General features: G+C 35.6%; 5 protein-coding genes across 9 annotated transcripts; 1 reads left to right on the forward strand and 4 right to left on the reverse strand.

Moving 5' to 3' along the window:
• Positions 1–3397: 3397 nt before the first annotated feature.
• LOC127863163 (complement C1q tumor necrosis factor-related protein 5-like) lies at positions 3398–5459 on the reverse strand. Its single transcript, XM_052402547.1, has 2 exons — positions 5027–5459; positions 3398–3810 (listed from the first exon to the last, which is right to left on the reverse strand). The coding sequence occupies exons 1-2, from the start codon at positions 5406–5408 to the stop codon at positions 3398–3400; spliced, it is 795 nt and encodes a 264-aa protein (XP_052258507.1). The 5' UTR covers positions 5409–5459.
• A 3746-nt stretch (positions 5460–9205) lies between these two features.
• LOC127863141 (sodium-coupled neutral amino acid transporter 9-like) lies at positions 9206–59622 on the reverse strand. The gene is made up of 14 exons (XM_052402529.1): positions 59458–59622; positions 50361–50541; positions 48501–48586; positions 44691–44754; positions 43617–43710; positions 42770–42937; positions 40962–41003; positions 36940–37119; positions 34418–34522; positions 30007–30113; positions 20228–20332; positions 17894–18042; positions 13224–13313; positions 9206–12945 (listed from the first exon to the last, which is right to left on the reverse strand). Exons 1-14 carry the CDS (start codon positions 59532–59534, stop codon positions 12777–12779), a joined length of 1617 nt encoding a protein of 538 aa, XP_052258489.1. The 5' UTR covers positions 59535–59622; the 3' UTR covers positions 9206–12776.
• A 54131-nt stretch (positions 59623–113753) lies between these two features.
• LOC127863118 (regucalcin-like) lies at positions 113754–211162 on the reverse strand. Of its 5 annotated transcripts, none has more exons than XM_052402485.1 (7): positions 211019–211162; positions 210578–210678; positions 210153–210331; positions 117276–117455; positions 116770–116982; positions 116167–116313; positions 113754–115886 (listed from the first exon to the last, which is right to left on the reverse strand). In XM_052402485.1, the coding sequence occupies exons 2-7, from the start codon at positions 210670–210672 to the stop codon at positions 115678–115680; spliced, it is 1023 nt and encodes a 340-aa protein (XP_052258445.1). In that variant the 5' UTR covers positions 210673–210678; positions 211019–211162; the 3' UTR covers positions 113754–115677. The 5 variants fall into 5 exon arrangements, with proteins under 5 accessions (XP_052258445.1, XP_052258447.1, XP_052258446.1 ...); XM_052402487.1 differs by lacking the exon at positions 117276–117455 and adding an exon at positions 205320–205499; XM_052402486.1 differs by lacking the exons at positions 116770–116982; positions 117276–117455 and adding exons at positions 204813–205025; positions 205320–205499.
• Positions 211163–266262: 55100 nt separating this feature from the next.
• Positions 266263–272196, forward strand: LOC127863109 (regucalcin-like). The gene is made up of 6 exons (XM_052402472.1): positions 266263–266424; positions 267264–267430; positions 267737–267916; positions 268334–268549; positions 270563–270718; positions 271385–272196. Exons 2-6 carry the CDS (start codon positions 267274–267276, stop codon positions 271588–271590), a joined length of 915 nt encoding a protein of 304 aa, XP_052258432.1. The 5' UTR covers positions 266263–266424; positions 267264–267273; the 3' UTR covers positions 271591–272196.
• Positions 272197–285058: 12862 nt separating this feature from the next.
• LOC127863110 (uncharacterized) lies at positions 285059–287385 on the reverse strand. Its single transcript, XM_052402473.1, has 2 exons — positions 286862–287385; positions 285059–286293 (listed from the first exon to the last, which is right to left on the reverse strand). The coding sequence occupies exons 1-2, from the start codon at positions 287316–287318 to the stop codon at positions 285893–285895; spliced, it is 858 nt and encodes a 285-aa protein (XP_052258433.1). The 5' UTR covers positions 287319–287385; the 3' UTR covers positions 285059–285892.
• Between the last annotated feature and the right edge of the window lie 973 nt (positions 287386–288358).

Below are 288358 nucleotides of genomic sequence, written 5' to 3' on the forward strand. Positions count from 1 at the left end.
TTTTTGGAACACTAAACGCAAAAGTGTGACGGGAGGACAGACAGACGGATAGTGCGATCATTATATGCCCTCCTTCGGGGGCATACAAAACAAAGTGCTAAATAATTTCAACAGTTCAAAAACAAATGATGCATACGTTTGCATACAACACATAGACGTATTTTGTTTGTTTCCAAAACATCTATAATATAAGGAATCCGTGTGCAAAATCTGGCGATGACTTTGGACTTGTACTGGCAGACATACCATATTGAATGAATCGCTAGTCATGGATGTAGATCAACCATCACACATTTGAGGGCCACAGTCAAAACTGGCACTGACTGTATGCATTATCATTATTCATTAACAGTTTGCGAAAAAGCTTAATAATCTTCAGAATTTTCCTTTAGTGATGATCATACTCACGACCTTCCAGTCTCAAGGCGAACAAAGTATTTAACCAATCAAAGTTTATCAATGAAGGATTTAGTAAGATTAATACGGGTTTTATGTTAGTAGGCTAACATGTTTTCATCAACCAAAACCCAATTGAGAGAACTCTTGGATGAGAAGATATAGATTTGCCACACTCTGGGAAAACTAGGCTTAATCCATGTGCTTTAATCGGCATCTCAGATAAGCCTGTGCAGTCCGCACAGGCTGATCCGGGACAACTCTATCCCCATTCATGTTGTTTTTTTGTTTGTTTACACGAAGTCTTGCCTTAAAGATAATCCATGACAACTCTATCCCTTTCCTGATTTAAACACTTTTTCAGTAATATCACGGTGGTTAATTAACTCTTTCGGTGATGGAACCGAATTTTGAAGACCTTTGCAAACAGTTTGGATCCAGATGAGACGCCAACGACGTGGCATCTCATCAGGATCGAAACTGTTTGCTATTCTGATAGTATTCTTTGAAACAAAATTGAAGAAAATGCTAATTTTAGAAATTCAGCGACGTCATTTTAGCAAACGAAAAATTTCCCAGCATGCAAAGGGTTAACCAACTTATACTTTTCCTGGTTTTAGCTGGTTTACCAGTACAAGGTGTCTGTAAGTTTGTTAGTAACTTACAATTGCCCTGAAAATATGTTTTACATGAAGATGTTTAACAAAAAAAAGTACACACACTTTTGATTTTGTAACATGACTTTTATTTCAAATGAAATTACATATTCTAAAAATACACATACACAAACAGACAATCCCTTATCAACTCTATACATACTACTACAGCTTATTACAGATGCAACTCATTCAGTTTTTCTTTAAGTATTTCATAGCAATGTAAAAGTTACACAAAATGTACACTGAAATAACTACTGTTATGCATAAACATATAATGAAATGTAAATTGATATCATTTATACTATAAGCAAAAAACTTTACTCTATGTGTAAAAGAAGTCTTGATGACAATAATATGAGCCACGTTCTATGAAAACGGGGCTTAAAGCATGTGCTCGAAGTGTCCTCCCAGATTAGCAAGTGCAGTCTGCATAAACTGATCAGGGACGACACGTTTCTCCTTTACTGGATTTTTGTTACAAGAGAATTCCTTAAAATAAAAATTCTGAAAAGCCAAAAAAGTAGTCCCTGATAAGCCTGTGCACACTAATCTGGGATGAAAATTATTTACCAACATGCATAAAGCCTGGTTTCCCAAGAGCGCGTCTCAACTTATCTGGGATGACAATTATTTACCAACATGCATAAAGCCTGGTTTCCCAAGAGCGCGTCTCATATAATCATTACATTAATCAGCAAAAATGATAAGGTATTCTCTAATAAATGCCATATCACCATGAATGTACATTGTACAATAACATGTGTAAAAGCGATGCAACCAATGTACTGACAATATCACCATTCACTAGAAGACTAGTTTAAACATTATACATTCAATTGGGCCCGATTTGTCATTGTCGGCTCGGGTACTACTTACATGTACCCCTGGTACTCTTAAGTATACTTACATGTACCCGGTTAAATATACTATAACGTACCCGGGAATTTTAACGCTAAATCGGTCGTTGTCGGCTATTTGTTTTAATTATGTTCACATTTATGTAAATTTTCTGTTAAATGGCCTCTATATTATCGAAACTCATACTCAAAAAGCATGTTGATGCAGGATTTTTTTTAAAGAGAAGTTTGTAAAAAAGATAAACAATATCGTTTTACGGTAATAGGTAGCGCGTTTTATAACGTCGGATTTTGGGCGGGAATACAACTCGGGTACAGTCTAATATCGACTGGGTACGTTCAAGTATATTTACCGTACCTGGGGTACATGTAAGTATACTTTAGAGTACCCGGGGTACAGGTAAGTAGTACTCGAGCCGACAATGACCAATCGAGCTTCACTTGGCTAAAGATGAATACAAACATCAAATGGTTAAGCATTTTCCATTTAGTAACCAATTATAAGTACCATATAAGTTTTCCAGATTGTCTGCACAGGTCCAATTTGAATAGTTATGCACCAACACAAAGACAATTAATTAAAAATATTCAATCCAGCCATATGTGTTCCATTTTAATGCATTATTATACGGGAAAATAATTGCATCTTTATATAAGTATATGATTAAGTACACAATGTTTAGCACTTAAGAGAATGAAAAATGTATAACAAGCCTTCTTTCGTACAGAAATAAATGCGTTGCAAAAACATGTAAAACTGAAATTTCAATTTTCTGTCTTTGTCAAGATGCTCTTTAAAAAAGTAAATTTGGTAATCGATTTGATAAAATTAAAATAAAACATATTTACAAAAACATATATTACTACAGAAAAGCAAGGCTTTGATAGTATTGCAAGCGAAACAGAAGTCACATACCGATGGAAACCCAAATCACTTTAAGGTCGTCCACTTTTCATAATGCCTGTTATATATGTTCACTTGACATATTTTATAAAAAATCAGACTTCGATTAGTCTCAGCATTTAAAAGAGTTGTTTAACATCATTCCAGACGTTTGACCTCTGAAAACATTTTTGTGCATAAACCTATTGTTGCTATTTAAGTGTAAAATAACTTCATTGTTATTGTTTATGTTCATTTCGAAAATGCCAGTATATTGGTGAAATTAAATATGGAGAAACAGTCACCGGACTATTTTAGATATTTTATGTCTGCAGAAATAAAGTGTCATACATAATCCTTACGTCACTTTTGAATACAGTTTACATGTGCTTTGGTTTTGTAACTTAACATTAAATATTAAATTATATTAGCATTGCCTAATATATCAATTTTCAATAAATTTCCACGAAAGTTTGAACGTTATTATACCAAACAATTAATATGTTTGTAAACTGCTTCTATGGTTAATATGTTGTTTCTAATGATTCTATATTATATCCTATGATTTACATGTTCATCGGGCAACAAATCGCATTTAATAATTATAAATGCACCAGGAACCCAGCAAAGCTGCTCCACTTATACCCCTCTTGGTAAAGGTCACACGAAAATATAGACCGCACCCAGACCTTTTCCCCCATCGCAACTTTAGCGAAGGCCTGCATGCTGACACAGACATCCGCATAATTTTCGTAGTGATATGATCTCTGCAACGGTTTCCCTTCATGTGTAATCTCAAGGGAAACACTCGAAGCTGCAAAAGGACAGTACTGCACCGTGAACATGTACACTCCAGCTACAGACGCCGTGAAGTTTCCAGTGGCAGGGTCATATCCTCGACCTTCGTTGACCAGAACGGTCTTGAACGCAATAACCTGGTTGCCAGTGAGAGGGTGTTTATTACCATCAGTATGAAGTCGAGCGTGGAAAATCACCAGTGGCACGACATTTTGTTCTGAAATAATAAACATGTGTTATTGAATAATATATCCTTTGCTATGTGCGGGTTAATTTCTTTGTGCCGACGATAATGCGAGCGCGAGTGCGTGTGCGCGTGCGTGCGTGTGCGCGAGGGTGTGTGCGTGCGGGCGTGTGTGTTTGTGTGTGCGTGCGGGTGTGTGCGCGCGTGTGTGCGTGTGTGTGTGTGTGTGTGCGCGTGCGTGTGCGTGTGTGCGTACGTGTCTGTTTGTGTGTGTGAAGATAAAGGGAACACGTTACTTTTGTGTTTAATTTTGAAATTGTTTCGCACACAGTACTGCAAAGTACAAATAATTGGACGTAATTATAAGCAATTAACTCATTCATTTGTTATTTCAGTGTATTCGTGATAACTGCAGTTGAATCAGTTTAAATTATTTTCGCTATCCTTTAAGGCTAGTATAAATCAAAAACAATAATTTCATTAACTCATGTTAATTTACTAATTTAGAGTGTGTCTATATGTAAATGTATCGGATGGTTTATGGTAATTAGAGTGAACATAAGTCACATGAGAGATATGATCGGTCGAAATTATCAAGATCATCAACGGATATTGTACAACGGTTAGACAGTAAATAAAACTCCAGTAGGAAGTTGTGAACGTCGTGTTTAAACACGTTTTATGGCACAACTTGAATGCTTTCATTTAATTTTTCAACTGGTAGGCGTTTGTAATCGCTTTAGCGCTACGAACAATCCCGACACTTGCAAATGCTCGCATCTGGACGTGAATTCACATCAACCAGCAAATCATAACAACTGCCATAAACGTCCATGCGTTTAACTATTAGCATAGGCTTAACTCGTCCTACCTCGAATTAATACTGATATTTGTATACAGACGAGCGAGGAAAATTTTCATTAACATAATTATTTTAGTTTTACAATCTTGTCTTAATATCATACTATTATTTGAAAGAATGTGCATTACACAAGTATTTTATTAATATTATAGAAAGACTTGTAGAATATTACTAATTTTATAATTACAGCAATTGCTTCGAGTTATATAACTGTATAATAAGTTTAACAAAGCAATATCAACCCACCTAAATCATAACATGTTTTATTCGTAACTAGTTTTGAAAGCATGAAAGCATTTATCGTTCAATGCAATGGATAACGTAATATTAATGTGAACATGTCAGGCGAAATAATTTGTCAATAGTTGAACAAACGAAAAGCATTACCTTTCATTGCGTTGAGTTCCTTCTCCGTCTTTGCTACGAGAACCTGCACATTTGTTTTCATTTCGGAAATAGTTTCAGATACATTTGTGATCCCCGAGTTGATGGAACTCTTAAGCCTTTCGTCCATCTCCTTCTTCTTAACTTCCAGTGCAGTCATTGCGTCGTTTAGCTTCACATTCTCCCCTTGTATCGCTTTTAAAGTGTCCTCAACTTTCGCATGTGTTTCACTTATTTTGTCCAGGGTGTGTTTCAGTGCCAGTTCATTGCTAAGCACTCGTTCGAGAAGGCTTACTTCGTACGCATACTTGGAACACACGGGGCAGGAAGGCTCTGCGGCATGCGATGTCCCTAATAGAACCAACAATACGAGCAAGCGCCACATTTTAACTTTTCAATGTTCACGAGTTGTATGTTAATAGAAAAATGGTTCTGTCCGTCTTTGCTGAAACATGCAATCGAAATGGAATTTAGATCTCTTATTCGTCGTAATATAGCACAGGTATGCTAGAGTACTTCAGCACATATTCGATAAATCAAGTCATCAACAAATATTTCTCTTAAGATGTTGAAGGACACTTGTTTGGTTTTATGTGTTGAGCTATAACTAATGTACAGAAAATACAGCTTTGATTGCTATTAAATAGTGAAGTCCAAGAGGTAGTGTATTGCCACTTGATTTCAAAAACCAATACTTACGTTAGCGCATCTGTTGTTTGTTTATGTTCAAAGAAAGGCATACTTTGTGTATCTTTGATGGTGGGAAGTACTTAACATTTGTATTCATAAGCATACGTCTTAGATGTGGATAAGTATTAAATAATCCAGTTTGAGAGATTTGTAAGAGTCGCTTTATTACTTTCTCATATGTTCGGCGTAATTGCTGTTCATGGGAATCGTTTAGCGAACAGTCTGTGTTTTTTGTTTTTTGTTTTGTTTCTTTGATGAGGAGTATTATGGAAAAGTATAATTATTTGAGTATAATTTAGCTAACATCTCTGAAGACATATCTCAAAGAGGTTGAGAGGTACAGAGTAGTTTACCCAAGAATTCCACTTACACCACAAGGATTGTTACATGTACTCAAAAAGGCATCTATGGGAACTCGACAGTTACCGTAGTATTGTTTTAAAGTACGCTCATACTTTCGTCTCTTAAGCTTATGTAGATTTTCCAACATACAACTGGGTGTTGCTGGGGATACCACACATGGTTTGTTGACCTCAAAGAAAGAAGAACTCTTAGCATTGTTTACACAGTGTAGCTCAACGTTGTATGTAGCACCGACGCTATATGTCGCACTAGACTTAAAATGTCGCGAGGCTGACGTAAACTTCCGCAAACTCTACTGAAGCTTTGTTTTTTCGAAAAATCTATCTATCCTCTCGTTTGCCCTAGATTTATTTCTTTCGACAATATTTGCAGCGTCATAATTGTACGCAAATTGAAGTGCATTAATTTGCACAAGAAATGCAAATATGCTGCATTTGTTTAACATAAACCAACGACTGTTTTATATTTTTAACAAATACAATTTACCCAGTTTTTAATAAGCGGTTTAAAATAAGCTGTTAAAATAAACAAATTAAAATAAATATAACGTACGGTCTATAACGGAACGTATTCCTTATTTTATGTTATAATAGGGATGTTATGCTCGTTCATAAAAAATATGTTTATTTAATTTCGTATAAACACGACATTGACGAAGCTAACATAGGGGCTCAAGTCGCTTATAACATTCATTGCATAATGATCTCACGATTGCCTGTCAGTAGTATTAAGCTGATGCTCTGTGACAAGCACACACTAAAAAGTGGTAAATTTATGTATTTCTAATGGCAAACGCTTATAAAATAAGTAAATACAAACGTAATAGATCATATTCGTGAGTGCGTGTTTATTGTGTGCGTGTGCGTCTTGCCTACTACATGTTCTTCTGCTTCGTTGTTTTGCAATAGGTTCCGTGCCATAAATATAGGATCGCATTGTATAGTAAGGTTTCTCTCTTGCTGGGGCGGCTGACGATTCGCTTTGTGCATACTATATGTGTCAATACAAATTTGTGCATTGTAATATTTTGAAAAAACAATTATTGTACGTAATCAACGACTATGATGTAGTGACTTTATCATTTAATTTGTTCACCTGTGTAAATAGCGCGCGGTAATGCTGTACAAGTAAATGTACTAAAACCCATGCGTTTTATGAAGCATCAATAGCAAACAAAGAATCGTGTATCCAATGATTTCAATTAATTGGATATTGAATATGCATAATCCAAGTTGGCTAATTTCTGTCATATCGTTTTTGCGAATTGGCACCAGGAACGACACTTATACTCGCCAGAACAACAATGTCGTTATGGCGGGTTTATTTGAAGGTCTTCCGTAGTGTCGTGTTGGTAACCTTATGTGACTATATTTCAAACCAATTATGGCTATAAATTATTTTCCTTTAATCATCAGTCCAAAATTGTACTGAGTATTCTAGAAAACGTTATTTTAGTTATACCGATGTATTGTAAATGCATCTGGTCTTGTGGGTGATATATTACCACCATGACGACCTAATCAGGTTGATTTTTGGATATAGAGTGAAACGCAGATTTAGGAATGATATATACATAATACGTGATATTTCTAACTTCAGAATCATCTTTAATGATCTTAGTTCAAAGCAACATTTAATTAAATAAGAGATAGTTTTGTAATATATAAGATATAACTCAGTTAATCTATGGCTAAGCACAATGATTTATTATTAAAATTCAATAAAAAAAGTATGTATTTGTAAAATGTGCGATCCGACCAAAGGAAAGTAATTCCTTTAAAGGGGCCTTTTCACAGATTTTGGCATTTTTAACTTATTCATTAAATGCTTTATATTGATAAATGTAAACATTGGATCGTAAAAGCTTCAGTAAAAAATCAAGAATAAAATTAAAAAAAGGAAAAGAACATTGCCCGGAACAGGTTTCGAACCAGTGACCCCTGGAGTCCTGCCAGAGTCCTGAAGTAAAAACGTTTTAGCCTACTGAGCTATTCCGCCGAGTACACATACTTGACGTATTTTATACCTTATATAAGCAATCTTCGTAGTTTCACAAATTTTAACGACAAAAACAGAACTCTCCAAATTATTCAATCGTTTCGCGTTGCAACGCTTTATAATTTTTAGGTTTTAAAATCGTCAAAAGATGCATATAATGGCTATATTAGACCATGGTAAATGTTCAGTATTACTGTTTCCTCACAAATATCATAACTAAAACGAAAATTTGCGAATCTGAAACAACTTTTTTCAATTTTGTCAATTTACCAAAGCGTGAAAAGATCCCTTTAAGGTACTTTTAATACTCCACAACATTTGAAAAAATGTCTGAGCGGGGATGTATTGGAGCCATTCAGACTCCACACATTGATCGGCGATTTGTTCTCATATTTTTCTATAGTTTTGTCGAACTACTTCCAAATATATAAAGCGAATACAATTAAATACTCAAATAAAGCAAAATTATGAAGTGTCGATTTTCAAGACAATGTTTATCCCAAGGGATGCATACATTCTTTAGTTTGAGTATGAACTTGACTGACACAACGGTACGGGAGTGTAAATCATGTTTGAGACTTCTTGATTTTCTTCAATATTTACGTAGTAAAACATATACCCGACGTCGTAGCGAAACGGACTACGCTTTGACCTCGTCAGCCCCCAGTGGATTTTTATGTGCGTTTATAGTGTGACTGTATAGCCGAAATGATTATGGTGGTGTTGATAACGATGCTAGGGCTGCTGACGATAGCGTTTGTTTCCTATTTTTTGTATCCAGTTTAAGGGTTTTGCAAGTTTTATGTCATATTAGTAAGACTGTGCTTAATCAATCTTACCAAAGATCAATTTAGAAACTTGCTTAATGATGTTTTATGTTATTTAAATAATTGGTGTATCTTTTATTCATACACAACAGAGTAAGTAAATACTGTTTAGTTATATAAATATATTTGGCCAATATCATTGTATATTACTTCCATGATATCTGCAATATGCCTTTCTTCTCAAAGGGTATAACAAACCTAAAAAATGAAAATACTATTTATTAACTAGCGTCTTCTTAGGCATTTTTACATAAATGTATGTGAGCATATTCATGTTTGAAGAATACAATAATGAAACAAAAACAAAAATTACACTTTTAATGTTTGTTACATCTTATGTAAGCAGGTAACTCACACATCAAAAAGCAGAATTTCAAAGAAAACATGTACATGAATACAAATCAGGTTACATACATATTCTTTTAATCTAAATAGGCATTTAATATTTATAATAATAAATAAATCACATCAGAACAAAAATTGCAAATAGAAAAAAATATTTGCAATAGTAACTTAAATACTAATATTCCAGACACCATGCACATTTTTTTCTTACTTACACATTTAATTTTGCTGAAATATTTTGATTTTATTTTCACATGATATATTCCAGACACAATATATCAACAAGTTAACCCTTTTCCACTCAGAAGCAAAGTGAAAATGGCTATGTGCAAACAACTTAAACCAGTACAGCGTGCGAGTAACTCGCAGTCTGTTCAGGTTTTATGCTGTTTGCTGCTCATCAGTATCTAAGGGTTGGAAATGAAGCTTTTAAAACTTGAATTTAGAAAGAAAGGTATTTAATTAAATGTAACTTTCTAAAGTAATACAAATGTGTCAAAATAAGTATCTAAGGGGTTAAGGGTTTATATAACCCGTTCTCATTAAAATGGATCCTAACATTCAATAAATTATGTGTCACTTTTACAATGTGACAAGCTTGCATAAGAGGTTGCATTAAGTTGAACATTCCTTAAAACCAATCAAACATTTTGTTATGTACAGGGGTTTCCCTGTAATCTGTACCAAGTGAACAAAAGAGTATATTTATGATCTTTGAAGGCTAAGATTTGATTGGGTATTTAACCCTTTGCATGCTGGGAAATTTGTCGTCTGCTAAAATGTCATCTGCTGAATTTCTAAAATTAGCATTTTCTTCTCTTTTTTTTTAGAATACTATCAGAATAGCAAATAGTTTGGATCCTTATGAGACGCAACATTCTGTGGTGTCTCATCTGGATCCAAACTGTTTGCAAAGGCCTTCAAAATTTGGTTCCAGCACTGAAAGGGTTAAATGTGATATGAACTTGAACTCTTACATGCCACCTCTTCTGCCATATGAGCAATGGTAGTGCTGTACAAGCTTACATAGCCGGGTATAATGGTCAGGAACTTGTGCATATGCTCAGGCTGGAAATCAAGCTAGGCTGGCAGTTATTGGCACAAGACCCATTTCTGCATGACGGGGGTCATATAAAAGCAACACCAGATTTAAGATAAAATTTGAATATCCAAAAGTTGTGTATGTAACATTTTAGTGCACAAGGATATGCAAAAAGAAAAATGGTATTGTGAGAAAATAAGTGTGTACCAACAATTTTATTAATTCAACATACCAATCTATCCAATCTTTACACAAAGAATGTAGAGTTTATAGTGGTGATAATAATATTATAGCTTAGAACAATGTTTACACAATTGATCAACGGCAGTGTCAAAATTCTAAGCATATGTTCAGTGCACAACAATTAATGAGCCACATTCTGCTAAAATTGGGCGAAATGCATGTGCAAACAGGCTAATCAATGATGACACTTTCCAATTTAATGGAATGTTTCTTTTTTAATAGTAGATTCATCTTAACAAAAATCGAATCTAGATGAAAGTGTTTACCCTGATTAACCTAAGCATACTGCACAAGAAGACAACACTTAACGCAAATGCATTAAACTCCTTGTTCCCAGATGGCGGCTCAAATAACAAAGAATCTCAGCAGCTGCAAAATACATTATTTAACCTGCATGCAAAGATACTATTTATAATTTTATCATAAAATATTATTTACAATAAACTTAACATGCTTAAAAGAAACTTGCACACATTTAGTCCAAAACACCAACAAATATCGGCTTTTAACCATTTCCCACTCGGAAGCAGAGGAAATGGCTTATGCAAACAGCATAAAACCAGTACAGCCTGGGAGTCACTCGCAAGCTGTTCAGGTTTCATGCTGTTTGCTGCTCATTAGTTTCTTAGGGTTGGAAATGAAACCTTTACAACTTGAATCCAGTAAGAAAGGTCTACAATTTGATTTGATTGTCTAAGAGACTTCAAATGTGTAAAAGTGCGTCTCTGAGAGGCAAAGGGTTACAGTATTTGTTGCTTTCAAACACATCTGAATATTGTAAATGAAAACGAGGGGGTGGGAAAGAGAATATCAATACTTTTACATGTGCATCCATGGCCACCCCCATCTCCTCAAAACCGAAACCAAAAGACTCTTTCCCCCTCAGGGACAAGCACTGAATGTTTTTTATAACATTCAGTCATTTGTCAGTCTAAATTCCTGTACATACATATATCATCTAAATCAAACCCAGGAAAACCATATTGATCTGTTTAATATTTAATATGTTTTCCAGTATTACATGTATACAGTTCATAATAATTTCAATGAGTAACAAACAGTTTTCTAGGCAGTGAAGTATCATAACACAAACAAAAATAAATACAATCTAGTGTGAGCTGGTAATTACAATGTACCCAGCTGATTGAAACAAGCTTTGCTCAGATGAAAACAGGTTTAATCCATGTGCGCAAATTGTTTATTGTTAGAGTGAGCAATCTGCACAGGCTCATCCAGGATGACACTTTGGGACAAGGATACTTTTTTGTTTTGACTTCCTTTAAACAAACAAGAAACCGTCCGAGACGGGTGATGCTCCCCAAAGGTTTTTTATCACAATATTGCACTAAATATTTAGATAAAAGGAAACGTCTTGAGGGCACAGTAGTTGGGGGGACAATAATTTTTTTATAGAAAATTTTAAAGGGCCATAACTCTGTGAAAAATCATCCGACCAGAGCCCCCTGATAATATGCACATCTCCTCTTGGTAGTGAAGCTTCCCATAAAGTTTCATTGAATTCCGGTCATAAGTTGCTGAAAAATAGCCCGGACAAAAATGGGGCACAGTAGTTGGGGGGACAATATTTTTTTTATGGAAAATTTCAAAAGGCCATAACTCTGTGAAAAATCATTCAACCATAAAAATTCTATAAAAGCGCAAAGTGTTGTCCATTATTAGCAATACGGTCTGCAATCTGGGACGATACTTTAGGCACAAAATGTGCTTAATTATGGTATAACATGGAAAATGTATACAGTCACAACTGTTTAAAATTAACATGCACATCAGCATTCAAAACATGTCAGATAGCCTGAGAAACTAAGGACTGTGCACATGAAACAAAAACAGTTGAATGAAAAATATAGTTAAATAATGCAAAACTAATATATTCAATTGATTTCACAAATGTAATAAAAGCTTATAATTCAACCATTTAAAACAAACAATCATCATATCTACTTGAAAAAAAAAAGTTGGTTACATTTTTACAAGATGACTGGCAGAAGTCTGCTTTTTACCATTTAATTGAAAAAAGAAATTGTCACACAACTACTTATTTTCAATCTACAATGTGAGAAGTTTAATGTAAATCAAACAAACAATGTAAAAATCATTCAAAGATTGAAATTTAAACTAAGAATGCAACAAGATAGCAATATCATATTAATGTTAATATCAACTCTAACAAATAAAATAAATAAACAACAATTTTGATCACTGCAGTACACAAAGCAACAACAATCTACAGAATCAAGAATTGACCAATGAAATTAGCGAGTCCTAGAACAATGAGGACGACATGGAAGGCGATGATTGGCGCACGCAGGGCGCCCTCTAGGTAGCGCTTCCTCATGTACACAAGGCACGGCAGGCAGATGGCATAGGAGAAACCACAAAACGCTCCGACAAATCTACAGAAAAATACAATGTTCATTCTTTCATTTACTCATTAGTAGAAGATAAAAATCTTCTGCATCAGCTTAAGATGAAAATTGAAAGGTAACAACACAATCATGTACTATTTGGTAATAACTTAAATAAAATATGTAATTTACAACAGAAAACTGCTCAACATTGAATTGACTTTAAATTAAAATTTTACAAAAGCTCTTCCAAGAAAAGTTGGATCTTTAAACTAAAATGAACAGATGAACATATAAAAAGAAACAAAACTTTTAACAAAACATACCCGATGATTTTACCGATAGATGGCAAGAAGACAGCAAAAAGGACGCACACTACTACCAGAAGGACGTTCAGCCCAAATACATGCTTCAGGCTGCAATAGATCAAAAGTTAATCACATAAGCAATGAATAATAAGAGAGACCTGAAGGCCCTTATAATTAAGCCCCTTTGGCCCTTTACTATAACTTAGATACACTTTTTGACACATTTGCAGTCCTTAAGCAAATCTAATTTAATTTATGACCTTTCTTAACAAATTCAAATTTAAAGACCTTATTTCCAACCCAAAGGCACTAGTGAGCAGCAAACAGCTAGCTTATAACTCGAACAGACTGCAAGTTACTAGCAGGCTGTTCTGGTTTTATGCTGGTTGCAAAAGCCATCTCACTTTGCTTCTGATGGGGAAAGGGTAAACAATCAATGTGAAAGACATCTGGCGATGATAAATGGTTCATTTCGAACCCTAAGATACTGATGAGCAGCAAACAGCATCAAATCTGAACAGTCTGCGAGTTACTCGAAGGCTGTTCTGGTTTTATGCTGGTTGCATAAAGCAACTTTCAGTTTGCTTCTGAGCGGGAAAGGGTTAAACAAGAGCTCTGTCACAGACAAGAACAGCAGACCTCTACCGGATTTATTATTGTAAGAGTAGGAACAGGATCTACATAAGCTACATCAAACAAGCTTAGGTAATTTTCAATTATGGAAGAAACCAGATTTTAGTTTTCCATTATTTCTGCAACCTGAGCAACCACAATAGTTTTACTGACTCAAAGAAACAAAATTACATGCATATTCCTAAATTAACCCTCTACCCACAAACCAAGTTTCATCGAATTAGCTTATTTATCATTTTATAGTTATTGCAGGCTCCAGGTTGAAATGAACAGACGGGATGACCAGAGTTTAACCTACAGTCGATGGTGTCAATCAAGAAGAGGAAAAAAAAGTTGCGTATACATTTAAACCATAGCACTTTGAGTTCTCCAGGGTCAGTATGCAAAGGGGACACGGGACAGGTGGTACTATCGAATATCTAATAGCCGTTCACATAGAAACATGTCTGTGATATTTGAAGTTCAAATTTGTGAATGATTAATATATACTGGGAAACTTTTATAATTCAATATAATTAGGGTAAGTATGTAATGTTTTACTATGACAATGGATTTTACAATAACACATATAATGATATAACAATCAATGCAATATATTAGAACACACAACATTTAAACATAATACCTCCTTGCAAACTCAAGTTATTGAGCAGAAAATGTTTGATAATTTAAGCAAAAGTTAACTTGATCTTTATACAAGTGGCCCAAATTCAGAAAAATATGAGCTGTGCTCTGTAAAAAAGTGGTTTAATGCATTTGCGTAAAGTGTACCAAAATAGAAACTTTCAGTTTTTATGATATTTTTCATGTCAAGAAAGTCTCTTCTTAGCAAACAGCAAGTTTAGGTGGAAAGTATTGTCCCTGACAAGCCTATGCGGACTGTACAGGCTAATCTTGGACGACACTTTATGCACATGCATTAAACCCCCTTTTCACAGAGCACGGCCCTTATAAATGAACATCCATCTAAATATACAGAATGATATTGAGTGCATTTTTTTCCTATTTTTATTTAAAGTAATCTTCACCTCCTAAGCCCGACTGACCCTAAATGCAATCCTTGATATGTCTGCCATTAATTCATCCACACCCAAAATTACCATGCAACACCTCCTTCCAAACGTAAATTCTTGAGCAGAATTTGTTGTATTATTGGCGTCGCTCTTGAGAGCGGCTTCTAGAATGTAATGCATTTTTTTTTCGCTTATGGGAGGAGAAGTTATTTGAAGGATCAATGTATATATTTTTGTTTTAAGAATAGCTTGCATAGTGGTGATTTTTTGTGTAAATTAGTGTAAATAAGTACTGCATTTGTGTCTATTACATTTATTACAACATTTATAGCCAATAATGCAAAGCTTATTGTTTTTATTAATAACTGATTCACAACTGATCACAGGGGAAAGATCACAGGGACTGGGCAAATACGCGAAACTTTCTGGTTTTGTATAAAAACAAAACATTACACTGAAGTTGTTTACGCAACAACCATCTAAAGGCCCCCGGTTTAATCCCGGCTTCCGGCACGAACGGAACAGTTCGGCGGCTGACAATTTTTTCAGTCAGGTTAATAAATATAATAAAGCTTTATTTTATGTAGACATTTTAAAATCCATTTTACTACAATTGGACATTTTTATTAAAATTTCTTACATCACTTAAATATCTTATAAAAAAAGAAGCGCGACACGTATTACTATCCAGGTGGTATGTGCCCTTTAGCATTATCAGACCATGACGTCCATTGTAATCTTCATTAGAATTTGAGAAATTTTGAAATCGTTGTTCGAAGTCCAAAATTTTCATCCGATTGTTCCCAAACTTGCACAAGTTTTTTTTATCAATAAGGACCCAACCCAAACTCTCTATATGAGCAATATCGGACCATAAGTCCAGAATAATGTCTCTTTGAATTTAAAAATAAAAGTAAAAAACTGCTTGGTTAGGTGATTATGTCAACATTTTTCATCAGATTCTTTCTAAACTTACAGTGTCTTCATATCAATGAGCATTTTTACCTCATTAAAAATGAGAAACATCTGGACAATAAGTCCAGAATTTTTTTCTATTAAATTTGACAAAATAAAAAATTTCCACTTGTTTAAAAGATTTCACAACTTTCGTCTGAATCTTTCCAAACTTGTTAAGTGTTTTTATATCAGTATTACTCGAACCTATTGAAAATGATGAATATGGGAGCAATAAATCTATTATGATCTTTTACTGAATTTCAAAGTATTGTGAAATGCAGCTTCTTCATGCGATTTACAGTTTTCATTCAATTTTTTTTTTTCAAACTTTTACAGTGTTTTCATATCAATGAGTACTCAACCCCTATCGTAAATGAGCAACGTAAGAATAAGTTCAGAATCATCTCCCCTTGAACTTGAGAAAAATATGAAATTACGCATACAAGATGAAGCAGATTTTTTAAAACCTACACAGTTCTGTTCCATTAATGAAAACTGCACACGGACGCCAGTAAAAAAAGAAAACCAATGTAAATAAAATGAACTATGAAATATTTGGGGGTTACAACACAAAATCATAGATAATGGTAATTTGGGAGTTATAACATAGCATCAGAAATAATGGTTATTTGGGGGTTATAACACAAAATTATAGATAATGGTTATACCAGTATCTTTTTCTATTTTGTTTAAAATAATCGGCAAATATATTAATATTTACAGTAGAAAAAAAATAATTGTTCCATGTAACTTCATTGAGTGCCTTTTACACTGAAATTCCCGACACCCTTTGATGCTTTGCATCAATACTTATCTTGTCTTTTATACTGTTACATGTACATTTAATTTGACCTGACTCACCCTAAATGCAATCCCAAGTGAGGTCTATTATGTAAGTTACATACACACACAATTTGAATGAATTAGTTTCATAAAAAATTAAGTTGAAACAGTTGTTCAATACGTAACAACGGTGACCTTGCCTTTGACCTGACAAGTCTTAAATACCATCCCAAGCTAGGTCTCTATATTTAAGCTTCATGTATCCAAAGAGTCATTAAGATTGGTTAATTCACGCTAATGTTATTGACTGAAAACTGCCTCTTACAGAGCAGACAATATCTTATTGGCAAATTTGAGATAATTTAATGGCCAGAAAGGCTTTATGGAACCTGGTTCAATCTCAACTTTGTAAGAAAAATTATGCCCATAAATGTTGTAAACAAGTTTGATGATGATTTGATTAAAATGTTTGAAAATGGACAAGCTTTATTTGGCTATTTGTTTATATTTCACCAACAATTATTTTTCATTGCTTCATCGCTCTTTATTAAACTTGGCTGAGATACAAAGCCCACAAACATTATCACCATGTTTCATGATATTCCAATCAAATATTTTTTAGAGCGGACATCATTCCTATATAAGCCAGCCACTAGCCCAAACTCTGCCATATCATTGGGACAAATGTTGTGACAATTTTCATGGTTTGGGTAAACTGTGTACTAACTTCTAAAAGCTTTTTCACAAAACATGATCTTATCACCTTGTTTTTTTATCTATCATTTCCCAGTTACAAACTCTGATAGGATATCATAGGGACAAATGTTTTGACCAAACTTCAAGAAGATTTGGGCAGAAACATTACTTCACGAGTGTTAAGCTAAATAATGTTGACACACGCCAGACCAAGGGGATCACAAGCACTCATCAAAATAATAACATTTCTTAACCCTTTGCATGCTGGGAAATTTGTCGTCTGCTAAAATGTCGTCTGCTGAATTTCTAAAATTAGCATTTTCTTTGATTTTTTTTCAAAGAATACTATCAGAATAGCAAACAGTTTGGATCCTGATGAGACACCACGTTCTGTGGCGTCTCATCTGGATCCAAACTGTTTGCAAAGGCCTTCAAAATTCGGTTCCCGCACCTAAAGGGTTAATAATAATATAAACAATAATGACCTACCACAGTATAAAACCAATACTTTGTTGATATATACTGAATCAAAACATCACTTTATAACAGAATAGAAAAAATCTGTTTTTTTAAGACAGACAAAAAAAAGGAAAACAATTTTCACACCTTGGCCATATGGATCCAAAGAGTGTGTTCATGAACTGAATGCGAAAGATGTACATGAGTAGGGGGAACACGCAGACCATCTGAAAGAACAGCCCAATACGTGCCACAAAAGCCATCACATTGGTGTCCTTCAGGTTGTTCAGGAAATTCTGAAATAGAAATTTGTCAATTTAGGGGTAATACCATGAAACCATGTATTGACTGAATGTTTCTGTATCAGATAGAAGTTCATGATCAACATTCAACAATAATTTAACCGTTTCAGTGCTGGAACCGAATTATGAAGGCCTTTGCAAACAGTTTGGATCCAGATGAGACGCCACAGAATGTGGCGTCTCATCAGGATCCAAACTGTTTGCAATTCTGATAGCATTCTTTGAAAAAAAAATCAAAGAAAATGCTAATTTTAGAAATTATCGTACCAGCTGGACTGCACAGGCTAGTGAGTAATGTTTCGTACCAGCTGGACTGCACAGGCTAGTGAGTAATGTATCGTACCAGCTGGACTGCACAGGCTAGTGAGTAATGTATCGTACCAGCTGGACTGCACAGGCTAGTGAGTAATGTATCATACCAGCTGGACTGCACAGGCTAATGAGTAATGTATCGTACCGGCTTGACTGCACAGGCTAATCAGGGATAACACTTCCACTTGTATTCAATTTTTCATCTAAAAGTCTATTCTAATTGAAAATCCAGTCAAGCAAAAAAGTGTTGTCCTTGATGATAAGCCTGAGCAGACTGCACAGGCTAATCTGGGACTACACTTTATGCAAATGCATCAAACCCCTTTTTCATACAGCGCTGCCCAAATGTGTAAACTTTTGGGGTAATACCATGAAACTTGGGATGGCATCGAATCCCTATATCGGTATTCGAATATTCAATAGGATATTCAAATATTTGCATAAAACAGCCGGATTTATTTAACTTCTATTACTCAGTTTTGTTTCCAGTAGGGAAATTAAATATAAATTGACACAGAAATACAAATGAATATACAATTGTTGTGTTGAGAAATAGAAAGGTAATGTAGCTTAATTGTAAAATCAAACTTTTAAAAAGCCTATTTAGGCGCAATATATCAGAAAAGATTGAAACTTGTTCTGTGTTTAACTTCCATTGTTTTGTAAGTTCTATCCATTTGCTGAATATTAGGCTGTTTATGAACGTTGCAATGGAATAATTGTATCACTGTCGGCTAATACTATGACGGATACTGTAATTGGGCACAAATAGAAGGAAAAACATGTCATGGAATTTTATTTTTATTTAAAAAATTTAGGTAACAATAGCAAGTACGTTAATTTTAAGATTAATGAAACATATCAATAAGGCATGCAAAGTACACCAAACATTCAAAAACAAATATGAGGAAAAATCTTCATGTCATAGAATTTTATTTTTATTTGAAATTTTAAAATAACAATATCATGTACGAGTGTGTATATTGCATTGCACAGTTTGAGTAATTCACACGTTTTAAAGGCTGTTCATACTGTGATTACAGAAACTTAGTTATTATTTGCCAGTCAATTGAAGCTGTTAATTGGCACCCCATTGACAAACAACCGTTTGGGGCCTTTCTAAGAGTGTGTACATTGAATTGCGCAATCCACGCTGATACAGGCCACGTTAACAGTTTGACATGAAGAACGTCACATCAAACATGTTAATCCCAAGTGATTTCTGATGCCAATTAGTAAGCGGCTCGCAGGTCATTAAATATTAGGGCAATAATGTTTTGTTTTTTTTTCTTTGCAAATATCCGAATATCAATTCTGTTATTCGAATACTGACCATTCAATTGAATATTCGAATAATTTTGCCATCCCTATATGAAACAGTGGTATCTTTTGAATGCTTCTAAATTAGATAAAATAGTTTCACCCTTAACACTAAACATAAAAAGAGCTGCATCATGTGAAAATGTGTCTTATGCCGCGTGCAGCCAGTTAAACTCCAGCGAGTTTGCACATCTTCCCAGTCTGGTCAGAACCTAACCTATTCACTATCAAGTCACAGAAGGTATCGTTGTCTAATTGGTAGACAGAGTCCCTTAAGACCATACTGCGTTATACTAGTAATAAATGACAAAACTCCCATTTTTCATGACACAGCTTAATTATTGATGTATTTCTAGGAGCCAAAATAGGTTGAATTTAGTCAGAGTAAAGGTTTAATCATTATAAAGGACCTAAAAAAACTGTTTGTTTTTTGGCCAGAATTGTTAGTGACAAATAAAAGATTTGGAATATAAACAATTTTGAACATATTTTATATTTCCATTCTACAAAGATAGAAGACAAGAAATGAAAATCCCATTCTACTCACATCCTCGATACAGCTCTTGTCGAGGGTGAAGGAGATGTAGACGATGACGCCCATGTAAATATAGGTCATGGCCACCAGGATGTACGCCAAGATCAGATCACGCACCTGACAGCAAAACAAATACCATAACTGTTTGTGATTCAGGTCCAATGTAATGAGTGATTGTAATCATAAGTTGAACAAAATAAATCTGTTTGTTTATAAGTACCTGACTTAACAAGTATGTTAGGTATTTCAAACAAGTAGCATTGTATTTTAACTATGATTATCTTTGATTCAGTAATTGCCCAATTGTTCAACTTCAATGTTTACAAACTAAGCAAATATTCAAACCAAATTATTTACAATAGGGATTATTTATTTAAATAAAGAATATTTACATTTATAATTGCATAAACAAATTGGCATCACAAAGATAAAATAACATTTTTTGGTCCTTTGAGAACTTGAACAATCAAACATAAGCACCATTGTCACTTTTAGAGCAAACAATAATTCACTACAGTAAAAAATGCCAACGTGGCCCTTAAATGCCCAATTTCAATTTGGCCTTAATATGTTTTTAGTAAGAAATCAACATTCTAACCAGGATTCCTAAATCTTGGGCTAAATATATGGCATCTAGTGGTAAAAAAATATATAGTAGACACATTCCTGGGAAGATGGACATAGAATTGAACCATGGTCTGTGAAAAAGAGGTTTAATGCATGTGCGTAAAGTGTCGTAGCAGATTAAACTGTGCAGTCTGCTCAGGCTAATCAGGGACGACACTTTCCGCTTTTATGGTATTTTCTGTTTAAAGAAAGTATTTTCTTGGCAAAAATCCAGTTTAGGTGGAAAGTGTCATCCCTGATTAGCCTGTGCAGTCCGCAATCTGGGATGACACTTTACGCACATGCATTAAACTCCCTTTTTACAGAGCATGGCCCAATTATTTGTTCATTGTTTGTGTAAGTAAAAAAACAACAGTAGTGAATACAATGCAACATAATACACATGCAAGGCTAATAGACCACATAAGCCAAGCCCAGATACACTGGCAAAGATGAACAAAACACCCTGCCACAGAGCACTTACTATGTGAATTTGAAAAAGACTTCAAACTAGAAATGAACACCATTTGGTGATTTTCACACACATCTGTGTTTCATGTTCTTTATGTTTGTTTGTATTATTCTGTCCATACTCTAATAATTAAATAAATTTTTATTAAAAGTGGCTGTATTTTTGATCATTTTATTGTACTTTATAACTGTGTTCATGAATGCCTGGACATGGTATTATTTTTTATGGATTTTTTTTATCCAAACAAGCAAACAGTTTTATTGCTATGCATGTTTCTATTTTACTTATAATTCATCAAAATTGATAAAAACAATTGGCAAAATTACATATAAAGCATTCTTCAAATAACATAACATATTTCGAGAATGATGTCTTATTGCAACTTCACATAACAGCATGTTTTAGTACAGGGAATTCATGGAGTATATACCATAAGAACCACATGACTAGAACAATATTAACATTTCAGTTTATTATAAGTTTAATACACACGCCTTAGAAGGGTTTATTTAACATTTAATAACACTATACCATAGTCCAAAAAATGGTACCAATGATGTTGAATGTATTTTTTTATATTTCCTACACGTTTTTTTCCCTAAAATTATGATCATATTGTTTTAAGTGGTTTTAAAATAATCTTTTTTTTAAGTACTCTTGGAAACAAATAAATAACTTAGTGTACAATGTTAGTTTTATGCTCAAATTTTGTATTTCCTTCTGAATTTATTTTTTAAAATTATTTTTAAAATGACCTACTACAAGAGATTGGCATTTTTTCTGGGTTCCTGAGGGGAAATAACAACACTTGAGTGTTGATATTTTCTTATTCCACCTGATGCAACTCATTTGCTATCATGATAAATATATACCAAATAAGTCTTGATTTATGAATACGTACATATAGGTTCATAAGAGAGAGTTTTGCCAATTAAATGGTTCTGGTAAAAATGGGGGGGGGGGGGGGGGGGGGGGGGGAAGAATGAGGACTGGTAACTTGGAATATTTGAGAATTCTTCAATATTTGGTAAATGTTTCTTAATCTTTGATTTGAGATTCATTACCATGACAATAGGATACAAAGGCAGAACAGAAAATAAAAATATCAAATTGTGTTACAGTTGTAAAACCTCCCTGTGAAACATCTGGTATGTTTGCAACAAGCAGCTGTTAAAATGTACAATAATACATACTTTTTGCACAATTTAACACATGAACTTACCACATGTGCAAAATAATTATATTTTTGAAAGTTTTTATAAATTATACTTTGTATACAGGATGGTTCCACAGTCACAAAATAAACAGTTTTATGAAAACCATCTCAGAATGGCATAACTACAGCAATGTGATTCAAAATAACAATGGTGCATATTATTAGGAAATAAACCTATAATTGGTAATGAAACTTTAAGAAATAATATGAATGACTAATGAGGGAAAAATAAATAAATACAATACAGTTGGTGCAGTTAGAAGTTAAGTTATAAATATGTTAATACATATGAGCAACGCTTTGTAAAAAAGGGGTTTAATGCATCTGCTTAAGTGTCGTCCCAGAATAGCCTGTGCAGTCTGCACATGCTAATCAGGGATGACACTCTCCGCTATTGTGATATTTTCTGTTTAAAGAAAGTCTCTTCTTGGCAAATATCTAGTTCAGGCAGAAAGTGTGGTCCCTAGTTTATAAGCCTGTGCAGACTGCACAGACTAATCTGGTACGACACTTAACGCACATGCATTTAACACCCTTTTCTTAGAACGCGAATCATATATTGCTAGAATGATATTTCAACTGTATGAACAATATACATAATAATATAAGATAATACAATATTTATAATACATGTGTGAGAAACTTTACTATGCGTCTTTTCCATTATTTGCTTCAGTTTTAGTTTTCTATTGGACCATACTAAAATTTTGAGTCAATTATCATATAATTAAGTAATAAGTAAGTTATATTATTGGACGGCTGACCAAATAGACTGAGAAGACAAGTTTGGTTGAATGTACAAGGGTGGTTGCACAGCAATCCCTCTGTGTCCCATAACCTTGATTTTAGCTAAGCACATTTTCGCGATTGTATTTTTTAAATATAACTTGTATGATGCTTTTCCAAAAGATTCTTTGAAAAGAATTGCGTTTATTTAATTTTCAGAAGAATAAATAATGATATAGCAGTACCTTAGGCAACTTATTCTTGCTAATGTGTGCATCACCAACATATTTCTTGACTAAAAAAAAAGATTTTATGAGTAACCGCAGATAGTAACAGTATTATAGTATAGCAGAGTTCGCAACAGGGGTGATAGAAACAGTATAGTAGCGTTAGCAACAGTGGTGATAGTAAGGGTATAGTTGTTGTAGTTACAGGGGTGTGATTGGAACAGTTTGAGGGCCGTAAAAACTCTACTGGGTTGCTAGATGATAATATTTACTGGGTTGCTAGGTGAACATGAGCAAAAGTCATCATCCTTTAACAGTTCCATTCAAGTTAAGATATGTTTGAAAAAATATCTACTCATCAAAAAATAAGGCAATAAGCCAAAAGGAGAAGAAATCACACCCTTGTAGGCAGAAGATAATTTTAGTGAGAGAAAAGAAGAATACCTACCACATTCTCTGGTTTACAGGGGAAAATAATTAAAGTTTGGTTCTGGAAAAACTGGACTAAATGCATGTGCGTTAAGTGTAGTCTCATATTTGTCTGTGCAGTCAGCACAGGCTAATCAGGGACAACCCTTTACGCTTTTATGGTATTTTGTTGTTTAAAGGAATTCTCTTATTAGCAAAAATTCCCTTTAAGCAGAAAAAGTCATCCCAGATAAGCCTCTGTAATGACACTCTAATCATATGCATTAACGCCAATGTTCCCAGAGCCCAGCTCATTCAATGAGAGGCAACAATACCTACCATGTTCTCTGGGTGTTTCTCCACCCTCGCCATAGCGAGAACAGCATTGTGAACAAAATAGGCAAGAGCAGCTATGCCACTGATGGCTGGGAAGTGATCTCGGAATTCTGAAGTACAGGGGAGGTAACGAGCGTGCAATGGGAGGAAAGAAGGAAAGAACAGACAGGCAAAAAAAGGAGAAAGCTGTTTTCTCACAAACTTATATAGAGTTAATTTAAATAAAACTCAGAAATTACAGCTGTTCAATAAGTAAGAGCAATTAAGATTTCTTTCTCACTTAAGTCAAGTGTGAAGAAGATATTTGTATTAATGTTTTTGATGACCTTCCAAAACCCCCTGAAATTGTATGTTGATTGAACATGGGGCCCTTGGCAAGGATTTTAGGAAATTCTCTGCAACTAAGACTATAATGAAGAAAATGTTTGCAATTAAAAGAATTCAGCTGAAAATTCAAAGATTCCAAACCCAAGTAGTTCTAATAATAGTTTCAAATAGGAAATAAAAAAGCTTGAATAATTTTTTGTAGATGGCTTAATATATATAAAGAGCGGGTGCTTATAATTCCGAACAGCGTCTAATTCCGAACGAAAATTTAAACATTTAAAAACAATATAATTCAAGCATGAACTCTGACATATGACATCATATTTATTACATCATATCTTAACTCTTTCCGTTTCGTCCATTTTTGAGCGGTAACCATGTTTAAATTTTGAAGAATTTCAGAAAGTCGTTTCACCAACCAGTCAAGTGAGTGGAATTACGCAAATCTCAATTTCACCATCACTAATTCCTAAGGTTACATGACGTAATTTAAGTACTTCCCCGATCAGGTTTTGCTATTTTATTATTAGTTAGGATTTCCCAACTAGTGGGTATGTTCTTATTATAGCTTTCACAAACAAAAAAGGCAAAGATCAATTGTTCGGAATTAAAACCGATATATTAAACGATGTTCATTATTCCGAACGAATTTTTTTTTAAATGTTTATGATTGAAGTTTACTGCAACAATTAGAAAGCAAAGACTTACAAGAATATTGTTTTATAAATTACCAAAACTTAAAATAAAAGGCTAATGTCTTGACACATGAATTCGTTTTATTTTATATATGATTCGTCAATTACAAGCAAAACGTCAAAAGTACAACCCAGAAGTGGTTGGTCGCGCAGTCGAAATAATAAAATCGGGTACAATGACGCTTGGCCAGGCTTGCAAAACGTATAATATACCCAAAACAACACTCCATGATCGTGTCTGTGGGAAGTACGCAACTGACCATATCGATGCGAAGACTGTCCTCAGTGCTGACGAAGAGCAACGAATTGCCAACTGGGTGGTCCATATGAGTAGGGTTGGCTACGGTCGAACAAGACATGGCCTGTGTACGGTGGTCCAGAAGATTCTCAATGACGCTGGCAGAGAAACCCCTTTTCTCGTAAACAAACCGGGACGGAAATGGTTGCATGGGTTTTTAAAGCGTAATCCGTATTTGTCCGTTTGCACAACTATCCAATTAGGGAAGGAACGGGCCGTCATCACAATAGAGAAAATTCAGCGTTGGTTTGCCGAATTTGACAGACACCCAAAATATCATGTTAGCCAGGCCATCGGTAACTCTTTCTTTCATACAACCCAAAAGCCCCCGACTGACACGCTACCCAATCAACTGATCGGAATGTCCGACAGCCAACCCAACAAGTCCGTCACCCAAACTGTAATGGTAGCCAACCAGTCAGAAGTTCCATCTGTTTCACCATCCAACCAATTGGTCACCTCGACAGGAGAACGAGGAGGCAATTCTTCGGGAAATCAGTGATTTGTTATCAGACAGCGATGTTGAAGTTGAGGCCGGCAAACGTTTTGCGTGTGAGAAGAAGTATGACAACTTTATTGAATGCACTAACTGTGGCCGGAGATTTCATTTTGCATGTGTTGACATAGAAAATCAGTTGATTTGTGATGAACTTTCTTTCGCATGCAAATATTGTTGAAATTTGAAAGTGCATAACTGTTCCAATTGTTGGAAATATGTTCTTTTTTTTTTATTGTTTGTGGAATAAATTAGTCTGACTGTTTCTTTTCTTTGAATATTTTACATTTTTGGAATGCACTTTGAGTGTTCGGAATTAAAACCACCAATGTTCGGAATTGAAACCAGTGTTCGGATTTAGCATACATTACTGCCTTTCCTTTAACCCAAAAATAATAGTGAACGATGACCCATACACGAAATCGATGTTTTTAAAAGGTCCAGTATGCGTTGTTGTTTCTAAAAATAGCATCGATTTGCGGAAGTGGGGTTGCGTTTCCGAACTGTAGATTTCTTTGCTTAGATGTTCGGAATTATGAACACCCGCTCTACTACTTCCAACAAAATAATTTATTTAAATTGTAAGTGTCTGCATTGAACGCTGCATCTGAAAGTAGGTTCAAAAAGAAGACAAGCAAGTAAATTTCTTCAATTAAGTGTTTGAAAACAGCTTCTTTCAGCAACTACAAATAAACATATTAGTAAACAAATGAAATACACAAGTTTAAACAAGGGCTGTTTGTAAAACATGCATGCCCCCCTATATGGGCTATAAGTTGTAGTAGCAGCCATTGTGTGAATACGTTTTTTGTCACTGTGAACAAAGGTGGTGGTGGTGGTGGTGGTGGTGGTGGGTGGTGGTGGTGGTGGTGCAACCTAAATTTCATTTTTGCCCGATGTTTATTGATACAATGCATTACAAAAATGCAGTTAGCCTTACATTTGGTAAAATTTAAATAAATTGCAAGGGAGGCAAATGCTGTAACAAAAGAACATGCATAAACGGTAGTTGTTTCCCTTATTTGAACCATGCTAAATCCTTAAAATGCCTATTTCCAGTAACTGTGACCTTCACCTGTGACCTTGACCTTTGACCTAGTGACCTCAAAATCAATAGGGGTCATCTGCGAGTCATGATCAATGTACCTATGAAGTTTCATGATCCTAGGCCCAAGCGTTCTTGAGTTATCATCAGGAAACCACCTGGTGGACGGACCGACAGACAGACAGACAGACAGACCGACCGACAGACCGACATGAGCAAAGCAATATACCCCCTCTTCTTCGAAGGGGGGCATAAAAAACAAAAACATGCAACAAAAGAACCAAACAATAGAAATATGATGAAAGCAGAGGGGGGGCTCAAAGGCTGAAAACAATAACTGCAGGAAAGCAAATGTTTGATATGCATTTGCAAATGTCAAAATGAATAAAACTAAATTTACAAATAATGATGTCATTTCATATGAGCCTCACTCTGGGAAAACAAGACTGAGTGCAAATGCATAAAGTGTCATCCCTGATAAGGCCATGAGCAGACTGTATAGACTACTCTGGGAAGACACTTTAAGCATATAAATTAAGCCCAGTTTTTCCAGAATGAGGCTGAAATAAAATTTCCAGTTTATGAGCACATTGTCTTAAAATCGTGACAACTTTTTGCCACCTATTGCTATTCCATTCTACTTATTATTGAACTTTCCTATTTTTTCTTTCATTCTATGCGATATAATCTGTCATCTTGTCAATTATAATTTTAGCCAATTGTTTAAGACTTACAGATCTGATTTCAAAGTAAGTTTCATTGAGTGTAATGTCTGTGTACTTCTCAATTGACTTCTAAACATTTATATGTATTCACTTTTATTGCACATATCCAAGAATAAGCTAACTTTTAAAGGGACCCACTAATCTGCTGGTACATAAAAGCAGAGCCATTTAAAATCCTATCGAGATCAAATACCATATCTACCATTATATTACTGAAACCATGATTGTTGGATAAAATGGGTCAGAGTTTAAGCATTTTTTTGTCTACAGCATTTGCTAATTTGGGTACTTTTCAGAAAATCACTTGATAAATTCAAATGTGTTAAAGAAGTTATGCCAAGATAAACGCTGTAACACATGTACGAACAAATTAGTGCCTATTCTAACTATTTGAAGTATTGCGTTTTGACAGCAATTCATTGCAAATATTTTAGGACCATAACAATAAAATAAGAATGCCAAAATAAAAACATATATGTTCTGGAATACCATTTTCATTTACCTTTTTCAAAGAACCTTTTGAGCAGATTATGGATTGTGCATTACTGATTAGGCTTAACATGTTGTTCTGACTGACCAACATGGCTTTAAACTGGTAGGTGTGGCTTTGAACCAACATTAAACCAACACAAATCTGACTGTTAAAAGAGAAAGACTAAAAACCACTACAATGACATATATATTTATTAGTTATAAAACTGCAATGAACTCAGTGCACCAACTCAAACATAACCAAACTGTGAGAGCTGATTTACATACAATACCAAAGCTAAGTGTTGGATAATTATGATTTTAATGTTATACTTTAAAATACAGTGCATTATTTATTTTTAGTGTATGCAAAAATAAAATGTATTATTATCAAGTAATGCTAATTACATATAAAGTACATGAATGTGACAAGATCAAAGTATTTTAAATTATGAATTATGTATAAAAGTTACCAAATAAATTTCTAAATTAATTATAGTATAAGTATTATTACATTGTTTCATAAATACAACACGTAACATCGAAAGACTAACCAAGCTATGGTAAAATGCAGCAATATTGGATAAAAGCGAAACTGGACACCAAACTGCACAAGAAGGAAAACCTAAATTGATCTCTACACCAAAGAAAGGAAGGGACAGAAGGTTACACTCATCAAACTTGCGAACACACAATATAATGCTGGTGGTTGAAAACGTGTGCTTCATTTGGCAGAATGAATCCCTACTAAATATTTAAAGATTTAATATTTAATCCTTGTATAGCTCTTAAAAAATATTTTTAGAATCAATTAGTTCATATTTATTATCAGCATGATATTTATAAAATACCAAACATTTTTAAATGGATTGTACTATTTGCACTGGATAGTACAGAATCCGGATAGTGCCATCTATAATCTCGCACTTCTTTCATCAAGGGCAACACTAGACACACGAAGCGATACTTGATATTATTCGCCGCAACTGTCAAAAAAAAAATCGAGTGTGTCTAGTGTCGCGGTCTCAAATTAGACAGTGATACATGAGATTCGGATAATATGGGCGATATTTGAAAAATAAAATATCGTGTTTCACCGCAAACGCGACACTAAACACAAAGCGCTACTTGATATTTTTTCTTGACAGGCGCTGCAATGCACGATATATTTAACACGATATATATCGCCTTTTGGGCTACCTACACAAGGGCAATATATCGTGTTAAATATATCGTGCGTCGCCGCAACTGTCAAGAAAAAATATCAAGTATCGTGCGACTGTCAAGAAAAATATCGTGCGTTGCCGCGACTGTCAAGAAATATATCAAGTATCGCTTCGTGTGTCTAGTGTCGCCCTTGATGAAAGAAATGAGAGATTAAAGATGGCACTATCTGGATTCCGTAGGATAGCACAGTATTTAATCTATTGTAAAATAAAAAATCAATTATCTCAACCACATTGTGTATCATATACATTTATCTAAAATGTCCACCATTACTTAGCAATTGCAGATTCAATGTAAATTATTTCCACAAATACTTATCAAATGCTACATAATTTGTTTAACATATGCACAAAATGCAATTTCAATACTATGAAGTTGTTTTATAAGAAATAAGGTGTATGTAACCTAGAGAAGTATGTAACCTACAATAATCAAGCAATCCCCTGCCAAATGAAGCACACCCCAAATAGAAATGCACAACTAAACTTCTAGGTTTGCAAACTGGGTTGAACTTACATTATTTTCAGGGTGTTTTTGAGCCCTTGTTATTGCAAGAGCACAATTCTGTACAAAATAAGCAAGGGCTGCTACTCCTGTTAGAGCTGGAAAACTGCCCTTGTATTCTGAAAGTTTGTTTCATTCAGTAATATACAAATCTAGTTTTATCTTATGTTTCTTAACATTAATTTAATACACAACCAATGTTGGTAAACAGCTTTCTAAAGAGACTTTTTCACGCATTTTAATTTCAAAGTTAATATTAAGAAATATGTTTGCAACCAAAACAGTTAAAAATTAATATTTGATACTCTAAGTTGTGTAAATTTATTATATTCAACATTCAAACACATGTTTTATTAATTACATACTATATTATGTTCAGCCTATGCCTTCATCAATAGTATAAATAACAAGACTATTGCCAAGCAATAAAAGTCCCCTACCGGCTCCACCATTGTCAAAAATTTCACCATTGTCAGATTTTTATATATATTTGTTTCCATAGCAACCACAATTTTTGATGTAGGAACAAAATGAAATGACGTGCATAATGCCCATATTGCAATCTATACATGTTCCAAGTTTCATGAAAAATATTAAGAACTTTTAAAGTTATCGCAGGATCCAGAAAAAAACACCATTTTCAGCACTATTTCTAGTCTATTTGTTGCCATAGCAACCACAATTTTTGACGTAGTAACAAAATGAAATGACGTGCATAATGTCCATATTGCCATCTATCCATGTTGCAAGTTTCATGAAAAAATATGAAGAACTTTTAAAGTTATCGCAGGATCCAGAAAAATGTACCATTTTCAGCACTATTTCTACTCTATTTGTTGCCATAGCAACCACAATTTTTGACGTAGGAACAAAATGAAATGACATGCATAATGTCCACATTGCCATCTATCCATATTCCAAGTTTCATGAAAAAATATTAAGAACTTTTAAAGTTATCGCAGGATCAAGAAAAGTGTGACGGACAGACGGACGGAGACAAAACCATAAGTCCCCTCCGGTGAAACCGGTAGGGGACTAACAAGGCTATTGTCAAGCAATATGGTCCCCTACCGGCTCCACCATTGTCAGAAATTCCACCATTTTCAGATTCTTAAAAAAAAAAATTGTTGCCATAGCAACCACAATTTTTGACATAGGAACAAAATGAAATGGCGTGCATAATGTCCATATTGCCATCTATCCATGTTGCAAGTTTCATGAAAAAATATTAAGAACTTTTAAAGTTATCGAAAGATCCAGAAAAGTGTGACAGACAGACTCAATGACAGACTCACAGATAGACGCACAGACAGACTCACAGACAGACGCACAGAGCGCAAACCATAAGTCCCCTCCGGTGAAATCGGTAGGGGACAATAATCATAAACCTTTTTTTAGAGTAAATGAAGCCGAACCTTTGGTTTGAACATTCATTCACTTTCATCAACCAGCATTTGTTCCAAAACTAAAAAGTGCTTTCACATAATTATGAACTTGAATATCCTCTGCACACCTGTAACGTATTAGAACGTACACATTTTTTTCTCTCCTCAAAACCGGGGCAATTTTTACAGTGAACGACTACCGGTACAACGTTATAGAACGCATACAAATTTTGTTGTTTCAAAACCTGATCCTTATTAGGCGTAGGAACCCTGAAACTTTTTTTCTTAAAAAAAACAATGTTTGTAAATAAACTGAAACTTAATCAAAGAAAAAATTAAAATAAGACTGTGACAGACTGACGGTCGAATGTTCAATATACAGTCTGTTGACTATAAACTTGTCAACTAAAGTTTCGAACATTTATGGTTAATAATTGAGAGTTAAAATCAATAAATATTCAAATGCTCAAAATTCATCTTAAAAAAGCAAATGAGTGGTATTTTGATTTTCGGTCATGTTTGTGGTATAAACTTAAGAAAGTTCTGCATTTCCAATGTTAATATGACAAGCTTTTTGCAAAAGATATCAAATCATACAACGGATCATGTGTAATATTGTTTATTGATCTGTATTGATTTTTTCAAAAATACGTTTTTATACGTTACAGAGGTTTATTTGCTACTGACAAAGTTCGTAAAAATACATTACCGTTCTTCTTTTGTCTACATCTACTATATACTAGTATTCATTTTTCAGTTGTATAAAAGCGTAAAAATACAGTAGAAGCCGCTATGGGGCATCCCTTTCTAAAACAAATAATATTCATATTTAAGCGGATAACTGTTTGACGATAAACAACTGACGAGTAAAAACGTATTTTAACAAGAGCTGTCAGAGGACAGCAGGCTTGACTATTCGAGTGCTCGACAGTATAACGTAAGCCATCATGGAGAAATTGTTCAAATTATTCAATAAGGTCAAGGTAATAGTTGAGGTATATTTTCCACAATATATTGAACATTTGTAAAGACGTAAAACAAACTAATAAGATTTTATTTCAAGTTTGATAGCAATAGCTTGGGTGGGAAGTTTGGACAGTCCTTCAATAGTAAATTAATATTTTTTTATTTTTTTTAACCATGTTTCAAAGATAAAAATATTCTTTTTGGGTTGGGTAGGGGGGGGGGGGTTGAGAGGGGGGTATAATGTGGGGTGTGGTCATTTATTAGATGATCTTTTTTTTGGGGGGGGGGGGCAGGGATTCTGGGTTGGGGCGTGGGGTATTGTTTGGGTGGAATCCATTTGTGGTATTCAGGTAAGTTTTGTTTTGTCAAAGTATTACTAAAATCTGATCATAAATAAAGAAGTTATGGCAATTTAACTAAAATGTATTCTTTTGACCTTGAGAGTCAAGGTCATTCAAAGGTCAAGGTCAAATTGAACTTGCCAGGTACAGTACCCTCATGATAGTAAGAAAATATTTGAAGTTTGAAAGCAATAGCTTTGATACTTTAGGAGTCAAGTGGATCTAAACACAAAATTTAACAAAATATTCAGTTACTATGACAAAAAAGGGCCATAATTCTTACAAAATGCTTGAAACAGTTGTCTGCTCTTGTTAATAGATTGTGGTCATGATGGTAAAGAAATTTGCAAAATATAAAAGCAATATGTCAGGGGACATTGAAAATATTTGAGGTGGTACGCAAACTTTAACATAGATTTATCAATAATATGCATATATTTTTAGTGAAACAAGGGGCCATAATTCTTACAAAATGCTTGATACAGTTGTCTGCTCTTGTTTATAGGTTGGGGTCATGTTGGTAAAGAGGTATGCAAAATATTAAAGCAATATGTCCAGGGACATAGGAAATATTTGGAGTGGTACGCAAACTTTAACATTTGCATGCTCACACCGGGGCGAGTAGGATAGCTCCACAATATAAATTTCATATATACATGTAATAGCTGAGCTAAAAAACGCGAAAATCCGTTACAGTATTGAAAATTGTGAAAAACGTGCACGTTTAACAACATTGTAGGTGTTAATGTTAAAAAAAGCCTCGGTTCTGAAAAGACAATTTTTTTTATATGTTTCAATACACTACAGTGTTTAGCTGCAAAAAGCGACCAGGTGCCTAAAGGATACAAAAGCATCCTACACATTAAGTTTTCAAGGAGTTGATAGTGCTCTCTGGTTCCAAGTACAAGCAGCAGTTTCATTTTATCCCTCAAGCTTTTTTTCAAATCTGCATTTAACATTTCTAATGATACAAGATTGGCATCAAAGAAGTGAAATATGATAACAATGGACAATGAAAACAATCACTTAAACAAATTTAAATGAGCAGAATTCTGGGAAAGCTAGGCTTAATGCATTTTTGTTAGGTGTCGTCCGAAATGAGCCGTTGCATATAGCATCTGCTAATAAGGGACACTTTCTGCTTTTATGAAGGTCTCTTCTACGAAAATCCAGCCAAGGCTTATCTGGACATCACACTGCACATACATTAAGCTCAGTTCTCCCAGAATGAGAATCATATAATTAAAACATAGTCTTTCTAATCCTGCAAGTAAAAGACATGTTAAAACGTTACTCTTCCAGTGGTGTAGCTAGGTCTGTCATGGACAGTGTTATAAATCTTTTAAAGACAATGCCTTATCATAATATAACCATAAATTGTTCCGATATATCTGCAGAATATACATTGAAATATAACACAACATACCCCTGCAAAAAAAAAATAATACAAAAGTTAAATGTGTCATCTTAGACCTCATGGTCTTGATTTTCAATGCAATATTTTGTAAAACATACTTTTGTAACTTTTGAAACAGCCAAGAACCTGGCCTAAAATGCCCACATGTAGCTACATGTACAACCCTGTCCTACAAGGTAAACAAGTAGCACGACTCTGGATTACAAGGCCAACATGTAGCTATGAACCTAGTATATAAGGCCAACAGGTAGCTATGACCCAGGCCTACATGGCCAACAAGTAGCTACACCACTGAAACTTGTCCAATGACTTACCAGTGACATATGAAGGACTGGTTGTGTCGTGAAATTCAAGATGGATGCCCCAGCTTATTGCGTTCTTCATGGCGAAGCAAACCAGGTATGTCACCGATATAGTGCCTAGTGAAGATATAAACATAACTAAAATAGGGCCTCGTTCTTGAAAACTAGGCTTAATGCATGTGTGTAAAGTGTCGTTCCAGATCAGCTTGTGAAGTCGGCATAGGCTAATCAGGGTCGACACTTTCCGCTTTTACAGAATTATTCAATTTAAGGTCTCTTTTCAATGAAAATCTAACCTAGGCGGATGTTTTGTCCCTGTTTAGCCTGTGTAGATTGCACTTAATGTACTTAATGTGATTCAGGACGACACATAATGTACTTAATGTAATTCGGAACGACACTTTATGTACTAAATGTAATTCGGGACAACACATAATGTACTTAATGTAATTCGGGACGACACATAATGTACTTAATGTAATTCGGGACGACACTTTATGTACTTAATGTGATTCGGGACAACACATAATGTACTTAATGTAATTCGGGACGACACTTTATGTACTTAATGTAATTCGGGACGACACATAATGTACTTAATGTAATTCGGGACGACACATAATGTACTTAATGTAATTCGGGACGACACTTAATGTACTTAATGTAATTCGGGACGACACTTTATGTACTTAATGTGATTCGGGACAACACATAATGTACTTAATGTAATTCGGGACGACACTTTATGTACTTAATGTAATTAGGGACAACACATAATGTACTTAATGTAATTCGGGACGACACATAATGTACTTAATGTAATTCGGGACGACACTTTATGTACTTAATGTGATTCGGGACGACACATAATGTACTTAATGTAATTCGGGACGACACATAATGAACTTAATGTAATTCGGGACGACACATAATGTACTTAATGTAATTTGGGACGACACTTTATGTACTTAATGTGATTCGGGACAACACATAATGTACTTAATGTAATTCGGGACGACACTTTATGTACTTAATGTGATTCCTGACGACACTTTTAATGTACTTAATGTGATTAAAAAACACTTAATGTACATAATGTAATTCGGGACGACACATAATGTACTTTATGTAATTCGGGACGAAACTTAATGTAATTTTGGATGACACTTAATGTAATTTAGGTTATTCGGGACAACACTTAATGTAATTCGGGATGACAGTTAATATACTTCATATAATGCGGGATGACACTTAATGTACTTGCATGAAGCCCAGTTCCCCCAGAACTCGACTCCTTCAGTTTTCCCACTCCATACAAGGCCAGAATTCATAAAGGGAAATTTCAATTCTAATTCAATTAAAGGGGAAATCTCATGATTTATGTTAAAAGCAGGAGAGAACATGTTAACATACAATTACTTGTTGTGCATGGCATACTAGAGACATTTTTAATTTTATGTATTTCCTAAAAAAAATTCATACAGAAGTTGGATGAAGACATCAATCTTGAAAATACTGGGTTATTTTTAAAATGTTTTATTTTGCAGTTTTACCTGTTGTATAGATTACATTTGACGAGCCACTAGTACCAAAGTACCATATAATCATTTAAGTTGATTTAACTATAAACTGTTTGCTTAGGTGGGTTTGTTAAACAAATCTTGAAAAAGTGAAACTGTCTCGATGCATCCAGGAACACAGTTTAAAGATAGAGTCAAGATGATCAAATACAGCAGACAGAATGTTGCATATATATATAACATAAAATGCACTGTTTAATGAAAGAAAATACCAAAATGAAGCCCGTTCCAAGCATCATGTCTTTACCACATTTACGTTACCATTTCCCACTCACAAGAAAAGAAGGCTTACTACAACAATGTTAAAATCCGATCTGCCTGCAAGTAACTTTTGGTCTGTTCTGCTATTACACTGTTTGCTGCTCATCAGTATTTTAGAGTTGAAAATGACTCCATTAAGAAAAGTCTTAAATTTATTTGTATTTTCTTAGGCGTTTCTGAGCGGTAAATTTTTAAGTGTTAACACAGTCTTCATGATGCTGTAAGACTGCATGCCCAGCTGTGGTTGTCATGAACGTTCTCATGGATAGCAATAGAATACAAACATTTTTTGCTTATAAAACAGAACATAATATAATATTTTATCACAAGTGCTCGGTTGTTTGATTACATACAAGGTTGTGTAATGGATATGGTGTCCGCCTAGTGACCAGGAGGTAACAGGTTCGATCCCCAAAGTAGGAGCGTTCTTAAGATCTCTCCCAAAGACACCAAGAACTGGCTCTTGGCCCAGGAAACGGACTCAAGAGCATTTTAAATAAGCCTGAGGTTTTCAATGCAATCGAGCTAAAATAAATGAGTTTAAACTAAACATACAAGGTCTCTTAAGAACTTAAAAACTCATTGAGTTATTACAGGATCCAGATTCGGATGGAAGAATGGACAGACAAACACACTCACAAGGGTATACCAATAATTCCTTGCAGTTACAGCAGTAGCACACTAAAAACTCACCCATGGCGTTAAACTTGGTGAAGAACGTTGGTGACTTGAAGCTTATAAGAGGTAGTAGGACAGCAATCAGGATGAAAGGCACAGTTTTCTGTTCGTCCCAGTATTTGTGAAACATGGAATCATGCTGGGGGAGGCTGCTGTTAGTGACAGTTGTATTCTCTTTAATGAGGCATATAGGATCTGAAAAAGGGAGAAATAGAATCTGAAAGTCAAATGAGAAGAATATTTTTTATTTCCAGTGACTTTTATGAAAATATTGTATTGTGATTTAAAATTGATAATAGTGCTTTCACATTCCTGAATATTTAGTTCTGCAGACGTGACGTGAAATTTTTAATTTTTTAAGTATAAAGGGGCCATAATTCTGTCAAAATGCCAGTCAGAGTTACATAACTTTGCTGCACAGTCCCCTTATGATAGTTAGTAAGTGTTGCAAGTATGAAAGCAATAGCTTTGATACTTTAGAAACAAGAAGAGACGGGTGATGCTCCACAAAGTTTTTTTTTATCACAATATTGCACTATATATTCAGATAAAAGGAAACGTCTAGTAGTTGGGGGGACGAGAATTGCACTATATGTACAGTTAATGGAAAATTTCAAAGGGCCATAACTCTGTGAAAAATATCCGACCAGAACCGGCTGATAATATGCACATCTCCTCTTGGTAGTGAAGCTTCCCATAAAGTTTAATTGAATTCCGGTCATTAATTGCTGAGAAATAGCCCGGACAAAAATTGTGCACAGACGGACGGACACACAGACGGACAGACGAAGCGGCGATTATATGCTCCCCCAAAAAATTTTTGGGGGAGCATAATAAAGTGGACCTAAACACAAAACTTAACCAAATTTTAAATTTTTTAAGTATAAAAAGGGCACATAATTCTGTCAAAATGCCGCCCAGAGTTATCTTACTTTGCCTTCCTAGTTCCCTCATGATAGTTAGTAAGTGTACCAATGCAATAGCTTTGATACTTTATGAGAAAAGTGGACCTAAACACAAAACGTAACTGAACGCCGACGCAAATTTTTCTATTTTCTAAGTATAAAAAGGGCTCATCATTCTGTGGCATATCAAGCCAGAGTTATCTAACTTTGCCTGACCAGTCCCCTCATGATGTTAAGTAAGTGTACTAAGTTTGAATGCAATAGCTTTGATACTTTATGAGAAAAGTGGACCTAAACACAAAACTTAACCAGACGCCGACGCAGAAGCTCAGGTAATGACAATAGCTCACATTAAAAAAAAAAAAATATAGATGAGCTTATAAAATAATAAAATGTGTTTTTATTTGATATTTTATGTTTACCAGTTTAAAGTAACATATTTTTTTTTACTTTGATATATTGCTTATTCTTAGTTTATGATAAAAAAACAACATTCAACGATCCTAAGACAGCTACTTTCAACTGTGGTGGATGCCACGATAATATAAATGGAAACAAAATCATTTTACAGAATCATAATATGATTGTCAAAGTTAATTGATAGTTTCTCATTTCATTAAAGTTTACATACTTTACGAACAAAAGCAAATGAGAAGGGAACTTAGATAGCCATGGGTTGGGTAAGTTTAGAAAATGAGCGTTACCTTTATAATCCCTTTACATTGATGCTATTGTATATTATTCTGTACAAGCAAAAAAACACTTATTATAGAACATGGCATTTCCATCAGTTAACGCATATTGTGCTGTACATGTTGAATAACAAATACTTCAACAAATATTCTTATATTCATCTTTCACTTTGCATTGTTTTACAAAATATATAATCATAAATAAAATATGCTCCTTGCTTTTTTATATTCTGTTGAACACATGAAAACAATATCTATTATAAATAATGTTAATACTACACTAGTATGTCAAGTTAAAAATGCTTCATTCATCTGGGAATAAATTGTATTTTCTTTCAACAATTCATTACCAGCAGTTTCATCAGTTGTATTATTAATTTATGCAAATGATAAGTAAAATATACAGTTAATTTTATGATTGCATCATTTAAAATGACTTCACTCCAAAATGGGGTGTGTCATTTGATTAACAAGAGATGTGTTTGTCAGAAACACAATGCCCCTTAATGCGCCGCTTTGAAGCCATATGTGACCTTTGACCTTGACCTTTCACCACTCAAAATGTGCAGCTCCATGAGATACATATACATGCCAAATATCAAGTCGCTATCTTCAATATTGCAAAAGTTATGACCAAGGTTTAAGTTTGTTACACATACAATGACGGACACATACAATGACAGACAGACAGACAGGCAGGCAGGCAGGCAGGCAGGCAGGCAGGCAGGCAGGCAGGCAGGCAGGCAGGCAGGCAGGCAGGCAGGCAGGCAGGCAGGCAGGCAGGCAGGCAGGCAGGCAGGCAGGCAGGCAGGCAGGCAGGCAGAGGCAGGCAGGCAGGCAGGCAGGCAGGCAGGCAGGCAGACAGACAGACAGACAGGACAAAAACATTTGATCCGGGGGCATAAAAATCTTGAAAAATAAATGTCCTTCAAATTAAGACCCAGCTATACACAATCTGGTCACAAAGTGGTCATGTGTTCGTATTGATCAAAAACTTATTTTACAAGATTTTACAGTATAGTTATGCTGCGATATTTCTGCTTTTGAGGTATTTTTGTTGTTTAAAAGAAATATCTTCTTTGCAAAAATCCAGTTTAGGCGAAAAGTATCGTCTGCAAAGGCAAATCTGGGACGCACAAATTAAACCTGTTTTTTTCAGAGAGAAGCTACCTGGTATAGGGTATGATATTCACAAACAGGCAATATTTCCTTAAATCCTTTTACATTTCCAAAGAACATCATCAAAGTGTCTGAAGTAACTAAGCGAAAGCATACATGATCTTCTATAACATGTTTATTTTGTCATTTACAAACGAAATTTGCAAAGGAAAGGAAAAACTTCAATATGGAAGGGACAGTTTGGTAAAATGACAAACAAGAGGGCCTGAAAGGCAAAAAGTCTCTCCACTAAAATACAAAGGAAGTGTCCAAGATATCATTGTGACTTATAATATTCTAACCAAGTTTCATAAAGATTGAACTATAAATGTGACTTTTCGAATGTTAACAAGGTTTTACTATATTTACTATGTGAGCTAAAAAACGGGTCCATTTATGGATAAGCTTAAGACCAAATTGGATATATAATCAGAGTGAGTAACACTTTTCATCTATAATTTGGATAATATCTCCAGTACTGACAGAATTTAAAAATACGCCATTTACTTCTAAATCCTCGATGGTGCAGTATTTTGTTGCTATTAACTTTTTTAAGACAGCTCCAAACTTGTTGTTCTTGTAAGTAAATTATTAAAATGACTTGTCAGACATAAGAAAATTAATTATTATAAAGGGAAACAACCCTTTAAATATTCTATCAACTAGCTTCAAAAACAGTTGCCTCCCTTCAAACAATGCTCCTAAAATGCTATTAATTTTGAGTCGTTGAACCCTCCACTTGATCTATAGACATTATTCATGTGACACTAGTATGAATCCAGAACATTGCAATGAAAACATTCATTTAGAGCTTCTTTTGTTAGTATTTTTGCAGCACATGACAGTAGTAAATTATCTGAAGCGTACAACTGCATTAAATATCAAGGTATAACCCAGCAGCATGACCTTATTGAAGGATAGAGATGGTTATTTGTAAATTAAAGGAGCAGTGTAGTTCTCTAATTAAATTATCATATTTCTCACAAAGATATCTTTTTGTTCAGAAGAAATAAAGAAGGGACAACAAAATCGCACATATATATTTAATTTAACTGCTTTAAATCATCCTTTGAATTGAATGTTAAGTTTAATAAACTAAAAATAATATTTTAATAAGCTTTGAGTAATTTGAGTATATAAATTTGCTTGAAATTCAATATCACTGATGCTAATTTTTTTTTAATGAAAGAGTTTTTTTGAAAATTGTGCGCACTATATTCATTAAAGGATTTTTTTCAAAGGAAGCAACACAAAGTTTCCATGAAAACTTCTCAATACTCACCTGTGGTACTAGACATATCACTCCCCCGCCCCTGGGCTTGATCTGAAATAAGGACAGGCACTTTAAGATGCATGTCAGGAAAGTGTAGTCCCAGATCGGCCTGTGCAACTCGTACAGGCTAATCAGGAAAAAACACTTTCAGCTAATCTTGGACGACACTTAACGCACATGCATTATACAGTGCATGTGACACTAACACCCCCCCTCCGCCCACCACCACCCAGACAGGTTCACTGCAGAACAAAGTACTTCATGCATGTGTGATTTTTCTATTCTTATCCCTGTCATACCAAACAAAGAACAGGATAATAAAAGTTGTTGAAAAGTTCTAGACTTTGATATTGCAAATTCAACTTTGAGACATTTAATTACAGCTCTTCTCTGTCAATTTTTTGGCAATTTGTTATTTGTCCCCTACTGGTTTCACCGGAGGGGACTTATGGTTTGCACTCTGTGTGTCTGTCCGTCTGTGAGTCTGTCTGTCACACTTTTCTGGATCCTGCGATAACTTGAAAATATTTTTTCATGAAACTTGAAACATGGATAGATGGCAATATGGACATTATGCACGTCATTTCATTTTGTTCCTACGTCAAAAATTGTGGTTGCTATGGCAACCAAAAAAAATCTGAAAATGGTGGAATTTCTGTTTCTGTTTTATTTTTTTTAAGCATTTTTCTACTGAGGTTTTTCAAAGACTTGTGTATTATAATTTATTTCATTTATAATATTAAGAATATTTTTATGAATGCAACTAACACCGGCAAAATGTTGTTTGACTGATATAAACACATTAATTGTAAAAAAAATTGAAGGGCCATTTCAAACTTAGCATTATCATAAAAGTATTGAGCGAATAAAAAATTATACATTATTGATGTCATAAACAGTAAATATATTTTGTATCAAATAAAATGGTCACAATTTTTTTGTACCAACAAGGAAATACAATTTTATAAAATAAGCTGTTGCCTTACATGTTAATGCAATTGAGTTATTATTTAAATCAACTTAATGAAATTTTTAATAATAAACTGATATCAAAGGCAAAAGTTATGCAAGGATAAATAAATGAATTGAAAAGGGGTGGATATTTTTATGAATTATGAGAATATGAATAGACAGACAGAAGGAAAGATAAATGGATGTATTATTTTGACTGAGATGGTTAGACAGATAAGTGGATTGATATGAACGGATGAATACAATAGACAGATAAATGCACACATAAATGGATGCTTTTTGGTGGATGAATGCGTGTATATGAATTTACAGATGGGTTCACAGATAAGTGGATGAAAATGAATGAAGAAATGGATCGATAAGATAAACAGATGCCTATGGATTATTACATGCACATGAGGCTTGTTCTGGGAAATGAGGAATTAATGCATGTGCGTAAAGTGTTGTCCCAGATTAGCCTGTACAGTCTGCACAGGTAGATCAGGGCCTGCAATTTAAGCTTTTGTGGACTTTTTTTAAAAGGAAGTCTCTTTTAAACAAAAATAAAGTCTCAGGGGAAAGGGTCATCCCTTATCAGCCTGTGCTAACTGCATAACATAATCTGATATGACACTACAAACATGCATAAAGCCCCGTTTTCTCAAAGGGAGGCTCCATGGATGATAAGATGAATGATAGAAGATGGGCAGAAAGATGGATGAACAAATAATGGATGAGCAAACTAATCATACAGTTGGCTTTAGGAAGGATAGAGTGAACAATGGACCAGTATATAAAATATTAATTTAAATACAATTGTTATTTTTTTATTTATAAAAATGTGTGGAAAATAAAATGTAACTTACGATAAATGAACGTGACAATATTATAGAGAAAGTTAGAGAGAAGAATCCAGTAGACAATCATGCCCCCTAGCAACGTGAGAAGTGACGATGACCATGCCGCCCACTCTCCCCATCGACCCAGATAGTACCGACACACGTCAGAAAACTCCAACACGTCCCCTGTCATCTCTGAAATAACATAAATGAAATGAGACACGCTCTGATATAATGCAGAATGCAAACTGTGCAAGGCTTGTGAAACTGTTTAGTGCTAAACACTTTGGTAGAGTTGAACCTTATAATTTAAAAATATCAAGGCACATTTTGGTAAAGAAAACAATAAGAAATATAAAATCTTCTTAATAAAGATTTCACAGAAAACACTCTTTTTGTTAAGTGTTAGTGTATTTGCTACATAAGTTCCAGATGTTCAAAACATTTTCTTCTTTTGGTTCGACAAGGTAATGGTTTAAAGAGCAGTCAAGTAAGTTTACATGAAAACACAGGCTTTTCATAGTTTTGGTTCGCCAAGGTAATGGTTTAAAGCGCAGTCAAGTAAGTGTACATGAAAACACATGCTTTTCATTGAGCCTCGCTCTGTGTTAAATGTATGTGCCTTAAGTGCTGTACCAGATTAGCTTGAGCAGTCTGCAAAGGTCGATCAGTGACGACACTTTGTGCTTTTATGGAATATTTTCGTTTAAAGGAAGTCTCTTCTAAGTACAAATCCAGTTTAGCAGAAAAAGTCATTCCTGATAAGCCTCTGCAGACTGCACAGGCGAATCTCTTTACACACATGTATTAAACTCCATTTTCCCAGAGCGATTTTCATATGATATTTTACATATTTTGGGCCACTGTAACTTACTGATGCCTTTCACAGAGTCCAGGATTCTGTAGCTGGTGTACAGCATGAGAGCCCCCATCAGTAGTAGCAGGGACACACCCGTAGCAAACCCCGCCTGAAATTGCAGGGCAGAGGTCAAATTAACCCTTTGCATGCTGGGAAATTTGTCGTCTGCTAAAATGTTGTCTGCTGAATTTCTAAAATTAGCATTTTCTTTGCTTTTTTTTCAAAGAATACTATCAGAATAGCAAACAGTTTGGATCCTGATGAGACGCCACATTCTGTGGCGTCTCATTTGGATCCAAACTGTTTGCAAAGGCCTTTAAAATTCGGTTCCAGCACTGAAAAGGTTTAGCCTTGCTCTGGAAAACCAGGGCCTAATGCATTTGCGTAAAGTATCGTCCAAGATTAGTCCGTGCAGTCTGCAGTCTGTGCAGTCACTTTTGGCTTGTATCAGTCACTTTTGGCTTGTATCAGTCACTTTTGGCTTGTATCAGTCACTTTTGGCTTATATGCAGTCACGTTTGGCTTGTATGCAGTCACTTTTGGCTTGTATGTTGTTTTTTCGTTTCAAGAAAGTCTCTTCTTAACACAAATCAAGTTATTAGCTTAGCTGTATAACATTTTGTGCACATGCTTAAAGTTCTGTTTTTACACCAGCTGGGCTCAATTTTAATGCAATATTCTTAACAAGTATGCCAGGATGATTTGTACTTATAATATAGCCATAGGATAACATAATTTTAAATATGCTTATGAGGCCAACAATCAAAATATTTTTGTTTGCCAATGTCTACCAACCCAAAGCAAATGTACTTACTCAAATTAATTTTTTAAGGAATAGTGTTTTTTTTCAAGAATTAAGCTTTATTTAGGAGAGAGTTAAATATGCTTTTTTAACAGTTTAGTCACTGTTCGTCGAGTGAGAATATTAATTGTATTGGTTACACACCTTCATATTAAGACTACATGGATATGAAACTGTCATACGCGATACACGCAAATCTTAACAAATAGGCAAACTTGAATAGGCTATGATGTAAATGCTTGCTGTTTAAATTAAAGTTATAACAAAAATTATACTGTGTTACCTACCTGGTTAATTGCCCATGGCATACTCAACAGAGAAGTTCCCATCATGGTGTTCCACAGGGAAAACCTTCAATAAAAAAATAAAAACATGATAGTACCAAAGCATTGTCACAAATAGCCCCACACCGCTCTGTAGGAAACGTTCCAGGGAAATGACTCTGGAATGCGTGGGTTACTTGGGCATCAACAGATCAAAAAATAGTCTTGCAAATCTTAACATCTTGGTGAGTCCATAGTTGAAATTTTATAAATTCGGAAATAACACATTTTGTATACCCTTTTCATGCTAACATATTGACTGAATTAATAAAAAGTGCTTTATTTATAATTTGACAGACCAAATAATTTGTAAAAGTAAAACTAAATTAAATTATTTGACTTATTTTCCCTTACTAATTTTGCCATGCAATTAAAATCATAACAAGAGTTCCGCGGTCGGAGATGACCGCATTGAAGCCGGATTTTTGATTTAAATGACAGGAAAGTACCTTTCGTGTTTTTGTCAATGCAATACTTAAATTACTGAAATATTGTTCAAAGGTCAAAATGAAATGTAAGTACTTTTCAAGGCATGAGCAAAGTTTGAGATTCTAGGTCCAAGCATACCAAAGTTACAACAATTTTAACATTTTAACATTTAAGTTCACAGTGACCTTGACCTTCAAATGAATGACATTGAAATGAATGACCTTGAAATGACCAGTGGTCATCTAAGTGTGCTTGCAAACCTTTACGTCAAGTTTGAGATTCTAGGTCCAAGCATACCAAAGTTATAACAATTTTAACATTTTAACATTGAAGGTCACAGTGACCTTGACCTTCAAATGAATGACATTGAAATGACCAGTGGTCATCTTCTAGTACTGGCCAATCTTTATTTCAAGTTTGAAGACTCTAGGTACAAGCATACCAAAGTTATAACATGAAATAAGAACTTTAACATTTTTACATTCAAGGTCACAGTGACCTTGACCTTCAAATGAATGACCTTGAAATGTCCAGTGGTTACTTACTAGTTCTGGCCAACCTTCATGTCAAGTTTCAAGACTCTAGGTCCAAGCATACCAAAGTTATAACAACTTTAACATTTTTACATTCAAGGTCACAGTGACCTTGACCTTCAAATGAATGACCTTGAAATGTCCAGTGGTTACTTACTAGTTCTGGCCAACCTTCATGTCAAGTTTCAAGACTCTAGGTCCAAGCATACCAAAGTTATAACAACTTTAACATTTTTATATTGAAGGTCACAGTGACCTTCACCTTCAAATGAATGACCTTGAAATGACCAGTGGTCATCTGTTAATCCTGGCCAACCTTCATGTCAAGTTTGAAGACTCTAGGTCCAAGCATACCAAAGTTATACCATGAAATAAGAACTTTAACATTTTTACATTCAAGGTCACAGTGACCTTGACCTTCAAATGAATGACCTTGAAATGACCAGTGGTTACTAACTAGTTATGGCCAACCTTCATGTCAAGTTTCAAGACTCTAGGTCCAAGCATACCAAAGTTATAAGAACTTTAACATTTTTTATATTGAAGGTCACAGTGACCTTGACCTTCAAATGAATGACCTTGAAATGACCAGTGGTCATCTGTTAATCCTGGCCAACCTTCATGTCAAGTTTGAAGACTCTAGGTCCAAGCATACCAAAGTTATACCATGAAATAAGAACTTTAACATTTTCGAGCACGCCGCCACCCCGCCCGCCCGCCCGCCCGCCCGCCCCCCCGCCCGCCCGACAACATCAATCTATAAGCCGAGATTTTTTCGAAAAAAATCCGGCTAATGACAAGGAGATCAATTAATGTGCATAAAAACATTTTTTTAAAAATTAAAACATGACAAACAAGAGCACCGCATAACACGTGCCATGCTCGGCTGCGAAAGCTTGTCAGAAACTTTTTTTTTTGAGGTCACAGTGACCTTGACCTTTGACCTAGTGACTCAAAATGGGTGTGGCGTGTAGAACTCATCAAGGTCATCATCTACTTATGACGTTTCAAAGTTGTAGGTGGAAGCACTTTGATTTTAGAGGCAATGTTAAGGTTTTTGTTAAAGTTTTATATTAGAGGTCACAGTGACCTTGACCTTTGACCTAGTGACCTAAAAATTGGTGTGGCATGTAGAACTCATCAAGGTGCAACTACATATGAAGTTTCAAAGTTGTAGGTGGAAGCACTTTGATTTTAGAGCTATGTTGAAGTTTGATATTAGAGGTCACAGTGACCTTGACCTTTGACCTAGTGACCCAAAAATGAGTGTGGCGTGTAGAACTCATCAAGGTGCATCTACAAATGAAGTTTCAAAGTTGTAGGTGGAAGCACTTTGATTTTAGAGCCAATGTTAAGGTTTTAGCACGACGCCTATGGCGGACGTCGGACGAGCTGGCTATGACAATAGCTCGGGTATTCTCCGAAAACAGCCTCGCTAAAAATACAAAAACACATCAACACATCAACATCATGATGTAAAATAAGAAATTAAAACCTCTTACAGTAATCAATCAAGCATTATTTGCTATGTCACATGAGTATTACATAAGTATCATCTTACATGTGACACAACTGCAAAACTTGCACTTTTAAGAACATTTCAATAATGCAACAATATTTTTTTTAAAGCATATCTTAAGGGTTTTATAACCTATGTTCTAGATCCGGAAACATACAGTCTATTTTATTCATCATCGTCATCATGATCATGATCATCATGATCATCATCACCATAATAATCATCATCAGCAGCAGTATCATCATCATCAGCAGCAGCAGCAGTATCATCATCATCATCATCAGCAGCAGCAACAGTATCATCATCAGCAGCAGCAGCAGTATCATCATCATCAGCAGCAGCAGTATCATCATTATCATCATCATCATCATCATCATCATCATCATCATCATCACCATCAAAATTATTCTATGATTGTGTTCACATTTAAACCACTACCACTACCATCATAATTATCATTTGGATCCCCAAAATCTAGAAAGTGAGAAACAGTTATTCCTGTGATGCTTTTAATTATTGATTGTTAATAGTGAACCCATATTAATTTTTAAATTTTAAAATATTTTTGGAAGAATCATCATGTTGTGGCAAAGTTGCTATGAATTGCACGATTTAGCTTTTAAAAGGGCAAAACTGGAATCAAGACTCCATGATGTCAAAGTAATGAGGTCATTTCACTAGTTTTAAGCATGGCGTTGTTGATGCAGTGTTTTATCTACTGTATGGATTTGAGGAATTATTGATATTTACACTGGAAAGCATACAAAAAACATAGGCTACATCCTACAATGTAAAATATGGAGTCAACTTAAAGTGATATTATAATTTTTTTCACTGTTGAATTGAGCTGAAAAGAATTAACAGGTCAAAAGAGTTAGTTAAAATGTGGTTACTGACTAATTATCTGCAACTCATCTTGCTACCAGTTGTTTATAAAAATATATTTTATATTCGATATTTTACGTGACTGGTGAGTCCTGTAAGCCGAAATGATCCGTAAAACAAAAGTGTGTCGTATGAACGAATCTGCGCTAAAACTAAATTTAGTATCACATCGTATATGCATGATCAGTTGTCAAACGAAAGTACGGTTGATATTCAAATGCATTGTTTCTCTTTCCAGGAGATTTTTTAGTATGTTGATGCTGCATTAACAAATATATGTGAATATAAATTGTGAAAACACCAAAAATAAACAATGGTTGCGATAGACACCTATAAACTGTTAGATGCCCATAATATCACTTTAAATACTGAAACTCGCAATAGGCATACACACAGTAGATATCTTACACTGTGACCCAGCTCGGTTGTGACCCACCCTCTTCTTTGACCGTGCTGATGAGGAAAACATCAGGAACCACATGGTCTGGCATAGTCTGAAAGATAGATATAAATATGAGCCTCACTTTGGGAAAATGGGTCTTAAGGCACATGCGTACACATGTGTCCCACATTAGAATGTGAAGTATGCACAGGCTTATCAGGGACAACACTTTTCGCCAAGACCGGATTTTTGTTAACCCTTCCAGCGCTGGAACCGAATTGTAAAGGCCTTTGCAAACAGTTTGGATCCAGATGGGACGCCACAGAATGTGGCGTCTCATCAGGATCCAAACTGTTAGCTATTCTGATAGTATTCTATGGAAAAAAAATCTAAGAAAGTGCTAATTTTAGAAATTTAGCAGACGACAGTTTAGCAGACGACAAATTTCCCAGCATGCAAAGGGTTAAGAACATAAGAGACTTTTTTTACAAGAAAAATTCCATCAAAGCAGAAAGTGTTGTGCCTGATTAGAACATGCTTATCTGGGACAACACTTTTGACACATATTAGGCCCGGTTTGTCCAAAGCAAGGCTTATATGGATTGTGAACAAGCTTGCTTCAAGGCCATCTCTGGTTTGATATGAAAGTGAACCTACTACATGTACATCTCAGTCTTTGTAATAAGCAGCTGAACTACGCAAGCCCCATTCCTTATATCATAAATTATTATTGCAGGCTCCAAAGGTTTTTTTATCTTAGAAAGCAAAAAACTGTTATTAAGTGAATCCCATGAAATTACTAATTTTTGAACAAACTGTATACCCCTTTATGTATGCATATGTAGTTTCTCAGCTTATTGTTTTGTGTAGCTACTATTGATTATTTGTTTATGTAATCCTCTCAGTATATTTGTAAATCTGGGAGAGCAAACAGATACATGTAAGGGTCCAAAAGCTTGTATTTCCAAAGCCATTTTATGCAAACAAAAATGTTTAAGGTAAGCAAGAACATGTTAAAAGCCCTGCCCATATGAGATGGAAATTCTGAACAAACCTGTCTAAAAATTAACCAGAATAAGGATTGTGCTAATTTTGATCAATGATGTTGGTATGAGTCGTGTTCTGAGAAAACTTGGCATAATGCATGTTCGTAAAATGTCGTCCCAGATTAGCCTGTGCAATCTGCACAGGCTAATCAGGGACGACACTTTCCACTTTTATTACATTTTTTGTTTAAACGAAGTTTCTTCTTAGCAAAAATCCAATTTAGGCGGAAAGTGTCGTTCCTGATTAGCCTGTGCAGACTGCACAGGCTAAATCTGGGACGACACTTTACAGACATGCATTATGCCCAGTTTTCTCAGAACGCTACTCGTATGATTGTCATTTTAAATGTTTACCCTCGATCTAGGAAAATTCAGGACTGAATGCATGCGCCTAGGGTATCAACCCAGATGAGCATGTGCAGTCTACACATTTTAAAATGAGACAGAATGGTTAAGAAAATAGAAATGTCACAACATGCAAAATTGAAACTGCAATGTTAAAATGCATGAGAAAATGTTTAATAAGAAAGCCTGATTGGACTATATAAGACAAACATTATACATATACAGGCATTTTAAGCCTTTTATCTTTAACTGTTATCATGTTTCCGGTTAGGATTACTTTTTGAGCTGAAGGATGCAAAAATGGGTCTTAAGCATTATGTGGCCAACATGGCTGCAGACAAGCCTGCGCAATTGTGCAGTGTGATCAGGAGCTACAAAGTCCACTGTAAAATCAAATACGGTATCATTAGCAGACATTACCAGATGCGCAGGCTGATCTGGCGCTTTGACTTAAGACCCATTCATAAGATACTTTCACAGTATCAGGGTACTTACAAATGAGGTATCACCACTGGGGGCCAGTCTGGAGTAGTACTTGTAGCGACTGATGACCGCTGATATGGACACATCAGGAATACCAGGCAGGATGCCCCCTGAGCTGATTGACTGGTAGTCCACTGGGTTCCGTAGCAGGCGCTCTGTCGATATCCGCGCATTGTTCCTTGGGGGCGGTCGTCTGGAAGAAGTTTAAAACTGTGCTTAAATTGGTCGTTGTCAGCTTACTTACTACTTTAAAGTGTCCTGGGTACTCTTAAATACACTATAATCTAACCTGGGTACAGAAAAAGGCCCCAACAATACTTCGGGGTACTTATTAGTATATTTTATTTTATGACTGATGGAGCTTTACTTTTACATTCACACCAGTAACCAAATAAAAAATCAAACACTATTCTCCAGATCTAAATTTACTAGGAATTTTATATGTTTCTTCAGATCTATATTCACTTGGATTTTTTTCCTCCAGATCTATATAAGAACTTTCCTGGTAATACAAGCTTTTTTTGAGAACCGACAAGATACAAATGTACATGTACATGATTAAGGATTATTTTACCACACATATTAGTAAACATAAATTTGTTTATAATACCAAATAAGCATACCTTTGCTGCAAAACAAATTCTTTTTTACGTTTAATTACAAAGTTGAATATAAAAAGTAATTGTGTTTAAAAAAACAGCACCTTTGTCTTAAAATACCTCATCTGAAGGGTCATACCTACTTTCCAAACAAAAATGTAGAAACTACTGCACATTAAGAAGTAGACATAAAATGCGTTTTATGGCTTTTTTTCACCATTTTTGGAATAGGACCTATACTATTGACTTTGGAATTTTTAATGTATTGTTTTAAATCTTGATACATTTTTAAACCTTTAAACAATTCTTCATTAAACTAGCATAAAGTAGAACATTCATAACAAAAACAAATCATTTAAATCGTAACTACAACTAGTCCTAATTTGTACTATTTTTACAATATGCACTTCTATTTCTAAATCTCTGCACATCAATCAGGAGTTAGTGGTTTTTTATCTGGTAAGAAAAGGTACTTTTTGCCCAATAAATGCTATAAATCCAACAATAAAAAGCCCTGCACTCATTTCTCCTTGTTCACTGAATTAAACCAATTAAAAACTGCTCACTGCACACAATAATTATAAACATTTCTTGCTGGCGAGATATATATAAATCCCCTCTAATACTTTAATGAGAATCTAAGAAAGTCCAATAAAAAAAGAACTGCCTGGGGTAAATTTATCAGCATGCTTAATATTGATATTTAATATTATAAATGTTTAAAAGAATTATATATCCTAAAATGCCATCCTGACTTTGTATGAGTACATTATTGAATATAGCATAATGTGATCATGCTTGCATTTCAAATTTATTTAAGGCATCAATAAACACAAAAAAAGGAACACAGATATCCATAGCCTTTTCATTATCATGTTTATAGTTATCATTTTTATTGAACAATAGATGACTTTTACAGAAATCAAAGCAATAAGCAAAATGTACCTTAAGATCCCCATGGTATGGCAAAAGCAACTGCTTTATTAACCAGATACTGCAGAAGAAATCTCAGCAAACAAATCACAGCTGAATACTGCCTATATTCACAGTGGATGCATCACTGCCTGCGAGTTAAATATCAAAATTGATTGTTCTCAAATTAAACTGACAGTTATTTTTTTCTATAGCGGATTTTCTACTCGTTTGATTATCTATCAAACAAATCTGCTGTTGATGGTCTCTGCACTGAAAGCAGTCTACGCACAGCAACAGACAGTGTTACAGTGTAACACAAGAATAACAAATTAAATCACCTGTCAAAGGCTACATCTCACTAAGCATGGGCTACCTCGTGACTGTCACCATGTGACCACAAGTTGCCTCCATCTCACAATCAAAACTCTCTATATTAAAATTGCAGGTTGTTTTAAAAAATTTAACAGATGTAAGTGAAGTTATTCATTTAAGAATTTGACCTCAATGGGTAACCACTGATTCTCTTTTGTGATAGGAGTGTCCATTTAGTGATAAACTAAATCCTGAACACCTGTTCTAACATTTTAAAGAATTCACTTAAAAGGTTTGCAGTTCCATGATTCATAAATTTGAAATAAACACAAAATTCAATGATTTTTTTAAGAACTTGACATTCATTTTCAATTGCTGAATACCCTATGCATTTCATATACATTTAATGTTGCTTGTTTCAAGGCAAACTGAAATAATTCCCATAGCTGCCCAAAACTGCAGTATCAACATGTATTTAAAAGAAATATCTAATTATAAACAGTTGTTTTTAGGGGTCAGGTATATGGAGCCAATTCAACTACATGTATAATTAATGTAAACTGTCAATGTAAGCTTTATTGTAAAATAATGAACTAAATTTGAACAACTTGACAAAGTAAGAAGCATTTTGTATATGTTCCCAACTATTTTCATTAAACTAAGTTTTAGGTTATGCGCAATATAATTTAGTATTTTTAGCTAATATCTAATTCATTTTTTAAAGAATGAAAACATGTAACCATACATATCAACAAAAATATAATTTGCATTTGTCTTAAAATCACCATCTGAAGGATCATGCCACCTTTTCATTAAAACACTGAATTAATTGCGCACCGCATTACATTTATTATATTTGTGCAGCCATATTACAATTCTCAAATTTTGACAGAAACTTTTTTCAAACAATTACACATATTTGTGACAAAAGTATAGCTCAGACGGTATTATTTATTTTAAATTACACAATAGACCTAAAAATATTTAATTAATCATTAAATGCGTGACTGTACACAAGTGGCAGGTGCCAAGTAAAAATTGAAAACTATTTCAGTAGGTTAGTGTTTCACATGATTTTTTCTGACATGACAGGTGATTTATCTCAAGGTGTTGTAAGGAAATGCACATATATCAAAATAAATATGGAAAAAACATTTTAAATATATTTTGTTGGGAGCCCAAAATATTATCAGTAATTGTTTAAATAAGACAAGGGCTGTTTGTAAAACATGCATGCCCCCAAAATGGGCTGTCACTTGTAGTGGCAGCCATTGAGTGAATACGTTTTTTGTCACTGTGACCTTGACCTTTGACCTAGTGACCTGAAAATCAATAGGTGTCATCTGCCAGTCATGATCAATGTTCCTATGAAGTTTTATGATCCTAGGCCTAATAATTCTTCAGTAATCATCCGGAAACAATTTCACTGTTTTGTGTCAATGTGACCTTGACCTTTGACCTAGTGACCTGAAAATCAATAAGGGTCATTTGCCAGTCATGATCAATGTTCCTATGAAGTTTCATGATCCTAGGCGTAACCATTCTTGAGTTATCATCCGGAAACCATTTTACTGTTTGGAGTCACTGTGACCTTGACCTTTGACATAGTGACCTGAAAATCATTAAGAGTCATTTGCCAGTCATGATCAATGTACCTAGGAAGTTTCATGATCCTAGGCCTAAGCATTCGTGAGTTATCATCCGGAAACCATTTTACTTTGTCGAGTCACTGTGACCTTGACCTTTGAGCTAGTGACCTGAAAACTAATAGGGGTCATCTGCCAATCATGATCAATGTACCTATTAAGTTTCATGATCCTAAGCCTAAGCATTCTTGAGTTATTATCCGGAAACCATTTTACTATTTCGAGTCACTGTGACCTTGACCTTTGACCTAGTGACCTGAAAATCAATTCGGGTTATCTGCCAGTCATGATCAATGTACCTATGAAGTTTCATGATCCTAGGCCTAAGCTTTCTTGAGTTATCATCCTGAAACCATTCGGTGGACGGACCGACATGTGCAAAACAATATACCTCCTCTTCTTTGAAGGGTGCATAAATATACTAAAATGATTCATGCATGAAAAGCTATGAGATAACCATGGCACACTATTTCCCACTAATTCAGTTACTGCTAGAATTGGTTTCAACATTTTCACATACATAAAATCGCTATTAATCTCAGATACCTTATTTTATTGATAAAGCTATCTTTTGATGTAATCACTTATCCTCAAATATTCCCCTTTGTGATCAGGGTTGTATAAATCTGTTTCAAGCCACTGGCAATTCAGGACTGTAACCAGCTGTCAAAATCAGGTTGCCCATGTTTGCTTTTTAGTTGCCCTACATGTATGTTTACAATTTAAATTGAAACGAGTATTTCAGATATAAATACATTATAAGACTTGTTCTGGGAATACTGGGCTTAATGTATGTGCGTAAAAACTAAAGTCATCCCAGATGAACCCTTTCCCACTCAAAAGCAAAATGAAATGGCTATGTGCAAACAGCATTATACCAGAACAGCCTGCGAGTAACTTGCCGTCTGTTCAGGTTTTATGCTGTTTGCTGCTCATCAGTATCTGAGGGTTTGAAATGAAGCCTTTCAAGCTTGAATCTAGTAAGAAAGGTCTTAAATTAAATTTAATTTTCTCAGGGGTTACAAATGCGTCAATACACATATCTAAGGGTTAAAGGGTTAACCTGAGCTTATTAGGGTCAACACTTCCACGTAAACTGGATCTTTTTTAAAGTAGAGACTTTCTTCAAACAAAAATCCATAAAAGGCTAAAGTGTTGTCCCTGATTAGCCTGTGCAAACTGCACGGGCAAATCTTGTACAACACTTCATGCACATTCTTTAAGCCCAGATTTCCCAGAAAACAGCTCATATTAGCTCAGAGCAAAATGTTGGTCTCAAATGAGAGCAGGCGAGTGGATGTTTACACTGCTGATGATTGTACAAACATCTTATTTAATAACTTTTAGAACCTTAAGGAAAATCTGATGACCAACTGAAATAAGTACTTATTTTTTCACCTTTTGTAGAAAGGGCATGTTATATCATTTTTGTGATACTGAAGATAAAACAGGTATGACCACTTTGAAGGGAACAGTTTAAAGGTACCGTCAATCATGACGACGATGAAAAGAAAAGTGGTAAAATACCATATCTTTTACAATTATTAGTTTATATTGAATAAAATATCACAACTGGTATATTACATTACTTGAAAAAGTTTTCATGTTTTCAGTAATTGTTTCAATAATTAATTATCTTTAATCTCGCATAAAAAATAAAGGTTTGATATAACTGAATTATGCATGAAATGCACAATTTCCATGAGGACAACATCGATGTTTTCATCAAAAGTCTCTGGAGTAACTGTCCACGATTTTATCGTGCAGGAGTACACAATAGGGACCTATTAGTGTGCTTGGTATAACAAAGCTACTGGAACTATAGATTGATATTGACACGGGGTTATTCATGCATGACTTATTCACAACCGCAAGAATCTTCAGATGTGTGAACAACTCGGTCTCCTTTGCCCAAATTTTAATGCAGAGGGAAATTATAACGTAGTATATTAAAGCCAATTAACAACCACATAAAACAATGCCGTCTTTTTGGTTTGACAATCAATATGATAACAGGACCCCTGTTTATTGATTGATTTTGACACGTAGCAAAGTCACCTATTCGGGTAGGAATTGCCATGGAGACGCTGCGGATTAGTGGGAACACAGATTCGAGGTGCAGTTAAGCCTAACCACGGATTCTAGATTACACGGATAAGAAACGGGACCGTTACGCCAAATATCTTGTCGTGTCTAAGTCACGTGACCGTGTCGTAACTATCGATCTTTTATCGAAGCGCCGAGGTTATAAATTTGATGTACTCACTCACGTATTTTGTTAAATTATAGTTTCATTTCTAGGCCGATTTTGACAAATTATATATCATTAGAAAGCTAACGTAACGTAGTTTTCAGATATATCATTATATATTGAGTTTTTCTTCTGATTTTGGCAGCCCGGCGAGTTATAACTTTAACTTTTGCAAATAACATACCGTTTTGGAGTTTTAGAATCTAGATTTACGGTTGACATGTTCGTACTTTATACCGATTTGTAGCGTTTATATTTGGAGTTCAGTTTTAAAAATAACATCTTGCTTAGGAGAATAGAATTCTGTATACGATAGAAAAAAAAATTGTTTAAAAACTAAAGTAATTAAGGAATGAAGGCGGGAAAATGTAGCGCGCGTTCCTAACGCTCTGAACTGATGCTACGGTCTTGGCGATTATGCTTTTGTTTAGATACCGGCCATTGAATTTCCTTTGCCATGATTATTATATTTTTTATGAAATATATTGAAATATTTTGTTCTAGAGACATATCCATAAAGCTAAGTATTAATGAAGCTTAATAAATTTACGATTTCAGCTCTTGATTATAACACAGAAAGGGTGTTAATTTTATGATGAAACAGCGTATACAAATGTATAGCGGACCCTCTTGATATTTTTCGGCTTTGCATACTTCAAATATAATGGGTGTCAAAACATTCATCGTTTGTTGTTTATTATCAAAAAGGTAATTATGTAAAATTATATGAAAGGTTATTAACCATAAATTATAAATTAATTAAAATTATTTAAAGATTCTTGAAAATCACGGTCAACTGTCTATGCATGTATATTGAAATATCTTTATAAGTTAACAGAGTTATAAATATATAGAATTCTAAATTAAAACACTGTATTATTTGTATTTTTCGGAAAGATTATTCATACACTCTTTATAGGACTACGAAATGACGGAGTTTTTTTACCGGTACCCGCTAAATACGTCAAATGTTAAGTTTTAGATTTTTTAAATGTTTAAAATGTACATGTATAGGTATTAAGCACTTATAATTATTGTGATTTAGCTGGCTGACATCTATACAGTATTTAGTTTATGGCAATCTGTATGGGCAGATGACTATAAATGTTTTCAATACGCTACATATCTCATAAACGCAAAATTGAGTATTGGGCGTTACATTACTCCAAGAAATGACCACTAATACCACGAGAAGACATGGAGGTATCATAAAAAGTGTAATCTGACCAGACATTGCCACCTGTGGTTAGGGACCAATATACAAGTATAGGTCCCTGCTGTGGCGTATGACACCATAGTGTTATTTAGTATTGGTCGGCACAGTATCTGATCATAACGAGATAATTGGTTTGTGCTGAACACAGGGGCAATAAAACCACAGATCTATCAATAAACAAGATTATTGAGATATCTTTTTTTGAACACCGCGATAAAAATGCTCAAACCATGGACTCTAGAATACACGGATAAGAAACATGGCAACATTCTCAGAATCATCACTGCTATATGTGTAATCACCTAACAATTCGTCTAAAAATAATTTATATATTTGAGTTGAAGACGATGTACTGTTGTTTAAGTCTGAATAAACTATCTGTCTGCCTGTCTAAATCCAAGCCGTCATCGTCCCGGTGAAAAAATCTGATTTTCAATAGTTGGACATGATGCCCTGATGTCAAAATACGAAATGACCCGCGTAACACGGACCGTGATTTTCAAGAATCTTTAATAAATTGATAATTTAAGGTAAATAACATTTCAAATAATTATACATAATTACCTTGTTGATAATAAACAGCAAACGATGAATGTTTTTGACACCCATTTTATTTCAAGTATGCATGCAAAGCCGAATAATATCGAGAGGGTCCGCTATATACGCTGTTTCATCATAAATTTTACAACCTTTCTGTGTTATAAACAAGAGCTGAAATCGTTAATTTATTAAGATTCATTTATAATAAGCTTTATTGATATGTTTCGTGAACAAAATACTACAATATATTCCATAAAAAATATAATAAGATGGCAAAAGAAATTCAATGGCCGATTTCTAAACAAAAGCATAATCGCCAAGACCGTAGCATCAGTTCAGTGCGTTAGGAACGCGCGCTACATTTTCCCGCCTTCATTCCTTAATTACTTTGGTTTTTAAACAAAATTTTTTTCTATTGTATACAGAATTCTTTTCTCCTAAGCAAGATGTAATTTTTAAAACTGAACTCCAAATATAAACGCTACAAATTGGTATTAAGTACGAACATGTCAACCGTAAATCTAGATTCTAAAACTCCAAAACGGTATGATATTTGCAAAAGTTAAAGTTATAACTCGCCGGGCTGTCGAAATCAGAAGAAAAACTTAATATATATTGATATATCTGTTTACTGCGTAACGTAAGCTTTCTAATGATATATAATTTGTCAAAATCGGCCGAGAAATGAAACTATCATTTAACAAAAGACGTGAGTGGGTACATCAAAATGTATAACCTCGGCGCTTCGCTGTACGCTAATCGTAAAAGATCGATAGCCACGACACGTTAAAACGCGCGGTGGTAAAACATAAAATTTGTATTTCTTGTGTTTAACTCGCTATAAATCCATTAATAACAACAGGAATATACTAAAAGTTATATTTTTTTGAAAGAGGAATTAATAAGCAACAAGATAACGTATAAACCAATAAAATCGGATGAATAGTTTTTGCATAAGATTGAATTTACTAAAGTAAGGGTCAAATACTCGATTCATCTCCTGTCAATATACACTCCGTGGCCTAACACAAGGTACATGAATATATGGATTTTGTAAAATATAGGACATTTGACAGATATCCGGTACTGCCGGACACGTTCTTCATTTCCAGGATAATCCCGGACAATCCGGGACATATGGCATGTATGGTAATTAGAATCTATTGATATTGGCAGCAAGAGATTTTTCTTGCAGATTTACAAGTAGTTTTCGGCAGGTTTGTTTGTAAAGAAAAGCCAGGGGACAAGAAAATGGAGAGAATACTGGGTTTGAGTATAAAGAAGAAACTAAAAATATTGTTCTGCCAACACTTTTCTGCAAAAACAAGTATGAATGTGTGTACACAAGGCCAGAAATACCAACAACGGTCGCAGAGAATTCACAGATGCATGAGAAAAAAATTCAAAAATGACACACTTGTGGATATTTCTGGCAAAAAAACTTTAAAGGTACGGAATGGAAACTTCATCAATAATTGCAAAAGCAATGCTTTACAAAAAACATGCTTGCATTGAAGCAGTTGTATATAAAATAATAATGATTCGCATGTTTTTTCTTCCATCCGAAAAGTTTAGACGAATTATACCTGCACATAAATCATTTTTAAAATTTTCTTCTTCGTAGTATTACCTCGAAGACCAATTAATACTGTTACTATTTTGTGACAATAGCGGGCGCCTGTCGTCCTCTACACTATTGATACTCATTGTTTCAAACACATCTACTAATAAAAAATACGGTCTTGTTTACGCCATTTCTTGCATTTCCGCTTTCATTTTAGAATCAAAGTCCAAGGTAACATTACACCATCAATTTTATTAAACCGAATCGATTACCGAGGCGTTTAAACAATATTTATCAAATGATGTTTAATAAGTGTATTTTAGAGATTTTTTTTTTAATCGATTCGGCTTTACTAGAGGCCTTACATCACACTTCGAACCACGTTCTTAAGTTGGTGTATTTATTGAAACTTCCAATAACTTATCTGATTGTAATATTATTCTGTAATATAGTTAAATGAATATTGGATACGCGATTTTGTTAAATCGTCAACAATAATTATAGCATGCTCCTTTAAGATAATATATTGTCAAACAACTCAATTCGTTTAAGTATACGAGCGTGTGCTTTTAATGCCGAAGATCAGTGTCGCTCTATCATGTGATTCTTTTTCGTAAATGTTCTGAATACCGCTTGTGTTTAGAAGCAAAATGTTGGCTGTTGCATAAATTTACAGGTACCTAAAGGTGTTCAAGGTCGTCATTTGATGTAGTTATATAAATATTATTTTTTCGGACAAAGTTTACCTACAAGGGAAACAGGTATATGTGAACTGGTATCATATTGACAAAACATGAACATTCAGTATTAAAGGGGCATGTCGATAGAAGTTCAGTTTCCAGTAAAATAGCAAGGTATTACAGCAATAAATATTATTTTTTAAGTAATGGTATATTTAAAAAATCGTTTATAACGAAACACGCGTTACATAATCATTAAGCATATTTTAGTTTTCGTTAAGTGGATCTCACAGGAAAGAACACTACACAATCGTGCAATTTAACGTAAACTTTCTCACGTCCTCCGCAGCATAGTAGGCGTCATTGTATTTCAAAACCGATCATAATTGACTTATAATTGTATAGTGCCTGCTTGCTGAACACTCGTTTAAGCACCAGTTATTTTTTGCCCATTTTTTTTAAATTAAAACAGTACCGTTTTGTTTAACAATCATACGATACGTTTTAAAAGCTTGTTCATTTCCCAAAATGCAATCCCTGCATCAAGGTCACGGCGCCGGTGTTTCTAGGTCGCCCTCTCTTTATTTTCCATTAGGGGGTTCCATGTGAGAGATTGTCTTGACGTATTGGATGCAGGCTTGCGAAGGTTGTGGCCTTTCCATCGCCATACAGGATGTATTCTTTAACTGGCTGCTGTTATGTTCTTCTACATAATTCTTCGTTGGATATCTTGTCTGGCCAGCGATCATGAGGATCTTCCTGAGGCAGGTGTTGATGACGACCTGTATTTTCTTTATGGTGGTGACATTGATTCTCCAGGTCTCTGCTCTATGGATGATTATTGGATTCACGATGGTATTGAAGAGCATAATCTTGGTGTACCGGTTGATGCCAATTTTGCTGGATCTACTGATGCTCTTAAGCTGATGGAAATCTACTCGTGCTTTACCGATGCGGTTTCTGAAATCTGCGTCCGTTCCTCCCTGGTTTTCTAGAACGATGCCGAGATAAGTGAAGCTGTCCTTGTCCTCCTGCGCCTCGCCTTTGACTGTGATGGGAGTGTTATTGAATTTGGGAGAGAAAAGCCAGATCATCGGCAAAGTCGATGTCATCCAACTGTTTCCAGAGTGTCCACTGAATTCCATTCCGCTTCTGCACAGTCGATGTCTTCATTACCCACACTATGGCCAGCAGGAACAGGAAAGGTGAGAGTAAGCAACCATGCCTCACTCCGGTTCTCACTTCGAGGGCGTCCGTTAGCTGTCTGCCATGAACAATTATGCAGGCAATACCGTCATAAGACTTCCTGATGATGTTGGTGATCTTTACTGACACTCCGCAGTGTCTCAGAAGTTTGCAGAGGGACTTCCGTCCAACGCTATTGAACGCCTTTTTATAGTCGACGAAGTTTACATACAGGGAAGAATTCAGAAGGTTGCGATTAAACACCTTTCCTGTGATGGACAACAGCGTGATTCCTCGGTAGTTAGAGCAGGAACTAAGGTCGCCTTTCTTGGGGAGCATGATGAGGTAACCCTCTTTCCACTTCGTAGGAATTTCATCTTCTTCCCGTATCTAGCTGTAGAGCGGGGACAATAGCTCCACGCTGGTCTCCACGTCAGGCTTCAGCGCTTCTGCGGGTATGCTGTCAGGTCCTGCAGATTTACCGTTTTTCAATAACTTGATGGCGCTCCTTCGTGGGAGTGCAGCACTTAATTGGCAGATCGCTTGTAGCTGGAGGAATCTCCGGTGGGTTCGTAGGAGCTGGTCTGTTGAGTAGCTCCTGTAAGTGCTTTATTCGCCACTTACTTCTTCTGCCCTTCGTCATCTGTTATTACTCCTCCAGGTTTGTCCCTTACTGGCCTCTCTGGCTTGGCAAACGTTCCTGCTAATCTCTTGGTCTTAAGTTCTGTTCTAATAGGCTTCCTCTTCCGTTCCTGTTGCAAGCGTCTCTAGGCAGTTCCGCTTGTCTGCTCTAATACTTCACTTGATGCTCCTTTTTGCTTCGGTGTACTCTTCTTGTGCTTTCACTTTTGCGGCTCATGTTTGCTCCTCGCTTGAAACGTACATCTTGAAGAGAGCGACGAAACTTCCTTGCGTCAAGTTCGATTTGGTTCTCCGTTGACAGGTCTGGTGACACTCAAGTTTCCTTGTGTATCCATCTGTTATGGAAAACACTTCCTCCGATGACCAGGTTACTTGTGGCGTACAGGTCGGCGAATCTCTCCCCTTTTTTGTTCATCCATGTATCGATTGTGGTTGTGGTCCTGGTGGAGATAATGGTCTTCGGCCTGATGGTTTCCAGTTGACACTGGCTTTCACCGTCGGGCGTCATATGTCCTCCAGCTGGACACCTTCGCCCTGGTCCGTAATGTATGTTGTTATTCTGTTTGACGTTTCTTTAGCAATAAGGTTTTAACAGGGTAAAATAGCTATCTATACGACCAAACCTTCCCCTTTTTCAGCGCGGGCTTGGGACCGTCCTTGGCGGAGTTTCGAAATTTCATACCGTTTTAAATATAGTTTTCACGGACACTGCGGTATTTATATCAAAGGGGTAAGCGTTGTTTGCGCAATCGGACAAAATGGGTTTCCTAAAAAGTATACAGGTCATCATTACAGCATTTGAACGTGCTTCACCAGTGTAAATGTGACCAGTCCGAATCTACATTATCTGAATCTTGTCAGTGGAAATCTGGGCGTAATGCATGTTAGTTAACTGTAAACTGCAGTACGCACAGCGTAATCAGGGACGACACTTTTCGATTTTATGAACTTTATGGAGTTATATTCTAAATGATTATCCAGTGCAGGCGGACAGTGTCGTATCTAATTAGCCTATGCGTACTGCTATATGGGATGTCATTTTACGCATAGCATTAAGCCCAGTTTTCCTATAACGAAGCCTATGTTAAAGCATACAAACGAGAGTTAGTCACACTAGTTTCTAATAATCATAACTGTAAACTGCAGTACGTACAGCGTTATCAGGGACGACACTTTTCGATTTTATGAAATTTAAGGAGTTATATTCTAAATGAAATTCCAGTGTAGGCGGACAGTGTTGACTCTAGTTAGCCTGTGCTTACTGCTATATGGGATGCCATTTTACGCATAGCATTAAGCCCAGTTTTCCCAGAACGAAAGCTATGTTAAAGCAAACAAACGAGAGCTAGTCACACTAGTTCCTAATAATCATACGAAGCATCACTGCAAGCTGTAACAATCATATAATAAATTCTAATTAAAATGTATGTTATAAGAAATGGCTAACTTATGATACCCACAATTTCATAATTTACTATCATACGTAACGATGTAAGCAAGTTTGAGTAATTGAAATGTGCATGAATTGTTTTGGAATATTTTATGACAGATAGATAAACGGCCACATAGAATTCTGGGCGGAACCCTTTTCTATTTCATTTCTGTGGTATAACCGCAATGTCACTTCAGAAAACGTTGAAGATGCGAATGCGTTCAGATCACGATCATCCGATAAAACAGCAAAATTGGGAAATATACGCAAATACCTTAAGTGCCTTTTTCAAATGAAGAATGTGTGCAATTGATCACGAATACATTTGCACTTAATATGTATGACACATGCATATATATATATATATATATATATATATATATATATATATATATATATATATATATATATATATATATATATATCAAAGAATGCTTTATAGTTTAAAGAATTCGCTTTTATGGCTGTTTTTTTCTTTGTTGAATGTGTAAGCCGTATATCCGATAGTAACATAAAACCATTAAAACGAATGAACGTACAAACAAATGTTTATTTTTCACGCAATAAACACAGTTGCAAGATGGATTATTTAAAAAATGTCTGGCTAACCTTACCAATATATTCCACTAAGGTTGTGTAGTGGATATGATGTACTCTACCCCCTCCCTCTCCCCCCCCCCCCCCCCCACACACACACCATCTCTCCCTTCCCTACTCTCGTCAAATACAGCAGTTAACGGTTCTACTTAATAACGGAATCGAATGCCTCAATTCATTAGCCACATGTGCTTATGAATCAATAAACATGATCAATTTATGCACCAATTTTGGAACCAATTTCCGGCCCCCCTCACCCCCCCTCATCATCACCCCGTGGCTATATGCGTGTCATATGAAGAACATGTCCGCTCTTGCATTATTTTTCGAGGTTCAAACTATGAAAGCATGATATATATCTGCATCTTGAAGACAAGTAGGCCTTTAACGTTATAAAGCTCCGAAATGTATTCGTTTACAATCAAATTATACGGTTTGAAGAGCCAATATCCGCTCCAATTCTATTGAAACAAACACCGCCAAAATATCCTGTTAAATGTACATTTAAACCCTAATTTAATATCTTCATTTACAAAACACCCATCGCGCTTGTGTATCACGTTTAAAGGGGACCCCTGAGGCAGGTAAAACTTTTGCCCAAGTGGCACGATCTTAACAAATTATCTAGTGATGCAATACATACAATACAATACAATGATACATATCAAAGCTATTTGACCCATTGACCTAGTGTTCTTGGGGACAAAATATGTTTTCTATACAATCTGGTATAAGCTATTTGATACATCATTCCCAGGGTAACCGGTGTTGACCCTGATGGGAAATGCTGCTATTACACTTAGATGAGGGCGATTTTTTTTAGAAATAGAAAATCCCGCAGATACACTAACAGTAGTGATCAAACAGGAAGCCCGAAAATGAACCAAAACCAAAGTTTATGTTGAAAAAAAAGTATACATTTAAATAGTTTCACAAACGTTTTATACATTGTGTTCCATTGTTACCTGGTTTAACCGCTAATTTAATAATTAAGTCGGTATCATTTACCTATTGTTAGGTAATTTTTCTCATTATTCATACATATAAATTGTATAGTGAACTTAATATTGTTATTTCGACGTACACTGGGTCCCATATATTTTTATTTGAAGTTTGTGCAGCTGACAAGTATTTTGTTTTTATGAAATTTGCAAAACTGGTTTGCTCATTCATAACTGTAATGATCAGAAAGCCTTAGCCAACCCAAGGTCAATATGACACTCAAAATAGGGGTGTTCGAACTTGAATTTTCATGTCCATTCAATACAGCATGTGGTTTAAAAATACGTTTTCATGGAACATGCGTTAATGTTGAAACCATGTACAAAAAGCACGAGGAAGTCACGCAAAGTCATGGTCAACTTACCACGTGCAGACTGAAATGATCAGGGATGAAACTGTTGTATTAACGGCCTTGTTCATTATTTGCGGTTGCTATTAAACGTTGTCAATCTAGAGAATGCATTCAACACAGCGCGTCTAGATTGGTAAGTGTTTTCGCTTATTATCGTATCGAAGAAATAATTGCTACAGTTCCTTATTGCAGCAAAGTCGTCATATTATCGTAGTATAAAATCGCACACGTGTTCTGATTTTTGTACACACTCAGAGGGATATCGGTATGTATTGTAGTTTCAAATTCAAAGGGACATCATTTGGATCGAATTATTTATGATACAGTATTTGTTTGTCTCCCTTGTAGTCTCAGTCTCGAAAAAACATCGTTCACTCTAAATTTCATAGTACAAACATATAAAAGATTGTACCCCAATACTAGATCCGTCACATTTAACTGTCATGTACTGTTTTACACGGCTATATTGGAAATAATTCTTTAAAATTGGTCCGTTTGTCTCTCGGTCTTCCCCTCAACCTCGCAACTTTTTTGTGCATGTACTATAATTGTCAAAATAACGTGGCACACTTTTCCCAATATAAAACGGAATTGTATTGGTAAACATTATAATATCTAGTGTCTTGTGGTTACTTCCAAAGTTAAGATCAAACGTTGAATCCAAACTTTGAAATTATCTTCTTCAGTTTCAAAATAGGGGCTGAGCGCTCTATAACTTGGCTATTCATATTGAGGATTTCGAAATATCTTGGAACATGTATTCACCTAAACGATACTGTGTGTCACCTCAAAGGTTAAATACAGCTCTTTATTGTAAACAATGACTAGACCATGCATTGAAGGATAACAATAACTTGGCACAAACGTTCATCGCGTCCCTTAATTATTCCCTCTTGCAATGCTTACTGACGTATATTTTGGTAGCACTTTTTCGAAAATGTAGCTTAGGATTTGACAAAATTTATTTTTGGCATATTTAAGCACCAATCATGACAGGAAACCGCGAAGGGAAAGCGTACTTTATGAGCGAATATACTTTATAATAGGTTACGATTGGGGCTTGGATTGTAAAAGAAGTATCGTGGACGCGCAAACAATTGTTTATATTGCGACCTCCGTATCTTGCTTCGTACCAGGCTCAGAATATAAACGACACATGTATAAGTCTGCATACGATTTAACATATTTTCATAAAGATATGTGACAGTCTTCTTTGGTCCTCATTCGTAAGCATCAGGTATAATAATAACGCAGCTACATATTACATATGATATTTTAAGGCTTTGTTTTAAATATTCGGAAACAAGTATCACCGTATCGCAAAACATCGCCGTGTTATCATTGTCAAATGTCGCACGTATTGTTGAATAATCGCATTTTCATGGTAAATCGATGCATTTTCGTCGTCAAACGTCGCATGTTAATCGTTTCATGTTCATGACCAAGAATCGAATTTTCATGGTCGTTAGTCGAATTATCTATGTCAACGTTCATAATATATTGTGTATTTTCATATATTGCAAGACCAGTAGTGTAAACAAGTAGACATGAGTGTGAACGTAACGACTCATCCAACGTGACCATCACGTTGCCACCCCCTTGTGTATTCAATTTTGTTCTTTTCAATCATATGGCTTGGTATGTTAACAAGGTAAATGCAATCACACTGTATTTTTATTGGAGATTTATACAATATCTGAAGTATGTCGACATTTCATTTAGTTTACACACGATACTTGCTTCATCACTTTGATGAACATCGCAGATAAACAGCATTGAATTAGACGTGCATTATTTATGTTTCAATATATAATTCCAACATAGCATTCAACCTTGAATTATACAGCACTTAGTACGGTTTTATATCGGATATCAAGTCATCGTACCAGCACTATTTCATATTGTTTGAACACAGTTTTGATGGCCCATGGATTCCCATATCAATATATCTGACACGGTAAGCGGGTGCAAAAATGCAGCAACCTGAATTAACTGACAAAAGACAAAATTCAAACTAATTGAAATATAAAAGGCTGTGTACCCATTCTGGCATATACGTTTGATTTAGATGATTAAATCGTTTGCTCTTTGAGACACATAAAATGTCATTATGAAGTATTCTTTATAGCCGCGAATAAACAGGTATTTACCATTTACTTTCAGACGCATCTGTACAGAACTGCCCAAGAGTACTTTATTTACACCAACAACGATTTCAAATGTGTGTCAATGTCTCTAAGGTACAAGTATGGTCAGACTTCAGATGATAAATTATAAAAACATAACAGTAAGGCTCCATCTTTGTATGATTTAATTTCGACAATGCTTGGTTTAACTGTTAACCCTTTTCATTACTGCCGGGAAGGGAAACCGTACTTTGTAAGCGAATATACTTAAGAAAAGATAACGATTGTGGCTTGGATTATAAAATAAGCATCTTGGACGCGCAAACAAATATTTACATTTCGACCTCCGTATTTTCTGTAAACCGTTTGCGTTTGTTATCATCGTCAAAAGTCGCACATATTGTTGAATTATAGAATGTTCATGGTAAATCGTCGCATTTTCCTCGTCAAACGTCGCATGTTAAATCGTTGCATGTTCATGACCAAGAATCGAGTTTTCACGGTCGTTTGTCGCATTATCGATGTCAATTTGCATAACAAATTGTGTATTTTCATATATTGCAAGAACAGTTCTGTAAACAAGTAAACCTGCGTGTGAGCATGAGCGTAGTGAAAACAATCAAAGTGATATACAACATTAAGTGTGTACAATTAGTGTAAGGATCACTCACCTATTTTAAATCTGTTTGGTAAAGAGCCTTTGTTTTATTTATGTGCAGACAAATAAGATTTAAAAGAACATAAGCCAGTGGAAGAGAGTCTTGCGCAATTATATCTCCTCTTTTGCAAACATTTTTTTAAATTGTTCAATTCAAGATTTACGTGAATAAAATCTTGAAGCTTCCAGAAATGTCATTACAATTGAATAAAACATTGCAATCAAACACATACAAATCTGTAAATTTTAAATATGACTTAAATAACGCAATAGTGTGAAACGCAAAACGATAGAAGTAGCATTTTATTGATTGCTCAAACCGGCTTAAACGCATTGGTTTAGTTAACTAGTGCACACAGCTTAGTCAGTGACACATAGATCTAAAGGTTGACTCAAATGGTAAAATTGGTGACTATAATAGTACGTATCGCTTTACATTGGCACAAAAGTTATAATCGCACCTTGGATAAACATAGTGAGGTGATTTGATGTTACAAATTAAATACGTTACTTCGTATCGTTTCATATAATATTGCTAATTTACTTTAGAAAACATGATAAATATTAGCATATAAAGATACAATGGATCTGGACATTTCATAAGATATTTATTTATAATTCATACAAAATAAGAATAAAAAGAAATGGTAACCAACTAATTAAAACTTTGCAAACAGGGATCATTATTAAAAATATCATTGCAGACTAATTATGTGTATATCTTAATGGGAAGTCTTATTTTATTATCCACATTCCATACTGAAAGTGTTCATTCAAGTATGATGGAAACGGGCACATCTACAACAAATGCATACCGCCACTTCAGAAATGTGAAAGGTCTTACACTTCATACTGAGTTTTTGACCGGACCACTTGACAAGCAAAACGGAGCACTGGATAAGCCAAACAGAATGGCAAAGGAGGTTGAGTTCGACAACAAAGATGAAGACAATGAGCTACAAAGCCCAAATACGGACCTGAAGACACTACAAAAGGCTTGGCTTGCTTTTGTGACAACTATAAGGAACGTGGATGACAATCGTCTTGAACATTCTAGTGTGCGTCCAAAGCCAACGCTTGTGTCGAGTAAAATATTTCAGCAGGTAATGGTTGACATGTACGGAAATACGGAGTACTCAATTACAAAAGGGTATACTGTCTTAAAGAAGAAATTAAGCAATTTGACAAATGCATCCATACATGCTGCGCAAATGCTGGTTAATGCTGTGGAAAAAGAACAGAAAGAAAGAGAAAAAGAAAAGGAAAACGAATCGGGAGATATTAAAGAAAATGATGTTGATGATGATGCAAACAATACAAATAATTTTGCAAAGGAAACTGCAAAGCGAGGCTGGAAAATATTAAAACGGCACATCGATAAATTGACGAATGAGAAAAGCATTGAATCATCGACAGTGAACGTGGCAGTGTTACAACAGAGCGTCACGTTGATGTCAAGCGGCTACCGCGCGCGTCAAGATTTATATGAGCGTTATGGAATCGTGCCGACGACGTTACCCGACGGGAGTGTCGTCTGTGAGAACCGGATGCTCAGTGACCGTTCGCGTTTCCAGATGTACAGACGGGGAGGAGACGCAAAAGAATACAACCGCCCCAAAAGCGCCATGCCGTCGTCAATACGAACAAAAGGAAGGTTTATGCAAATACAGGACAGGTATATGAGAAATGACAAAATCCTTCAAAGCGCATCAACCAGAAAAGTAAGACCGTCGACAGCGCATTAATATAATTATATGGACATGGTTAACCGACCATCAAACACTGAATTAATGATGTTTCACTCGAGTAATCTCTGGAAGGAAAATCTTGAATATTAAATGTAAATGCTCAGCACATGATGTTTTATCAAATGTAACAGTTTATATAACATTATTATATGCCTTCTGCTTGATGTTTATGTGAAAGGAAAATTATTTTGGTATAGTTTGAGTGGGTTGCGTTTTTTGTATTAAATTCTTAGATATTATAATATATATAAAGCAAATCCTCCTTATAGTATCGGGTATAGAAACTCACCTTCTCCGTATCATAACCCCTTGCTTGAATTTATTGTTCGTTTCAGTTTAGCGAAACTTTGCTTTGCGTGTGCTTTTCAAATAAAGAATATTTTTGAAAATATTTCGATCGCGACCGATGATGTTGGTGGTGAATATTGTCAACTAAGTATCGTACCAAATGGTTTCAATGACCTGTGTTATTACAGAGCTGTTAGTGCCAAACATGCGTGCAATTTTTAACCTTGATGACCACTACAGTTACCTGAGAAAGCATTCTAAATGTCCATTGTCAGATACCCGTGGGGTAAATTGCATCTCGTAACAGATTTGTTAATATATACGTAATTATCTTTACGATTCGTTACCTTATTGTATTTATTGTTCCCATTATATTTAATGTTAGTATTGTCTTCGCTGTTTGGAATGTGATGAATAATTAACCTTCATTGCGGATTTCAGCGAGTGGCTTAATCAAATCTGCTTGTGATCTAACAACCTAAGTTTTATATTTGTTTTACGTTATTTGTATTAAGTTCATACAACATTTTTTTCAAGTGATACATGATACGCTGGAATTTCCGCAGTAATTGTATTTCTTCATGACCTTTAACATTTAAATAGTTATTGTCTGTATTTTATTACGTATCATTTACTCTGATGAGATTTTTAAAGTGTTAATAATAAGTATTGGTATTGTTTGCTGTTATTCAGTTACACTTAATAGCGTCCTGCAGTAATTAATATATGTTATAAATTCACCGACACCTGTTCGACCGTGTCTTCAATTAGGCTTGGCCTATATTGCCATTTCATATCAAATTCAACCGTCCACTGATTGTAAAATGTTCGATTGTCTGGCGTGTAAACCACTGTGAATGATTGTTATTGTTGAATTAAGCAAATTATAACTACTACTATTTTTTAAAGTTTCATATCACGACACAGATCTTCGCGTGACTTGGACGTCATCACTTAAAGTAGGTGTGGTGTATATTTTAAGGCTAAAAAATTCTGAATCTTCTTTCAACCACTACGATATAAACTAGCTACGACAAAACTGACACGTGTATATTTTGTTGTTGTTGCGTTTTTTTAGAAACATAATTTTGTTCATGAGTCAAATACGTTAGCACAGAAGAATCGAGATATCATGGCAATGTACATGTAAAATGTATATGAACACGTTTTTGTCAGCAATATAAATACCAGTCATTAGACTTATATACTTTCATACAAAAGAAACACGTTTGGGGAACAAATGGCTTAATGCAGGCTAATCAAGGACGCTTTGATGGATTTATATCGCATTAAGGAAGTCATATTTAAATGAAAATCCAGGCGGAATGTGTCGTCCCTGATTAGCCTGTGCGGACTGCTAGGACGCTAATTAAGAAGAACGTAGGAAAGGAACAAGACCGATGTGCATAGTTATTAAAACACTAATAATGTTTCGTTATTTTAAACATGTTAGTATTTAAAATGTTGGTACACAAAAAGCTCAATTTTGTGTGTGTAATTATCAAATGTTTTTTCCAAACAAATGAACTCTCTGAACCAGAACTCGAATATGAAAATGTAAAACAAATCCAAAATGCAAAGCAAGCCAACAATTCTATTTCACACAGTGTTCGCGTTTTACGCGACATCAGAGGTTTTAACACGCCAGATTTATTACCCTGCTCTGCATATCGATTTTATTTGCAATGGTACTGTACAGGTAGATAACAACTGCCCGTTAATAACTCGTTGATTTCTTAATATAACAATAGTTTTAGTTAAACGTCTTTAAATACCACGTTAATGCAATGTTCCCTCTATCACGATTGGTCCCACGAATGAAATCGTAGTCTAAATCTTGAACTTATCGTGTCGATCCTGTCACACCTTATCGGATATTGTCGTTACCAATCGTGTCAAATCTTATCGGATAGAAAGGTTATAGGCGCGAAAATGCCTTTATTATATATATTCGCACTTCCACCTCGCAGCGATCCTAGGCGATCGTATGCGTGCATTAAAGTCACGTCCTGTTACAATATCTTGAGATCTAAAAAGTAAATAAAGACGAAAGCCAATCGGGCTGTTTTTATAAAAGTGTGGGGCACCGAAGGATCAGACGAATCTTATGCAGTGAATTAACATTTTAATAAGCAAAATACAGTTCAATGATTTCTTATATGCATAAATCTACAGGCTTAGAAATGGAAAACGTAAGTTAATACGCGAAGTTATGTAACTTCCTTTTTATAGATTCATGTTTTTTTTAATTCATCGACCTCCCATTATTATATTTTAGTCGTGCTCTGTGAAAATGGTGTTGACTGCATGTGCGTAAAGATTCGCCCCAGAATAGCATATGCAGTCCGCACACTCAGGCTGATCAGGGACGACACTTTCCACTTTTATGATATTTTCTGTTTAAAGGAAGTCTCTTCTTGGCAAATATCCGGTTCAGGCGGAAAGTGTGGTCCCTGATTAGCATGTGCAGACTGCAATGATCAGACAACGTGTATAACAAAAGATACTGTGTTTTGTTGATACCTTTTAGTTTTTACTTTTTATTCTGTATTAAATGAAAGATTATCCATGTACCTTATTTACATAGACTGACGATGTTTCTATATGTTTAAAAGGGACATTACTTTTACAGGAAAGAAGAATGAAGGCGCTACAGTTCTTCGCTGTACGTAATTTATAAATGTTGAAAATAACACTTAAATATACCTTTGTAGTATACTTGTGTATGTTGAAACACCCTCGACACAGGCCCCCACACACGCAGTGTAAAGGGATAAATATTTACCAATATATTTTTGTTAATGTATACATGTATTTGACAAGTCTTTAATCGATTCTGTTAATGCTAGTTGTAAATATTACTGACAACTTATATGAATGTATATAGGAACATTACGGAATACCTTTAGGGTCATCGTGGTTATACATTAAAATCCAGAGGGCGACAATTTGATAGTGCGATAATACGATGGCGACAATGTGATATTACGATAACGACAGTGTGACAATACGATGGCGACAGTGCGATAGTACGATGGCGACAATGCGATAATACGATGACTACAGTACGATAACACGATAGTACGATAGCGACATGTGTTTTCTAACGGTTATTATTTGAATATCAATCAATGATCATTTTACAGTCTAGATAGCTGTGTCACATCAATACATCAAGCGTCTAAACACGATTTTAACCAGTTTTCACATTATAAGCCCACTTCATGCATTTCTATTTACTTTTCAAAAAAAGTAGGGTGAGTAGGTCGGCTAAACTTTTTCTTGTTTTAAGCGATTCCCAATTTATAAAAAAATATGTAATGAAATTCAGAAACGTTTTTAAATCGCTATTAAATTGTTGTTTTTTTGTAAGTATAGTTCATATTGAGAGTATGATTTAATGAAGCCAACATGATCACAAACTGGTACTGGATAGTTATTTAAGTGACTTTGACAAACATTATCGAAAACTTAACCTGAAAAAAAGTTTATAATCGGTACAAAATAATTATGGTCGGTCGGGTTTGTTGAAACAAATAATTTGTTACGCCTGTACTTATCAAAATGCGCCTAGTAGGTGGAACGATATCATGAATGTCCACTTTTCGCTTTCACTGTTTCAGTGATACAGATATTTTTTAACAGGGCCCAAATCAATACTTGTACTCGAAACACAGTATGAACTTTAAGCAAAGAAATATGGGCTGTATATTATGAGATATTGAGACCTTTATGATTTCATTGTAGATATCCAATCAATGAAAGTGGACACGTTCATTGAAATATGGACTATTTCAATCGCTCACAAGTACGAATGGCCTTCAAACTGTATTTGCACACGCGGATATATCGCATTTTCCCGCAAAGACTAGTGGTTAGGAGTTGTATCTAAATTTATCCCATTTTTCGACTGTATGAGTAAGTTATTGTCCGATCCCGCGATTTCGCAAACCTTTACTTTTGTTATAAATTCAAATTCCATGAAAGTCATCTCTGTAGTGAATTAACTGATTTCTAGAATCACTAGCTGATAAAAACTTGTGTTTTATTATATTTCTATACAAAAATACGTTAGAAGCGAGTATGTCAATGAACACATTCCAAATTCATTCCATGTTCGTTGTAGTAAAGTTATTTTAAAGCATTTATTTATGTCTGACCCACATATAGCAAGTTTTTTTGACATAAAAAATCTTCAACAAGTTAAATTGCCAATAGATTTCGGAAACAAAATAGCAAGTGTTTATGGAGTCATTAGCGATGCTAATTAATTAACCAATCTTTTTACTGAGACCTGAACCAATACTTTTACTATTGCTAGAAAGATCGATACTATTACGATTGAATTACTGACCATAGCACTGGGGGCTCTAGCTAATGAGAGAAATTAAGTCGCGTTCTTGGACGACACTTTCCGCCCAACACTGGATTTCCTCTTAGAAGAGGATTTCTTTTCACAAAATTCAATAAAAGCAGAAACAATCGTCCCTGCTATGCCTGTGCAGGCTGCATAATTATGTTTATATGTGGAAATCTTTACGCACATGTGTTAAGCCCAGTTTTCGCAGAACGCGGCTATGCTATTCAAATTAACATATTCGACACATGTTGACTGTCTTTAAACGCTCATCGTCCGTAAAGAATTCTATATACTCTGAGAAGCTTATACACAAAATAAACATAAACATATTTCGTGTCCACAGAACAACAATTCTTCAAGAGACAATAGCATAATTAATAAACACCTAACCAATATTTAAAAACTTATAAAACTAAAAACCATTTTGCCTTTATCATCTCGTCAATTGAAATGGCATGTGAACAATTAAAAATGGACTTTCTCTGTAGTTCATATTGTATGACATAATCACTGTTCAGTGTTCTGTTCACTGCGCCTTTAAAACAAGTGGACCGGGGGTATCACTAAAGGCCCTGCAAAGTGTTAACTTTATACTTCAAACAAGCAACGATCTGTCAAACAAGCAGCGGAGTTTGCAAAAGTGATTTCTACTAGTTCACAATATAAATATATTGCTGGGTTTCATTGAAACGGAGCGATAATATTTGCTCTACTGATTTGAACAGTAAACGCTGATATATAATACCGTGAAGGTGCACAGCTAATCGGTCTATTGTTATGGTAAATAAACGGGATAGCGTGACACCGAATATAATTGGACAGAAGATGCCAACAAAACAAACATATGTTGCAATGTTTTTTCTTTAAAGTTTGCTTTGACAACCGAAAAAAAACCTACGTACGTGAACCCAAGTATTCGCTTAGAGCGTTAATGATTGTGCAACAAGAAGACCACAAAACAACTATTTCTTTTATATATGATCCGGTAGATCGGAAATGGAAACGGTAAAGTACTGAATGCCGATCAAAATAAAAACGCTGGCTGTTAAGGTGTGATGTTTACAGTCCGCGGAAAAGCAAATAATGCGCGCGGCGGCCGCATTCATAGCGAAAGCGGTAAAACCACGATAAATGAGTCCAATTAAAAGAAGATTTGAACATTTTTTTACTCATAAATATGATATAAAGAACAATGTCAGAAAAGAAGCATCAAGTTGGAAACGGATATAAAGAGGCGTACTAAATGAATTATTTATTATGATACATAAATGTACATAATCATTCGATTTCTGTTCGCAAATGTAAACAGGACAGGCTTAGCACAAGTAGATAAGTCCAAAATCACATACTAATATAAACGTAACTGGACCATGGATTCTTTGCTTATTTTGTGAGATTGACGTTCTGTTAGTGGTCAATACATTTGCCAGTCGACTTCATTAACGGACGGGTAGTGTTTTGTTTGCGTATCGATAACCATTTGATGACAGGTACTCGACGGATCGTACTGAAGATTGTTAATTTCGGATGTCATCGTTTTTCAGGTTTTAATTTCAGCAAAATTATCAACTGGACTGAAGCAGGTATGCTGAAGTATTAATCAGCAAAATGTTGTTTTAAAGGTGGCAGGTAATATAACAAACATGCAGGGTCTTCTTGCAAGGTTAAAACAATCGCGTGGCGAAAACAAACCTTCAAATCCGGAGACTGATGTGGGATATACAATAAGTAAAAACGCAAGTGAGAATAAAAGTGTTCCGAATGGAGATATATGTTAAATCTGTAGGTAAAGATAGAAACGACACAACTAATGGTCATCATTTGCCTAATGGTGGCCAGGAAGATATATTAGAAGATGACAATTTTGAGATCGATTTAGGTATGTCATCTAAAAACAAACCATCAGATAAATACAAGTCACGAAATTCCATCACTTCAACCTCTAGTAAGAATCGGAGAAGTTTATCGCGGCCTGGAAATTCCCGGTTGTCAATGTATAGTGATGTAAGTGAAGCAGAGTTGTTGTTGTTGTCGGAATCTGATGACGAAAGTGCGTCGCAGTGTCAAAGATCGGAGACGCTAACGCCACACCACGCTTGGGCTGCGTTCGAGGACGCCGTGAAAAGTATTGATAGTGGCAATACAGAATATTTTCTAAAGAAACCTAAACCGAACTTTATCGCCAGTGGAACGTTTCAAGAAGTAATGGTAGATATGTATGGAAATACAGAGTATGGCAACACCAAAGGCTATACCTTGCTGAAACAAAAACTAGGCAACATGGCAAAATCATCGGGGCTTGCCGCTAGGATGATGGCAAAGGCAGTGGCCAAGGGACAAGAATTGCGCGAAATTGAAGAACCAAATAATGACTGCGAACAAACCGTTTATGAAGAACCTGATGGTAAAACCGGGGAAGTACAGGAAGACTCTGAAAGTGTTACTAAAGTGTTTGCAAAACGCAGTTGGAAAGCGCTTTCGAAGCAAGTAAATGACGATAACAAAGAGCATATATCGCAAGCCCCGCCGAAGTTCAACTTAGCCATGTTGCAGCAGACGGTACAACAGATGACTAATATGGAGCGGTCCCGACAAGACTTATATGAGCGATATGGCATTGTGCCAACGACGTTACCCGACGGAAGAGTTGTCTGTGAAAATATAATGCTTAGTGAACGCGCTCGCGCGCAGCTGTACGGACGAACGGAGGATGCCATACAATATGTACGGCCGAAAAGTTACCAGCCGCCGTCGGCTCAACAACGGTCAAGGTTAAATGTAGAACGACATACTGTAGGGGTCAGTCGAACTAAAAGTGCAAAACTTGCACCACGGAAATCGTTTAGACCGCTGACTGCGAAATAATAAATGCACTATCAAAAAGGAAGTTAGTTAATTTCAGTAGGTATGTTTAATACAGTCCAAATGTATTGTCTGCTAAGTGATATAGCTTTTTATGTATTTTGTTCATGTTTAAATGTTACAATATTCTAGACCATGGTCGATAATAAAAAATATCATCATGTACAACACTTACAGTTATTGGACAATAAACCAACACGTTTGTTAGGAACAGCCCTATACTTGACACTTGATATTGCCATATCTAAAGTAGTATAGTCATGTCGACGATAGCGGAGATTCTCAAATAGCAAAACAATACGGTTAATGATTATTATTTTTCTTATCTCTTTCTTATTTCAAAAAGAGCATTTCATTGTTTTTGCCTTTTTTCCGAAATTGAAAAGAAAAAAGGGAGCAAAAGAATTCTTCTACAATGTTATGTTATAGATTCAAGCGATTGAATTGCAGAAATTCACGTATACGGTCGTGAATACAATTGCATATGTCTCACAGGATATAGGGTCATTGTCCGATGGCGATAAATACATTGTGTACATTTCCAGCGGTTGTCCCTCTAGAAAATATTGGAGGTTATGCGAGTCTATGCACATACAGAATCCATCAATCAGACATCGTGAAGAATTATTAAGTACATAACACAAGTCATTGGAACTAATCCAGAAAGGTTTAACTTCGTGTTTTTGTTTCGGTATTATTTGTCCATATATCGAACATTACATTTATTGCTTCTTCTTTATTTAAAAAAAACAACAACACATCGGTGTGTATGGTTACAATCACGAATCATTAAATGTATAGGCATGTTTTATAAAAAAAATAGTGGTTTATTATTGCGCCTACACATGTGCATTAATTTATAGAACTCTATTTGCATAGAATTGTACAAGTATGTTAACTTAAATTATTCTTTCTGGAAAGTGACGTCATTACAATGTAGCATAAGTTGATATCACTAGATACATGATTTCATGCAAATCATTGAAATGTGTATGTGTTCGTTAATTAAGTGCATTATTAATACTTAATTTTTCAGTGTATGTGTGAACACATTTATACCAATCGCCTCATAGTGAATTACTGTGTATCAGATATATGGCCATTAGTACGTCGCCAGTTAATCCTCCAAGATTACTTATGCGATATTTGTAAAGTCGTAACAACATTTTAAGGGCACCATAACCTGTATTAATCGTTGATCATTTCAAATATTGTATTGTTAATAAAGAGGGTATTGACAGATTAGTTCTTATCGGTGGAAAGATATCACTACCGTAATTACAAATCAAAGTAGTATTAATCCATCTAGAAGTCATATCGGCATTAACCTTTTTGTCCGAACGTAAACATCTGTTTCAGGCAACAATAATATCAATCAGTAAATACAAAGTATGCGTGTCATCATATCATGGAAATACATGGCAAATATAAGAGCCTCGCTCTGGTAAAATGGGGCTTAATGTATGTGTATTATTATTCGCTTTGATGGTATTTTACATTGAATGGAAGCCTTTTCTTAGCAAAAATCCAGTTTCATCGGAGAGTGTCGTCCTCGTCCCTTAATAGCCTGCTTAGCTGGGACGGCACTTTACGAACATTCATTAAGTCATGTTTTCCCCGACAAAATACCGTTAACTGTTTCCGATCATTATTCCTTAGCTTCCAAACTACACTGACTTGACAGACGTCTTGCAGAAAAAAAATCAAACTTTCGCATTTTATCAACGCAAATGTAAGTAAATAATTAAAATAAAACATTTGCATATTAAAGTGAGCGGAACATGTCGAATAGTTGCGTTAGGCTGTTGAATGTTAAAGAATGTCGAACGAGTCCAGTGCCCTAAGATAGCAAAAACAGCATTTCAGTATGCGTTATGTCGGCGAAGGGTAATTCATTCTAGTCAAGTGGTAGATTCCGCATTTATCCAAAACATCTCTGAGGAGAACAAATCTCTAAGTGAAGTTAAACCTCTCGTTAGATCCTTCGCCAGGCTCGGTTCCATTGAAATGATGATTTTCATTCGTTGGAACCCAAAGTTTGGATTCCGTTGTCACTATATTATAAACCGTGGGTTGAACTGGCTAAGAAAATTTCTTTTCAAGAAATATTGATTAGCCCATGATGAGCAATAAAATAACACTCCACGTGTATATACTATTCGAAAGAAGTCTATAAATGATCGATAATTTGAGTGGTAAATAATACAAAGTATGTAACTTTGTCGGCAGAGTTGGAGACGGAAATTTATGAAACGCATTATTAATGATTCTTGAATGATTAATGTTTCTAGCTCAATCCCCCACGGTCAATGGAGAAGTATAGCGTATTTGAGTGAACATGGTTTCCGACAAAGATGTTATAAAGGGAGTATCACAATGTCGCAATAAACGCAATCGTTGGACAATCGAAAATCGTGGAAAAACATAAACAAAATTCACAATAAAAGCATCCTCTGGGGATGCGACTCTTTAGCCTGGATTTTGTTAATGATACACGAAGCCCGTCTTAGTATTCGAATGAAAATTTAATGGTTTAATTAATATTGCAGCTCGCACAGATCAAATACATGCATCAAGAAGAGAGGATTTGAATGACGAAGTGATTGTAAAATGTATGTAAGAAACTGCGACGACACTAAAGTTATTGTTTTCAATGATCAATTGTGCAGTAAATATGTATTCCATTATGATTTATTATGTTCCCAGTTTGCTTGGTTTTACTGATTCAGATCAATTTTTTTGCATAAATACACGAACGTTTGCGTGCTTGGATCATATATTAGGAATTTCGATGGCGAACAATATTGCGCTTTCGTGCTGGATTCAGGCGCGAAGTAGTGCCGATTGAAAAAGTCCGCAGCAGAGAGAGGGGTCGAAGGATAAGGGTTCAAGCGTTTTTATAAACAACTTCGTGAACGATTGGGAAATCTCCGTGTTCGAATCGTACGACGATTCGCTTCAGTTCAAGAAGCGGACGGAACTCTACACGCCACAGCAAGCATGGGCTGCCTCCTAAAATGCCGCGACGACTATTGACAACCGTCACTCAGAGTATTACGTCAAGAAGCCGAAGCCGACGTTTCAATCCAGCGGGACGTTTCAACGGGTTATGCAGGATATGTGCGGAGAAACCGACTATGGTTCTAGACCCTTCACTGCACCCTAACATAAGGCTAACCATATATCGAGGACAACGAGTATGACGACTCGAGTGTTATCTAGAGTTGTGGAGCAGGGGCGACACGGAAAAAGAAGTCGCTGCAAATGTTGAAGAGGATGAGACCGCTTGTTCTCTTTTGAAGCCGACTTCGCCGTTGCAATGCTCCGCGAGTGAAAGAATACGCATTGGAGTATAAGACTCAGACGCAGAAGCTGAACTGGGTCATGTAAAAAATAAAAGACCAGGAACAAATTGAGACCTAGAAATATTGCATTTCCGTTTTTTTTTATATACTTTGTGTATTTCTTTAGATTGGGATTTTGCAGAACCAAATACTGTATATCTTCAATATTTCAGCAAAACAAAACGTTTTCATTGACTAAACACCAAATAAATAACACATCTGGATTTGTTTGTTTTGCGGATCAGCGTCTGAACTAGAACGTTTTAAAATACGATTTTTACTATGTTTGAAAAATATATAAACTGTGTATGTGTTAATGCTACCTTCATCCTCTTTAAAATAGGAAATAAATACCATAACTGAACACAGGTAATCTCTTCCAAGTTAATGTTTATTTTAAGTAACATTTTATAAAACACATGCTTTTCAATTTCTTCGATGACAAATATTCATTCATTGGAACTGACGCAAAATCGAAAAATTTAAAATTTAATGTATCTTAACTTGTATTATTTATTTTGCACTTTAATACTCCAGTCTCAATGGTATTGACGTACATTAGTGGCAGTTTTCAAAAAGAGTCCCACAGAGTTCACACACGATCGGAAATAATTGTTCGCTTAAGCGAGTCAACAAATAGCAATATTCAGATTTCTGAAGATATCGGATCTCTTCCCTACGATTATCGACCTCATATCGCACAAACAGGTCCGGATACTGCATAGGAAGGAATTATATGGACTAATTCATACGACATGAAGATATCGCGAAAGTTGAAACTTCGTGATTCTTGTGTATTTAGTATTAATTTAATCATCTTTTAAGCTATCAAATCATGCTTTTCAACGCAAAATGCAAAGAGAACATTGACCGCGTGAAAGCGGTGACTTTTTTATCGTTGACTATTTATTATTTATTAAATCGCTTTATACGTCGCACGCAACCACTTTAGATCAGTAGACGTTTTTTATATCATATTTCACAATACAGTGATATATCTGAACGAGAACACAGCTGGCATACCATATTCGACGAGCCGATAGAAGAGTCAAAAGTGTGTTAATGTTGCATAACGCTGGAAAACGGGGCTAAATGCAGATGCGTAAAGTAGCGGACAAGATAAACCTGTGCATTTCGTACAGGCTAATCAGGGACAACACTTTCCGCTGAAATGGATGTTTTTGTTGCAAGGAAGTCTCCTGTAAAAAATCAAGTCGAGGCGGAAAGTATTCCTGGCGCGCCTGTGCGTACTGCATATGTCAATAAGGGCAGACACTTTACGAACACGTATTAAGCCCAATTTTCCAAGAGCGAGCCTCATGTATTTTTAAACGAGGACACACAACACTGCAAATTGTTGGCATGGTATCAAGTTATTTATATTTATTTATGGCGCGTATCTCTCAGGCTTTCATAAATATATTAAAGATAGTTTAATACGCTTACGCACATTCTGCAACTGAAAATACATAAGTATTCATAATTGATCACAAACATCGATTCTACTGAAATTTATTTTCTCTGATGTATCTTATTGTCGACAAATCCATTATGAACAATTGCGCAACTTTTCATGACAAGCCTATTTCACATAAATCGTATACCTTTTAAGTATTGTTCAAATATTTATTTCTATTTTTGTAAAAGTTCAGTTAATTTTGATTAACAGACACAATTTTAATAAAAATGGAATATTATCAATAATAATATAAAAAGTTAGGTACACAATTGTTTTCAGCGCGATTCGAACCCGTGTCTTTGCGGAGCCTCATGATATATAAAGCATATTTAAAAAACATGAGAGAAGTACAGGTATTATCGAAATTACCGATGAAATGCATTACAAATAATGTAACAATTAGTAAACCAGACGTTACGATATTTCACACGTCCTCCTAGTTATGACTACCCGTATTACTAGTAGTTCATTCATGTGAATAGGCTTCATGTTTACTTTTAGGATCTATGACATGTTTGGAACATTTTTGATGTGCCAATATATGACCAGGTCACTTTTAGTCGTTGCTTCGCTTCGCAACAATAAAACCAAACCTCAAAGTATCCATAATCTCAAACCCAAACACACCCGTAAAGTCAACTATTTAGTTGTGTCGTCAAATAGAATTGTATAACGAAACATAACACGCCGACGTCTGGACTGATAACCGATGAATAAACTTCATAAATATTAGACAATATTTCAATAGTCTTTAGTCATTGACAATTGCTTGAGAATAACATATCACTACGCGATCAATCGTTTGTATTTTAAGACAATAAGCCACCGTTAATTTCGATCACTTAAGATATGCCAATCTTTTTAAAACAAATCTTATCATGAACTGATTGAAATGGATAAATAACAATACCCGTGTGCGATAACAGCAAAAACCCAAACAAATCAATTGTTGAAAGTCAAAACCTATTAGGCAATTAACAAATACGAGCAAACCATTAAAATCCGTTCTCATTTCATTTATCTCACAATATTGGAAACTACTCAACACTGTATTTTGTTTAGTTATATTTATGCAAACGATTGTGAAAACGCCAAATTCACTGAACGCTGAATGCGAACCATAGACCTTATCCTGCATTTTCTTTGTTTTGGAGACAAAGAACAAATAAAGAGGAAGACACCAGGCTGACCCTAGTGGAGTCATTTAAAATATGTGAAAAATCAGATACCAATCAACCGTTATTGGTTTAAAGAAACTAAGATCTGTGCACATAATGTGTCAGCGTTGATTGTACGAACAGATTAGATGGTGTTTTTATAATTGCTGTTGTTGTCCTGTTATTGTTGTTGTCGTTTATTATAATTTGTGGAGATGCGGATCTCGACATTTAAAGCAAACATCCAGACCCGATTGCAAATTTCGGTTTAAATGCAATAAACTAAGCAAAATGAATTTGATACACCAATTGGAGAGTCATAGCTATATACAGTTTGCGAATGATACTATTGAAGAGTTTAAAAATCACGGCGATTGAACACATAATGGCGATTACTTATTAAATAAACACCAAAGTAATCGTAATATGGATTCCGTGATGAAGAAATTATACCCAAACGAAGGATGCCTTGTTTGTGAGTTTGCAGTCATATGATGGCGTTCAGTAAAACTATTCACATTTTGGGTGATTAGCTTGTATTGCTTGTATACCTGTGTATTAATTATGCCAGTAACTGACCACTGATTTACTTGAGTCAGAGGTTGGGGGTAAATTACCGTTTACATTATTTTATGATCGATCACCAGACATGTTACATACTGTGACCAAACGAACGCACATTTGGAGCGAGCGCATACATATTATATGTACATGTACGGAAGACAACGTCTTGTAATATAATACAGAGAAGAACATATCAATCACAAGCATGGTTGAAGAGACGATATGTATATGTCCATATCTCAATATATGCATTATATTAAATAAATAAACAATAAAACATATGATTAAGTTCGAATGCAGTATATACAAGCCGTTCACCTATTATTGGGGTCGAGTTTGAAAGCGACGTACATAATTATAAACCATTTCAATTATAGTTGTTTATAATGACAACCTGTAGTTCTTAGTTGCCACCTTTTTTAAATTAGAACATACCAAGTCTGCAACATTTAAATATTCCCGAATAAGTGTAAACTGCTTATCTGGAACGAAACTTAACTCTTATGCATTAAGCTCAGTTAACTTAGTTGAACGAGGCTCATTACGTCAGCATGGTAACCGCTGTTCATCTCTGGCATGTTCCTGGTCAAAGAGAGGCCTTATTTGACACGTCATTGATTACGTCAGCATTGTAAAACGTTGTTCGTCTCTGATGTGCTCCTGGTCAAAGGGGCCTTATTTGACACGCCATTCATAAGCCACTTATTTGCATACCTAGTATCAGAGGAACGTTTTCGCTTCGCCTATTTATTTATGTGCACGTCGCCTTATGGTCATGAACGTGCTCTTTATTTAGTATCCCAAAAGGCTTCGGTTTAAGTATGTCGCATTCCGTGTTCATTTTGCAGTCAATGGCCTATGCTTTCGGAGAATTGTATTTGTTTTGCTTGCAGTTTTTCTAGTTAGCCCACTATTCTTATTCCCTGTTTTTGCCATAGATCGAAGTTGCAATGACGGCGGCTGATAGCTGGTGGGTCTTCTATAATGATGTCCGTCTTTCGTTTGTGCGTAAAGCTTCGCGCGCGCACGGTCACTGAGCATCCTGTTTTCACAGACGACTGTCCCGTCGGGTAACGTCGTCGGCACAATGCCGTAACGTTCGTACAAATCCTTCCGCGTCTTCTCGACGTTTGACATCTGCTTTACCGTGTGCTGCAACATGACCCAGTTCAGTTTCTGTGTCTGTGTATGGGTCTCCATGGCGTCCTCGTTGATTCGCCTCTTCAGCATCTTCCAGCCGCGCTTAGCGGAACTTATCAAAGCCGACGGCTTAGACTGAGAAACAGCGTTTCTCTCCTCCTTTACCTTAATAGAGTCTTCTCTTTCCCTTTCAATACGCCCCTGTTCAGCAGCATTGGAAAGCACTCGAGTCGCTACACTTGTAGCCCGCGACATAGTGTTAACCTTCTGTCTCAACACGGTGTAAGCTTTAGTACCATAGTCAGTCTCTCCGTACATGTCCAGCATCACCCTTTGAAATGTCCCGCTGCACAGAAACGTCGGTTTCGGCTTTTTGACGTAATACTCCGAGTGACTATTGTCAATGCTCTTCAAGGCGATCTCGAAGGCGGTCCAGGCTTGCTGTGGCGTGTACAGCTCCGTCCGCTCGCTTAACGCCCGCGCATCGTCGTCCGATTCGAACAGGGATATTTCAGATTCACTGACCTCGCTATTTATAGAAACGCGCGATCCCTTATTCTTAGATCCCTTTCTTAACCGCGGACTACTTCCGCTGACACTACTTTGCGTCCTCATCCCACCAAATGGCCCTTTTGAGTTCGCCATCAGATTCCCATCATGCACAATCTCCGGAAGTCCACACTCGATTGCCTTTTTATTAAGTTTGTTGTAATAAATATATTTAATTCTCCGAAAAAGGTGCAGCGATTTACATTATAGTGGCCGCGTTAACATGAAAGCTCCTTGTTAAATAACACAAAGCGTTTGTGTGTACGCAGTTACTTAAATAAATTACAATACATTCTTCGTTCAAATCCACCCTTCTAATAATTCTAATTGCATCTGAACGTGAAACCAATCCCCGCATTCTGATTTTTATATCCCTAGCTGTAACATTTGTTGAAATAAACCATTAAATTGCATGAAAAGAATAATACGGCGTTCGTGTATTCATTTACACAATTCTGGCTGAACAGAAGCATGAATCGCATCGTAAAAGGCGGACTCTATTGTGGAATGCAGCCCACGGTGTTGTACGGTAATCGATCGTCCGCGGATTGCGTGTATTGTGACATTGTGATGCTCCAGTGTCTCAAATAATTAGACATGTCTCGGGCTCTGTTATATGAATGTGGTCGCGAATAACAGTCAGTTGGATATTGACGTTACGATTTGAATTAAAAAACCAAACAGTTATTGTAAAATATACTTGTATAATAATCTCTTTAAGTTCGGTTTTTGGTATTATAATAATATGAAACAATATAATAACGAATGTACACATAAACAGAGAAGAGTGTGGAAAACTTAAAATTGTGTTAACTTCGATTTTTATAATTTGATCTGAGAAAACATGTCCTTCCTTACAAGAAATACAACTACATCCATGTGACAAAAACTATAAATATCCAATTACGCTGTCCGTATATCCCTAGTTTCAACAGCCACAGTAAGTAACGGTAGTTAATAATCAGTGTTAAATTGGTTGAACAAGTTTTGTAAATGTTCGCTTAAGCTCAGCCTTATTAGCTACATTTTAAAGTCGGTAAGGAGCATATTCTACCATTTTGTTGAAACCACCGCCAGTGACCTATTCGTTTTTCTGGTTGTGTACCTTGGTAAATTTCCTTGCACTCGCTCCCACATGTCTCCGACGTAACTACCGGTAGCTGCAGTTCCATTACATCTCGGTAACCAGCATTTGAACACAATCCTTGCAAAGGGCAGCTATGCAACGGTATTAGACTGCCATAGCTATGTTAACATTTGCAACTTTTATTGTAGCCTGTTTTCAACTCTTCGAAGTTTATCAAGCTGGAATTTCAGTGAATACACCATTATAGAAGACCCACCTTCATTGCATCTTCGATCTATTGTTAAGACGGGGAATCTAAATTGCCTGCTTAATATCAAAAGTGATCGCAAAACAAAAATAAATTTCGGACAGCAAAGGCCTTTGACTGCGAAATGAACAACGCTTACGTCGTAGAAAAAACAGAAACGTTTTTATATTAAATAATAACCACGTTCTTGGCTACGGGGCGATGTGCATATCGATAATGCGCGAGGCAAAAACAATTATCTATTACTAAGTATGGAAAAACTAAGCTTAATTATCGTGCGCAAAGAGTTGTCCCAGATCAGCCAGTGAAGATCAGACTGTGCTTATCTGGGACGACTCTTTCCGCCTTGACTACATTCTCAAATGACAAAAGGCTTCCTTTATACGAAAAAATACGTAGTTTGGAAAGTGTCGTCCCTTATAAGCCTGTGCGGACTGCAAGTAACAAAATTTTACAATGTATCTAAACAAACAAGTTTTTTCATGTCACATTTTATTATCATGGGCGTCGTGCAACATCAAGTTTGTTACCCGAATTAATATTTTGTGAATTTTTAAATGTTGCAGAGTTAATGGTCTACCCGGCAACTTTAAGCCATTGATGTAAACTATAAACAATACTAATTTAACTGATTAATGTATGGCGAGTTCAAATTCGACCCAATAATTGGTGAACTGTCTGTATTGAACGCTTACTTAATCATATGTGTTAATGGTTATCTATCTGGTTTATATCATGCATACGGATATATGATCACATACATATCGTTTCTTTAAAAATTCTTCGTCATATTTTTGATGAACATTTCCCGCTCTATATCTCATGATATGTACATATAATATGTATTCGTTAGGCCCAAACGTGCGTTCGTTTGTTCACAGCATGTCTGGTGATCGGTCATAAAATAATTTCAACGACCACTCCCCCTACCTACATATGACTCAAGTAAAGCAGTGGTTAGTTACTTGCATACGTAGTGCACAAGTAGAACAACTACCCAATAACAATTTGAGTAAGGGTTAATTAAAGCGAATTGGTCGTTGTCAGCTCCGTTACTGCTTTTTCACAAAGCGGTACATTTACACATTTTTTTCCAGATTTGCAAAATTTCGTTGTAGTTATGTTCCTTGCGATGAAACAATTATACTCAGCATTTACCAAGCACTAAAATATCCATTACATGCATCTTTTGACAATTTTAAACCCTGAAAATTGTAAAAACTTAGTAAAACTTACCGGTAGTCAATGAAATACGTACGTAAAGTTTATAGCTAAGTTCTTGTTTGATTGTGAAAAAATCGACCAAAAATCGCCTTCCGTCATAACTGACATTTGGACGTCGAGAACACAGATTACACACTTCGATTATGGGGTCATATTTGTGGAACTTTTAGCTGTTTTGGACATACTTGGTGGGTTTTCATCAAATAAACGGTGTTTAATCTTAGATGGACGCTTCCTTCTGGCAACCACAACGACATATGTGTGCATTGCTTGAACGTTCATGCTGTTGGATAGTGTTATTTAATACACCTGCGAAATCATCGTTGGATACTTTTTCTTTTATTGTATATATATATAAGGACATAAAAAATGAAAGTACCTGTGGCCGAGCTGGCTGAGCGTTAGGCTTTTTATCCAAGGTCAGAGGTTCGAGCCTTGGTGTTAATTACTTTTTTTCTTTAATTGTATTATTGTTTGATAATGTAGCTTTATAGTTTCGAGGTTAACATTGATCAATTTAAAGTATTAAACGACAAATTAAAACATGCCTAAATATGTGAACAAGTCCCTTAAAAAGTACACCGTGTACTCTATATACTACAATGTACCCACGGGTACGGAAAATATGCTTAAACGTTCGCGGTCGCACTCTATTTAAAATGAAAAAAAAAATTATTCGCATAATGCATATAGCAATTACTTGCCAATATGTGTGTACCATTCATTTCCCTTAGTACATTACATTTTAAGCGATACTGTCCTGCTTTGGTAGTTTAGCGACCATAATATGATCGCCTTAATGGATGTAAATTGCAGATGGTGATCAATATGTGTAATTGCAATAGTTGTAATCCAGAAAGATGTAGCAGTGTTTTTAAAGTTTAAAAAACCCAACAACAACAATAACAAAAACAAACACAACAAAACCATCTTTTCCGTACGTACAATCAACGCTGTACACAGATCGAATATTCATTAAAATAATAACGCTTGATCGTGTATCTGATTAAAAAAAGTAATGACCGGTTTGTTGTTTATCTATGCAGTAGTTTGTTTCCAAAACAAAGCAAACTCCGGAGTAAGTTTATGGGCCGTTTGTTACGTTCCCATTCAACCTGCATTAGATTCGGTGTGTTTTCAATATCTTACGCATAAATATAATTGAACAAAATAACATGTTAAGTATGTTCAAATAAAAGATATATGAAAGAAGAACTGATTTTCTAAAACATGGTTTGCTCGTAAGATTAAGCGCATAAGATGTTTAATCTTCACAGTACTTGGCGAAAACATGTTAATCAACACTTCATTTTTTTTCGTGTTGTTGTTTTAACACACATGTTTTGTATGTTTCAATAAAAAAAAGATGCGATTTACTTAAAAGGATTGGCATATCTTAACTGATCGATACCATCGGTGACTTATTTCTTAAAATACAAGCGATTAATCGCGTAGTGATATGTTATTCTAAATCAATTGTCAATAAGTAATGGCTATATAAATACATGTATTGCCTAATGTTGAAAAATGTGTTCACGACTTCGCGTGGGATCATTGGCTGTCTGGTAAAGTTGTAGCGAACCGAAGCACCGACGTAAAGTGACCCGTTAATTTATTGGCAAATAGACTATGTTCAAAACAAGTATTAGGCGATTTCATAAATAATTGTCAACAAAACTGTTTCCGCTTACAAGCGAACAATATGCATTTTTCGTTCAAAAGAGATTTCATAAAATATAATTACAAATCAATCAAGAAGTTTCCACTTTCGCGGTAACTTATAATGTGTTAATTAATCCATATACGTTTCTTCTTTAGCAGTAACCGCAACTGTTACTTTAATATTTAGTAGATTAAACATCAAAGAGAAGAGATCCGGTATCGCCAGAAATTAAAATATTGTTGTTTGTTTATTAGATTTATCGAAAAATGATTGCCGATTGTGTGTGTAATCAGATGAACTCCATTGATAACAGCCACTTACCACTATACCATTGTGAAATGAGCAATGACGCGTACTTTCTGGTAAGCAAGTTGGCAGGTAGAAAGGCAGGCAGGAAGACAGGCAGGCAGACAGGCATGGAGACAGGCAGGCAGGTAGACAGGCAGGCAGGAAGACAGGCAGGCAGGCAGGCGGGTAGACAGGCAGTCAGGCAGGCAGGCAGGTAGACAGGCAGGCAGGCAGGAAGACAGGCGGGTAGACAGGCAGTCAGACAGGCAGGCAGGTAGACAGGCAGCCAGGTAGGCAGGAAGACAGGCAGGCAGGCAGAAAGACAGGCAGGCAGGCAGGTAGACAGTCAGTCACGCAGACAGATAGACAGACAGGCAGGCAGGCTGGTAGACAGGCAGCCAGGCAGGCAGGAAGACAGCCAGGCAGGCAGGAAGACAGGCAGCCAGGCAGGCGGGTAGACAGGCAGTCAGGCAGGCAGGAAGACAGCCAGGCAGGCATAAAAACAGGCAGCCAGGCAGGCGGGTAGAGAGGCAGTCAGGCAGGCAGGTAGACAGGCAGCCAGGCAGGCAGGAAGACAGGCAGGCAAGTTGGCAGGTCGTCAGGAAGCCAGGCAGACAAGTAGGTAGGTAGACAGGCAAGCAGGAAGGCAGACATGCAGGCAAGTAGGCAGGTAGACAGGCAGCCCGGCAGGCAGGTAGACAGGCAGACAGAAAGGCAAGTAAAAATACAGGCAGGCAGGCGGGTAGGCAGACAGGCAGGTATACAGACAGGCAGGCTGGAAGGCAGTTAGGCAGACAGACAGACATACAGTCAGGCAGGTCGGCAAGCTGGCAGGAGGGTAGGCAGGCAGGCAGGTATGCAGACATGCAGGCAGGCAGTGCCGGCAAGCGGGTAGGAAGACAGGCAGGTATACAGATATACCTGCAGGCAGGCAGGCAGGTAGGCGGGTAGGCTGACAATGCAGGTATACATGCAGGCAGGCGATTAGGCAGACAGGAAGGTAAACAGACAGAAAGGCATGCGGGTAGGCAGGCGGGTAGGCAGGCGGGTAGGCAGGCAGGCTGGTGGGCAGGCATGCGGCCGGCAGGTTTGCAGACAGGCAGGTGGATGGGTGGACGGATGGATGGATGAAGTCAGACCCTACCAATGACGACATAGCAAGAACTGACAGAATGATACAAATGTTTCTTTCTTATGTTCTGCCCTTCGATTTTCCCGTATCCATATCCACAAAAAAACATGACAATTCTACTAATGATAAAAAATCGAGATTATGTTTATTCTGCGAAACATTTTGTACCAAAGATTATAATATCAATTATGTCGTGTTCTGCTATTTGCATGATCAATTGAATGACTATTTAACGGAAAACAAAAAATGTAAATAAAATGTTTTATGTTTTAGTTTCAATGGTTTTGTATTGTTAACTCACATCCACGGAAAAATCAAAATGCAAAATTATGATGTTGATTTTGATATTGCATTTATTCGCTTAAATGTAAGTTTTCTTTCTACATTTGTCCGCAATATGTATTCGCAAGGCATATGCGCAAAAACACGCGAGAAATCATCCATTTGGTTGCCATAAACCAGTTCCCGCAATTGCAAACTCTGCTCAAACGGTATTGTCATATATTTATACATATAAGAACATTAATTTATTAGCAATGTACGATATAACAAGTAGAAAAAGATGTACGTTAAATCCTAAGAATATATATTTCACACAAAATATTCGCCTCCCAAAAAACTTTTAAAATGAGTCGGCCAAATTTTGACAAATACAAGTACATACTTTATGTGGATGTAAAGTGCACTTTAGTTGTCAGCAAAATAAATCTTCTGTTGTTAAAGTATTACCGAATTTTATCTATTTGTTGATTGTATTATGCATTTCAATGGTCGTTATACAACCACTATTCAACAAGACGTGAAGTTTTATTACAGCATAGATAAAATGCCCGTCTGCTCAATAGACAAACGCATATGCAAAGAAAACATTGTTTGAACAAGATATGATGGACATGTTGACTTAAATAAAGAAGATATATGTCATCGAATGAATTAAAAACGTTTCCTTTATATAAGAAGTTATTTAAAGTATCTTGTAACATGCAAAAAGATTTTTTTAATATGATACCGGCAGTATTTTCAGTTAAGTTATCACTAATATTTATAAACACAGTTAATACTTTAATTTTTTTAAACTTCCTGGATTAAGACGACAACCAACACATATGTATTATTTATTTAATGCTAAGGCTATGAAATCGTTAGTTTTTTTTGCTGGCATCGTAATGATAGTTTAGCCGAGCAAAATCCGAGTATAAAAATACGCAAAGTCTATTAGACAAGGAAATGCGTTCTTGCTACGTCTCACTTTGTTCTGAAATTATTGTGCAGTCTTCGGTCTTTTGTGTTGATAACACGCATTTGTAATGCGAGCACAATTGCAACTAAGCCGACCTAGCTGGGAATACGCCGTCTTCGCAATTGACCTCATTTGCAGCGACGGCGGCTGATAGCTATTGTGTCTTCTATCCTGGTTACTGTATTTCGTCTGTCCGTAAAGCTTCGCACGCGCACGGTCACTGAGCATCCGGTTTTCACACTCGAATGTCCCGTCCGGTAACGTCGTCGGAAGTATTCCGTAACGCTCATACAAGTCCTTCCGCGTCTTCTCGACGCTTGACGTCTGCTTCATCGAGTGCAGCAACATTACCCAGTTCAGCTTCTGCGTCTGAGTCTTATGCTCAAATGGGGACTCGTTAACTCGCCTTTTCGGAATCTTCCAGTTGCGATTTACGGAGCATTGCAATGGCGACGTAGCGCTTTCCTCCTTTTCAACTTTTGTAGCCACTTCTTTGTCATTGTCAATACGCCTTTGCTCAACAACTCTGGATAATACTTGATTCTGTGATATAACTTTTAGTTTGGGTACAGTAAGAGGTGTAAAATTATAGTTAGTACCTCCGTACATATCCAGCAATACCTGTTGAAACGTCCCGCTGGAATGAAACGTCAGTTTCGGCTTTTTGACGTAATACTCTGAGTGACTTTTGTCAATTGTCTTCATGGCATTCTTGGAGGCAGCCCATGCTTGCTGTGGCGTACAGAGATCCGTCTGCTCACTGAACGGCAGCGCATAGTCGTATGATTCGAACAAGGAGATTTTTGTATCATTCACTTCACTGTTTATAGAAACGCGCGCGCCTTTATTCTTCGACCCATTTCTCATCCGCAATCTGGTACTAGCACTATTTTGCGTCTGCATTTAAAAGACTGTTCTAAAGACAAATCTAAATTCAAAATATATTATCCAAGCATGCACACGTTTGCACATTTATGTAACACATTTTATGTGATTCAGTTAAACCAAGCGAACTGGGAACATAATAAATCATAATCGAATAAATGTTTACTGCACAATTGATCCTTCAAAACAAGATAGAGCTTTAGTGTGTACGCAGTTTATTACATAAATTTTACAATCACTTCGTCATACAAATCCACTCTTATAACGTTTAATAGGATGTCGACTTGCTCTTACTGATACATTATACATCGAGCTGTAACATCTAATTAATTAAACCAATACACTTTCGTGCAAATAATTATACGACTTTCGTGTATTCATTTACAAAACCCAGAGTACATGAGTAGCATCCCCAAAGAAGGGCTCATTTGTGAAATGTAGCCCATGGTTTTCCACGGAAATCGATCGTCTGTCGATTACGTTCATGGTTACACGGTGTTGCTCACGTATATAATCATTTTCGGAACCCATGGTCACTCAAAACCCTATGCCTCTTGATTGACCGTTGTAGATTCGTCTAAAAAACATTTAGCATTCAAAATAATGAGACGCCTTACTAGTTTCAGTGTTAACTCTGCATAGACATTCAAAAGACTGTATAAAATGTATATAATAAACCTCTGTTTATACAAGTGATTGCCGGAATTTTCAGTGCACATTTGTGCGACATGCGAAATTTCGACGCTAAATGTTTTCGGCAATCATTCAGAACGTTCTCGGATCGATCGATGCGGTTTATATTCTGAGAGCACAACCTTATGAAGAACAAAACTTATATTAAAAATCATATTATTTTAGCGGCAAATTTGATCAAATGCCAAACGTCTTCACATTGTTATTGAAATGTTTAATTTTATTGTTGCATACATTGGCTTTGTAAATACAATTGTAAAACCGTTTCTGCCTTCTTTCGTATCCCATACTTGCAATTAAGCTTCTTACGGTTTTTCTATTAACAACAAGCATAAAATGCTAATCTGGGACGACACCCTCCTCCAAAACTAGATTTTTTATAAGACGATATTTTTTTAAATAAAGAAATACCATAAATCTGTGACGAAACGTACGCACAGGCATTAAGGCCTTTTTTTCCTTGACCGTGGCGTTTATATTCGTAAAATGTTTCAATGATATGATGATACACGGTACTTCTGTTTTACTGAGTAAGGCGATTGTTGCCAGAAACAGATGGTTGAATCTTAAATTAGAGGTTACTGCCAATAAGACTTATATATGGATTGATAATTCTTTTATTAATTTGTAAGTATGTTTAATATAAATTTCCACCGTTAAGGATCGTTTTAACACTCTTTTATTAAAAAAGAAACAATTGAAATCGATGATCAGTGATTAAAAGTGGTCATGGTGCCCTTAAATAGTTGTTACGAATATAAGTATAGCGAACATTTTTACTTGGAGGATAAACAGGCGACGTACTAATGGTCATACACCAGCTGCTAGAAAGTTATTAAATAGGTGACGATTTGCATGCATGTGTTCACATAGAAAATAAAAAAATTAACTATAAATAAATATTAAACGAACACATAAAAATCGAATTATTTGCGTGAAAATCGTAATATAGTGATATCACCTTATATTATAGTATAATGTCACCTCATAAAAAGAAAAACAGAATGAGACATCTTGTAGAAAAGCGCCCACCGCATGTACCATTCTTTGCGTTCAGAGTTCGATGAAATTACACCATGTTTGCATCTACATATCAAAGTCACGGTAGGCGAAATATTCAATATTATGTGTTAATTTTTTTATCTGATTGATACAATCAACACTCTTTGAAAAACATAACAAAAAGAGAACACAGAATAATGTACGAATCTTGCACGCAGGAGTAATGCCATTTTATTGTTTGGCAATCACACAACTTTTTCTGTTTAGTACAATTTAAAACGGCGCGCGTTCGCAGTGTGGTCTACGTCATGAAAGAAAAGACAGCAAGACTGACTACAGAATACTAACTACTTTACGTCCGATTTATTTATTTAACAAACTTCTTTTAGCATACAGCTCGAGTATGAATATGAAGAGTTTTTCCGTGTTTTTTTCCACATGCACTGAAATTGTATTGATTTAGCGCTGCTATCTTTTGAGAAACTAGCTTTAAATTTGTCAGCAATTATCACCAATACGAAAACGTCATCTTCCGAAAGGGCAGTCGTGACCACGTAGTTGTATACAAAGGTCGAGGGCGCTGTTCACTGTAAATGAGTAAAAACAAAGTTGAAGAGTTTCAGTTAACATGGGTAGTTTTGGCAAACATTTTACATTTAATTGATATTGACAGTCTCAGCATTACAAGTCATTAATAATGAACACATTCATTTGTTACCACTCACACTTGATATATCATTATGTTTGTGTATATTGCACAGTAATTTACCAACAAGCCGATCGGAACCCTTTGAAAGTCTTTGTGAATTAGGTCCTTTGACTTGCGAAATGTACTTAATGCAACTTCATGATGTCAGAATGATTGATTCATATTTTCATGATTTCACACAACTGTCACCATTTTCTCCAAACCAGAATCATTATTCGTGTGAATGAGAATTAGTTTCAAGACAAGATTGTATTGATAATATTTACACTCATCTGACATGTGCCCATCCGATGTACTACGTGTATTTAGATCGAGTGATATACACTGCATCGTTGTATATTAGATCTGGCAATATCTATCAAGCACGGTACTTCATCACAAACGTGTCCGTTTATTGTCAAGTAAATGTAGTACATGGTATTGTACGTGAAGCATTTTTAGATCAACCAATGACAATACTATTGTAACATGAATTAAAATATATACAAGCTACGCCCTTATGCTGACCACACATTTGGGCTTTAATTAACATACCTACTGTGGTTTAGTTCGTCCTCTTTGCTAGTGTATTTATTTCTCACAGTCAGCGGTCGAAACGTGTTCCGTTGTGAAATTTGTGCACATTTAGTCCGACTGACCCTTACAGTACGTCGTTCTACATTTATCATTGACCTTTGGTGAACCGACTGCGGCTTGTAACTGCGGCCGTTTATATTGTCTTCCTTCCTCTGTCCATCCGTACAGCTGCACACGTGCGCGTTTACTGTCAGAACATAAGATTTTCACAGACAACTCTTCCGTCGGGTACAATGCAGTAGCCATATAAGTCTTGTCGGGACAGCTCCGTATTAGTCATATATTGTACTGTATGCTGCAACATGGCTAAGTTGAACTTCGAAGGGGCTTGCGATTTATGCTCTTTGTTATCGTCCTTAATTTGCTTCGTTAGCGCTTTCCAACTGCGTTTTGCGACTACTTGATAACACTTTCAGAGTCTGCTCGTACTTCGCCGGTTTTACCATCAGGTTTATAATATACGGTTTGTTTGCAGTCATTATTTTGCTCTTCCTTTTTGCGTAATTCTTTTTCTTTAGCCACAGCCTTTGTCATCATTCTAGCGGCAAGCCCCCATTATTTTGCCATGTTGCCTAGTGTTTGATTCAGCAACGTGTAACTTTTTGGTGTTCTTTGGAAACTCTGTAATTTCTTACATATCTACCATCACTTCTTGGAACGTTCCACTGGCAACACAGTTCGGTTTTGGTTTCTATACAAAATAGTCCGTATTGCCATTATCAATTCTTTTCACGTCGTCCTCAAACGCAGCCCAAACGTGGTGCGGCGTAAGCGTCCCCGATCTCTGACATTGCGACGCACTCCGTCATCAAAATCCGACAACAACAAGAACTCTGCCTCACAGGCATCACTATACATTGATATCCGTGAATTTTCAGACCGCGATAAAAACCGCCGATTCTTACTAGAGGTAATTTCGTTACTTGTATATATGTAGTGTTTTATTTTAAGAAGCTATACCTAAATCGATATCAAAATCTTCATCTTCTAAAATATTATCATCGGCCACATTCGCTTAATGGTGTTCATTGGTGAGGCTGTTTATATCTGGGCCTTTCGATGTAACATTTATATCTGATTTGTTAATACTTTTATGCTCACTGACGAATTTTCTAATTGTATAACCTCCAGAAATCACTGGATTTGAAGTTTTGTTTTCGTCACGCGATTGTTTCAACCTAGCAAGAAGACCCTGCATTTTTTGTAATATTACCTGCAACCTTTAAATCAATATGGTTCTTCCTTCTCTGCGCTTCTGTTTAATCAAGTTTGTAATTTGACTGACATAACGTTAAAACGATAATATTCGATATAAACAATCGTCACTACGATCCGTCGAGTACCTGTCATCAAATGGTTATCGATACCCAAACAAAACACTACCTGGGGTGTCCGTTAATGAAGTCGACTGGCAACTGTATTCACCACCAACAGAACGTCAATCTCACAAAACAAGCAAGGAATCCATGGTCCATTTACATTCATATTAGTATATGGTTTTGGACTTATATTCTTATGCTAAGCCTGACATTTTTAGATGGGCGCTTTAGCGCCCGTCTAAAGTGCTTAGTGTGAAATTCAGGTCGATACGACTAGGTATGATTAACCCAATACCCGCTTGCGTATCCGCGCAAGAAAGAGTTGTATAATTTATGCAAGAGGTTTGAGTTCTCCAATAATGTGTATTCACAAATGGCAACATTATATTAATATCGTGTTACATTCAATATTTTCGAACGGTGTTTTATAGAAAAGAATCAATAAACAATGATCGTATTGTACGTGTCGCGGAGGAGATTGTTTATGAATGATTAAAATAGTCCACTTTCTGCTGCGTGTGCGTGACGTAGTATTTTCGCTCAGCTCATTCATAAATCTGAGGCTGGCGATAAACAAAGGGGAGTCCGTGTGAGAATAACGCAGTAGTATAAGGTTACGCTTGTTTATATTCACAGGTCTCAATTAATAATACGTTGACCACGAGTTCAACAATTATTACAGGGATACGATAGACAACATAAAAAAATGTTTCATTATCGCTGAAACTGTTAAAAAAACATTTAAATATAACAATAATATTCTCTAAAAAATGTAGTCTTGCTGTTTTGAAATAAGGTTTGGAATTTTGTTTTCTAAATAACTTAATTCAAAACACAAGTTTAATTATCGTGTTTTTTACTTGTTAGTCGCATATTTACCGCATTATAATGTGTGTTATAATGGGCAAACCATACATTAGTAAAATTCAATCTGCCTTCGCACATAGAAGGAATGGGTCAATAAGGTGCTGCGTTTCCTTTGCTTACTTCAGTTAGAGGTCAATTATTTAAGTAATAGCAATCACAAGGCTCCGACTTCAAAGGAATTGCGGAGCTTTCTTACATAATAAAAGTCGTGGTCGCATGGTATTTGCGTTTTGCGTCCTATTTGGTCACGTGGTTCTTTTTCCCGGTTGTTTTGGCATTCATGATATATGAGGCTATTAATAGATGCGTCTGTCGATAAACAAAGGAAAGTTTACGGGTTATAACAACGCAATAGGTTACGCTCTCGCTTACAACTCAATGACGTAGTACAGGTCGTAAAATGAGAGATTCGGGAAAAAGTTGACGCTTATTTATATCAAAGACCCATATTATCTATAGGTCTTTGTTTATATTCTCAATTTATAAAACGTTGAACATAAGTTCAACAATAACTTCAGCGATACGATAGACAAAAAAAAGTTTCATAATTGCTAAACCCGAATATAACAAACAATTTATAATAATAATACGAATGCAATAGCAGAAGGTTAGTAGAAGGTTAAGCTTGTTTATATTCACAGTTCTCAATACATAGACAGTTGGATATGAGTTCATGAATTACTACAGGCATACTATAGGCAACCTCGAAAATGCTTTTTAATCGCTAAAACCGAAAACAACCTAATATATTATATTAAATATATTTATAACAATAAATGTCTTTTAAAAATGTAGTCGGCGTATACGCTGACTTTGAAATAAAATTAGCAATTTACTTTTCTAAATAATTAAATACAATTAAACAAAAGTTTAACTATTGTGTTGTGTTTTTCACTTGTAAGCTGCATATTCAACGCATGAAATGTGTGTTAGCATTGTCAAACCACACATTAGTGTGAGTAAAATAAAAAATATACTACGGGAGAGCACTTCATATGTGTCCTCATATGCCTTGTTATGAGTATCTTTCTTCGCTATCGAAATATATCGTATGTTTATATTTGATTTAAACGCAGTTTTCTTTCGACACATTTAAATCACACGTCAATAGCGCCGTCATGCAAAAATGGGTCTTATGCGTTTCGGCAAGCGTTTGTTAAACCCAACATGTGCTTTTGCGCAGTCAGGCCATAGGCGATGCTGTTCGCTTTAAAATCACTCAATATGTTATGTTTCTCCTTACCAGAAGGAGTGATAGCTGAGTGGGCTATTTATATGATGGGCGCATATGGAATAAGACCCATTTTCACATGACTAGGGTCATTACAAATCTCATTGCGAATTGAAAATGCCACATTTAAGAACTATGCTTTTTGATACAAAATTGAATTGAAAATAGCAAACTTGTTAATAATGGCAGCCTATCCACACATTAAGGAATGATTTACAGACGTGCTGACCAAGTACGGCAAACATTGTGGTATGATAATTAAACGATTTTCTCTTATCGTGACACTATACTATTTCGCTAATGATTGTTTTCTCATCTTGGAGGCGAAAGTGAAATTCTGCGAGATGGATTGTAACGCGTAATTGTAACAGGGCCACAATTTGTGTCGTTTGAGCATACAGAGAGTAGTCCGGAATTCCTTACACTGAACAGTGCTACATCATTTGAATTGAGCACATACGCAGTGATGTAGCAAAAATTCAGAGGTTGTATCTCGAATCAGCTTATTAAATATTCGAAAATATTCATGCGTGTCTGTTGGCGTTATGTAAAAGTCACTAAGATGAAAACTGAAACAGCTACAACTAAAAGCGCATGAGTGCTCTATACCTATGTTTATGTTAGCGTTGTTGACACCGTGTGAACTGCTCGGGTAATAAGTAAAGCATAAACAGCAATGTTTATATACTTTTATTCCTCCATATACAAGATACGAAGATTGTTGTATATTTTGAATTTGTATATGGTGTCAAAAATCAAAAGTTTTGTACACGGAACTTTCATTGTGATTTATATTCTTGGTGAGATAGTCATTTACTATAAGAAAAAAATATTCCTTTAATATGGTGACTGCAAATTTTCTTTATATTAAGTTATCATTACCATTTTCATCATACTTTCTATGCTTTCAGAACTTCCAAAAAGCATGTTGTTTTTATTTTGTCTTAGTTATTTCTATGAAATAATAAGGATGATAAAAAGTGCACACAAAACTCGACCCGTGCGCTATGACACACACTTTATAAAGTTGAATGGCGTGTGTTCATTTCAAACTTGCGATTGATTTTCAAAAATGAATTGCGTGTTGAATTATGCAATAGCGAACATCTTCAGTGCCTTCAGCGCTTTGATTACATTTGCGAACAGAAAATCAATGATTATGTACATTAATGTGCATTTATGTGTCATAATAAATAATAAATTTATTATGCCTCTTTTTATCCGTATTATTATTATTATCCATTTCCAACTTGATGCTACTTTTCTTTATTTCAATTTTATGAGTATATATGGTTAAATGTTTATGTTATTGGACTCATTTATCGGGGTATTACCGTCGTTATGTATGCGGCCGCCGCGCGCAGTATTTGACTTTTCGCGGACTGTAAACATCACAATTAAATGCCGCTTTTCTTGAATTCAGATAGGCATTCAGGATTTTACTGTTTCCATTTCCGATGTTCCGGATCACATATAAATGAAATAGTTGTTTTGTGGTTTTCATGTTGCAAAATCATTAACGCTCTAAGCGAGTACATGAGCTCATTTAAGTAATTGCTTCGGTTGTCAAAGCAAACTTTGAAGAACAATCATTGTAACGTATGTGTGTTGTTTTGGCATCTTCTGTCCACTTATATTCAGTGTCATACTATCCCGTTTATTTACCGTAACAATAGACCGATTAGCTGTGCACCTTCACGGTACTACTCAACAGCTTTTAGTGTTCATTGCCGTAGAGCAAATAGTATCGTTCCGTTTTTATCAAATCCAACTATTTGTTTTTATGTGAAATAGTAGACATCCCCCGATTGTTTAAGGAACCGCTGCTTGTTTGAAGTCTTAAGTTATCTTTTTTTCTCGGCTTTTTGAGATACCTAAAAGCTGATAAAGGCCAATTGGTTTGCAGTTGTATAAGTTTCCTAATAGTGTGTGTGGTTTTTATTAATTATGCAATCAATTATCTTTTGAAGAAGGGTTGTTATGTTGCAATGCATATCATATGTTCCTGTTTATTTATTAGCTTCTTTAAGAATATATATCTATTTACGGACCATAAGCGTTTAAAGAGGCAGTCAACTGGTGTCTAGAATGTTTATGTGAATAGTTGTGCCGTGTTCTGTGAAAACTGGGCTTAATGCATGTGCGTAAAGTGTCCTTCCAGTTTTGGGCGGAAAGTGTCATCACAGAACGCGGCGTAATTTCAATCAAGAGTTAGAGTCCCCTGTGCAGATGGCAATTATTCAATTGTAATAATTTCGATCTTTGTAGTAATTAGTTTAATCAGTCTGCAAGTATTTGTTAAGGTCTCAGTAAAATGACGGCTAAATAATCAGCATATATCGCTAATTACTCCCTAAACACTTGGTATTTTGTTTCTGCAACGTATTTGCAGTTTAATTATAATTGAAGATAATTGAAAAAAACAAACTTGCTACATGTCAGTCAGATATTAATAAACGTTTGACAATGATTGTGTTACAACGAACATCAAACTGTTTTGGAAGGTGTTCATAGGCATCATTGTTTCACAGATTTTTTTTTAAACCAAAATTATAAAACACAAGTTTTAATCATCAACTGATTCTAGAAATCAGTTAATTCACTACAGAGATGACTTTTATTGACTTTGAATTTAAAACAAAAGTAAAGGTGTGTGTGATCGCGGAGTCGGGCAATTAAATACTAAAAGGTTAGAAAAAAGGAATAGATTTAGATACAACTCCTTACCACTAATCTTTGCGGGAAAATGCGATATATACGCGTGTGCAAATACGGTTTGAAGGCCATTCGTACTTGTGAGCGATAGGGAGAGTCTATATTGCCACGAACGTGCCAATTTTCATTGATGTGATATCTTCAATGGAATGATAAAGGTCTCAATATAGCATGATATATAGTCCATATTTATTTGCTAACAGTTAAAACCTGCTTTTCAAGTGCCAGTATTGATTTGTGTTCTGTTATTTGTGTTCTGTATCACTGAAACATTGACGTGAAAAGTTGGAATTTATTATATCGTTCAACCTTTTAGTCGTATGTTGACATGTAGAGGCGTAAAAATGTGTTTGTTTCCAATAACGCGACCGACCCTTATACTTTGTCCAGACTCAACATTTTATATAGGTTTTCCAAGGTTAAGTTTCAAATCATTTTGTTAAATTCACATAAACATCTATTCAGTTAGCGAGAATGTCTGCTACATTTGAACAGTACTCGTTAGATTTAATTTAATTACCAAAAGAAAGACTTGTGATAAAAAATGGTCTTTGTATTTAAAAAAAGGAAACGTCAAAAAAAACTAGAACAAAAATTAAACCGACCTTGCTATCCTACTTTTTTTATGTAAGTAGAAACAAATTAGTTTTGCGGCAAATATATTTAAATTGGTTTATCTTTTGAAAACTGGTAATAATCGTGTAACGACGCTGTATTTATTGATGTGACACACCTGCTAAATGATCGTTTATTGAAATTTACATAATGCCCTTTTGAAAACACTTAAGCTTGTTTATGATTCCACAAGCGGGTGTTATGTTAAATTGTTCGATATCGTATCAGTCACATAAATGTCATCAAAACGTTTTAAAGTGGCATGTCCATATTACCTTGAAGTGAATTTCAACCTCGCTCTGTACAGGCTAATCAGGGACGACACTTTCCGCCTAAACTGTGTTTACGTCAATAAGAATCTTCCTTTAAACAAAAAAAAGCGGAAAGTGTAATAAGCCTGTGTGAACTGCACACTGCACAGGCTAATCTGGGACGACACTTTACGCGAATCCATTAAACCCACTTTTCGCAGAGCGCGGACCATACATAATAATGAGTAGATCGATAAATTTCTAAACCGTTAATATAAAAAAGAAAGTCATAGAGCTTCGCGCATTAACTTACGTTTTCCATTTATAAGCTCAGAGCTTTAGGTATATAAGAAATATTTGTACCGGTAGTTTGCTTATTAAAATGTTAATTCACTGCATTAAATTCGCCTGATCCTTCGGTGAAATCACAAAGAACTTGTGTTTGCAAGGTAGTTGTGGGTTATTTAAGTATAATATAGTCGAATCTTCAATTAAATTGCCTATACAATTGGGAAGCGATGTCGTATTAGACAAGGTTGGTCTAACGATTTGCTTTTTATTGAATTCTCTCTTAATTGGATGAAATATTGAAGATTGCTATTAAACATATTTTACTACATGGCGTTGTAAGGTTAAGATGATTTTTGTATATTTCAGTTTATTATTTAGAGGTTGTTGCGACATTTAACTTTCAAAACAAATTCGCTCACATGATATATGCATACGGTATTTGTAATACAGATATTATTGAGTAAACATATATATATAAACATAGAGCACACTAGCATTAAATGTGTTGACAATACTATGTAAAAACCTAATTGGAATTGTTATTAAAAGTAACGTCATGTTTGTGCGCAATTTACATATTAATAGACGGTGTTCTGTTATCCAAATATTATATAAGTCTGCACATCAATTAACAATTGAAAATAAAGAATGCGTACGTAAAATACATTAATAAAATTGGATATTACCGGAATAAAAACTACAAAGACTTTATTATTTCGGGTAAACATTATATCAAGTAGGAATGTAAAACATCAAATGTGAACGACTTAAGTGCCTGCTTTGTTTGCAAACAATGAAGGATGCCATAAAACATGTCAGTGGTGATCGCAGCAAGCCCCCGATAACCTGTTTATCAGAACAGTAGCAGTGTGACCTGGCCTGTCCTAGTTGCGCGCATTTTTATTGTTGTACATAGGTGTACGTATTTTTTTAACACATACAAAAGGATTAGTGATAAAGGATTAACGCAAGTATGGAGATCGACGTTGTCACGGCAATTAACCATGCGCACATCCTAGATACATTGGATGTCCCAAACAACAATCAACGTCGGCTCAAAAAGCTCGGATCAAGGTCTTCAGTTTCATCATTCCGAGGTTCGAACTTATCTCTTGATACCGTCAGCAGCGTATCCGAGGTTTTCTTTCCAGCGGCAGACGATTAGCGTGGACGTCGTCGTCGGGACTGGGGATGCGGCGACGCGGGACGCGTGGTCGGAATTTGAAAACACGGTGAGGAACATTGACAATACGAATTACGGGTACTTGACAAAGAAACCGAGGCCGAATCTGATGTCAAGCAACACGTTTAAACGAACAATGATTGATATATATGGAAATGTTGAATATGGAGTGAATCCAGAGGATGAGGATTTAGAGGAGACCCCAGTGAAAATAGCTTTAAATTGGGACCGACCTGATAGTGTTATGTCTGATAAAGTGAACGACGGCCAAAGTCACTGCGTTTCGAGCACCATTGAAGATATTGAGGGCAAAACTAACCCAGAACCGGAACTTAACGCCAAAGCCAACACAAATAGTTCGAGTGCTTTTCCAGAAAATGATTTGTATATATTCAATACTCAGACGGGTCATTTGATACACGGTCACAATTCACAATCTCGCACTCTTAACTGGACTTTGCTTCGGAAGAGACTATCCACCCTGACCGACCCGGAACAAGCCCGTCTCGACCTGTATAGGCGGTACGGGCTAATACCCTTCACGTTACCGGATGGGAAAACGCGTTGCGAGAACATGATGCTTGGCGAGCGTTCGCACACAATTACCTATGGACGCACACAAAACGATAAAGTTAATCACAGACCTAGAAGTCACCATCCACCATCTACGAATCTAAGATCCGTTGCACTGCTTGACAAACAAAGAACCGAAAATCGAGCGTATTTACCGGTTGTTCAAAAAGAATATCACAACAGAGGACTTAACTCTGGCATTCGTAAAGATGTGGACGCAGGACAAACAAGTTTTAAACCAGGAATTCACGTGCGCCCTCACTCGAGTTATCTATTGAATGTTCATAATATGCCCCAAGCTGCGAAACGTTCCTTTTTATGTAAGAATTATCGTAGACCTGCAACTGCTAAATAAAGCTCATTGGTCCTTTTGGCTCAGGTACTACTTAAAAGTAACCCAATTATTCATAAGTATACTTCACTGTACCACGGGTCAATAAGATAACATTAAGGCACTTGGCCATATTCCGAGGTATTGTTTAGTCTATTTTTCTAACCCGGGTACTTTGTACTTTACTTAAGGGTACCGGAGTACTCTTAACTACTACCTGGGCCGACAATTACCAGTCGAGCCTGAATAACTGTTGTTGCTTTGCATATACGCTAAACTTGGTAAAGTAAAGAAACGTGTCAAATCTAATTACTAATAACTGATACATATCTTGTTGCTGCCTATAAACATTTAACTCCAAATAATCACTAACAAAACCTGTAACCAAGCTTTATTTGTATCAATCATTTATACGTATACCTTTACAAAAAATAAATTGTTTGAATTATCGGTCACTGATTTAACTTTAGCGCTTATGAAGGCTTATATCGTTTGTAGTTCAAACACAAGATACCTGTTTCATAAACTATCGTACGATATCAAATATATACGGCACTTGAGATGTCAATGTAAAATTAATTAAGTAATGAAAATGTGTTATCATATCATATGGACTTTAGCAATAATGTATCTTCGAAAAATGTATTGTATCGTAAATGTGTACTACGATGTTTATTAAAACGGTCCCCAGCTGCTTAGATGCGCACGATTACATACGAACCACTGGTGTCTTCCGAATAAGTCCTCGATAGGATCTCGATTCGAAACGATCGGGTTTGACGAGGTGAAACGTTATTCTACGTGGATCAAGACTTAATAAGCTCCGTTACGATATGTGTGTTTTTGCGATATTCCACGATAGAGTGAACACTGCATTAATGTAGTATTTTAAGAAATTGAGCTTAAATATTGTTTTATTCAGAATTTTGAATGTTAAGATCAAACAAATAAATGTTTTAGAACTACGGGTGTATAAAGTCGCACTTTATAATTAACAGTTATATACTATAAAACAAACGCTGGTGTAATCTTGGAAAACTGGGCTTAATTCCTGTGCAAAAAGACTCGTCCGAAATTAGCCTGTGTGCCGACATTTTACTTGTTTATGGACATTTTTTTCGTTTACAAGAAGTATATACTGAACGGAAATCCAAAGGTTTGTCCATAATAAGACTGCGATGACTGCAGGGACTATTCTAGAACGACACTCTACGCACACGAAAAGGTTTTCCAGAGCGCGGTAGGGAGTTCGTTTGAGCAAGGCTTGTGACATAAGAAAAGCATTTCTAGTATCAGTGCTCTTGAGGCCCCTTTTTAAAAAAAAAAAAAAATCATTTTCAGTACGATAGTGAATTATTATGGCGATGTTTACTCGACGGATCGAGATGAGATCAAATTGTTTTGTGTTTCTTGTTGAACTTTATAGAATATGTCGGGATTTTCCCATATAGCCATTACAGATTTGAATCACTAAGTACATTGCAGCTCGGTTTAACGTCTGATGTAAAAAAATTAGTAGGTTAGGGTTGAGCTGGGGATCGAGCCTTGCGACCCATAAGTTATGGCGCCTGTGCTCACTACTAGACCATGGATCAACTATGTTTAGTTATGAAGTGCAAACTTTATACCGCCTATGCGATTTTGAATTGTGGTTACAATTGCCGTAGGTCATACTGCTGACAATTACAGACTAGTACTCAGAATAGTAAGTAGGCTTCGATCCAAATAATACACTTGTAACGTAAATATAAATTGATAAAAAACACTAAAATCGATCATTTTCAAGATGAAGTATTGTAATTATTAGTTGGTCGCAACCACAACTCTGGACGATTATTATTTACCTAAAAGAACTACCATAGAAAATGAACAGGATATAAGCACGCAATGACGGTGTCGGTTTAAAAATTGCCACATTATGTAAAATGTGTTGACAACGCCGACGGTGCATGCTGATGGTATGTACACTACGATTAGTACTGCATTGTTTTTCTTTGCTTATTAAATACTTGCTCCTTTTTTTCTAGCTTATTATCAGGTTAATAAGCCCTGTTTTAATTATTTTTTTAGCAAAATAAAAAATTGGAAAGGACACTGCAATTCTTAGCATCAAAGTCTTATCGCTATAATTTTGATAATTGTTAAAACAATCAATTATTATTATTTATATTTGACTAAAGATGGGGAGATTTGAAGATAACTGACATCGTAGTGTTAGCCAGTTATCCAGTGTTATTTTACGTCATTGTGTTAGCTAGTTTACAAGTGTTATGTGACGTCATGATGAAGGCTAGTTAACAAGCTATAAACACTGATGTCATTGCGTAAGCTAGTTTACCAGTGATGCGTGCACATACCCATGTGACGTCATGTGGTTAGCTAGTTAACCAGTAATATTAACCCATGCCTATGTGACGTCATGTGGTTAGCTCATTAACCAGTGCAATGTGCACATTCAAATGCCGGACTGACGTCTTGGTATAAGCTAGTAGACCGAGCATACACCTAAAACGGAGACTGAAAACTGCCTTAATAACTTAATGGTCATAGAAATTACTTCATCCTGCTAGCTTTAGTCGTAATGGTTGCATGCAGATTCAGACTTTGTTTAAATTTAAATTATAGCCAAACCTACTTTAAGCGATGACGTCGACGTCACGCGAACTTCATGTCGTAATATGAAACTTTAAAAAAAGGAGTAGTTATAATTTGCTAAATTCAATAATGACAATCATAAACCGTGGTTTACACGCCGGATAATTAAACTTGTAACAATCAGTGGAAGGTTGAATTTGATATGTAATGGCCATATAGGGCAAGCTTAATTGAAGCCACATATTAATAACTGCAGGACGCTATTAAGTGTACCTGACTAACAGCAAACAATAGCAATACTAATTATTAACACTCTAAAAAATCGACTCAGTGTAAATGATACGTTATTTAATACAGACAATAACTCTTTGAATCTTAAAGGCCATGAATAGCATTACTGTTTCCAGCGCATTATGTATCGATTGAAAGAAAAGATACATATTTGAACTTGATACAAATCACTTAAAACCAATTACAAAACTGAGATTGGTAGAAATGTCACAATGCAGATATGATTAAGTCACTCACTGAAATCCGCTTGGAATGTTTATTTTATATCACATTGACATACAGCGTAGACAAAAATAACACTAAAAAATAGCGGGAACAATAAGTACAATATAGCAAAGATTTGTCAAGATTACGCATACATCAATAAATCTGTGACGAGATACAATTTACCACGGGTAATGCGTTTCTAATGCATTCTCAGGTAACTGTAGTGTGTATCAAGGGTCAATATTGCACGCACGATTGAAACCATCATTGCATTTCCAACCATTCCCTACAATATCAATATGAACCAAGTAAAAAAACGTTGCATTAAACTTAAACGAAACATAAAGTCGGAAACGAGACTTTGATACCGATATAAGGTCAGTTTCTATACCCAATACTATAGGGAGGCTTTTCTATAGACTAGCCCACCTCAGTTATGTATACATACCAGTATACATACCAAAATAATGTACCTTTAACAAAAACATCATGCAGAAGGCATTCAACCATGTTCTATCAACTGATACAGTTATACAAAAATACAAGTTTGATTAAAAATCATATGCTGAGCATTAACATTTAATATTTAAGATGTTCCTTCCAGTGACTAGAGGAGTGAAACATCATTAATTCAGTGTTTGATGGTCGGTCAAATATGCCAATATATATTAATGCGCTGTCGACGGTCTTACTTTTCTGGTTGATGCACTTTGAAAGATTGTGTCATTGCTCATATACCTTTGCACAACCCATTCATTTGTTCGTATTGACGACGGCATGGCGCTTTTTGGGCGGTTTTATACTTTTGCGTCTCCTCCCGTCCGAACATCTGCAAACGCGAACGGTCACTGAGCATCCGGTTCTCACAGACGACACGCCCGTCGGGTAAAGTCGTCGGGACGAATCCGTAACGCTCATATAAATCTTGACGCGCGCGGTAGCCGCTGGACATCAATGTGACGCTGTTTTGTAACACTGCCACGTTCACTGTCAATGATTCTATGCTTTTCTCATTCGTCAATTTATCGATGTGTCGTTTTAATATTTTCCAGCATCGCTTTGCAGTTTCTTTTGCAACATTATTTGTATTGTGCGCATCATCATCAACATCTCTTTCTTTAATTTTTCCCGATTCTTGTTCCTTTTCTTTTTCTCTTTCGTGTTGTATTTTTTCCACAGCATTAACCAGCATTTGCGCAGCATGTATGGATGCATTTGGCAAATTGCTTAATTTCTTCTTTGAGACAGTATATGCTTTTGTATTTGAGTACTCCGTATTTCCGTACATGTCAACCATTACCTGCTGAAATATTATACTCGACAAAAGCGTTGGCTTTGGGAGCACACTAGAATGTTCAAGACGATTGTCATCCACGTACCTTATAGCTGTCACTTATAGCTGTCAAAAAAGCAAGCCAAGCCTCTTGTAGTGTCTTCAGGTCCGTGTTAGGGCTTTCTAACTCATTGTTTTCATCTTCGTTGTCGCACTCAATCTCCTTTGCCATTCAGTTTGGCTTTTTTAATGCTCCGTTTCGCTTGTCAAGTGCTCCGGTCGAAAATTGAGTATGAATTGTAACACATTTCTGTGTTGGCGTTATGCAGTTGTTGTATGTGCCCGTTTCCACCATACTTGAATGAACACTTTCGGTATGAAATGTGGATAATGAAATATGATTTCCCACTAAGATATACACTCAATTAGTCTGCTTAGTAATGATCCCTGTTTGCAGATGTTTAATTAGTTGGTTACCATTTCGTTTTATTCTTATTTTGTATGAATTATAAATGCATATCTTATGAAATCTCCACATCCAATGTATCTTTAAATGCTAATATTTCGCATGTTGTCCGAAGTAAATAAGCAACAATATATGAAAAAATAAGAAGTAATGTATTTAATTTGTAATATCAAATCACCTCACTATGTTTATCAAAGGTACGCTTATAACTTTTGTGCAAATGTAAAGCGATACGTACTATTATAGTCACCAATTGTACCATTTGAGTCAACTTGTATGTATGACTGACTAAGTTTTGTGCACTAGTTACCTAAACTAATGCGTTTAAGCCGGTTTAAGCAATCAATACATTGCTACTTCTATAGTTCTACGATTCACACTTTTGCGTTATCTAAGTCATATTTAGAATTTACAGATTTGTATGTATTTGATTGCAATGTTTTATTCATATTAAATGACATTTCTGGAAGCTTAAAGATTTTATTCACGTAAATATTGAATTGAACGACTTGTAAAAAAATGTTTGTAAAAGAGTAGAATAATTGCTCAAGACTCTCTTATGTTCTTTAAAATCTTATTTGTCTGCACATTAATAAATCAAAGGCTCTTAACCAAACCAGACTTTAAATAGGCGATTTTCCCTTACACTTATTGTACACACTTAATGTTGTATTAAACTTGGATTTTTCTCTACGCTCATGTTCACACTCATGTCTACTTGTTTACACATCTGTTCTGGCAATATATAAAAATACGCAATTGAATATGCAAATTGACATCGACAATGCGACTAACGACCATGAAAATTAGATTCTTGGTCATTGACATGCAACGATTTGACATGCGACGTTTGACGACGAAAATGCGACGATTTACCATGAGCATGCGATGATTCAACAATATGTGCGACGTTTAACAAGTATAACAGGGCAATTTTTCGCGATACGCACACGTTTCACGGTGTTAATTTTTTACAAATAATTAAAACATAGACTTAAAATATCGTATGCAATCGAAGCACTGCATTATTAGTATAACTGATGCTTATGAATGAGGACCAATGAAGACTTCACATATCTTTGCGAAAATATGTCAAATCGTATGTAGACTTATACAGGTGTCGTTTATATCCTGAGCCTGGTGATGAAGCAAAATACGGAGGTCGAAATATAAATGATTGTTTACGCGTTCAAAATGCTTCTTTTACAATCCTCACTTACAAAGTACGGTTTCCATTCCCGGCAGTAATGAAAAGGGTTAACAGTTAAACCAAGCGTTTTCGAAATTAAATCACACAAAGATGAAGCCTTACTGTTATGTTTTCATCTTTTATCATTTGTAGTCTTACCATACTTGTACCTCAGTTACGTTGACGCTATCGATATCGCTGTATGTTTAAATGAGTACCAGTGGGTAGTTCTGTACACATGCGTCTGAAAATAAATGGTAAATAGCTTATTATTAGCGGCTATAAAGAATACTTCATAATGACATAACGTTTTACGTGTCTCAAAGAAGAAACGATTTAATCATCTAAAGAACTTGATCCAAACGCATTGCAAATGTCTATTTTTGTTCTGTGCCTCAAGAACTAAGACCGCTACTCCGAGTATTTGTTTAACATGATCCAAATGAAGTACACACAAAATCTTTAAAAAAGACTGTGACTTCACACTTAAAAACTATTAGTCAAATGCCTTAATAAGATATCTGGAGGTCTTTTGGAAACATGTTACTTTGTTGTGCTAACGATTAAAAAACATGCACAGTTTACATCTGTTTCACCGTGGAATAAGGATGTTTCTACAACTGACATATGTATTTGCATTTTCAATGAATATTTGTTTTAAACTGTATACAACATGCAAATACACACACATGTAGAATGAGAATCGAAATTACAAAGCCATAACTTAAATCTAACCAACTCTGTTAAAATAATAAATTATAAATCGTTACTCATGTAAGTATGCATTGGTCAAATAAACTATATTGATGATTACACGTGTTCTGATCTGATTTCCAAGTGTTAATTATAAAATGTCCATGTTAAATTCTATGATATTTATGTTAAGGCCTTTGATTTCAATGTGTAGTTATATGAAGCCCATGTTTAGTCAAATTATGTACATGTTTACCTTATGGTGTCCATTTTCAGTCCTTTATGACTATGTTTAGTCTTATAATTACCATGTTAAGTCTTTTGATGGGGTTGTTAAGTTCTATGTTGGCCATGTTTACTTCTATGATGACCATGTTTTCTCCTATGTACCCATTTTAGTCTTATGTTGTCCTTGTTTTATTCTTTAATGTCTATGTTTAGTAATATGATATCCATGTTTAGTCCAATGATAAGTTGACTGAGACCACCGAGAAAATTGTAATATTATTAACCACTTCGAATAAAAAAGAAGTATGTATGGAAACATATATCTAAGATCGCACAAAAAATGTTGCAGGGTTGGCGCTTGGGTGATAAAGATTATGCAGGGACACAACTCAACTTGATATAACAGCAGTAAGCCAAATTAAACCCAAAAAAGCCTCAATTGTGGAGATCTAATCTTAACAAGCAGGTTGGTTTAAAATGCAATCCAAAAAGGATTTATGGTTAGTTCAGCAGATTTCAAGAACTTACAATGTGTGATGAAGCATTGTGTGAATAAACAATGTGTGATCTTGTTTGGTACAAGAAAAGGATGTAACATGGATTAATCTTTAGCTATGGCGGCAATCTTTTGCAGTGCAGCAGAACCATGCACACATGGTTCCTATAATACGCTCCGATGAACATTTGTATACACGTGTATAAATTATCATAAATAAAAGTCAAGAGCTAAAGAAAATTAGTCAAATAAACAAAACTTGGCGAACATTCTACTTTAGCTTGTGCGACTATTTTGAGAATAGAGAATACTTTGAATAATTTTTGTAGAGAACCACATTGTTTGCATTTGTGTGAAATTAATGGCCGCATTTATCACGTTTTGGAGAAAATTGGATTCGTCATATTTCCATTATAATCTATGTCGGCCATTTTACCTTAAATAGTCACGAATATTGGCCAACAAATGCACAAAATATGACTGGACTACAATTTGTTATATTGTAAACTACATCGCAATGAGCATTCGGGTTGAAAAATACTTCTCATCAGCCTATGTTCATATGTTTAAAAAAACTAGATCAGTAATAGAATAACCATACACGGAAGTCGTTAATGCTTATATAAAATAAAATGCGTTGAAGAACTCGTTATAAAATCCGATTAAATTTTAGTCACATCAAATATCAATATTTTAAAGTAACATACATTTTTAAGAAATCATTATTTATTTACGACATTTTGAATGGAAAGGCCATTAATTGACAAAGGGCAACTCGAATATTTAGCAAAAACTCACGTTTTTAACGAGATGTCATATTAAAGGTCACTTTTACTAATAAAAGAAGACAACGTAAATTAAAAACAAAACGGAAAACATTCATATAACGTGAAAGTTGTTTACGCATTGTTCTATATGATTGCCATTTGTCTCTAAGTAAATCTTTCCACCTGCTCATCCGTCCGTCCGTCTATATAAACTATAAATAGTTAGAAAAGTACATATATTTCGATCGCTAAACGTGGTTAACATACATGTATTAAAGCGAGATTATACGATTTTTTCAAATATTTATTAATTTATATAAAATGTGTAAAAAACTGATAATTCATATATTTCAATAAAAATAAAATAAGATTTAAGAAGAACATGTGTCGAAAAATGCGAAATAAGCCAGATATTTAATTTTGAAATCGGAAATGTCTACAGTCGAATTCGCCAGCATTTGAATCATGCATGTACAATGTGAATCTCAATTTAGTTTAACGGTTCATTTTAAATTCCTGCAACGATATCTATTCATATGACATACAAGCACTCACTAAAAAGACGAATGTTTTGGATATTGTAGGAAAATATGTACGAAATATCTTCGTCACAATCGGCTCGGGGCGCTAATTTGTCTTTGCTGCATTTTATGAAATTCGTCTTCAATGTATAGTTATTCTTGCCTATTTTGTGTAATTGTAACATATGTTATGAATATATAACAATTTAACACATATATAAAATCGTATAATATCGCTTTAAAGGTGACGTAAGGATTATGCATGCCATTTTATTTCTGCAGTCGTAAAATGTATAAAATAGTGCGGTGACTGTTTTTCCAAATTAAATTGCACAAAATGGCATTTTCGAAATGAACATAAAACATAACAATGAACTTATTTTACATATAAATAGCAACATTAGGTTCATGTACACAATGTTTTCAGAGGTCAAACATCAAATGGATGTTAAACAAATCTTTAAAATTCTGAGACAAATAGACGTTTGATTTTTTTTATAATATATGCCAAGTGAACATATATAACAGGCATTATGAAAAGTGGACGATCTTTAAGTGATTTGGGTTTACACCGGTAGGTGACTTCTGTTTCGCTTGCAATACTATCAAAGCCTTGCTTTTCTGTAGTAATATATGTTGATGTAAATATTTTTTATTTTAGTTTTATCACATCGATTACCAAATTTACTTTTTTTTAAAAGAGTATCGTGACAAAGACAGAAAATGGAAATATCAGTTTTACATGTTCTTGAAATGCATTTATTTCTGTTAGAAAGAAGGCTTGTTATACATTTTTCATTCTCTTAAGTGCTAAACATTGTGTACATAATCATATACTTATATAAAGATGCAATTATTTTCCCGCATAATAATGCATTAAAATGTACACATATGGATGGATTGAATATTTTTCCACTTTAAACAGTTGTCAACCCAACAACAAACTTTAACATTCAGAGTGTAACAGCAGTCAGTTACGAGCTACGTCTTATTTATATGATACAGAACATGTATCCTTCTTGTGCTTCTGGATTAACTGTGTGTACATTTTATGTATGGTCTCCTTGTAGGGGTTAAAATGTATAGAGGGACATAAAGTAACATACGTTAATGTACAGTCTTGAACGATGATATTAGAAACAACAAAAGCGAAATTTTGATTTCCACTGTTCGATGAGTTACAACATCCAATTTAGCATTATGAAAAAACAATGCTACTATCATTGAATCCATTATAACCGCAGCTTGACCCTTATTATTAATATGTTCAAGTGTTCAGAGTAAAAACACTGATTAAAATGACGGCGCCCGGTTTTCCAAGAGACCGCGCGCTCCATGACCAGTCACCCGAAACAGGGAACCAGACAGAGGAAATTGCTCTAGTTCCTTATCTGAGGCCCCCAGGCGCGATGTGGTGACGAATATCTCATCCATATGGTCGCCTCCAAAACAGAGGGAAGTGGGACGCAGTGACGGAATGCTCACGGAATTCAGTTCTGTCCCTGTGAAGCAGAACAAGAGTGAACATTAATCAGCAGCAATCAACAAAAGAAAAAAATCTGGAAAATACACCTTGCAGTATTTTTAATGTTTTAACCACCTTTATCCGCAAGCAAAACATGACGATCTTCGTTTAAGACTCACCGCTAATTTATTATGTCGTCATCAAAGTCTCTAATAACATGTACAAAACAGCTCTATTACGTTATAATTAGTTTCATGGATATCAATTCGTTTTGTGTATGCATTTAATTGATAACTTATCTAAACGTCTACAATTACCCGTGGAGGGGTCGAATTTGACGATCCGGCCTGTCATGCAGCAGGTCACCCATAGATTGCAGTCAGAGTCAACGGCAATATCCGTCGGGTAGCCCCACCGAGACAGGCTGTTTTTGCCGGCTAGATCCACCAACACACGTCGATGACCTGATAGAAATGGATTGATTTTGATTAAATTGCAATGGTAATATGTTAAATTTAGTTTGCGCGCTCGTGTGCCTTTATAAATCATTATTGCATTACATTCAACGTTGGCTGTCCAATGATATGCATTGTTTGGGTATGTTGTAAGTTTGTGAGCTTTGTTGCTTCGCTCTTAGGCCATCAATAACGGACATTTCGCTGCTTTCTTTCTTGCTCTGATGGTGTTTATTTCTTTATTTATGGTTGGAACACTTGCTCATTGATAGTCTGTTATCAACACCTTTGCATTGATTTTTCTTTGCAATTTTTTTTTATTTTGAACAACAACACAACTTCGGCAGCATGTATGGTATATTACGCTTTTGACACATCAAATTGGCGTTAATATTAAAACAACACTTGATATAGTTTTGCATTCACCGGCTTCTTTGTTAATAGAACTTCAAAAAGTTTACTCACAAATTTTTCCCAAGTCGATGTCAAAGTCGTATGCCGCGATCTGGCGAGCGACAGGGTCAACGTAGAACATAGTCTTGCGATCCAAAGACCAAGCTACGCGTCCGGAAACGTTAACGCCATCAGCGTGCTTGCGGAGCGCGCCGTCTGGTTCCAAACATAAAAGAGCGCCTTTTGTCGGAGCGTCGGCTGCAGCATACGCAACGTGGCTGGTTCCTTCGATATTAAAAACGTTATTGTTCGAATTGAATCATGCAAAACTATAACCCTGTTTTAAATGTTACAGCTCAAATGAAGTATGTTGTAGTGGACTGTTATTTATTAAATCAGTATCATAACCAATTGTTGTAGATATTGCTGTTGTTGATATTGTGAAATTATTTATTTTAAAATCTTCAGATATGTATCCAATTTCAAAAGATATTCTCCTAAAAGAAACAAAACAACACCCGTTTTACAGAATCATTATATAAATGCGTTAAATTCATTTTACGGTCATGCTTTCTCACCAAACCACACTCTTCCCAACGCGTCGCAACTTCCGTCGCTCAGTCGGATCCGCTTGGTGTCGTCCACAGTTACCAGTGGAGTGATTCTTCGCCCCATCCACTCGAACTTGCACAGCCGCGGGCCGATGCTGACCATGTACTTGTCTTTATCAACAGGCAGAAACATTGTCGTATGGTCGTCTACAAAATTAGGGTTATGATAAGTTTTAGACAGATCGCGGACGCAAATCGTCCTTTAAATCTTGAACCTGTATGATTGGGAATAACTTCTTTTTTTTGTAAGTTACGAGAAAGTAAATCAAAAGCTGAACACGAATTATATTGACAGGCAGAGAACATTCCTACATGTTTCTTGAATTTTAATTATTTAATAAGGTGACTGAATTTGTCAAATCAATATTATATTTCCATGTTGTTTATTGATTCACATTTTTTACAATATTTTCAAAACTAATTTCACACAGCCATTCTTTTGATTTATGCTACGTAAGAGGAAGAATTATCGAAGTGGTAACGCTTTTAAAGGGGCCTTTTCACAGATTTTAGCATATTTTGAAGTTTGTCATTAAATGCTTTATATTGATAAATGTAAACATTGGATCTTAAAAGCTCCAGTAAAAAATCAAGAATAAAATTAAAAAAAGGAAAAAAAGTATCCGGTACCAGGGCTCGAACCAGTGACCCCCGGAGTCCTGGAGTTAGTCTGAAGTTAAAACGCATTAGCGCTCTCGGTTATTCCGCCGGGTATACACAGTTTGAGTATTTTATACCTTAGATAAGTAATCTTTGTAGTTTCGTAAATTTAAACGACAACAACAGAACTCTCCAAATTATTCAATCGTTTCGTGTTGCAACGCTTTATAAATTTTAGGTTTTCAAATCGTCAAAAGATACATATAATGGCTATATTGGACTATGGTAAATGTTCAGTAATACTGTTTCCTCACAAATATCATAATTAAAACGAAAATTTGCGAATCTGAAACAACTTTTTTCAATTTTGTCAATTTACCAAACCGTGAAAAGATCCCTTTAATATGCATCATAAGGTACAGAAACATGCTTCATTAACAATAGAAAATGGCGAATGAACTACATTGCATACAGTTTAATATTAGTAATAGCATCAAACAACAAGCGCGTTAGAGTAAGCAGACAAGCCTTTCAATTGTATTGCAAGGGGATCGCACAATTTATTCATCTATTTACCGACTCGTCGGATACAGACCCGTTTTCGTTTCTATCAACGCAAGTTAAAAAATCAAATATTAATCATTCGAACTGTCCCTTTGAGAGTGAGAATATATCCAGACAACGACAACGATAGTGCCTTGGGCCCGAATTCACCAACCAGTTCTTAGATTTAAGAATAAAGAATAGTGTTAGAACCAAGAAAAATACGACTAGCGTTTGAAAATATACAGGCTTCAAATGGTGACAATGTCCTTAACATAATTTTCTACATGAATAATGATGTGTATAGAAGAGCTTATTGGAATAGAGTTATGAAAATAACCATATCGGGGTAGAAATATCCACTTTAGGATACACGACACGTAGAGGATCGAATTTACGACTAGGGGAGTTATCAGACAGCGCTTTTACCATCTGTACACAAATCTGCCCACAATACGTATTCAAAAGGATAAAAAATATTAAGTGTTTTATCATCAAATGCACACATTATTTTATGATAAATATAACAAGTCGGCTATGGATTCAGTGGTGAACTGTCGAGTCATTTTCTAATGAGTATAGTAGAGTTGCTAGAATCTATATATATGCTTTCTCCATTCTATACATAGATGGTGACGTCACTACGTTATTGTCAGTAAGACCGATGTGTACACAATGTGCTTTCTCTAGTATCCTCCGTAAAGTCTATTTTTAGAAATCTCAATTGCACGAACTAAGTTTCCCTTAACCGTATACTTTGTTATTTTCGAATACACCTCGTATGTGCGTGTATTTATTATTACAAACATCTAGTGAATGCTAAAATAAGTATGATAAATCATTCAACTCTTTAACCTTGCCAAGCAACAGCAACGTTTACACAATATCGGCGAGATACGAAACGAGATACCTTCTCGAGTCGCTTCGTGCCATATTTTCTGCCTTTACATTCATGCTAAAATGAAAAAAAAAGTTTAAAATTTGTTAACATTTGATACAAGAATAACCTAGTGATTAATCTGGTTGCCTTTTGAGCAGATGAGTGCCAACAGTGGATATAACATTTCGTCTATATCTGTATACAATATATTCTTGTAAATGTATACATACATATATATTCGTGAAAATAACTGTATACATTTACACGAATATTGCAGAAGGCTACACAATTAAGCAATCGGTTATTCTTGCATTTACTTTTCTTCTGTATGTATATATAATATATTTTTCTATATGTATATATGCTATTTGCTCCTAATTTTATCCTCTCTCTCTCTCTCTCTCTCTCTCTCTCTCTCTCTCTCTCTCTATATATATATATATATATATATATATATATATATTATTTTTCTATTGCGTCGATTAATGGATATTCCTTTCAAAGAGACGCAATTTTATACACAACGGATCTGAACCGTCTTTACAAGTAATGTAATTTTATCTTACCTACATCAAATTGAGACATGACAAGATCTCATAAAGTTTGTGACTCTCGGGAAGCTATGCTTTGTTGGTTGTATGTTTAGTGTCAATAGGTTTAAATTTCGTATTCTTCTGACAGCGAATAATTAAAATGCCGATATCGCCACAAGGTTGTGTTATTGTGTTTTTATTCTAAATGGATATTGATTACCTTCACTCTTATGGAAAAAATTGTATGAATAAATGAAAAGGTAAAATTACGGAAGTGATAATAAATGTAAATCCAATACGTCACGGTTTATGACTTGTCTATGCATTTAGCTCAGTAATATTAGGAAGGGAATTTCCTATGATGACTTTATTATTTAAAAATACGATATATGGAAGATAGTTGTTGGCTGAGGTAGATTGTTGATTTTTAAAAATGATTTTCAACTGAAACCAGCAAATTCTCTATTTATAGTATGCTCTCCATTATAAAGTGAAAATTTCAGAGAATAGTAACCCTACCACTTCAAAATAATGACGTCATTTTCCAAATAAGGAAGTCGACATAAATGACGTACGTTTCATTTACTACATTAATTAAGGAACAAAGAAAAGAAACAGTGATATATATTTTGTGCACCAGCATTTTAAACTGAAATAGTGAATTAACAATTTTTAATCAATAATATTTCCCTTAAAACTACGAGGAATCGAATAGAATTAAGTGAATTTAGTTACTGTACAATTAATGTTAATTAAATTTATCAAAATACAGCGGAGTAGATTATAAACAGCTATGTATACAATTAGATAATAAGTAAAACATAAAACGTGCACATTTAATAACATACAAACAACTGATGTTAAGATTTTTATTTTTATTTTAATGAAGGTCGTATGTTAAAAAAAGGAGCTAAGAGGCAGAGATTATTATTAATGAGCTGGACACTTAGTATAATAATGATGATGATAATGGCAATGGTAAAAATGCTGTGATGGCTAACGGTGGTTTTGATGATAACGATGTAGATACTGATAGGAATGATGGAAATTCCCGCCTGGAATATTCAGTTGAAAATAAACCGGGTTATACGATATGATGATTGCCTATGTATGCATATGGTTTGAAGGAAGTTGATTACTTAAAATAAATGTGAACGTACGGAACATGTGCTTGTCGCTTTCACTTGTCTCTGCGTTCCATCTATGGATATATCCGGCTTTGGAATCCATGTACAACACGTGGCGCTGTAGCTCGTGCCATTTCACTCCTTGTCCGTACGTTTGACAGGTGCGCTCTGCAACCGCTTCTACCTTAACTGGCAGGCTAATCAGTGAACTAAACCTATAACCGTGTTCAATGTAGTGTTTTGCAAATATATAACCCTTGTGCCGTAATGGACGACGAAGTTACAACTCAAGACTTTCAAATTGTCAATAATGATCATTGGTGTATTAAGTAGTTAAAAAGTTGTAAAGATCAATCGTTAGACATATGTTTGATTCTTTGCTTATTATGTTCACATTCAATACATTTTCGAAGGAAAATGTTCACTTTATCTAATCCAAACTCAGACAATGCATGAAGTACCTTTTACAGTGTCCAGCCCGCTCTGTAATCTTGTTCAGCGCCCTCTGGCATCCCGCTCCTACGAACCTCGGTAAGGCTCTAACAGAATTGTGCATTACGGTCTGCGAATGCAACAACGAAAAAATATACGTTTTTATTTGTAGTCAGAAGCTGGTTTCATATACTGTTGTACTAATTATTTTAATCATAAGAATTAATCGGAGATAACAATCAGTGCGCCGATTGTCAGATAGTTGGATATATATTAAGGCATCATTGAAATTAATAAGAACAATCGATTGAAAGAGTTCAGGCGCAGTAATCAAAAGTATGTTACATAATTTCAATATATGATATAAGCAGAAGATCTATTTGAACATAACGTATAAAAATTCTACGACATTGAAAAGCAAACAAACACACTTACTTCAATAAAGTTGTCCTGGTGTGATCACATCAATTACTAAATATTCACTTCAGTAAAGATTTTAAAGTGAACACGATTCAAGATGTAGAACTGCAGACAGTTGGGTCTATTAAATTGAAGTTCCAAGACTGCGTCTTTTATATAAAAAACGCATTTATATTTTAAGTTATGACAAATTGCGACGTTGGAATCCCATACTTGATATTTATAAAGAACAAATCAATATTGATTTGGAATTCCAATTATTATCAAAGTTCGAAGTGATCGAATTTCTAAATTATTTAGCCATACAAAATTGATCGGTGTTTTAAAAATTGAACAGGTTACAAACGCTAATGAGACAGATATTCCGCAGCGTTTAAAAGGAGATCCTTGTTTTTTAGTTGATTTATACAACATAATTTGTTAAATATGATTATTCACGACTAGTTTTAACAATGTTATTGAGATAATAAATTCCAATCAACGTATTTATTGCTTTCAATAGTTTTGGAATTCCAACAACTCATACCTGCTTTTGTCCCTTTTATATTTATATTTACTTACTTCGTGAACGATTAACATATACTTATTTTCATTGACTCCTTATGTAAACGCGCAAAACGATCATCAATTTTGTCACCCTTATTAAGCGGATGTGTTAATTAGAAACATTTTGAACGAGTTTAGAATGAAGTTGTTTATTAAAACCTGAAATTAAAATAGTTCGTGTTAAAGATACTGAATGCATAGAAAGTGACTTGTCTAAACGTTGCCAAACGGTTATTGTATATGTCTCAGTCATTACATGAAAATGCTGGATATCTACTGGTCTCAGAATTAGGACCGTTCTTGTTCGTGAATTAAGCCCCAGTCCCATATAGATGCCGGATAATTACGGATTATATCCGGCCACGATCTGGCATGTGAACATATTGCCGCCTTGTAAGTCCTGGAACGTCCGGGGATGTCCTTGTGACTCCAGGAGACCAACACGGGATGGTCCGTGTAGCTTCCGCATTGGGTCTAGGAACATCCGTATTAATGCCTGGGTTGTCCGTCCGTGTGCGTCCTTGACAGTCGGAGACATATTTCAGTCAAAAAACTGAAATTATATGGTATACATTACTAGATTTCCGACACCGTAAGGGTTTCGCGGGATGAAATGTGTGGGGAGATAAAATCAAATTGAAATCCGTTTATTTCTTTAAAAAAAATTGGGTACGAAAAAAATTTAGGTACGAAAAAATTGGGTACGAAAAAAATGTGAGCATGAAAAAAATGGTACGAAAAAAATTGGGTACGAAAAAAAAATGGAGCGAAAAAACATTGGGTTCGAAATAATATTTGGGTACGAAAAAAATATGCCAAAAAATGTGGGAACAACATAAAATGTGGGTAGGAAAAAAAAATTTGAGTACAAAAACAAATTTGAGTACGAAAAAATAGGGTACGAAAAAATAAGTGTATGGAAAACTATTTGGGTACGATAAAAATGGGTACGAATAAAAAATTGGGTACGAAAAAATGTCACAGGGGTAAAAAATTGTGTGCGTATGGAAAGGCCTTGTCCATATACACATGCATACCAAATATGAAGGTTATATCTCAAGGGACATATAAGTTATGAGCATTTTTCGAAACCTAAACGCAAAGTGTGATAGAGAGAGAGACAGACAGACAGACAGACAGACGGACAGACAGACAGACAGACAGACGGACAGTCCGATCACTATATGCCCCCTTTTCTTCGAAAGGGGGCATAGAAAAGGCCATCATTATTACAATTATGTCAAGGGACATTGAAACTATTTGGGTTGGTACGCAAACTTAAACATAGATTTATCAATAATATGCATATTCTAAGTGGAAAAAGGGCCATAATTATTACAAAATGCTTGATAGAGATGTCTGCTCTTGTTTATAGATTGGGGTCATGTTGGTAAAGAAGTTTGCAAAATATGAAAGCGATATGTCAAAGGACATTGACAATATAAGGGGTGGTACGTTAACTTTATCATAGATTTATCAATAATATGGATATTATAAGTGGAAAAAGGGCCATAATTATCACAAACTGCTTGATAGAGATTTATACTCTTGTTTATAGATTGGGGTCATGTTGGTAAACAAGTATGCAATATATGAAAGCAATATGTCAAGGGACATTGAAAATATTTGGGGTGGTACGCAAACTTTAACATAGATTTATCAATAATATGCATATTCTAAGTGGAAAAAGGGCCATCATTATCACAAAATTCTTGATAGAGTTGTCTGATCTTGTTTATAGGTTGGGATCATGTTGGTAAAGAAGTATGCAAAGTATGAAAGCAATATGTCGAGGGACATTGAAAATATTAGGGGTGGTACACAAACTTAAACATAGATTTATCAATAATATGCATATTCTAAGTGGAAAAAGGGCCATAATTATTACAAAATGCTTGATAGAGATGTCTGCTCTTGTTTATAAATTGGGGTCATGTTGGTAAAGAAGCATGCAACATATGAAAGCAATATGTCAAGTGAAAAAAGGGCCATCATCATTTCAAAATGCTTGATAGGGATGTCTGCTCTTGTTTATAGATTGGGGTCATGTTGGTAAAGAAGTTTGCAAAATATGAAAGCAATATATCAAGGGACATTGAAAATATTTGGGTTGGTTCGCAAACTGTAACATAGATTTATCAATAATATGCATTTTCTAAGTGGAAAAAGGGCCATAATTATTACTAAATGCTTGATAGAGATATCTGCTCTTGTTTATAGATTGGGGTCATGTTGGTAAAGAAGTTTGCAAAATAAGAAAGCATTATGTTAAGTGGAAAAAGGGCCATCATTATTACAAAATGCTTGATAGAGATGTCTGCTCTTGTTTATAGATTGGGGTCATGTTGGTAAAGAAGTTTGCAAAATATGAAAGCAATATAACAAGGGATATTGAACATATTTTGGGTGGTACACAAACTTTAACATAGATTTATCAATATTATATATATTCAAAGTTGAAAAAGGGCCATAATTATTACAAAATGCTTGATAGAGAGAGATGTCTGCTCTTGTTTATAGATTGCGGTCATGTTGGTAAAGAAGTTTTCAAAATATGAAAGCAATATGTCAAGGGACATTAAAAATATTTGTGTTGGTTCGCAAACTTGAACATAGATCTATCAATAATATGCATATTCTAAGTGGAAAAAAGGCCATAATTATTACAAAATGCTTGATAGAGATTTCTGCTTTTCTTTATAGATTGGGGTCATGTTGGTAAAGAAGTTTGCAAAATATGAAAGCAATATGTCAAGGGACATTGAAAATATTTGGGTTGATTCGCAAACTTGAACATATGTCTATCAATAGTAGGTATTTTCTAAGTGGAAAAAAGGGCCATAATTATTACAAAATGCTTGATAGAGATGTCTGCTCTTGTTTATAGATAGGAGTCATGTTGGTAAAGAAGCTTTTTTAATATGAAAGCAATATGTCAAGGGACATTGGAAATATTTGGGTTGGTACGCAAACTTTAACAAAGATTTATCAATAATATGCATATTCTAAGTGGAAAAAGGGCCATAATTATTACAAAATGCTTGATAGAGATTTCTGCTTTTCTTTAGAGATTGGGGTCATGTTGGTAAAGAAGTTTGCAAAATATGAAAGCAATATGTCAAGGGACATTGAAAATATCTGTGTTGGTACGCAAACTTTAACATAGATTTATCAATAATATGCATATTCTAAGTGGAAAAAGGGTCATAATTATTACAAAATGCTAGATAGAGATGTCTGCTCTTGTTTATAGATTGAGGTTATGTTGGTAAAGAAGTTTGCAAAATATGAAAGCAATATGTCAAGGGACATTGAAAATATTTGGGGTGGTACGCAAACTTTAACATAGATTTATCAATAATATGCATACTTTTAAGTGGAAAAAGGGCCATAATTATCACAAAATGCTTGATAGAGATGTCTGCTCTTGTTCATAGATTGGGGTCAGGTTGGTAAACAAGTATGCACAATATGAAAGCAATATGTCAAGGGGCATTGAAAATATTTGGGGTGGTACACAAACTTTAACATAGATTTATCAACAATATGCATATTCTACGTGGAAAAAGGGCCATAATTATCACAAAATGCTTAAGAGTTGTCTGCTCTTGTTTAAAGGTTGGGGTCATGTTTGTTAACAAGTACTCAAAATATGAAAGCAATATGTCAAGGGACAATGAAAATATCAGGGGTGGTACGCAAACTTCAACATAGATTTATCAATAATATGCACATACTAAGTGGAAAAAGGGCCATAATTATCACAAAATGCTTGATAGAGTTGTTGTTTATAGATTGGGGGTCATGTTTGTAAATAAGTATGCAACGTATGAAAGCAATATGTCAAGGGACATAGGAAATATTTTGGGTATGACGCAAATTTTAACATTTGCAAGCTAACGCTGACAGGAACTCTACCGCCGACGCCGGGTGGAGTAGGATAGCTCCACTATATATATATATATATATATATATATATATATATATATATATATATATATATATATATATCATATTTAATAGTCGAGTTAAAAATGCTGAAATAGCTTGGGGTATCGACTGCCAATCTGGCTTGGATTTTTATATGTACCGAAATAGCTTAGGATCTTGACCACTGAACTGGCTTTGGATTTTTATTATGCTAAAATAGCTCGGGGTCTTCAATTCTTAGCCACCAATCTGGCTTGGATTTAATTATGCTAAAATAGCTCAGAATCTTGCCATCAAACTAGATTTTAAAAAGCCTGAAATACCTTGGAGTCTTGACCACAAAAATGGCTTAGATTTTAATTATGCTAAAAAAGCCTGGGGTCTTAAGCGCCAAAATGGCTAGGGTTTTAACAAGAGCTGTCAGATGACTATTCGAGTGCTTGGCAGTATAATGTAAGCCGTCATGAAAAGGGGGGGGGGTATAATGTGGGTGTGTGGTCATCTAGTAGATAATGTTAAAAAAATAAGAAAAAAAAACTTTTTTTTTTGGGGGGGGGGGGGATTCTGGGGTGGGGCAAGGGGTATGGTTTGGGTGGTGTGTATTGTGGTATGTCAGGTAAGTGTTGTTTTGTCAAAGTATGAATCAAATGTGATCATAAATAAAGAAGTTATGGCAATTTAAGCAAAATGTTCAATTATCTTAGTATAATAGGGGCCATAATTCTGTCAAACTGCTTGATACAGTTGTCTGCTCTTGTTTATAGATTGGGACCATGTTGGTAAAGAAGTATGCAAAATATGAAAGTAATATGTCAAGGTACATGGACAATTTTCGGGGTATTACGCAAACTTTAACATTTGCTGCATATTCTAAGTGGAGAAGGGGCCATAATTATGAAAAAATGCTTGATAGAGCTGTCTGCTCTTGTTTATAGGTTGGGGTCATGTTGGTAAACAAGTATGCAAAATATGAAAGCAATATGTCAAGGGACAATGAAAATAATCGGGGTAGTACAATAACTTTAACATTTGCACGCTAACGGAAAAAGAAACGCCGACGTGAGTAGGATAGCTCTACTATATATATTTCATATATAATAGTCGAGCTAAAAATACTGAAATATCTTAGGATCTTGACCACCAAACTGGCTTGGATTTAAATTATGCTGAAATAGCTTAGGTCTTGGCCGCCAGTCTGGCTTGGATTTTAATTATGGTGAAATAGCTTAGTGTCTTGACCACCAATCTTGCTTGGATTTTGATTTTGCCGAAATAGCTTGGGTTTTAATAATGCTGAAATCGATTGGGATCTTGATCACCAAAGTTGCATGGAATTTTTAATGTGCTGAAATAGCTTGGGGTCTTGACCGCCAATCTGGCTTGGATTTAATTATGCTTAAATAGCTCAGGATTTTGACCACCAAACTGGCTTGGATTTTAATAAACCTGAAATATCTTGAGGTTTGACCATAATAATGGCTTACAATTTAATTATGCTGAAATAGCCTCGGGTCTTGACCGCAAAAATGGCTTGGGTTTTAATAAATAAATTTGCATTTACCAGGCCATTCCCCGGTGCGCGGACTGCAATGCTGTTCTTCTTGGGTGAAAAGTCGCCTGTAAATGGCGAAAAAATGCAAAACGAATGCTAAATTCAAGCATGGATTGGGAATGTTTCGTTAGTATGTTTATAATCCTCCTCACCAAAATTGTGTTTTCCCCCATCTGTGCTTAAACGGGCTTTGCACCGTTCCCTGAGAACAAAGCGTTCGCTTGTTCACAGGAAGCCACATTCAGGAGTGACGCCTCGCTACCTTCCCATCCTGGAACCGAAATACTGCTTTCGTTCCGGGGGTGTCTTCGCACTGTCTTTCCCGGTCAATCTCTATATTGTGTACCATTTGGGTCGACAGTCAACAAGACCTTCAAAGTAAAAAGAGAAATGTACGTCGACGTACAATATATACGTCGAAGAACAAAAATTGTACTTCGCCCAACAAATATAAAATACACTTTGAAGTATATATTTGTACGTCAAAGTACAATTTGTAATTCGACGTGCATGTTTGTACCACGACGTACACATTTTCTGAACAGCCAATCCAAAACAATCGTCTCTTGAGCCCCTTTTCCTTCAAATATATTCATAAATGCTTACAATCTCTTTTTTAATTGAGGACAAAATGAATAAAAATATCCAGATTGAAAAAAGAAGAAGTTTGAAGGATTTAATGCATTGAAATAGTTTATATACCAATTTGAAGAAGATTCAAGGTTACCTTTTATAAAGTTAAAATTATAAAGCATATTGTGAGCATTTATTGACCGTGCGGGGCGGAGTTATCACGGCCCAGCGCATTACTGTACGGTAACCAAACGGTAACCAAACAGTTAACAAACAATTGCGGGATTTAAAATATACAATTAACTCCAAAAATTGGTCATCTTTTGTGATAACCATTATATAAGTCAGAGGTTAATTCCGCCACGCCAGGTCAATAAATACGCACAATATCTATGAGGTAGCTGTCGAAAGTCGCATAATTTGGTATAATTAATAATAATAATAATTTTCAGTAAATATGCACAATATCTATGATTTAGCGGACGATAGTCTCATTTATAATTTGGTATAAATAATAATAATGACAACTAGAAATGGCGCGGCAGAGGCCGACGCGTATCCCCACGCCGCAAGTTTGACCCAGGGGCGCCCCAGGGTTGGTTATGGGGCCATGCACAGTTGAGATTGACCGTTTTGTCATAAGTGAAGTTCAGTATCAATTAGAAGTGAATCAGTGTAGAAATGAAGAGGTTAAGTAAAAGGCAATTTTGGGTGGGTGTGGCCTATGTGGGCGGGGCTCTCCAGGGTTGGTAATTGGGCCATGCATAGTTGGGATTGACCATATTGTCATGCATAGTTGACATTTACCGTATTGTCAGAAGAATAGTTCAGTATCAATTAGAAGTGAATCGGTTTAAAATGAAGAAATTATAGCAAAAGGCAATTTTGTGTGGGTGTGGCCTATTTTGGGTGGGGCACCCCAGGGTTGGTAATTGGGCCATGCATAGTTGATATTGACCGTATTGTCATAAGAGAAGTTCAGTATCAATTATAAGTGAATCGGTGTAGAAATTAAGAAGTTATAGTAAAAGGCAATTTTGGGTGGGTGTGGCCTATGTGGGTGGGGCGCCTCAGGGTTGGTAATGGGGCCATGCATAGTTGAGATTGACCATATTGTCATGCATAGTTGAGATTGACCGTATTGTCATAAGAGAATTTCAGTATCAATTTGAAGTGAATCGGTGTAGAAACGAAGAAATTAAAGTAAAACGCAATTTTGGGTGGGTGTGGTCAATGTGGGCGGGGTGCCCCAGGGTTGGTAATGGGGCCATGCATAGTTGAGATTGACCGTATTGTCATAAGAGAGGTTCAGTATCAATTTGAAGTAAATCAGTGCAGAAATAAAGAAGTAAATGTAAAATGACATAACAATGAGTGAAAATCATTGACCCCGCCCCGCCCCAACCCCCATAACTTTTGACCCAGAGGTCATATCAAAATATCAAATAGTGCAGGGCTCATAGCAATCATGTGTGTAATTTTTCAAGGTTCTAGTGCTTATAGTGTAGGAGGAGATAGTGGCCAGGACGGACAGACAGACGGACGGACAGACAGACGGACAGACGGGCGGCGGAGATAACCACAATATCCCCACGATTTTGAACAAGCATGGGGATAATTATGTTTAATGTCCAATATCTCTAAATGCAACAGATATTAGGCGTCTTCTGATTGGCTTACACTCAAGCCGGTCGGTAAAAACTGTACGTCGAAGGCGAACCCGATAAGATCCTCCGACGAGCTAGATAATCATTCCCCATCAACGTCACCGATCTATTATTCTATTTAATTTATCCTGTCACAAATGTTCGTTATATTTAACGCTACTTTCACTGTTCATTTATATTGTAAAAAGAGTTTAACTGGAGAGTTTTGCTTCAATAATGACGTCATTTCTCAAAAAAAGACGTCATTTCACAGTAAAACAGAGATACTATGTTACTTGGTCATCTAGCCTTATATCTTTTGGAATATTAGGTTACCTGGTTATCGGGCTGATTTAAAGGCATGTGACAGGATAAATAATTATAACAAATTACCTGACCAAGTTTCTTGTTTTTACATAAATTTGAGGTTCATAAACAAAACAAGGAAAATGTAATCCGAAAGCACCTGCAGCCGGCTATTTCACCGGTTACATTCAATCTAGATGGCGGCTACCATCTCAAAAATATGATTTAAATGGTGCAAATACAAACGTTTTATTGCTCCGTAGCCGGCTACTTTGAAGACATAACTGGCTTCTCAATTTTTCTGGACAAAACTGCATCAGTAATTTCACACCATAAGATAGCGCACTGTTAGTAAGTCTAACTACTAACTAATGGTGTATGGTGTATGGTATATACACCCTAAGCAATTTCTTAGCACTTCGCTTTCAATTTAAATATAACAAACAACAATAGAACATATTTTTTTATAATTAAAATGATCGAAAGTGTGATTGTGCTTGTGTTTTATTTTTCATCAACAATCATAAGATATATAGGATCTGGCACGAGTTGTCATATCATACCATATTTTATTAAACAAGTTCAGGACTTTTATTCGTAAGCGAGCCTTTAGCGAGCTTACTAACGAATTTCCTGGAAGAGTTTAATAATATATGGAATGATATGACAACGAGTGTCAGATCTTTTTTTAAATCATGCTTTCAATGAGCAAATTGTATAAATATTTACGCAAACATAATGATAAAGCCCAAATGCTGTTTACATTTCGTGACAACATTTGACATTGGAACGTCATTTAAGCAAAATAAAAAAATGCGATCAGTGCTCCAGATAATTATTTGGGAAATAGGGTTTTCACCCATTGATTTTGAAAAATAGGATGATTTCATTCTTGATTAAGGGCAAAATGAGTTTTAAAAAAATACATGCCTTTAAATTTATGCTGCTTTATTTCTGTCGAAGCTGCCCACTTGTTTTGATTCAATAAAACTGTCAACTATCATAATTAAATTAAAATAACTGATGTTTCATAACATCTTTCATCCTTGAATAGTTTGCGATCGACTGATATTTTGGTGCAACAATCGCGTGCGTCTTTCAATCTCTCTTAGACATTTTTATTTGTCATCGTAACAGAAACTGAAAGTACAGACGATTTACAAATACATGCACAATGAGCGACAGATTATGTCAGATTGAAAACGCATGTATGTCGTCGTAAATCTCTCTTCTTTAATTATGAAATATAGTCATCAGAGCGTTTGAATAACTTTGACTGTTATCCTGCTTCATCATCCAGGTGCTTGCTAAATGAAAGCATCGCCGCGTTACGATTATAATTTCAAAGATAAAATACAGAAAATGAGCAAAGCATTTTTGATCGAAGCTATTGAATGGTACGCATCAAATTTGACTAATTTGCGTAAAAGTCAAATTAGTTGCTCTTTCAATACGCTTGATATTGTATTTCTTTGCGTTTTTAAGCATTTTAATAAGGTGAAAGACGCAGATACGCAGCTTATCTGGGGCACTGGTGATTGGTCAGTAAACGAAAACTCAGCCAATGAAAAGTCTTTAAAATGCTGAATTACACACGTGTAATATAAAAAAATATGTAATGGTAGTATTACATGGGAAACAGGGTATAGCATGTGTTAAAAAGGGGTAATTAAACACCTGGCTTACAATGCAGAAACCATGCTTTTTTAAATCTTATTTTGGGGGAAATGCCTGGCCTTTTTTGATGGGAAAAATAATCGCGCGAAATGCTGGATTTTGGGGGAAAAATTACGCGAAACGCTGGATTTTGGGGAAAATAAGGAAAGTCTTAAATAATCAATTTAACATATTTTGCTGTTTTTAAAACAAATTCAAGGCAACATATAATTTAATTATGCAATATGTTATATTTTCTACACTGGATCAGGTTAACTTATGTATTTGAAGTTTAAAAAATATATATAAAAAATAAAATAATTATAACAATCACATTGATGGATTGTAATTACCAGCAATTTATTTTTTTACAAACTTATATTCAATTTTGGTGTGGTCAACTGGGATCATTTATGTGAGAATCGGGTGAACACACATCACTGTAACTAGCAAGACATCAGTCAGAGTTACATAAATATTGCTATTAGCTGTACATATTCTGCTAATTTGACAGAGCATCAACATTGCTTGGGCTTGTTAAGTTTTAGAGTTATTTCAATCAGGGGTTGGCAGGTATGCCAGACATAAAACAGCGCATCATTATGTAAACGACAGCTGCATAACTGTATGCGAACATTATATTATGTCGACAATTAACTTGGGTAGCAACGTCCGAAATATGCAACATGCGACTTGTATATATATTTAATTTATTCCAGTCTCATCCATATACACATATTTACAGATACATGTATACAGCCATTCTATAAGAATTATAAGAGACTATAAAACATTAAAACATACTAAACCACACATCATAACAGTTGAAAGTAAGATTATGCTAAGAAACATAGCCAGTGTTCAACAATCTAGCAGAGCATCTTGAAATCTTTAGATATATTGGTTTGATAAAACCGCAACAACTAATTTATAGTATAGCTAATAAAAATATAACAGTAACACTAAAACTTGTTATTTAAACAAGTATGTCAAGTCAATTTTTGCCCCATCTATTTTAAATCTAGAAATCAAACAGTGACCATGTTTTATATACATGTAAAATATATATTTACAGCAAATATCTTATCATTATTAAAATATCTACCCACTAAAATTTTAACTATATAACGTGTTATTTCTCAATATATCACAGCAGGTTTTTGCGAGGACCCTAACAATGTCTGGGTGAGTAAACATGAATACAAATTTAGCATTATCATTAATATCTTGAAAATCAGAGTCTAAAAACTGTGCTTTCTGGTAAATAACATTTCGTATTTGATACATAAAGGACATACAAGTTAAACATGCATCTCCGTCTCTACTAAGTCCTTACAAAAAGCACTTGTTCTTTCAGACACTGGTAAGTTAATGTAACGACCTGTTTCAATTCTAAGTAATGCTACACCACATCTAAATTTAGACAATGCAGACCTATGACAGAACGGCATTTGTAGTTTACAATAAAGCTCCGTATCATTTCTATTCTAAAATAATCTATATATTCTGAGTTTATTATGGTTTGAGCCATTTACACCCGAGTCTCTATTCAAATCAGTTTGCCACTGAGCAATATGACTATTCATTAGTGCTGTACATACATCATTTAACATCTTATTTTTTATCAAAAGGTAGCATTAAATACATATTCAAATCCATAGAACATAGCTTATCTTTTACAATGAAAGGCCAATTTTACATCTAGCATTCCCTTTATCTACTGACCAGTTAAATATTGTCTTATTTGTCCTACTATCATAATACAATAAACATCTATGCCAATGGTTAAAAACAGACTTCCACTGATCTATAATAATTGGTTTCAAGCCCATATCACCTTGCACCGCAACATTGGGTGTATATTTTCCAGTACCAAGGTAGAACCTCATACTCTTTGGTGAATAGCATTTATACATGAAAAGGTTCGAACACCCCACACGGACGAAGCATATGTAATTACTGGTACAACACAAGAATTGTATAGCTTTGTATATACGCCTTTCTTGGGGAGCTTGATGAGGTAACCCTCTTTCCACGTCGTAGGAATTTCATCTTCCAGTATCTTGCTGTAGAGCGGGGACAATAGCCCCACGCTGGTGTTCACGTCAGGCTTAAGCGCTTCTGCGGGTATGCTGTCAGGTCCTGCAGATTTACCGTTCTTCAATTACTTGATGGCGCTCCTTCGTGGGAGTGCAGCACTTGTTTTGGCAGATCGCTTGTAGCTGGAGGAATATCCGGTGGGTTCGTAGGAGCTGGTCTGTTTAGTAGCTCCTGTAAGTGCTTTATTCGCCTCTTACTTCTTCTGCCCTTAGTCATCTGTAATTACTCCTCCATGTTTGTCCTTTACTGGCCTCTTTGGCTTGGCAAACGTTCTTGCTAATCTCTTGGTCTTAAGTTCTGTTATAATAGGATTCCTCTTCCGTTCCTGTTGCAAGCGTCTCTAGGCAGTTCCGCTTGTCTGCTCTAATACTTCGCTTGATGCTCCTGTTTGCTTCGGTGTACTCTTATTGTGCTTTCACTTTTGCGGCTCATGTTTGCTCCTCGCTTGCCATATACATCTTGAAGAGAGCGACACAACTTCCTTGCGTCAAGTTTGATTTGGTTCTCCGTTGACAGGTCTGGTGACACTAAAGTTTCCTTGTGTATCCATCTGTTATGGAAAACACTTCCTCTGATGACCAGGTTACTTGTGGCGTACAGGTCGGCGAATCTCTCCCCTTTTTTGTTCATCCATGTGCCGATTGTGGTTGTGGTCCTGGTGGAGATAATTGTCTTTGGCCTGATGGTTTCCAGTTGACACTGGCTTTCACCGTCGAGCGTCATATGTCCTCCAGCTGGACACCTTCGTCTGTGATGTAGGATATTATTCTGTTTGACGTTTCTTAAGCAATAAGGTTTTAACAGGGTAGAATATCTATCTATACGACCAAACCTCCCCCTTTTTCAGCGCGGGCTTGGGACCGTCCTTGGCGGAGTTTCGAAATTTCATACCGTTTTAAATATAGTTTTCACGGACACTGCGGTATTAATATCAAAGGGGTAAGCGTTGTTTGTGCAATCGGACAATCGGACAAGATGGGTTTCCTCAAATGTATACAGGTCATCATTACAGCATTTGAACGTGCTTCACCAGTGTAAATGTGACCAGTCCAAATCTACATTATCTGAATCTTGTTAGTGGAAATCTGGGCGTAATGCATGTTAGTAAACTGTAAACTGCAGTACGCACAGCGTAATCAGGGACGACACTTTTCGATTTTATGAACTTTATGGAGTTATATTCTAAATGAAAATCCAGTGTAGGCGGACAGTGTCGACTCTAGTTAGCCTGTGCGTACTGCTATATGGGATGCCATTTTACGCATAGCATTAAGCCCAGTTTTCCTAGAACGAAAGCTATGTAAAAGCATACAAACGAGAGCTAGTCACACTAGATCCTAATAATCATGCGAAGCATCACTGCAAGCTGTAACAATCATATCATAAATTTCTAGTTAAAATGTATGTTGTTAAAAATGGCTAACTTATGATACCCACAATTTCATAATTTTATATCATACGTAACGATGTAAGCAAGTTTGAGTAATTGAAATGTGCATGGATTGTTTTTGAATATTTTATGACAGAGAGATAAACGGCCACACAGAGTTTTGTGCGGAACCATTTTCTATTTCATTTCTGTGGTATAACCGCAATTTCACTTAAGAAAACGTTGAATATGCGAATGCTTTCAGATCACGATCATCCGAAAAAACAGCAAAACTAGGAAATATACGCAAAAACCTTAAGTGCCTTTTTCAAATGACGAATGTGTGCAATTGATAACGAATACATTTGCACTTAATATGTATGACACATGCATATATATATCAAAGAATGCTTTATTGTTTAAAAAATTCGCTTTTATGGTTGTTCTTTTCTTTGTTGAATGTGTAAGCCGTATATCCGATTGTAACATAAAACCATTTAAACGAATGAACGTACAAACAAATGTTTATTTTTCACGCAATAAACATAGGTGCAAGATGGATTATTTAAAAAATGTCTGGCTAATCTTTCCAATATATTCCACTAGGGTTGTGTAGTGGATATGATGTTCTTTACCCCCTCCCCCTCCCCCCACACCATCATTCCCACCCCTACTCTCGTCAAATACAGCAGTTAACTGTTCTACTTAATAACGGAATCGAATGTCTCAATTTATTAGCCACATGTGCTTTTGAATCAATAAACATGATCAATTTATCCTACAGCTAAATGATTTTATAGAACAAATACGACTCATAAAGAAAAGATAAGGTTTTCTCCACGGTTATTTTTAGATAAGGTTTATTCCACAGTTATTTTAGAACATAGGGACTACTTTTTTGGCCTTTCGTCCCTGATTGCGTCATTCAGGTCATTGGGTACGCAGTCGTTTAACGAGTTAACGAGTGTGTGTGTGTTAACGATGGATTATTTAGAGGATAATACACGGCTGAGATGGGCCGAGCAGTGATAATCGGCCCGCAGGGGGCATAACCCTGGTTTGCGACCTGGGGCCGATTATCACTGCCCGGCCCGGCTCAGCCGTGTATTAACGTCTATAATATATATCTTACTTATATACTAAATTATAGATTGGCACAGGTTTTTAGTCATACTATAATACTATTTTGGTTCTTCACTAAAATTCATGAAGAACCAGCTTTCCGTACTTTTATTTTCATTCAATTGATAACGCAATTTATGACGTATCTTGTGTGACGTAATTTAAATGACGAAACTAGCTAGACGCTTTGGATTTAAGGACAACATAAATTCGGACTTGGAGTGTTTTTATTTAACAATTCAATATTTTTTAAGCATCGAACGATTATTGTGTGTGTTTACGATGGTTATCATACTATGAATGTGAATAATAGTGGTGGGATATAGAACTGGAATGAAACTGGTGAGATTGCATTTTTGATTTCGTTAAAATGTCGAATGTACTCGAATAACGCGATGTTTTGTGGAACAATTGATTGATTTAATTTAAGAAAAGTATCAGTGAATTTTTCTTTAACTGTTCGAAGGAAATCGATGTTGAGTTAAAAGGGTAATTTCTTTAATGAATAAGTCGTTCCTTTGTCAGTCAATCAAAGAATGTCTATTCACAAAGAATTGCCTGCTTGCATCCAGTGCGTTAAAATGGAAAAGATGGATGGCGATGAAGAAATGCAAATTAAACTTTACGAAAATAAAGATATAAGATCTACACAACTTCACGTAGGTTTCTAACCTTTTGTAAATTTCAAAAGGGCAGCCATTTTTGTTTTCGGTATTTTACAGTGATGAAACCATTATTGTAGTTTGAACACAACCGTCTGTGTTCTACATGAATGTGTAACATTTGGAACGCTGATTAAATTTGAATCGAGGCGTATAGCGATATTTTGTCTCGTTTCTCTTCTTTTGCGTGGAATTCTTAAGGACTATTTCGAGTTCCGTAAACGGGAAAGATCACAAATAATATTACTACGCAATGTTAGATTCAGCTATTTTAATGTGTTTTTGCTTTTATTTTATAAATTAAAGTCTACTATTTTTATTGTATCAGGGATTAATTAAATAAAAAAATTAATATTGTAGGATAAATAGAATACTATGTTAGCGTGATTGTGTACTTAAATTTATCCCACTCGTCTCAGAAAGGCTTACAAGGCTCGGCAAGCCTCGCCATGTAAACCTTTCTTCACTCGTGGGATAAATTTAAGTACACAATCACACTAACATAGTATTCTCTATTTATACACCAATTTTGGAACACAAGTTCCGTGTTCTCCCCATCATCACCCCGTGGCTATATGCGTGTCATATGAAGTAAATGTCCGCCCTTGCATTATTTTTTCGAGGTTCAAACTATGAAAGCATGATAAATATCTGCATCTTGAAGACAAGTAGGCCTTTAACGTTATATAGCTCCGAAATGTATTCGTTTATAATCAAATTACATGTATACGGTTTGAAGAGCCAATATCCGCTCCAATTCTATTAAAACAAACACCACCAAAATATCCTGTTAAATGTACATTTAAAACCTAATTTAATATCTTCATTTACAAAACACCCATCGCGCTTGTGTATCACGTTTAAAGGGGACCCCTGAGGCAGGTAAAACATTTGCCCAAGTGACACGATCTTAATAAATTATCTAGTGATGCAATACATACAATACAATACAATGATACATATCAAAGCTATTTGACCCATTGGCCTAGTGTTCTTGGGGGCAAAATATGTTTGTTATACAATCTTGTATAGATCTAAGCTATTTGATACCTCATTCCCAGGGTAACCGGTGTTGACCCTGTTGGGAAACGCTCCAATTACACTTAGATGAGAGCGATTTTTTTAGAAATAGAAAATCTCGCAGATACACTAATAGTAGTGATCAAACAGGAAGCCCATTAATAATGAACCAAAACCAAAGTTTATGTTGAAAAATAAGTATACATTTAAATAGTTTGACAAACGTTTTATACATTGTGTTCAATTGTTACCTGGTTTAACCGCTAATTTAATAATTCAGTCGGTATCATTTACCTATTGTTAGTTAATTATTCTCATTATTCATGCATATAAATTGTTAGTGAACTTAACATTGTAATTTAGACGTACACTGGGTCCGATATATTTTTATTTTAAGTTTGTGCAGCTGACAAGTATTTTGTTTTTATGAAATTTGCAAAACTGGTTTGCTCATTCATAATAATAATAGTCAGAAAGCCTTAGCCAACCCAATGTCAATATGACACTCAAAATAGGGGTGTTCGAACTTGAATTTTCATGTCCATTCAATACAGCATGTGGTTTTAAAATACGTTTTCATGGAACATGCGTTAATGTTGAAACCAAGTAAAAAAAGCACGAGGAAGTCACGCAAAGTCAGGGTCAACTTACCACGTGCCGACTGAAATGAACAGGGATGAAACTGTTGTATTAACGGCCTTGTTCATTATTTGCGGTTGCTATTAAAGGTTGTCAATCTAGAGAATGCATTCAACACAGCGCGTCTAGATTGGTAAGTGTTTTCGCTTATTATCGTATCGAAGAAATAATTGCTACAGTTCCTTATTGCAGCAAAGTCGTCATATTCTCGTAGTATCAAATCGCACACATGTTCTGATTTTTGTACATACTCGGAGGGATATCGGTATGTATTGTAGTTTCAAACTCAAAGGGACATCATTTGGATCGAATTATTTATGATACAGTATTTGTTTGTCTCCCTTGTAGTCTCAGTCTCGAAAAAAACATCGTTTACTCTAAATTTCATTGTACAACAATATAAAATATTATACCCCAATACTAGATACGTCACATATAACTGGCATGTACTGTTTTACAAGGCTATATTGGAAATAATTCTTTAAAATTAATCCGTTTGTCTCTCGGTCTTCCCTTCAACCTCGAAACTTTTCTGTGCATGTACTATAATTTTCAAAATAACGTGGCACACTTTTCCCAATATAAAACGGAATTATATTGGTAAACATATTAATATCTAGTGTCTTGTGGTTACTTCCAAAGTTAAGATCAAACGTTGAATCAAAACTTTGAAATTATCTACTCCAGTTTCAAAACAGGGGCTGAGCGCTCTATAACTTGGCTATTCATATTAAAGATTTCGAAATATCTTGGACCATGTATTCACCTAAACGATACTGTGTGTAACCTCAAAGGTTAAATTCAGCTCTTTATTGTAAACAATGACTAGACCATGCATTGAAGGATTAAAATAACTTGGCACAAACGTTCATCGCGTCCCTTTATTATTCCCTCTTGCAATGCTTACTGACATATATTTTGGTAGCACTTTTTTCGAAAATGTTGCTTAGCATTTGACAAAATTTATTTTTCGCATATTTAAGCACCAACCATAATAGGAAAAGTCACTGACTGTTGATTGTTCAAAAGGAATGTACTTGACTAAATCGATAGTTCCGTTAACACTTAAAACAAAGAACTGTATTGACAAAATATTAAACATCAGTCAATAGTCTATGCAAATAGAAATATACCGTAAAAGACAGAAATATCGACGAGTACTCATATAAAGCTACAACGATATCAAATGTATGTCAATGTAATTGAGGTACAAGCAGGGAATAATCTACATGCGCGTCCCGCGTCTATGACGCACAAATTTCGAAATAGACGCATAGTTTTTAAATATGTGCGTCCACTCGGACGCATTGCTGAAACGAATCCGTTAATACATACGCGAATCACGACAAGTAAGAACCATCTTGGGTATGAGTCAAAAGTGTAGAGATGAACGCTGAGTTTAACCGAATGAAGCTTGAAGACTGCAACAAGTCTTTTGATTGGCCCTAGTCGAGCCGCTGCTGTATAATACGAACCAATTAGAATCGACCTTTCAAATAGAGTGTGTTTTGATATTTTCTAGTCCCCGGATGAAAACCTGCTTTAACTTTTATAACTTAGTCATAAATAATACAGAAAAAAATGCCTACGAAATCAGGGCTCGAAATAAACACTCGCACACTCGCAAAATGCGAGTGAAAAATACCGATTGCGAGTTAAGTTTTAAGCCACTTTACTTTTTTGCGAGTGAAGAAATAGTGAAAAAGAGAGTTATATTGCGCTCGAGGTTGTGAATGCTAAACCGCAGGTCAATTAATAGAACGTCCGAATACCCATATGCGGAAGCTCGCACCTTGTATGTAGACTGGTATACTTATAGTACATATATGCGGATGTTATTGGTACAAAGAACATGAAACAGTAGATTATCCACACATGTTCACTATAAAAAGACAAAAAACATGAACAGTCATGTCGTCGATGCGAAAAATAACTAGTTTCTTTTTGCCCACAGATTGAAATAACAATACGAAATATAAAGCAAAGTTAACCGTTGATTTGAGAGAAAAAAAACGGAAATTAAATTCTTTCATGAAAACAGTGAAAAAGTGGGAAAAAGAACTTCATATATAACACCAAAGCTTGTGGTTGATTTCATATTTTATTTAGTTTTAACAGTACTGAACTAATATCCAAACTTGCTTTTATTTATGTTTCCAGCAAAATTTGCGAGAATGTTTTTTATTTTGCGAGCTGGTATTTAAGCTGCTCGCAATGTTTTGCTATTAGAAAGAAAAGTTAAATTCGAGCCCTGTCCGAAATAATGTGTTAAAACAAACAACTCTAAACTTTAATAACGGCAGGTCAACGGCTCGGAATTCGGACGTTTACAATAATATTATCAAGCTCGCAATTCGGTTGTTAACAATAATATTATCATCGATTTGAATCAAGTTGAAATGTTGTAACAGGTTACATTCAGGTAACAGATAATGTTATAGCCTATGTGAAGGCAAACAAGATAGAGATAACCCTGAATTTGTTTTTTTGTTGTTGGTGTCAACATGTCTTTGAAATTATTAAAAGTTTAATGTAAAATATAGTTATTGAGCTAGTGCATGTGATTTAGACTCATTTTCTTCGCTACTTGGTATCTTTCAAAATGAGGGACCCATTCTTTTTCAAGGTGGACTCATTAAATTTGGTCTGGGACTCATTGGTCTTAAATCTGCGAGTTCAGGGACCCATAGATAGTAAATTCTAGATTATTTCCTGGGTACAAGTATGGTCAGACTTCAGATTATAAAAGATGAAAACATAACAGTAAGGCTCCATCTTTGTATGATTTAATTTCGACAGCGCTTGGTTTAACTGTTAACCATTATCATTACTGCCGCGAAGGGAAACCGTACTTTATGAGCTAATATACTTTATAATAGGTTACGATTGGGGCCTGGATTGTAAAAGAAGTATCGTGGACGCGCAAACAATTGTTTATATTTCGACCTCCGTATCTTGCTTCGTACCAGGCTCAGAATATAAACGACACCTGTATAAGTCTACATACGATTTAACATATTTTCATAAAGATATGTGACAGTCTTCTTTGGTCCTCATTCGTAAGTATCAGGTATAATAATAACGCAGCTACATATTACATATGATATTTTAAGGCTTTGTTTTAAATGTTCGGAAACAAGTATCACCGTATCGCAAAACATCGCCGTGTTATCATTGTCAAATGTCGCACGTATTGTTGAATAATCGCATTTTCATGGTAAATCGATGCATTTTCGTCGTCAAACGTCGCATGTTAATCGTTTCATGTTCATGACCAAGAATCGAATTTTCATGGTCGTTAGTCGAATTATCTATGTCAACGTTCATAATATATTGTGTATTTTCATATATTGCAAGACCAGTAGTGTAAACAAGTAGACATGAGTGTGAACATAACGACTCATCCAACGTGACCATCACGTTGCCACCCCCTTGTGTATTCAATTTTGTTCTTTCCAATCATATGGCTTGGTATGTTAACAAGGTAAATGTAATCACACTGTATTTTTATTGGAGATTTATACAATATCTGAAGTATGTCGACATTTTATTTAGTTTACACACGATACTTGCTTCATCACTTTGATGAACATCGCAGATAAACAGCATTGAATTAGACGTGCATTATTTATGTTTCAATATATAATTCCAACATAGCATTCAACCTTGAATTATACAGCACTTAGTACGGTTTTATATCGGATATCAAGTCATCGTACCAGCACTATTTCATATTGTTTGAACACAGTTTTGATGGCCCATGGATTCCCATATCAATATATCTGACACGGTAAGCGGGTGCAAAAATGCAGCAACCTGAATTACCTGACAAAAGACAAAATTCAAACTAATTGAAATATAAAAGGCTGTGTACCCATTCTGGCATATACGTTTGATTTAGATGATTAAATCGTTTGCTCTTTGAGACACATAAAACGCTAGGTCATTATGAAGTATTCTTTATAGCCGCAAATAAACAGGTATTTACCATTTACTTTCAGACGCATCTGTACAGAACTACCCAAGAGAACTTTATTTACACCAACAACGATTTCAAATGTGTGTCAATGTCTCTAAGGTACAAGTATGGTCAGACTTCAGATGATAAATTATAAAAACATAACAGTAAGGCTCCATCTTTGTATGATTTAATTTCGACAACGCTTGGTTAAACTGTTAACCCTTTTCATTACTGCCGGGAAAGGAAACCTTACTTTGTAAGCGAATATACTTAAGAAAAGATTACGATTGTGGCTTGGATTGAAATAAGCATCTTGGACGCGCAAACAAATATTTACATTTCGACCTCCGTATGTTCTGTTAACCGTTTGCGGTTTTTTATCATCGTCAAAAGTTGCACATATTGTTGAATTATAGAATGTTTATGGTAAATCGTCGCATTTTTCTCGTCAAACGTCGCATGTTAAATCGTTGCATGTTCATGACCAAGAATCGAATTTTCACGGTCGTTTGTCGCATTATCGATGTCAATTTGCATAATAAATTGTGTATTTTCATATATGGCAAGAACAGTTCTGTAAACAAGTAAACCTGCGTGTGAGCATGAGCGTAGTAAAAACAATCAAAGTGATATACAACATTAAGTGTGTACAATTAGTGTAAGGATAACTCACCTATTTTAAATCTGTTTGGTAAAGAGCCTTTGTTTTATTTATGTGCAGACAAATAAGATTTAAAAGAACATTAGCCAGTGGAAGAAAGTCTTGTGCAATTTTATCTCCTCTTTTACAAACATTTTTTTAAATTGTTCAATTCAAGATTTACGTGAATAAAATCTTGAAGCTTCCAGAAATGTCATTAAAATTGAATAAAACATTGCAATCAAACACATACAAATCTGTAAATTCCAAATATGACTTAAATAACGCAATAGTGTGAAACGCAGAACGATAGAAGTAGCAATTTATTGATTGCTTAAACCGGCTTAAACGCATTGGTTTAGTTAACTAGTGCACACAGCTTAGTCAGTGACACATAGATCTAAAGGTTGACTCAAATGGTAAAATTGGTGACTATAATAGTACGTATCGCTTTACATTGGCACAACAGTTATAATCGCACCTTGGATAAACATAGTGAGGTGATTTGATGTTACTAATTAAATACGTTACTTCTTATCGTTTCATATAATATTGCCAATTTACTTTAGAAAACATGATCAATATTAGCATATAAAGATACATTGGATGTGGACATTTCATAAGATATTTATTTATAATTCATACAAAATAAGAATAAAAAGAAATGGTAACCAACTAATTAAAACTTTGCAAACATGGATCATTATTAAAAATATCATTGCAGACTAATTAAGTGTATATCTTAATGGGAAGTCATATTTTATTATCCACATTCCATACTGAAAGTGTTCATTCAAGTATGATGGAAACGGGCACATCTGCAACAAATGCATACCGACACTTCGGAAATGTGAAAGGTCTTACACTTCATACTGAGGTTTTGACCGGAGCACTTGACAAGCAAAACGGAGCACTGGATAAGCCAAACAGAATGGCAAAGGAGGTTGAGTTCGACAACAAAGATGAAGACAATGAGTCACAAAGCCCAAATACGGACCTGAAGACACTACAAAAGGCTTGGCTTGCTTTTGTGACAGCTATAAGGAACGTGGATGACAATCGTCTTGAACATTCTAGTGTTCGTCCAAAGCCAACGCTTGTGTCGAGTAAAATATTTCAGCAGGTAATGGTTGACATGTACGGAAATACGGAGTACTCAAATACAAAAGGGTATACTGTCTTAAATAAGAAATTAAGCAATTTGACAAATGCATCCATACATGCTGCGCAAAAGCTGGTTAATGCTGTGGAAAAAGAACAGAAAGAAAGAGAAAAAGAAAAGGAAAAAGAATCGGGAGATATTAAAGAAAATGATGTTGATGATGATGCGAACAATACAAATAATTTTGCAAAGGAAACTGCAAAGCGAGGCTGGAAAATATTAAAACGGCACATCGATAAATTGACGAATGAGAAAAGCATTGAATCATCGACAGTGAACGTGGCAGTGTTACAACAGAGCGTCACGTTGATGTCAAGCGGCTACCGCGCGCGTCAAGATTTATATGAGCGTTATGGAATCGTGCCGACGAAGTTACCCGACGGGAGTGTCGTCTGTGAGAACCGGATGCTCAGTGACCGTTCGCGTTTCCAGATGTACAGACGGGGAGGAGACGCAAAAGAATACAACCGCCCCAAAAGCGCCATGCCGTCGTCAATACGAACAAAAGGAAGGTTTATGCAAATACAGGACAGGTATATGAGAAATGACAAAATCCTTCAAAGCGCATCAACCAGAAAAGTAAGACCGTCGACAGCGCATTAATATAATTATATGGACATGGTTGACCGACCATCAAACACTGAATTAATGATGTTTCACTCGAGTAGTCACTGGAAGGAAAATCTTGAATATTAAATGTAAATGCTCAGCACATGATGTTTAATCAAATGTAACAGTTGATATAACATTATTATATGCCTTCTGCTTGATGTTTATGTGAAAGGAAAATTATTTTGGTATAGTTTGAGTGGGTTGCGTTTTTTGTATTAAATTCTTAGATATTATAATATATATATAAAGCAAATCCTCCTTAGAGTATCGGGTATAGAAACTCACCTTCTCCGTATCATAACCCCTTGCTCGAATTTATTGTTCGTTTCAGTTTAGCGAAACTTTGCTTTGCGTGTGCTTTTCAAATAAAGAATATATTTGACAATATTTCGATCGCGACCGATGATGTTGGTGGTGAATATTGTCAACTCAGTATTGTACCAAATGGTTTGAATGACCTGTGTTATTACAGAGCTGATAGTGCCAAACATGCGTGCAATTTTTAACCTTGATAACCACTACAGTTATAGTTGAGTGACCCGAATCGACGCTGCCCCAATTCGACGCATTTTTTGTTTTGCCTTTGTTTGATACATGAGCGACATCCGTTGACGTACAATAGCAAATGGTACTCTTCGCACAAATTACTATAGTTATTGTGTGTTATGTGGAAAATAGCGGGTTAAAAGGTAAGATATGGTTGATCGGTTTGCAATTGATGGATTTTTATGTACTTTACTTAATGCAAAACTTTTGAACACTTTACACCCAATTGTCTTTGTTAATAAGACCGTGGGATAATGCATCGGTTTCGTATGCAAAAGTTCACAATTTCATTCATAAGTCACGTGACTGCCATTTGACAAAACATGGTATAAATAGATTTATTTTCACTATGAAAAAGGTGTACGCGTAAACTTTCATTTGAAGTCCGGATATGTTTTTCGTTATGCTGTAATACAATTTTAACTATATGTAGCACGTGTTTATGTTGGTAATTGCATATTATGTTTATTACTAATTTTGATTTAATTAATTATAAGTGCAGGTTCCACAAAAGAACTACATGTTATATTCACATATCTTCCATAAACACAGCTTATGACAGGGTTGCTGACACAGGCCCCTATTAAAACCACTGCCATACAGTATGGCATCACACAATTAAAAATCTTAATTGATTTAATTAATTTCAGTTTCATATTACTTTTACAGCAATTACACATTTAAGTAGAACAACCATGAGTTATTATTTTATTCATTCAGTCTCCACAGGAGTGATATTTACATTGAAATCATATAACCAATCAGATGCGTCGTTTTAGGGCACTCTCAACAGATATGGCCGCCGTTACATAGACTTGGGTTATTTCGTTTTTCAACGAATTTTTGTTGATAACACAATCGATTGAATTTAAAATGTGTAAATAAAAGGTGCATGTGTAATGAAATAACAAAAATTTATTACATAAATCCCTATATTGAGCAACAAAACTTCAACAAACTGCTTGTATGCGTCGAAATTGGGCACTCGAGGATACCTGAGAAACCATTCTAAATGTCCACTGTCAGATACCCGTGGGGTAAATTGCATCTCGTAACAGATTTGTTAATATATACGTAATTATCTTTACGATTCGTTACCTTATTGTATTTATTGTCCCCATTATATTAATGTTAGTATTGTCTTCGCTGTTTGCAATGTGATGAATAATTAACCTTCAGTGCGGATTTCAGCGAGTGGCCTAATCAAATCTGCTTGTGATCGAACAACCTATGTTTTATATTTGGTTTTACGTTATTTGTATCAAAATCATACAACAATGTCTTTTAAGTGATACATGATACGTTGGAATTTCCGCAGTAATTGTATTTCTTCATGGCCTTTAACATTTAAATAGTTATTGTCTGTATTATATTACGTATCATTTACTGTGATGAGATTTTTAAAGTGTTAATAATAAGTATTGGTATTGTTTGCTGTTATTCAGTTACACTTAATAGCGTCCTGCAGTAATTAATATATTATATAAATTCACCGACACCTGTTCGACCGTGTCTTCAATTAAGCTTGGCCTATATTGCCATTTCAGATCAAATTCAACCGTCCACTGATTGTAAAATGTTCGATTGTCTGGCGTGTAAACCACTGTGAATGATTGTTATTGTTGAATTAAGCAGATTATAACTACTACTATTTTTTAAAGTTTCATATCACGACACAGATCTTCGCGTGACTTGGACGTCATCACTTAAAGTAGGTGTGGTGTATATTTTAAGGCTAAAAAATCTGAATTTTCTTTCAATCACTACGATTTAAACTAGCTACAACAAAACTGACACGTGTTTATTTTTTTGTTGTTGCGTTTTTTTAGAAACATAATTTTGTTCATGAGTCAAATACGTTAGCACAGAAAATTCGAGATATCATGGCAATGTACATGTAAAATGTAAAACATACGCGTCTACCTGTACCATCTTCAAAAACATCGGGAAAACCGATCACTAGGGACAATGAACAAGGTGTGCATACACGGCGTGTTTACAATGCTAAAAATAGCACGGAACATGAGAAACTTTCTGTGGGATCCCACGAAACAATAACGAGAGATGGTATTGGGAATTCGAAGCGGGACGTAGCGACAGAAAGCGTGACGGGACTGACCAATCAAAAAGCAGGAAATAAAAACAAGTAGGACAGCGGGGTCAATGAGGTCAAAATATGTTTACTAAATGTGCAAGGACTTATAGGTAAACAGTATAACAAGCTTGACAGTTTAGAAATGAAAACATTACTTAATAAATATGATATATTATTGTTCACGGAAACCTGGTCCAATGATAATTTTAATTATAATATCGAAATTTCACTGCATACATTTTAAATAGAAAAGTTACACTTAAAACTTCAAAAAGAAGCAGTGGAGGAATTATCATGTATATTAATAACAAGCTAAAAGATTATGTCCAATTCATTAAGAGTACCAGTGATTGTATACAATGGATAAAGATAGATGGTAAATTGTTTGAGTTTGATCATGATGTATTTTTATGTTTAGTTTATAATGCTCCACAAGGTAGTGAAAGACACTACCTTGTTGATCAAAGTGTTTTTGAATTAATTTCAGATGACCTACTGCACTTTAATAATGTGTAAAATGAATCATGTGAATTCTTTATCTGTGGAGATTTTAATGCTAGAGTTGGTGAGAAACCAGATTTTGTTTTAAATGATAATGTTCATGTTTGCCTAGAGAATTTGTTGCCAGATGATTATAACCAAGATGTTTATTTGCCAAGAAGTAATTTAGATAAAACTGTAAATGAATATGGCCAATTATTACTAGATTTTTGTAAAATGACAGGGTTAAGAATAGTGAATGGCAGACTTGGTACTGATAGCAGCATTGGAAAACATACATTTGTAGGTGCACAAGGTTGTAGTACTATTGATTTTGTTTTGTGTAAAAGAAGTATGTTCCCATATATTGAATCATTTGAAATTTTAGAACCAAATACTTTATCAGATCATTGTGCTGTAACCTTAAGCCTTAAAAATAAAGTTTTGCTTGATTTTATTGCCGATGATAAAACTTTAAATAATGCATTTGAAAATGATTATAAACAATTACCATATTTGTATAAATGGGATGATGAAAAGAAAAATGATTAAATTAATGCAATAAACAGTGACAGTATCAGAAATACATTTGATACACTTTGTATTAATATTGAACAGTCTCAAAATAATGGTGATTTAGATAACTGTTTAAGCTCATTCTGTGAAGTTATTGAAAATATAAGCTCATCGTAATTTAAAAGGAATTGTACTGACAAAAAATGTTGTGGAAACAATAAGGATGCAGAATATCTTGATGATGAATGTAAATTTTTAAAACGGAGTTATTATAAAACTCTGAATACATACAGAAACTCTCCTACAGATGAAAATAGAAAAAATATGGTGGAATCAAGAAGTTTTTATAAAAGTACAATTAGAAAAAAGAAAAATATTTATGACAAAAAAAATCAGGCAATGAAACTAGAAAATGCAAGACTAAGTAATGCAAAATTATATTGGAAAATGTTAAGAAATAATAGTGTTAGAGATAATAAACACAACATAAAAAGTACAGAATTTTTAAACTATTTTAAATCAATAAATGATCCAAATTTTTCATTTTATCAACCTGATGAAGATATTTTATTTTTTGAAGACAGATATTTGAATGGTGAATTGAATATCATGTTTGATGAATTAAATGTACCATTTTCTGACCAGGAAGTTATGAAAGCCTGTAAACAAATACACAATGGAAAATCAAGTGGTCCTGATTATCTACTCAATGAATTTTTAGCTCATCTTTTTTTTGAAAAAAAATTATGAGCTATTGTCATCACCTTGGCGTCGGCGTTGGCGTCGGCGTCCGGTTAAGTTTTGCGTTTAGGTCCACTTTTCTTAGAAAGTATCAATGCTATTGCATTCAAACTTGGTACACTTACTAACTATCATGAGGGGACTGGGCAGGCAAAGTTAGATAACTCTGGCGTTCATTTTGACAGAATTATGTGCCCTTTTTATACTTAGAAAATTGAAAATTTTGGTTAAGTTTTGTGTTTAGGTCCATTTTATTCCTTAAGTATCAAAGCTATTGCTTTCATACTTGCAACACTTACTAACTATCATAAGGGGACTGTGCAGGCAAAGTAATGTAACTCTGACTGGCATTTTGACAGAATTATGTGCCCTTTTTATACGTAGAAAATTGAAAATTTGGTTAAGTTTTGTGTTTAGGTCCACTTTATTCCTACAGTATCAAAGCTATTGCTTTCATACTTGCAACACTTATTAACTATCATAAGGGGACCGTGCAGGCAAAGTTATGTAACTCTGACTGGCATTTGGACGGAATTATGGGCCCTTTATACTTAGAAAATTGAAAATTTGGTTAAGTTTTGTGTTTTGGTCCACTTTACCTCTAAAGTATCATAGATATTGCTTTTATACTTGGAACACTCGCAAACTATCATAAGGGTACAGTAGAGGGACAAGTTGCATAACTCTGGTTGTCATTTTTACGGAATTATGGCCCTTTTTTTACTTAGTAACTTTGAATATATGGTTAAATTTTGTGTTTCGATCCACTTTACTTCTTAAGTATCAAGGCTATTGCTTTCAAACTTCAAATACTTTCATGCTATCATGAGGTTACTGTACCTGGCAAGTTGAATTTTACCTTGACCTTTGAATGACCTTGACTCTCAAGGTCAAATTATTAAATTTTGCTAAAATTGCCATAACTTCTTTATTTATGATTAGATTTGATTGATACTTTGACAAAACTACTCTTACCTGATATACCACAATAGACTCCACCCAAACCATCCCCGTGCCCTCCCCCCCTCCCCCCCCTCCCCCCCTCCCCCCCTCCCCTAAATTTTTTTTTTAAGATCATCTCACAAATTACCACCACACCCTCACACTATACCCCCCCCCCCAATTTTTTTTTTGAAGCGGTTAAAAAACACAAATATTTATTTTTATTATTTTATGTTTGAAATACCGTCCAACCATCGCACCCAAGAATCCCCCCTCAATCCCCCCCTCTGGAAGATTATGTAATAAATGTCCACACCCCCACACTATACACCCCTCCTTACTCCACCCCTCCCTCCTTTGTGATTGAAAATGAGAGTCCCTACACCTTTAAAAAGAAAATAGATGAGCGGTCTGCACCCGCAAGGCGGTGCTCTTGTTTAAATTTTGGATTCACAGTTGTAGCTTTTTAAAAGTTGTGTGTACTTTATTTAATAAGCTGTTTGAAAATGGGCATTTCCCTGAAATGTGGAGTGAGGGTTTTATTGTACCATTATATAAAAAGGGAAGTAAGAATGATGTAAACAACTACAGGGGGGTTACATTATTAAGTACATTTGGGAAATTATTTACTAAAGTCATTAACAACAGACTGAATAATTGGGCAGAAAATTATCATGTATATATAGAATCACAGGCAGGTTTTAGACAAAACATGGGTACTATCGATAATATTTTTGTATTACATGGTGTTATTAATTATTTACTTAATGAAAAAAAGAAATTGTATGCTGTATTTGTGGATTTTACTAAAGCGTTCGATTATTTGGTTCGAGATATTATCTGGTATAAACTTTTGAAACTAGGAGTTCGAGGAAAAATGATAAATATTATTAAATCTATGTATGTAAATGTGAAATCAAGAATCAAATTAGGTAATGGAATAAGTAATGAAGACTTCTCTTGTTTATTAGGAGTGAGACAGGGTGAATCTTTATCACCATTCCTTTTTTCTATTTATTTGAATGATATTGAGAAACATTATATGTTAAATGGTTTTAATGGGATTGATATTGGAATGTTGAAACTATTTCTGTTACTTTATGCAGATGATATTGTTATTATGGCTGAATCGGAGGAAGAACTTAATAAAGGTTTGTGCTTGTTGGAAGAATACTGTGATAGGTGGAAACTTTGTGTAAATTCAAATAAAACTAAAGTTATGATTTTAAAAAAAGGGGGACAATTAAGGAGAAATATGAATTTTGCATATAAAGGCGAGGTTAAAGAAATTGTAAAATCTTTTACATATTTAGGATTTGTATTAACCACGGGAGGATCATTTACAAGTACTTTTGAAACTCTTGCTGGACAATCTTCAAAAGCGGTTTTTAAATTAAATTCATATTTACTTAATTTTCCTTCAATCAATATTCAGACCAAATTACAGCTATTTGATCAACTTGTTTTACCCATTTTAAATTATGGCTCAGAAATATGGGGCTTAAATAAATCCATGACACTTGAGAGAGTACATTTAAGTTTCTGTAAAAATTTATTAGGTGTGAAAATTCAAACTCAAAATAATTTTGTGTATGGAGAACTTGGTAGAACATCCTTAATCGTGAGACGTGCAATTAATGTAATAAGGTATTGGCTAAAAGTTTCCCAGTTAGAAAACCATAAATATGTTAAGTGTATATATTTACATATGTGTAACTTTTTGATAAGTAAACCAAATATGCACACATGGGCTAAATCTGTTTGTAACTTGTTGCAGTCCTTGGGATTACATTATGCATGGATAAACCAAGGAGTAGGTGATGATAAGTGCTTTTTATCTCTTGTTAAATCCAGATTAAATGATGCTTTTATACAAAATTGGATGTCTGAACTGAGTAATTCATCAAGAGCAGTAAGTTATAATCTTTTTTGTAAATTTGAATTCCAGCCTTATTTAAATGATGTTACTATTGATAAATTTAGGTTTAGTCTGTGCCGACAAAGAGTATCCTCTCATAGATTAGAACTAGAGTCAGGCAGATGGCATAAACCAGAATCTATACCAGTCCAGGAAAGAAAATGTCAACATTGCAATGTCTTGGAGGATGAATTTCATTTTTTGTTTGAATGTTCCTTATACAATGATATTAGAAAAAAATACATAAAGCAATATTACTGGAAAAGACCAAATATTCCAAAATGTATAGAGTTAATGCAATCTGATAACCAAACAATTAACAGAAATTTAGCAAATTATGTTCATAAAGCATTTATTCAAAGAAATGTCTATTAATATTGAGTAAATTACATGTCAGAAAAGTTGACTTCTCGCTGTCAATAGCGCTATTTATGTTGACATTATGTTGAAAAACATGTATCCTTTTAACAATGTATGTATAGAACATAATATAGTTTGAATATGATCAATCATGTCATGAACTTGTATTTATTGATGACCACTTGCATGCATTTTGTTTGTATAAATATATTCAACATACATGTGTACTCATGGACTGTAATGTCTAATGTATCTTGAATAAACCAACCATTATGAACACGTTTTTCCAGCAATATAAATACCAGTCATTAGACTTATATACTTTCATACAAAAGAAACACGTTTTGCGAACAAATGGCTTTATGCAGGCTAATCAAGGACGCTTTGATGGATTTTTATCGCATTAAGGAAGTCATATTTAAATGAAAATCCAGGCGGACTGTGTCGTCCCTGATTAGCCTGTGCGGACTGCTAGGACGCTAATTAAGAAGAACGTAGGAAAAGAACAAGACCGATGCGCATAGTTATTAAAACACTAATAATGTTTCGTTATTTTAAACATGTTAGTATTTTTGGTACACAAAAAGCTCAATTGTGTGTGTGTAATTATCAAATGTTTTTTCTCAAACAAATGTACTCTCTGAACCAGAACTCGAATATGAAAATGTAAAACAAATCCAAAATGCAAAGCAAGCCAACAATTCTATTTCACACAGTGTTCGCGTTTTACGCGACATCAGAGGTTTTAACTCGCCAGATTTATTACCCTGCTCTGCATATCGATTTTATTTGCAATGGTACAGGTAGATAACAACTGCCCGTTAATAACTCGTTGATTTCTTAACATAACAATAGTTTTAGTTAAACGTCTTTAAATACCACGTTAATGCAATGTTCCCTCTATCACGATTGGTCCCACGAATTAAATCGTAGTCTAAATCTTAAACTTATCGTGTCGATCCTGTCATACCTTATCGGATATCGTCGTTACCAATCGTGTCAAATCTTATCAGATAGAAAGGTTATATGCGCGAAAATGCCTTTATTATATATATTCGCACTTCCACCTCGCACCGATCCTAGGCGATCGTATGCGTGCATTAAAGTCACGTCCTGTTACAATATCTTGAGATCTAAAAAGTAAATAAAGAAGACGAAAGCCAATCGGGTTGTTATTATAAAAGTGTGGGGCACCGAAGGATCAAACGAATCTTATGCAGTGAATTAACATTTTAATAAGCAAAATACAGTTCAATGATTTCTTATATGACTAAATCTACAGGCTTAGAAATGGAAAACGTAAGTTAATACGCGAAGTTATGTAACTTCCTTTTTATAGATCCATGTTTTTTTTTTAATTCATCGACCTCCCCATTATTATATTTTAGCCGTGCTCTGTGAAAATGGTGTTGACTGCATATGTGTTAAGATTAGCCCCAGATTAGCATATGCAGTCCGCACACTCAGGCTAATCAGGGACGACACTTTCCGCTTTTATGATATTTTCTGTTTAAAGGAAGTCTCTACTTGGCAAATATCCGGTTCAGGCGGAAAGTGTGGTCCCTGATTAGCATGTGCAGACTGCAATGATCAGACAACGTGTACAACGAAAGATACTGTGTTTTGTTGATACCTTTTAGTTTTTAATTTGTATTCTGTATTAAATGAAAGATTATCCATGTACCTTATTTACATAGACTGACGATGTTTCTATATGTTTAAAAGGGACATTACTTCTACAGCACAGAAGAATGAAGGCGCTACAGTTCTTCGCTGTACGTAATTTATAAATGTTGAAAATAACACTTAAATATACCTTTGTAGTATACTTGTATATGTTGAAACACCCTCGACACAGGCCCACACACACGCAGTGTAAAGGGATGTTAAATATTTACCCATATATTTTTGTTAATGTATATTTGACTTTTTGACAAGTCTTAAACCGATTCTGTTAATGCTAGTTATAAATATTACTGATAACTTATATGAATGTATATAGGAACAGTACGGAATACCGTTAGGGTCATCGTGGATATACATTAAAATCCAGAGGGCGACAATTTGATAGTGCGATAATACGATGGCGACAATGTGATATAACGATAACGACAGTGTGACAATACGATGGCGACAGTGCAAAAGTACGATGGCGACAATGCGATAAGGTTACGCATGCGCAATTAATTTCCTTCTATATTACATATAAAATAGTTGATGTTCGATATCAATTTTTACCATGACCAAGCGTTTCAACACTATATCATCATACATCATTGGAAAGATAAATGCATAATCTTTTGAAAAAAATGCATGCCATCAAATTCTATGTGTTGTAACTCAAAATATTTACCTTAGAATAGGCACACCAGTTTTGACACATGTGGAGGCGACCATTTTTACTCAAATAGTATGACCTACTTTCAAAGCCGGGAACCATCGACAGAAAAAGTAGAGCACAAAAATGGCTTTTTTTCTTATTGCTTACAAATATACCTTCAAATTAATACCAAAAACAACCATTTGCATTCTATTTTACAAATCCTAGGCAGCATTCACTGAACAATGTGTGCTATATATCAAATTGACTGCATGTAACCCTGTAAACAGGAGTTCCGGTTTGGGATTATGTGACCTTTAAGAGAACCCAACCCCTTTAAATTTATATAAAAGGCACTTTTCCCACAGGTATAATCTGTTTTGAGACAGATCACAAAGTTCCGGTACAATGACACACAGATTTATTCATAAAAGTCGCCGTTGAAAGCGTCATGCGTAACAGCGTTTCGCGTCAAGAATTATGGAAGAAAAGCCAAACTTGGTTTCATCATACATGCAGCACTTAGACTTCATACAAGTCATCACTTTCGATTCTAATAGGCAAAGTTGATGTAACAGATGACTGAAGAAGTGACAAAAATCATCAATGGCAATATTTGTGCATCAAAGCAGGTTTTGAACAGGTTTCGAACAAACTTTTTTTTGGGGGGGGGGGCACATTTTAGGTAAAATCCATGTAGAAGCAGCATTTCTGATGTCATTTCACCCAACAAAAGGGCTTGCTTGCATGGAAATACAACACACTTGAATTCCTGACTCAAAAAAAGTGATCGTCAGACATGAGCTTTAAGTCTTTTGCCACACCTGGACCTATGATTCCTAGGCTCGCGTTCCGTCTCGGACAGGCTCCGGAAAGTGTCAGTCTGGCCCGGGTGCTCGATTCCGTGTAATCTGAGGAAACAAAAAGGTTTCTTGTGCACATTTACCAATAACGGTGCCAACTAATGTAAGTGGGATACAATTAGAGTAAGCTTTCAATAGTCTTTGTTGCTTTTTTTGCTGCAAAGGGATAAGTCACCACGCCGGAATCACATTGTTTGGGCACACTGGTAAAGTTATCGCCTTAAAATGTTTTTTCAGAGCTGCAGTAAATGTAAAACACCCAATTTTCCTAATTTTGGGGACAAACAAGTGCCAAGGTATCAAAGAAATCATTTTACAATAGATTTAATTGAAAATAACGGTGTACTAACCTACAAAGACACCGATCCTCTCGACACGACTGGGCGAGTGTTGAGGGCTGTCTCCGAATCAGTCATGCTGTACAGTTTTGGATGGCCTGTCACTTCAGCCGGACCTGTAAACCAATTGGACGACAGTTCAGACAGAGCTATAGACCCATTTCGACACCGCCTACAAATGCACGCTTAGGTTTACGCATAATAATAGTGATAATGGGGTCACTTAAAAACAGATTCCCTGGTGTTTTTCATGCGGGGTCTATGACAACAACATTCCTCCAGCAAAGAAAGCATAATATTATTATCATTTTTGTGTTTTCAGCTGATTACTTGATTTTGCTTGAACTCAGCAAGATATCCAAACAGGAAAAATAAGGCAAAGTAGTGTTATTAAAACTTATTCTGAGTAGAATTGCCTGACGGGGTTGAAAGCGAAGGCAAATAACAGTGTCGGTCAAATATTGGCAGGCATTTTTAACAGTAAAAGGTTCAAAAAGTAAACAATAATAATAGATACAGATGAAATAAAGACATGCATTAGGTTCATTTTTGAGATTGATGCAAATTAATGTCAAAATGTCACTGAAAAACAATACCGAGTGTTTAAGTAGTCTTAGAATATGTCTCCGGAACAGGTTTCGGTGTGATTTTCCAGCATTTACCCCCCTTATTACCCCAAGTGCTACAGCCCAATTGCAAACAGCCCTAATTTGGGTCAAAATGACATCTGGCAGTTATGTTTTGCAACACAGAGAGTTTTTGATGGTCAATTGTCAAAATTCTGGCAGACGACTAACTTGGTCGGAAGTTCTTAAAGGTTACGCATGCGCAATTAATTTCCTTCTATATTACATATAAAATAGTTGATGTTCGATATCAATTTTTACCATGACCAAGCGTTTCAACACTATATCATCATACATCATTGGAAAGATAAATGCATAATCTTTTGAAAAAAATGCATGCCATCAAATTCTATGTGTTGTAACTCAAAATATTTACCTTAGAATAGGCACACCAGTTTTGACACATGTGGAGGCGACCATTTTTACTCAAATAGTATGACCTACTTTCAAAGCCGGGAACCATCGACAGAAAAAGTAGAGCACAAAAATGGCTTTTTTTCTTATTGCTTACAAATATACCTTCAAATTAATACCAAAAACAACCATTTGCATTCTATTTTACAAATCCTAGGCAGCATTCACTGAACAATGTGTGCTATATATCAAATTGACTGCATGTAACCCTGTAAACAGGAGTTCCGGTTTGGGATTATGTGACCTTTAAGAGAACCCAACCCCTTTAAATTTATATAAAAGGCACTTTTCCCACAGGTATAATCTGTTTTGAGACAGATCACAAAGTTCCGGTACAATGACACACAGATTTATTCATAAAAGTCGCCGTTGAAAGCGTCATGCGTAACAGCGTTTCGCGTCAAGAATTATGGAAGAAAAGCCAAACTTGGTTTCATCATACATGCAGCACTTAGACTTCATACAAGTCATCACTTTCGATTCTAATAGGCAAAGTTGATGTAACAGATGACTGAAGAAGTGACAAAAATCATCAATGGCAATATTTGTGCATCAAAGCAGGTTTTGAACATGTTTCGAACAAACTTTTTTTTGGGGGGGGGGCACATTTTAGGTAAAATCCATGTAGAAGCAGCATTTCTGATGTCATTTCACCCAACAAAAGGGCTTGCTTGCATGGAAATACAACACACTTGAATTCCTGACTCAAAAAAAGTGATCGTCAGACATGAGCTTTAAGTCTTTTGCCACACCTGGACCTATGATTCCTAGGCTCGCGTTCCGTCTCGGACAGGCTCCGGAAAGTGTCAGTCTGGCCCGGGTGCTCGATTCCGTGTAATCTGAGGAAACAAAAAGGTTTCTTGTGCACATTTACCAATAACGGTGCCAACTAATGTAAGTGGGATACAATTAGAGTAAGCTTTCAATAGTCTTTGTTGCTTTTTTTGCTGCAAAGGGATAAGTCACCACGCCGGAATCACATTGTTGGGCACACTGGTAAAGTTATCGCCTTAAAATGTTTTTTCAGAGCTGCAGTAAATGTAAAACACCCAATTTTCCTAATTTTGGGGACAAACTAGTGCCAAGGTATCAAAGAAATCATTTTACAATAGATTTAATTGAAAATAACGGTGTACTAACCTACAAAGACACCGATCCTCTCGACACGACTGGGCGAGTGTTGAGGGCTGTCTCCGAATCAGTCATGCTGTACAGTTTTGGATGGCCTGTCACTTCAGCCGGACCTGTAAACCAATTGGACGACAGTTCAGACAGAGCTATAGACCCATTTCGACACCGCCTACAAATGCACGCTTAGGTTTACGCATAATAATAGTGATAATGGGGTCACTTAAAAACAGATTCCCTGGTGTTTTTCATGCGGGGTCTATGACAACAACATTCCTCCAGCAAAGAAAGCATAATATTATTATCATTTTTGTGTTTTCAGCTGATTACTTGATTTTGCTTGAACTCAGCAAGATATCCAAACAGGAAAAATAAGGCAAAGTAGTGTTATTAAAACTTATTCTGAGTAGAATTGCCTGACGGGGTTGAAAGCGAAGGCAAATAACAGTGTCGGTCAAATATTGGCAGGCATTTTTAACAGTAAAAGGTTCAAAAAGTAAACAATAATAATAGATACAGATGAAATAAAGACATGCATTAGGTTCATTTTTGAGATTGATGCAAATTAATGTCAAAATGTCACTGAAAAACAATACCGAGTGTTTAAGTAGTCTTAGAATATGTCTCCGGAACAGGTTTCGGTGTGATTTTCCAGCATTTACCCCCCTTATTACCCCAATTGCTACAGCCCAATTGCAAACAGCCCTAATTTGGGTCAAAATGACATCTGGCAGTTATGTTTTGCAACACAGAGAGTTTTTGATGGTCAATTGTCAAAATTCTGGCAGACGACTAACTTGGTCGGAAGTTCTTAAAGGTTACGCATGCGCAATTAATTTCCTTCTATATTACATATAAAATAGTTGATGTTCGATATCAATTTTTACCATGACCAAGCGTTTCAACACTATATCATCATACATCATTGGAAAGATAAATGCATAATCTTTTGAAAAAAATGCATGCCATCAAATTCTATGTGTTGTAACTCAAAATATTTACCTTAGAATAGGCACACCAGTTTTGACACATGTGGAGGCGACCATTTTTACTCAAATAGTATGACCTACTTTCAAAGCCGGGAACCATCGACAGAAAAAGTAGAGCACAAAAATGGCTTTTTTTCTTATTGCTTACAAATATACCTTCAAATTAATACCAAAAACAACCATTTGCATTCTATTTTACAAATCCTAGGCAGCATTCACTGAACAATGTGTGCTATATATCAAATTGACTGCATGTAACCCTGTAAACAGGAGTTCCGGTTTGGGATTATGTGACCTTTAAGAGAACCCAACCCCTTTAAATTTATATAAAAGGCACTTTTCCCACAGGTATAATCTGTTTTGAGACAGATCACAAAGTTCCGGTACAATGACACACAGATTTATTCATAAAAGTCGCCGTTGAAAGCGTCATGCGTAACAGCGTTTCGCGTCAAGAATTATGGAAGAAAAGCCAAACTTGGTTTCATCATACATGCAGCACTTAGACTTCATACAAGTCATCACTTTCGATTCTAATAGGCAAAGTTGATGTAACAGATGACTGAAGAAGTGACAAAAATCATCAATGGCAATATTTGTGCATCAAAGCAGGTTTTGAACATGTTTCGAACAAACTTTTTTTTTGGGGGGGGCACATTTTAGGTAAAATCCATGTAGAAGCAGCATTTCTGATGTCATTTCACCCAACAAAAGGGCTTGCTTGCATGGAAATACAACACACTTGAATTCCTGACTCAAAAAAAGTGATCGTCAGACATGAGCTTTAAGTCTTTTGCCACACCTGGACCTATGATTCCTAGGCTCGCGTTCCGTCTCGGACAGGCTCCGGAAAGTGTCAGTCTGGCCCGGGTGCTCGATTCCGTGTAATCTGAGGAAACAAAAAGGTTTCTTGTGCACATTTACCAATAACGGTGCCAACTAATGTAAGTGGGATACAATTAGAGTAAGCTTTCAATAGTCTTTGTTGCTTTTTTTGCTGCAAAGGGATAAGTCACCACGCCGGAATCACATTGTTGGGCACACTGGTAAAGTTATCGCCTTAAAATGTTTTTTCAGAGCTGCAGTAAATGTAAAACACCCAATTTTCCTAATTTTGGGGACAAACTAGTGCCAAGGTATCAAAGAAATCATTTTACAATAGATTTAATTGAAAATAACGGTGTACTAACCTACAAAGACACCGATCCTCTCGACACGACTGGGCGAGTGTTGAGGGCTGTCTCCGAATCAGTCATGCTGTACAGTTTTGGATGGCCTGTCACTTCAGCCGGACCTGTAAACCAATTGGACGACAGTTCAGACAGAGCTATAGACCCATTTCGACACCGCCTACAAATGCACGCTTAGGTTTACGCATAATAATAGTGATAATGGGGTCACTTAAAAACAGATTCCCTGGTGTTTTTCATGCGGGGTCTATGACAACAACATTCCTCCAGCAAAGAAAGCATAATATTATTATCATTTTTGTGTTTTCAGCTGATTACTTGATTTTGCTTGAACTCAGCAAGATATCCAAACAGGAAAAATAAGGCAAAGTAGTGTTATTAAAACTTATTCTGAGTAGAATTGCCTGACGGGGTTGAAAGCGAAGGCAAATAACAGTGTCGGTCAAATATTGGCAGGCATTTTTAACAGTAAAAGGTTCAAAAAGTAAACAATAATAATAGATACAGATGAAATAAAGACATGCATTAGGTTCATTTTTGAGATTGATGCAAATTAATGTCAAAATGTCACTGAAAAACAATACCGAGTGTTTAAGTAGTCTTAGAATATGTCTCCGGAACAGGTTTCGGTGTGATTTTCCAGCATTTACCCCCCTTATTACCCCAAGTGCTACAGCCCAATTGCAAACAGCCCTAATTTGGGTCAAAATGACATCTGGCAGTTATGTTTTGCAACACAGAGAGTTTTTGATGGTCAATTGTCAAAATTCTGGCAGACGACTAACTTGGTCGGAAGTTCTTAAAGGTTACGCATGCGCAATTAATTTCCTTCTATATTACATATAAAATAGTTGATGTTCGATATCAATTTTTACCATGACCAAGCGTTTCAACACTATATCATCATACATCATTGGAAAGATAAATGCATAATCTTTTGAAAAAAATGCATGCCATCAAATTCTATGTGTTGTAACTCAAAATATTTACCTTAGAATAGGCACACCAGTTTTGACACATGTGGAGGCGACCATTTTTACTCAAATAGTATGACCTACTTTCAAAGCCGGGAACCATCGACAGAAAAAGTAGAGCACAAAAATGGCTTTTTTTCTTATTGCTTACAAATATACCTTCAAATTAATACCAAAAACAACCATTTGCATTCTATTTTACAAATCCTAGGCAGCATTCACTGAACAATGTGTGCTATATATCAAATTGACTGCATGTAACCCTGTAAACAGGAGTTCCGGTTTGGGATTATGTGACCTTTAAGAGAACCCAACCCCTTTAAATTTATATAAAAGGCACTTTTCCCACAGGTATAATCTGTTTTGAGACAGATCACAAAGTTCCGGTACAATGACACACAGATTTATTCATAAAAGTCGCCGTTGAAAGCGTCATGCGTAACAGCGTTTCGCGTCAAGAATTATGGAAGAAAAGCCAAACTTGGTTTCATCATACATGCAGCACTTAGACTTCATACAAGTCATCACTTTCGATTCTAATAGGCAAAGTTGATGTAACAGATGACTGAAGAAGTGACAAAAATCATCAATGGCAATATTTGTGCATCAAAGCAGGTTTTGAACAGGTTTCGAACAAACTTTTTTTTTGGGGGGGGGGCACATTTTAGGTAAAATCCATGTAGAAGCAGCATTTCTGATGTCATTTCACCCAACAAAAGGGCTTGCTTGCATGGAAATACAACACACTTGAATTCCTGACTCAAAAAAAGTGATCGTCAGACATGAGCTTTAAGTCTTTTGCCACACCTGGACCTATGATTCCTAGGCTCGCGTTCCGTCTCGGACAGGCTCCGGAAAGTGTCAGTCTGGCCCGGGTGCTCGATTCCGTGTAATCTGAGGAAACAAAAAGGTTTCTTGTGCACATTTACCAATAACGGTGCCAACTAATGTAAGTGGGATACAATTAGAGTAAGCTTTCAATAGTCTTTGTTGCTTTTTTTGCTGCAAAGGGATAAGTCACCACGCCGGAATCACATTGTTGGGCACACTGGTAAAGTTATCGCCTTAAAATGTTTTTTCAGAGCTGCAGTAAATGTAAAACACCCAATTTTCCTAATTTTGGGGACAAACAAGTGCCAAGGTATCAAAGAAATCATTTTACAATAGATTTAATTGAAAATAACGGTGTACTAACCTACAAAGACACCGATCCTCTCGACACGACTGGGCGAGTGTTGAGGGCTGTCTCCGAATCAGTCATGCTGTACAGTTTTGGATGGCCTGTCACTTCAGCCGGACCTGTAAACCAATTGGACGACAGTTCAGACAGAGCTATAGACCCATTTCGACACCGCCTACAAATGCACGCTTAGGTTTACGCATAATAATAGTGATAATGGGGTCACTTAAAAACAGATTCCCTGGTGTTTTTCATGCGGGGTCTATGACAACAACATTCCTCCAGCAAAGAAAGCATAATATTATTATCATTTTTGTGTTTTCAGCTGATTACTTGATTTTGCTTGAACTCAGCAAGATATCCAAACAGGAAAAATAAGGCAAAGTAGTGTTATTAAAACTTATTCTGAGTAGAATTGCCTGACGGGGTTGAAAGCGAAGGCAAATAACAGTGTCGGTCAAATATTGGCAGGCATTTTTAACAGTAAAAGGTTCAAAAAGTAAACAATAATAATAGATACAGATGAAATAAAGACATGCATTAGGTTCATTTTTGAGATTGATGCAAATTAATGTCAAAATGTCACTGAAAAACAATACCGAGTGTTTAAGTAGTCTTAGAATATGTCTCCGGAACAGGTTTCGGTGTGATTTTCCAGCATTTACCCCCCTTATTACCCCAAGTGCTACAGCCCAATTGCAAACAGCCCTAATTTGGGTCAAAATGACATCTGGCAGTTATGTTTTGCAACACAGAGAGTTTTTGATGGTCAATTGTCAAAATTCTGGCAGACGACTAACTTGGTCGGAAGTTCTTAAAGGTTACGCATGCGCAATTAATTTCCTTCTATATTACATATAAAATAGTTGATGTTCGATATCAATTTTTACCATGACCAAGCGTTTCAACACTATATCATCATACATCATTGGAAAGATAAATGCATAATCTTTTGAAAAAAATGCATGCCATCAAATTCTATGTGTTGTAACTCAAAATATTTACCTTAGAATAGGCACACCAGTTTTGACACATGTGGAGGCGACCATTTTTACTCAAATAGTATGACCTACTTTCAAAGCCGGGAACCATCGACAGAAAAAGTAGAGCACAAAAATGGCTTTTTTTCTTATTGCTTACAAATATACCTTCAAATTAATACCAAAAACAACCATTTGCATTCTATTTTACAAATCCTAGGCAGCATTCACTGAACAATGTGTGCTATATATCAAATTGACTGCATGTAACCCTGTAAACAGGAGTTCCGGTTTGGGATTATGTGACCATAATACGATGACGACAGTACGATAACGCGATAGTACGATGGCGACAAGTGTTTTCTAACGGTGATTATTTGAATATCAATCAATGATCATTTTACAGTCTAGATAGCTGTGTCACATCAATACATCAAGCGTCCAAACACGATTTTAACCAGTTTTCACATTACAAGTCCACTTAATGCGTTTCTATTTACTTTTCAAAAAAAGTAGGGTGGGTAGGTCGGCTAAACTTTTTCTTGTTTTTAGCGATTCCCAATTTATAAAAAATATGTAATGACATTCAGAAACGTTTTTAAATCGCTATTAAATTGTTTTTTTTTGTAAGTATAGTTCATATTAAGATTATGATTAAATGAAGCCAACATGATCACAAACTGGAACTGGATAGTTATTTAAGTGACTTTGACAAACATTATCGAAAACTTAACCTGAAAAAAAGTTTATAATCGGTACAAAATAATTATGGTCGGTCGTCATTGTTGAAACAAATAATTTTGTTACGCCTGTACATATCAAAATGCGCGTAGCAGGTGGAACGATATTATGAATGTCCACTTTTCTCTTTCACTGTTTCAGTGTTACAGAGATTTTTCAACAGAACTCAAACCAATACTTGTACTCGAAACACAGTATGAACTTTAAGCAAATAAATATGGGCTGTTTATTATGAGATATTGAGACCTTTATCATTTCATTGTAGATATCCAATCAATGAAAGTGGACACGTTCATTGAAATATGGACTATTTCAATCGCTCACAAGTACGAATGGCCTTCAAACTGTATTTGCACACGCGGATATATCGCCTTTTCCCGCAAAGACTAGTGGTTAGGAGTTGTATCTAAATCTATCCCATTTTTCGACTGTATGAGTAAGTTATTGTCCGATCCCGCGATTTCGAACACCTTTACTTTTGTTATAAATTCAAATTCCATGAAAGTCATCTCTGTAGTGAATAAACTGATTTCTAGAATCACAAGCTGATTAAAACTTGTGTTTTATTATATTTCTGTACAAAAATACGTTAGAAGCGAGTATGCCAATAAACACATTCCAAAACCATTCCATGTTCGTTGTAGTAAAGTTATTTTAAAGCATTTATTTATGTCTGACCTACATATAGCAAGTTTTTTTGACGTAAAAAATCTTCAACAAGTTAAATTGCCAATAGATTGCGGAAACAAAATAGCAAGTGTTTATGGAGTCATTAGCGATGCTAATTAATTAACCAATCTTTTTAATGAGACCTGAACAAATATAATTACTATTGCTAGAAAGATCGATACTATTACGATTGAATTACTGACCATAGCACTGGGGGCTCTAGCTAATGAGAGAAATTAAGCCGCGTTCTTGGACGACACTTTCCGCTCAACACTGGATTTCCTCTTAGAACAGGATTTCTTTTCACAAAATTCAATAAAAGCAGAAACAATCGTCCCTGCTATGCCTGTGCAGGCTGCATATGTTTATATGTGGAAATCTTTACGCACATGTGTTAAGCCCAGTTTTCGCACAACGTGGCTAAGCTATTCAAATAAACATATTCGACACATGTTGACTGTCTTTAAACGCTCATCGTCTGTAAAGAATTCTATATACTCTGAGAAGCTTATAAACAAAATAAACATAAACATATTAAGTGTCCACAGAACAACAATTCTTCAAGAGACAATAGCATAATTAATAAACACCTAACCAATATTTAAAAACTTATAAAACTAAACACCATTTTGCCTTTATCATCTCGTCAATTGAAATGGCATGTGAACAATTAAAAATGGACTTTCTCTGTAGTTCATATTGTAGGACATAATCACTGTTCAGTGTTCTGTTCACTGCGCCTTTAAAACAAGTGGACCGGGGGTATCACTAAAGCCGTGCAAAGTGTTAACTTTATACTTCAAACAAGCAACGATCTGTCAAACAAGCAGCGGAGTTTGCAAAAGAGATTTCTACTAGTTCACAATATAAATATATTGTTGGGTTTCATTGAAACGGAGCGATAATATTTGCATGACTGATTTGAACAGTAAACGCTGATATATAATATCGTGAAGGTGCACAGCTAATCGTTCTATTGTTATGATAAATAAACGGGATAGTGTGACACCGAATATAATTGGACAGAAGATGCCAACAAAACAAACATATGTTGCAATGTTGTTTCTTTAAAGTTTGCTTTGACAACCGAAACAAAAACCTACGTACGTGAACCCAAGTATTCGCTGAGAGCGTTAATGATTGTGCAACAAGAAGACCAAAAAACAACTATTTCTTTTATATATGATCCGGTAGATCGGAAATGGAAACGGTAAAGTACTGAATGCCGATCAAAATTAAAACGTTGGCTGTTAAGGTGTGATGTTTACAGTCCGCGGAAAAGCAAATAATGCGCGCGGCGGCCGCATTCATAGCGAAAGCGGTAAAACCACGATGAATGAGCCCAATAAAAAGAAGATTTGAACATTTTTTTACTCATAAATATGATATAAAGAACACTGTCAGAGAAGAAGCATCAAGTTGGAAACGGATATAAGGAGGCGTACTTAATGAATTATTTATTATGATACATAAATGTACATAATCGTTCAATTTCTGTTCGCAAATGTAAACAGGACAGGCTTAGCATAAGTAGATAAGTCCAAAATCACATACTAATATGAACGTAAATGGACCATGGATTCTTTGCTTATTTTGTGAGATTGACGTTCTGTTAGTGGTCAATACAGTTGCCAGTCGACTTCATTAACGGACGGGTAGTGTTTTGTTTGCGTATCGATAACCATTTGTTGACAGGTACTCGACGGATCGTACTGAAGATTGTTAATTTCGGATGTCATCGTTTTTCAGGTTTTAATTTCAGCAAAATTATCAACTGCACTTAAGCAGGTATGCTGAAGTATTAAGCAGCAAAATGTTGTTTTAAAGGTGGCAAGTAATATAACAAACATGCAGGGTCTTCTTGCAAGGTTAAAACAATCGCGTGGCGAAAACAAACCTTCAAATCCGGAGACTGATGTGGGATATACAATAAGTAAATACGCAAGTGAGAATAAAAGTGTTCCGAATAGAGATATATATGTTAAATCTGTAGGTAAAGATAGAAACGACACAACTAATGGTCATCATTTGCCTAATGGTGGCCAGGAAGATATATTAGAAGATGACAATTTTGAGATCGATTTAGGTATGTCATCTAAAAACAAACCATCAGATAAATACAAGTCACGAAATTCCATCACTTCAACCTCTAGTAAGAATCGGAGAAGTTTATCGCGGCCTGGAAATTCCCGGTTGTCAATGTATAGTGATGTCAGTGAAGCAGAGTTGTTGTTGTTGTCGGAATCTGATGACGAAAGTGCGTCGCAGTGTCAAAGATCGGAGACGCTAACGCCGCACCACGCTTGGGCTGCGTTCGAGGACGCCGTGAAAAGTATTGATAGTGGCAATACAGAATATTTTCTAAAAAAACCTAAACCGAACTTTATCGCCAGTGGAACGTTTCAAGAAGTAATGGTAGATATGTATGGAAATACAGAGTATGGCAACACCAAAGGCTATACCTTGCTGAAACAAAAACTAGGCAACATGGCAAAATCATCGGGGCTTGCCGCTAGGATGATGGCAAAGGCAGTGGCTAACGGACAAGAATTGCGCGAAATTGAAGAACCAAATAATGACTGCGAACATACCGTTTATGAAGAACCTGATGGTAAAACCGGGGAAGTACATGAACACTCTGAAAGTGTTACTAAAGTGTTTGCAAAACGCAGTTGGAAAGCGCTTTCGAAGCAAGTAAATGACGATAACAAAGAGCATATATCGCAAGCCCCGCCGAAGTTCAACTTAGCCATGTTGCAGCAGACGGTACAACAGATGACTAATATGGAGCGGTCCCGACAAGACTTATATGAGCGATATGGCATTGTGCCAACGACGTTACCCGACGGAAGAGTTGTCTGTGAAAATATAATGCTTAGTGAACGCGCTCGCGCGCAGCTGTACGGACGAACGGAGGATGGCATACAATATGTACGGCCGAAAAGTTACCAGCCGCCGTCGGCTCAACAACGGTCAAGGTTAAATGTAGAACGACATACTGTATGGGTCAGTCGGACTAAAAGTGCAAAACTTGCACCACGGAAATCGTTTAGACCGCTGACTGCGAAATAATAAATGCACTATCAAAAAGGAAGTTACTTGAACACATTTCAGTAGGTATGTTTAATACAGTCCAAATGTATTGTCTGCTATGTGGTATAGTTTTTTATGTATTTTATTCATGTTTAAATGTTACAATATTCTAGACTATGGTCGATAATAAAAAATATCATCACGTACAACACATACAGTTATTGGACAATAAACCAACACGTTTGTTAGGAACAGCCCTATACTTGACACTTGATATTGCCATATCTAAAGTAGTATAGTCATGTCGACGATAGCGTAGATTCTCAAATAGCAAAACAATACGGTTAATGATTAATATTTTTCTTATCTCTTTCTTATTTAAAAAAGAGCATTTCATTGTTTTGCCTTTTTTTCCGAGATTGAAAAGAAAAAAAGGGAGCAAAAGAGTTCTTCTACAATGTTATGTTATAGATTCAAGCGATTGAATTGCAGAAATTCACGTATACGGTCGTGAATACAATTGCATATGTCTCACATGATATAGGGTCATTGTCCGATGGCGGTAAATACATAGTGTACATTTCCAGCGGCTGTCCCTCTAGAAAATATTGGAGGTTATGCGAGTCTATGCACATACAGAATCCATCAATCAGACATCGTGAAGAATTATTAAGTACATAACACAAGTCATTGGAACTAATCCAGAAAGGTTTAACTTCGTGTTTCTGTTTCGGTATTATTTGTCCATATATCGAACATTACATTTATTGCTTCTTCTTTATTTAAAAAAAACAACAACACATCGGTGTGTATGGTTACAATCACGAATCATTAAATGTATAGGCATGTTTTATAAAAAAAAGTGGTTTATTATTGCGCCTACACATGTGCATTAATTTATAGAACTCTATTTATATAGAATTGTACAAGTATGTTAACTTAAATTATTCTTTCTGGAAAGTGACGTCATTACAATGTAGCATAAGTTGATATCACTAGATACATGATTTCATGCAAATCATTAAAATATGTGTATGTGTTCGTTAATTAAGTGCATTATTAATACTTAGGTTTTCATTGTATGTGTGAACACATTTATACCAATCGCCTCATAGTAAATTACTGTGTATCAGATATATGGCCATTAGTACGTCGCCAGTTGAACCTCCAAGATTACTTATGCGATATTTTTAAAGTCGTAACAACATTTTAAGGGCACCATAACCTGTATTAATCATTGATCATTTCAAATATTGTATTGTTAATAAAGAGGATATTAACAGATTAGTTCTTAACGGTGGAAATATATCACTACCGTAATTACAAATCAAAGTGGTATTAATCCATATAGAAGTCATATTGGCATTAACCTTTTTGTCCGAACGTAAACATCTGTTTAAGGCAACAATAATATCAATCAGTAAATACAAAGTATGCGTGTCATCATGTCATGGAAATACATGACAAATACAAAGTATGCGTGTCATCATATCATGGAAATACATGACAAATAAAGAGCCTCGCTCTGGTAAAATGGAGCTTAATGCATGTGTATTATTATTCGCTTTGATGGTATTTTACATTGAAAGGAAGTCTTTTCTTAGCAAAAATCCAGTTTCGTCGGAAAGTGTCGTCCTCGTCCCTTAATAGCCTGCTTAGCTAGGACGGCACTTTACGAACATTCATAAAGTCATGTTTTCCCCGACAAAATACCGTTAACTGTTTCCGATCATTATTCCTTAGCTTCCAAACCACACTGACTTGACAGACGTCTTGCAGAAAAAAAATCAAACTTTCGCATTTTATCAACGCAAATGTAAGTAAATAATTAAAATAAAACATTTGCATATTAAAGTGAGCGGAACATGTCGAATAGTTGCGTTAGGCTGTTGAATGTTAAAGAATTTCGAACGAGTCCAGTGCCCTAAGATAGCAAAAACAGCATTTCAGTATGCCTTATGTCGGCGAAGGGTAATTCATTCTAGTCAAGTGGTAGATTCCGCATTTATCCAAGACATCTCTGAGGAGAACAAATCTCTAAGTGAAGTTAAACCTCTCGTTAGATCCTTTGCCAGGCTCGGTTCCATTGAAATCTCTGTCCGAAAGTTGAAGATTTTCATTCGTCGGAACCCAAAGTTTGGATTCCGTTGTCACTATATTATAAACCGTGGGTTGAACTGGCTAAGAAAATTTCGTTTTAAGAAATATTGATTAGCCCACGATGAGCAATAAAATAACACTCCACGTGTATATACTATTCGAAAGAAGTCTATAAATGATAGATAATTTGAGTGGTAAATAATACTAAATATGTAACTTTGTCGACAGAGTTGGAGACGGAAATTTATGAAACGCATTATTAAGTATTCTTGAATGATTATTGTTTCTAGCTTAATCCCCCACGGTCAATGGAGAAGTATAGCGTATTTGAGTGAACATGGTTTCCTACAAAGATGTCATAAAGGGAGTATCACAATGTCGCAATAAACGCAATCGTTGGACAATCGAAAATCGTGGAAATACATAAACAAAATTCACAATAAAAGCATCCTCTCGGGATGCGACTCTTTAGCCTGGATTTTGTTAATGATACACGAAGCCCGTCTTAGTATTCGAATGAAAATTTAATGGTTTAATTAATCAAATATTGCAGCTCGCCCAGATCAAATACATGCATCAAGAAGATAAGATTTGAATGACGAAGTGATTGTAAAATGTATGTAAGAAACTGCGACGACACTAAAGTCATTGTTTTCAAGGATCAATTGTGCAGTAAATATGTATTCCATTATGATTTATTATGTTCCCAGTTTGCTTGGTTTTACTGATTCAGATCAATTTTTTGCATAAATACACGAACGTGTGCGTGCTTGGATCATATATAGGAATTTCGATGGCGAAAAATATTGCGCCTTCGTGCTGGATTCAGACGCGAAGTAGTGCCGATGGAAAAAGTCCGCAGCAGAGAGAGGGGTCGAAGGATAAGGGTTCAAGCGTTTTTATAAACAACTTAGTGAACGATTGGGAAATCTCCGTGTTCAAATCGCACGACGATTCGCTTCAGTTCAAGAAGCGGACGGAACTCTACACGCCACAGCAAGCATGGGCTGCCTCCTAAAATGCCGCGACGACTATTGACAACCGTCACTCAGAGTATTACGTCAAGAAGCCGAAGCCGACGTTTCAATCCAGCATGGACGTTTCAACGGGTTATGCAGGATATGTGCGGAGAAACCGACTATGGTTCTAGACCCTTCACTGCACCCTAACATAAGGCTAACCATATATCGAGGACAACGAGTATGACGACTCGAGTGTTATCTAGAGTTGTGGAGCAGGGGCGTATTGACACGGAAAAAGAAGTCGCTGCAAATGTTGTAGAGGATGAACCCGCTTGTTCTCTGTTGCAGCCGACTTCGCCGTTGCAATTCTCCGCAAATCGCGACTGGAAGATGCTGAATAAGCGAGTGAAAGAATACGCATTGGAGTATAAGACTCAGACGCAGAAGCTGAACTGGATCATGTTAAAAATAAAAGACCAGGAACAAATTGAGACCTAGAAATATTGCATTTCCGTTTTTTATATACTTTGTGTATTTCTTTAGATTGGGATTTTGCAGAACTAAATACTGTATATCTTCATTATTTCAGCAAAACAAAACGTTTTCATTGACTATACACCCAATAAATAACACCTCTGGAATTGTTTGCTTTGCGCATCAGCGTCTGAACAAGAACGTTTTAAAATACGATTTTAACTATGTTTGAAAAATATATAAACTGTGTATGTGTTAATGCTATCTTCATCCTCTATAAAATAAGAAATAAATACCATAACTGAACACAGGTAATCTCTTCCAAGTAAATGTTTATTTCAGGTAACATTTTATAAAACACATGCTTTTCAATTTCTTCGATGACAAATATTCATTCATTGGAACTGACGCAAAATCGAAAAATTTAAAATTTAATGTACCAGTATCTTAACTTGTATTATTTATTTTGCACTTTAATACTCAAGTCTCAATGGTATTGACGTACATTAGTGGCAGTTTTCAAAAGAGTCCCACAGAGTTCACACACGATCGGAAATAATTGTTCGCTTAAGCGAGTCAACAAATAGCAATATTTAGATTTCTGAAGATATCGGATCTCTTCCCTACGATTATCGACTTCATATCGCACAAACAGGTCCGGATACTGCATAGGAAGGAATTATATGGACTAATTCATACGACATGAAGATATCGCAAAAATTCGGATCTTCGTGATTATTGTATATTTAGTATTAATTTAATCATCTTTTAAGCTATTAAATCATGCTTTTCAAAGCAAAATGCAAAGAGAACATTGACCGCGTGAAAGCGGTGACTTTTTTATCGTTGACTATTTATTATTTATTAAATCGCGTTATACGTCGCGCGCAACCACTCTAGAAGAGTAGACGTTTTTTTATATCATATTTCACAATACAGTGATATATCTGTACGAGAACACAGCTGGCATACCATATTCGACGAGCCGATAGAAGAGTCAAATGTGTGTTAATGCTGCATAAGATGAGCCTCACGCTGGAAACATAAGATGAGCCTCACGCTGGAAAACGGGGCTAAATGCAGATGCGTAAAGTAGCGGACAAGATAAGCCTGTGCATATCGTACAGGCTAATCAGGGACAACACTTTCCGCTGAAATGGATGTTTTGTTGAAAGAAAGCTTCCTGTAAAAATCAAGTCGAGGCGGAAAGTATTCCTGGCGCGCCTGTGCGTACTGCATATGTCAATAAGGGCAGACACTTTACGAACACGTATTAAGCCCAATTTTCCAAGAGCGAGCCTCATGTATTTTTAAGCGAGGACACACAACACTGCAAATTGTTGGCATGGTATCAAGTTATTTATATTTATTTATGGCGCGTACCTCTCAGGCTTTCATAAATATATTAAAGATAGTTTAATACGCTTACGCACATTCTGCAACTGAAAATACATAAGTATTCATAATTGATCACAAACATCGATTCTACTGAAATTTATTTTCTCTGATGTATCTTATTGTCGACAAATCCATTATGGACAATTGCGCAACTTTTCATGACAAGCCTATTTCACATAAATCGTATACCTTTTAAGTATTGTTCAAATATTTATTTTTATTTTTGTAAAAGTTCAGTTAATTTTGATTAACAGACACAATTTTAATAAAATTGGAATATTATCAATAATAATATAAAAAGTTAGGTACAAAATTGTTTTCAGCGCGATTCGAACCCGGGTCTTTGGGGAGCCTCATGATATATAAAGCATATTTGAAAAACATGAGAGAAGCACAGGTATTATCGAAATTACCGATGAAATGCATTACAAATAATGTAACAATTAGTAAAACAGACGTTACGATATTTCACACGTCCTCCTAGTTATGACTACCCGTATTACTAGTAGTTCATTCATGTTAATAGGCTTCATGTTTACTTTTAGGATCTATGACATGTTTGGAACATTTTTGATGTGCAAATATATGACCAGGTCACTTTAAGTCGTTGCTTCGCTTCGCAACAATAAAACCAAACCTCAAAGTATCCATAATCTCAAACCCAAACACACCCGTAAAGTCAGCTATTTAGTTGTGTCGTCAAAAAGAATTGTATAACGAAACATAACACTCCGACGTCTGGACTGATAACCGAGGATCAACTTCATAAATATTAGACAATATTTCAATAGCCTTTAGTCATTGACAATTGCTAGAGAATAACATATCACTACGCGATCAATCGTTTGTATTTTAAGACAATAAGCCACCGTTAATTTCGATCACTTAAGATATGCCAATCTTTTTAAAACAAATCGCATCATGAACTGATTGATATGGATAAATAAAAATACCCGTGTGCGATAACAGCAAAAACCCAAACAAATCAACTGTTGAATGTCAAAAACTATTAAGTAATTAACAAATACGAGCAAACCATTAAAATCCGTTCTCATTTCATTTATCTCACAGTATTGGAAACTACTCAACACTGTATTTGGTTTAGTTATATTTATGCAAACGATTGTGAAAACGCCAAATTCACTGAACGCTGAATGCGAACCATAGACCTTATCCTGCATTTTCTTTGTTTTGGAGACAAAGAACAAATAAAGAGGAAGAAACCAGGTTGATCCTAGAGGAGTCATTTAAAATATGTGAAAAATCAGATAACAATCAACCGTTATTGTTTTAATGAAACTAAGATCTGTGCACATAATGTGTCAGCGTTGATTGTACGAACAGATTAGATGGTGTTTTTATAATTGCTGTTGTTGTAATTTTATTGTTGTTGTCGTTTATTATAATTTGTGGAGATGCGGATCTCGACATTTAAAGCAAACATCCAGACCCGATTGCAAATTTCGGTTTAAATGCAATAAACTAAGCGAAATGAATTTGATACACCAATTGGAGAGTCATAGCTATATACAGTTTGCAAATGATACTATTGAAGAGTTTATAAGTCACGGCGATTGAACACATACTGGCGATTACTTATTAAATAAACACCAAAGCATTTGTAATATGGATTCCGTGATGAAGAAATTATGCCCCAACGAAGGATGCCTTGTTTGTGAGTTTGCAGTCATATGATGGCGGTCAGTAAAACTATTCACATTTTGGGTGATTAGCTTGTATGGCTTGTATACCTGTGTATTAATTATGCCAGTAACTGACCACTGATTTACTTGAGTCAGAGGTTGGGGGTAAATTACCGTTTAAATTATTTTATGATCGATCACCAGACATGTTACATACTGTGACCAAACGAACGCACATTTGGAGCGAGCGCATTTATATTATATGTACATGTACGGAAGACAACGTCTTGTAATATGATACAGAGAAGAACATATCAATCACAAGCATGGTTGAAGAGACGATATGTATATGTCCATATCTCAATATATGCATTATATTAAATAAATAAACAATAAAACATATGATTAAGTTCGAATGCAATATATACAAGCTGTTCACCTATTATTGGGGTCGAGTTTGAAAGCGACGTACATAATTATAAACCATTTCAATTATAGTTGTTTATAATGACAACCTGTAGTTCTTAGTTGCCACATTTTTTAAAATTAGAACATACCAAGTCTGCATCATTTAAATATTCCCGAATAAGTGTAAACAGCTAATTTGGAACGAAACTTAACTCTTATGCATTCAGCTCAGTTAACTTAGTTGAACGAGGCTCATTACGTCAGCATGGTAGGACGCTGTTCATCTCTGGCATGTTCCTGGTCAAAGAGAGGCCTTATTTGACACGTCATTGATTACGTCAGCATTGTAAGACGTTGTTCGTCTCTGATGTGCTCCTGGTCAAAGGGGGCCTTATTTGACACGCCATTCATAAGCCACTTATTTGCATACCTAGTATCAGAGGAACGTTTTCGCATCGCCTATTTATTTGTGTGCACGTCGCCCTATGGCCATGAACGTGCTCTTTATTTAGTATCCCAAAAGGCTTCGGTTTAAGTATGTCGCATTCGGTGTTCATTTTGCAGTCAATGGCCTATGCTTTCGGAAAATTGTATTTGTTTTGCTTGCAGTTTTTCTAGTAAGCCCACTATTCTTATTCCCTGTTTTTGCCATAGATCGAAGTTGCAATGACGGCGGCTGATAGCTGGTGGGTCTTCTATAATGATGTCCGTCTTTCGTTTGTGCGTAAAGCTTCGCGCGCGCACGGTCACAGAGCATCCTGTTTTCACAGACGACTGTCCCGTCGGGTAACGTCGTCGGCACAATGCCTTAACGTTCGTACAAATCCTTCCGCGTCTTCTCGACGTTTGACATCTGCTTTACCGTGTGCTGCAACATGACCCAGTTCAGTTTCTGTGTCTGTGTATGGGTCTCCATGGCGTCCTCGTTGATTCGCCTCTTCAGCATCTTCCAGCCGCGCTTAGCGGAACTTATCAAAGCCGACGTCGGCTTAGACTGAGACACAGCGTTCCTCTCCTCCTTTACCTTAATAGAGTCTTCTCTTTCCCTTTCAATACGCCCCTGTTCAGCAGCATTGGAAAGCACTCGAGTCGCTACACTTGTAGCCCGCGACATAGTGTTAACCTTCTGTCTCAACACGGTGTAAGCTTTAGTACCATAGTCAGTCTCTCCGTACATGCCCAGCATCACCCTTTGAAATGTCCCGCTGCACAGAAACGTCGGTTTCGGCTTTTTGACGTAATACTCCGAGTGACTAATGTCAATGCTCTTCAAGGCGATCTCGAAGGCGGTCCAGGCTTGCTGTGGCGTGTACAGCTCCGTCCGCTCGCTTAACGCCCGCGCATCGTCGTCCGATTCGAACACGGATATTTCAGATTCACTGACCTCGCTATTTATAGAAACGCGCGATCCATTATTCTTAGATCCCTTTCTTAACCGCGGACTTCTTCCGCTGGCACTACTTTGCGTCCTCATCCCACCAAAATGGCCCTTTTGAGTTCGCCATCAGATTCCCATCATGCACAATCTCCGGAAGTCCACACTCGATTGCTTTTTTATTAAGTTTGTTGTAATAAATATATTGAATTCGCCGAAAAAGGTGCAGCGATTTACATTATAGTGGCCGCGTTAACATGAAAGCTCCTTGTTAAATAACACAAAGCGTGTGTGTGTACGCTGTTACTTAAATAAATTACAACACATTCTTCGTTCAAATCCACCCTTCTAACAATTCTAATTGCATATGAACGTGAAACCAATCCCCGCATTCTGATTAATATATCCCTAGCTGTAACATTTGTTGAAATAAACCATTAAATTGCATGAAAAGAATAATACGGCGTTCGTGTATTCATTTACACAATTCTGGCTGAACAGTAGCATGAATCGCATCGTAAAAGGCGACTCTATTGTGGAATGTAGCCCACGGTGTTGCACGGTAATCGATCGTCCGCCGATTGCGTGTATTGTGACAATGTGATGCTCCAGTGTCTCAAATAATTAGACATGTCTCGGGCTCTGTTATATGAATGTGGTCGCGAATAACAGTCAGTTGGATATTGACGTTACGATTTGAATTAAAAAACCAAACAGTTATTGTAAAATATACTTGTATAATAATCTCTTTAAGTTAGATTTTTGATATTATAAAAATATGAAACAATATAATGACGAATGTACACATAAACAGAGGAAGAGTGTGGAGAACTTTAACTTGTGTTAACGTCGATTTTTATAATTTGATCTGAGAAAACATGTCCTTTCTTGCAAGAAATACAACTACACTTCCATGTGATAAAAACTCTAAATATCCAATTACGCTGTCCGTATATCCCTAGTTTCAACAGCCACAGTAAGTAACGGTAGTTAATAATCAGTGGTTGAACAAGTTTTTTAAATGTCCGCTTAAGCTCAGCCTTATTAGCTACATTTTAAAGTCGGTAAGGAGCATATTCTACAATTTTGTTGAAACCACCACCAGTGACCTATTCGTTTTTCTGGTTGTGTACCTTGGTAAATTTCCTTGCACTCGCTCCAACATGTCTCCGACGTACCTACCGGTAGCTGCAGTTCCATTACATCTCGGTAACCAGCATTTTAACACAATCCTCGCAAAGGGCAGCTATGCAACGGTATTAGACTGCCATAGCTATGATAACATTTGCAACTTTTATTGTAGCCTGTTTTCAACTCTTCGCAGTTTATCAAGCTGGAATTTCAGTGAATACACCGTTATAGAAGACCCACCGTTGCATCTTCGATCTATTGTTAAGTCAGGGAATCTAAATTGCCTGCTTACTATCAAAAGTGATCGCAAAACAAAAATAAATTTCGGACAGCAAAGGCCTTTGACTGCGAAATGAACAACGCTTACGTCGTAGAAAAAACAAAAACGTTTTTATATTAAATAATAACCACGTTCTTGGCTACGGGGCGATGTGCATATCGATAATGCGCGCGGCGAAAACAATTATCTATTACTAAGTATGGAAAAACTAAGCTTAAATATCGTGCGCAAAGAGTTGTCCCAGATCAGCCAGTGCAGATCAGCCTGTGCAGTTCGTAGATGCTTATCTGGGACGACTCTTTCCGCATTGACTACATTCTCAAATGACAAAAGGCTTACTTTATACGAAAAAATACGTAGTTTGGAAAGTGTCGTCCCTTATAAGCCTGTGCGGACTGCAAGTAACAAAATTTTACAATGTATCTAAACAAATAAGTTTTTTCATTGTCACATTTTATTAACATGGGCGTCGTGCAACATCAAGTTTGTAACCCGACTTAATATTTTGTGAATTTTTAAATGTTGCAGAGTTAATGGTCTACCCGGCAATTTTAAGCCATTGGTGGCAACTTTAAACAATACTAATTTAACTGGTTAATGTATGGCGAGTTCAAACTCGACCCAATAATTGGTGAACTGTCTGTATTGAACGCTTACTTAATCATATGTGTTAATGTTTATCTATCTGGTTTATATCATGCATACGGATATATGATCACATACATATCGTTTCTTTAAAAATTCATCGTCATATTTTTGATGAACATTTCCCTCTCTATATCTCATTATATGTACATATAATATGTATTCGTTAGGCCCAAACGTGCGTTCGTTTGGTCACAGCATGTCTGGTGATCGGTCATAAAATAATTTCAACGACCACTCCCCCTACCTACACATGACTCAAGTAAAGCAGTGGTACGTTACTTGCATACGTAGTGCACAAGTAAAAAACAATAACAATTTGAGTAAGGGTTAATTAAACCGGAATTGGTCGATGTCAGCTCCGTTACTGCTTTTTCACAAAGCGGTACATTTACACATTTTTTTTTCAGATTTGCGAATTTTCGTTGTAGTTATGTTCCTTGCGATGAAACAATTATACTCAGCATTTACCAAGCACTAAAATATCCATTACATGCATCTTTTGACAATTTTAAACCCTGAAAATTGTAAAAACTTAGGAAAACTTACCGGTAGTCAATGAAATACGTACGTGAAGTTTATAGCAAAGTTCTTGTTTAATTGTGAAAAATCGACCAAAAATCGCCTTCCGTCATAACTGACATTTGGACGTCGAGAACACAGATTACACACTTCGATTCTGGGGTCATATTTGTGAAACTTTTAGCTGTTTTGGACATACTTGGTGGGTTTTCATTAAATAAACGGTGTTTAATCTTAGATGGACGCTTCCTTCTGGCAACCACAACGACATATGTGTGCATTGCTTGATCGTTCATGCTGTTGCATAGTGTTATTCAATACACCTGCGAAATCATCGTTGGATACTTTTTCTTTTATTGTATATATATATATAAGGACATAAAAAATGAAAGTACCTGTGGCCGAGCTGGCTGAGCGTTAGGCTTTTTATCCAAGGTCAGTTGTTCGAGCCTTGGTGTGGATTACTTTTTTTCTTTAATTGTATTATTGTTTGATAATGTAGCTTTTTAGTTTCGAGGTTAACATTGATCAATTTAAAGTATTAAATGACAAATTAAAACATGCCTAAATATGTGAACAAGTCCCTTAAAAAGTACACCGTGTACTCTATATACTACAATGTACCCACGGGTACGGAAAATATACTTAAACGTTCGCGGTCGCACTCTATTTAAAATGAAAAAAAAATTATTCGCATAATGCATATAGCAATTACTTGTCAATATGTGTGTACCATTCATTTCCCTTAGTACATTACATTTTAAGCGATACTGTCCTGCTTTGGTAGTTTAGCGATCATAATATGATCGCCTTAATGGATGTAAATTGCAGATGGTGATCAATATGTGTAATTGCAATAGTTGTAATCCAGAAAGATGTAGCAGTGTTTTTAAAGTTTAAAAAACCCAACAACAACAATTACAAAAAACAAACACAACAAAACCATCTTTTCTGTACGTACAATCAACGCTGTACACAGATCGTATATTCATTAAAATAATAAAGCTTGATCGTGTATCTGATTAAAAAAAGTAATGACCAGTTAGTTGTTTATCTCTGTAGTAGTTTGTTTCCAAAACAAAGCAAACTCCGGAGTAAGTTTATGGGCCGTTTGTTACGTTCCCATTCAGCCTGCATTAGATTCGGTGTGTTTTCAATATCTTACGCATAAATATAATTGAACAAAATAACATGTTAAGTTTGTTCAAATAAAAGATATATGAAAGAAGAACTGATTTTCTTAAACATGGTTTGCTCGTAAGATTAAGCGCATAAGATGTTTAATCTTCACAGTACAGGGCGAAAACATGTTAATCAACACTTCATATTTTTTTATTCGTGTTGTTGTTATAACACACATGTTTTGTATGTTTCAATAAAAAATATATTTACTTAAAAGGATTGGCATATCTTAACTGATCGATACCATCGGTGACTTATTTCTTAAAATACAAGCGATTAATCGCGTAGTGATATGTTATTCTAAATCAATTGTCAATAAGTAATGGCTATATAAATATTTCCTAATGTTGATAAATGTGTTCACGACTTCGCGTGGGATCATTGGCTGTCTGGTAAAGTTGTAGCGAACCGAAGCACCGACGTAAAGTGACCCGTTAATTTATTGGCAAATAGACTATGTTCAAAACAAGTATTAGGCGATTTCATAAATAATTGTCAACAAAACTGTTTCTGCTTACAAGCGAACAATATGCATTTTTCGTTCAAAAGAGCGTTCATAAAAAATTATTACAAATCAATCAAGAAGTTTCCACTTTCGCGGTAACTTATAATGTGTTGATTAATCCATATAAATTTCTTCTTTAGCATTAACCGAAACTGTTAGTTCAATATTTAGTAGATTAAACATCAGAGAGAAGAGATCCGGTATCGCCAGAAATTAAAATATTGTTGTTTGTTTATTAGATTTATCGACAAATGATTGCCGATTGTGTGTGTAATCAGATGAACTCCATTGATAACAGCCACTTACCACAATACCATTGTGAAATGCGCAATGACGCGTACTTTCTGGTAGGCAAGTTGGCAGGTAGAAAGGAAGACAGGCAGGCAGACAGGCAGGTAGACAGGCAGGTAGACAGGCAGGCAGGTAGACAGGCAGGCAGGAAGACAGGCAGGCGGGTAGACAGGCAGTCAGGCAGGCAGGCAGGTAAACAGGCAGGCAGGTAGATAGGCATGCAGGTAGGAAGACAGGCAGGCAGGCAGGCGGGTAGACAGGCAGGCAGGCAGGCAGGCTGGCAGGTAGACAGGCAGCCAGGCAGGCAGGAAGACAGGCAGACAGGCAGGAAGACAGGCAGGCAGGCAGGTAGACAGTCAGTCACGCAGGCAGATAGACAGGCAGGCAGGCAGGCTGGTAGACAGGCAGCCAGGTAGGCAAAAAGACAGCCAGGCAGGCATGAAGACAGGCAGCCAGGCATGCGGGTAGACAGGCATTCAGGCAGGAAGGAAGACAGCCAGGCAGGCATTAAGACAGGCAGCCAGGCAGGCAGGAAGACAGGCAGGCAGGCAGGAAGATAGGCAGACAGGAAGACAGCCAGGCAGGCATGAAGACAGGCAACCAGGCAGGCGGGTAAAGAGGCAGTCAGGCAGGCAGGTAGACAGGCAGCCAGGCAGGCAGAAAGACAGGCAGGCAAGTTGGCAGGTCGTCAGGAAGCCAGGCAGACAAGTAGGTAGGTAGACAGGCAAGCAAGAAGGCAGACATTCAGGCAAGTAGGCAGGTAGACAGGCAGCCCGGCAGGCAGTTAGACAGGCAGACAGAAAGGCAAGTAAAAATACAGGCAGGCAGGCGGGTAGGCAGACAGGCAGGTATACAGACAGGCAGGCTGGAAGGCAGTTAGGCAGACAGACAGACATACAGACAGGCAGGTCGGCAAGCTGGCAGGAGGGTAGGCAGGCAGGCAGGTATACAGACATGCAGGCAGGCAGGCCGGCAAGCGGGTAGGCAGACAGGCAGGTATACAGATATACCTGCAGGCAGGCAGGCAGGTAGGCGGGTAGGCTGACAATGCAGGTATTCATGCAGGCAGGCGATTAGGCAGACAAAAAGGTAAACAGACAGAAAGGCATGCGGGTAGGCAGGCGGGTAGGCAGGCGGGTAGGCAGGCAGGCGGGAAGGCAGGCAGGCGGGTATGCGGCAGGCAGGTATGCAAACAGGCAGGTGGATGGATGGACGGATGGATGGATGAAGTCAGACCCTACCAATGACGACCTAGCAAGCACTGACAGAATGATACAAATGTTTCTTTCTTATGTTCTGCCCTTCGATTTTCCCGTATCAATATCCACAAAAAAACATGACGATTCTACTAATGATAAAAAATCGAGATTATGTTTATTCCGCGAAACATTTTGTACCAAAGATTATAATATCGATTATGTCGTGTTCTTCTATTTGCATGATCAATTTAACGGAAAACAAAAAATATAAATAAAATGTTTTATGTTTTAGTTTCAATGATTTTGTATTGTAAACTCACTTCCACGGAAAAATCAAAATGCAAAATTATAATGTTGATTTTGATATTGCATATGTTCGCTTAAATGTAAGTTTTCTTTCTACATTTTTCCGCAAATTGTATTCGCAAGGCATATGCGCAAAAACACGCGAGAAATCATCCATTTGGTTGCCATAAACCAGTTCCCGCATTTGCAAACTCTGCTCAAACGGTATTGTCATATATTTATACATATTAGTACATTAATGTATTAGCAATGTACGATATAACAAGTAGAATAAGATGTAAATATTGTTGAGATTTTAAGTAGAAAATAACGTGCCTGGCAGGCATTGATCTCTGAAACGTAAGATAGGGTCACAATTGTGATTTTTTTCAACGTTTAATACACAATGCGATTAATAATGTTGAAAAGTACGTTAAATCCTAAGAATATATATTTCACACAAAATATTCGCCTCCCAAAAAACTTTAAAAATGAGTCGGCCAAATTTTGACAAATACAAGTACATACTTTATGTGGATGTAAAGTGCACTTTAGTTGTCAGCAAAATAAATCTTCTGTTATAAAAGTATTACCGAATTTTATCTATTTGTTGATTGTATTATGCATTTCAATGGTCGTTATATATCCACTATTCAACAAGACGTGAAGTTTATTACAGCATAGATAAAATGCCCGTCTGCTCAATAGACAAACGCATATGCAACGAAAACATTGTTTGAACAAGATATGATGGAAATTTTGACTTTAATAAAGAAGATATATGTCATCGAATGAATTAAAAACGTTTCCTTTATATAAGAAGTTATTTAAGTATCTTGTAACATGCAAAAAGATTTTTTTAAGATGATACCGGGAGTATTCTCAGTTAAGTTATCACTAATATTTATAAACACAGTTAATACTTTAATTTTTAAAAACTTCCTGGATTAAGACGACAACCAACACATATGCATTATTTATTTAATGCTAAGGCTATGAAATCGTTTTTTTTGCTGGCATCATAATGATAGTTAAGCCGAGCAAAATCCGAGTATAAAAATACGCAAAGTCTATTAGACAAGGAAATGCGTTCTTGCTACGTATCACTTTGTTCTGAAATTATTGTGCAGTCTTCGGTCTTTTGTGTTGATAACACGCATTTGTAATGCGAGCACAATTGCAACTAAGCCGACCTAGCTGGGAATACGCCGTCTTCGCAATGGACCTCATTTGCAGCGACGGCGGCTGATAGCTATTGGGTCTTCTATCCTGGTTACTGTATTTCGTCTGTCCGTAAAGCTTCGCACGCGCACGGTCACTGAGCATCCGGTTTTCACACACGACTGTCCCGTCCGGTAACGTCGTCGGAAGTATTCCGTAACGCTCATACAAGTCCTTCCGCGACTTCTCGACGCTTGACGTCTGCTTCATCGAGTGCAGCAACATGACCCAGTTAAGCTTCTGCGTCTGAGTCTTATACTCAAATGGGGACTCGTTAACTCGCCTTTTCGGAATCTTCCAGTTGCGATTTACGGAGCATTGCAATGGCAACGTAGCGCTTTCCTCCTTTTCAACTTTTGTAGCCACTTCTTTGTCATTTTCAATACGCCTTTGCTCAACAACTCTGGATAATACTTGATTCTGTGATATAACTTTTAGTTTGGGTACAGTAAGAGGTGTAAAATTATAGTTAGTAGCTCCGTACATATCCAGCAATACCTGTTGAAACGTCCCGCTGGAATGAAACGTCAGTTTCGGCTTTTTGACGTAATACTCTGAGTGACTTTTGTCAATTGTCTTCATGGCATTCTCGGAGGCAGCCCATGCTTGCTGTGACGTACAGAGATCCGTCTGCTCACTAAACGGCAGCGCATAGTCGTATGATTCGAACAAGGAGATTGTTGTATCATTCACTTCACTGTTTATAGAAACGCGCGAGCCTTTATTCTTCGACCCATTTCTCAGCCGCGGACTGGTACTATCACTATTTTGCGTCCGCATTTAAAAGACTGTTCTAAAGACAAATCTAAATTCAAAATATATTATCCAGGCATGCACACGTTTGCACATTTATGTAACACATTTTATGTGATTCAGTTAAACCAAGCGAACTGGGAACATAATAAATCATAATCGAATAAATGTTGACTGCACAATTGATCCTTCAAAACAAGATAGAGCTTTTCTGTGTACGCAGTTTCTTACATAAATTTTACAATCACTTCGTCATACAAATCCACTCTTATAACGTTTAATAGGATGTGGTTTTGCTCTTACTGATACATTATACATCGAGCTGTAACATCTGATTAATTAAACCATTACACTTTCATGCAAATAATTATAAGACTTTCGTGTATTCATTTACAAAACCCAGAGTTCGTGAGTAGCATCCCCAAAGGAGGGCTCATTTGTGGAATGTAGCCCATGGTTTTCCACGGAAATCGATCGTCTGTCGATTACGTTCATGTTTACATGGTGTTGCTCACGTATATAATCATTGTCGGAACCCATGGTCACTCAAAACCCTATGACTCTTGCTTGACCGTTGTTGAAAAACATTTAGCATTCAAAATAATGAGACGCCTTACTAGTTTCAGTGTCAACTCTGCATAGACATTCAAAAGACTGTATAAAATGTATAAAATAAACCTCTGTTTATACAAGTGATTGCTGGAATTTTCAGTGCACATTTGTGCGACATGCGAAATTTCGACGCTAAATGTTTTCGGCAATCATTCAGAACGTTCTGGGATCTATCGATGCGGTTTATATTCTGAGAGCACAACCTCATGTAGAACAAAACTTATATTAAAATCATATTATTTGGCGGCAAATTTGATAAAATGCCAAACGTCTTCACATTGTTATTGAAATGTTTAATTGTATTGTTGCATACATTGGCTTCGTAAATACAATTGTAAAACCGTTTCTGCCTTCTTTCGTATCCCATACTTGCAAGTAAGCTTCTTACGGTTTTTCTATTAACAACAAGCATAAAAGGCTAATCTGGGACGACACCCTCCTCCAAAACTGGATTTTTACTAAGACGATATTTTTTTTTAAATAAAAAATACCATAAATCTGTGACGAAACTTTACGCACAGGCATTAAGGCCTTTTTTTCCTTGACCGTGGTGTTTATATTCGTAAAATGTTTCAATGATATGATGATACACGTTACTTCTGTTTTACTGAGTAAGGCGATTGTTGCCAGAAACAGATGGTTAAATCTTAAATTAGAGGTTACTGCCAATAAGACTTACAGATGGATTGATAATTCTTTTATTGATTTGTAATTATGTTTGAGATAAATTTCCACCGTTAAGTATCGTTTAACACCCTTTTATTAACAAAGAAACAATTGAAATCGATGATCAGTGATTAAAAGTGGTCATGGTACCCTTAAATAGTTGTTACGAACATAAGTATAGCGAACATTTTTACTTGGAGCATAAACAGGCGACGTAATAATGGTCATACACCAGCTGCTAGAAATTTATTAAATATGTGACGATTAGTAAGCATGTGTTCACATAGAAAATGAAAAATTAAACATAAATAAATATTTAACGAACACATAAAAATCGAATTATTTGCGTGACAATCTTAATATAGTGATATCACCTTATATTATAGTATAATGTCACCTCATAAAAAGAAAAACAGAATGAGACTACTTGTGGAAAAGCGCCCACCGCATGTACCATTCTTTGCGTTCAGAGTTCGATGAAATTACATCATGTTTAAATCTACATATCAAGGTCAGGTAGGCGAAATATTCAATATTATGTGTTTATTTTTTTGTATCTGATTGATACAATCAACACTCTTTGAAAAACATAACAAAAAGAGAACAAAGAATAATGTTCGATACTTGCACGCAGGAGTAATGCCATTTTATTGTTAGGCAATCACACAACTTTTTCTGTTTAGTACAATTTAAAACGGCGCGCGTTCGCAGTGTGGTCTACATCATGAAAGAAAAGTCAGGATGACTGACTACAGTCTGGTCGACAATAACAGAATACTAACTACTTTACGTCCGATTTATTTATTTAACAAACTTCTTTTAGCATACAGCTCGAGTATGAATATGAAGAGTTTTTCCGTGTTTTTTTTAACATGCACTGAAATTTTATTGATTTAGCGCTGCTATCTTTTGAGAAACTAGCTTTAAATTTGTCAGCAATTATCACCAATACGAAAACGTCATCTTCCGAAAGGGCAGTCGTGATCTCGTAGTTGTATACAAAGGTCGAGGGCGCTGTTCATACATTGTTTTCACTGTAAATGAGTAAAAACAAAGTTGAAGAGTTTCAGTTAACATGGTAGTTATTGTTTTGGCAAACATTTTACATTTAACTGATATTGACAGACTCAGCATTACAAGTCATTAATAATGAACACATTCATTTGTCACCACTCACACTTGATATATCATTATGTTTGTGTATAATGCACAGTAATTACCAACAAACCGATCGGAACCCTTTGAAAGTCTTTGTGAATTAGGTCCTTTGACTTGCGAAATGTACTTAATGCAACTTCATGATGTCAGAATGATTAATTCATATTTTCATGATTTCACACAATTGTCACCCTTTTCTCCAAACCAGAATCATTATTCGTGTGAATGAGAATTAGTTTCAAGACAAGATTGTATTGATAATATTTACACTCATCTGACATGTGCCCATCCAATGTACTACGTTTATTTAGATCGAGTGATATACACTGCATCGTTGTATATTAGATCTGGCAATATCTATCAAGCACGGTACTTCATCACAAACGTGTCCGTTTATTGTCAAGTAAATGTAGTACATGGTATTGTACATGAAGCATTTTTAGATCAACCAATGAAAATACTATTGTAACATGAATTAAAATATATACAAGCTACGCCCTTATGCTGACCACACATTTGGGCTTTAATTAACAACATGTGGTTCAGTTCGTCCACTTTGCTAGTGTATTTATTACTCGCAGTCAGCGGTCTAAACGTGTTCCGTTGTGAAATTTGTGCACATTTAGTCCGACTGACCCTTACAGTACGTCGTACTACATTTATCATTGACCTTTGGTGAACCGACTGCGGCTTGTAACTGCGGCCGTTTATATTGTCTTCCTTCCTCTGTCCATCCGTACAGCTGCACACGTGCGCGTTTACTGTCAGAACATAAGATTTTCACAGACAACTCTTCCGTCGGGTACAATGCAGTAGCCATATAAGTCTTGTCGGGACAGCTCCGTATTAGTAATACATTGTACCATATGCTGCAACATGGCTAAGTTGAACTTCGGCGGGGCTTGCGATTTATGCTCTTTGTTATCGTCCTTAATTTGCTTCGTTAGCGCTTTCCAACTGCGTTTTGCAGAATCCGACAACAACAAGAACTCTGCCTCACTGGCATCACTATACATTGATATACATGAATTTTCAGGCCGCGATAAAAACCGCCGATTCTTACTAAAGGTAATTTCGTTACTTGTATATATGTAGTGTTTTATTTTAAGAAGCTATACCTAAATCGATTTCAAAATTGTCATCTTCTAAAATATTATCATCGGCCACATTCGCTTAATGGTGTTCATTGGTAAGGCTGTTTATATCTGGGCCTTTCGATGTAACATCTATATCTGATTTGTTAATACTGTTATGCTCACTGACGAATTTTCTGATTGTATAACCTCCAGAAATCACTGGATTTGAAGTTTTGTTTTCGTCACACGATTGTTTCAACCTAGCAAGAAGACCCTGCATTTTTTTATATTACCTGCCACCTTTAAATCAATATGGTTCTTCCTTGTCTGCACTTCTGTTTAATCAAGTTTGTAATTTGACTGTCATAACGTTAAAACGATAATATTCGATATAAACAATCGTCACTACGATCCGTCGAGTACCTGTCATCAAATGGTTATCGATACCCAAACAAAACACTGCCTGGGGTGTCCGTTAATGAAGTCGACTGGCAACTGTATTCACCACCAACAGAACGTCAATCTCACAAAACAAGCAAGGAATCCATGGTCCATTTACGTTCATATTAGTATATGGTTTTGGACTTATATTCTTATGCTAAGCCTTTTGCGAACAGAAAATCAATGATTATGTACATAAATGTGCATTTATGTGTCATAATAAATAATACATTTATTATGCCTCTTTTTATCCTTATTATTATTATTATCCATTTCCAACTTGATGCTACTTTTCTTTATTTCAATTTTATGAGTATATATGGTTAAATGTTTATGTTGTTGGACTCATTTATCGGGGTATTACCGTCGTTATGTATGCGGCCGCCGCGCGCAGTATTTGACTTTTCGCGGACTGTAAACATCACAATTAAATGCCGCTTTTCTTGAATTCAGATAGGCATTCAGGATTTTACTGTTTCCATTTCCGATGTTCCGGATGACATATAAATGAAATAGTTGTTTTGTGGTATTCATGTTGCAAAATCATTAACGCTCTAAGCGAGTACATGAGCTCATTTAAGTAATTGTTTCGGTTGTCAAAGCAAACTTTGAAGAACAATCATTGTAACGTATGTGTGTTGTTTTGGCATCTTCTGTCCACTTATATTCAGTGTCATACTATCCCGTTTATTTACCGTAACAATAGACCGATTAGCTGTGCACCTTCACGGTATTACTCAACAGCTTTTAGTGTTCATTGCCGTAGAACAAATAGTATCGTTCCGTTTTTATCAAATCCAACTATTTGTTTTTATGTGAAATAGTAGACATCACCCGATTGTTTAAGGAATCGCTGCTTGTTTGAAGTCTTAAGTTATCTTTTTTTCTCTGCTTTTTGAGATACCTAAAAGCTGATAAAGGCCAAATGGTTTGCAGTTGTATAAGTTTCCTAATAGTGTGTGTGGTTTTTATTAATTATGCAATTATCTTTTGAAGAAGGGTTGTTATGTTGCAATGCATATCATATGTTCCGTTAATTTATTAGCTTCTTTAAGAATATATATCTATTTACGGACCATGAGCGTTTAAAGAGGCAGTCAACTGGTGTCGAGAATGTTTATGTGAATAGTTGTGCCGTGTTCTGTGAAAACTGGGCTTAATGCATGTGCGTAAAGTGTCCTTCCAGTTTTGGGCGGAAAGTGTTATCACAGAACGCGGCGAAATTTCTCTCAAGAGTTAGAGTCCCCTGTGCAGATGGCAATCATTCAATTGTAATAATTTCGATCTTTGTAGTAATTAGTTTAAACAGTCTGCTAGTATTTGTTAAGGTCTCAGTAAAATGACGGCTAAATAATCAGCATATTTCGCTAATGACTCCCTAAACACTTGGTAATTTGTTTCTGCAACGTATTTGCAGTTTAATTATAATTGAAGATAATTGAAAAAAACAAACTTGCTACATGTCAGTCAGATATTAATAAACGCTTGACAATGATTGTGTTACAACGAACATCAAACTGTTTTGGAAGGTGTTCATAGGCATCATTGTTTCACAGGAAATTTTTTAAACCAAAGTTATAAAACACAAGTTTTAATCATCAACTGATTCTAGAAATCAGTTAATTCACTACAGAGATGACTTTCATTGACATTGAATTTAAAACAAAAGTAAAGGTGTGCGTGATCGCGGAGTCGGGCAATTAAATACTTAAAGTTTAGAAAAAAGGGTATAGATTTAGATACAACTCCTTACCACTAATCTTTGCGGGAAATTGCTATATATATACGCGTGTGCAAATACAGTTTGAAGGTCATTCGTACTTGTGAGCGATAGGGAGAGTCTATATTGCCATGAACGTGCCAATTTTCATTGATGGGATATCTTCAATGGAATTATAAAGGTCTCAATATCGCATGATATATAGCCCATATTTATTTGCTTACAGTTAAAACCTGCTTTTCAAGTGCCAGTATTGATTTGTGTTCTGTTATTTGTGTTCTGTATCACTGAAACATTGACGTGAAAAGTTGGAATTTATTATATCTTTCAACCTTTTAGTCGTATGTTGATATGTAGAGGCGTAAAAATGTGTTTGTTTCCAATAACGCGACCGACCCTTATACTTTGTCCAGACTCAACATTTTATTAAGGTTTTCCAAGGTTAAGTTTCAAATCATTTTGTTAAATTCACATAAACATCTATTCAGATAGCGATAATGTCTGCTACATTTGAACATACTCGTTAGATTAAATTTAATTACCAAAAGAAAGACTTTAAAATTGTGATAAACAAATGGTCTTTGCATTTAAAAAAAGGAATCGTCAAAAAAAACTTGAACAAAAATTAAACCGACCTTGCTATCCTACTTTTTTTATGTAAGTAGAAACAAATTAGTTTTGCGGCAAATATGCTTAAATTGGTTCATCTTTTGAAAACTGGTAATAATCGTGTAACGACGCTGTATTTATTGATGTGACACAACTGCTAAATGATCGTTTATTGAAATTTACATAATGCCCTTTTGAAAACACTTAAGCTTGTTTATGATTCCACAAGCGGGTGTTATGTTAAATTGTTCGATATCGTATCAGTCACATAAATGTCATTAAAACGTTTTAAAGTGGCATGTGCATATTACGTTGAACTGAACTTCAACCTCGCTCTGTACAGGCTAATCAGGGACACACTTTCCGCCTAAACTGTGTTTTCCTCAATAAGAATCTTCCTTTAAACAAAAAAAAGCGGAAAGTGTAATAAGCCTGTGTGAACTGCACACTGCACAGGCTAATCTGGGACGACACTTTACGCGAATCCATTAAACCCACTTTTCGCAGAGCGCGGACCATACATAATAATGAGTAGATCGATAAATTTCTAAACCGTTAATATCAAAAACAAAGTCATAGAGCTTCGCGCATTAACTTACGTTTTCCATTTATAAGCCTGGAGCTTTAGGTATATAAAAAAAATTTGTACCGGTAGTTTGCTTATTAAAATGTTAATTCACTGCATTAAATTCGCCTGATCCTTCGGTGAAATCACAAAGAACTTGTGTTTGCAAGGTAGTTGTGGGTTATTTAAGTATAATATAGCCGAATCTTCAATTAAATTGCCTATACAATTGGGAACCGATGTCGTATTAGACAAGGTTGGTCTATCGATTAACGATTTGCTTTTTTATTGAATTCTCTCTTAATTGGATGAAATATTGAAGATTGCTATTAAACATATTTTACTACATGGCGTTGTAAGGTTAAGATGATTTGTGTATATTTCAGTTTATTATTTAGAGGTTGTTGCGACATTAAACTTTCAGAACAAATTCGCTCACATGATATATGCATACGGTATTTGTGATACAGATGTTATTGAGTATATATATATATATATATATATATATATAGAGCACACTAGCATTAAATGTGTTGACAATACTATGTAAAAACCTAATTGGAATTGTTATTAAAAGTAACGTCATGTTTGTGCGCAATTTACATATTAATAGACGGCGTTGTGTTATCCAAATATTATATAATTCTGCACATCAATTAACAATTGAAAATAAAGAATGCGTACGTAAAATACATTAATAAAATTGGATATTACCGGAATAAAAACTACAAAGACTTTATTATTTCGGGTAAACATTATATCAAGTAGGAATGTAAAACATCAAATGTGAACGACTAAAGTGCCTGCTTTGTTTGCAAACAATGAAGGATGCCATAAAACATGTCAGTGGTGATCGCAGCAAGCCCCCGATAACCTGTTTATCAGAACAGTAGCAGTGTGACCTGGCCTGTCCTAGTTGCGCGCATTTTTATTGTTGTACATAGGTGTACGTATTTTTTTAACACATACAAAAGGATTAGTGATAAAGGATTAACGCAAGAATGGAGATCGACGTTGTCACGGCAATTAACCATGCGCACATCCTGGATACATTGGATGTCCCAAACAACAATCAACGTCGGCTCAAAAAGCTCGTATCAGGGTCTTCAGTTTCATCATTCCGAGGTTCGAACTTATCTCTTGATACCGTCAGCAGCGTATCCGAGGTTTTCTTTCCAGCGGCAGACGATTGCGTGGACGTCGTCGTCGGGAATGGGGATGCGGCGACGCGGGACGCGTGGTCGGAATTTGAAAACACGGTGAGGAACATTGACAATACGAACTACGGGTACTTGACAAAGAAACCGAGGCCGAATCTGATGTCAAGCAACACGTTTCAACGAACAATGATTGATATATATGGAAATGTTGAATATGGAGTGAATCCAGAGGATGAGGATTTAGAGGAGACCCCAGTGAAAATAGCTTTAAATTGGGACCGACCTGATAGTGTTATGTCTATTAAAGTGAACGACGGCCAAAGTAACGGCGTTTCGAGCACCATTGAAGTTATTGAGGGCAAAACTAACCCAGAACCGGAACTTAACGCCAAAGCCAACACAAATAGTTCGAGTGCTTTTCCAGAAAATGATTTGTATATATTCAATACTCAAACGGGTCATTTGTTACACGGTCACAATTCACAATCTCGCACACTTAACTGGACTTTGCTTCGGAAGAGACTATCCACCCTGACCGACCCGGAACAAGCCCGTCTCGACCTGTATAGGCGGTACGGGCTGATACCCTTCACGTTACCAGATGGGAAAACGCGTTGCGAGAACATGATGCTTGGCGAGCGTTCGCACACAATTACCTATGGACGCACACAAAACGACAAAGTTAATCACAGACCTAGAAGTCACCATACACCATCTACGAATCTAAGATCCGTTGCACTGCTTGACAAACAAAGAACCGAAAATCGAGCGTATTTACCGGTTGTTCAAAAAGAATATCACAACAGAAGACTTAACTCTGGCATTCGTAAAGATGTGGACGCAGGACAAACAAGTTTTAAACCAGGAATTCACGTGCGCCCTCACTCGAGTTATCTATTGAATGTTCATAATATGCCCCAAGCTGCGAAACGTTCCTTTTTATGTAAGAATTATCGTAGACCTGCAACTGCTAAATAAAGCTCATTGGTCCTTTTGGCTCAGGCACTACTTAAAAGTAACCCAATATTCATAAGTATACTTCACTGTACCACGGGTCAATAAGATAACATTAAAGGCACTTGGCCATACTCCGAGGTATTGTATAGTCTATTTTTCTAACCTGGGTACTTTATACTTTACTTAAGGGTACCGGAGTACTCTTAACTACTACCTGGGCCGACAATTACCAATCGAGCCTGAATAACTGTTGTTGCTTTGCATATACGCTAAACTTGGTTAAGTAAAGAAACGTGTCAAATCTAATTACTAATACCTGATACATATCTTGTTGCTGCCTATAAACATTTAACCCCAAATAATCACTAACAAAACACGTAACCAAGCTTTATTTGTATCAATCATTTATACGTATACCTTTACAAAAAATAAATTGTTTGAATTATCGGTCACTGATTTAACTTTAGCGCTTATGAAGGCTTATATCGTTTGTAGTTCAAACACAAGATACCTGTTTCATAAACTATCGTACGATATCAAATATATACGGCACTTGAGATGTCAATGTAAAATTAATTAAGTAATGAAAATGTGTTATCATATCATATGGACTTTAGCAATAATGTATCTTCGAAAAATGTATTGTATCGTAAATGTGTACTACGATGTTTATTAAAACGGTCCCCAGCTGCTTAGATGCGCACAATTACATACGAACCACTGGTGTCTTCCGAATAAGTCCTCGATAGGATCTCGATTCGAAACGATCGGGTTTGACGAGGTGAAACGTTATTCTACGTGGATCAAGACTTAATAAGCTCCGTTACGATATGTGTGTTTTTGCGATATTCCACGATAGAGTGAACACTGCATTAATGTAGTATTTTAAGAAGTTGAGCTTAAATATTGTTTTATTCAGAATTTTGAATGTTAAGATCAAACAAATAAATGTTTTAGAACTACGGGTGTATAAAGTCGCACTTTATAATAAACAGTTATATACTATAAAACAAACGCTGGTGTAATCTTGGAAAACTGGGCTTAATTCCTGTGCAAAAAGACTCGTCCGAAATTAGCCTGTGTGCCGACATTTTACTTGTTTATGGACATTGTTTTCGTTTACAAGAAGTATATACTGAACGGAAATCCAAAGGTTTGTCCATAATAAGACTGCGATGACTGCAGGGACTATTCTAGAACGACACTCTACGCACACGAAAAGGTTTTCCAGAGCGCGGTAGGGAGTTCGTTTGAGCAAGGCTTGTGACATAAGAAAAGCATTTCTAGTATCAGTGCTCTTGAGGCCCCTTTTTAAAAAAAAAAAAAAATCATTTTCAGTACGATAGTGAATTATTATGGCGATGTTTACTCGACGGATCGAGATGAGATCAAATTGTTTTGTGTTTCTTGTTGAACTTTATAGAATATGTCGGGATTTTCCCATATAGCCATTACAGATTTGAATCACTAAGTACATTGCAGCTCGGTTTAACGTCTGATGTAAAAAAATTAGTAGGTTAGGGTTGAGCTGGGGATCGAGCCTTGCGACCCATAAGTTATGGCGCCTGTGCTCACTACTAGACCATGGATCAACTATGTTTAGTTATGAAGTGCAAACTTTATACCGCCTATGCGATTTTGAATTGTGGTTACAATTGCCGTAGGTCATACTGCTGACAATTACAGACTAGTACTCAGAATAGTAAGTAGGCTTCGATCCAAATAAAACACGGTAACGTAAATATAAATTGATAAAAAACACTAAAATCGATCATTTTCAAGATGAAGTATTGTAATTATTAGTTGGTCGCAACCACAACTCTGACGATTATTATTTACCTAAAAGAACTACCATAGAAAATGAACAGGATATAAGCACGCAATGACGGTGTCGGTTTAAAAATTGCCAAATTATGTAAAATGTGTTGACAACGCCGACGGTGCATGCTGATGGTATGTACACTACGATTAGTACTGCATTGTTTTTCTTTGCTTATTAAATACTTGCTCCTTTTTTTCTAGCTTATTATCAGGTTAATAAGCCCTGTTTTAATTATTTTTTTAGCAAAATAAAAAATTGGAAAGGACACTGCAATTCTTAGCATCAAAGTCTTATCGCTATAATTTTGATAATTGTTAAAACAATCAATTATTATTATTTATATTTGACTAAAGATGGGGAGATTTGAAGATAACTGACATCGTAGTGTTAGCCAGTTATCCAGTGTTATTTTACGTCATGGTGTTAGCTAGTTTACCAGTGTTATGTAACGTCATGATGAAGGCTAGTTAACAAGCTATAAACACTGATGTCATTGCGTAAGCTAGTTTACCAGTGATGCGTGCACATACCCATGTGACGTCATGTGGTTAGCTAGTTAACCAGTAATATTAACCCATGCCTATGTGACGTCATGTGGTTAGCTCATTAACCAGTGCAATGTGCACATTCAAATGCCGGACTGACGTCTTGGTATAAGCTAGTAGACCGAGCATACACCTAAAACGGAGACTGAAAACTGCCTTAATAACTTAATGGTCATAGAAATTACTTCATCCTGCTAGCTTTAGTCGTAATGGTTGCATGCAGATTCAGACTTTGTTTAAATTTAAATTATAGCCAAATCTACTTTAAGCGATGACGTCGACGTCACGCGAACTTCATGTCGTAATATGAAACTTTAAAAAAAGGAGTAGTTATAATTTGCTAAATTCAATAATGACAATCATAAACCGTGGTTTACACGCCGGATAATTAAACTTGTAACAATCAGTGGAAGGTTGAATTTGATATGTAATGGCAATATAGGGCAAGCTTAATTGAAGCCACGGTCGAACGGGTGAATTTATATCACATATTAATAACTGCAGGACGCTATTAAGTGTACCTGACCAACAGCAAACAATAGCAATACTAATTATTAACACTCTAAAAAATCGACTCAGTGTAAATGATACGTTATATAATACAGACAATAACTCTTTGAATCTTAAAGGCCATGAATAGCATTACTGTTTCCAGCGCATTATGTATCGATTGAAAGAAAAGATACATATTTGAACTTGATACAAATCACTTAAAGCCAATTACAAAACTGAGATTGGTAGAAATGTCACAATGCAGATATGATTAAGTCACTCACTGAAATCCGCTTGGAATGTTTATTTTATATCACATTGACATACAGCGTAGACAAAAATAACACTAAAAAATAACGGGAACAATAAGTACAATATAGCAAAGATTTGTCAAGATTACGCATACATCAATAAATCTGTGACGAGATACAATTTACCACGGGTAATGCGTTTCTAATGCATTCTCAGGTAACTGTAGTGTGTATCAAGGGTCAATATTGCACGCACGATTGAAACCATCATTGCATTTCCAACCATTCCCTACAATATCAATATGAACCAAGTAAAAAAACGTTGCATTAAACTTAAACGAAACATAAAGTCGGAAACGAGACTTTGATACCGATATAAGGTCAGTTTCCATACCCAATACCATAGGCAGGCTTTTCTATGGACTAGCCCACCTCAGTTATGTATACATACCTGTATACATACCAAAATAATGTACCTTAAACAAAAACATCATGCAGAAGGCATTCAACAATGTTCTATCAACTGATACAGTTATACAAAAATCCAAGTTTAATATTTAAGATGTTCCTTCCAGTGACTAGAGGAGTGAAACATCATTAATTCAGTGTTTGATGGTCGGTCAAATATGCCAATATATATTAATGCGCTGTCGACGGTCTTACTTTTCTGGTTGATGCACTTTGAAAGATTGTGTCATTGCTCATATACCTTTGCACAACCCATTCATTTGTTCGTATTGACGACGGCATGGCGCTTTTTGGGCGGTTTTATTCTTTTGCGTCTCCTCCCGTCCGAACATCTGCAAACGCGAACGGTCACTGAGCATCCGGTTCTCACAGACGACACGCCCGTCGGGTAAAGTCGTCGGGACGAATCCGTAACGCTCATATAAATCTTGACGCGCGCGGTAGCCGCTGGACATCAATGTGACGCTGTTTTGTAACACTGCCACGTTCACTGTCAATGATTCTATGCTTTTCTCATTCGTCAATTTATCGATGTGTCGTTTTAATATTTTCCAGCATCGCTTTGCAGTTTCTTTTTCAACATTATTTGTATTGTGCGCATCATCATCAACATCTCTTTCTTTAATTTTTCCCGATTCTTGTTCCTTTTCTTTTTCTCTTTCGTGTTGTATTTTTTCCACAGCATTAACCAGCATTTGCGCAGCATGTATGGATGCATTTGGCAAATTGCTTAATTTCTTCTTTGAGACAGTATATGCTTTTGTATTTGAGTACTCCGTATTTCCGTACATGTCAACCATTACCTGCTGAAATATTATACTCGACAAAAGCGTTGGCTTTGGACGCACACTAGAATGTTCAAGACGATTGTCATCCACGTACCTTATAGCTGTCACTTATAGCTGTCAAAAAAGCAAGCCAAGCCTCTTGTAGTGTCTTCAGGTCCGTGTTAGGGCTTTCTAACTCATTGTTTTCATCTTCGTTGTCGCACTCAACCTCCTTTGCCATTCAGTTTGGCTTTTTTAATGCTCCGTTTCGCTTGTCAAGTGCTCCGGTCGAAAATTGAGTATGAATTGTAACACATTTCTGTGTTGGCGTTATGCAGTTGTTGTATGTGCCCGTTTCCACCATACTTGAATGAACACTTTCGGTATGAAATGTGGATAATGAAATATGATTTCCCACTAAGATATACACTCAATTAGTCTGCTTAGTAATGATCCCTGTTTGCAGATGTTTAATTAGTTGGTTACCATTTCGTTTTATTCTTATTTTGTATGAATTATAAATGCATATCTTATGAAATCTCCACATCCAATGTATCTTTAAATGCTAATATTTCGCATGTTGTCCGAAGTAAATAAGCAACAATATATGAAAAAATAAGAAGTAATGTATTTAATTTGTAATATCAAATCACCTCACTATGTTTATCAAAGGTACGCTTATAACTTTTGTGCAAATGTAAAGCGATACGTACTATTATAGTCACCAATTGTACCATTTGAGTCAACTTGTATGTATGACTGACTAAGTTTTGTGCACTAGTTACCTAAACCAATGCGTTTAAGCCGGTTTAAGCAATCAATACATTGCTACTTCTATAGTTCTACGATTCACACTTTTGCGTTATCTAAGTCATATTTAGAATTTACAGATTTGTATGTATTTGATTGCAATGTTTTATTCATATTAAATGACATTTCTGGAAGCTTAAAGATTTTATTCACGTAAATATTGAATTGAACGACTTGCAAAAAAATGTTTGTAAAAGAGTAGAATAATTGCTCAAGACTCTCTTATGTTCTTTAAAATCTTATTTGTCTGCACATTAATAAATCAAAGGCTCTTAACCAAACCAGACTTTAAATAGGCGATTTTCCCTTACACTTATTGTACACACTTAATGTTGTATTAAACTTGGATTTTTCTCTACGCTCATGTTCACACTCATGTCTACTTGTTTACACATCTGTTCTGGCAATATATAAAAAAACGCAATTGAATATGCAAATTGACATCGACAATGCGACTAACGACCATGAAAATTAGATTCTTGGTCATTGACATGCAACGATTTGACATGCGACGTTTGACGACGAAAATGCGACGATTTACCATGAGCATGCGATGATTCAACAATATGTGCGACGTTTAACAAGTATAACAGGGCAATTTTTCGCGATACGCACACGTTTCACGGTGTTAATTTTTTACAAATAATTAAAACATAGACTTAAAATATCGTATGCAATCGAAGCACTGCATTATTAGTATAACTGATGCTTATGAATGAGGACCAATGAAGACTTCATATATCTTTGCGAAAATATGTCAAATCGTATGTAGACTTATACAGGTGTCGTTTATATCCTGAGCCTGGCGATGAAGCAAAATACGGAGGTCGAAATATAAATGATTGTTTACGCGTTCAAAATGCTTCTTTTACAATCCTCACTTACAAAGTACGGTTTCCATTCCCGGCAGTAATGAAAAGGGTTAACAGTTAAACCAAGCGTTTTCGAAATTAAATCACACAAAGATGAAGCCTTACTGTTATGTTTTCATCTTTTATCATTTGTAGTCTTACCATACTTGTACCTCAGTTACGTTGACGCTATCGATATCGCTGTATGTTTAAATGAGTACCAGTGGGTAGTTCTGTACACATGCGTCTGAAAATAAATGGTAAATAGCTTATTATTAGCGGCTATAAAGAATACTTCATAATGACATAACGTTTTACGTGTCTCAAAGAAGAAACGATTTAATCATCTAAAGAACTTGATCCAAACGCATTGCAAATGTCTATTTTTGTTCTGTGCCTAAAGAACTAAGACCGCTACTCCGAGTATTTGTTTAACATGATCCAAATGAAGTACACACAAAATCTTTAAAAAAGACAGTGACTTCACACTTAAAAACTATTAGTCAAATGCCTTAATAAGATATCTGGAGGTCTTTTGGAAACATGTTACTTTGTTGTGCTAACGATTAAAAACATGCACAGTTTACATCTGTTTCACCGTGGAATAAGGATGTTTCTACAACTGACATATGTATTTGCATTTTCAATGAATATTTGTTTTAAACTGTATACAACATGCAAATACACACACATGTAGAATGAGAATCGAAATTACAAAGCCATAACTTAAATCTAACCAACTCTGTTAAAATAATAAATTATAAATCGTTACTCATGTAAGTATGCATTGGTCAAATTAACTATATTGATGATTACACGTGTTCTTCTCTGATTTCCAAGTGTTAATTATAAAATGTCCATGTTAAATTCTATGATATTTATGTTAAGGCCTTTGATTTCAATGTGTAGTTATATGAAGCCCATGTTTAGTCAAATTATGTACATGTTTACCTTATGGTGTCCATTTTCAGTCCTTTATGACTATGTTTAGTCTTATAATTACCATGTTAAGTCTTTTGATGGGGTTGTTAAGTTCTATGTTGGCCATGTTTACTTCAATGATGACCATGTTTTCTCCTATGTACCCATTTTAGTCTTATGTTGTCCTTGTTTTATTCTTTAATGTCTATGTTTAGTAATATGATATCCATGTTTAGTCCAATGATAAGTTGACTGAGACCACCGAGAAAATTGTAATATTATTAACCACTTCGAATAAAAAAGAAGTATGTATGGAAACATATATCTAAGATCGCACAAAAAATGTTGCAGGGTTGGCGCTTGGGTGATAAAGATTATGCAGGGACACAACTCAACTTGATATAACAGCAGTAAGCCAAATTAAACCCAAAAAAGCCTCAATTGTGGAGATCTAATCTTAACAAGCAGGTTGGTTTAAAATGCAATCCAAAAAGGATTTATGGTTAGTTCAGCAGATTTCAAGAACTTACAATGTGTGATGAAGCATTGTGTGAATAAACAATGTGTGATCTTGTTTGGTACAAGAAAAGGATGTAACATGGATTAATCTTTAGCTATGGCGGCACTCTTTTGCAGTGCAGCAGAACCATGCACACATGGTTCCTATAATACGCTCCGATGAACATTTGTATACACGTGTATAAATTATCATAAATAAAAGTCAAGAGCTAAAGAAAATTAGTCAAATAAACAAAACTTGGCGAACATTCTACTTTAGCTTGTGCGACTATTTTGAGAATAGAGAATACTTTGAATAATTTTTGTAGAGAACCACATTGTTTGCATTTGTGTGAAATTAATGGCCGCATTTATCACGTTTTGGAGAAAATTGGATTCGTCATATTTCTATTATAATCTATGTCGGCCATTTTACCTTAAATCGTCACGAATATTGGCCAACAAATGCACAAAATATGACGGGACTACAATTTGTTATATTGTAAACTACATCGCAATGAGCATTCGGGTTGAAAAATACTTCTCATCAGCCTATGTTCATATGTTTAAAAAAAACTAGATCAGTAATAGAATAACCATACACGGAAGTCGTTAATGCTTATATAAAATAAAATGCTTTGAAGAACTCGTTATAAAATCCGATTAAATTTTAGTCACATCAAATATCAATATTTTAAAGTAACATACATTTTTAAGAAATCATTATTTATTTACGACATTTTGAATGGAAAGGCCATTAATTGACAAAGGGCAACTCGAATATTTAGCAAAAACTCACGTTTTTAACGAGATGTCATATTAAAGGTCACTTTTACTAATAAAAGAAGACAACGTAAATTAAAAACAAAAACGGAAAACATTCATATAACGTGAAAGTTGTTTACGCATTGTTCTTTATGATTGCCATTTGTCTCTAAGTAAATCTTTCCACCTGCTCATCCGTCCGTCCGTCTATATAAACTATAAATAGTTAGAAAAGTACATATATTTCGATCGCTAAACGTGGTTAACATACATGTATTAAAGCGAGATTATACGATTTTTTCAAATATTTATTAATTTATATAAAATGTGTAAAAAACTGATAATTCATATATTTCAATAAAAATAAAATAAGATTTAAGAAGAACATGTGTCGAAAAATGCGAAATAAGCCAGATATTTAATTTTGAAATCGGAAATGTCTACAGTCGAATTCGCCAGCATTTGAATCATGCATGTACAATGTGAATCTAAATTTAGTTTAACGGTTCATTTTAAATTCCTGCAACGATATCTATTCATACAAGCACTCACTAAAAAGACGAATGTTTTGGATATTGTAGGAAAATATGTACGAAATATCTTCGTCACAATCGGCTCGGGGCGCTAATTTGTCTTTGCTGCATTTTATGAAATTCGTCTTCAATGTATAGTTATTCTTGCCTATTTTGTGTAATTGTAACATATGTTATGAATATATAACAATTTAACACATATATAAAATCGTATAATATCGCTTTAAAGGTGACGTAAGGATTATGCATGCCATTTTATTTCTGCAGTCGTAAAATGTATAAAATAGTGCGGTGACTGTTTTTCCAAATTAAATTGCACACAATGGCATTTTCGAAATGAACATAAAACATAACAATGCACTTATTTTACATATAAATAGCAACATTAGGTTCATGTACACAATGTTTTCAGAGGTCAAACATCAAATGGATGTTAAACAAATCTTTAAAATTCTGAGACAAATAGACGTTTGATTTTTTTTATAATATATGCCAAGTGAACATATATAACAGGCATTATGAAAAGTGGACGATCTTTAAGTGATTTGGGTTTACACCGGTAGGTGACTTCTGTTTCGCTTGCAATACTATCAAAGCCTTGCTTTTCTGTAGTAATATATGTTGATGTAAATATTTTTTATTTTAGTTTTATCACATCGATTACCAAATTTACTTTTTTTTAAAGAGTATCGTGACAAAGACAGAAAATGGAAATATCAGTTTTACATGTTCTTGAAATGCATTTATTTCCGTTAGAAAGTAGGCTTGTTATACATTTTTCATTCTCTTAAGTGCTAAACATTGTGTACATAATCATATACTTATATAAAGATGCAATTATTTTCCCGCATAATAATGCATTAAAATGTACACATATGGATGGATTGAATATTTTTCCACTTTAAACAGTTGTCAACCCAACAACAAACTTTAACATTCAGAGTGTAACAGCAGTCAGTTACGAGCTACGTCTTATTTATATGATACAGAACATGTATCCTTCTTGTGCTTCTGGATTAACTGTGTGTACATTTTATGAATGGTCTCCTTGTAGGGGTTAAAATGTATAAAGGGACATAAAGTAACATACGTTAATGTACAGTCTTGAACGATGATATTAGAAACAACAAAAGCGAAATTTTGATTTCCACTGTTCGATGAGTTACAACATCCAATTTAGCATTATGAAAAAACAATGCTACTATCATTGAATCCATTATAACCGCAGCTTGACCCTTATTATTAATATTTTCAAGTGTTCAGAGTAAAAACACTGATTAAAATGACGGCGCCCGGTTTTCCAAGAGACCGCGCGCTCCATGACCAGTCACCCGAAACAGGGAACCAGACAGAGGAAATTGCTCCAGTTCTTTATCTGAGGCCCCCAGGCGCGATGTGGTGACGAATATCTCATCCATATGGTCGCCTCCAAAACAGAGGGAAGTGGGACGCAGTGACGGAATGCTCACGGAATTCAGTTCTGTCCCTGTGAAGCAGAACAAGAGTGAACATTAATCAGCAGCAATCAACAAAAGAAAAAAATCTGGAAAATACACCTTGCAGTATTTTTAATGTTTTAACCACCTTTATCCGCAAGCAAAACATGACGATCTTCGTTTAAGACTCACCGCTAATTTATTATGTCGTCATCAAAGTCTCTAATAACATGTACAAAAAAGCTCTATTACGTTATAATTAGTTTCATGGATATCAATTCGTTTTGTGTATGCATTTAATTGATAACTTATCTAAACGTCTACAATTACCCGTGGAGGGGTCGAATTTGACGATCCGGCCTGTCATGCAGCAGGTCACCCATAGATTGCAGTCGGAGTCAACGGCAATATCCGTCGGGTAGCCCCACCGAGACAGGCTGTTTTTGCCGGCTAGATCCACCAACACACGTCGATGACCTGATAGAAATGGATTGATTTTTATTAAATTGCAATGGTAATATGTTAAATTTAGTTTGCGCGCTCGTGTGCCTTTATAAATCATTATTGCATTACATTCAACGTTGGCTGTTCAATGATATGCATTGTTTGGGTATGTTGTAAGTTTGTGAGCTTTGTTGCTTCGCTCTTAGGCCATCAATAACGGACATTTCGCTGCTTTCTTTCTTGCTCTGCTGGTGTTTATTTGTTTATTTATGGTTGGAACACTTGCTCATTGATAGTCTGTTATCAACACCTTTGCATTGATTTTTCTTTGCAATTTTTTTTTATTTTGAACAACAACACAACTTCGGCAGCATGTATGGTATATTACGCTTTTGACACATCAAATTGGCGTTAATATTAAAACAACACTTGATATAGTTTTGCATTCACCGGCTTCTTTGTTAATAGAACTTCAAAAAGTTTACTCACAAATTTTTCCCAAGTCGATGTCAAAGTCGTATGCCGCGATCTGGCGAGCGACAGGGTCAACGTAGAACATAGTCTTGCGATCCAAAGACCAAGCTACGCGTCCGGAAACGTTAACGCCATCAGCGTGCTTGCGGAGCGCGCCGTCTGGTTCCAAACATAAAAGAGCGCCTTTTGTCGGAGCGTCGGCTGCAGCATACGCAACGTGGCTGGTTCCTTCGATATTAAAAAACGTTATTGTTCGAATTGAATCATGCAAAACTATAACCCTGTTTTAAATGTTACAGCTCAAATGAAGTATGTTGTAGTGGACTGTTATTTATTAAATCAGTATCATAACCAATTGTTGTAGATATTGCTGTTGTTGATATTGTGAAATTATTTATTTTAAAATCTTCAGATATGTATCCAATTTCAAAAGATATTCTCCTAAAAGAAACAAAACAACACCCGTTTTACAGAATCATTATATAAATGCGTTAAATTCATTTTACGGTCATGCTTTCTCACCAAACCACACTCTTCCCAACGCGTCGCAACTTCCGTCGCTCAGTCGGATCCGCTTGGTGTCGTCCACAGTTACCAGTGGAGTGATTCTTCGCCCCATCCACTCGAACTTGCACAGCCGCGGGCCGATGCTGACCATGTACTTGTCTTTATCAACAGGCAGAAACATTGTCGTATGGTCGTCTACAAAATTAGGGTTATGATAAGTTTTAGACAGATCGCGGACGCAAATCGTCCTTTAAATCTTGAACCTGTATGATTGGGAATAACTTCTTTTTTTTGTAAGTTACGAGAAAGTAAATCAAAAGCTGAACACGAATTATATTGACAGGCAGAGAACATTCCTACATGTTTCTTGAATTTTAGTTATTTAATAAGGTGACTGAATTTGTCAAATCAATATTATATTTCCATGTTGTTTATTGATTCACATTTTTTACAATATTTTCAAAACTAATTTCACACAGCCATTCTTTTGATTTATGCTACGTAAGAGGAAGAATTATCGAAGTGGTAACGCTTTTAAAGGGGCCTTTTCACAGATTTCGGCATATTTTGAAGTTTGTCATTAAATGCTTTATATTGATAAATGTAAACATTGGATCTTAAAAGCTCCAGTAAAAAATCAAGAATAAAATTAAAAAAAGGAAAAAAAGTATCCGGTACCAGGGCTCGAACCAGTGACCCCCGGAGTCCTGGAGTTAGTCTGAAGTTAAAACGCATTAGCCCTCTCGGTTATTCCGCCGGGTATACACAGTTTGAGTATTTTATACCTTATATAAGCAATCTTGGTACTTTTAGTAAATTTTAACGACAACAACAGAACTCTCCAAATTATTCAATCGTTTCGCGTTGCAACGCTTTATAATTTTTAGGTTTTCAAATCGTCAAAAGATACATATAATGGCTAAATTGGACTATGGTGAATGTTCAGTAATACTGTTTCCTCACAAATATTATAACTAAAACAAAAATTTGCGAATCTGAAACAACTTTTTTCAATTTTGTCAATTTACCAAACCGTGAAAAGATCCCTTTAAAATGCATCATAAGGTACAGAAACATGCTTCATTAACGATAGAAAATGGCGAATGGACTACATTGCATACAGTTTAATATTAGTAATAGCATCAAACAACAAGCGCGTAAGAGTAAGCAAGCAAGCCTTTCAATTGTATTGCAAGGGGATCGCACAATTTATTCATCTATTTACCGACTCGTCGGATACAGACCCGTTTTCGTTTCTATCAACGCAAGTTAAAAAATCAAATATTAATCACTCGAACCGTCCCTTTGAGAGTGAGAATATATCCAGACAACGACAACGATAGTGCCCTGGGCCCGAATTCACCCAACCAGTTCTTAGATTTAAGAATAAAGAATAGTATTAGAACCAAGAAAAATACGACTACTGGTCGGGTACGTAATTCCGGCCACTTTTGGGACTATTTTAACAAAATCTTTTGTTTTAGGCAACTGGTTGAAACTAAACTTCACATATATAATCCTGGGTTCAAAACTCACCTAGCATGAAAATTTCAATAGAATTAGATCAGTGTATGTTACTTTTATGAACAGTAATTAATGACATATAAACTATCAATTTTCGTAGGGCAATTGTACCTAAAAAATCGGCCACTTTTCAGTTTAATCTGCAGGTACAATTACAAAGCAATATCTTTAGACGAATGTCCTCATTTTAAGAGTATTAATACAGGATTACACAAACACAATTTTTGACTTGAAACTTAATATATATGCGACGTTTTTATACCAGTTACTCCCCCTACCTATTTTAATAAATATTAACAGGCCTGCACGGTTAATGGGGAACTGCAAATTCATAAAAAATATTTATTTTCAATAGTTTTAATCAATTTTTACTAACATAGCTAAGAAAGTAAAAACATTTTGTTTAAAAAGTTGACTTTAGTGTCGATTTTTAGTAAACGCTTATATTTAATTCTACAACATGTAAACTATTAGTATTCAAATCAAGGGAGGTAATTCATATATTAAAAGTTTATATTTAGGTCCTGATTTTTTTGTTTTAAATGTATGTTTTTATACAATTAATTAAAAAATACCTTAATAAAAGTTTATCAGAGAGAAATAATAATAATTTTATCAAATATATTTGTTTCTTATATAAGTATAATTTTTTGCATTGGCTAAGACGTCACTTTTCCCATGAGAGAAATATCTTGTGTTATGTTTGAGACATTTTAATGCAGACGTTTACAGTGATATGCTTCTTTAATTTGCAAAATATTGAGAGTAGGGTTGGTTTTCAAGTTGATTGTTCTAAAAATAATCAAAACATGTGTGTTTAGATCATGAAAATGATAAAACACAGGTGGCCGATTTTTTACGTACAGGCCGGAATTACGTACACGACCAGTAGCGTTTGAATATATACAGGCTTCAAATGGTGACAATGTCCTTAACATAATTTTCTACATAAATAATAATGTGTAAAGAAGAGGTTATTGGAATAGAGTTATGAAAATAACCATATCGGGGTAGAAATATCCACTTTAGGATACACGACACGAGTAGAGGATCGAATTTACGACTAGGGAAGTTGTCAGACAGCGCTTTTACCATCTGTACACAAATCTGCCCACAATACATATTCAAAAGGATAAAAAATATTAAAAGTGTTTTATCATCAAATGCACACATTATTTTATGATAAATATAACAAGTCGGCTATGGATTCAGTGGTGAACTGTCGTGTCAATTTCTGATGAGTATAGTATAGTTGCTAGAATCTATAAATATGCTTTCTCCATTCTATACATAGATGGTGACGTCACTACGTTATTGTCAGTAAGACCGATGTGTACACAATGTGCTTTCTTTTATACATTTACACGAATATTGCAGAAGGCTACACAATTAAGCAATCGGTTATTCTTGCATTAACTTTTCTTCTGTATGTATATATAATATATTTTTCTATATGTATATATGCTATTTGCTCCTAATTTTATCCTCTCTCTCTCTCTCTGGTATCCTCCGTAAAGTCTATTTTTAGAAATCTCAATTGCACGAACTAAGTTTCCCTTAACCGTATATTTTGTTATTTTCGAATACACCTCGTATGTGCGTGTATTTATTATTACAAACATCTAGTGAATGCTAAAATAAGTATGATAAATCATTCAACTCTTTAACCTTGCCAAGCAACAGCAACGTTTACACAATATCGGCGAGATACGAAACGAGATACCTTCTCGAGTCGCTTCGTGCCATATTTTTTGCCTTTACATTCATGCTAAAATGAAAAAAAAAGTTTAAAATTTGTTAATATTTAATACAAGAATAACCTAGTGATTAATCTGGTTGCCTTTTGAGCAGTTGAGTGCCAACAGTGGATAAAACAATTCTTCTATGTCTGTATACAATATATTCTTGTTAATGTATGCATACATATATATTCGTGAAAATAACTGTATACATTTACACGAATATTGCAGAAGGCTACACAATTAAGCAATCGGTTATTCTTGCATTAACTTTTCTTCTGTATGTATATATAATATATTTTTCTATATGTATATATGCTATTTGCTCCTAATTTTATCCTCTCTCTCTCTCTCTCTCTCTATATATATATATATATATATATATATATATATATATTATTTTTCTATTGCGTCGATTAATGGATATTCTTTTTAAAGAGACGCAATTTTATACACAACGGATCTGAACCGTCTTTACGAGTAATGTAATTTTATCTTACCTACATCAAATTGAGACATGACAAGATCTCATAAAGTTTGTGAGTCTCAAGAAGCTATGCTTTGTTGGTTTGTTTGTTTAGTGTCAATAGGTTTAAATTTCGTATTCTTCTGACAGCGAATAATTAAAATGCCGATATCGCCACAAGGTTGTGTTATTGTGTTTTTATTCTAAATGGATATTGATTACCTTCACTGTTATGGTAAAAATAGTATGAATAAATGAAAAGGTAAAATTACGGAAGTGATAATAAACGTAAATCCATTACGTCACGGTTTATGACTTGTCTATGAATTTAGTTCAGTAATATTAGGAAGGGAATTTCCTATGACGACTTTATTATTTAAAAATACGATATATAGAGGATAGTTGTTGGCTGAGGTAGATTGTTGATTTTTAAAAATGATTTTCAACTGAAACCAGCAAATTCTCTATTTATAGTATGCTCTCAATTATAAAGTGACCGATCTCGAAAATTTGAGAGAAAAGTAACCCTACCACTTCAAAATAATGACGTCATTTTCCAAATAAGGAAGTCGACATAAATGACGTACGTTTCATTTACTACATTAATTAAGGAACGAAGAAAAGAAACAGTGATATATAATTTTGCACCAGCATTTTAAACTGAAATAGTGAATTAACAATTTTTAATCAATAATATTTCTCTTAAAACTACGAGGAATCGAATAAAATTAAGTGAATTTTGTTACTGTACAATTAATTTAAATTAAATTTATCAAAATACAGCGGAGAAGATTATAAACAGTTATGTATACATTTAAAATTATAAGTAAAACATAAAACGTGCACATTTAAGGTCGTATGTTAAAAAAGGAGCTAAAGGCAGAGATAATTAATGAGCAGGCCACTTAGTATAATAATGATGATGATAATGGCAATGGTAAAAATGCTATGATGGTTAACGGTGGTTATGATGATAACGATGTAGATAATGATAGGAATGACGGAAATTCCCGCCTGGAATATTCAGTTGAAAATAAACCGGTTTATACGATATGATTATTGCCTATGTATGCATATGGTTTGAAGGAAGTTGATTACTTAAAATAATTGTGAACGTACGGAACATGTGCTTGTCGCTTTCATTTGTCTCCGCGTTCCATCTATGGATATATCCGGCTTTGGAATCCATGTACAGCACGTGGCGCTGTAGCTCGTGCCATTTCACTCCTTGTCCGTACTGACAGGTGCGCTCTGCAACCGCTTCTATCTTAACTGGCTGACTAACCATTGAACTAAACCTATAACCGTGTTCAATGTAGTGTTTTCAATTATATAACCCTTGTGCCGTAAAGGACGACGTAGTTACAACTCAAGACTTTCAAATTGTCAATAATGCTCATTGGTGTATTTAGTAGTTAATATATTTGTAAAGATCAATCGTAAGACATATGTTTGATTCTTTGCTTATTATGTTCACATTCAATACATTTTCGAAGGAAAATGTTCACTTTGTCGAATCCAAACTCAGACAATGCATGAAGTACCTTTTACAGTGTCCAGCCCGCTCTGTTATCTTGTTCAGCGCCCTCTGGCATCCCGCTCCTACGAACCTCGGTAAGGCTCTAACAGAATTGTGCATTACGGTCTGCGAATGCAACAACGAAAAGAGTATACGTATTTATTTGTAGTCAGAAGTTGGTTTCATACACTGTTGTACTAATTATTTTAATCATAAGAATTAATCGGAGATAACAATCAGTGCGCCGATTGTCAGATAGTTGGATATATATTAAGACATCGTTGAAATTAATAAGAACAATCGAATGAAATAGTTCAGGCGCAGTAATCAAAAGTATGTTACTTAATGTTTCAATATATGATCTAATTATATGACCATTTTTGAATGAGAAGACATAAGCAGAAGATCTATTTGAACATAATGTATAAAAATTCTACGACATTGAAAAGCAAACAAACACACTTACTTCAATAAAGTTGTCCCGGTATGTTCACATCAATGACTAAATATTCACTTCAGTAAAGATTTTAAAGTGAACACGATTCAAGATGTAGAACTGCAGACAGTTGGGTCTATTAAATTGAAGTTCCAAGACTGCGTCTTTTATATAAAAAACGCATTTATATTTAAAGTTATGACAAATTGCGACGTTGGAATTCTATACTTGATATTTATAAAGAACAAATCAATATTGATTTGGAATTCCAATTATTATCAAAGTTCGAAGTGATCGAATTTCTAAATTATTTAGCCATACACAATTGATCGGTGTTTTAAAAAATTGAACAGGTTACAAACGCTAATGAGACAGCTATTCCGCAACGTCAAAAAGGAGATCCTTGTTTTTTAGTTGATTTATATAACATAATTTGTTAAATATGATTATTCACGACTAGTTTTAACAATGTTATTGAGATATTAAATTCCAATCAACGTATTTATTGCTTTCAATAGTTTTGGAATTCCAACAACTTATACATGCTTTTGTCCCTTTTATATTTATATTTATTCACTTCGTAAACGATTAACATATATTTATATTCATTGGCTCCTTATGTAAACGCGCAAAACGATCATCAATTCTGTCACCCTTATTAAGCGGATGAGTTAATTAGAAACATTTTGAACGAGTTAAGCATGAAGTTGTTTATTAAAACCTGAACAAAATAGTTCGTGTAAAAGATACTGAATGCATAGAAAGTGACTTGTCTAAACGTTGCCAAACGGTTATTGTATATGTCTCAGTCATTATATGAAAATGCTGGATATCTACAGGTCTCAGAATTAGGACCGTTCTTGTTCGTGAATTAAGCCCCAGTCCCATATAGATGCCGGATAATTACGGATTATATCCGGCACGATCTGGCATGTCAACATATTGCCGCCTTGTAAGTCCTGGAACGTCCGGGGATGTCCTTGTGACTCCAGGAGGCCAACACGGGGTGGTCCGTGTGGCTTCCGCATTGGGTCTAAGGACATCCGTATTTATGCCTTGGTTGTCCGTCCGTGTACGTCCTTGACAGTCGGAGACATATTTCAGTCAAAAAACTGAAATTATATGGTATACATTATTAGAGTTGCGACACCTTAAGGGTTTCGCGGGATGGAATGAGTGGGGAGATCAAATCAAATCGAAATCCGATTATTTCTTTAAAAAAATTGGGTACGAACAATTTTAGGTACGAAACAATTGGGTACGAAAAAAATGTGAGCATGAAAAAGAATTGGAACAAAAAAATATTGGGTTCGAAAAAATATTTGGGTACGAAAAAATTATGTCAAAAAAAATGTGGGAACAAAATAAAATGTGGTTAGGAAAAAAAATTGGGTACAAAAAGGTAAAGATACAAACGACACAACTAATGGTCATCATTTGCCTAATGGTGGCCAAGAAGATATATTAGAAGATGACAATTTTGAGATCGATTTAGGTATGTCATCTAAAAACAAACCATCAGATAAATACAAGTCACGAAATTACATCACTTCAACCTGTAGTAAGAATCGGAGAAGTTTATCGCGGCCTGGAAATTCACGGTTGTCATTATATAATGATGTCAGTGAAGCAGAGTTGTTGTTGTTGTCGGAATCTGATGACGAAAGTGCGTCGCAGTGTCAAAGATCAGAGACGCTAACGCCGCACCACGCTTGGGCTGCGTTCGAGGACGCCGTGAAAAGTATTGATAGTGGCAATACAGAATATTTTCTAAAGAAACCTAAACCGAACTTTATCGCCAGTGGAACGTTTCAAGAAGTAATGGTCGATATGTATGGAAAAACAGAGTATGGCAACACCAAAGGCTATACCTTGCTGAAACAAAAACTAGGCAACATGGCAAAATCATCGGGACTTGCCGCTAGGATGATGGCAAAGGCAGTGGCCAAGGGACAAGAATTGCGCGAAAATGAAGAACCAAATTGTGACTGCGAATAAACCGTATATGATGAACCTGATGGTAAAACCGGGGAAGTACAGGAAGACTCTGAAAGTGTAACTAAAGTGTTTGCAAAGCGCAGTTGGAAAGCTCTATCGAAGCAAGTAAATGACGATAACAAAGAGAATAAATCGCAAGCCCCTCCGAAGTTCAACTTAGCCATGTTGCAGAATACGATACAACAGATGACCAATATGGAGCGCTCCCGACAAGACTTATATGAGCGCTATGGCATTGTGCCGACGACGTTACCCGACAGAAGAGTTGTCTGTGAAAATATAATGCTCAGTGAACGCGCTCGCGCGCAGCTGTACGGGCGAACGGAGGATGGAATATTATATGTACGACCGAAAAGTTACCAGCCGCCGTCGGCTCAACAAAGGTCAAGATTAAATGTAGAACTAGGAACTGCATGGGGTCAGTCGGACTAAAAGTGCATAACTTGCACCAAGGAAATCGTTTAGACCGCTGACTGCGAAATAATAAAAGCACTATCAAAAAGGAAGTTACTTAAACACATTTCAGTAGGTATGTTTAATACAGTCCAAATGTATTGTCTGCTAAGTGCAGAGGGCCAGATAAGATGCGTATTTGCGTAAAATACGCATGACAAAAAAGAAAATACGCATGACTTAACATTTTGTTGAGTAAAAAAACTCCTGACTAAATTCTGATTACGCATCGTGTGTAATTTCAATGCGTATTAGCCGTTTATACATGCATATAAATTCATGTAAACAATGACTGGTTTCCGTCATTGTGTCAACACCGGTAAAAACGTTGTGACATCACCATCTATGTATAGAAAGTGGTTCCCGATCTAATTTACTCCTCAGTCAGAACGGTATCATTTCAGGTTGGCCCACGATAAAGGCCGATGTTGACACAACGGGCTCCCCGCTGCATTGTTGAGAATCGATATACGCTTATGGTGAAAACATTTGACATCACATTCGATAAAACCCGAATCGCCCAACTTCAAGCATATCAGTTCATCTCTTGTGTGGCACTATGGAAAAAACTTTTACCTTGAAGCACTTTTTAAATGGCGCCAAAAATACACATATAATAAACAAGATTTGTGTGCCCAGCTTAGAATATTTTGATTGTGGCTGTACAATGTGTGCTAAACAGTGGCTTGCCAAATCAAGACGGAAAGAGAGATTAATGGCTGCTTATAAGCCACGGGAAAATAAATCAGAAAAAAACTGTTAAATAAAACAAAAGTGATTGCTTTCTTGTGTACACGACTGCTTGTTATAGCGAGTTAATATTACATATACAATTTATTATTAATTCTGAACCTTTGAAGATAAATACTCCTTAAATTATCGGATTTTGATTTTTACTCATCAATTAAAAATTTAATTAGTGAAATACCCCTCGGCTGAAAAAAATATCTGGAGCTCTGCGGCTAAGTGGTATAGCTTTTTATGTATTTTATTAATGTTTAAATGTTACAATATTCTAGACCATGGCCGATAATAAAAAAAATCATCATATCGTTACACCTATAGTTTATTGGACAATAAACCATAAACCAACACGTTTGTTAGGAACAACTCTATACTTGACACTTTATAATGCCATATCTAAAGTAATACAGTCATGTCGACGATAGCGTAGATTCTCACTTAGCAAAACAATACGGTTAATGATTAATATATTTCTAATCTCTTTCTTATTTAAAAAAGAGCATTTAATTGTGTTTTCATATTTTCCGAAATTGAAAAGAAAAAGGTAGCAAAAGAATTCTTCTACAATGTTATGTTATAGATTCAAGCGATTGAATTGCAGAAATTCACGTATTCGGTCGTGCATAAAATTGCATATGTCTCACATGATATAGGGTCATTGTCCGATGGCGGTAAATACATTGTGTACATTTTCAGCGGCTGTCCCTCTAGAAAATATTGGAGGTTATGCGAGTCTATGCACATACAGAATCCATCAATATGACATCGTGAAGAATTATAAAGTACATTACGCAAGTCATTGGAACTAATCCAGAAAGGTTTTAACTTAGTGTTTCTGTTTCGGTATTATTTGTCCATATATCGAACATTACATTTATTGCTTCTTCTTTATTTATAAAAAAATAACAACAACAAATCGATGTTTATGGTTACAATCACGAAGCATTAAATGTATATGCATTTTTCAAATATAAAAAGGTGTTTTATTATTGCGCATACACATTTGTATTAGTTTATAGAACTCTAATTGCATAGAATTGTGCACGTGTGTTAACTTAAATTATTCTTTCTGGAAAGTGACGTCATTACACTGTAGTTGATGTCACTAGAGACATGATTTCATGCAAATCATTGAAATTTGTATGTGTTCGTTAATTAAGTGCACTATTAATATTTAATTTGTCATTGCATGTGTGAACACATTTATACCAATCGCCTCATAGTAAATTACTGTGTATCAGATATATGGCCATTAGTACGTCGCCAGTTGATCCTCCAAGATTACTTGCCCACTATACTTATAGTCGTAACAACATTTTAAGGGCACCATAACCTGTATTAATATTTGATCATTTCATCGTTAATAAAGAAGGTATTAAATAATTAGTGCTTAAAGGTGGGGATTTATCGCTAAAGTAATTACAAAGCAATTAAAGTAATATTAATCCATCTTGAAGTCATATCGTCATTAACCTTTTTGTCCGAACGTAAACATCTGTTTAAGGCAACAATAATATTAATCCGTAAATAAAAAGTATGCGTGTCCTCATATTATGGAAATACCTGACATATATATGAGCCTCGCTCTGGGAAAACGGGGCTTAATGTATGTGCGTTATTATTCAATAGTATGGCATTTTAAATTTAAATGAAGTATTTTCTGAAAGAAAACCAAGTTAATACGGAAAGTGTCGTTGCTAACTAGCCTGCATAGGCTTTTCTGGGACGACACTCTACAAAAATTCCCCGATCAAATTCCGTAAACTGCATCCGATCATTATTCCTTAGCATCCAAACTACACACGGTGATTTAAAACATATATGCAGTGATTGTCACCGCTAAACTTGACATACTTCTTTCAGAAAAAATTCAAATTTTCACATTTAATCAACGAATGTAAGTAAATTATTAAAATAAAACATGTGCCTATTTAAGTCAACAGAACTTGTTGAATATATGCGCTACGCTGTTGAATACAATGTAGAAGAATGTAGAAAATCCGGGGCCATAATATAGCAAAAACAGCATTACATTATGCCTTATGTCGTCGAAGGATAATTCATTCTAGTCAAGTGGTAGATCCCGCATTGGTAGATCCCGCATCGATCCGAAACATCTTTGATGAGAACAAATCTTGAAGTGCAGTTTATCCTCCCGTTAGATCCTTCGTTAGGCTCAGTACCATTGAAATTTCTGTGCGAAAGTTGATATTCATTCGACGGAGCCCAACGTTTGGATTCCGTTGTCACTGTATTATAAACCCTGGGATGAACGGGCTGGTAAAATTTTGTTTTAAGAAATATTGATTAGACACCCAACGAGCAATCAAATAGCACTTCACGTTTATATACTTTTCAAAAGAAGTCTAGGAATAATCGATAATTTGAGCGGTAAATATGTAAAAGAGAGTACCGCCTGCACTGTAACTGTCTTAAAACGCGTCGTTTGATTGGTTGAATTTGTCGGCAGAGTTTGAGACATTAATTTATGAGACGTATTATTATTTATTCTTGAATGTTTAATATTTCTAGATTAATCCCCAACGGCCAATAAAAAAGTTAAGCGTAATTGAGTAAACGTGGGTTCCGACGAAGATGGCATAAAGGGAGTATCACAATGTCGCAATAAAAGCAATCGTCGGACGATCAAAAATCGTGGAAAACCATGGACAAAATTCCACAAAAGAACCAGCCTGTGGGGATGCGACTCTATGCTGCAATTCCTTAAGCCTTGGTTTTGTAAATGATACATGACACCCGTCTTAGTATTCGAATGAAAATGTTATGGTTTAATTAATCAAATATTGCAGCTCGCCGAGATCAAATGCATGCATGAAGAAGAGTGGATTTGTATGACGAAGTGATTGTAAAATTCATGTAAGAAACTTCGAAGCCACTAAAGCTCTATCTTGTTTTCAAGAATCAAATCCAGGAAACATGTATTCGATTATGATTTATTATGTTCCCAATTCGCTCAGTTTAACTGAATCACATCAAATTTGTTGCATAAATGCACGAACGTGTGCATCCTTGGATCATATATTAGCAATTTCGATGGCGAACAATATAGTGCCTTTGTGTTGGAGTCAAACGCGAAGTAGTGCCAATAGAAACAGTCCGCAGCAGAGAAAGGGGCCGAAGAATAAGTGTTCGCGCGTTTCTATAAACCGCCAAGAGAGTGATTCGGAAGTCTCCGTATTTGAATCGTACGACGACACGCCACAGCAGGCATGGGGCCCCTTCGAGACTGCAGTGAGGACTATTGACAACAGTCACTCGGAGTATAACGTCAAGACGCCAAAACCGACGTTTCATTCCAGCATGACGTTTCAACAGGTTATGCTGGACATGTACGGAGAGAACGACTATGGTTCTAGACCCTTCACTGTACCCAAACATAAGGCTAACCATTTATCGAGACAACGAGTATGGCGACACGAGTTGTGGAGCAGGGGCGAATTGACAAGAAAAACGAAGTCGCTACACAAGTTGAAGAGGATGAGACCGCTTGTTCTCTGTTGAAGCCGACTTCGCCATTGCAGTTCTCCGCCTATCGCGACCGGAAGATTCTAAATACGCGAGTGAAAGAATCCGCGTTTGAGTATACGACTCAGACGCAGAAGCTGAACTGGGTCATGTTGCTGAACACAATGAAGCAGATTTCAAGCATCGAGAAGACAGAGAAGGACTTGTATGAGCGTTACGGAATATTTCAAACGACGTTACCGGACGGGACAGTCGTGTGTGAAAACAGGATGCTCAGTGACCGTGCGCACTCAAAGCTTTACGCACACACGTATAGAAGACCCGTTAGCTATCAGCCGCCGCCGCTGCATTTGAGGTCCATTGCAAAGACGGGGTATTCCAATCTTAGTCGGCGTTGCTTTAGTTGTGTTCGCATTACAAATACGTGTTATCAAAATAAAAGACCACGAACAATTTGAGAGGTAGAAATATTGCATTTTCTTTTAATATACTTTGTGTATTTCTTTAGATTATGATTGTGCAAAAGCAAACAATGTACAATGTCATGATTTCAGCACAACAAAACGTTTTTATTGACTATGCACCCAATTAATAATACATCTGGGTTTGTTTGTATTGCGGATCCGCGTCTGAACAAGAAAGTTTACAAATACGATTTTAACTTTGTTTAAAAATATATAAACTGTGAATTTGTTAATTCTACCTTGATCATCTTTAAAATAAGAAATAAATTCCACAACTGAACAGAGGTTATCTTTTGCAAGTAACTGTTTATTTCAAGTAACTTCGTATAAAACTAACGTTTTCAATTTCTTCGAGGACAAATATTTATTCATTTGAACTGAAGCAAAATCGATAAATGTATTCTCTTCCCATTATGTCTTGAACAAACACTGTTTTCATTGCATATTTCCTTGCCCATTTAACAGACGCGCATTTATCTATGCTGTAATAAAACTTAATTACGACTATTGAAAAGCGTAATAAAATCAACACATCTATAAATTCATTGAGAGCTATTCAACAGGTAATTTATAATAATGACAACTCAAGTTCCATCCAGATCAAATTTTTGTGTGGAAAATTTGGCTGGCGCATTCTTCACTTTTATTATTTATTTTGCACGTTAATACTCAAGTCTTGGCGTACATTACTGGCAGTTTTCAAGAGTCTCACAGAGTTCACACACGATCGGAAATAATTGTTCGCTTAAGCGAGTGAACACATAGCAATATTTAGACTTCTAAAGATATCGGATCTCAACCCTATGATTATCGACTTCATATCGCACAAACAGGTCCGGATACTGCATAGGAAGGAATCATATGGATAATTCATACGACATTACGATATCGCGAAAGTTAAAACCTGTTGATTCTTGTATATTTAGTATAACTAAAATCACCGTATGTGCTAATCATGATTTTCAAAGCAAAATGTAAAGAGAATGTTGACCGCGTGAAAGCGTTAACTTTGTTATCGTTAACAATTTATTATTTATGAAATCGCCTGATACGCTTTAAATTCAGGATGCTGATCAACATTGAACCGGTTGCCTCTGGAACGAGGGTCGACCTTCAAGAGTGTGATAAATTTTAATCAACAATGAAATTGACATTAATTTTTTTTTCCAGTAAATTTTCAATTATTTTACTCGATATTATATTTGACTTCAAAGTTGAACGCTTGCCCAGCAATGATGAATCATGTTGTAGTTGTATGTTTCGTAACTTCATATTGAAAGATTGATCAAGCATAAAGAAATACACGCTAGAGAAAATCTTGATATCAGTAAATGCAAAATTGCAATTAACGTATTAAAAATATGGGTATAATCCACATGTTTGCGACGGCTGTCTTGTAACCGTATTGGTTGGTGAACGCGCTTCCCACCTATGCGACGCGGGTTTAACCCCCGGCGCATGTAAGCTTGGTAAATTGTCTTCAGGAAGGTGTGGTCTCCTCAATATACTCCGGTGTCCTTAACAACACAAAACCACCCCAAAATGCAATGCCTTTTATAAAAAAATAGAAGTAAATCGCAGCTTTTTTTCAAAATTCGTCACGACTGTCGTAAGTCTAATAAGTTGATTACCGGTAGCTAATAGTGCTGGGTCACACTCCGGGTACTCGCATAATGCAGCCTCAGGCGCGAAAGGACCTTATAAACTTTGAAACATTCATGCGCGCGCGCAACGACTTTAGAAGAGAAGACGTTTTTTATCGTATTTCACAATGCAGTGATATATCTGTACGAGAACGCAGCTGACATACCATATTCGACGAGCCGATAGAAGAGTCAAATGAGTGTTAATGTTGCATAAGATGAGCCTCACGCTGGAAAACGGGGCTAAATGCAGATGTGTAAAGTATCGGACAAATAAGCCTGTGCATTAAGTACAGGCTAATCAGGGACAACACTTTCCGCTATAATGGATGTTTTTGTTGAAAGGAAGTTTCCTGTAAAAAATCAAGTCGAGGCGGAAAGTATCCCTGACACACCTGTGCGAACTGCACATGTCAATAAGGGCAGACCCTTCACGCACACGCATTAAGCAAGATTTCCAAGAGAGAGGCTCATAAAGCTTTATACGAGGACACTCACTGCAAATTGTTGGCATGGTATCAAGTTATTTATATTTATTTTTGGCACGTACCTCTCAGTCTTTTATAGATATATAAAAGATAGTTTAAAGGGGCCTTTTCACAGATTTTGGCATGTTTTGAAGTTTGTCATTAAATGCTTTCTATTGATAAATGTCAATATTTGCTCTAAAAAGGTCCAGTAAAAAATCAATAATAAAATATAAAAAAAAGAAAAAAAGGAACCCCCATCAGGGCTCGATCCACTGACCCCTGGAGTCCTGGCGTAAAAAGTCTCCGACTTAGACCCCTCGACCATTCTTTCGCATACAATGTCAGATGTATTTTATGCTATATATAAGCAATCATTGTTGTTTCACAAAATATAGTGACAACAACAGAACTCTCCAAATTGTTCAATCGTTTCGCGTTGCAACGCTTTATAATTTTAAGGTTTTTAAATCGTCAAAAGATGCATATAATGGCTATATTAGGGCATGGTAAATGTTCAGTATTACTTTCTCTCACAATTATCATAACTAAATCGAAAATTTGCGAATTTGAAACAACTTTTTTTAAATTTTGTCAATTGACCCAAACGTGAAAAGGCCGCTTTAATACGCATACGCACATTCTGAAGCTGAAAATACATAAGTATTCATAACTGATCAAAAACATCGATTCTACTGAAATTTATTTCCTCTGATATAATCTTATTGTCGACAAATCCATCATGCACAATTGCGCAACTGTTTATGACAAGCCTATTTCACATAAATCGTAAACCTTTTAGATATTGTTCAAAGATTTATTTTTATCGTTGTAAAAAGTCAGTTAATTTTGATTACCAGACACGATTTTAATACCATTGGAATTATATTCAATAATAACATTAAACGTTAGGTGCAAAATTGATTTCAGCGCGATTCGAACCCGGGTCTTTGGGGAGCCTCATGATATATAAAGCATATTTTAAAGGCATGTGAGGGGTACATGTATCATCGAAATTACCGATGAAATGCATTACAAACGCATTATAATGTAACAATTAGTAAACCAGACGTTATGATATTTCACACGTTCTCCTTAGTTATGACTACCCGTATTACTAGTAGTTCATTCTTCTTCTTCTTCTTCTTTTATAATAATGGCTATGTTCAATACTGATACATTATGGCCATGCGTGGGGGGTTAAAAGAAATAGATTGATAGGTTTCCCGAGTTACTAAATCCACTCAGAAAAATCCTATCAACAGTGATAAAAAAAGGTGCAAAACCTAACACCTTAAGCCCTTAAGACTTAAATATATACATATACAACTGTGCATGTGGTGAGAATATTAGTCGAGTTAAAAACAGGATAAAAGCAGAATCATGTGATCTAAGGAAGGAACACTGATGTAGACAGCACTGATTTAAATCCAGGGATCGTATCAGCGCTGACTACATAAGATGGAAGTGTGTTCCATTGTACAACTATTCTTGGAAAGAAAGAAAATTTGTGGTAATCAGCTGTACTTGGTGGTATTTGGTATGCCATGTGATGGTGATGGCGCGAGTGTCTAATGTAAGGAGTGAGATAGTGAAGGGGATTGACATCAACATGATTATATACTATTTTATAGAACAAAATGAGTCTAGCTTGTTGTCTTCTTGATTGCAAGGTATTCCAATTCAAATCCTTAATTATATTTGTGACCGTGCCCGGTGTCTTGCTGTAATTATTCGTAACAAATCTGGCGGCTTGACGCTGAACATTTTCAATTTTATCAATATCTTTCTGATGGTAAGGGTCCCACACACTAGAGCAATATTCCAAGGATGGTCTAACAATGCTGTTATATGCCGCTGCCGTAGTTTCTATTTTAGAAGAATGAATGTTTCGTTTTAAGAATCCTAAGCTTTGGCTTGCTTTACTACTAATTTTATTTACGTGAGGTGACCAGTTTAAAGTTGAGGTTAATTCAACGCCAAGATAAGTGGCTTGGTTTACAACAGACAGACAGAGGTTGGTTGTGAAGAGTGTAGGCTGTTTGTAATGGTTTACGGTTTCTCGTAACATGCATGATATGACATTTTTCTATGTTAAAAGACATCTTCCATTTCAGCTCCCACAATGATAGACTATCTAGATCTCTCTGAAACTGAATAGTGTCAGCCAAAGTTTTTATGGATCTGTACATGACACAGTCATCCGCAAATAGATGGACGTTTGACTTCACAGACGAAGGTAGATCATTAATGTAGAGCAGAAACAGAAGAGGCCCAAGAACTGATCCCTGGGGTACGCCAGAAATTACAGGGGCCATGGTGGAAGTTGCCCCATCTACAACAACTTGTTGACTACGGTTACCAAGAAAAGCTTTAATCCAAGAGTGTGTAGTGCCCGTGATGCCATAATGGGCTAGTTTCAGCAACAATCTACCGTGATGTACAACATCGAAGGCTTTGCTAAAATCCATGATGGCAACATCCATCTGGTCTCTCTGCATGGTAGAAGCTAAGTCATGGATAAAACCCACAAGTTGGGTTTCGCAAGACCGCCGTGCTCAAAAGCCATAGTGGTTGTCCACCAGGATATTAAAGTTGTCAAGATGGTCTAAGATGTTACTAACAACGATATGCTCCAGCAATTTACAAGCAATACATGTTAATGTGACTGGTATATAATTACTAGCTTGGTAATTTTCACCTTTTTAAAAAAATAGGAGCTACAAAAGCCATGGACCAGTCAGAAGGGACAGAACCAGAAATAAGTGATTTGTTAAAAAGAATTGTAAAAATAGGTGCAATTTTATTTGCACATTCCCGTAAGATTCTGGGTTTGATTTGGTCTGGCCCTGCGGGCTTGTAAGGATTCAGTTTGAGTAGGAGTTTCTTAACACCATTTACCGTAATATTAATTGATGGCATGTTTTTATACGGGCTATTACCAAGATCTGGATATGAGCTGTTTGTGTCATTAGTAAAAACAGAAAAAAATTGTTTATTTAAGACTTCAGCTTTTTCCTTGGGGTTAGATTTTAAGACCCCATCATCCCTTAAGGGTGCTACACCACATGAGTCATTTTTTAAGCTTTTTATGAACCCCCAAAAACGTTTAGTTGTCCCATGTTTATGTTCTGTTTCATCACATATTATGTTGTTCATGTAGTCCCAGTAAGAGTCACGAATTTTCTTTTGTATGCATGATCTGATCTTCTTAATTTTTGGAAGTAAAGTGTAATTTTGAGTCTTTTTCATTTTGCTATAAGTCCGGTCACGTTTTTTCATTAGCTTTTTAATGTCACAATTCAGCCATGGTAGATGCTGCTTGCCAGAAACAGTTTTAGTTGGTATGTATTTTTCAACAAGTGTGTTGAGACATTCATGTGAATAGGCTTCATGTTTACTTTTAGGAATCTATGACCTGTTTGGAATATTTTTTATGTGCCAATATATGACCAGGTCATTTCAAGTCGTAGCTTCGTTTCGCAACAATAAAACCAAACCTCCAAGTATCCATAATCTCAAACAAAAACACACCCGTAATGTCGACTATTTATTTGTGTAGTCGAAAAGAATTGTACAACGAAACATAATACGCCAAACATAATCTGGACTAAAAACCGATGGATTAACTTTATAAATATTAGACAATATTTCAATAGCCTTTACTCATTGACAATTGCTTAAGAATAACATATCACTTTACGCGATCAATCGTTTGTATTTTAAGACAATAAGCCACCGATGATATCGATCAGTTATGATATGCCAATCCTTTTAAAACAAATCGCATCATGAACTGATTGTTATGGATAAATAAAAGTTCGTTCCCATGTGCGATAACAGCAAAAACCAAAACAAATAAACTGTTGAATGTCAAAAAATATTATGCAATTAAAACATACGAACAAAACATTAAAATCCGTTCTGCTTTCATTTTTCTCAAAATATTGGGAACTACTTAACACCATATTTTGCTCTGTTATATTTATGCTAAACATTATGAAAACACAAAATTCATTGAACGCTGAATGCGAATTATAGATCTACCGTGTACTCCTGCATTTTCTTAGTTTTGGAGAAAAATAAACACAAATATAGTGGTAGAAACCAGGCTGACCCAAGTTGAGTCATTTAAAATGTGTTAAAAATCAGATACCATTATTATTAACCGTTATTGTTTTAATGAAACTAAGACCTGTGCACATAATGTGTCAGCGTTGATTATACGAACAGATTAGATGGGTTATTCCTGTTGTTGCTCGTTTGTTATTGTTTATTTCTAAATTGTGGAGATGCGGATCTCCACATTGAAACCAAATATCCGGGCCGGATTGCTTAAATCAATTAACATGTAATTAACTAAGCGAAATGAATTTGAAACATCAATGGCAAGCAATATATATGTATGTATTATGCGAATGATCCGAGTTTATAAGAAATAGAACCAATATTGATTGAACACAAACTGACGATTACTTAGCAAATAAACACCAAAGCAATCGTGATATGGATTCCACGAATGAAGGAAATATACAGACAGGAAGGATGCATTGTTTGTGAGTTTTCAGTCATATGATGGCGGTCAGTGAACCTATTCACATTTTGGGGGATAAGCTTGTTTACCTGTGAATTAGTTATGCCAGCAACTGACCACTGATTTACTTAAGTCTGAGATTGTGGGAGTTACCGTTTAAATTATCGTAAGACAGATCACCAGACATGGTACATACTGTGACCATTCGAACGCACGTTTGAAGCGAGCGCATAAATATTAAATGTACATATATAGAAGACAGCTTCTTGTAATATGATACAGAGAAGAACATATCAATCACAAGCATTGTTGAAAAACCGATATATATATATATATATATATATCCATATATCAATATGTATTATATTAAATAAATAAAAAATAACACGTATGATTAAGTCAGCATCAACTATATACAAGCCGTTCACCCATTATTGTGGTCGAATTTGAACGCGACATACACAAACCAGTTCAATTATAATAGTTAATAATGTCCACCTATAGTTTATAGCATCCACCTATTTTTATATATTAAGAAAAAAAACAACAAGTCTGCAACGTTTAAATATTCCCGAATAAATGTAGTCGGCAAATCTGCAACGACACTTTACTCTTATGCATTTAGCTCAGTTTTCTAAGAACGAGGCACATTCAGTCAGCATTGTAAGACGCTGTACATCTCTGGCGCGTTCTTGGTCGAAGGGAGGCCTTATTCGACACGTCATTCTTTACGTCAGCATTGTAAGACGCTGGTCATCTCTGTTGTGCTCCTGGTCAAAGGGGGCCTTATTTGACACGCCATTCATAAGCCACTTATATTTCCAATAATTTCTAATATTGCAATAACAAGTTCATTTTTATTTCTTTACGCACGTCGCCCTCTGGCCAAGAACGTGCTCATTATTTAGTATCCAAAAATGTTTCGGTTTAAGTATGTCACAATCCGTGTTCATTTCGCAGTCAATGGCCTATGCTTTCGGAAAATTGCATTTGTTTTGCTAGCAGTTTTTCTAGTAAACCCACTATTAGTTTTCCCTGTTTTTGTCATAGATCGAAGTTGCAATGACGGCGGCTGATAGCTGGTTGGTCTTCTATAATGGTTACCGTGTTTCGTTTGAGCAAAAAGCTTCGCGCGCGCACGGTCACTGAGCATCCTGTTTTCACAGACGACTGTCCCGTCGGGTAACGTCGTCGGCACAATGCCGTAACGTTCGTACAAATCCTTCCGCGTCTTCTCAACGTTTGACATCTGCTTTACCGTGTGCTGCAACATGACCCAGTTCAGTTTCTCTGTCTGTGTATGGGTCTCCATGGCGTCCTCGTTGATTCGCCTCTTAAGCATCTTCCAGCCGCGCTTAGCGGAACTTATCAAAGCCGACGTCGGCTTAGACTGAGACGCAGCGTTCCTCTCTTCTTTTACCTTAACAGAGTCTTCTCTTTCCCTTTCAATACGCCCCTGTTCAGCAGCATTGAAAGCGCTCGAGTCGCTACACTTGTAGCCCGCGACATAGTGTTAATCTTCTGTTTGAACACAGTGTAAGCTTTAGTACCATAGTCAGTCTCTCCGTACATGTCCAGCATCACCCTTTGAAATGTCCCGCTGCACAGAAACGTCGGTTTCGGCTTTTTGACGTAATACTCCGAGTGACTACTGTCAATGCTCTTCAAGGCGATCTCGAAGGCGGCCCAGGCTTGCTGTGGCGTGTACAGCTCCGTCTGCTCGCTTAACGCCCGCGCATCATCGTCCGATTCGAACACGAATATTTCAGATTCACTCACCTCGCTATTTATAGAAACGCGCGATCCCTTATTCTTAGATCCCTTTCTTAACCGCGGACTACTTCCGCTGGCACCACTTTGCGTTCTCATCCCATCCGATGGCCCTATTGTGTTCGCCATCAGATTTCCATTATACACAAACTCCGGAAGTCCACACGCGATTGCTTTTTAATCAAGTTTGTTGTAATAAATATATTGAATTCGCCGAAAAAGGTGCAGCGGTTTTCATTATCGTGACCGCGTTAACATCATAGCTCCTTGTTAAATAACACAAAGTGTTTGTGTGTACGCCGTTCCTTTAATAAATTACAATACATTCTTCGTTCAAATCCACCCTTCTTATAATTCTAATTGCATCTGAACGTGAAACTAATCCCCGCATTCTGATTATTATATCCCTAGCTGTAACATTTGTTGAAATAAACCATTAAATTGCATGAAAAGAATAATACGGCGTTCGTGTATTCATTTACACAATTCCGGCTGAACAGTAGCATGAATCGCATCGTAAAAGGCGGACTCTATTGTGGAATGTAGCCCGCGGTTTTGCACGGTAATCGATCGTCCGCGGATTGCGTGGATTGTGACATTGTGATGCTCCAGTGTCTCAAATAATTAAACGTGTCTCGGGTTCTGTAATATGAATACGGTCGCGAATAACAGTCAATTGGTTATTGACGTTACGATTTGAATTAAAAACCCGAACAGTTATTGTAAAATATACTTTTGTAATAATCTCTTTAAGTTCGGTTTTGATATTATAATAATATGAAACAATAGAGTGACGAATGTACACATAAACAGAGAAGAGTGTGGAAAACTTAAAATTGTGTTAACGTCGCATTTTATAATTTAATCTGAGAAAACATGTCATTCCTTGCAAGAAATACAACTACACTTCCATGTGACAAAAACTCTAAATATCCAATTACGCTGTCCGTATATCCCTAGTTTCAACAGCCACAGTAAGTAACGGTAGTTAATAATCGGTGTTTAATTGGTTGAACAAGTGTTTTAAATGTTCGCTTAAGCTCATTCTTATGAGCTATATTTTAAAGTCGGTAAGGAGCATATTCTACCATTTTGTTGAAACCACCGCCAGTGACCTATTCGTTTTCTGGTTGTGTACCTTGGTAAATTTCCTTGCACTCGCTCCCACATGTCTCCGACGTAACTACCGGTAGCTGCAGTTCAATTACATCTCGGTAACCAGCATTTTAACACAATCCTTGCAAAGGGCAGCTATGCAACGGTATTAGACTGCCATAGCTATGATAACATTTGCAACTTTTATTGTAGCCTGTTTTCAACTCTTCGCAGTTTATCAAGCTGGAATTTCAGTGAATACACCATTATAGAAGCCCCACCGTCATTGCATCTTCGATCTATTGTTAAGTCAGAGAATCTAAATTGCCTGCTTACTATCAAAAGTGATCGCAAAACAAAAATAAATTTCGGACAGCAAAGGCCTTTGACTGCGAAAAGAAACAACGCTTACGCCGTAGAAAAAACAAAAACGTTTTTATATTAAATAATAGCCACGTTCTTGGCTACGGGGCGATGTGCATATCGATAATGCGCGAGGCGAAAACAATTATCTATTACTAAGTATGGAAAAACTAAGCTTAATTATCGTGCGCAAAGAGTTGTCCCAGATCAGCCAGTGCAGATTAGCCTGTGCTTATCTGGGACGACTCTTTCCGCCTTGACTACATTCTCAAATGACAAAAGGCTTCCTTTATACGAAAAAATACGTAGTTTGGAAAGTGTCGTCCCTTATAAGCCTGTGCGGACTGCAAGTAACAAAATTTTACAATGTATCTAAACAAACAAGTTTTTTCATTGTCACATTTTATTATCATGGGCGTCGTGCAACATCAAGTTTGTTACCCGACTTAATATTTTGTGAATTTTTAAATGTTGCAGAGTTAATGGTCTACCCGGCAACTATAAGCCATTGGTGTAAACTATAAACAATACTAATTTAACTGATTAATGTATGGCGAGTTCAAATTCGACCCAATAATTGGTGAACTGTCTGTATTGAACGCTTACTTAATCATATGTGTTAATGTTTATCTATCTGGTTTATATCATGCATACGGATATATGATCACATACATATCGCTTCTTTTAAAAGTTTTCGTCATATTTTTGATGAACATTTCCCTCTCTATATCTCATGATATGTACATATAATATGTATTCGTTAGGCCCAAACATGCGTTCGTTTGGTCACAGCATGTCTGGTGATCGGTCATAAAATAATTTCAACGACCACTCCCCCTACCTACATATGACTCAAGTAAAGCAGTGGTAAGTTACTTGCATACGTAGTGCGCAAGTAAAAAAGCTACCCAATAACAATTTGAGTAAGGGTTAATTAAAGCTGAATTGGTCGTTGTCAGCTCCGTTACTGCTTTTTCACAAAGCGGTACATTTACACATTTTTTTTCCAGATTTGCGAATTTTCGTTGTAGTTATGTTCCTTGCGATGAAACAATTATACTCAGCATTTACCAAGCACTAAAATATCCATTACATGCATCTTTTGACAATTTTAAACCCTGAAAATTGTAAAAACTTAGGAAAACTTACCGGTAGTCAATGAATTACGTACGTGAAGTTTATAGCAAAGCTCTTGTTTGATTGTGAAAAATCGACCATAAATCGGCTTCCGTCATAACTGACATTTGGACGTCGAGAACACAGATTACACACTTCGATTCTGGGGTCATATTTGTGAAACTTTTAGCTGTTTTGGACATACTTGGTGGGTTTTCATCAAATAAACTGTGTTTAATCTTAGATGGACGCTTCCTTCTGGCAACCACAAAGACACATGTGTGCATTGCTTGATCGTTCATGCTGTTGCATAGTGTTATTTAATACACCTGCGAAATCATCGTTGGATACTTTTTTCTTTTATTGTATATATATAAGGACATAAAAAAAATCAAGTACCTGTGGCCGAGCTGGCTGAGCGTTAGGCTTTTTATCCAAGATAAGTGGTTCGAGCCTTCGTGTGGATTACTTTTTTTCTTTAATTGTATTATTGTTTGATAATGTAGCTTTTTAGTTTCGAGGTTAACATTGATCAATTTAAAGTATTAAATGACAAATTAAAACATGCCTAAATATGTGAACAAGTCCATTTAAAAGTACGCCGGGTACTCTATATACTACAATGTACCCACGGGTACGGAAAATATCCTTAAACGTTCGCGGTCGCACTCTATTTAAAATTAAAAAAACATTATTCGCATAATGCATATAGCAATTACTTGTCAATATGTGTGTACCATTCATTTCCCTTAGTACATTACATTTTAAGCGATACTGTCCTGCTTTGGTAGTTTAGCGACCATAATATGATCGCCTTAATGGATGTAAATTGCATATGGTGATCAATATGTGTAATTGCAATAGTTGTAATCCAGAAAGATGTAGCAGTGTTTTTAAAGTTTAAAAAACCCAACAACAACAATTACAAAAACAAACACAACAAAACCATCTTTTCTGTACGTACAATCAACGCTGTACACAGATCGTATATTCATTAAAATAATAACGCATGATCGTGTATCTGATTAAAAAAAGTAATGACCAGTTAGTTGTTTATCTCTGTAGTAGTTTGTTTCCAAAACAAAGCAAACTCCGGAGTAAGTTTATAGGCCGTTTGTTACGTTCCCATTCAGCCTGCATTAGATTCGGTGTGTTTTCAATATCATACGCATACATATAATTGAACAAAATAACATGTTAAGTATGTTCAAATAAAAGATATATGAAAGAAGAACTGATTTTCTCAAACATGGTTTGCTCGTAAGCTTAAGCGCATAAGATGTTTAATCTTCACAGTACAGGGCGAAAACATGTTAATCAACACTTCATATTTTTTTATTCGTGTTGTTGTTATAACACACATGTTTTGTATGTTTCAATAAAAAAAAAGATGCGATTTACTTAAAAGGATTGGCATATCTTAACTGATCGATACCATCGGTGACTTATTTCTTAAAAAACAAGCGATTAATCGCGTAGTGATATGTTATTCTAAATCAATTGTCAATAAGTAATGGCTATATAAATATTGCCTAATGTTGATAAATGTGTTCACGACTTTGCGTGGGATCATTGGCTGTCTGGTAAAGTTGTAGCGAACCGAAGCACCGACGTAAAGTGACCCGTTAATTTATTGGCAAATAGACTATGTTCAAAACAAGTATTAGGCGATTTCATAAATAATTGTCAACAAAACTGTTTCCGCTTACAAGCGAACAATATGCATTTTTCGTTCAAAAGAGATTTCATAAAAAAAATAATTTCAAATCAATCAAGAAGTTTCCACTTTCGCGGTAACTTATAATGTGTTGATTAATCCATATCAATTTCTTCTTTAGCAGTAACCGGAACTGTTTGTTCAATATTTAGTAGATTAAACATCAGAGATAAGAGATCCGGAATCGCCAGAAATTAAAATATTGTTGTTTGTTTATTAGATTTATCGAAAAATGATTGCCGATTGTGTGTGTAATCAGATGAACTCCATTGATAACAGCCACTTACCACAATACCATTGTGAAATGAGCAATGACGCGTAGTTTCTGGTAGGCAAGTTGGCAGGTAGAAAGGCAGGCAGGAAGACAGTCAGGCAGACAGGCAGGTAGACAGGCAGGCAGGTAGACAGGCAGGCAGGAAGACAGGCAGGCAGGCAAGCAGGCGGGCAGGCGGGTAGACAGGCAGTCAGGCAGGCAGGCAGGTAGACAGGCAGTTAGGTAGACAGGCAGGCAGGAAGACAGGCAGGCAGGCAGGCGGGAAGACAGGCAGTCAGGCAGGCAGGCAGGTAGACAGGCAGCCAGGCAGGCAGGAAGACAGGCAGGCAGGCAGGTAGACAGTCAGTCACGCAGGCAGATAGACAGGCAGACATGCAGGCTGGTAGACAGGCAGCCTGGCAGGCAGGAAGACAGGCAGCCAGGCAGGCGGGTAGACAGGCAGTCAGGCAGGCAGGAAGATAGCCAGGCAGGCATGAAGACAGGCAGCCAGGCAGGCAGGAAGACAGGCAGGCAGGCAGGCAGGAAGACAGGCAGGCGGGAAGTCAGGCAGGCAGGAAGACAGCCAGGCAGGCATGAAGACAGGCAGGCGGGTAGAGAGGCAGTCAGGCAGGCAGGTAGACAGGCAGCCAGGCAGGCAAGTTGGCAGGTCGTCAGGAAGCCAGGCAGACAAGCAGGAAGGCAGACATGCATGCAAGTCGACAGGTAGACAGGCAGCCCGGCAGGCAGGTAGACAGGCAGACAGAAAGGCAAGTAAAAATACAGGCAGGCAGGCGTGTAGGCAGACAGGCAGGTATACAGATAGGCAGGCTGGCAGGCAGTTAGGCAGACAGACAAACATACAGACATGCAGGTTGGCAAGCTGGCAGGATTGTAGGAAGGCAGGCAGGTATACAGACATGCAGGCAGGCAGGCCGGCAGGCCGGCAAGCGGGTAGGCAGTCAGGCAGGTATACAGATATACCTGCAGGCAGGCAGCCAGGCAGGCAGGTAGGCGGGTAGGCTGACAATGCAGGTATATATGCAGGCTGGTGATTAGGCAGACAGGAAGGTAAACAGACAGAAAGGCATGCGGGAAGGCAGGCGGGTAGGCAGGCGGGTAGGCAGGCAGGCGGGTATGCGGCAGGCAAGTATGCAGACAGGCAGGTGGATGGATGGACGGATGGATGGATGAAGTCAGACCCTACCAATGACGACCTAGCAAGCACTGACAGAATGATACAAATGTTTCTTTCTTATGTTCTGCCCTTCGATTTTCCCGTATCCATATCCACAACAAACATGACGATTCTACTAATGATAAAAAATCGAGATTATGTTTATTCTGCGAAACATTTTGTACCAAAGATTATAATATCGATTATGTCGTGTTCTGCTATTTGCATGATCAATTGAATGACTATTTAACGGAAAACAAAAAATATAAATAAAACGTTTTATGTTTTAGTTTCAATGATTTTGTATTGTAAACTCACATCCACGGAAAAATCAAAATGCAAAATTATAATGTTGATTTTGATATTGCATATGTTCGCTTATATGTAAGTTTTCTTTCTACATTTGTCCGCAATTTGTATTCGCAAGGCATATGCGCAAAAACACGCGAGAAATCATCCATTTGGTTGCCATAAACCAGTTCCCGCATTTGCAAACGGTATTGTCATATATTTATACATATAAGTACATTAATTAATTAGCAATGTACGATATAACAAGTAGAAAAAAGATGTAAATATTGTTGAGATTTTAAGTAGAAAATAACGTGCCTGGCAGGCATTGATCTCTGAAACGTAAGATAGGGTCGCAATTGTGATTACTTTCAACGTTTAATACACAATGCGATTAATAATGTTGAAAAGTACGTTAAATCCTAAGAATATATATTTCACACAAAATATTCGCCTCCCAAACAACTTTTAAAATGAGTCGGCCAAATTTTGACAAATACAAGTACATACTTTATGTGGATGTAAAGTGCACTTTAGTTGTCAGCAAAATAAATCTTCTGTTGTAAAAGTATTACCGAATTTTATCTATTTGTTGATTGTATTATGCATTTCAATGGTCGTTATACAACCACTATTCAACAAGACGTGAAGTTTTATTACAGCATAGATAAAATGCCCGTCTTCTCAATAGACAAGCGCATATAAAACGAAAACATTGTTTGAACAAGATATGATGGAAATTTTTACTTAAATAAAGAAGATATATGTCATCGAATGAATTAAAAACGTTTCCCTTATATAAGAAGTTATTTAAAGTATCTTGTAAAATGCAAAAAGATTTTTTTAAGATGATACCGGGAGTATTCTCAGTTAAGTTATCACTAATATATATAAACACAGTTAATACTTAAATTTTTAAAAACTTCCTGGATTAAGACGACAACCAACACATATGCATTATTTATTTAATGCTAAGGCTATGAAATCGTTTTTTTTTTTGCTGGCATCATAATAATAGTTTAGCCGAGCAAATTCCGAGTATAAAAATACGCAAAGTCTACTAGACAAGGAAGTGCGTTCTTGCTACGTTTCACTTTGTGCAGAAATTATTGTGCAGTCTTCGGTCTTTTGTGTTGAAAACACGCATTTGTAATGCGAGCACAATTGCAACTAAGCCGACCTAGCTGGGAATACGCCGTCTTCGCAATGGACCTCATTTGCAGCGACGGCGGCTGATAGCTATTGGGTCTTCTATATTGGTTACTGTATTTCGTCTGTCCGTAAAGCTTCGCACGCGCACGGTCACTGAGCATCTTGTTTTCACACACGACTGTCCCGTCCGGTAACGTCGTCGGAAGTATTCCGTAACGCTCATACAAGTCCTTCCGCGTCTTCTCGACGCTTGACGTCTGCTTCATCGAGTGCAGCAACATGACCCAGTTAAGCTTCTGCGTCTGAGTCTTATACTCAAATGGGGACTCGTTAACTCGCCTTTTCGGAATCTTCCAGTTGCGATTTACGGAGCATTGCAATGGCGACGTAGCGCTTTCCTCCTCTTCAACTTTTGTAGCCACTTCTTTGTCATTGTCAATACGCCTTTGCTCAACAACTCTGGATAATACTTGATTCTGTGATATAACTTTTAGTTTGTGTACAGTGAGAGGTGTAAAATTATAGTTAGTACCTCCGTACATATCCAGCAATACCTGTTGAAACGTCCCGCTTGAATGAAACGTCAGTTTCGGCTTTTTGACGTAATACTCTGAGTGACTTTTGTCAATTGTCTTCATGGCATTCTTGGAGGCAGCCCATGCTTGCTGTGGCGAAGATCCGTCTGCTCACTAAACGGCAGCGCATAGTCGTATGATTCGAACAAGGAGATTTTTGTATCATTCACTTCACTGTTTATAGAAACGCGCGAGCCTTTATTCTTCGACCCATTTCTCAGCCGCGGACTGGTACTAGCACTATGTTGCGTCTGCATTTAAATGGTTTTTCTTAAGACAAATCTAAATTCAAAATATATTATCCAAGCATGCACACGTTTGCACATTTATGTAACACATTGTATGTGATTCAGTTAAACCGAGCGAACTGGGAACATAATAAATCATAATCGAATAAATGTTTACTGCACACTTGATCCTTCAAAACAAGATAGAGCTATAGTGTGAACGAAGTTTCTTATATATATTTTACAATCACTTCTTCATACAAATCCACTCTTATAACGTTTAATAGGATGTGGTTTTGCTCTTACTGATACGTTATACATCGAGCTGTAACATCTGATTAATTAAACCATTACACTTTCATGCACATAATTATACGACTTTCGTGTATTCATTTACGAAACCCAGAGTTCATGAGTAGCATCCCCAAAGAAGGGCTCATTTGTGGAATGTAGCCCATGGTTTTCCACGGAAATCGATCGTCTGTCGATTACGTTCATGTTTACATGGTGTTGCTCACGTATATAATCATTGTCGGAACCCATGGTCACTCAAAACCCTATGCCTCTTGATTGAACGTTGAAGATTCGTCTAAAAAACATTTAGCATTGAAAAATAATGAAACGCCTTACTAGTTTCAGTGTCAACTCTGCATAGACATTCAAAAGACTGTATACAATGTATAAAATATACCTCTGTTTATACAAGTGCTTGCTGGAATCTTCATTGCAATTTTTCGCGACATGCGAAATTTCGACGCTAAATGTTTTCGGCAATCATTCAGAACGTTCTGGTATCAATCGATGCGGTTTATATTCTGAGAGCACAACCTGGAAAGTACTTAAGTAGAACAAAACTTATATTTAAATCATATTACTTAGCGGCAAATTTGATCAAATGCCAAACGTCTTCACATTGTGATTGAAATGTTTAATTTTATTGTTGCATAAATTGTAAATACAATTGTACAGCAGTTTATGACGTCTTTCTTATCCTATACTTGCAATTGAGCCTCTTACGGTTTTTCTGTTAACAACAAGCAGGAAAGGATAATCAGGGACGACACTTTCCTCCAAAAACTGGATTTTTACTAGGAAGATATTTTCTTTAATCGAAAATTACCATTAATCTGGGACGAAACTTTACGCATATGCATTAAACCGTTGTTCTGTTTATTATACCTCTACATTATCGACTTTAGAGAAATAATGAACAAATCGCTAAAAAGCTGCAATTTAAGCGGGAAAGAATATATACTTATGCAAAGCCTGTCATGTTAACATTTGCGAACAGAAAATGAGTGATTATGTTCATTTAGTTTCCAACTTCTGCTTCCCTGACCCTGTTCTTAATATCAATTGTATGAGTATATATGGTTTAATGTTATTTTTATTTGACCATTTAACGCGGTATTACCGATGTAGCTATGTATGCGGCCGCCGCGCGCAGTATTTGCTTTTTCGCGGACTGTAAAAATCCCAATTAAATGCCACTTTTTAATTCAGGATTTTACAGTTTCCATTTCCGATCATCCTGATCATATATAAATATAATAGTTGATTTGTGGTATTCATGTTGCAAAATCATTAACGCTCTAAGCAAGTACATGAGCTCAAGTAAGTAAGTAATTGTTTCGGTTGTCAAAGCAAACTTTGAAGAACAATCCTTGTAACGTTTGTTTGTTGTGCTGGCATCTTCTGTCCAATTATATTCGGTGTCACATTATCCCATTATTTACCATAACAATAGACCGATTAGCTGTGCACATTTACGGTATATATCAGCGTTTACTTTTCAAATCAGTAGAACAAATATTATCGTTCCGTTTCAATCAAATACAACAATATGTTTTTTTGTGAAATAATAGACATCCCTCTATTGTTTGAGGAATCGCTGATTGTTTGAAGTCTTAAGTTATCATTTTTAACCGTTTTTAGTGATGCCCAACTTGTTTACAAAGCAGCAGTGGACAGAATAATTATTTCAACAATCATAGGTATAGAATAAATCCATTTTTAATTGTTTGCTTGACATTTACTGATTTGCATTTTTATTATGTTAAGTGTTAAAATAATTTGTGAGGTGTTTATTAACTATGAAATCGTCTCTTCCAGAAGGTTTGTTCTGTTGCTATGCAACATATTTTTGAAATTGTGTTGCTTCTATATAGTAGCTTCTTTAAGAATATAGATCTATTTACGGACCTTGAGAGTTTAAAGAGGCAGTCAACAGGTGTCGAGTATGTGTATGTGAATAGTTGAGCCGCGTGCTGGGAAAACTGGGTTCTATGCATGTGCATAAAGTGTCCTCCCAGTTTAGGACGAAAGGCGTCATCACAGAACATGGCGTAATTTCTCCCAATGATATAGTCCCCTATGTAGCTGGCAATAATTCAATCTTAATAATATCGATCTTTGTAGTAATTTGTTCAATCAGCGTACTAGTATGTGTTTATGTCTCAGTAAAAAGATGGCTACATAATTGGCATATATCGCTAATGACTCCCTTAACCCTTGGTATTTAGTTTCCGCAACGTATTTGCAGATTAACTATAATTGAACACAATTGAAAACAAAACTTGCTACATGTTTGTCAGATATTAATTAGCGCTTGCAAATTATTGCGTTACAACATTCCAAACTGTTTTGGAATGTGCTCATTGGTATCATTGTTTCAAAGGCAATTTTGTATGCCAAAGAAGTACAACACAAGTTTTAATTCGCAACTGAATCTAGAAATCAGTTATCAGTAAATCATTACAGAGATGACTTTCATTGAATTTGAATTTAAAACATAAGTGAAGGTGTGCGAAATCACGAGGTCGGGCAATTACAAACGTACAGGGTAGAAAAAAGGGAATAGATTTAGATACAACTTCTTACTACTAATCTTTGCGGGAAATTGCTATATATACGCGTTTGCAAATACGGTTTGAAGGCCATTCGTACTTGTGAGCGATAGGGAGAGTCTATATTGCAATGAACGTGCCAATTTTCATTGATGGGATATCTTCAATAGAATGATAAAGGTCTCAATATAGCATAATATAAAGTCCATATTTATGTGCTAACACTTCAAACCAGTTTTTCAAGTGCCAGTATTGATGTGTGTTCTGTTATTTGTGTTCTGTATCACTGAAACATTGACGCGAAAAGTGGGCATTTATAATATCGTTCAACCTTTTAGTCGTATGTTGAGTTTCAAATCATTTTGTTAAATTCACATACACAACTGTTCAGTTAGCGATACTGTTGGCTACATTTGCACATACTCGTTAGATTAAATATAATTACTAAACGAAAGACTTTTAAATTGTGATAGAAATTTTATTTGCATTTAAAAACAGGAATCGTTAAAAGAACTAGAACACAATAAAACCGAACTTGCTATCCTACTATTTTATGTAAGAAGAAACAAATTAGTTTTACGGTAAATATGCTTAAATGAGTTCATCTTTTGAAAACTGGTAATCATCGTGTAAAGACGCTGTATTTATTGATGTGACACAACTGTTAAAGCATCGTGTAAAGGCGCTGTATTTATTAATGTGACACAACTGTTAAAGCATCGTTTATAGAAATTTACATAATGCCCTTTTGAAAACACCTAAGATTGTTTACGATTCCACAAGCGGGTGGTATGTTAATTGTTCGATATCGTATAAGTCACAAATGTCATTAAAACGTTTTAAAGTTGCATGTCCATATTACCTTGAAGTGAATTTTAACCTCGCTCTGTACAGGCTTATCAGGGACACACTTTCCGCTTAAACTGTGTTTACGTCAATAAGAAACTTCTTTTAAACGAAAAAAAAGCGGAAAGTGTCGTCCCTGATAAGTCTGTGTGAACTACACACTGCACAGGCTAATCTGGGGCGACACATTACGCGAATCCATTAAACCCACTTTTTGAAGAGCGCGGACCAGACATAATAATGAGTAGATAAATTAATTTCGAATCCGTATATATTAAAAAGGAAGTCAAAGAGCTTCGCGCATTTCTTTAAGTTTTCCATTTATAAGCTTAGAGCTTTAGGTCTATACGAAATATTTGTACCGGTAGTTTGCTTATTAAAATGTTAATTCACTGCATTAAATTCGCCTGATCCTTCGGTGAAATCACAAAGAACTTGTGTTTGCAAGGTAGTTGTGGGTAATTAAAGTATAATATAACCGAATCTTCAATAAAATTGCATTTACAATTGGAGACCGATGTTTATGGACAAGGTTGATCTATCGATTAACGCTTTGCTTTTTTATTGAATTCTCTCTTAATTGGATAAAAGATTGATGATTGCCATTAAACACATTTTACTACATGGCGTTGTAAGGTTAAGGTGATTTTTGTATATTTCGGTCTATTATTACGAGGTTGTTGCGACATTAAATTTTCAGAACAAATTCGCACACGAGATATAAGCAGGCGTTCTTTGCGACACAGATGTTTCCGTGTAAAATTATATACAAATATAGAACACAACGGCATTAAATGTGTTGATAATACTATGTAAAAACCTAATTGGAATTGCTGTTTAAAGTATATTGTTTATGCGCAATTAACATATTAATAGAAGGTGTTATGTTATCCAAACATTATATAATGTACAATTCTGCACATCGATTAAGGATTAGAAGTAAAGAATGTGCAGGTAAATTACATAAATTAAATTGAATATTACAGCAACAAAAACTTTAAAGACTTTATTATTTCGTGTAGACATTATAAGAAGTAGGAATGTAAATCATCAAATGTGAACGACTGAAGTGCCTGCTTTGTTTGCAAACAATGAAGGATGCCATAAAACATTTCAGTAGTGATCGCAGCAAGCCCCCGATAACCTGTTTATCAGAACAGTAGCAGTGTGACCTAACCTGTCCTAGTTGTACGCATGTTAATTATTCTTACAAAGGTGTACGTAATTTTATTTTTGTGAATCTATAGAATAGGATTAGTGATAAAGGATTAACGAAAGAATGGAGATTGACGTTGTCTCGGCAACTAACCGTGCGCACATCCTGGATACATTGGGTGTCCCAAACAAGGATCGAGGTCGGCTCCATAAGCTCGGGTCGGGGTCTTCAGTTTCATCATTCCGAGGTTCGAACCTATCTCTGGATACCGTCAGCAGCGTATCCGATGTTTTCTCTCCGGCGGCAGACGATCGCGTGGACGTAGTCGTCGGTAATGGGGATGCGGTGACGCGGGACGCGTGGTCGGAATTTGAGAACACGGTGAGGAACATTGACAATACGAATTACGGGTACCTGACGAAGAAGCCGAGGCCGAATCAGATGTCAAGCAACACGTTTCAGCGAACAATGATTGATATATATGGAAATGTTGAATATGGAGTGAATCCAGAGGATGAGATTTTGGAGGAGACCCCAGTGAAAATAGCTTTAAATTGGAACCGACCTGATAGTGTTATGTCTGGTAAAGTATACGGCGGGCAAATTAACGGCGTTTCGAGCACCATTGAAGTTATTGAGGGCAACACTAATCCAGAACCGGAACTTAACGCCAAAGCTAACACAAATAGTTTGAGTGCTTTTCCAGAAAATGATTTATATACATTCAATACTCAGACGGGTCAATTGCTACACGGTCACAGTTCACAATCTCGCACACTTAACTGGACTTTGCTTCGGAAGAGACTATCCACCCTGATCGACCCGGAACAAGCCCGTCTCGACCTGTATAGGCGGTACGGGCTAATACCGTTCACGTTACCGGATGGGCAGACGCGTTTCGAGAACATGATGCTTGGCGAGCGTTCGCACACAATGACCTATGGACGCACACAAAACGACAAAGTTAATCACAGACCAAGAAGTCACCATCCACCATCTACGAATCTAAGATCCGTTGCACTACTTGACAAACAAAGAACCGAAAATCGAGCGTTTTTACCGGTTGTTCAAAAAGAATATCTCAACAGGAGACTTAACTCTAGCATTCGTAAAGATGTGGACACAGGACAAACAAGTTTTAAACCAGGAATTCACGTGCGCCCTCACTCGAGTTTTCTATTGAATGTTCAAAATATGCCCCAAGCTGCGAAACATTCCTTTTTGTACAACAATTATCGTAGACCTGCAACTGCTAAATAAAGCTCCTTTCGGCTTAGTTACTACTTAAAAGTAACCCGAATATTCATGTAAACTACACTGTATTACGGGTCAATAAGATAACATTAAAGACACCTGGCCATACTCCGGGGTATTGTATAGTCTAATTTTCTAACCCGGGTACTTTGTACTTTACTTAAGGGTTCCGGGGTACTTTTAACAACTACCTGGGCCGACAATTACCATCGAGCCTGAATAACTGTTGTTGTTTACCACAAACGCTTAACTTGGTAAAGTAAAGAAACGTGTCAAATCTAATTATTACTAACTGATACATGTCTTGTTGCTGCTCATAAACATTTAACCCCAAATAATTACTTACAAAACCAGTCACCAAACTTTATTTGTATCAATCATTTATACGTAAACCTTTAAAAAAATAAATTGTTTGAATTATCGGTCACGGCTTGAACTTCAGCGCTTATGAAAGCTTATATAGTTTGTAGTTCAAACACAATATACCTGGTATAGAAGCATCGCTCTGGTAAAACGGGATTCAATGCAATTGATGATCGCTAAGAGAAGAGACTTCCTTCAAACGAAAAAATCCATAAAAGCGGAAAGTATGGTCCTTGATAAGCTTGCGTAGACTTCACATTCTTATCTGGACCGACACTTAACGCTCACGAATTAGGCCAAGTTTTCACAGAGCGAGGCTCATATCTCTTAGTCTTACGCGATTGTTACATTAAATGTACTTGTTTCTTGTACTTGTTTCTGTGACATGTTTCTCCAATACTGCATGTTGCAACGTATTCCGTTTATAATGTGTTCTTTTTTTAAGTAAAAAGAGTACAATTTTAAAAGAAATAGTAACAGTTGCTGCTGAAGATATATAATCATATCATGACCAACGTCTAAGTATCTTTCGTAAATATGTTTGTTAAACATAGAAGTATTTTCCGTACTTTGTTAAACACAACCGGTGGCAATACACATATATATCCACACGTAATTAATGTGCCATATAGTATCTACTTCCAGCAATATTATGCTGGGTTTTCATTGTTTTGCGGTCCGCCACGAACGCCACGAATTGCCTTACGTAACTGAGTGTGGTATTTATGAGATGTTCGACTTTAGATGATTGATGAGTGCCCGTACTCAACAGACTTATCATGGACATTTTCATCTTTAATGGAATTTTCCGCTTAAAGGAAAAATCTTCTTAACAAAAATCCACTATATACGGATAATGTTGTCCCTGATTAGCCTGTGCGCATTGCAGATGCACTAAGCCCCGTTTTCCCACATCGAGTCTCAATTACAGTTGTCGCAGCCTGAAACAGTCTGGCTAGCTGTTTAGATGCGTACGATTGGTATCTTCCGAAAAAGTGCTCGATAGGATCTCGATTCGACACGATCAGGTTTGACGAGGTGGCGCGTTATTCTACGTGCTTCAATAAATAATACGCTCAGTTACGATACGGGTGTTATTGGTATATTTCACGTTTAATCGATAGTAATTTTGGCATGAGCCACAAACGAACATAAATGTTAGAAAAACTGGCTGATTGGCTTTCATCTTTATACATTTTCAAGATCGCAAGGTATCGTAACAGAACGTGACTTTTTCAAGATCGACTAACATCGCCGCGAGGTGAAAGTGCAAATAGATGCGTTAATTGCGTCTTCGAGTCTTCTGCAAGAGTGAACCGTCACGATGAGTTCTATTTTTCACATTAAACAAGCGTCCATTATCCCAGTAGCAGGCTTATTCGGCCTCGGCCTAATACATGGGTCTATTCGGCTTCAGCTTAATTTGGCCCAAAATCAACGGGGCTTATTCGACCCTATTTTTAATAAACATGTTCTTTTAACTTAAAACACCTGATCGTTTTCTCCAGCTCGCATGATAAGGACCTTTTTTTACGAAATTCAACCAACTAAACTGATCGCACAAATTCCGATCGATTCTCGTAAAGTTTACTAAACAATATACCACCATAAGAAAAGTTAAAATCGTTCTTAAATTGTTAATAACTTAAATATTCATTAAATTGTATCTGTTAAGTTTTCTGCAAAAACATTCACCTTCGAGGTTACATTCCACAAGGATTATTGTGATTCCGTCCTATGAAAACCTTCGTTTCAAATCAGTATGACTGAATAACGGGAAGAGCCCCTTTCTGTAGACTGGTCTTTCAGTAAACCGAAATGGCCTCATATTTTTTTATTTTGAATATTTGCCAATAGAAACAACAGAAATGTACTTATTATCTATATAAATAACTCAATAAATGTTATTAAAATTTCAGCTTCAATATTTATGAGGCCTTTTCTTTCTTCTAAAAGCCCATTACGTGGGAATAAGTCATCTCCGCTTTTCAGTTACTTCTTTTAAAAATATTTCCCATGATGCAAATTATAGAACATATAGATGAAAATTGTACACCAAACATGTGGAATTATTGCACAAAAATATGACAGCTTATAGTTTTGTACGTTGTGGTAAACAAAAAAATGCAACTGTTAACTGTTTTCGTTAGTTGTTGTTTAAATAAAAGGAATATTACGCTAGTCAATTGTTCCAAGAGTTTGTATCAGTCTCGTGGTTTATGCTATTTCGCATCAATCTCGAGGCTCCGCCTCTCGTGTGATACGTCATCACACAAGCCGCTCGACTCATACAAACTCATGGAACAATTAACTAGCGTTATATTCCGTATATATATATAATATAAATATAAATATACCACATAAATATGGAAACATTCAATTTTGCAACGTTTGACACGGAATTTATTTTGCAACGTTTGACACACCATAGATTAGTTATTTATTGCATTTTTACAGCAAATCACCTCACAATGTTTATCCAAAGTGCGATTATGACTATTGTCCCAACGCAATGCGATACGTGCTATTATCGTCACACATTTTAACATATAAGTCACTGACTTACTACACACCGTTCAATCTTCTCCAGCGACGACCGTGGATCATGCGACGACTAAGATAGTGTATACATGTTGTCGGAAAGCCGAGTGTAAGTATTTTCATTTACATTATATTTTACGTATTAAATTGAGCAAGTTTGAGTGTGTTCTTTGCGAGCCTAAGTAAGAAGGACTTTGTGAACGTAATCCCTACCTTCCTAGTTGATTACATTTCAAGAAATCCGTTAGAATGTGGCCAAAATCAAACAAAATTACAACTGACTCAGTCAAACTCTAATTTCACAAGATTTAGACCGAAAGATAAATACAAAAAAACATTGTATCGAAATATTTAATCATTTTTTCTTCGGCTATTCCAAATAACAGCATCCCACATGAACAAACAACAGTTTATCAACGATTAAATTCGAGTGGGTTTGAAAAACACCTCATGCTGACGGCCGTGACTAATTATTATATGGTCATGTTAACGTCTACGAAAATATAATTATGTTCATGTAGTCGGCTGAGACAATCGGAAATGGCATGATGAGATTTGGACGTTATTCACTGCTAAGAACTGTAAAATTGGTAATTTAATCTGTGAACATATAAACTTACTGTTATCCAAATATTGTGTATAATCCTTTATCGTTATAGCGACTGGTAATCTCATCTTGCTTCCATTGAAGCTTACATATTTCGTGATGTAAGCTAGTTAATCAGTGCTATGTGCACATACCCACATATCGTGATGTAAGCTAGTTAATCAGTGCTATGTGCACATACCAATATATCGTGATGTAAGCTAGTTAATCAGTGCTATGTGCACATACCAATGCATCGTGATGTAAGCTAGTTAATCAGTGCTATGTGCACATACCAATATATCGTGATGTAAGCTAGTTAATCAGTGCTATGTGCACATACCAATATATCGTGATGTAAGCTAGTTAATCAGTGCTATGTGCACATACTAATGCATCGTGACGTAAGCTAGTTAATCAGTGCTATGTGCACATACCAATATATCGTGATGTAAGCTAGTTAATCAGTGCTATGTGCACATACCAATATATCGTGATGTAAGCTAGTTAATCAGTGCTATGTGCACATACCAATATATCGTGATGTAAGCTAGTAAATCAGTGCTATGTGCACATACCAATATATCGTGATGTAAGCTAGTTAATCAGTGCTATGTGCACATACCAATATATCGTGATGTAAGCTAGTTAATCAGTGCTATGTGCACATACCAATATATCGTGATGTAAGCTAGTTAATCAGTGCTATGTGCACATACCCATATATCGTGACGTAAGCTAATTAATCAGTGCTAAGTGCATATAACAGTGTATCAATATGTAAGCTAATTAATAAGTGCTATGTGTACATACCTATGTATCGTTATGTGAGCTCATTAATCAGTGCAATGTACACATGTCAATGTTTCGTGATGTCGAGCAAGTATCTGTTAATTTATATCATATATTTATTACTGCAGGACGCTATTAAGGACGTACGCGGCAGTATAGTTTCACGCTAAGATTTAGTTACTGAAACACCGGTTGCAAAATAAGTGCAATATATTTTAGATATTCGGATAAAAAAGAATGCAAGCAATTTAAGAACGAAAGAACAACAAAACATGCTTAAAATGATCGCAAGGTACAGAAAATGGACCGTTTTTGTCCATAAACATGAACTACCTTTGATATGCCCCTTTTAAGGGGCCGTACAACAGATAAAGCGTCGTATCGACGCGACACGATGTTTTGGGAAACTACGAGGATTGCTTATATAGGTAAAAAATAAATACGCTCTCAATATGAGCGTGGATGGTCGAGTGGTATAGGCGGTAGGCTTTTTACTCCAGGAATCCAGGTGTCAGTGGTTCGTGCCCTGTTGAGGGTTACTTTTTTCATTTTTTTTAAATTGGATTCTTGTTTTTTTTTTATTGGAGATTTTTAGTTCAAATGTGTAAAATTATCAATATAAAGCATTTTAAGTATTTAATGACTAGCTTCAAAACATGCCTAAATCTGTTTGACGACCTCTTTAATATATTGTATACATCTTGTTTTCAGTTATTTACTGTATTCTTCTTCTTTTACTGATCTTGATACACATAGTCTGTGTTTTCATTTACATTTAAATCTACATTTTCATTGGCATACAGCAATACATGTACTAGTATGTTTTTTGACCTGCACCATGTACATGGTTTTCACAGTGTTTTAAATTGCATTTTAATACCTTCCGTAAAACAGCATTTATGAACAAACGACAACGGTGACCTATTGTTTTATATTTGTATTAAGTTATAACTCATTTAACATTTAGGTAAATTTTTTGAAAAAAATCTAGGTGCAGGAAGGCATTTGAAAAGAAAAATGACTTTGATGAATTTTATTTATTTTCATATGTGAAATTCTGTTGTTTTTGTTTATGTTTAAAAGTTGATAAAAAAAAACATAAATCAATCAATTCATGTTATATTTTTTATATTTACAGTCTAATTAAATCAGTATTACATATTTTGTGATAAATGGAGGTTGTTTTCAACATTTTTCTCATTAATTTACTCTAGTTTTTATGTTATTACCTTATTGGTGAATTGTCATTGTGCTAAAATATGCTCGTTGTTCAAGTGCGAATAAAAAATGAACAACAACGGTGACCCATGCCTTTTATTTTATTTTTCTATCCACAACAGATGGTTCTACCTAAATACCAAAACTTATCAAATTCTAGGTGTAGCAAAATTTTGCATTAAAACTGTCGCGTACGTCCTTAAGTGTAACTGAATAACAGCAAACAATACCAATACTTATTATTAACACTTTAAAAATCTCATCAGAGTAAATGGTACGTAATATAATACAGAAAATAACTATTTAAATGTTAAAGGCCATGAAGAGATACAATTACTGCGGAAATTCCAGCGTATCATGTATCACTTGAAAAACATTGTTGTATGAACTTGAAACAAATAACGTAAAACCAAATATTAAACTTAGGTTGTTAGATCACAATGCAGATTTGATTAAGCCACTCACTAAAATCCGCAATTAAGGTTAATAACTCATCACATTGCAAACAGCGAAGACAATACTAACATTAAAAATAATGAGTACAATAAATACAATAAGGTAACGATACGTAAATATAATTACGTATATATCTACAAATCTCTTACGAGATGCAATTTACCACACGGGTATCTGATAGTGGTCGTTTAGAATAATCTCTCAGGAAACTGTAGTGGTCATCAATATTAAACATTGCACGCATGTTTGGCACTCTCAGCTCTGTATTATCACAGGTCATTCAAACCATTTGGTACAGTACTGAGTTGACAGTATTCACCACCAACATCATCGGTCGCGATCGAAATATTTTTAAAAATATTTTATATTTGAAAAGCAAACGCGCTCACATGAATGCAAAAACAAAAACGTCGCGTTAAACTGAAACGAAAAATAAATTCGAGCAAAGAGTTATGATACAATCAGTAGGCATATAACAATGTTTTATCAACTGTTAAATATGTAAACAAATAAACGTTTGATTAAACATCACGTGCTGAGCATTTACATTAAAATTCAAGATTGTTCAGTGCTTGATGGTCGATCAACTATGTCCATATATATGAATGCGCTGTCAACGGTCTTACTTTTCTGGTTGATGCACGTTAATTTATTGTGCTATTTCTCATATCCCTGTCTTGTATTTGCATAACCCTTGAATGTGTTGTATTGACGACGGCATGGCGCTTTTGGGGCGGTTGTATTCTTTTGCGTCTCCTCCCCGTCTGTACATCTGGAAACGCGAACGGTCACTGAGCATCCGGTTCTCACAGACGACACTCCCGTCGGGTAACGTCGTCGGCATGATTCCGTAACGCTCATATAAATCTTGACGCGCGCGGTAGCCGCTGGACATCAATGCCTTGTACCACTGCCATGCTAACTGTAGGTGATTTAATGCTTTTCTTATTCGTCAATTCATCGATGTGCCGTTTTAATATTTTCCAGCCTCGCTTTGCAGTTTCCTTTACAAAATTATTTGTATTTTTCGCATCATCATCACATTCGTTTTCTTTAATATCTCCCGATTCTTGTTCCTTTTCTTGTTCCCTTTCTTGCTGTTCTTTTCCCACAGCATTAACCAGCATTTGCGCAGCATGTATAGATGCATTTGTCAAATTGCTTAATTTCTTCTTTAAGACAGTATTCCCTTTTGTATTTGAGTACTTCGTTTTTCCGTACATGTCAACCATTACCTGCTGAAGTATTTTACTCGACACAAGTGTTGGCATTGGATGCACACTAGATTGTCATCCACGTTCCTATTAGCTGTCACAAAAGCAAGCCAAGCTGCTTGTACTGTCTTCATGTCCGTATTTGGGCTTTGTAACTCATTGTCTGCATCGTCATTGACGCACTCCACCTCCTTTGCCATTCCGTTTGGCTTTTTCAATACTCCGTTTCGCTTTTTAAGTGCTCAGGTCGAAAATTCAGTATGAATTTTAAGACATTTCACATTTCTGTGGTGGCGGTATGCAGTTGTTGTAGATGTACCCGTTTCCATCATACTTGAATGAACACCTTTAGTATAAAATGTGGATAATAAAATATGACTTCGCATTAAGATATACACTCAATTAGTCTGACATTTTTAATTAGTTGGTTACCATTTCTTTTAATCCTTATTTTGTATTTATTATAAATGCGTAACTTATGAAATCTCCACATCTTTAAATGCTTATATTTCTCCTGTTGTCCGAAGTAAAAAAGCAACATTATATGAAAAGATAAGAAGTAATGTATTTAATTTGTAACATCAAATCACCTCACTTGTTTATCCAAGGAACGATAATAACTTTTGTGCCGATATAAAGCGATACGTTCTATTATAGTCACCAATTGTGCCATTTGAGTTAACATTTATGTGTCACTAACTTAGTTTTATGCACTAGATAACTAAACCAATGCGTGTAAGGCGGTTTAAGCAATTAATAAATTGCTACTTCTATCGTTCTGCGAGTAACACTTTTGTGTTATTTAAGTCATATTTAGAATTAACAGAGTTGTATGTGTTTGATTGCAATTTTTTATTCAATTTGAATGACATTTCCGAAAGCTTCAAGATTGTATTCACGTAAATCTTGAATTCAACGAGTAAAAAAAAGTTTGTAAAAGATAAGATAAAATTGCACAAGACTGTCTTCCACTGGCTAATGTTTTTAAATCTTATTCGTCTGCACATATATAAAACAAAGGCTCTTTACCAAACCAGATGTTTAATAGGTGATTTGCCCTTACACAAATTGTGCACACTTGATGTTGTATTACATTTTGATTGTTTTCTCTACGCTCATGTTCACACTCATGATTACTTGTTTACAGAACTGTTTTGGCAACATAATGAAATACACAATTTATTATGCAAATTGACATCGATTATGCGACTAACGAGCATGAAAATTCGATTCTTGGTCATGAACATGCAATGATAAAAAATGCGACGTTTGTTGACGAAATTGCCACGATTTAACACAAACATGCGATGATTCAACAATATGTGCGACATTTGACAATTTTAACACGGCGATTTTTCGCGATACGCAAACGGTTTACTGTGATAATTGTTTCCGAATATTTAAAACATAGCTTTAAAATATCGTATGTAATCGTAGCAGCTGCATTATAAGTACACCTGATGCTTACGAATGAAGACCAAAAAAGACTGTCATATATCTTTGTGAAAATATGTTGAATCGTATGTAGACTTATACAGTTTTCGTTTATATACTGAGGCTGGTGATAAAGCAAGATACGTAGGTCGAAATATAAATTAATTGTTAGCTCGTCTAAAATGCTTCGTTTACGATCCATGCCCCAATCGTAACCTTTTCTTAAGTATATTCACAAAGTACATTTTCCATTCCCGGAAGTAATAAAAAGGGTTCAAAGTTAAACCAAGCGTAGTTGAAATTTAATCATATAAAGATGGAGCCTTACTGTTATGTTTTCATATTTTATCATAAGTCTGGCCATATTTGTACCTCAGTTACATTGACACATTTGATATCGCTGTAGGTTTATATGAGTACTCGTGGTTATTTCTGTACGTATGCGTCTGAACATAAATGATAAATAGCTGTTTAATAGCAGCTATAAAGAATAATTCATAAAGACATAACGTTTTATGTGTTTCTAAGAGCAAAAGATTGAAGAACTTGATCCACAAGTGCCAGAATGGGTACATAACCTTTAATATTTCAATTAGTTTCAATTTTATCTTTCATCAGATTATTCAGGTTGCTGCATTTTTGCACCCGCTTACCTGGTCAGGTATTATAATGAGGGAATCTATGTGCCATCAAAACTGTGTTCAAACAATATGAAATTGCGCTGGTACGACAGTATGATATCCGATATCAATCCGTACTAAGTGCTGAATAATTCAAGGTTGTGTGCAATATTGGAATTATATACTGAAACCTAAACAATACACGTCTAATTCAATGCTGTTTATCTTCGATGTTCATTAAAGTGATGACGCAAGTATCTTGTGTAAACTAAATAAAATGAACGTCGAATATTGTAAAAATCTCCAATAAAAATACAATGTGATTGCATTTACAGTGTTTTATATAACAAGCCATATGATTGGCAAAAACAAAATTCAATTAACATTACAATAATACTATTTAGTTGCAATACATTTACATAAAAACACGTACGTGAGTGCGGTGACCACGTGATGGTCACGTTTGGTCTGTCGTTATGGCGAAGCTCTGTACAACAAGGTATTGGGATGTTTTATTATTAAAGATGCGACCGTTACCACTTTCCAGCCAAAACAATCAGATATATACTGACACAAAAAGCGTTTTCCCGTACGTATTCAATGAGTTCATCATGTGCATATGTTTATTGCCGCTCACCTACTGTAACCGACACAACGGTCACGTTGAGTCCATGAGAAGAAAAAAATAATTTTTTATTCAATAGTTACCCCATGAAGTCAAAGAGACTATTGCACATCAGATATCAATGAGGGCAGTGGTGCCAGGAAGTACAGTCTCTTTTAATACGGCTTTATAAGGGCCTAATATGTACGCAACACGAATAAATTAGCATTGGTAACATTGACTTGCAGTATTTTATCAGGAACAGCCAGCACTATTCTATGGGACTCATGACGTTACAACAGCTCTGTGTTTTGAATGTGAACCTCATTTAACACGGGAAAACAGTATTATGGGCGACGGCGGACAATAGAAGGTTATGTGCTCAGTACTGGTAAGCGATGTGTGTGTTATCGCTTCATGATTGTTTGAGTATATATCGGTTAAAAGATTCCATATAGGTTTAATGATAATCGAATTTTAAAGTAAAATAAAATAAGACAATTTTTATAAGTTAACGCAACAAAACAATTATTATTCCTCCACAAGCAGATGTCTATGTCACGTCATATTATGTCTATGTTAAGTCGTATGATTTCCATGTTATGTCCTTTGGTGTCGATGTTTAGTCCTACGATGTCTATGTTTAGTCCTATGTCGCCCATGTTTATTCCTATGGATAAATTTTAGTAATACGATGTCCTTGTTTTATTCTATATGTTTAGTCCTATGTTATCCATGTTTAGTCCGATGATAAATTAATAGCAGCTTCTGAACAAATTGTTATATGATAACCCACTTCGAATAAAAAGGTAGTATGCATGTAAACAAAATATGTTGCATGGTTGGTGCTTGGATAATTAAGAAAATGCATTGCCAAAAACTCATCTAAATATAACAGCAGTAAATAAAACCCAAGGTGGCCTCAATTGAGGCGAGCTAATCTTAACAAGCATTTGTGTTTAAAATGCCATCCAAAAAGGATTTATGGTTAGTCTAGTAGATTTCAAGAACATACAATGTGTGAATAAACAATGTGTGATATTGTTTGGTACAAGAAAAGGTTGAATCATGGATTATATCTTTAGCTATGGCGGCAATCTTTTGCAGCACAGCAGAGCCACGTGCACATGGTTGCTATAATACCCTCAGATGATCATTTATATACATATGTATACATTATCATAAATATAAGCCAAGAGCTAAAGAAAATTGGTCAAATGTAGAAAACTTGAAGCAAAGTCTTCTTTAGCTTCAGCGACTATTTTTGGTATAGAGAATACTTTAAATAATTTTTGTAGAGGACCACCTTGTTTGCATTTGTGTGAAATTAATGACAGCATTTATCACGTTTTGGAGAAAATTTGATTCGACATATTTCTAGTATAAGCTATGTCGGCCATATTACTGTAAATCGTCACGAATATTGACCAAACAATTCAACATTCAAAATTTGACTGGAATACAATTTTTATTAAACTGGAAACGAAATCGCAATGAGCATTCGGGTTGAAAAAAAATGCTCATAAGCATGTGTTCATAACTTTTCCAAAACACTAGATCAGTAATACAATACCCATACAGGGAAGTCGGTAATGCTTATATAATATACTTCTATAAAATGCTTTGAAGAACACGTTATAAAATCCGATAAAATTTGAGTCACATCAAATATAAATATTTTAAAAAGTAACATACATTTGTAAGAAATATTTTTTTTATTTACGCCAGTTCTGAACGAAAATGCCATTAAGGTAACTCTGCGCCAATCAGACTGTCAGTTTGTCCGTCCGTCTGCACAACTAGTTTTTTGCGGCAAAGGGCAACTCGAGTATTTTGCAAGATCTCACGTGTTTTACAAGATATCAAATTTAAAGTCACTGTTACTGGTTAAAGAAGACAACGTAAATGCAAAAAAACAAACGGAAACCATTCATATAACATGATTGTGGTTTGCACATTGCGCTATATGATTGCCATTTGTCTCTAAGTATTTTCATCTGCTTATCCGTCCGTTCGTCTAGATAAACTATTAATAGTTAGAAAAATACATATATTGTGATCGCTAAACGTGGTTAACATATTACAAATAACGTAAGGATTATGCATGACACTTTATTTCTGCAGACGTAAAATGTCTAAAATAGTCCGGTGACTGATTTTCCAAATTAAATTTCACAAAATACTGGCATTTTCGAAATGAACATAAAACATAACAATGAACTTATTTTACACATAAATAGCAACAACAGATTGGTTTGCAGACAATGTTTTCAGAGGTCAAACGTCTGGTGGATGTTAAACAAATCTTTGAAATTCTGAGACGAATCGACGTTTGATTTTTCATAAAATATGTCAAGTAAATATATATAACAGGCATTATGAAATGTGGACGATCTTTAAGTGATTTGGGTTTCCACCGGTAGGTGACTTCTGTTTCGCTTGCAATACTATCAAAACATTTTCTGTAGCAATGTAGGTTTATTTAAAAATGTTTGTTTTTTAGTTCCGGCTACCATAACTTTAAATGTTGCTTTTTATGATTTTTGACTGGCGCGACTTTATAGTTATGGACCAACCCCATTAGGAAAGTCAACCAGAAATTCCCGAAAAGTTGACAGTTAACAACGACGCGTCCAAAACAGCTTTTAAATGCAGTTATTGGCGCAAATCAACCACTTGATCGGAAAGATTGACATTTTTTACATTTAACTGATATATTCTTTCACAAACTACTATCTTAAACATTTAAAATTTATCTTTTCTGCTCTTACATATCGAGAAAAACAGCGATGTGACAGTCTTTCTTGAAATGCGAATCTCCCGAGATTTCACGGTCATACGACGTTATTTCTATTTTTAGTAAAATACCATGTGCTCAAGTGTTTTCAAATTCAGAATGACATTTCCCGGTATTTTAGATTATTCTGGCTTGTTTTGTAAACAAATTATAGTGTAAATACAAACTCAAAGTAAATATTATTTAAAACTACCTGATTCACACTGAAATCAGTCGTATAATCCACCAGACGTAAGTTGTTAATCACAAATAATAGATTTCAGAAAACGAAAGTAATGTTTACAATTTCAGCATAAAATGTCAAGGTCGATCCGAAAGTATCCAAATGAAAACTCGTCACGGGACAAAGCGACAATGGCGTCAAAATTGTGAATTTCAGACTGATGAGAGTTATTTTCATCTATTGTAAGATGCATTTGAATCATTTGAACCTTAAAATATTCCCCGATGTAGTAATTTATATTCATTTACAAATATATGTAGAAATGTATCCAGGAAAATGAGCTTTCTTTGATTTATAGCGTGACATAAATATGTTACGACTCTGGTTGACTTTCGATACGGGGTTGGCTTCAGCGTACAGGTCTTTCAATACTATATAAACTGTACGCTGAAGTTTCTTGAGCTAGTTTTATTTTAATTTTATCAAATCGATTATCAAAGTTACTTTTTTTAAAGAGCATAATGACAAATACAGAAAATGGACAAATCAGTTTTACATGTTTTTGCAATGCATTTATTTCTGTTAGAAAGAAGGCTTGTTACACATTTGTCATTCTCATAAGTGCTTAACAATGTGTACTTAATAATTTACTTATATAAAGATGCAATTATTTACCGTCATAATAATGCACTTAAATGGTACACATATGGATGGATTAAATACGTTTACACTTAAAAAGTTGTTAACCCAACAACGAACTTTAACATTCAGAGTGTATCAGCAGTCTGTTACGAGCTACGTCTTATTTATATGATACGGAACATGTATCCTTATTGTGCTTCTGGATTAACTGTGTGTACCGACTTGAACGATGATATTTGAAACAACAAGAGTGCAATATTCATTTCCACTGTTCGATGAGTTACAACATATATATTAACAAACAATGCTACCATGTTCATTTGTTCAGAGTAAAAACACTTATTAAAATGCCGGCGACCGGTTTTCCAAGAGACCGCGCGCCCCATGACCAGTCAACCGGAACAGGGAACCAGACGGGGGAAATTGCTCCAGTTCCTTATTTGAAGCCCTCAGGCGCGATGTGGTGACGAATATCTCATCCGTATGGTCGCCTCCAAAACAGAGGGAATGGGGACGCTGTGACCAAATGCTCACATAATTCAGTTCTGTCCCTGAGAAGCAGAATACAAGTGAACATTAATCAGGAGCAATCAACAAAAGAAAAAAATCTGGAAAATACACCTTGCAGTATTTTGTAATGTTTTTAACCACCTTTATCCGAAGGCAAAACATGACGATCTTCGTTTTAGACTCACCGCTAATTTATTTTTTCGTCATCAAAGTCTCTAATGACGTGTACAAGAAGCTCTATTACGTTATTATTAGTTCCATAGATTTTAATTCGTTTTGTGTATGTATTTAATTGATAACTTATCTAAACGTATACAATTACCCTAATAGGGGTCGAATTTTACGATCCGACCTGTCATGCAGCAGGTCACCCATAGATTGCAGTCGGAGTCAACGGCAATATGCGTCGGGTGGCCCAACCGAGACAGGCTGTTTTTTCCGGCTAGATCCACCAATTAACACGTCGATGACCTGATAGAAATGGGTTGATTGCAATTAATGAATTAAATTGCAAAGGTAATATGTTATTTTTAGTTTGTATTTGCCTATATAAATCATTATTGCATACATTCAAAGTCGGCTGTGTGTTGTAAGTTTGTGAGCTTTGTTGCTTCGCTCTGAGGCTTATTGCAATCAATAAAGGACATTTCGCTGCTTTCTTTCTTTCTTAGCCGGAAAATTTCGTACAATTGTTCGTAAAATAAACTTAACCAATTAAAAATCAGTGCTCCTAATGTCAATTGCCGAAATTTCAACGTGGTCTTGTAAAAAAGATATTTGTAGATACAAAATGCTCGTTTGTATTATTGTTTTGCATATCTATTCATACGACACATGAAGACTAAAATGGCCAAATGATATTGCTTTAAGAAGTATCCATAGTCTGTTTATGAAGTGGACTACTAATTATAAATGTGAACGTACGGAACATGTGCTTGTCGCTTTAATTTGTCTCTGCGTTCCATCTGTGGATTTGGAATCCATGTAAAAACCGTGGCGCTGTTGCTCGTGCCATTTCACTCCCTGTCCGTAAGTTTGACTGGTACGTTCTGCAACCGCTTCTACCTTAGCTGGCTGACCGATGAGTGAACTAAACCTATAACCGTGTTCAATGTAGTGTTTGCAATTTTATAACCCTTGTGCCTTAATGGACGACGAAGTTAACTAACAACTCAACACTTTCAAATTGCCATTAATGATCATATGTTGTATTTAGTAGTTTATGTTTTGTAAAGATCAATCGTAAGACCTATGTTTGATTGTTTGCTCATTATGTTCACATTCAATACATTTTCGAAGTGAACTGTTCTCTTTGTCTATTTTAAACTCAGACAATGCATGAAGTACCTTTTACAGTGTCCAGTCCGCTCTGTAATCTTGTTCAGCGCCCTCTGGCATCCAGCTCCTACGAGATTCTGTAAGGCTCTGACAGAACCATACATTACGGTCTGCAGATGCGACAACGAAGAAATTATACGTATTTGTTTGTAGTAAGAAATAGGTTTGCTACACTGTTATACTAATTTTTAAATCTTAAGAATTAATCGGATTTTCAGATAGTTGGATAATATTAAGACATCATTGAAATTAATTAGAAAAATTGAATGAAATAGTTCAAGCGCAGTAATCAAAAGCATGTTACTTGACGTTTGAATATAAAATCTAACTATATGACCATTTGTTAATGAGAAGACATAAAAGGAAGATCCATTCGATCATAACGTATAAAACCAAACAAACACACTTACTTCAATATAGTTGTCCTGGTAGTATCACCACACAACTAAATATTCAGGCCAGTAAAGATTTTAAAGTAAACAGGATTCAAGATGTAGAACTGCAGACAGTTGGGCCACTTAAATTTAATTTCCAAGACTGCGTCTTTTATATAAAAAAATGCATTTATATTTTAAGTGATGTCAAATTTTGACGTTGGAATTCCATAATTGTTATTTATAATGAATAAATCAATATTTATTTGGAATTCCAATTATTATCAAATTTTGAAGTTATCGAATTTCTGAATTATTTAGCCATAAAAATTAATCGAGGTTTCAAAAATCAAACAGGAGATACATGCTAATGAGAAAGATATTCCACAAGTTTAAACGGAGATTCTTGTTTTATAGTTAATTTAGAAAACATAATTTGTGAAATATGATTATAGAGATAATTAATTCCAATCAACATATTTAAAACTTTCAATATTTTGGGAATTCCAAAAACTCATAGCTGATTTTGTCCCAATTATATTTATATTTATTCTCTTCGTAAACGATTACCATATTTTGATACATTTGCATTGACTCCTTATGTAAACGCGCAAAAAGATCATCCATTGTATCACCTTTTTCAGCGTATGTGTTCATAAGAAACATTTTAACCGAAATTGGCATGAAATTCTATATTAAAACCTTAACTCAATAGTTCGTTTAAAAACATGCTGAATACATAGAAAGTGACTTGTCTAAACGTTGCCATTAAACGGTTATTGTTTGCCCCGCTAAGTCTCAGTTATTACACGTGAATGCTGGAGATCTCCAGGGAACCGTTTCTTAAAAACACTTGCGTTTGAAAAACTTGCGTAAGTGTCGAACTTAAACGTAGGAGCGTTTCTATAAAATTCTTAAACTTACGAATTTCTTATTTTCACACGTCAACTTACGTAATCTCCTTGGCTTGCGTAGGTCACCATTTTATGCGTAACTCTTACATTCCGCTCTTTCGCAGACGAGAACGATTACCAAGAGTTCACCGTGAAAAACTACTTCCATTAAACAACTTACGAGATGGGGAAGTTATTGAACGCTAAAGACCTTCATGCGAAACTATCAGCTATGTACATGAGTTGATCAAGGAAGATATTTCTCATTTCACTTATCGTAATCATGCTGTGTATTCGCTGACCATGGAAGCGTGTTTTTTCAATGAATGAAATGCATACAGTTGTTGCTATCTATCGTTTATCCGACACAATTTTATTGTAAATTTGATAAAATTAAGGACCCCAATATCTACTGTTGTGTATCCCGAACTGGGATTGTTCAGCGGAAACGGTTGTAATTTGTGGAAACAGTGATCACTGATAATTGCAACGGAAAAATCGTATGCAATAATTGAATTTGAACATGTTCGATGAGATTGCTGTAATGATTTGTTCGGACTGACTACGGATATTTCAATCAACTTTCTTTTAAAACATGTTTACTTACCACATTAACCAAAAGACACGGATTGTTTTACATTATTCTGTTCTTGAACTGGGTAAAATGTACCTCCGAGAGATAAGTGATAACAATATTATTTATCATTATGGATGCTAACTTTTTTATTCGAGCCAAGAAACATAAACTTCTCTCTATTCACGCTAATCATAGTACTAATTTATCCCATCGCATTTTTAATAAACAAGAAAAATAAACAAATAAAAAACGTCTGGAAACTTAACAAAAATGAAACAAAGCGAACGATTGTTTGTTTATTATTGACGTCATTTGTCCGTGCACGCGACAGGTTTATTTAACAGGGTGGGATAGAGGCTAGTCTATTCCATATGGTGTTATGCCGTCAATGTCGCGGTGAAGATGGGATAAAATGACTTTATATTCAAATTGACCTTTGACCTCTTAGCTTGACCATGACATCTAAGGTACAAAGACAGGTTATACTGGGGGACATATTGTTTTTTCCCCGTCTGTTGGATTGTTTGTTGGTTTGTTTGTTTGTTGGTTAGATATATCATTAAAGTAAAACATTGCTTCATAACTGATTACAAGTGCATTTTTATCGATTGATGATGTATTTGCATTTGAATCTGATGGGCTGGTATTCATAACGCCCCTAAGGAAAATCTTTACATAAGGGAAAATTTTGAAATTCAATTTTCTATTGAATGTCTAATGATTTCAGTTTTGTAATGCCAAAATACTGTTATAGTATGCAAAATTTACTTAAATAAACCAATTAAATGAAAAAAGACACCAACATGAAAGAGCAAAAGAATTAAGAAAATTTTAATTATTTAAGCAATTTTCTTAAGTTTACTATTAGGAGTACCAGCCCTCGAAGTCTATTTCAGTGTGTGTGATAAAACAATGCAGTGAATATTACTTACCAGAATCCATTCTGAAGTCATTTGAACTGGGCTCCTCAACTGAATATGTATCAATGACTTGTGTATCTGCAAATATCAGAAAGTACACTAAAGTTTATCTCACGGTTGTTGTTTCTTGTAAACAATAAATAACATCATGGTACAACTGTTACATTCAACATATATGGGAGAACTGCTTGTCTTAGCTGAAAAAAACTCATTATATAACTTCAAAAAGTTCATCTTATCACAAATTGAAATACATGCTATAAGATCTAATATATATATATATTAATAAATATTTTCAGTAAAAAGAAATAATGATATAAATAATTGAAGTATCATAAACATTTTATAAATGTTGCCTTATTTTGATGATAATATGCATTTCCTTACATTTGAAATTGTCAATGCCATTGAAGCCTTCAATGGTAACATTGGGCAGCACACTCTATAAATGAAATATGAAAATCAGTTAAAACAATAATGTAACTATAATTTATTCAATTAAAGAAAACAATGAAGATGTACAAATAGTTATCACTACATGTACATGATGAAAACCCAATGACTTTATGCTGTTCTTAACATGCATTGCTGTATTGTAATATGTTGTCCCCGCAATGGTAATAACCTCTGCAATTATAACAAACAATTATAACAAACAATTTTAGTGTGTGACTGTTATGGACTGTCTGGCACACTCGTCCCGCTTTTCGTGAGTCTAAGCTAATTAGGTAGGTGTGCTGGGAAACACTCCGGGTCATCACATAATGCAGTCTCAGGCGCGGAGGGACCTCATAAACTTTGAAATACACACAGACATTCGACAGTTATGTAACATTTTAAAGAAATTTCGCCTACTTTTCCTAATAGTTTACTACCATTTCATGCCAGTCTTTGTATGACGGTGAGTGGTCCTCCGCACGTGTCCTTGGCATCCCGCAGCCTTTCCCTTTCCTTATTTCGTACCTCCGTTTTTACGTCTGACAACTTTTTCATCATCTGTTACGCTGAACGGGTTACCAATGACTTACTGTTTATACTAGTCTTTATACTGTAAATAAATTATTGTTTAAATTTTAAATGTTTCGTACTTACGCATAAATGCAAAGATGGTATATCAGACCTTAGTTAGAATCTCAATCACGCATTGATAATCAGGAGAAAGAAAAGATATAGATCACGATACTAGTTAGCAATCTCATTAAAAAACTTGTCAGTTATCTGTTGAAAACAGTCCATTTTGTCTTTTTGTGTTATATTGTTTGTCAACTTTCCCTCGATGATGTCTTGATTGATACAAAAGGCATATATGAGCACATGTATCTCATGGTGAGACCGATTTTCATTCCTTTTTGGAAACTTCCATTTTGTAAAACTACACTCGCGAAGAATAGCAGACAAATATGTATTTTTGCTATATATTAGGCCCGCGCGTTTTCGACTCCATTTTAGAGAGTATTTGTGTATAACAACTTAGTTAACGGTTACGTTCGGTTTATAAAAACGCTCTTACGCATTAGCGTCTCACTTACGTAAGCTCGGGTCCGTAACCTTACGAATTGTACCAGAAACGGCTCCCAGGTCTCAGAATTAGGGCCGTTCTTGTTCGTGACTTAAGCCACAGTCCCATATAGGCGCTGGCTAATTACGGATCATGTCCGACACGGTCCGGCATGTGAACCATGTAGCCGTCTTGTAAGTCCTGGAACGTCCTGGAATCTTCTTTAGGCTCCTATAGGCTCTGGGAAATTAAAAACTGCCGTATTAATCCGTGACGATCTGTAGCAGCATCCGGAATGGTCAGTGTAGCTGCTGCATAGGGTCCGGGGACATCCGTATTAATAATTTGGTTTTCCGTATGCTTCATTGACAGTCCGGGGACATATTTTAGTGAAAAACGCTGTAATTGTATATAATAAATTATATAGATAGTACATGGTTAGTGTGTTGTATGGGAAAAGTTTATCGTGCAAGGCGTAAGACTTGTATCCGGTGAGTCAAGCCCGATAAACTTGCCCCATACAAGACACTAACCATCTTGTTATCCTATTGCTTCCATTTTATGATTGTATTCTTTATTTCAAGCTTTTCTTGTCATTGGTTAAAATTATAACGTCGATTAAACTCAATAGCGGTCGCAATAAGTTAGTTCCGGCCTGTGACATAGGTAATGCACAAGTCATGTGTCAACTAATCTTATATCACTAAGTTAATCCGACACCACTTTATCCGGCTGTAATCATGGCATTTGACGGGATAAAATAACATCCTGTAATAAAACATAGCACAGAAAGTAACATAAGAAATGTAAATTAATATTCACATCTAATACTGATCACTCGCTATATGAGACGCCATGAATACAACATTCTGCATCAGAAAGTTGTCCCTGTCAGCCTTTCTTTTGTGTCCGAGCTTCTCTTCTCGTCTAGCAGTCGTGACGCTCTCGTTCAAGGTCTTCAATATAGGCCTAGACTCCAGATTAAGCTCTACTGCGTTTGAATTCCAGAGGTCTGTTTTTTCCGTGTTTTGTATTCCTCCATGCTCTTCGTGTACAACAACTGGTCCTCCTTGAGCAAATCGGTCATGGCGACCTCCTGTTCCTCTGAAAGCGTCAGTTTCTGTTGTCGTTGCTGATGCTTTTAATTGTGAATTTGATGACGGTATTGATATTGCCCTCGATCAGTAAACGGATGGTGCGCTTAACGATCTTTGGAAATTGGAAGGCCCACTTTTACAGTACGTTTATTATGGCGCGTATGTGAGTTGAAGTAGTTGAGATTTCTTTTTTAACAAATGCATTTACTTTCAAACATTCATTCGGTCACTTATACTCTAACTGACTTCATAACATTTTCCATTTTGTCAGCTCGTTTCATATTGTTTTAGTTCGGTCGCAATATAAGCAGTTAAATGGCGCCCCGTGAGGGTGTGCAGTAATGGCTTCATGTAAACCTTCTTATGATGAAAAACATTTCAAGTTACTAACGCAAAAATGATGTGTATATTATGCATATAAAATAGCATAATATCATTACATTATAATGAATGATAAATTAATCGCGTCATTTAAAAGATTTTTTCTCCAACCGTTGAATACAAGATGTATAAATAAATATTGAACGTTCATTATATTCATTATCACTTCTTTCGTATTTTACATAATTCATGTAGACAAAGAATGATATAGTTTTCTGAGGTACAATACAAAAAGAATTTATGATTTATATATTTCGGTTTTAAACAGACGCCAGTGTTAAAAAAGTATGACCCGGAAAGTGACGCCATTCGTCAATATCTAACAAACGCGGACAATATAGTCGTTTTTGGTCGTTTTTATAATTACATAATGAACTCATGACATAAGGTTCTTCCGCTCATTTAATTTACAATACGTCAGTAGATTAAATATGCATCATTGAAATGTAACTGTTAGTAATTGTTAGTACTAATGGCTTTATTGTTTGTTTATCGTATCCGCTTAATTCCGATCGATTAACAAACGTGTGTATGTATAGATCTTTGTATTAGTTATTTGAGGTAAGAATTTGCAAACAGAAAACTTCTTCATATTTGTGAACATTTTATAAAGTTTTAATATGTTTATTTTAAAGGACGTGAATGTTAGCATCTGTTTTCAATCTGATTTCCGATTTTGTTTAAAGTAAATTTACTCATGTTTTTACCTGACTCTTGATTGTGTTATAGTGGGCATGTTATCTTACAATTCTTATAAGATTTGTACCGAGGTCTGGTATCTTTCGCATGAGTTTGCATTAGATTGATATTTTCATGACAATGTCTTATTGTATTAAGCATATAACCCTCAGTTTCGTGACATCGCTAGTTGTTACATACTTCAGTCTGCAGCGCTTTTTGTTTTAGATACAGTTTATATATTCTTGTCTGATTGTATCTTTATAATTTTCTAAAGACAGTTCCACAATATGTTTTTGTAAAACTAAAGATCAAAATACTAAACAATACATTATTGAAAGCTTAATCAACGTTAATGCAGCGTTGTTTCAAAACCGGTACAAGTCAGGCACCCTGCTGAAGAGCTTTATCTGTGTTTTTCATTGTCTTTTGTTCTGCAGAAATATTCAGAAATTTTTCATATTTAGCAACGCAATTTTAACCTTAATAAAGCAACAATTAATCAAAAGTTTGTTATCAATACTTACGAACAATAATTAGAGAGGTGTAGTTATGTAGCAAATTCTTGATATTTACCCCCCCCCCCCCCGCGATTGAAATTGTGTAGGGGGTATATTCGTGTCATTCTGTCATTTGGTCTGTTTTTCAGTTTGGTCTCTCAGTTAAAAGTTGATTGTTTTGTCCGTATATATTATTAATAATTTGTGGAGCGAACTGTTTTCCGTTTTTCTCGGGCAACTGGATTTAAACTTGCATAGAATTTTGATGTGCTATACATTTTTTTTCATGCAAAGGCTAATGAGTTATGTGCCATTGAACTTAGAAGCCATTTGTTTCTAGCAGAAGCATGAATCATTTGATGAGAAAACTAACATATTTATCAAAAGCTCATTGAAACGTGAAGAAATCAGCATAAAGAAGTTTGTATTGACGAGCCACAATTTTCGCTCTCGTTGACCATCTTATTTCTGAGATGCGAATTTGAGGTAAGTCGTGTGTTTGATCGTTTGCCTTTGACAAAGTTCTGTGGTTGTTTTAATCATGTACGCGACAAAGTTTAAAAATATATGTTATAATGTTATCACATTTATTTTATTTTCAAACCTGTTTCTTCCAACCATTGAACGTCAACTGGAGATAGCAACAACCCACAAACATTTTAGCAGTACTTTTAATTGAGCAGTCTGAGGTTTACTTGGCACATATTTAAACTAACATACGATCGCTTCCTAAAAGCTACTGAATATGTCACATTGAAAATGTATAGAATTAGGATACTTTGATTTGTAATCATATGATATATGTGTTTGTCGTATGACTAAAGATATACGAAATAAACTCAAGATTGCCTTTGTATCGATGTACATCTGTTAATGGTACTTGGATAATGTAAAGAATTAAATTGGAATGAATAATTAAGCTCTCTTGTTATAAATGCTTTAGTAAATTTGATATTACATTTCAACTAGAATGTTACAAATATAACATATGCAGCACATCTGCAGTTGGTTATAGATATTATCATTATCATCGTGGTTTTTATTGTTTCAATGTTTGTAAGGCTTACCAAATTCACGAGTTGTTTCTCATGCACTTTTTCGTACAAATGGCTCTAGAATATGATTCTACCGTATAGCTGTACTGGTAATAAAGTATTGCTTATATGACCATGAAACGTTATTCAGTATGTGAACTGGGACGTATTGGTGATTTCTTTTTAAAAAATATTTAGATTTGTTTAGACTCTTATAGTATTGTAATTTTTCAATTATGTTAAAAGGTTCACCTGGTTATTTTGGTGTATTTTGACAGAACATTTTGTGTACAATGTGTAAGCATAAACGTACTAAAGACACACGGGACATTTTGATATGATAAGAGGTAGAACTTGGAAACCAACGTCATATTTAATGTAATACTATAATAATTTAATTGACACAAACAAATCCGAAGAATGCGCATGCAATCAATTATCTAAGGTAAACTTTATTTTCATTTGATGCTAGCAACGATTTGTGTTACCTTATTGCTGATTTAAAGTATTATTGTTTGTCAATTTCTGTATTGTAAATAAGAAGCATCGTCCTCAAAATGTGCGAAACAGCAAAGTTTGCAAGGTGAACACGACTGTCCATTACAATCTCAATTTTCATCTCGAAGCCTGTTCCTGAAAGTACACTTCACTAGGATACTTTTTTAACGAATCCCGTATTCACGGGTGTCCTCCCCTGGCTGTAGCACAGAGAGCACATCTTTTTCAGCCAATCATTTGTTTATAAAACTTTTAGGGATGTTTCGTCACTCTTCCACTTGGGCCTTCACTTGGTGACTTTTCTATTGCATTTTGTTAACTTAAGTATCTCAGCAATAAAGGGATTTTGCCTTAAATTGTATATGTGAGCATTTGCGCCAACATTGTGAGCAAGCACATGATACTATCATTCATCCCTGACGATTGGACGTTCAGCACATGGGGAAGGTAGCCTGCAACATGCCAATTTTGCGGTTGCGCTACGGAATATTCATGATAGCCGTAATGTTTTCCTGGTGTAGAAACCCACCTAGAATGACGAAATCGAAATTAAAATATAATGATATCACGCTTCACCATTTCCACGTGCACAAAGATGAAACGGTACCCACTACACGTGCTAAAGCCTCCGTTCGTCGCGGATAAATGATTTAATCGCAAGCTTGCACAGAATGTAGTCAAATGATCACATGTTCAATTTTAAATCAAATCTTAATTCATAAGGGAGATATTCAATTTTAAAAAGTGTTCAGTTAGAAAAGTCTACAAGGGTATGAACAAGGAACAAAAATTACCTTCCAGGAAGACTGTCCACTGGTAACAATGTGATACTAGTAAAACAAAAAAAAGATCACGTCGGTAAGTTTAACAGTTATTTACGACACGGTAATCTCGAATAAAATGCCAAAATGTATTGTCCGAAAAAAATAAACAAATTAAATACGGTATATTCGCAAAAATAACACTTATCATCCGCATACTGCAACGATGAACATTCGTATGTGTGTGGTCACATCTGATGAACATTCGTATGACTGTGGTCACGTGGTCACATCTGATTTTAGATGTAGTTCGTATGTGTACTTTTGACCCAAATGGTAGTTTGAAGTGGGTATAAACAGCAATGCGTAAAATGCTCGTAACATGCTCGACATAGTAAACATCCATATCAGTTTTATGTTGATTGTGTTTTTAATTCACTATGTTGAAATAAATCGTTCTGTCCCAGTCCTCGTTTTCGCATCCTCTCTTGCTGGGCATGTTGGCAGTGCTTTATTGTAAACGTTTTTGTAAACATTCTGAATAACATTTGGTAGAAAATTGATACAAAAAACGTGCACCTCTTTGCATGTGTCTATTAATATTCGAATTAACGTAATTTGTATTCTTAAAAGTAGACAACGCGAATTCAATTTAACTTATTGTTTTGAAGAGGAATGTCATGTTGAATGGAACATTATTTATTTCGACGAATATTTATGACATACTCTAAAATAGGATCTTCCTATTAATTGTGACCTTTATTTAAAGGGACATATCGACGGCTTATAACGTATAATGTTAAAAAGAATATACTTTTAAATGTAGTAATTTAATTATTGCTTAACCCATATGTGTCTTTTGTTTAAACGCTTAGTAAAATAATACCAAAATACAGAAAGTTTTCACGATAAACAATATGATGAAAAATTAGTTGTTGAAACGTTATGAATCGAACGTTCATGAAGGTCTTGTAACATTATCTTTGAAGGTCGCAATATTTGTAGGCCTTCGTCCAATTCCATTGCGTACGTGTATCGTAGATAAACTTAAAAAAAAATAATTCATAATTAATTTCACGTTACGACATGTCCTAGATTTATTGATGTGAAAACAAGTTATAAATATTCAAGCATCTGATAACAGCTTTTCTGTTCAGCTTATCGAATGGCCCCTTCGATAGCGTTTAGCCATAGGCTGTATGTAAGATATCGTACTTGTTACTGTGTACATGTTAGTGGCCTTTGAGTTTGTTTACATAGTATTGTTTGAGATAAACTGACGGCGATAGTTTAAGAGTGTATATGGTTTCGCTGTGAACGTAGGTAAGAGAGATTTACCGTTATACAAGTATATATTTATTTATAAGTCGAATAACATTTCTTATTACTTATGCAAGTAATATCATTTTATTTTAATAACATATGCTTAAACATAGATGTTAATATCATCCTGTACTTGTTTAAAGCTGAATAAATTTTACAAGGGGAGAGTACCTGGTCTTTAGGTTAGCAATAACTAACTATTGTAGCGCATTATTAATGCTCAATAGTTGAATATTGAAAACTGCATACGAATGAAACGCAGTACAATTTAGTCCGAATGTACTAAGCGTTACTTAGAAGATTTGAAATGAGAAGTACAGTAGCTTGCATAGCGTACCTTTTAGTAACCTTATACAACCACTTTGAATTTGTATTACAAAACTTACTTGAATAGAAATGATGTTTAACGTTAATGTTTTAGAATAAACAATGGATACTTATAATACAGGTTTACTTAGAAGATTTCAAATGAGAAGTACAGTAGCTTGCATAGCGTACCTTTAAGTAACATTATACTACAACTTTGAATTTGTATTTAAAAGCTTACCTGGATAGAAATGGTGTTTAACGTTTGAAGTTTGAGAATGCACAATGGATACTTATACTAGAGGTTGCAGTCAAATTCGTTTTTGAGTACTGCAGTTCTATAAAAAAACGCTAAGCTTTCTATACCCGGCCGAAATCAACAATTACCAAAACGACACGTATCATAGACATTCATACCTTGAGCAGTGTTTCTATTTGCCCCACAGATCCGAAATCATGCAAGTTAAGACCTTGATTACTAATTCAAATACATGTACCGGTACCGACGGGGTGTGTCTTTCTCTGCCTAACAGACCGGAAATCATGCAAGTGGAGACCCTGATAGAGCGCAGCTGCAGCACCATAGGGGAGGGCCCCCACTGGGATGAGAGAACCCAGCAGCTGTTATATGTTGACATCAACGACGGGTCCGTCCACCGATGGACCGCAGCAACGGGCAAGGACGAGTCGCATAAATTTGGTAGGTATGCGAAATAATGTTGCAACACTGAGGAACCCAAAAAGCAATATTTCAACTGAACGTTTCGTTATATAGAGCTTTCTCGACGATCTGGGTATGTCATTTAAATGCATACAACATTTTTGCATCCTTGAATGTGAAATGATATCGAAGTGCGGCTTTTAAAGTAGACACAATTGACGAAACATGGGTCCTTCTTTGTTTGTGTTGCACAAAGTGCGACGTTGACATACATCTCTGGTCAAATCAGGAACTCAAAATTATTTAATTTTCGCACACACATATTCTTGTTTTCTGACTATACAGACTCCTACTGCTCGCTCGTGGTTCCGTGCCGGAAAGGCGGCTACCTGGTGTCCGTGGGTCGCTCAATCTGTCACTGGGACTGGAACGCCGGCAAGTTGACAACCATCGCCACCGTGGACGAGGGCAAGGACACGAGGATCAACGACGGAAAGTGCGACGCGTCCGGTCGCCTCTGGTTTGGTAAGCGCTGAAACGTTTTCATAAATGAAACGTTTGAAATTGAATTTACGATTTAAAGTGTGTAGGGCAAGTTGTTTGCGGATATATTTGCAAGTAGTGAGTTGTATTAAAGAAACAACGCTGCGTGAAATAAAAATGCACAGTGGTGAAAAGGGATACTTAATATGACGCTTAATTATAATAAATACGGAATCTAAACTTATATACAATGCACAGATGCAACGATCGCACATGCGTGGGATTGGACCTTTACTAGATATCGCAAAATATGACTGAGAATGTGAAAAATCATGCATTATTGCGTTGTATTCAGGGAAATGGTCCATACGAGCATAAACGAGTTATGTAAACTACGGAAGCAATTTCTTAATTTGATGTGTGACGTCATCCAATAGATTCCGTTGCTTTGTTACACAGGAACGATGGGGCTGGAGAAGAAGGCAGCGGTGGTGGAGAAACATCAAGGCGCACTCTACAGTCTGGAGCTTGACGGCAGCGTCCGGAAACACAAGGACGGCGTCACCATCTCGAACGGCCTGGCGTGGACGGACGACAACCGCACCATGTACTATATTGACTCCATCCCGAGAAAAGTGTGGGCCTACGATTTCGATTTAACTACAGGAACTATGAGTAAGAGATTATTGTGATGGTTTCGTGGGTTAGGCACAGTGCAGTGAACAGAGAACCGACAACTGACCCGCGTCATGCGAAAATTGGTATTATGTCCCATTGGACCGCTAATGAGATCGTGAAAAATTGCATGACTGTATAGCGGACAGAGTCACTCCTGACCACACTGCCCAGATGTGAAGGCTTGTTTGGAGCTACGCTATCCTCATATAACATAAAAACCATTTTCGCATGACGCGTTTCAAACTATACACTTCTTAGCCCGCCATATCAACAAAAGTGATTGCACGCGCATTTCCATCAAACAGTGTTTGGCATACATTATGTTATAACACAATACAGGTTAGTTCTAGTAGTGCATTATCTAGTTGCGCGTTTCAGAACAGGACCTTGTCCAAACGAAGATTTGATTTTGGAATTAAGATACATAGTTAATTCGACGAAAAGTATCCGCTTTCTGTATATTTAAACGTAAGAGCATGATAAGGCATACTTACCATGAATAATTTACCAGTCGCCACCTGTCAATCAAATTTTCCGATCAGCCAATCAAATATCGATTTTTTACACACCCCTCAGCAACGCTTATCTGGCCGCCATTTTGTCCGACAAACAAAGCGTGTCGTACATGTGGAATGGACGTAATTTTTGAGACTTTACACAGATTTTATATCAAATGAATGATCATTACTGTTTGATCATTATTTAAAATTGTAGGTGCTATACATGCTTTATAAAAGGTCATTATTTTACCTTTATTTTTTGAACATACGAACGAGTATTGAGAATACAAACACAATAAATAGTTTGACCACAACAGTTGTGTGTTCTTCAAAACATGCTAAACCGTTTGATGCACAATATTATAAAGCAGTTTGGGCAACATAATAATTGTCACACGTGCGTATTAATAATCTTATTGTCGATAATCAATAAATGACAGTATGTTGCGCGGATCTCAGAATGAAGGGACATTAAGAAAATAAAACTTCTTATTTACTTTAATGATTTCCAATTATATATTTATTTTCTGTGAATCATAAACAAGGGAAATCATTATAAATTGTAAACTTAAATATTGTTTTAACTAATGTTTAAGCAACAAAAAGGTGATTTCAAGGCGGCTTAGCCAGCTTTAGTGACTTCAAGTGTAAAATGTACGGCTTATAATACAACAACAACAACATTTTTAATACAACATATATTGATTCGGGGAGAAATGTGAACATTGCAATGAACATATAAGGTCCATCTTGTTATAAATAAAACAATTGCATAATATGCTTAATATATTCCATTCGAATGTTCGTGAACAGCACCGTATAACTAACATAGCATTTGTCGATAGTGGAATGTAACTGGTTCGCATTAAAAACCATGAAATAAAATGCATATCAGACTATCTGTTAATAAAACCTCGAAATTAGGCCTATATTAAATTATGATTGCAATCAAAATTTAATTTATATTTAAATAAACAGAATCGGTGGTTTTTTTAAATAACACAATAAAACAAAGATCTAAACATTTTTAATAAACAAAAAACATAATGATATAAATGTGTCATTTGCATTAAATACAAATATTTTCATTTTGTTTATATCAGAATAGCCGTCAGATTCTATATAAATATGAAATTAATGCTCATTTTTACAACGGATTTTATTCAATTCCCTATAATATGTATATGAAACGTTTCTGAGAGTCAGTATATCCTTTACTCATTTATTTTGTTTACGCCATTTCTCTCTTAAGCTTGTATGATTGTATTAAAGTTTTACAAAGTTAAGTGTGCGGCTTTTACCATTTAGATTGCAGAAAATAGCACGATACATCGTTACACATATAGTTGTTTACTCACCTTATCCGCTGTCATTGCCATGTGTTTGTCTGAGTTTTCTTATCACTAGACCACGTGACTCTGTGGGCTGAACGATCGATAATTTGGCGAATGGTCAATTAACAGTATAATACTTGATACATTTGTGTAAACAAAAGTATTATTCAAATCAGCCAACGAGCGAGCAATCATCAGCTTCGGGGCGGAAGACTCCGATGAGAATTTCCGGTCCCACGGCTTCCCAGACGGCATGACCATCGACATGGACGGTAACCTCTGGGTGGCTGGCTTCTTCTCCTCCAGCGTCATGAAGTTCGATCCTTCCACAGGTAGATTGTCGCCATGTTTTCATAAAGTTGGATGATTCTGCCTGTAGGTTGTCTTCCTTTAGTCAATGTATCTACAAAGTTTGATCTTTTTACATGTAGAAAGTCTCCATACGGTCATGTATTATAAAGTTCGAAGTTTGTGCTGATTTTCCCCTATGAATCAATTTATTTATAAAGCTCGACCGTTCTACGTGTTCATTTTTTCCATATGATTGATGATTCATGCAGTTATATTCTTCCTAATAGGGGAAGTATCCCTGCTATTGTAATTTTCATGAAGTTCGATCCATTTATATGCCATAATCCCCCATGAATCGACCCTACACGGGTAGCCAGTGGGTACATTCTCATAAATGATAAACGTTCGATCCTTGCAAATATAGGTGGTGTCACATGCATAATTTCAGCTAGGAAGTTCCATCATTCATTCTTCGTACGCTAGCTTAATAACATTCGATCTTTCAATATAGTATCTGCCTCTGTTCGATCAATGTTATCGTCGTGGTCATTTTTTCTTCAGGCTATTCATACTGATTATTTATTCAACCGGTAGGTGCTATAAACATTGCATTTCATGTTTCCATAGTTTTTCAGAAATGTTATCAATTATGCTTTTGAATGAAAATCAAAACTAAAACAGCTATTTGCACCTATATTCATTTTCAGGCAATGAACTTGCTCGCGTGAATTTACCTGCTGCTAGAGTTACCTCCTGCTGTTTTGGTGGGAAAACCTTCAACGAGCTATTTATAACCTGTTCCGCTTTCGATTTGTCGGATGAAGAAAAAGAGAAAACGCCATTGGCTGGCTCCGTATTTAGAGCTACAGAATTGGGATGCCGCGGGAAACCAGCTTCAATGTACGAGGGCTGACTAAAACGTTAAATACCTATGTGCAATAATTAGTTTGTAAATGCAATTTTTTTTAAGTTCTTTATCTGTTTTGTATAATGATTTATCGCATTTGATGGTTATATTGTTATTGTTTGCTTTAAAATGAATATGATCAAACAACAAATACAGTCAACACCAAGACTTGAAAAAAACTGAACATGAAGCTGAGTGCATTCTTATATTTTCTAAATAATTCATGCGCCAGATTCATGATTCAACGATATGTTAACCCTATCAGCGTAAATATGCTTTTATGCGGACGTTTTGGTGAAAAATACTTTTTCCCAGTTATATTCCGAAATGTTTTGTTTATGCAGATTTATTACGAAAATAAAGATGATTCATTTAAAAAGATGATGTTTAATATAACGTATAAATCATGACATAATATAGAAAAAATAGAAAAAATTCCATGTCGCAACGCGGATTTATGGCAATGTCGTAATTGCAGTTGTAAATGTTGTTCGTATGCTATGTTTGTGATTTTCTTTAGGCTTCTGTTTTGTAAACTGTTATGAATTCATTCAATGGTTCGTTATTTTTACAAACTATGTGAAATAAAACCCGATTTTTTCCTTACTCTTACGTCGGCTTAATTGTTGAATTTTGGAAAATCAGAGGTTTGAGTAGTTCTAAAATTTCATATTTTTATTCCAACATTATAGCAGCGCCCTTTATTTTTAAATCTTGTTTGATGACATAACATATTTAAAATAACGTGTAAGAAGTTTTGCACTGACGTTTTAAACTTATTTCAATCTCAAATAATGTGTTTGAAATAGTTCGATTTTTATCGGTGGTATCGTTGTATAGATTTCTCGATTTTTTTATATTAACAAAACTAAAGTGAGGCATTGTTTTGTTGATGTTTGTTTTCCATTAAGTGTTATTTACTGAACTTAATTACATGTGCAAACGACCTGAAGTTTGTCAGTATAAACTCGTTTCAGTGAATCAAGTTGGTTTAACACAAGTAAACATTCCGCAAATTCATAGCAATAGTTAATGTTGCTTACTCGCATATAATAAAAACAAGGCCCAATTCATTCTTCGTGTAGGATGTTTCTTTATTATCAATAGGCAAACATAAACTATTATCTTTCATTGAAAAAATCTCATTCAAAAGTGGCGCAACATCCCATAACATGTGTATGTTGAACTCGTTGTAATGTAAACACACATCAATTGTATTGAATTAAGTACGTTTATTACGTTGAAACTTTTGTAAAGTTTTTTCGGAGATTATCAGTTATTAATGTAGCTATAGCATACTGACTGAAATTTGTAACTCGCAAACAACACACAGCACACTCAACACACACAGGCACATCCGCACACGCACGCACACATGTACGCACCTACGTACGCACGCACACACACACACACAAACACACATACACACACACGCACGCACGCATGCACATACACACACACACATTCACGCACGCAAGCACGCACGCACACAGGCACATTCACGCACGCAAGCACCCCACACTCAGCCAGCCAGCGATCAATAAAATAATAAGTTTACCTTTCATTTCGAATATTTAGCTAAATTAATATGAGAAACGACGTTTATACAGGAAAACAAAGTAACCAGGACAGAGCCGAACGTAACCAATCAGCCGCTATCAAAAATCCATAAGGGTATTTTATTTCGTACACACTACCTGAAACATTTATCAATGATAGAGAAATAGTTATAGGATCGAATATATTACCTTCAGGTAGACTTCTCATATCTAATTGCTTATACTTTTTTCAACTTGTCTTTAAATATGTAACTTTATTTAAGCATATAGGTTATAGCTATAGCTTACTTGGTCTGAAATAAGCTGAATAAATAACAAAAGGGCGAGATTGAAACATGCAACATATAATTGTGAAAATTTCCTGGATACTTTGCGCATAATGTTTGCAACTGTCAACTTGGACGTTTCGATTAGGTTTTGTTAGGACGTCTCGTCACGTGTCAGTTAAGTACAGTGTGTAATCTGTGAAAATTTCATTGATACTTTACTTTACGAATATGCAACTTGCAATGACAAGCTTACTGAGCATTGAGAACCGAACGTGCAAATGGAAAACACAACTTGCAGAAATGTAATACATTTAAGCTGCATTTGAATTTTTTTATGTTACATATTGTGAACAGTGCAAACAAATGTATTACTGTTTTTGGTAAACATGTATATACTTTCGACGTTATTGCAAGGCTAATATTATATATGCATTAATATCACGGCCTCCTCTAACGTATTGTAAAGATTTCACTCACACATGGCATCGGTTTCAAAGATCTACTATTGAACTTTTTATGAAATATTCTGAAGTATTTAAAGACATAAGCTTAAGCACATTAAGTGTGTAGTTCGGTCTGTCCTTCTAACAGTTTTAACCCAACAAAGTTGCAATGACCGTTGGCCAAAGTCATAAACATTTTGTTCATGTCGTTATATTGTACCTCTAGATAACTGTGATACACACGTTGAATCTGTATTCCTACAATGTCTTTTGTGATTTTACATTTATGTTTGGCGGCGTAATAGTTGAGAAACATTTTACTATTTTAAAACAAAATTCAACATTCAATTTTATGTGCCAAGTATTTTCGATTTTTTTCCCATCATTTAAATTCATTCAACATCAACACATGCGTGAATACATGTACAACAATTAATTGGTGAACATGTTTTGTGTTTTTGTTTTATTAAGACAGTTAAGATAATGCGGAAGTCCATCACGTGCACGAGTATGCCAATAAAAACGCATATTATATATTATAAACTTACGTGTCTATTATTTCTTGTTTCAAGTTAATTTGAATGTTTATATAATAACCTTGTGTGTCCATGATTTCTTGTTAACAGTTTTTTTAATATGTTGTTGATATTTCGTACTGTTTCTTACAGTCTAATGTAAACTCGTGATATCTGGGAAAGCAACTAGGCCAGCAACCAGCCTTCAGAAAGCGATAGGAAAATTAACGGCAACACATTTTAATCAATCAGAACAAATACATAAGTTATACTTGCAACTTGAGTTTGACAAATTATTTTTTCCTTGATATATAATAAATCCTTTATGGAGAAAACATGTACTTACTATCAATAGCTGGCTGGACATGTAGTTTGGTTACACAAATCAAGTAAATATGATTAAATGAATAGAAAACTTTATATAAAAATGACTGAAATTATCTGTAATACAACCAAATAAATGCATATTACATAATACATTTTTTAAACTGATGTGCTTATTAATTGACTCTGTCTATAATATGAGGCCTGTAGTTTGCATGTTTAGTCATATTATTTCCATGTTTATTAGTTTAAATATTTCATCCAAACATTACACACGAATCAGTAACCCAGCAAAGCTGTTCCATCTCCGAGTTTCTTCAGTGTAGATTTCGCTTGATGTATACGTTCTACGTACCCATTCAGTGTCACCTATGGCAACCTTAGCGAAGGCCTGCATGCTGACACAAACCACATAGTCTTTCCCCTAGTGCCCTGATCTCTGTAATGATCGACCCTCATGGACGATTTCAGGGAAAGCCTATTTGTTCGTATTTGGACAGTACTGCATCGTGAACATGTACTCTCCAGCTACGGACGCCGTGAATCTTCCAGTGTTAGAATCATAGCCTCCACCTTCGTCGACTAGAACTGTCTTGAAGACAACGTCCTGGTTGACAGTGTATATGTGTTGCCCTTCAAGGTGTCAAGCGTGAAACATAACCAGTAGCCCTACTCTTTGCTCTGGTATAATAAACATGTATTTTACGTATGCTTATGTGATACTTAATGATCTTTAAAACGACAAAAAATATATCAGCGTTAAAAAACTTTTTGTAATCAGTTCAGAAAGATGTCCCGAAACTTTTTATAACTAAGTTTACCAGAAGTGTTTATTACCCAAATTAATTGAAAATGCTTTTACGTTGGTTATAATCGACATAATGTTTGTAACATCGCTATTGTATAACAAATAAACAACTCTGTGTGAATATGATGCTTGGCTTACGTATTAGCGGTTTTAGTCTCTTGCAGCTCAGTCTTTGTTTATTGACTTCTAAACAACGATAAAACGGAACTTGCGCCTTATCTATGTAATGAAATTTGTATATGTGTACCCGTATACGCATACGTAAATGTTCGTGTGATGCATATGTTTTGTTTAATGTTTATTAGGAAAACTTCGCATATAGTTTGAAATTAGCGCGGCGTTTACGATCTTTACTGACGTATTAGCTAGACGAGCTCTGTTTATCTAATATATTAACCGTTTGTCGGGAAACGGTCCTGTATTTATCGCGTTGTGTTAAAAGACATGAGACTGTTCAAAACTTAAAATATAATTAAGACATTATCAACTGTATAACAAATGTATAAATGTATTCAGAAAACTTCTTACGACAGCACGGCAAAATACTCAAATGAATTTGGAAACGTGAATCGCTAATTATTAAGTGCTAAGCGAATCCCAAAAAGTAGCTGAATGAAATTAAGGCAAGACATGCTAAAACAAAATTGTTTATCTTTAAGGATTTCGAGTTCCTTCGAGGTTTGTGCTACAAGAGATTGAACAATTGGTTGCACAATTTCTTTCATATTTCCGGTAAGATTTTGGATCCCAGCATCTATGAAGCCACCTACTTTATCATTTAGATCCTTCTTCTGTTCATGCACTGCCTCACGAAAAGATTGAAGACTTGCTTTCATATACTAGTATTCGGCAATTTCTCTCTTCCTTACTTCCAATGCATTCATGGCGTTGTTGAGTTTAACATTTTCCGCCTGCATCGCTTTCAATTAGTCCTCAACGTTTGCGTGTGTTTCTGTTATTTTGTTCAATGTGTTTTGCAATGCCAATTCGTTGCTGAGTACTCGTTCCAATAGTATGTTCTCATACTCATACTTAAAGCATACGGGACACGATGGCTCTACAGCCAGTGAAGTCCCAAACATTATCACTGTAAAGCAAGACGTTTGCATGTTCACTGTGTTTAAGTACACATTTATTTATACTTTTCTTCAAACATGTTTTTGTTATCTATCGTTTACTGTCAATCGAATGTACTTAGATCTCCTAGCTTAATTGATCTTAATGTTTCAGATCTTTAAGTGTAATTTAACGTTGTTATGATGTAGCTAGAACATCAACGAAAATGGGTTGTCTCGTACATCTGCTGTTTACGAAAACTGATGGTACAACTAAATGAGTTGGTTAATTAATTTTATTTTGATCAGACTTGATATGTTAATTTGAATCTGATGTGAACAAACACAACATGAAAGGGGGGTTTCTTTGTCCAATTTCCTCGACTGCTCGCGAAAGCGCAACGTCACTTTCTTGCTTACATTATGACGCCGTAAACTTTCAAATACATCTTAGAGAAACCAAATTAAAACATGTGTATCATTTTTTCACACATCACATATCCAAGCGTTTACCATTTCAATAGTGTTTAACATAATATAAAAATAGTTAAAAAGTCCAATATGAATGTGAAGGCGGTGAAAAAAATCTTTAAGAAAATATGTTCTTAAAAGTTGTCTAGTTTTAAAGTTAATGAGGTATTATAAACATATTCAGCTACTATGTCACTTCCGGTATTTTTTAGAAAATGTTCTATTTGAAAAAGGTAAATGCGGTAAAATAGTCTAAGTATATGAATGTTACAAAAATAAATGTATACATGAATCCATCATATTCACGTTTATAAAAATTTTTAATCAACTTCTTAAGTCTTCGGTTTTAATTCTTTTGCAAGTATATTAACGTTTACAATTACTTATCCATCGATGTGACAAAAGTCTATTATTATGTTTCTGTATAAACATGTTCAGAGTTACGTTACGTACTTTCCGCTATTTAAACGCTACAACCTTTGGATGGCCGTTCGTCGAGGATACATGAAATGGTTATGACAGCTATTCTTCTGATTGAAATGATTGGAGGTCAGGAACACGGAATAATTTTGCCACAGACCGCACTAACAATAACAAATTGCTTTCTGTTGACTGAATATGCCGATCTCTAAGCTATCAACTGAGTGGTGCAAACACTCTTGTTGCATTTCTACCCATTAGTATATAGTATTATTTTATATTAATATGAGAATTTTTTTCAGTTTTCATGACATATTATTTTACAAGTTGATTGAATTGAATTATTCCTATTAAGATTTTGTATAGCTTAACATGCGCACTATACGGGCGTTACATCCAGGTGCATATATTAATGTCGCTTTTCGCAGATTCTAAGTTGCTAAGGTGGCAGGGGATATATCAGTGAAAGGGGGTCCATGAAAAGTATATATCTTTAGGGTAGGGGTTACCTATGGTCTTTAAAAATCAATTAGGTATTTATAAGATGTATTTCTTGTGTAAGGTTGTAGAAAGAATGTCTAAGAATTTTGGAAAAAAACATTTAAACTAACCACAGCTCCCTAGCAAGAAAATTTTGAATCTCCAAAAAGGAGGTTTTCACTTTTGGCGGAAGTCAATATTTCACGCTGCAGAAACAGAACAAAACTTTGAAGGTAAATTGTGAAAAATCTAAACGTATGGGAGACACTTTTCTAGATAAATAAACAAAGCACAGAGATGAAATTAATGAGTGATGTAGCCAAAACTAGGATTGCATTCTGTTTGAATGCTCTGTGCATGCCATGAAATGGGTCAAATTTCTAAATTTTTCATTAAAAATGAGGTGGGTGGGGGAAAGATCAAGGGCCATAGTTTCACAAGTGAAGAAGCCAGCCTTGTGTTTGGTTGTATTTTCAATGTATATTGCCAATGTTATGACACTGACACAAAAAGGCTCTCTTTTGTCACTTTCTGTTATGATGAAATGGATTTGACTGTTTGCGGCCTTTCGGAACTCGAAATTTGGTCAAAAACATATCCCCTGCCCCCTAAGAACACGTTCGAGCAGTTTATCTCCGTACCCATACTTCGAGCAGACGGGACGAGAAGGCGCTACATCTAGTGAGCTCCTCTATATGACCACTGATAAGCATAACGCGAGTACACTCCACATTGTTTATGTTGCCTCTTTTACTGGCGATACGTGTACATGTACGGTTGTTCAACAATGTTTATGACCGCTTGGCTTAACCATGAATAAAAAACGGTCTTGGATCTCTAATCTTAATTTTACATGTACGGTTGTTCAAGAATGTTAATGACCGCTTGTCTTAACCATTAATAATTGGATCTCTAATCTTAATGTTACATATCTTTTAGTTAAAAAGTAGTGTTTGTGTAACTGACACATCCAAGTGGGTGGTTTGTTTAGTTATCAAAAATATAATGCTTGCTTTTTACGATAAAAAGATCTTGCATCAAGTCAGTTGATTTGTTATTTATAGATGATGATAGTCTGTTCAGAAAATTAAAAAAATGCACACTTTGTACCTTGTCAACATGTTTATGGAAAGATATACAAGCACACTTACTAACAAATATAAATAAACAAAACTGTGTCTTTAATTTAATGGCTACATACATCATTATTTTAAAATTTTAACTACATTTAACTGGTATTCTCTGCGTAACTAAAAGATGATATACACTAAGAAAATAGCACCAAATAATAAGCATTTTAGACATTCTCGAAACTAAGCTACTAAACAATAAAACAGCTTAAATAAAATTATTTTCACAGTGCCTTTCTCCGCCCACAGAACGGAAATCCCGCAAGTGTAGACCCTTATTACTAACTCAAATACACGTACTAACAGGATTTGTCTTTATCTGCCTCACAGACCGTAAATCATGCAAGTGAATAACCTGATAACAATCTCAAATACACGCACTTACGGGTTGTGTCTTTCTCTGCCTCGCAGACCTGAAACCATGAATGAGGATACCCTGATTACTAAATAAAATACACGCACGTACGGGATGTGTCTTTCTCTGCCTTACAGACGGGAAATAATGCAAGTTGACACCCTGATTATGAACTCAAATACACGCACTTACGGGTTGTGTCTTTCCCTTACCGGAAATCATACATGTGAAGACCCTGATAGAGCGAAGATGCTGGGCCCCACTGTGACGTGAGAATCCGGCAACTGCTGTTTGTCGCCATCAACGACGGATCCACAGATGGCAAGGACGAGTCACAGAAATTGGTAATTGCGTAAAGTGTCGCACCAGATAAGCTTGTGCAGTCCGCACAGGCATATCAGGGACGACCCATTCCGCTTTTACGGAATTTTACGTATAAATTAAGTCGCTTCTAAACGTAAATTCATTCCAGGCGGAAAGTTTTGTCCCAGATTAGCCTGTGTGGACTGCGCAGGCTAATTGGGACGACACCTAATGCCCATGAATGAAGCAACTTTGGCACACCTGTGAGTCCTATATGTTATTGTTAAAATTGAACTGTTCGTTATCTCCAGTTTGCTTAGTTCGAGGGTAGGGTTATGTCATCGTCGCGACCGACGGTATATATTCTGTTCTCAAAATATTAAATATTATATGGAAACTGACAGACACAATTTTGTTTCCATAAATAAAAATGAACCAACTAATGTCAAAAGAAATTACGCGAATGTTTTTTTTTAAATACCAAAATTAAAGGGATCTTTTCACGCTTTGGTAAATTGACAAAATTGAAAAAAGTTGTTTCAGATTCGTAAGTTTTCGTTTTAGTTATGATATTTGTGAGGAAACAGTAATACTGAACATTAACCATGCTCTAATATAGCCATTATATGCATCTTTTGACGATTTTAAAACCTAAAAATTATAAAGCGTTGCAACGCGAAACGATTGAATAATTTGGAGAGTTCTGTTTTTGTCGTTAAATTTTGTGAAACTACGAAGATTGCTTATATAAGGTATAAAATACATCAAGAATGTGTACTCGGCGGAATAGCTCAGTACTCTAAAGCGTTTTTACTTAGGACTCTGGCAGGACTCCAGGGGTCACTGGTTCGAACCTGCTCCGGACAATGTTCTTTTCCTTTTTTTATTTTTTTTTCTTGATTTTTTACTTGAGCTTTTACGATCCAATGTTTACATTTATCAATATAAAGCGTTTAATGAATAAGTTAAAAATAATGCCAAAATCTGTGAAAAGGCCCCTTAAATGAAGTCTTGAAAGCAACGATGTTTGATTGTTTACTGATAAATATGAATAACGGTTATGGCAATATGATAGCACGAAACCCGTCAGCGTGTTTCTTAAATTAAGGGACTTGTTCACTGTTTCGCAAACATACATTTTTCAAAAATTAAAATATGGCTTTTTAAATGTATGGATTATATTCAAACAATTGAAATAACACCCCAGGCAAAGAACATGTTTTCATCTATAATTTTTTAGATGCATGTATTACAAGCATAACGCTTTAAAGCGAAATGTAAGTACATGGTGTAGTTTTTATTTCTCGGAGGGAAATATTAGCAATTGTGCATTGGTGACGAGTAAATATTGCTTCAAATGGTTCCTGGTTCCAATCAATGAGAAATCAAATTAAAAAAAAATCAAGCTATTATAATTGTTTCAGACTATTGCAAATAGTATATATTTGTAAGTAAATACATTGAATGAAATTTAAAAAAAAATACTAATGTGATTTAGACCCTTTAATAACGTCGCTTCATTTATTCAACTCCCATGCATATAACGACACGGAACAAATGATAATTCTCATATTTTTATAGGCCCGGTTGAGCAAGAGGCATAGCGTAATTTGTGGGTACCGACGATGTGTGTATGTCACATTGGGCACATTTTTTTTACTTGAATCCTTCAAAGTGGTCATCATGGCTCAAAATTCGGCAATAAAGGTGGGTGCTTGTTTTAAGAGTGGTCTTACTTTGTTTATGTCGGACAAAGTGCGATGTTAACATACATCCATGATCAAACACCACTCAGAGACCTTGAATGATCGCACACACATACATGTTTACTAGTTTAGCGATTCTCCAGACTCCTACCGCTCGCTTGTGGTTCCCCGCCTAAATGGCGGCTACCTGGTATCCGTATGTCGCTTCATCTGCCATCAGATGCAAAGGCTTGTTTGAAGCTACGCTGGCCTCATATTACATAAGAACCATTTTCGCACGACGCGGTTCGAATTATACACGTCTCGGCTCGCCATATCAAAACAAGTGATTGCACGCGCGTGTCCATCAAACAGTGTTTGGCCTACCTTATGTTCTAACACAATACAGTTCTAGAAGTGCATTATCTAGTTGTGCATTTCAGAACAGTTTTGGGACGTTGTCCAAACGAAGATTGATTTTGGAATAAAGATACATAGTTACTTCGACGAAAAGCATTTGCTTTCTGTATTTACACGTCAGAGAAAGAAAAGGCATATTTACCACGAATAATTAACAGTATAATACATGATACCTTTGTGCTAAAAAAGTAGTATTTAAATTAACCAACGAGCGAGCGATCATCAGCTTCGGGGCGGAAGACTTCGATTAGAACTTCCGGTCCCACGGCTAGCTTAATAACTTTCGATCCTTCTATATAGTGTCTGTCTCTGGTCGATCAATGTTTCCGTTTTGGTCATTATTTGTTCTGGTTATTCATATGGATAATTTATTTCACCGGTAAGTGCCATAAACATCGTATTTCATTTTCCCATAAATTTTCAGAAATGTTATCAATTAGGCGTTTGAATGAAAATCAAAACTATAACCGCTAGTGTTACCTTTATTTATTTTCAGGTAATGAACTTGCTCGCGTGAATTTACCTGCTGCTAGAGTTACCTCCTGCTCTTTTGGCGGAAAAAACTTCAACGAGCTATTTATAAGCTGTTTCGCTTTCGATTTGTCGGGTGAAGAAAAAGAGAAAACGCTATTGGCTTGCTCCGTATTTATAGTTTCAGAACTGGGATGTCGCGTGGAAACAGCTTCAATGTACGAGGGCTGACTAAAACGTTGAATACTTATATGTAATATTTGTAAATGCATACTTGTTAAAGTTCTTTATCAGTATTGTATAATGATTTATCGAATGTGATTGTTATATTGTTATTGTTTGCTTGGAAATGAATATGATCGAAAACAGATACAGTGAAGACTTGAAAAAAAAACTGAACATGAAGCTGAGTGATTTTTTATATTGTCTCAATAGGTCATGCGCCAGAATCATGATTCAATGCCAGTTTAACCCCATAAACGTAAATATGCTTTTATGCGGATATTTTGGTGTATAACGACTTATTACGAAAAATGTTGTCTAGGCAAATTAATTTCGAAAGAAAGAGGATTCATTAAAAAAGATGATGTATAATATAACGCATATAATTATATGTTTCGGCATGAAATGATAACATAAAATCCCCCCACCCAAAAAAAAGTCATAACGCGGACTAATGGCAATGTCATAAATGCAGTTGTAAATGTTTTTCGTATGTTACGTTTGTGATTTTCTTTAGGCTTCTGTTTTGTAAATTGTTATGAAACCATTCAATGGTTCGTTATTTTTACAAACAGTGTGAAACAAAACCCGACTTTTTTTTATTTTACGTCGGCTTAATTGTTTTTTTTTTTGATAATCCGAGGTGTGAGTAGTTCTAAATTTGTAATTTTTTCTATTTCAATATTATTGCAGCGCCCTTTATTTTAAAATCTTGTTTGATTACAGAACATATTTAAGTAACGTTTAAGAAGTTTTGCACTGACTTTTTAAACTTATTTCAATCTCAAATAATGTGCTTGAAATAGTTAGATTTTTATCGGTGGTATCGTTGTATAGATTTCTTGATTTCTTAAAACTAACAGATGTAAAGTGAGGCATTGTTTTGTTGATGTTTGTTTTCCATTAAGTCTTCATTACTGTACTTAGGCTTACAAACGACCTGAAGTTTGTCAGTATCAACTCGTTTCAGTGATTCAAGTTGTTTTTAACACAAGTAGACACTCCGCAGTTTCATAGCAATAGTGAATGTTTCATGCTCGCATACAATCAAAACAAGGCCCATGATCCTTCATTTTTTTTTATTTCATTCTTCATGTAGGATGTTTCTATATTATCAATAGACAACATTAAATATAATCTTTGATTGAATAAAAATCATTTAAAAGTGGCGCAACATCCCGTGACATGTGTATGTAGAACTCGTTGAAATGTTAACACACATTAATTGTATTGAATGAAGAACGGTAATTACGTTTAAACTTTTTTTTAAGTTTTTAGAAAATTATATGTAATAAATGTAGCTATAGCATTCTGACTGAAATATGTAACTCGCAAACAACACACACAGGCACACGCACGCACGCACACACGTACACACACACATACACATATTCACGCACGCAAGCACCCCACACTCAGCCAACCAGCGATAAAGACACTAATAAGTTAACCTTTAATCTTGAATAAACTGCTTAAAATTTTAAGAAGTATTTACATGTTAAGACATAATCTTATAACGATTTCCGATTTGCGATTTTACTAAACAACGCCTTTAAAAAAAGAAATTGCTATGAAGAAATATTGCTTTTTATTTCTCGGAGGAAATATTAGCAATTTGATAATTAAGAGTTATAAAACAAGCATGAAGCAAATAGATCACAGCTCTATTGTACACGGCTGCTATAGGGTAAAGGTTTATTTACACGTGTGTTTTTGAGTGATTAATTCTTGGTTAAGTGTATAGTTCGGTCTGTCCTTCTACCAGTTTTAACCCCAAAGATTTCCAATGACCTGTTTAAGGCGTTGATCAAGGTTATAATCAAAGTTGTTATGTCAATATAGTGTACTGCTAGATAACTGTGATACGCAAGTTGAAACTGCAGTTCTACACTGTCTCTTGTGATTTGACAGTTTTGTTTGGTGGCGTAATAGCTGTCAAATTTCAATTTTATGTGCCAAGTATTTTCGATTATTCTCATCATTTAAATATATTGAAAAATCAATACATTCACGAATACATGTACACCAATGAATTTGAGAACTCGTATTTTTGTTTTAGTTTTATTTAGACAGCTAAGATCATCCGTATTTCTAACACGTGCTAGAGTATAAATATACAAACGCATATCATACATTATACGCCTCCGTGTCTATTAGTTCGTGTTTAAATTAATTTGAAGGTTTATATCATAAACTTGTGTGTCCATGATTTTTTGTTTAAAGTTGTTTTGAATATTTTGTTGATATTTCGTACTGTTTTTAAAGGCCATTAAAAGGTGACGATTCGTAATTATTACCGATTTTTTAATATTTTTTGCATATTTTATTTAGAAAGGTTATGTATTTCGAGCTCAAAATATAGTGGCCTTCAAGTCAATAGTTTTTACAAACAATCAGTTTATTTACATCGCTGTTTACTCATTAATGCCGATCGCTTCCAAGCCGGTTTTGCGATAACAAATTTTGATTTGTCGGTACAAAACACTGTGTATCACGTGACCAGGTCAAGGTTGAAGAGGCCAGACATTCAAAACAAAAATGGCGTCAAAACAGAAACATATATTAAAACTAGTATGCATGATGCAATTCCATTTAAAACAAAATATTGTACAACACAAAAATAACTTACCGAACTCATGTTCGCTTTCTTTGTTTACGAGGATATTGTGTCGCTTGCACTACGTAATCATATATGCGTACTTTACGAAATAAGCCGAGGAACATTGGAGATAGCGAAAATGTTACGGAAATTGCAAAGTTGTAAACATTTCTGCAAATTATGAAACGGATAAATCTTCCATTATTCTTGAAAACGTTGCACCTAAGCTATGTTATTATTTTTATGCAATAGCAACTGAAATCGGGAAAAAATTGTACCATTTTTTTGCGTAATAGTTGGATTTGTCACCTTTTACGGGCCCTTAACAGTCTAAATAAAACTCGTGAAACAGAGAAAGCAACAGGGCGAGCAACCAGCCTTCAGAAAGCGATAGTAAAATTTACGGCAACACATGTTCAACAATCGAAACAAATAAATAAGTTACACTTGCAACCTGTCAAGTTTGATCAATTGTTTTTTACTTGATAAATAATAAAGATGTTATGGAGAAAAAATGGAGATAAAATACTTACTCTTCATATATGTCTGAACATGTAGTTTGTTTACCCAAATAAAATAAATATGATAAAATGAACAGAAAACCTTATATCAAAAAGTCTGGAATTATTTTTAAAACAACCAAATATATGAAAACCACTTAATACATATTTTTAACTGTTGTGATAACTAATTGAATGTTTCTATTATATGAGGCCTATAGTTTGCATGTTTAGTCATATTATTTCCATGTTTATTAGTTAAAATATTTCATCCAAATATTACACACGGATCAGTAACCCAGCAAAGCTGCTCCATCTTAAACTTTCGTCAGTGTATATTTTGCTTGATGAATACGTACTACGCACCCAGACCTTGTCTCCTTTGACAACCTTAGCGAAGGCCTGCATGCTGGTGCATACATGATAGTTTGCATCATTGTGTCCTGATCTCTGTAATGATCTTCCCTCATGGACGATTTCAGGGATAGCCCAATTGCTCGAATAAGAACAGTACTGCACCGTGAACATGTACACTCCAGCCACGGACGCCGTGAATCGTCCAGAGTTAGAATCATAGCCTCCACCTTCGTTGACGAGAACGGTCTTGAACACAACGTCCTGGTTGGCATTGTATGTATGTTGACCATCAAGGTGCCGTGCGTGAAACATTACCAGTGGCCCTACATCGGTAAAAATAAGCATGTAATATAGAATGTATAATTTGCTGATCTTAACATAAATAAAACACTACCAGCTGTATAAAACATCTTAGTTAGTGCAGAAGGATGTCCTAACACTTTATAGAGGTAGAGCTTTTTCAGTGTAAGTATTGTTTATGCTAGAATCGACATAATGTTTGTAACATGGCTATCTTTTTTACAAGATAACGACTTTGTATGAATATAGTGTTTTGTTTACATACATATTAACCGGTATTATGAAAACGGCAATGGACATATCGCATTTTGTTAAGAAAGACAAATTTGAAAAATATTTGCATAACTATTTGCAGCTTAAGATAAAACTGTTCATAACTTCGAATGCAAAGAGAAAATTAATACCTGTTTAAAAAAATGTTTGAATGAAGCCCGACAAATTCATATGTTTGACTGCAAAATACTCAACTGGATTTGAAAACGTGAACCGCTAATTGTTACGCGCAAAGCGCAATATAGGAACCCACGAAAGCCGATACAAATTAGCGAATGCAGTTAAGACAAGAGAGACTCTAACCACAAAATTTCGTACCTTTCAGGATATCAAGTTCCTTCGATGTTTGTGCAACAAGTGATTGCACAATTGTTGACATTTCTTGCACATTTCCAGTAAGATTTCTGACGCCAGTCACTAAGAAGCCGTCCACTTTATCAGTTAGATCCTGTTTCTTTTCGTGCACTTCCTTACGAAGAGATTGAAGACTGGCTTTCATTTCTTCGTCAATTTCTCTCTTCTTAACATCCATAGCATGCATGGCGTCATTGATTTTCACACTTTCCGCCTTCATCGCTTTCAAAGTGTCCTCAACTTGTGCTTGTGTTTCTGTTATTTTGTTCAATATGTTTCGCAATGCCAATTCATTGCTAAGTACTCGTTCCAACAGTCGTTCCTCATACTCATACTTAGAGCATACGGGACAGGAAGGCTCAACAGCCACTGAAGTTCCAAACATTATCACTGCTACGCAAGACGCAAGTACATAAAACATTGTTAACGTTTTAACGTTTGAATTTTGTACTGATGATACGTGTTTATATACCTTTCTTCAAAAAAGTTTTACGCCGTTTTGTGAAAGTCGAGAAACTAAAACGCACTCGGAACACCCATCTTTGTTTATCTGAATGTTACAGATCATTTTGTGTAATTAAAATTTGTTATTGCGTAATGTTAACATCAAATTAAGCGGATAATCAAGTAATCAACATTTGCTTTTTACGATAAACTGATGTGAGAACCAGGTGAGTAATGCGTTTCAGTCGATGAAAAGCAATTAGAATCTTTTAATGCCGTCTGGGGCCGAATTTTTCATGATCCATCGATTCGCGCATTTGAAGAAGAAGAACGGCTGTGATAACCATGTATTGTTTTCTCGATTAGAGGCCGTTCGAAGTGTAAAACATTCAAAAACCAGAAAGAAGGTAATGATACTTATGCAAAATAAATAATAATAGTCTTTTTTCACCGCTAATGAAGAATATTGCAAACGTTCATATCACTCAAAAAACATTAATACCAGAAGACTTATATATTTGAAATAAAAATTGTATTTACGGTATTATGACGGGTTCATCTATATCTAGTTTTTTCTTATATAAATACTTTATTACCGCATTTATCCAAAAAGAACATTTTTGAAGAATACAGAAAAGTAAAATAACAGTCTTATTTCTTTAATCACATCAGTTTTTTTTAAACAATAACACTTTTCTCTCTTACCTGTTTTCTTAATAACGCATTTACAATAAATTAAAATTTAAAATGCTTGCATTTTTTTCTCTTCAAAAGACACATTTTTAAATTTAAGTTTCAGCAGTCCGTAAAAAACAATGTTGTATTTTTTATTTGGTTTTTCATTGAAAGTGTATGGCAATCCTAAGTAAGAAATAACGTAAAGTTACGCTGATAATGTTTGAGCAGTGTAGATACTATTAGTAAGATTGCCTTGCCACTGATGACCAATTTAGGTGAAAATGATGATAGAATTGATTCATGCATTGTTTGGAAATTTGAAATAATGACACGTCATAA

The sequence above is a fragment of the Dreissena polymorpha genome, unplaced genomic scaffold (genome assembly GCF_020536995.1).
Source record: "Dreissena polymorpha isolate Duluth1 unplaced genomic scaffold, UMN_Dpol_1.0 chrUn001, whole genome shotgun sequence".
NCBI classification, from domain to species: Eukaryota; Metazoa; Mollusca; class Bivalvia; order Myida; family Dreissenidae; genus Dreissena; species Dreissena polymorpha.

Bases quoted from the DNA above. Each gene is read 5' to 3' on its own strand.
- LOC127863109 (XM_052402472.1), top strand. From the start codon at position 267,274: ATGCAAGTGGAGACCCTGATAGAGCGCAGCTGCAGCACCATAGGGGAG. The intron at 267,917-268,333 runs GTAAGCGCTGAA...TTTGTTACACAG, and splicing joins GTCCGGTCGCCTCTGGTTTG to GAACGATGGGGCTGGAGAAG. The intron at 270,719-271,384 runs GTAGATTGTCGC...ATTCATTTTCAG, and splicing joins GAAGTTCGATCCTTCCACAG to GCAATGAACTTGCTCGCGTG.
- LOC127863141 (XM_052402529.1), bottom strand. From the start codon at position 59,534: ATGAGTATCAATAGTGTAGAGGACGACAGGCGCCCGCTATTGTCACAA. The intron at 37,120-40,961 runs GTGAGTATTGAG...TCCCTTTTTCAG, and splicing joins TGATATGTCTAGTACCACAG to ATCCTATATGCCTCATTAAA. The intron at 20,333-30,006 runs GTAAGTTCAACC...TTTTGCTGTCAG, and splicing joins AAAAACACCCTGAAAATAAT to GTGCGTGATCTGATCTTGGC.
- LOC127863110 (XM_052402473.1), bottom strand. From the start codon at position 287,318: ATGTTTTATGTACTTGCGTCTTGCGTAGCAGTGATAATGTTTGGAACT. The intron at 286,294-286,861 runs GTACGAAATTTT...TTACCGATGTAG, and splicing joins GGAACTTGATATCCTGAAAG to GGCCACTGGTAATGTTTCAC.
- LOC127863163 (XM_052402547.1), bottom strand. From the start codon at position 5,408: ATGTGGCGCTTGCTCGTATTGTTGGTTCTATTAGGGACATCGCATGCC. The intron at 3,811-5,026 runs GTAATGCTTTTC...TTATTATTTCAG, and splicing joins GGAACTCAACGCAATGAAAG to AACAAAATGTCGTGCCACTG.
- LOC127863118 (XM_052402483.1), bottom strand. From the start codon at position 121,547: ATGCACAATTCTGTTAGAGCCTTACCGAGGTTCGTAGGAGCGGGATGC. The intron at 116,314-116,769 runs GTGAGTAAACTT...CATTTCTATCAG, and splicing joins CATCGACTTGGGAAAAATTT to GTCATCGACGTGTGTTGGTG. The intron at 115,887-116,166 runs GTAATTGTAGAC...TCTGCTTCACAG, and splicing joins CAAATTCGACCCCTCCACGG to GGACAGAACTGAATTCCGTG.